Source organism: Watersipora subatra, chromosome 1 (assembly GCF_963576615.1).
Source record: "Watersipora subatra chromosome 1, tzWatSuba1.1, whole genome shotgun sequence".
In the NCBI taxonomy this organism is placed as follows: Eukaryota; Metazoa; Bryozoa; class Gymnolaemata; order Cheilostomatida; family Watersiporidae; genus Watersipora; species Watersipora subatra.
This window is the reverse complement of record NC_088708.1, coordinates 66282094-66551034: the sequence shown is the minus strand read 5'-3', so window position 1 is coordinate 66551034 and position 268941 is coordinate 66282094. Positions and strand designations below refer to the sequence as shown.

Sequence of the window (268941 nt, the reverse complement as noted above, 5' to 3'; positions counted from 1 at the left end):
CAGTCACAAATCTTATTATCAGTTCACCCGTCCAAGTTGAAAAAATAATTTTTGTAAATTCTACTTAAACTTACGTAGGTAAACATATATCTATCAATTGAGGTCATCTATACAAACGTATAGATGACTATAGATGTAATAGAAAATGTTTTTTTTTAAATCCGGCCATTTAAATACTGCATTACTGCCTATATCGCGCTTCATCAACATAATTTAGTTATTAAATATATTTTGAAAACAATGTCATAACGCTTTGCATTTTTGAAACGAATTCACCAGAACAATCTTAATAAACGGAATATCCTACTTAATCATAAACAAAGAACCGTGGCACTCCAGTTAATCCTCAACAAGTCTTTCCAAAGAAACATTGATTTTGCATTAGATAGACTTGCCAAGGGCATTAATCATTAAGTGCATCCATAGCCTGCACCGTCCTACTATGTGATATTACAAAGAAGTGCAACTTGAGCTGCTAATACGGATGAATAAAGAAATCGCTCAACTCTAATAAGCAATGATTTATTTGGAACAAGAATAATAGGTTGCAGCGACAGCTGAAAGGTGTGCATGAAGTGACTAAAAACTTTTTTAAAACAATTTTCTTAGAGTTATCTTTGTCACCAAACAAACATCATTGTTAGAAAAAAGACGGAGACCATGAATTAAGCAAAAATACTTCAAAACTCATGCATTCGAAGACAAGGCGGTGAAGCATAAACTTATTCTTCCTCCCAGTTTAAATTCCGAAAGCCCGATTGCCTAAGCAATGTACAAAAAAATGCCTAAAGACAGCATGTTCCATGCTTTGGGCAAGAAAAACTGCAGTAAATAAAAAATGTTGATACAAAAGAAAACATTTGTAAAGTAACAAATGAGCAGACGTTGTTTGAACTGCCTAAATGGAAACCACAAGAATTGATCAGACATGTTGTGTTTATAAGATTAATCGAACAATAATAACCAGTGACAGTATAACAGTCGCAATTATATAAAGGCAAAAACTCTACAGCTTTCAGACTTAAAAGCATCCACAGTGAAGAATAACTGTTTAATGGGATAAATAGTCAACTAACAGATATCTAAATATGATCACTCAAACTCAAAACTAGCAGAAATTGCTAACAGTAATCAATAGGTTACTAATTCATCTGATCTGTACATGAATGACAGGCTTTCTCAGCGACTCCTAGTTTGTAATACCATCAGTTGAATTTACAACAAACATATTGGCCAAAACCAACACCTAAAGTGGCCAAATAATGAGCAAACCAAACAAAGTTTCCAAGGAAATATCAAAATGTTACCCCCATTGTTGCTACAACATTAAACATGAGGTTTGCAGAAAATCAAATGTGCCAGTATTTCACACATGACAGAGAGTCATTGAATATGGGCAAATATTAGCGGTAACCAAATGAGTTATTTCAAACATGTGACGTTTGACATTTTTTCAAACATTGCAGCCTAATGGATCTCAAGAGGAGCAAGTAGTAGTCATTGCGACAGAAATGGAAACAACAATGCTTGTCTAACAACAGAAACAAAAACTAATAGAAAACACAAACAAAAATGTTAGGTTTAAACGCTTCTAGTAGACCACCGAAGTCAGCGAGTGGTTAACATGAGAAAAAATGTGAAGGTGAAAACCAAAAGTGAGTGAAACTTGATGAGTGGAGAGACGGAAAGATAAAATTGAAAAACAACAAAAAATAAAAACGAAACTATAAGCAATTTTGATATAAATTTACAAAGTTCACATAATTTAGATTAGACGAGGTCCATATTTGCTTGCTACCTTCATCTATGCATCATCCCTCGTATGTAGCACTAAGGCTGCATCACAATTCGCCTGTCGTTAACATGAATGTGATGTGGCAGAAAACATACCTTATATATAAAAGTATATTTTTGTGGTTATTACTTCATCAATTTTATTGCGTATAATTTAGTTTTATACATATTTTTGTTAAATGCTTTCAATTTTATGCTATACACATGTACCCGAAATATTTATCGCTAAGTATATCTGGCTGTTGTAAAATGAAGTAAAGACAATGTAAAGACTCATAGAAATCCTTGCTTCAATACACGACATTCTGCACATAGTGCCACATACACAGCAACTATCAAAATGGGTCAACTTTGTATGTCAAAGTTTGAATAGAATGCTGATTTCTAGTGACAAGTACAGCAAGGACTATGATGAAATCTTCCAAATTATTAAGATGCCAATACATGTAGTGTGATTCAGTCTATCTCAACATTGCAAATATTTCAATAGCCCTTAAACCAACTGTTTTAATATACGATAAGTTATTCACCAGTTTAACAAGTTGGTCAAAAAAATAGGGCATTACTCAGCAGCATATTGTATCTTTCAGTTTACCTTCTATTTCTTCGATGAAATTTGCAGCAAGCATCTGTTTATCGTTTGATATTACCAGCATCAAAAAATAACTTTTTTATTGTGACTCCAAGATTTTCAAGAAAAGCTCCTTGCAAGCTATAACAAGCCAACTAACACACCACTGAAGATGAAGTTAGGCTAAAAGAAGATTCACTACTGTACCAATAACTCAAACCATGTAGCTTAGGTCTACTGCAGTAATAATGACATGCTTAGTCATTGATCTAGGTAAGCATACTAGATGTAATAGAGTTAGGTATAAACACAAAATATCAGAAAAAAACTAGGCTACAATTTTTCAGATGTGACTACATCAATAACAGAAATATTACGCCCTAATATCATTGATATTAGTGCTTGAAAGAACAAGCTCTGTCATTCAGTGAAAGCCAGCAGCAAATAACAGGCTCACTATGACAAATATAATAAGGAATAAAGAGCTTAAATTGGCAGACGACAGGGTTAGAGATAAGCCACCTCGGCCTACTCACCCCAATGAAATGACAAAATATTACTCACTAACAGTAGGCCTGTATATAACAGAATAACACATCAAAAACGCTATTATTAAATATAGTCGTAATATAATGAAACATAATTGTAAAGCTCTGACTAATGATTTTAGTTTAGGAGGCACACCACCTATTTTAGTTTAGGAGGCATTCTAAAGGAAAATAATGAGTAGCTATTTAACCTAAAAATGTGGAAATTGTGGTTAGTCTTCGTATTCCAGTCCAATAAAAACTACCTCCTCGTGTACGTTGTCAGTATTCACTTTTGAAAAAAAAGAGCTAAAATAATATATATTTTAGTTAATAAAAATATTGTTAATAACAATGTAAACACTCGCTTATCTAATCAAGGGATTATAATCAAAGATAACAACAAAGCAACGAAACACAACAACATATATCCAATCAGCTAATTATTATATTACCAATGAGATTAAACCAAACTTCCAGAGTAGTATATAGCTATATACATTTGTAACCTTTTTTTACTTAAAATGTACTGGTGATAATTGCGTGGTTCTGTCGATATAAACATTTAAACATGTCTATAGTCAAACCTTGGGTTTAGCCTAAAGAAAATAGGCTAGTAATGTAATCCACTGCCTAGTAATGAATACGAATTTACAGTATCAGTAATATTATATTATTGGAAGTTTTCTTCTATTCCGTTTAACTTTCCTCAATATCCGGTCTGTATTGATTAGCCTCTTAAGACGACCTTTGGCTCTGCACTAGTTCTAACCAAGCAAGCGCATGTTAAATAAATTTAGTTGCTGATAAGTGTATAATTTACCTACTACATGCAAATCCAATGTGAAAAATAGCCTTAATTCTATATATAATTTTTGCATTAACGAGTTTTTATGTTACCCGACGTCGTTTAGCATTAGGTTTAGACTTTGTGCTACAAAACAACTTCCGGGCGCAACCATTTAGTTAGTCAGCGGCTGCCGAGACTCCCAAAAGAAGTTCCGTCAGATTAGCGTTGTCTGCGATTACGGTTCTCAACGTGGCTGATATCAACTCTCAGGGGGCCGATATCAAGTTTCCTGGCGTTAATGAATTGCTAGGGGTCTAAAGGAGGTCAATTTGGGCGGCGGGTCTACAGGACTGCGATTTGTGCTTTGTGGTCTACATGGAGAAATAATTTATGCCTCGCAATATCAGTAACGGGAATATATATTAACAGTCAATTGTACGAGTAAATATATAAATTGTGTTAATTTTTTGCTATTTTTTGTTCCAGTCTTTGTATTTATGATTGTTTGCAAATGTAATTATCACTTGAAAGATAAAGATTTGTTAAACATTATTTGCTTACAAAAAACAACCGTCTGCCTTTTCTTAGGTCTTGTGCAATGACGATTATTCCAATTGGTTAGAAACTAGTTCATCTAAAACCTACTCGTCAAATTGTACGACTGGCGTGCTATTTAAACTTGTGTGCACGTACTAAATAAAGTCCTTTGGTTTAAGTTTTCATGTTTGTGTCTTTGTTATTACATCAATTTTAGACGAATCATTAGACTAAATGGTATATTGGAGGAATCGGTTTTAGACTAATTGATCTACTAGACCAATTATTTGAACCGATCAGTATTAGATCAATCGTCAGGCCTACCAACCCAAGAGTGGGGCAATGCTTGAGATTTGGTTTTGGGGCACTTGATGTATCAATGATAGTATATATAAAATTGTGGAAACTGGGGCAAAAATCTCAAGCATTTCTCACGCATTTTCATTTTTTCTTTGGGGTGATTGCGTGAGTCTCATGCCCAATGCGTGAGAGTTGGCAGATATGTCAATCATAGTTATACCAATCAAACCAAATCCTTTTAATCAGTATCAGTTTCTTGACCTGGTCATTAACACATTTTTTGCCAGACTGGTAAGCCATGATACACTGATACAAGTGCAGTGCGGTTTTCTTCCAAAAGTGAAGTGAATTTTTACTCAATTTTTAGTATCTTTCCAGGTTTGAAAAAAAATTGCCGTCAAAATCCTCGAAAATATTTAAAATTCAGTTTATTTCTAGTCTAGCTTATCAAATTAAGCTTTACCTATGTAGCTAATGGGCAAGAAAATATTCAGTAAGGATGCCATGAAGCCGTCAAAAATAAAAAATCACTTGAATCGTGTCTTTCCGTATAAAATAAGATAAAGATCTTGATGATTTCAACTCATTGAAAATTAAACGAGAAAAGGCTGATGCTCAAGTGTTTCACATGAACTTTCGCATTCGCATCAAACGAAGGTGGTTTGCTTGCTTCATCTGCATCTCTTCTAATTGCAAAGCGAGGAAACTATATACCATTAAAGAGGAACTTATTATACCAGCTGTAACAGAATATTTATCACTAAATAATAGTACAATTCCCTTGACAAGATAGCAAACGACATACACAAAACCTGCACTTCAGAACTAAACCTCTGCAAATTTGCTATTCAAATGAACAAGTCAACACTTGGATCTGACAACATTCTTATAGTGTATATGGGATACCGAAGTGAGAGAGAAAAATGTGTGATCGATGAATTCTTATTTTGCAAGTACATATTTGAAAACGGATTCAAGAGGGTAGACAATTTTTAGAACACTGATAAAATATTGTGAATTGCATTCCACTCAATAATATTAAGATATTGCACCAGCTATGATTGGTCAGTGCCGTTCAAACTCACAAACAACTGGATTATTCAGGTTACATATCTAGTGAATATTTTGTGAGCAGTCTGATCAACTAAATCGAACGATTTGGGGTTTTAACACTGACATGGTAAAAATTGTCAAACAGCTAGATGCAATCCGAACAAAGCTGATGAGCTAGAAGAGGAAAGCCAGCTGTAGAAACTTTGCAACATTTGAAAGTTTAAACCTTGCTGTACAGTGGCAACATGGCTGCAATTGGTGACCACATATCTGTGAGTCAGGGTTCTTAGCATTGCTTACTATTAAATCTAAAACTCGCAATAGACTAATGGTGCAAGATGATTTGCGCTGCATCCTATCCAAAACAAAAACTCGAATTGACTTACTGTGTCGAAATGAGCAGCAACAACTAGTCAATAATCTGTTGCAGTATCAATGGCTAGCCAATAATCTGGCGTAGTACCAACAACTAGCCAATGATCTGTTGCAGTATCAACAGCTAGCCAATGATCTGTTGCAGTATCAATAGCTAGTACCGACAACTAGCCAATGATCTGTTGCAGTATCAACAGCTAGCCAATGATCTGTTGCAGTATCAATGGCTAGTACCGACAACTAGCCAATGATCTGTTGTAGTATCAACAGCTAACCAATGATCTGTTGCAGTATCAATGGCTAGCCAATAATCTGGCGTAGTACCAACAACTAGCCAATGATCTATTGCAGTATCAACAGCTAGTCAATGATCTGTTGCAGTATCAATGGCTAGCCAATAATCTGGCGTAGTACCAACAACTAGCCAATGATCTGTTGTAGTATCAACAGCTAACCAATGATCTGTCATAGTATCAACAACTAGCCAAGTTTTGGAATTAACTTCCCGAAATTTGGATTTCTTTTAACCAGCAAGCTTGGAGTATTCGCAGTTACTGTTGCAATGCACCCAATTTCATTATTCCACATTGTTTTGTCAATAGTCTCACCTCACGAAGTTGTTCATGGTTGAGCTGCCTATAACCAGCATCAGACAGTTTGCCATTTATCTTATAAGGGTTTTTTCTTTGTTTACTCGAAAACATTTTAAATTTCTTTTGTATCACGAAGTTTCCACCTTCATAGCAGTCAACCTGAAACACTACTGGTTGATGATAAAAAATAACTGAAAACTGCCAAGACCTAGTAGAACAGAGGGACTTAGGTGTTCGATTCCTCATGGAAGGTCATGACAGAAAGGACAGTCAACCTCAAACCATTCCCTATGCTAATGCCGCACTACAGATTAGTGTTCTATAACCTCTCAAGACAATGAACTTCACTGAAATCCTAAAATATAATAATAATTGTGGCTTATGTAACACAGCTGTTGTTATACAAAGCACTGCCATGGTCATACATCATCACACATAGTCTAGCCTAATGTCCTTACCCAATCTACTACTCTACTTGCCTTCATTTGTCCTACAACAATGAATGCACATGTTGACAAAGCAGACAATCATAGATTGGTCAAGTTGAAAAACCTCAGAAGTTTCTTGGCAGACAAGAACCCTAAGGATTCTATGTACTATGGCCACAATTTTAAGACTAACATCAAACCACAGAGTTACTACAGTGGAGGTAGTGGTTTCTACAAGGTCAGTGTACTGAATGACACTAAACAGCGGGAGATGCAGATTTTAGGATCAGTCTAAATATTATCCAATTTATGAGGCATCAATAAGTTGGAAGAGCAAGTATTGTATAGTATAGGCCTGAGTTGTTTCGCCTTACTACATTAGGTGGTTACGTGCGGAGCAAAAAGGCTTTGCAGTGGTTCAATGACATGGAATTCTACAACGATGTCGTTTGTAGGGAAGATGGAGGAGCTGAGGATGCCGAGTTTGGTGAGCGTAAGTTTGTAATTTTGTTTGTAACACACGCTACTACAGTTGTATCTTAGTAAGAATGGAAATGTGACATTTATCGCGTGTCACTTCCTGTCAATACGCTCAATCCTCTACACGGGAAAATGAAATCATATGTTAAGACCATCATATGTTGAAGCAAATATTCATATAAGAGTAGACTTTTATTTCTACAGCGCAAAAAATCTTTGACTATTTTAAATGATATCGGTAACTAATTACATATTTCTTTAAAATAAATACATTGCATAATACTAAGTACAAATATTACCATCAAAAAATTAAATTGTGTGTAGAAAAATAAATAAAGTAATAATACAAAAGCTGTTTTTATTCTTCATTTCAACCTGAGATTTGTTAAGCATCAATTATCTTTTCTGATTTGTTATTGTTTCTATATTGTACTTTTGTCAATTTTCATAAGATTTTAATTTTGCTTAACAACACTGATGCTTCAAGAAATTAGTAAGTATAATGTACATCTAGCCTGTCTTTACAAACACTTGTTTTTACGGAGTTGTCCCCGTTGAGCGAGGTGAGCAAAACAACTGTTGTTTTGCTCGCCCCAATCGCCGGGGGATAACTTCGTGAAAACAACAGTTTGGCAGGCTAGTAGGCCTATAATACATCGTATGTTGGGGAAACTCTATACATCATATGCTGGGGAAATCCTATACATCGAATGTTGGAAAAATCCTATACATCATATACTGGGGAAATCCTATACATCGTATGTTGGGAAAATCTGTAAGTAGAGGTTTGACTCTGCGTCTAGGACTAGCAACTACCCTTAGCTATATGCCTAGGTAGTTGCTAGGCAACTGGCAGGTTCGATTCGCAGCTACATGATTTTTGGTAAAAAGCATTCAATTTGGGGTGTCCAACCATGCCTTTAAAGGTTAATAGGCTCACAAGTATCTCTAAATATCTGTATCTTTTTAGTGCTATGTAGAACAGGCAGGTAGAATCTTGATCTACACACAGCCGAATCTTATAAAATGATGAAGAAGGAATGAGCCAGTTAATTTAACTGTATCAACTGAGAGGCCCACTTAATGGAGGCTATCCGACTGGTGCCTGCAGTATGATTCCATTGTGCAGTGTATGTGAGCATTATGCATGTAGAGATTGAGTGCTATGCCAAAACACCAACCTTTCTCAAGGGATATTTTAAAAATGGTTACCTTCTGTTGCAGGGGTGGAAAAGGTCAGCGAGTGTCCCATCGCATTCTATTACATAACACCAAAAGATATGTACAGCCTATCTTGTGGTGTAAATATTGTGAGGGTTAGTCTACATAGCTGGTCTACACCTATCGTGAGAAGGTTTGGAGATATGCCAGTCACGCCTTCCCTAAGTTGCATGAATCCTACTACAAATAGAGCAAGACAGCTGCACTATTTCACATTTACTACACTCAGTCTCAGCTCAATCAAGTTCATAGTACATCCCTTTTTTACATCTGTTGACTCTCGCCTGTTGTTCGGTGACAGGTGTCACAATAATCTACCTATATGACATTACTATAATTGTTTTATTAGCACATTCATTACACAATCTTAAGGGTGAACTGATAAAGTACATTTGCATTTAGAATTGTTTTCTCTTGCCATCAGTTCAGCTTTTATTAACTGTTAGCTGTGACTAGTTTCAATGTTGACTATCTCTTTTACTATACCACCATTTCTAATCCATTACATGATCACAGCTCCATGATACTGCTATAAGTACATCTGTTACAACAATACGGTTTAAAACCATTTCACCATCGAGATTTGAACACAAGCCTATTGTTCACAGGACCTCAGTCTATACCTCTAGACTGCTGCTTCGACTCTAACTATCTAGCTTTTCAAAAATAAATTGATTAGTCAACTTATTTGTTCTTAAAAATATTGTAATAATTGTATAATATTGCACATAATGATACAAAGGGGCGCATAATAGATTTAACTATTAAAATCGCATAATAGATTTAACTATTAAAATCACAGTTATCAGTAATATCAATATTATATTTTTGTCGATAACACCAAGGCATTAAAATGGGCTGCTAGATATGTTTGAGTGGTTCACAAAAAAGCCTTCCTTGTTATATATTCTGTTTAAATTTTGAACATACATAAATGAATGAACTTGTCAACTGCCTACTACAATCATTTGAAGTTCTCCTATGAAAACTCACTTGTTATATAGCAGTTTTATTAAATTTGGTCATTATCTGAGGCAGCTACTGAGCATGTGTTTACACATCAAAATTTAGGGTTGTGGAATCATTGTAAACTCGCTGAGTTGCCCTTTTGTTCTTTTACTTCTTGCTAAAAATTTTCAAATTTGAAAATGTATACAATATAAGATTGTAATATGTGATGTATTGTAATGCATGATTGTAACCACATCTATCACCTAGGCAAAGTCAGGTACCATTGCCACTTTATTATACTTTCCCTCTCACCAACCATTTGCATACAAGAGGTGTGTGACGTATATTGTACAGTTCAACATAACTCTGTTCATAACGTAATTAGGAATTATTAAGATATTTCAAAAATGATCTGTCTAGTGGTGCATGGAATCTACAGAACAGAATACATGAAGTACTGCATGGTAATATCAGTTTCAACACGACAGAGTTCCTAAGTGTTACATGGTAACATCGTATACTACAGACCAGGCAAAAGGAAGGACTGCATGGTAACATTGAATGCTAATCAATGGAGTACGCTCAATACTGCGCGGTAACAATACACGCTACGTAAATACAACACTGATGAACAGTCTTATGATAAAGAAACGCCAGCAGCACTATGGTAAGAAAAAGCTAGAGATCTCCATGTATGACAGCTTTTACAATAATGCAATGAAAAACCTAGCTATCAGCTTATCCGTGATTTGTTTTCCATTTGCAGCAACTATAATAAATATATTTTATCAAAACAAGTTGAATTAAATAGTTCCAATGTCATATTTTGCTAAGAAGTACGTTATGCATGCATATAAACATGTGACTTCACGAATAAAAGAAATATATTTGAACAAAGGTTATAATCATCTATTGGATTTCGTTGCTCTTATTTGAATTTTCATTGGCTTTCCTTCGTCACAGGTGGTTGTGAGTCTTTCAATTCTGTCTTGGTATATGGTTGAGCTTTCGGGTAGAGCTTTCAAAAGCCTTCAAAGTTTTCTATTTCATATACATGTATACTTGCATTATATAATTGTTATATATATTATATACATATAATGCTTTCAGTAACACCTCAGTAACAGCTCTCACACCAATAGAATGAATCTCTACCACTATTATATGGCTGGCCTCATCCTTCGTCACCTCTGTAGAGTGAAAATAAGCCTCCCACTCTTGCTGTAATCTGTCAAGAAGAATCAGTTCCTGGAATGGTTCCAATGCAGCATCTTTACTGAAAAGTGGTCACCGAAGAACCATACCGAGCAGTAATCACTGAAATTTCCCTATCAGCTCTCATTGTTCAAGAACAAGTGACTACTGAAGAAGCGGTTGTGATGACACAAAAAGGATTACTAGAGAATGTATTTGATTCCATATAGGATTTCCTATAAAATAATTAGTAGCATTGTGTTTATACTTTAGTGTTAATTTTCTGTTGGTGCCTATGATGAAGGTTGATTACACATGTAGGTGTTTCATAACCTTATAGTTATTATACTTTCTGGTACCTCCGGTAACACTGTCAAAGAGTCTATTTTACACTGCAATGTAACGTATAGTGTATGCATGGAGAGAACATGGATAATTACCGGTAGGTAACTTTCACAAAATAACCAAGAACTGACTTTAACTCCTCGTGATGCGCAGATGCAATGACTTATTCCAGCCACCACCAAACTCGTGAGTTTGATAGACTTCAATTGGTCCATAGTTCTACGATCAAGAGCATACAATAGATAACTATAAATGATTAAAGTTTACCAGTTTTATATGAAATAGACATCAAGTTTGTTCCTTTCTCCGTGCTAGGTTTGACACCTTCGAGCAGGTTCTCTAATCCAAATAGTATTAGTATTAGGAGAAACAAACTCTTTCAATAAAAAATCTGCAAGTTGAAAAGAATCTACCGGTATCTTAATAAATAATAAGTGGCTAATTCTATTCGCAGAAATGCAGGTAAATTCATGAACCAACTTACTAACTGAAAAACACGTCTTTCACGGTTGTCAACAATTACCAGTTCTTCATCGCAACCGTTTTGTCAAATTAGATGTCCTATTTTTATGGTTAGTTAAACATTGAAAATTGGTAGAGAATAGCTTTGTACAATTTGTTGCCAGTTGCTTATACAGCTTGGTATAATTTTGTTATAGCTAAGAGTGCATTCATTTTTAGCCATTTTTATATGCCAGCAGATGTAGGCTTGTGTTGATTAGCCTTAGTTTCAAGATGCAAGATTTACAAACATTCATGTCTTTGATCTATGATTTGTGTAAAATTTTGTAATGATCTGATCTGAAAGTTTTTGTTCGTTGTTTCTATCAATCTAGCAATTCTTTTTTGGTAACTCGTAAACAGTTTGTAAAACAATGTTGAAAAAAAGAAATAAAAATGTGAACTGCATGAACTCTCTTTACTCAATATCTTGATTGCTTTATTGAAGTGTTTCTAGAAAGAAACAGTAACTGCACTATTACCATTTTTCTTCTACAAACATCAAAACATCATCATTATTGTTATGTTCATCCTGATTCTAACACTGTTTGAATTGAGACTCCAATGATATATTACATTGCCCTGCACTCAAATTAATGTATTTAATAGGGTTTTATTAAATTTTTTGTTTCCTGTTTTTGATTATTATTTTTTTCATGTTATTCATTCATCTGCAATAAAGTATTGGAATTTGCTGCAGGGGCTTCATGCTATTTTTATACACTGTTCCTATTATAGTCCTTTTCAATTTTGATGCAAACAGAAAGATTTCTAAACAAAATAGAGCATTGTTGCCACAATCAACATGACCTTATATAAAAAACTAATAATAACACATTTAATGTAAAAACAATGAATGCTTTGCTGTCATATTATCGAACAAAGAAAGCTTGTTCATCAATTGACTACTTAACGTCACCACTGCAACAGCCAATCAAAATGGCAGAAGCTTGCTCTTCAACAGTGAGAGTCGATAAAAAGCTGTCAGTGGTTTCTGCTCAGCACGGTTCTTCTGCAACCACTTCTTAGAAATGATACTCCATTTAAACCTCTTTGAGATCAAATTCTTCTGTTATGGATCTTTTTTGCTGTAATGCTGCAAGGTTTTTAGACGCATTTCATGATAGTTTTAACACGGCGCAGTTCATCAGTGTTGTATTTATATAGCCTGTGTTGTTACCATGCAGTGTTGAGTATACTTCATTATTTAGCATTCAATTTTACCACGCAGTCCTTGAGGTTCTCTGGTCAGTAATATTTGATGTTACCAGGCAGCACTTATGAGCTCTGTCCTATTGCACCAGACGTTACCTCGCAGTACTTTAACATCACCAACAAGAACTAACTCATCAAGGGCCTGTCATGTTCAGGTGACGGAAGGAAGGAAAAACGAGATCAGCCAAATATTGGTGGAAATGAATTCACTTGGTGTGGAAGCAGTTGCTAAAACAGCTAGTATCGACTCTGAGGCGCATCATGTACCTATGTAATCTGAGAAAGCAATGAAGGAGAACATCTCACAACAGAACCTGGAAAATTCAAGCAGCAAGTTTCAGTTACCAAAGCATCCTTAGTAAATAATTTTTCAGAAGATAATTGTATAATCACACTACTTGACATTAGCCTCTCTCTACTCCAGAGTGTAATCACAACAACTACTGTTTGCTTACCCAGTTGCTCTTCAGTGTATGCGTGTGCTAAAGGTATACCAGCTACCAAAAAAACCCAATGGTTACAGTAGCTACTAGTAACTACACCATCAGGTACGATCATCCTTGAAAATTCCTCATTTTCCTTTTAGCCGTTTTAATTCTTCTCGCCTATTGTTCAACTAAGTCTTCTTACATTTCCACTTGATTTTGACTCTTTATCACCTTTTGTCTTTCCTACCTTTTGATGACAAGACAAATTTGATCAATTTAAAAAACTGTGATTTGTAAAATATGTTGATATTAAATTGTTAACTACTGCTCAAATATATCCCTCTTTGGTTATATATATCATGTGATCTCTTCTGATGATTGTTTTTTCACCTAAACAGTTTAACCCTAAAGTTATAAGCAGTGTAGTACATTACTATTACTAAACTGTTGGCAGCCTTATGTCTTTTCAGCAGCAAGTGTCTATAATCAGTTAAAATGCAAACAATAATTTTTCTCTTGTCATGTTTGGCAGTGGTTTCTGCAAGAACCTAGTTGTGGTGTAATGTTTTTGCAAAGTTTAGCAAACTGTATCAATTTATTTATTATTATTATCAATTATCAATAATATCCTAATGTTTATTTTTCACAAAGTCATTTTTCACCAAAATAACTTTACTACTAATTGTTGCTACTGCTGCTATTTAAAAGATGCTGTCAGATCTGTAAATTACACCGAATCAGAAGATTTGAAAGATTGAGGCAAATATCATCTTTTTGGTACTTTCTTGTAAAGTCCACCGCTGAAGTCAGAAAATGTAATATGTCAGAAAATAAATATGTAATGTATTGTAATTAATGCATGATTGTAACCACATTCATCACCTAGGCAAAGTCGGGTACCATTGTCACTGTATTATACTTTCCCTCTCACCAGCTTTGTGTAAACAAGAGGTGTGTGACGTATATTGTACAGTTCAACATAACTTCATTCATAACGTAATTATTAAGATATTTCAAAAATGATCTGTCTAGTGGTGCATGGAATCTAGAACAGAATATATGAAGTAGTGCATGGTAATGTCAGTTTCAACATGACAGAGTTCCTAAGTGTTACATGGTAACATCGTATACTACAGACAAGACAAAAGGAAGGACAGCATGGTAACATCGAATGCTAATCAATGGAGTACACTCAATACTGCATGGTAACAATACACGCTACATAAATACAACACTGATGAACAGTCTTATGATAAACAAAAGCTAGCAGCACTATGGTAAGAGAAAGCTAGAGATCTCCATGTATGACAGCTTTTACAATAATGCAATGAAAAACCTAGCTATCAGCTTATCCGTGATTTGTTTTCCATTTGCAGCGACTATAATAAATATATTTTACCAAAACAAGTTGCATTAAATAGTTCCAATGTCATATTTTGCTAAGAAGTACGTTATGCATGCATATAAACATGTGACTTCACGAATAAAAAAAATATATTTGAACAAAGGTTATAATCATCTATTGGATTTCATTGCTCTTATTTGAATTTTCATTGGCTTTCCTTCGTCACAGGTGCTTGTGAGTCCTTCAATTCTGTCTTGGTATATGGTTGAGCTTTGGGTAGAGCTTTCAAATGCCTTCAAAGTTTTCTATTTCATATACATGTATACTTGCATTATATAATTGTTATATATATTATATACATATAATGCTTTCAGTAACACCTCAGTAACAGCTCTCACACCAATAGAATGAATCTCTACCACTATTATATGGCTGGCCTCATCCTTCGTCACCTCTGTAGAGTGAACATAAGCCTTCTCCTTCTTGCTGTAATCTGTCAAGAAGAATCAGTTCCTGGAATGGTTCCAATGTAGCATCTTTACTGAAAAGTGGTCACCGAAGAACCATACCGAGCAGTAATCACTGAAATTTCCCTATCAGCTCTCACTGTTCAAGAACAAGTGACTACTGAAGAAGCGGTTGTGATGATACAAAAAGGATTACTAGAGAATGTATTTGATTCCATATAGGATTTCCTATAAAATAATTAGTAGCATTGTGTTTATACTTTAGTGTTAATTTTCTGTTGGTGCCTATGATGAAGGTTGATTACACATGTAGGTGTTTCATAACCTTATAGTTATTATACTTTCTGGTACCTCCTGTAACACTGTCAAAGAGTCTATTTTACACTGCAATGTAACGTATAGTGTATGCATGGAGAGAACATGGATAATTACCGGTAGGTAACTTTCACAAAGTAACCAAGAACTGACTTTAACTCCTCGTGATGCGCAGATGCAATGACTTATTCCAGCCACCACCAAACTCGTGAGTTTGATAGACTTCAATTGGTCCATAGTTCTACGATCAAGAGCATACAATAGATAACTATAAATGATTAAAGTTTACCAGTTTTATATGAAATAGACATCAAGTTTGTTCCTTTCTCCGTGCTAGGTTTGACACCTTCGAGCAGGTTCTCTAATCCAAATAGTATTAGTATTAGGAGAAACAAACTCTTTCAATAAAAAATCTGCAAGTTGAAAAGAATCTACCGGTATCTTAATAAATAATAAGTGGTTAATTCTATTCGCAGAAATGCAGGTAAGTTCATGAACCAACTTACTAACTGAAAAACACGTCTTTCACGGTTGTCAACGTTTACCAGTTCTTCATCGCAACCGATTTGTCAAATTAGATGCCCTATTTTTATGGTTAGTTAAACATTGAAAATTGGTAGAGAATAGCTTTGTACAATTTGTTGCCAGTTGCTTATACAGCTTGGTATAATTTTGTTATAGCTAAGAGTGCATTCATTTTTAGCCATTTTTATATGCCAGCAGATGTAGGCTTGTGTTGATTAGCCTTAGTTTCAAGATGCAAGATTTACAAACATTCATGTCTTTGATCTATGATTTGTGTAAAATTTTGTAATGATCTGATCTGAAAGTGTTTGTTCGTTGTTTCTATCAATCTAGCAATTTTTTTTTGGTAACTCGTAAACAGTTTGTAAAACAATGTTGAAGAATATGAAATAAAAATGTGAACTGCATGAACTCTCTTTACTCAATATCTTGATTGCTTTATTGAAGTGTTTCTAGAAAGAAACAGTAACTGCACTATTACCACTTTTCTTCTACAAACATCAAAACATCATCATTATTGTTATGTTCATCCTGATTCTAACACTGTTTGAATTGAGACCCCAATAATATATTACATTGCCCTGCACTCAAATTAATGTATTTAATAGAGTTTTATTAAATCTTTTGTTTCCTGTTTTGAATTTATTTTTTTTGTTTTCTATTGCATTTATTCATCTGCAATAAAGTATTGCAATTTGCTGCAGGGTCTTAATACTAGTTTTGTATTTATATAGCTTGTGTTGTTACCATGCAGTACTCCATTAGTGAACTCTATTATTCAGCATTCATATATACCATGCAGTCCTTGAGGTTCTCTGGTCAGTAGTATCTGATATTACCATGTAGCCCTTATGAGCTCTGTCCTATTGCACTGGACGTTACCTTGCAGTACTTTAATATCACCAACAAGAACTAACTCAACAATTATTATTATTATTATTACAGTGACGGACAAAATTATTTAGACGCAATTGTTCAGGAAGCCAGTTCAGATCAAATTTGTTGTCTCAAAATATTTGTTGCCTCTCATTTAAATACCATTGATATCTTACATATCAATAGAAGGCTTGGACTTTGAGAAAATCAGCTAATTTAATTTTAAAGGAAAATTTTAACCTCTCCTACATTTAGTAAACTATTTTCGTTGAAACTCAAACTCAAAACTCAAATTTTAAAAAGACTGCCAAAAATCATTTGCTGGAGAAATAATTTATTTCAAAGACTCTTTAAAGCTTTTAACCGTCTTCAAATTTTTTTTGCAAATTTTCAACGCATGCTGTCAATGATTAGTGCAAAACTAAAATTCTAAACTCTGTCAATCAAGTATAAATTAGCTGTAGACAGACAGTTGGTAAAATTCAGTATTATTCACAATGGCATCACTTTAAAAAAGATTCACTGTGTTACATTTATGCACAGATAAAAATATCACAATATGGGAATGTCAACAAAGTTGAAGATTCCAAAGTCTACTAAATATAACACTATCAAAATTAATAACATATTTCGACTGTCAACGGTCTGAGAGCAAAAAAGTCTGCAAAAAACGCTTGCCTACTGAGCGGCAAGACAGAATGCCCAGGAAATCAGGACAATTTAACCATCACCAATTTCTCTCCGAGTATGCTTCAGGGTCGAAAAGTACTTCAGGAGTCTAAGTTATTTTGTAGTCTTAAATCAACCTATAAAGGAAACAGCAAGAACTTCATTGCTTCAATTGCACATGTGATAACTTGTATTTGCAAGCAAGCCACAGCAATTAGTGAAGCAATTTGTTGCGACCAATCAGAAAACAGCAACTTTTTGAGGGCAATTTTGTAAGTTTTATGGCAATTAATTATGAAGCATGTCTGTCCACTTGTCAGCATATTGTCAACTAGTACATTTGAATGTGATATCAATGTGAGGACAGGATATCGTATGAGTGGGTGAACTTTTGAAAGAAGATTGATTAACAGAGTGTGAATCCATTATTATCATTGGTTGGTTTATAATGATTTCTATTGGCCAACACCAACACAGAGGAAATTTTGTATTGTGAAGCCCTATCAGAAATAAATGAATCTTGCATATCTCACAATGTCATGCACTCAAAAGATTTGGCTGCAAAGTTCACATGCCATAACCATCTGGTGTAAATAAACATAGTTTCCACAAGTCACAAGTAGAAAGTCTTGGCTGTTAATAACAGGGTTTATGGCATTAATACATTTTATATTACTAGTTATTGTATTATCCCCTAAAACATATCTGTTAGTGGAAATGCTGAGAAAGAGTTTGGTTGGATAATGTTTAAGTACGGCAAACTTGGGGTGTTATTATTAAGGATTAAGTCTGGCCTGTACCAAACACTAGCTAAAGCCCCAGTACACTCAAACACAAAAACAAAGGATTTCTACTATAATGACATCTGTACCTAAAATAGCTAATAAGGTCTATCATGTCTCTGAGAGGTTGTTTAACATATGTAGTTGTGGTCAACACCTTTCGTGCACTCCATCTTGTTGAAAAAACCTTTTTGATCCTAAATTTTCCTAACTTACAAGAGTATAGAAATTAAAAAAGCACAGAAAGCATATGCAATAAATATCAATATAAAAATACTAGAACTTTGTCTAATTGCAGAAATACTTAAATATTAACTAGTATTGGTACATTGACAAACTCATGTTAACTCGATAGTTTCCTCTTCTGCATATGGTGATGTAAAGGAAGAGAAACTTAGGGAAGCGGTTAGTAAAGATTCAGACGCTCTAAAGTGTATAGAGTATTTGTATTGAGGATAGCCTGTAGTGCTGAAGTTGCTGTAGCTGAGCCAAACTTAAATGGTTAGGTTACTATGTGACCTACAACTCATACTCATCTGGTGTAACATTCCTAACACTTTCATAAGCTCCTTCTCTACCATGAATGATTCTTACTCCCCAAGTATTTCTAAGTAACCCTGGAACCAGCATACATAAGTATGTTATAACTTATATGTAAGTTGTTTCTGCGACCTGCAAAGTTGTAGAAACATGTTTTATAATAAAACACTGTTTTTTTTAAAGTGGCTATATAAACTGTTTAAATTTAGTCTGCTAGTCATAATTATATATCAATAATCAATATTGACTTTAACGACCACTGAATAATGTAATTTATAGATTATTGTAAATTTACAACCAGAGACAATGTATGAATTTGCAACAAGTGTTTAACAAAATGATATGGTCAGATGCATCATATTTTTATTTTAGTTAAATCATGGATGGTTTTGATTTTATTGCAGTTTACAAGAGATTGCCAAAGCTAATATTGATCACTTATTGAAGATGGTATTAACATATGAGATTATTACTCTACATTTAACAAAATATTTTTTTAGAGGTGGCAACTTAATCAATCTAGATAAATTAGGATAAGTGTGATACAATCTAGAGATGTATTTTTGAGCTGAATTATCTTTTTCCTCTATTAAATAATTGAACATACCGATATTTGAATACATGAACCACACTGGTAGCACCTCAACTGTGTAGTAGTTTAGGTGTATTCTCTATGGTAACAGGAGTGTTTGGAAAGAGGTTTTTTGCCTGCACAGAAAACCTTACCACTTATACGGTATACTAGATTTAAATACTACCGGTATGTGGGCATTACTTGAAAGTAAAACCTGGGTAGCTATTTAGAGTTATCTTCTCGTATAACAAGAAAACAAATCAGTTTTAAAAATGGATTTGTTTTCAACAATGCTTGATATTTGTTATCAATTGGCTAAACGCAGTGAGTAACGTAAAATCTACTCTTGCAATTTATCCATGTTCTCTAGAGAATACATAGAAATGCTTGAAAAGCCAAGATTTCTGTAGCTACAGAGAAGACAACTCTACACTATCTACATCCAGCGTTTTATCAACTCTGCATGATTCTGTTCATCAACTAAGCAATCTACTAAGCAATCTTTAGCTCTCTCAACAGCATACACTAAGTCACTCCAACAAAAAACCACATCTAAGCTATAGCAGCATTTTACCTGTCAACCCTTACCTCTAGAGGATTAACAGCAAGGTCACATTCAGTCAGAGTTGAGATTGTGCTGCCAGATTAAATTTAATGCATTATACTTTACAAAACCTGTAAAAATATTACAAAAAAAATCACAATTATGAGTCAGAGTATTTAATATTTACTAGTATTTTCAATCTGGTTTTTAAGCATGATCATCTTTGTTTTATCTCTGAATTGACACCCACACTACATAAATGTATATATGTAGTGTGTAAACACTTACGGACTTCTCCATCAACTCACACTGCTTAACAACCTGTAAACAAGTCAGTCTATATTTTAGATGAAATGTAGAATCAACAATTTTATTGTTATGTAGTTAATTTTTATTTGACTCTAATTTTCTGGCATTCTATGTGTGACAAGCTGCCAATTCACCAGTTTACTTTGATTTTAGCTGTCATATTTGACAACTTGACAACATTTGTACTCTATTGCATGTACTTTATATGGGTTATACTTTTCAGTACTACGCATTCAGTAAGTTGGCATGTGAGTAGGTATATGTATATATCTACACACATGCCAACTTATACCTTTAATATGTCTAGTGCTCTTCCATTTGACTAAAACATATATATATATATTTTGTTTTCTTCAGTATACAGTTTTTGTTTTTACTCTATCGGCCAAATTTAATAAAGTTGTGAAAAACCCCTGAAGAAACCCCTGAAGAATTGCAACATTACCATTGTTGATTGGTTAGTGGTCAGTAGAAACAGCATAAAATGTTTCTAGCTTTGGCTGGCTGAGTGTGATGTTCGAAATGCCTGACAGACTTTCTCCTTGCCATTGTTTGAGTGCTAGCTCCGCCTCCAGCAGTTTGGTTTAAATACAAATGTAATGCTTTGTTCTATGGAGGCCATATTTCTTGTTTAAGATCGGACACTACTAGCAGTTTGTGACATTCAACATGGCTTATTGTTACAGTGCTTTTGACTATCTCGATGACGCTATCCAAAGGTGGTCATCTGAATATGGAACTGAGTATTCTCGTCATCCTACATTAGCAGAGCTTTTTAGGAATGAGTGGGTAGGTGAACAGATGAGGAATTTATTAAATTCAATGATTTACTAATTGGATTACTACAACATTACATTTGAAGTTTTATGACTGCGAATTTTAATAGCCTGTGATCAGATAAAACATTCATTAGATTAGTTATCAGATAGCTTATTGGATGTTTAGTAGCTACATGTATGATCTACATTCTTTGTAATTCTTGTAATTACCCATATTTAAAAACCTAAAGCTTGTACACGCTTAATTATAGACCGCTGACTTTGCTGCCAGGTACATTGACAATTATCCTCACGCGGAACAACTCACTTCTTTTGCTTTTAACGAGATTTACACACCATCAGAACTACCAAGATCCAACAACTTCTATTTTATATCTAACTACACTCTTGAAAAGATTTTATTGTATCAGGATCGCTATGGTTACGATGATGGAATTATGCATCTGTTGTTACAACATGTTCCACTCATCCATAGAGCGAGGTAAGCCTGATTAAATATGTGCAGTTTAGTTTATTAAAATTCTTGGTTAGAGGATCATTCAAATTTGGGTAAAAATCCTAAAAAAGTATTCAATTTAAAATCTATTGTTTAAATTAGTAGATCATTTAACTTTTTAAACTTGAGTGGATATATTGTGTAGAATCAGGTAAGAGCAATTTAAATACAGCCACTTATTTAGAAGTACGTATTTGAATAGAAGGAGACATGATAACTACTTCCTGTTATATTTACCAACACCTTTGGTTATTAGAAGTATCGCAACTCCCACAGTCCCTAGCTAAAACAACCCTCTTTCTATAAAATTTGTACTGTTGCAGATTTCAGAGCAAAATACAAACACGGATAAATTATCTTAGAGAGAAGCGACAGAGGAATCTTTTATGTAGTTTTTGCCAAAGCAATGGAGAATCACCACAATTGTACCTAACTCACACTATTAGAGACGAATATGGATATGTTAGCTGTCCTGTTCTTGCCGAGTTTTATTGTCCTATATGTGGGGCTGATGGAAAATATGGCCATACAGTATCATATTGTCCTTTCAACAAGACCAGCTCAACTTGGAATTTCTAACTGTTCCAGTTTCTCTATCACCTTGCTGTTTGTTGATAATCACTTGAAAGGATTACAACACTCTCTCTATGAGAGTCTCCATAACTTGAGAGATTGTAATTTAATTATTACAACAAATGATACTGGTCATTTTGATTCTATCAAGAACTTCATGGAAGAATAAAGTATTATGATACATTAATATAATGTTTACTTTTATAGCAACATTCTTGAATAATGTTTTTTGTCATTATCATACAATGTGTACCCACAGCTTTCGATAGTTACGATAGCACAGAATTTTCCGCGATGCTGTTTTTTGCTGATTTGTAAAACTATGCTAATAAAAAATCAAATATATGCTATATGATAATTTTATTTATTTAGTGGTTGTCTTGTATTTATAAACAGATATTAAATACTTTAATAATTGAGCAACTAAAGATATCACAGTGAATAATTTGATTGCTAATGAAGAGTCATTGATACTCTCCTGTTCACCACCTCATCATTCTCTAATAATCTCTCTACTCAGTGAATCTTGATAAAACATCAGCACTATGGAGTTCCAATTCTGAATGCAACCTTTTGTTCGCAGAATGTTGTAATGAACTTGCCATATCTCCAAAACGAAGCACATGTTTATTGTTAAAAATAAACCCAAGTTTCTATGAGATCAATGCATTGTTGTAGACGCAATATGTTTGCCATTTTGCAAGTTCACTTGCCCCCTTAGAACCCTCATGAGAAACAAATTTCTCTCTAGGAAAACCTCATGAGCAATCTGTACCAAATCTGTTGAGAAGACTTCTTTGTCTGCAGACTCTGTTTAGAGACAATCTTAAATATGTAGTACTGATAGTCTGTAGGAGAAGTATTAAAATAGTTCTAGAAACTGACCCGTAATTACAATAGATAATCCACAATCCTAATAGTTACTACTTGTTAATCTATGTAATCTATTAATCTGTATAATTATATAACTCAAATTCCATAGCAATTATTATAGCTACTAATAGGCCTGGCAGGCCCCTGGCAGCCCAGTATGCTGAGAGAGATGGTCAAGTGTGCCAAGGAAGTACAGAGACTAAGTATATGTACAGTTCATGTAATTCCCATATTTGGATAAGGAATTGGTGCAGTGGTTAGTGTGTAAGCTCACTAAATCAGCTCACCAAGTCAAATGACAGGTGTTCTAATCCTAGATAATGTAATTCCTTTTTCAAACATCTAACCATGGCTTTGAACAGTCCTAATAGACAGCCACGGCTCTTACTATAGTAATGGTTATCAGCAACTCTGTTAAGAAATGAACACTCATCTCAGGTACACTTGGATCAGTATTGTTGGTTTCACTCTTATTAGCACTGTAGCTTTCTTTTATTATATCGAATAGTAATAATAATATATATTTCTTTAATGATACCATCTTTGATCTATAGTTTAACAAATCAAGCAAATGCAACAAGCGATTCACAAGTTGAATCTCAAATGGCATTCGTGTATAGATGACCATATATTTATGTTTCAAACCATATGTGGTTTATAGAAGGCTAGATGTATCAGTTGGCAGCTTTAACGATCAAAATGCTGCCTTTCTCTTTGTACTGGCTATAAGTAACAAGAAAACAATAATAAATATATAATCCATGTACGCAGCTATGATAGCCAATTAGTCTTTTTTCAGTTTAAAGTTACGTATATCATCAGTACAGTAACTGACAGCTGTAACTATATTAACGGGTAGACAACTCTAAAACTGCATGATATCTTTACTCTCATCAATGATATAAGGCCTCCCGGGGGGGGGGGGGGAGAGCTGTATATTATTGCTCTCATTTATATGAGTGAGAGACTCTGCCAGCCTAGCATATGTTTTTTAAGCTTTCAACAAAATAAAATAATAGAAAAAGCACAAGCAAATTATATAACAAGCAAGATAATCGTAACAAAGTATAAGAAATACACAAATATTAATCCGATTACAACAGTCCCAACACTTAGTAACCATATCCATTTGAAACTTTTTCATTATCAGTCGCTACATCAAAAAGCCAGTTTGCAATAGTAGGCATATCTATATGAAACTTTTTAAAGATTGATCGCTACATCGTGGAGCCAGGTTATGGCAGTGAGATCAGTGACTCTTGCCTATGAAAGTATCTGTCCCCATTTTAATGCCAAGTGGTATAAACCGTATTACTGTGTTTCCTTTTTGTAGAATCAGTGGAGGTAGTTTATGCTATTTGCATATTATAAATATGACACAAAAATAGTAAATTCAGAGATTTAAAGTTTCAGGTACTTAGTAGAATCTAAGATTAAAAAGAAAGTTTTAACTCAGTTCTTAACTCTTAACTACAATTTCTAAAGTTGTCTCCCTTTTTTTGTCTGCAAGCAATATCATATTCTTACCATATCGTATCCATGGACTAGTTTACATTTCTGTATTAAAAACAACAGTTGTACTTATCTCACAAAATTGAGATGAGCCAAGTTTCATTGCTAGTTCTCTTTCTACAGAATTTATGTTGTTGGAGATTTTAGGATCAAATATGAACACAAATAAGCTATCTGAAAGAGAAGCAACAGGTGAATTCTTTATGTAACTTTTTGTTGAAACAACAGAGAATCACCACAATTATACCTAAGTCATACTATTAGAAACGAACAGGGGTATGTTAGCCTGTCTTGTTTCATTGCCCAAGTTTTATTGCCTCAGATGTGGGGCTAAAGGAAAACATGCTCACACATTATCATATTGGCCCTTGAGCGAGACAACTTGGAATGTTTTACCCTTTTCAGTTTCTCTAACAATTTCCTGTTTGGCAACAACCTCTTATATAATTTAGCGCCTTGAAAAGGTTCCTTAAAATTAAAAAAATGTAACTTTATTATTATATTGTCTGATATTGTCAAATACATGGGAAGTTTTTACTTTAGAGTGACATGATATTTTTCTAAAATTGAATTTACTCAATCATACATTTTATGATAGAATGAAGTATTATGATATATGGAGATAATCTACCGTAAAACCTCTAATTGAATGCCACTTCTATTTGAGCGCTGCCTCCAATTGACCGCTACTATAGAGGAAAGGTTGAGAAATAGATCGCCACTTGGCGTTCAATTAGAGGTTTTACGGTATATTACAAACAAATATTAAATACTTCAGTAGTTGAACAACTAAAGACAATTTGATTGTTGATGACAACCAATCAGTGCTCATCAGCTTCTTGTCATTTCCTTCATCTCTACTCAGTGACCTTTTTGGAGAAAAATAAATATTCAGTTGTTACGTCACAAGCGCATTTCATATGAAATGCGTTGAGCTGAAACCTTCTAATATCTTTATTTGGTACTTTGAACAAGACCAGACCAACTCGATATTACTAAGTCTTCCAGTTTCTCTATCACTTTTATGTCTGTATTTTGCTTCTTATATCATAGGAACATCTGTTCACTTTGGTTGACTGAGTTTATTTGTTTTATAAACGACCACTGGGCAAAGCCCAAGTACATCGCTTGCTTCATAAACAGCTCCTGGAAAAAATCCAAGCACACTACATTCTAGCCTGTCTTGACAAACTGTTGTTTTTGTGGAGTTGTCCCCGTCGAGCGGGCGGGCGAGCAACACAACTGTTGCGTTGTGTTGCTCACGCGCTTGACGGGGAACAACTTTGCAAAAACGACAGTTTGTCAAGACAAGCTAACTACATTCCTTCCTTATTTCACAAAATAGAAAACTTACAAACAAAAGCTCAATAATAGATACACATGTAATATATAAAATGATAAACTAAGACCTTAACATACATGAATTTGTCCCTAGCAAAATGATTGTATTTGCACACAATAAAGTGATAAAATAATGCTGGTTGGTCACAAGGCAAAATTTTGGATTTACTTCCAGTTATTTATCACTGGCTAAAAGGTAAACTAGCAACAAAATTCACATTACAGTTATTTGGTATCAAAAGATTCACCGTGTCTTACTCTGTTATTGTTGTAAGTGCCAAATATGTGGAAATGTGATTACAAGCTCTTAAAAGCTCAAAAACGAACAGTTAATCGCTGCCATCACGAAAACGCCGTAGGTTGGAATCAGTTTATTTCTCTGACGTACTCGAGCAACTTGGTTATTGTTTTGACACGTGATTTTATCACGTGAATTGAAAGGCCAATAAAAGGCTCGATATAAAACTTCTCGTAGCACTAGTTTATGACAAAAACTTCGGGTTTTACCAAAAGCCGGTATCAAATATAGATGCTCGCTACTTTACAGTTTTATTTCGGTTTGGTCTAATCGTCTAGTCGTAATCTGATCATGTGACCCATAATTCCTGCCAAACAGCGCGAATAATTTCTGCAGCATTTTTCGACTACTGCAGGTGACCAACAGGCTCCTTGCGTTTATCAGAGGATGATATGCCCTCCTATGAGCTGAGGTTAAAAAATTAAACAAATTTTTACGGTGGGTTTTGAGATATCAGTGCTCAATGTGACAGCATTACGATGATGAAATAAACGCGTAAGGACAATAGACATGGTTTTATTGAATGCGAGAAGTATATTTGTGAAAATATTTCGACGAATGAGGTTGCACGAAAGTGTAAACAGAAGCCATGTTGTTCATCTACATCCCATTTTAGCCGTTTTGGTAAAGGATTCTAATCTACGGCATTTTCGTGATGGCTGCGTTTAACTGTTCGTTTTTGAGCTTTTAATTTTAAGTTGTCTCCCTCTTTCTGTCTGCAAGCAGTATCATATTTTTACCATGTTGTATCCATGGACTGCTATACAGTTCAGTATTAAAATGTGATCTGACTCTTGAAGTAAACTGACTCTTGTGTTCACACAACCTTCTCAGAAGTATCTTTAGTTTGATTGACATACGAACTCACAGCTATTCTATTGTATTAGATGAGTTCATATCTCACTATAATAAAGATTAGAGAAACACTCGAAATCTGTACTTTCAGTCCTCCGCTGCTCTATTGTTCTATTCAAAGTCATACCTAACAGACAGCTTGGTTCCAAAAATTTCTTAAAATATCCGCTAACTTCTGTGAGCAACGGAGACTGTTTATTTGACACTTGAACTCTGAAGATTCACTCTATTCGAATGCTTGATCAGCGGAGAGAGTATATTTATTTTTATAATTATAGGATTACGAGAGTCAGCAATATGATTCTATAACAGCGCATGCAACTCTTACTGCTCAAGTTCTGGTTCTGATAGATTGTTACAGACTGTTTCAGAGCAAAATACAACAGTACAAAATAATACAAATAACAAATAAATTATCTTAAAGCGAAATAAATGATGGATTCTTTATGTATTTTGGCCTCAGTAATGGAAAAACAACATTTGTACATATCTCACAAAATCGAGATGAGCCAAGTTTCATTGCTAGTTCTGTTTCTACATGATTTATATTGTTGGAGATTTCAGGACCAAATACGAACACAAATAAGTTATCTGAAAGAGAAGCATTAACTGAATTTTTTATGTAGTTTTCATCGAAACAACCGAGAATCACCACAATTACATATACTCGAGTCATACTATTAAAAACGAACAGAGATATGTTAGCCTGTCCTGTTTCATTGCCCAAGTTTTATTGCCCTAGATGTGGGGCTCAAGGAAAACATGCTCATACATTATCATATTGGCCCTTGAGCGAGTCAACTTGGAATGTTTTACCCTTTCCAGTTTCTCTATCAATATTCTGTTTGGCAGCAATCTCTTACATAATTTAACGCCTTAAAAAGGTTTCTTAGAATTAAAAAAATTTAACTTTATTATATTGTCTGATATTGCTAAATACATGAGAAGTTTTTACATCAGAGTGATATGATATTTTTCTAAAATTGAATTTACTCAATCATGCATTTTATGATATAATGAAGTACTATGATATATGGATATAATACTTTTTTAATCTTGCCATTCTCGTACAACCTCTTTGGTCATAAAATGTGTACCAACAGCCTTCATCCGTTACTGCATAACAGTGTTTTTGCAGATGCTAATTTTAGCAAATTTGTAAAACTATATACTGATATGAAATTAAATATAAGCAATTTTTATTCTTGTAGTGATTGTCTTATATTCATGAACAGATATTAAATAATTTAGGAGTTGAGCGAGTAAAGACATCACAGTGAATAATTGTTTACAAAGACTCATTGAGACTCTACTGCTTATCTTATCATCATCTCCTTGATCTCTAATATTCTCTCTACTCAGCCACTTTTTGGATAAAAAATCAGCACAATGGAATTGTAAATTCTGATCTACAATCAAATTTCTTGTTTAATGCACTCTCGATCGCTCCTGAACCAAACCAAGGTTTATTACTAGGAAAGAAACCCTTATCTTCCTGGAGTCTGTCATCATTATTACATTTTCATTTTTATAGTTTACTTCTTTAGTATGCTCAAGATAACAAGTTTCACCCTAAGGAAGTCTATGAGGAGTTTTCACCAAATCTGATGAAAAGACTATTCTGTGTTCAGACTTCATTCCTAAATAACTTCTGGTGTGTAGCATTGAATAAAAAGCCTATATATTTCAATCAATAGACCTCAATTTATACCTAAAAATCAAGTAAATACAATAAAAGATTTGCAGGTTAAATCTCAAATCGTATCCATGTATTATAGATAACCACGCCTTCATGGACTAAACCATCCGTGGTATATATATTAGATATGATAGGTATCAACTTTGGCAGTCTAGATGCTGTTTTTTTCATTTTGACCATAAGTTAGCGGAAACCAATAGGAAACGTATAATTCATATATATTGCTACGGTAGCCAGTCTTTCAGTTTCAAGATATACCATCAATGCTGACAGTCACAACAACTTAGTTTGCAATAATACCCATATCTATTTGAAACTTTTTCAAGTTTGATCGCTACATCATGGAGCCATGTTATGGCGGTGAGATCAGTGACTCTTGTATAAGAAAGTATCTGTCTCCATTCTAATGAAAAGTGGTATGAACTGTCTCTGTACCTCCTTTTTGTAGAATCAGTGGAGGTAGTTCTTACGGCTGCTTTGCATATTGTACATATGACCTAAAAATGGTAAACTCATAGATTTGAGAGTTCAGGTTCCCGATAAAATCCATGATTAGCGAGAAAGTCTTAATTCAACTTTCATAAGCTCTATAATTGTCTCTTTTTGACAATATTTTAAGTGTTACTATCATCAGTTTGATTGACATAAGAACTCACATTTACTCGGTTACATGAGTTCATATCTCACTATATTAAAGATTAGAGAAACACTCATACTCTTTGTTGTACAATGTTTAATCTGTACTTTTAGCCCTCCGCTGCTCTCCTACTATATCAACTGCATTGATAATGTCTAAATCAGGGGTCGGCAACCTTTTCTACTAAAAGAGCCACTTGGACCCGTTTTCAGCAAAAAAGAACGCAGTGGGAGCCACAAAGCCCCTTTGATATTTTCAATTTAAAAAATACTACATGTAACTTTTTGGTTTAACCTTTAATGCTTTTATACCATGTTTACACCAGAAAACGCAAAGGTGTGGCATGTATAATGATTTAATTCCTGAGAAAACAAAATTACATTTTTGCAAAGAACAATAAAATACCTTTGGTAGTTTTATTGGCGCATAAATTGTTATAAGGTGTACTACCTGCATTAGTGTTGTTGTTTGTCAGTAGTGTTGTTGACACATATCAAAAGGTATCTCGTAGCACTCTGGCCCTCCGTGCGAATCCGGTAGTACGTGTTTCTGTACTTTTATGTTAAAGTTTATGTGATGATCATGTGATAATGTACTAATAATAATAGAACAAATAATGACGCATAACAAGCAATAATGTTTGATTTATCACCATAATTACATTTTTCAAATTATATTACAAAATCCAGTGATAAAACCTCTATATTTTCATGAATTACTTGGCATATGGTAAAAAAAGGAAAGGGAATGCAAAGTCAGAGGAAGCCGCAGTGAGGGGATGAAAGAGCCGCATGCGGCTCCGAAGCCGCAAGTTGCTGACCCCTGGTCTAAATATAGAAACTTGTAATTTTGCAACATTCAAGGCAGCCAAACTACTTAGATGCATTGAGAAATCTCTACTATCTCTGTGATCTTAAAAATCATTCACTTTTTGCACATAGCTCTATACACAAAAAGGAGATTCTTACAAAAAATCCACAAAAAGTCGCAGACACAAACAACTACATGTAATTATCTAAATGCTTGATAGTATCCATGAAATAAATATACAGTCTTTGTCTATATATGCGTGTCACATATGCAGCTGTGGTAAAGGTCTCTATATCAACTGCATTGATACTGTTTAAATCAGGGGTCGGCAACCTTTTCCACTAGAAGAACCACTTTTTCCCGTTTTCCCGTTTTTAAGACCCGTTTTCCGCAAAAAAGAACGCAGTGGGAGCCACAAACCCCCTTTGATATTTTTAATTAAAAAAATACTACATGTAACTTTTTGGTTTAACTTTTAATGTTTTTATACCATGTTTACACCATAAAACGCAAAGGTGTGGCATGTATAATGATTTAACTCCTGAGAAAACAAAATTACACTTTTGCAAAGAACAATAAAATACCTTTGGCAGTTTTATTGCCGCATAAATTGTTATAAGGTGTACTACCTGCATTAGTGTTGTTGTTTGTCAGTAGTGTTGTTGAAATATATCAAAAGGTATCTCGTAGCAATCTGGCCCTCCGTGCGAATCCGGTAGTACGTGTTTCTGTACTTTTATGTTAAAGTTAAAGTCGTGTGACGATCATGTAATAAGGTACTAATAATAATAGAACAAATAATGACACCTAACAAATGACAATGTTTGATTTATCACCATAATTACAATTTTTCAAATTATATTACAAAATCTAGTGATAAAACTTCTATATTTTAATAAATTACTTGACATATGGTAAAAAAGGAAAGAAAATCAAAAGTCAGAGGGAGCCACAGCGAGGGGATGAAGGAGCCGCATGCGGCTCCGGAGCCACAGGTTGCTGACCCCTGGTCTAAATATAGAAACTTCTAATTTTGCAACATTCAAGGCAGCCAAACTACTTAGATGCATTGAGGAGCCTCTAATACTTCTGTGATCTTAAGAATCATTCAATTTTTGCACATAGCTCTATACACAAAAAGGAGAGACTTTCAAAAAATTCACAAAAGTCGCAGACACAAACAACTACATGTAATTAACTAAATGCTTGATAGTATCCATGAAATAAATATACAGTCTTTGTCTATATATGTGTGTCACATATGCAGCTGTGGTAAAGGTCTCTATATTTAGATTTGATCAATGTAATTGAATGGAATGAGAGAGCAGCAGCAGAGGACTGCGAGTACAGATTACGAGTGTTTCTCTAATCTCTTATTAAAGTGAGATATGAACTCATCTAATACAATGGAATAGCTGTGAGTTCGTATGTCGATAAAACTGGTGATAGCTCTGGGAAGGTTGTCTGAACACAAGAGTCAGGTTACTTACAGATTCTATCTTAATAATGAACTGTATAGCAGTACATGAATATGATAAGAATATGGTACTTCTTACAGTCGTCTCCCTTTGCAGACTGACAGAGAGAGAGAGACAACTATACAGCTAGATAGGGCTGAGTTAAGACGTTATCTTTAACTATATGTATATTTTAGTTATTGAGTGCCTGAATCCTCAAATCTTTGAATTTACCCATTTCTGATAGCATATACGAAAGTGTAACCTGTACGGTAACATACATGTACATATAAAAAGCATAACAGCTGCACAAACTCGCTTCTAGTCAGAAAGGAAATAAAGGGAGACTTTTGACTGCAAAAATTATTAACTCCTATATGTAACGCTCTATAAAGCACAGATGGTTTGAATCATAGACACGTGATTTTCTATACACGGGTATACTTTGAGATTGGACCTACAAATCTCTTGTTGCATTTACTTGATTTTTTAAATTATAGATTGCGGCAGGTTTCTTTTAAGAAAATGACATAATAATATTATTACTGTTATTCACTGTAACAAGTGAAAAGCTGTTGTGCTAATATGAGTAAGATGCAGGTAAAAGCAACAATTGTATACCGGTCCTGATGTGAATGTTTAGTTTGAAACAATGTGAATTCTTGTTGCAGACAATAGCTATGATAATTGCAGTTGATAGGGAGTTAAAATATACACAGATTAATGGATTAACCAACATAGATTAACAAGTATTAACTAGTAGCATTGTAGATTATCTATTATAATTACATGTTTACATATCTACAGTTTCTAGAACTATTTTAATACTTACTCCTACAGACAATCAGTAATACATACCAAAGATTATTTATATACAGTGTCTGTACACAAAGGGATCTTTTCATCAAATTTGGTATAGACACTCATCATGAGATTTCCTACGGATGAAATCTGTTTGTCATGAAGATGCTAGAAAGGCAATTTAATTTTCAGAAATCAAACATTATGATACATAAAGCTCATAGAAGTGATTGTTTTCTTTGCTGATGGCGCTTGGTTCGGAGCAAAGGCAGACTCATTACGACAATCAATAAGAAATTGAGTCGTAGATCAAAATTTAGAATTCCACAGCGCTGATGTTTTATCAAGAAAGTCACTGAGTAGAGAGAGTATTATATATATATATAGTACTTCATTGGCAATAATTTAATTTCACAAATAGAAATGTTTTTCAAACTAGGCCATACAACAATAGTAAAACAAAAAAAAGGGGAAAAAAGCAACAGTTAGTCATTAAAATTGAATAAATAGTCTGACAAATAGTGTTATTACAGAATGATGAGGTGGTGAGCAGGAGAGTATCAACGACTCTTCATAAGCAATCAAATTATTCACTGTGATAGTTTTAGTTGCTCAATTACTATTTAGTATTTAACATCTATTTATAGATTTAAAGTGTTTAGTATTTGCTATTAAATATACAATATTTAATACAAGAATAAAAGTAGCATATATGTTACTTTATATCAGTACTGTCTTACGAATTAACTACAAAACAGAATCTGTGCAAATGATGAAAATTGGAACCTCATTAATTTTTGTACGTTATTGTTAAATATTATTTGATGTTTTCCGCAATGATGAACTATGACGCAATACGATATACGCGTGCATGGCGTTTACCATATCACTATTTCTGATTGGGCAATTGTTGCGCGATGGATAAAATGCTTCTATCATTGGCTAGCTATGTGTGAGGTTTGAAATGATTGACAGTCTCTCTCGACGCCATTGCTCGAGAGCTCCGCCTCTAGCGGAGATTGACTTAAATAACGCTTCGTTCGAGCTAGTGCCATATTTCTTGTTCGAGACTCAACCTTGCTAATAGTTTGTGACATCGACCATGGCCTTTCGTTCTTCTACTTCTAACTATCTGGATGCTGCCATTCAGGTATGGTTCGCTGACTATGGAGTATTTCCAACACCGCGGACTCGGCCTCCCACTTTGGCAGAGCTGTTCCAGGATGAATGGGTAAGTGATCATATGATGAATTTATTGACTTTATTGGTTTCCTTATTGTTTTGCTGCAAATTTCCTGCAGTTTTGCTGCAATTTTACGGTTGTGAACTTCAATAGCCTGTGATCGGATAAAGCAACCAAAAAATTGCTTATTGCATGGCTACTGACTTCATGTACGGTCTGCGTCCGTTGTAAGTCTTGGACTTCACTGTTCTTTATATCTTATGCTTGTGGGTATTTGATTACAGAATGCTGACTTTGCTGCCATGTACATTGAAAACTATCCGTACAGATTGCAACTCGCATCTTATGTGTTTGAGGAACTATTCACACCGACAGAGCTACCAAGATATGACAACAACTATGATATATCTAACAGTACTATTGAAAAGGTTTTTTCCTACCAGAGTCGCTATGGTGATGATGATGGGATTATTCATCTTCTCTTACAACATGTTCCACTCGCCGACAGAGGAAGGTAAGCCTGATCTCAATTACTCTCAGGGCTCATGTCATTCAATTGTCTATCAGAGTATTTTTCAAGTTTTTTTGGCGGCACCTGTAAAAGTAGATGTATCTTTGCAGAATTGTTAGTAAAATTCAAGCTAGTTTTAGTGAAAATTAGTATACAGAAAACAGTCATTTTGTATCACTACAAATTACTCGTTAATATTTGCATTTATATTACCACAACGTGTTTTTTTATTTAAAAAAAAATTTGTTTATGTATTTTTTAGTCTGCATTAGTTTTTTTATGAGCATATTTACAAACATTTTTATTTCTTTTACTGAAACAAATACACACACTTTAAACAAGTTTTAAAAAGTTATTTGAAAATTGGTTTGAGGAGTAGCCCTGTCCCCCTTCCTTACAGCGATACATTCAGAACTTAAGCTCTTGTTAATTGCATCCCTGGTTCTACAGCATTTATACTGTTGCAGATTCCGGCACCACATACAAATACGGATAAATTATCTTAAAGAGAAGCGACAGATGAATCCTTTATGTAGTTTTTGCCGAAACAACAAGGAACCACCACAATTGTACCTAAGCCACACGGTTAGAGACAAACAGGGATATGTTAGTTGTCCTATTCTTGCCAAGTTTCATTGCCCTAGATGTGGGGCTAAAGGAAAGCATGCCCACACAGTATCATATTGTCCGTTGAACAAGAGAAGACCAACCTGGTATTGCTAAGTCTTGCAGTTTCTATATCACCTTCCTTTTATCTAAATCTCTTTTATAGAGTTCAGCTTCAAGAGAGAGTTCCTTAGAATTGAGAAATTGTAACTAAGTTTTTAACATGTCTGTTAGTTCGAAATACACATGAAGTTTTTAATTGATATTTAATTCCGACTTTCCTAAAGTGGTTTTATTCTATTTGACAATTTATTAAATGACGTAATGCTATGATGACTGTAATATTCATTTAAATAATCCTATAATCCTTTTAATAGTATGTTTCAGTATTGTGCATAAATGTAATACACAGATTTGAAGGTCACTGCATTACTGTATATTCTGCTATCTCATTCTCAAGGATATATTGATATAGATGTAAAATAAAGCATTTATGTATTAAACCAGCTCTCTTATCTATTCCAGCATACATTTACAAACAAATATTAAATACCTCAGTAGTTTATCGACTAAAGATAATTTGATTGTTGATGACAACCAATCAGTGTTCATCAGTTTTTTGTTGAAACAACAGAGAATCACAACAATTATACTTAAGTCGTACTATTAGAAACGAACAGGGGTATGTTAGCCTGTCTTGTTTCATTGCCCAAGTTTTATTGCCCTATATGTGGGGCTAAAGGAAAACATGCTCACACATTATCATATTGGCCCTTGAGCGAGACAACTTGGAATGTTTTACCCTTTCCAGTTTCTCTATCAATTTCCTGTTTGGCAACAATCTCTTATATAATTTAGCGCCTTGAAAAGGTTCCTTGAAATTAAAAAAATGTAACTTGATTATTATATTGTCTGATATTGTCAAATACATGGGAAGTTTTTACTTCAGAGTGACATCATATTTTTCTAAAATTGAATTTACTCAATCATACATTTTATGATAGAATGAAGTACTATGATATATGGAGATAATCTACCGTAAAACCTCTAATTGAACGCCACTTATATTTGATTGCTGCCTCCAATTGACCGCTACTATAGAGGAAAGGTTGAGAAATAGATCGCCACTTGGCATTCAATTAGAGGTTTTACGGTATATTACAAACAAGTATTAAATACCTCAGTAGTTGAACAACTAAAGATAATTTGATTGTTGATGACAACCAATCAGTGTTCATCAGCTTCTTGTCATTTCCTCGATCTCTACTCAGTGACCTTTTTGGAGAAAAATAATTATTCTGTTGTTAACTCACAAGCGCATTTTATATGAAATGATGTAATGAGATCATTTCATGAGCTAGAGTTATCTGATATTTATATGTTGATATTACAATAGATAATACATAGTACTCCTGGTTACATTAAGAATTTAATAAATAACAAACTTCACCTTCTATGACAACCCTTGACTTTAATTACAAAATTTACAGTCATATTTCGACATACGAGCTTAATGCACAGCGGGACAGAGCTCGTAAGTCAATTCTCTCATATTTCTAATAAAATTTTTCTATTTAAAATAACAAAATACAAATTGATCCGTTTCAAACCTCTGAAAAAAAACCAGCTAAAACAGGATGGAACAACGGAAAAACATGTTTTTGAATTGTGCTTACTCACCGCCTACGCTCAAAAAGTAACAAATAGCTATCTAGTGGTTATGATCTGCAATAAAATGTAACATTATTTACAGTACTCCATGGAGTTCTTCCCTTTGAGACAGACTGTAGTGACAACCGGGCGGAGTGAGGGAGACTTGATGGCAACATGTTCGGGGCGCTACATTTTTGTGATGCTAACACGACATAAACTCTAAATTTAACTTAGACGAATCTAGCTTACTAAGCCCAAACTTGATAATAAGTTTTAATCTTTCACCAAACTAAATTCTAATTTTATCTTTGTTTCAATTCTTTTATTATCTTTTTCAGGCTTGGCTCTTTCTGCGTGGCTTTCACATTCACTTTTACTTAGCCTTTTTAACACTTTTAAACTGATCCAACAGGGCGATGCCGTTCTCACAACCGGCCTCTCACATACTCGGTCATCTAACTCATCCTCTTCCAGGTCATCTAGCGGCCCAACGAGACCCGTCTCGTAGGCTAGTATTTCATATTTGTTTTTTATCTCAAGGCAAAAAATTGCTCAGAATTTTTCTCGTAACTCAAATTTCTCATATGTTGGGACACTCGTATGTCGAAGTATGAATGTGTATTAAATTTATAAAGTATATATATTTATAAAGTATATATATAAAGTATATATAGATATATATGTATGTATATATATATAAAGTATATAAATTTATAGCATGAAATATTATATCTATTCTTGCTAGCTCTAACTTTATAGATAATTTCTGCTTTAGTCTTGAGTGCTCAAAATAAAACTCATCTTTTAGTAAGTAAAAGTAAGTACTGAAATAATTCCATAGTCTCTATTCATTTGATTTTGACAAGTAGTAATTACAATGGATAATTAGCCCTACTACTACCAGCACTTGGTACTAGTTAATCTAACATGGTTAATCCAGTAATCTGTGCATAACTTGGCTCAAAATCAACTACAATTATCATAATCTGTAGAAGTGAATATCGAAATCCTTCCATTGCAGACATCTCATTCTGGCAAGTAGTAATTATAATGGATAATAAACACCACTACTAGTTACTACTTCTGTTAATCCACTAATCTGCCGATATTCTAGCAAATCTGTTCATCGTTACACAATTTCTTTTTAACGCACAATCTTCTTGCTCAGATGACAGCAAACACAATAGCCACCAATTGTTCCTAACTGACAGTTTACAAAATGCCAAAGTAAGAGTCGCACACTTCCGTACTTGTGCCTAAAGCAAGGTAATAACCTGTTTGACTAGTGTTCTAGAAACTTAGTCCATCAGTGTTAAATCTAGCACAATACAAAGTTTTGTTTTTTTATATAATAGTTATTTAATGTGTTCAGGTCAGTCCCACAGTTATTATATTATAAAACGGTCAAAATGGAAAAAACCATACATAGATTTGGTATTATTATGCTAGAAAAGGACATTTATGACATGCTTATAGTGTATTTGCTAATTGGTCTTTCTATTACTATATAGCTGAGGAGTTGAGCAGACATTCACAAATGCATCTACAACACTCAATGACTGCTACTTCTCTGAGTGGTCACGACTGTTACATGATTATAATATTTGTCACTAAAACAAGAATATGTTTCCATTGGCTATTAAAAAGTGAGGAAATATGAGTGTCACATAGATTTAAATGAATTCTCAAAACTGTGTTTGCAACAACATCTAACAGATTAGGTCAGTAATGTACTACACACCTTTATGCATTGTGTAGATGTCTAAGCTAGTACACAGATGGCCTGTGGCAAGCACAATGACAATTGTTAGAAGCTATAAACAGGTTCTAAAGAATAAAAAGGGTGTGCCATTACACATATCTGAAAATAGAGTCTACTGTGGTCTGTCGCTACTCATGTATTTTTATCAAGTAACGTGCAGCCAGCAATAACTAATATGCTCATTCATCCAATGATAATATGTTTCGTATGTTACATATTGGTCAGTACAAAATTGAAGCAAATATATAGAAGAATTTTTTAAATTGTTGAAGCCTTTAATTTAGCAAGTCAAGTGAAAATAATATTTTCTCCCTCTGAGAAGGTATATAAAAATAGCGAGGCAGTAAACGTTAGAACATGGGCTTTGGAAAATGGGCTACATACGAGTAGAGACGAACGATCAATAAAAAAGATGTCTTAGAGTTCTATGGAAGAAACTAGCGTCTGTATCGATAACGTCTGAAGTGAAACCAGAGCTGAAAGATGTCATTGTGGAACTGACACTTGAAACCATGCTTGTATGAATACTCCCACTCCCTGTTGACTATCTTGAATGCGATATCCTACAACATATACATCTCATTTCAGACGCTAGGAAGTGTATGAGTTCTGAGAAATTTGAAGTTATCTCTGCACTACAAGGTATAAAATATTTTTGATAATAATTAAGCAGGGGAAAGCCTTCATCCTCACAAAACAAGAGCAGTGATCTGAAGCTGAAACAGCCAAATTTAAATTTTCAAATCAGTTTTAACGGAAAGTAGTGTTTATAATGTCAACTTATATCCACACCGCTTCTACCTCGTTACATACACAACATCATATGAAGGGCCACAGTCTAGGGAATAATTAAATACTTTCAATATTTGTATTCATTGTTTGTTGACATACTATGTAAAAATATAGAACAATGTACGGTAGACGCTCCTACAATGTAAATAATCCATTATGAGAATGTTTATGTTATAATTATTTTACGTTAAACAAACAGTAAAATAGATGTAAATTGCCCAATCCGTGCCAAGATTTTTCTGAACTCATCCCTTTGGCTCATTAAAAAGAAAAATAAATTAGACTTAAACTTTTAATTGAACTGCTGTACCGTAACTGTAGTATTATTGGTTTGTATTGACTACTTTTTTCCTTTTTTATCACTTTCACTCGGTTCATTGTCCGTAATTTTACAATTAATTAAGGGGAACGCACACCTTCGATGTCAGTTTACATCAATTTGGTATTTTTTCTAGACAGCAAGGTTTATTCTGCAAAGGAAAAATTATAAAATATATTTTATATGGCTAAAATAGAGTAAAACCAAAAGACAATGTATATCTTTATTATAATAAGAGCGGTGTTGATCTGTCCGCCCCTCTATTCGTTGCAAGGCTTCAATGTTAGGATAAAAAAAGATAGCTTTTGACGAAACTTGCAACATTTAGATTGGTAGACCGACACTCTAACTCCTGCACCAATCAATCGCTTTTAGGTATTTCTCAATAATTGGGCAGCTACTTGATCTCTGTGCTTTATAGACACATCTAAGGATCTCTCATGACACGCTAGATTGCCAGGTAACAAGTGAATATAATAGAGGGGAACTCTATTCAGCATTGTCCTACCGTGAGCGGCAAGAAAGAAATCAGTGTTTTTAAGGCTAGCCACAAGATTCTTGTAATTCAAATTGAATTTGAGAGCTTGTACTAACTTGACACTATGTTATATGGATGTTTTACGTAGTATGAAACAACACCTTTATATAAGTTCTTTATATTATGAGGAAGGTACGTTTAGGAGTGTCTACCGTATGTAATTAAACAAAACATAAAAAAGAGGAAATATCAAAGAATAAATTAAGAATGAACCATAAAGCTTACTACATGAGACTACGTTAACACACCAGCCCCTTAGTAGATAACCTGACCTATTCAGGCACACTGCTGTTCCTGGCACTTGGCCATGCTTAGTTATCTACCATATTTCTATATAAAACAACTGAAGTCTTGGAATCTGAATCGAATCGACTATAATGTCAGCAAAGAATGAAAAACTGACTAAAAAGGAGAGTTGACTGTGATAAAGAATCCTTTAATAGCAGCACACAAAGGCAGCATACTTGACACTGACGTCCCAGTATTTTTGCTACGTACCTCATAAGGAGGTCCAGCTGAAAACTTGAGAACAGAAAAGTCAGGGTCATCCTCAATAGGGATCACTGAGTACTGAGGGGTGTTGGTTTTATCTATCAAGTCAGGATAGAATATCTGAAATTACAAGAAGCAGCGTGTCATTATGGTATGATGTAATCGGTCAGCAGAGGGCAGGGTTGCTAGATAAGTTCACTTCATGTTCATGTAAGGTAATTGCATGTGTAAAAACCAATACACCACAACATAATACTTCTTATTCATACATAGGAGACTACCTGGTTACAAGAATAAGATTTTAAGGTAGCCTATTGCCATTGATATGCTTTCATAAACAGTTATAAGGGCAGAGAGCAACAGAATCTGAAGTAAGAGTGTCTAACTGGAGCAGCCATCAAAAATCAAATTCTAGCTATTTCCTGTTTTACAGTCAAACAATTCCTTTCAATGTATTCAGAATGCAGATTGAATCAACTGTTTATGTAGAGTAAGTAAATTTTATTATGTTAATAATAATGTTTAATAATGTTTTATTATGTTAATAATATCTTGCTGAACAGCTTTGCCCATGTTTAATTTGGGTTGTCAAGTACATTTGACAAACCAAATTAAACATGGACAAAGCTGTTCAGTTGCAACTTTTGAGAATCAGTAACTTCAACTGCTTCTTCTGACTGAAACTTCTGAGCAGACAACTTTGGTTGAGGTTGGTTGAGGAATGGAATGGTTGACGTAAACTACATTCTCCTCAACCATTCCTTCTGATCCACCTGTAAACTGAGACAACCGGAGTGATTCGTACATTGATGACTGACCCAGTTGTCAGCAGGTACCCTTCAGGAGACAGCAAACTCTGAATTGGTTGAAGAGTTGAACTGAGTGAGAGAGAGAAAGAGGAGTTACATGCCTACATAATACTCACATTGAACTTGTATCCTTGGACAATCTTTGGAGGAGGATTATCCATGTCATAATGAGTCTGGTTGTATTTATTCCATTCAAAACCCTTCAAACAGCATGCATATCACTACAGACTGTTGTAGACATTTCTAAATTACTGAGACAACACATTTCATCTGATATAGATGTTTAAGAGTTAAAGCATTTTACTGCAATAAAAATATGAGCCCTACTATTATTCAATATAAATTTTAATGCACAAAATGTGAAAAAACTCTTTATCATTAGAGTAATAATTAAAAAATATTTCACTCTTTTTATTTTAAACTATCATTAAGCTGGGAAATGAACAGGGTTTCTTTCATTTTCTCTTGTATAATATACAGCGTATGTAGATAGTATAGAGTGTGTGTAGATAGTATAGAGTGTGTGTAGATAGTATAGAGTGTGTGTAGATAGTATAGAGTGTGTGTAGATAGTATAGAGTGTGTGTAGATAGTACAGAGTGTGTGTAGATAGTATAGAGTGTGTGTAGATAGTATACAGTGTGTGTAGATAATATACAGTGTATGTAGATAGTATACATTGTGTGTAGATAGTATACAGCGCACGTGTGTAGATATATAGGTATGCACATGTAGATGTTTAGTGTAGGTAATAAAATTGGAAACACACACGCCTGCATACACTATGACGAAAGTTTAATAATCGGGATAATAAATACCTCCTACTAAAAATACTATATGTAATAATTATTGTTTTTTCAATGTTTCTTTTGAGTTCTTGTAAAAACAAAATGATGAATACTGTATACTATTGCATGAAATAATATCTAAAATCTGTGATCCTTTAATTCACAGATGAATTACTTAATTTCAAACAAAATAAATTTGTAAAAATGGTAAGTGCTCATCAAAGTAACGTAAGGAATATAGTTAAAAAACATACAGAGTTTATTCTCTAGCCTCGTGGGAGGCCTGTAAATAACAATCAAAAGACACAGCTATGTCTGATACAAGTTTATGACTTATGTTTTGTTTATCGCCTTTTTGTCAATTTAATCTTATTTAAAATATTAAATTCTGTGTGTAGGGAAAGCATCTGACTCTCAGCAGGAGGTTGTTATGTTTTCATATATTTGATAGACCATCGTTTGCCGGGTCAGCAGCCTGAGCGTTTATTACACTTCAAGCTGACTCAGTTGCTTTCTGGTTGGTTGTGGGGGCATATGGGCGCGTAAATCTGGCCAATGAACAGAAAACGGGTGACCTCTACTGATAGTTTTTTGCCCTTCTACTGACCTGATTTTATTAACAAGTATAGCTTGACTCAGTGAATGCGATACAACAGAGCCTCCACTAAGGCATTGCCGCGAACTATAGATAACATATTGAACTTATTAAACCACTGGGATTGCAACCATAGAGATAGAACAGGTCAGTTACGCAACTTTATTCACTCATGTTTCAGTTTATATTCATTAATTTCAATTTGAATTAATTAATACTGTTGGCAGCAATTGTGTTCAAGCATTACCATGATTATTGTCATGTTTTCTGTACCTGATATGGACTGAATTTATTACGATTTCCATACTTTAACAGGCTTCACGGTGTTATTATGCAATAAAGCAATAACTGGCATAGTACACATCAGTAAAGTTCCTCTACTCTCAATCCCAACAATCACCAGAGTTTTAGAGTTTGTTTAAAACTCTACACTGTGTGATAATCAGCGATGGAACAACCACCACATTTTACTTGAAAGTATTCACTGTGTGGCATTTATGTTAGAGCACCAGAAAATGCCTTTGAGAAACACAAAGCTGGTAAAAAAAGAAAGTTGATAAACAATTTGCAAATATAAAAAAGATCTGCGATGAAAACTTTGGCCACCAAAACATGCTACGGAGCTCAGTCTAACACTACTTACAGTATGAACTCTGTTAAAGAAGCGAGGCTTTCTGGGTCGGTATTTGTCACTCCAAACAAAACTCTGTTGTTCGAGGTTATATTCGACTGAGAATCTCACTTCATCGTTCGTCATTCCATCCCGAGCCCTTTGAACTAATGCGCTGTCTCCGTCTCTCTACAAGAGGACAACTGGATGAGTTTAGCAGGTTTAGATAACACTTGTCAGCGTGATGACAAACCTGGAGAGCAGACAGCGAATGAATAGTCAGAAACGTGCTGCCAGGCTTCTGAGGTTGTGACAGACTCGTGGCTACTTCTTCCGCGTCGCCTTATTATCCTGACTAGGAAACAGATGATGATATCTAAATGTTGAAGTTCTGCTGGGAGTAAAGTGATCACTTGCTTACTTTAGTCAATACAAACTTAAGATTGATGAGAAATAAAGATCTTTCTGACGCTTTCTTCAGAGGAGACACCTTGTTATAGTTACCAATGACACTTTATAAACTTAGCGGTCTGGTATAGATAGCACTTCACTAAATTTACTTACACACGTAGATATGGCACTTACGGAGACCCTACTTACAGAGACACTACCTACAGATAAACTACTTACAAATACACCCCTTACAGATACACCGCTCACTGTCTCACAGATACACCACGTACAGATACACCACTTACAGATACACTACATACAGATACACTACTTACAGATACATTACTCACAGATACACTACTTACAGATACACTACTTACAGATACACTACTTACAGATATACTACTTACAGATACACTACTTACAGATACACTACTTACAGATACACTACTTACAGATACATTACTCACAGATACACTACTTACAGATACACTACTTACAGATACACTACTTACAGATATACTACTTACAGATACACTACTTACAGATACACTACTTACAGATACACTACTTACAGATACACTACTTACAGATACACTACTTACAGATACACTACTTACAGATACACTACTTACAGATACACTACTTACAGATACACTACTTACAGATACATTACTCACAGATACACTACTTACAGATACACTACTTACAGATACACTACTTACAGATACACTACTTACAGATACATTACTCACAGATAAACCACTAACAGATACATTACTCACAGATACACCACTTACAAATACACTACTTACAAAGACACTACTGACAGATACACTAATCACAGATCGATTACTTACAGAAACACCACTTATGCAGTGTACCGAAAGTTATCTAGGGAACTCGTTAGTAGCAGCATATACTTTGTGAAGTATTTATAACAAATCTAGAAGTTTCCATGCCCCCAACCACTTACCTGCCCAGCCTACACCACTACTAATAGTTAACTTACAACAGCTATATACCGTAAGTCCTCATGCTCAAGCCGTGCGGCTTGTGTTCAAAAACAGATGACTCGTGAAAGAAAAAATAATCCTCCAACAAGCCGCGTATGCCCACAGACCGCGGCTAATGACTGAGGTTTTGTCGTCCTTGACCCCCTTCGGGAGCGAGAGTGTTAAGCCGGGTTTCGCTATACCCCCGTCCTCTCGAATAAGAAACTTTCTTTTACTTATTTTCGAATAAGTTCTTTAACTTAAGTTCGAATTAAAATTTCTAAACCCTTGCATCAATAACTTATTTGCCATGTCTCAGCTAGATTTTTATTGCACTGTTACAGGGCTTCACGGTTATGGAAAGACGCTGGTCAAGAATGAAAAGGTGTTAATTGCCTATGACAGTGGTAAGTTAAACATGAGCGATAAATTCTTCTTCATTCTAAAGTCTTCCATAAACATGACCTTGAAAGTAAACGAGTAGTAAAACCCCGTACATAAAAGTGTATCATGGACTGCAATTCTATGGTTATAGCGCGGAACTGAGCAGAGACCGAATTTATCGAGAAGCCGCCCTGAGCCCCACGTAGGTTTTAAAAACTTGGCTTTAGCCGCCGCCTATGACCTTGACCAGAAGCCTCGCCCAACGACAAGCCGAGAGGCTTGAGGATAAGGACTTACGGTACTGCTATCCAGGTGATATTATACACCATGCAAAACCAACGCATACTTATGGCCTGCTGTTATATCTTGAATCACTTTAAAACTGGATCATTCAGACTAAATAAAAATGCAAACATGCATCTATTAATTTATCATCGGTACAACAGAACTAGTTGTCATAACAATAGAAACAATAGAAACGTGCACATTTTAAACAGCTCCTAACGACACGATAAAATACAGTTGGCCTTCTCTCAACTGACAATCACTATCTTATCAAAAGCTTTATCAACTTGAATCTGAGATGGTACAGAAACTGGCAGCTGCTGACCAGTAAAAAAATAAAAATATGTTTTAGGAGTTAACAGGTGCTGATCAGTACAAATTCCAACTCACTTCTTAGGAGTTCGAGAAACTATTCACACCAATAGAGCTACCAAGATAAGACAACAACTATGATATATCTAACAGCACTATTGAAAAGATTTTTTCCTACCAGAGTCGCTATGGTGATTTATGGTGAAAAAGTGAGAGATGGTGTAGAAGTTGGCTGCTGTTGACCAGCAAAAAGGCGAGACCTACTTGCACTTTTCCTGTTTGGCGCAGAGACAATCGCTGCAACTCCAACCTCTTCATGTCATCCTCAGGGTTGTAAACAAGAGTACCTTCCTCCAGTTCAGTCGCTGGCAGCAACCGAGGAGAGCAGCGACCTGCATCGTACTCATCCTCCTCATCTCCTTCCGTCTCATCAGCAGCTGGCAGCACCTCCTCTGCTTCGCTAGAGTAAAAAGGCACATAAACTGTGACATAGACATACGTGTAGATCAGCCACAGACCAAACGACAAATATTGATAAAACAGCAAAACTTTAAAATTTTTCTCGATTACTCAGGTTGATTTGTTATAATTTTTGAAATGAAATGTACAAGCATTACTATTTCCTGCTAGTCTTTAGTTTGAGTTGTACACTGATATCTTTTTAAAATATCTCATTCAAAGATGTTACTGACTTCTGGATGAAAATTGAAACCCACAGATTATGGTGAGACACAAAATCAGAAAATTGACAGTTTGGCTAACAGATATTTTGTAGTGGACCATCGACAATCTCATTTGGCCTATTATGAACAGCAGATGGAGTTATCCTCACAATACACACAAAGTTAAGCTCCTATTGTTGAAAGATATTATGAAATTAACAATATACATAACTAAGCAAAAAAGAAGTGCTATAACCAAACTATAAAAAGGTTATTTATAGGTTACAGCCAGAGTTCTACACAAACTATAGACAAAACTGAATTATTAACAGAGTACATGCATAGGCCAAGCTAGTCAGTATGTTGAACAAGAAGTAGACTTACCTATCATCTTGAGAAGCATGGCTAGTGGAGGCCGCTGTTGATGCATCATCAGTAGCGTTAGAACCTTCCAGAGAGGTAAGGTGCTTGGGTGGAAGTGGTTCCTTAAATTCTCCTTCCAATTTTACTTTAGGAGAATCGGCCCTTTCTAAAGCTTGCTACAAAACGTGAAACCCTTTTTAAATCTACAAAAATATGCATTACGACCTGTATAAAACGAAGACAAGAAATGATAACTCCATTTATCTAGAAATGTTCAATTGAAATAAAAATAAACTCACAAAAGGAGCAACACATCACCTACTTTGGAGAATTTTTTTTAATAAAAACAAATTTATGGCATAGAGGAGAAATTGTACTTGAAGAGAAAGCCGTTGCTCCTACAAACTTCCCTTTATCTCTGAATAGTTACTAATAAGTTTACATATTATAAATTTAGCGACAACATGGCTTTTCACATGCCCCAATTTCTAGATGGAACAATCTTTTCATCAATCAGATCGCAAAGTAGGAACTCGTGTTAAAGGCATGGTATAGTCAGTTGATTCAATACAATCTATATATATATATATATATTTCTCAAAGTATGTCTGTGGATCTATTTGTCATTCCGGCTATAGCGCACGCTGATTATTTTACCATGCGGCCACGCGTCACGATGCCCCTGTTAAGAAATATTTGTCGTAACGATTGATTACTATATCTGGGGTCAAGGCAAATTCTTCTCTCGCGGACAATTATATAGTCTCCGTAGGAAAAACATCGACATTATCTCTCCGATCGGTCAGACAGAAACAGTACGATATCTCATTGTTACATTTGTACCGGTATCAAGAGGTACCAGTATCGTCGTATTCAAAATTTTGATGGATAGCTTCTGGTGGAACAGTAACCTTTTTTATACCCACACACTTCCATGCAAGAATTGTTATTATTAATTCAACATATTAAAGATTTTTATTTTGTTTTCTCAGTTTGTACTAATTGTATCATTAACGAATCATCTTTTATTATAATCGTAGCAAACGCAAAGCAAATTTAGCTATTACTTGCTAATTATTTGACATCGACATCTAAACCTTTTTATAATCGTTTTATTTTTTTCAAATTATTTGACCTGCATGAAACATTTTCCTCATGATATGAAGTTTAGAAGTGGTTTGACAAAGTTTGAAAAATTTACAGTTGTTTTTAATTTCTCTCTTAATTTATTTCAATTACACAAAACACTTTTCTCATGATATGTAGTAGTTTGAAAGTTAGAATGGTAAATGTTGTTATATGTTAAATACAAATCAATTTTCTGTCCAGAGCCTTTTTTATTACCCGGGCAACGCCGGGTAGCACAGCTAGTAAGATATAAAAGCTAATTCCATTTGTAACTATAACAACTAAATTCAAACCCGATAAAAATAAGTAATTCAAATATGCGAATGTGTAAAATGTGGTAAATTTACCTACAAGTCTAAAAAAGTTAGATGACAAATTACAATAATGATGAAATTTCCCCAGATAGGTGTTTCTCAATACTAATAGCTATGTAACATACAATTAACCGCACCCTTAGAGCTGGAATCTTTTGGTGCTATGTAAATGAGCCAACTTTCCATATATTGGGCATCCAAATAGATATTGCAACAACTTGCTGTGCATGACAAGTCCTAAAACTAAACCGATGACTAGACATACCAAACTTGAGCTATGATACCCTGTCTACCTGTCATTCCTGTCTACCTGCCATTCCTGTCTACCTGCCATTCCTGTCTACCTAGCCATTCTTGTCTACCTGCCATTCCTGTCTACCTGCCATTACTGTCTACCTGCCATTCCTGTCTACCTGCCATTCCTATCTACCTAGCCATTCCTGTCTACCTGCCATTCCTGTCTACCTAGCCATTCCTGTCTACCTGCCATTCCTGTCTATCTGCCATTACTGTTTACCTACCATTCCCGTTTACCTGCCATTCTTGTCTACCTGCCATTCCTGTCTATCTGCCGTTACTGTTTACCTGCCATTCCTGTCTACCTGCCATTCCTGTCTACCTGCCATTACTGTTTACCTGCCATTCCTGTCTACCTGCCATTCCTGTCTACCTGCCATTCCTGTCTACCTGCCATTCCTGTCTACCTGCCATTACTGTTTACCTGCCATTCCTGCCAACCTAGCCATTCCTGTCTACCTAGCCATTCCTGTCTACCTAGCCATGCCTGTCTACCTAGTCAATCCTGTCTACCTAGCAATTCCTGTCTACCTAGCCATTAACTCTCAGATTAAAGAATGGGTACCTCTTGTTTCAGCTTGGCTAATCTCTTCTTGAGGATAACCTGATGTTGTTCCTTGAGCTTGGTTAGTGCTATATGTGCTTTAAGTTGCTGCAGCAGAGACTCCCAATATCCTACATCCACTCCCTCTCCCCCTGAACATAACATGAAAAGTGTCTGCTTCGATAGACAGTTACATCAATCTGTTCCTCTTCACTCTCAACAATGTACATGTAAATGATTTTCAGAAAAGACAGACTAGTGACCAAGAAAACTTGTCAACTCAAAGGTTTGTATCATTATATCTACGTGTAGTTCGTAATATCATATTATCCTACAGCAATGCTTGTATAAGTCATAACACTTGTCTAAGTATACTTCATATCCAAACACAATCTTACATACTACATTAACAGCTTCTATAATGTGATTTGATAAAATTGATTTTCAAGGAAAGAAAGTTACCAAATTTTTTTTTATTAATATTTATGAATAATAAAAGGTAGTTGTATAACAATAGTTGTTATATGAATCATAAGTTACAGGCACACAGCTTGTGCTCCTAAAGAATGGATCAGCTGACCTTTGAGTTTACTCCGAATCTGATCCTGTAATATCGAAAGTTGTTTCAGTGTCTTCCCTTTAAAAACTGAGTCTACATCGGAAGAGACAGCCGTGTGGATCCCTTCTCTCCGATCTCTCATATCATATGAGGTGCTAGCTGCCGGTTGGTGCCTTCTCAGCTGACTCAACTGGTCCTCGGTGATGGTGGTCACATCCCTCCAGTAGTCTTGGTTCTTTCCTTTCTCCAGCTCAAGGTACACCTTGATGTCTTCAAGCAGATCCTCCAAGTCTATTATTGATAGCCCCTTCAATGCAAATAACACCATTGTAAAGGAAATGGGCATATTCCTACACCAGCGATCTTATATGCTTGTACGCACATGACTACGAGCTAAGCAGTACTTGCAGTTGATGCATAATCACCAAATCTGCATGCATTTTTCTGACGTTACCAAGCGATGAATTTTGTGTTGTTTGTTGTAAAGTGAAAGGAAAAGTAACATGTTATACTTTGAACCAGTTATGTACAATATAGCAGAAGACGGTGGCATTCCTATCCTGGTTTGCCATTGATAAACGCAAAAATCGGATTGCACACCTGTCCAAATGACTTCACAAGTGATAAAATATTGCGTACATTTTATTACATGTATAAATGACGGTGAGTAAACCAGTACTCATCTATCTCACCACAATGATAAGTTACATCACGACTAGCGCTGTGCATCCTTAGAAGTCAGCCATACTTTGTAATGGTGATTCTTAGGATACTGTCTTCATTGATTCATTAAACAATTAGTGGTAGGTATACCGAGACCCTCGCGTGTCATACAAGATTTGTGGTAGGTATACCGAGACCCTCGCGTGTCATACAAGATTAGTGGTAGGTATACCGAGACCCTCGCGTGTCATACAAGATTAGTGGTAGGTATACCGAGATCCTCGTGTGTCATACAAGATTAGTGGTAAGTATACCGAGACCCTCGCTTGTCATACAAGATTTGTGGTAGGTATACCGAGACCCTCGCGTGTCATACAAGATTAGTGGTAGGTATACCGAGACCCTCGCGTGTCATACAAGACTAGTGGTAAGTATACCGAGACCCTCGCGTGTCATACAAGATTAGTGGTAGGTATACCGAGACCCTCGCGTGTCATACAAGATTTGTGGTAGGTATACCGAGACCCTCGCGTGTCATACAAGATTAGTGGTAGGTATACCGAGACCCTCGCATGTCATACAAGATTTGTGGTAGGTATACCGAGACCCTCGTGTGTCAAACAAGATTTTTGTAAAGCTAAATTTTCTAAAAAGCTTCAATGAATGCCGACACGCATGAGAATAAGGTAAGAGCAAGTGCAAACTGACCACAAGGTAGGTGTAAGGTTCATGCATCTCTACAGACATATCATCATCTTCGGCATTTATATATTTCGCTAACAGATCAATCGGCTTGGCTCTTCCGTCTTCGATACGTATTTTTGATCTTTCTTTTGCTTGGTCAAGGTGAAACTGAAAGCAATTATGGATTAAATTCCCAAATGTGAAATCACACAAGCTTTATGTGATAGTAAACTGCCAGCAGGGTGGCGAACCTAATCATATACAGACCTTATTGCCTGCTTATAAATGTAGCTGTAGTCTGAGGGCCTGGGCCTCATGCCATTCTGCGCTGTGTCAACAATGGAAAGTGGCAAGGGAATGTCACGATTACATATTTCAGCAAAGGATGTCCCACACTTCTGTTAGTATACAGTGCACCCTCAGGATACGAATACCCTGATATATGATTTTTTACCTCACAAAGTGGAACATGATGACTTTTGACCTCACCATTTGAATTTTATTTCACCATACGAATTCAACAAAATTCTTCACCCGAGTTCGAATTTAGCAGTCGGTGTGCTTATTATGTATGTCAACATAACAAAGACACCGAACTGCTGTTCGCCAAAAATATTTTCACAAAGCCCGAAAGAGACACAATGACTGATTTCTCTCAGTTCAGCAATTCTTGTGTGTAAAACGGTAATATTTTCCCTTCAAAACCAATAGCAAAGTTGGAGTTGCAATCCCTTTATACAGAAGTTCCCATGGTTAAACAACTTCTTTTAATCTTTTAACAAAATTCCACTTCATTACAAAAACAGCAACGTTCAGGTTTTATTGCCGAATTAGGTTGAAAAGGTTTTCAACAGGTCCGTTAAATGTTTTAGTAGAAGGGAAGACAGAAACTGATAAGTGATGAAATTTTAGTGATAAAAAGTTGAAACTCAGTAAAATAGTTGAAAATACATACTAAAACTTCTTCAAGTGTGTGTGTTTAGTAAGCTAAACTTATTTGAGGTGAATTCAAAAATTTTGTTTTACATACGTCTATCTTGAAGGTAAGAAGTTTCTATGGTATGTAGTACTGTTCTTAGACAATATAACAATACATTTCAATTCGGATTATAACCAATAAATTCACTAGATATAATAGTTACTGTAGGAATATATAGTTACTAAGGTTAACATTATATGTTAATAATTTTTAATATGTACAGCACTGATATACAATTTTGACAATTTTTACCAAGGGATGTTCGCATTATACAATTACTATGGTTTCTATACCCCAACATACGATTTTTTTCACCATACGATGCCAACCCTGGAACGGATCAAAATCGTATTCTGAGGGTGCACTGTAGTCTACGACTATATAACCTAGCTATTCAAACTTAGCACACTTTCATATTTCAGATCTACCTTGCATAGGCAACAACCTGTAAGTGTGTTTGCGTATACATATGTGGGTATATATATGCATGTACCTATACGTATAAAAATTATCTAGATTCATCGATATCGATGTATACCCTCTGACAGGAGTTGTCATTCCAAAATATAAATTAACAATATAAATGGTGCAAAATTTCCAGTGAGACTGCACCTTTTCATGATGTTACAATCGCCAATCTTTATCATTCGCTTCAATTAAAAGCTGCATTCACATGAATTAAAAAAAGCACAATCTAAACATCTGAATAAATGGAGTTAGCACCATCTAAACATTTGGATGAATAGAGTTAGCACCATCTAAACATCTGGATAAATAGAGTTAGCACCATCTAAACATCTGGATAAATAGAGTTAGCACCATCTTAATATCTGGATAAATAGAGTTAGCACCATCTAAACATCTGGATAAATAGAGTTAACACCATCTAAACATCTGGATAAATAGAGTTAGCACCATCATAAACAAGGGCTTTCAGCAGTTTCTGATAACTAACAATGTATTGAAATTCTATCTCAAGCTTGTGGACCGAGTTGCATGTCTTTACGGTTGCCTGAAACCTGCCCCAACCCTAGTACACGTATACGTACATTGTCTTCTTGTTTTTCCCAGGCCGAGTAGTAATCAGATTCCTTCTCTCGCTGCTCCATTTCTCTCTCCCTGTCCCTCGCCTCCTTCTCCCTCTCCCTTTCTTGTTGCCTTTTCTTTACCTTCTCCAACTCTCTCTAACAAATATAGTAAAAGAACAGGCTACAACCAATCATCCGGTGTCACCACAAATAACAAGTTTAAAACATCAGACAACACGATCGGCCATTAACCTTGCTTTCCTCCATCTTAGCTCGGTTCATCTTAGCAACATCCGCATCTTCCAAAGAAAGACCTTCCTTTTTCAACTTGGACTTCCAGACAAATGTGCTAGTTAGATTATGGTCACCGAAGGGGTTGTCCTCATTTGTATAAGTCAATGTCTCCTTGTCCCAACCCATGTCCGCCTTGCGCTTTTTCTCTTTCAGCTCTTTTTTAGCCAGCCTCCTTGCCCTCTTCTCTTCCGGTGTTTCATACGCTTTCATCAGTTCTTTTTCTTTCCTTCGCTTCTCCTTCAAGTCCTCTAAACTCATCACGTGCCTGTCCACTCGCTCCTTAGACTCGGCATCTTTGCGTTTCTCCTTCCTATGAGTACAACAAGTAGATATTGTGTATGATATGCCAACACAAGCAATGATCAAGTTAAATGTAGCTTTAGTTCTACCAGAATTTGTATATACGATACACTGTACTTACTACTGGTGAACTAGTCCAATGCTTTGTACGCAAGTTGAAAACTGATTACTTATTAAACAAGCTTGCGCATTGTAGAAGCACTATTTATCCATGTACCGGATGACTTCATCACCGAGGAACCACATAACTTCACACAACAAAACATCAACTTTCATGAAATGTTTAAAGTTCTTGCAAAAAGCAGAAATAATATATTTCACCAATCTATGACAGATAATTTTTTTCTAAAATGTAATGCATGAGAAAACAACTCAAAGGTTTTGGAACCAAATGTGAGTTGTACTTTTGTAAGCTGTATAATAAAACATCTATAATAATAAATGCACATTAAAGAGTTGGCTAATTTAATACACACAATGCCAAATTTACAGTGGATGTTTATTTGTATTATATTATCTTCATGGGTTAACGCTGTTCTCCTAATACATCATATGGACAGGTCATCTCAAAAATCGCAGCACTCGCCCTAACTATATAACTTCTTAGCTTGTCTATGAGATCAGCAAAAGACAACATTTACCAACAGTTTAGATACCGAGGACAATACATAGATGCTGCAAAAATGGCTGTTTTATATATTACTTTATTGGCAGTTGAAGCTCATACTTAATTCTAGAGTTTTATTTTACTATTGCAGTCGATAACATCTATTAATGATAGATGATTGATCTATCAATTGATAGATGTTATCGATACCATCTATCAATGATATAAAAACCCCAGTAGGCACCATATATGGCACCTTACAGTGCCTCGCATTGCGTGTTCGCAACTCGAGTTGTACAACTCGAGTTGCCGAGTTGCACAACTCGGCCTGGGTTTTTGATGAACTCGAATTGTGTTACGCAAAACTAACACGGGTTTGTAAAATAAAGCAAAGTGAGTAATTGGGGTGTCTCATCTACAGAAATTTAATAATAATAATTTAAATATATATACACATTTAAATTATATATATTGGCGATATTTGCGCATATTTATTTCTATAAATATAACGAGACAAAAACAAAAGTAGAATGTAAAAAGCAAACTAAAAAACAATCTATGTGGAAGCTGGGCCACTTCTTTTTCAAATGAAAAAAGAGTTATCTCTCTAGAACCTGACAAGAAACTGAATGAACACCGAAAATGAACATAGAAATTATTTCAACGGCGTTTAATGATGCACCAAAATAAATTCCATATATAAAAAATATAGCTAGAGAAAATCAAATGATGAGATGTTCTCAAGCCGAGTTGTTGAACTCGAGTTGCTGTTAAAAGAACTCGGCCTGGATTTTTGATGAACTTGAGTTGTGTAACTCGAGTTATATTTACAAACTCGAGTTGGTAAATATAACTCGAGTTGTACAACTCGAGTTGCAAACTCGGCACAGTATAATTCGCCATTAGCTCTAGTTTTACAGTACATGCATACATAGTTTAATTTTTATTAGCTAACGGGTGCCTATTGATGTACCATTGTTAATATAACCGGATCTATGGTTGTGCTACCGTAATACCAATATATTCCACCTTACTTTTACAAAGTCGCGTTGTGTGTTCACAACTTGAGTTGTGAACATGCAACGCGAGGCACTGTAAGGCGCCATACACCATATGTATACATACTGATATCAATGCTTCATACTGACCATAGGTACCATATATACCACCAGTAGGGTTTTTTTTATCATTGATAACAGTATGTATACATATGGTGTCTACGGTTACTAAGGCCGCCAGCATTACTGGCGGCGACCAATGCCTTGATTACTTATTCTTATCAACAGCGCAAACATTAGTACTGTACATGTGTTGCTTATGTAAAAATCGCCAAATGCGCTGTCCTCACTCTTTCTTATTTACTCGGGGCGCTAAGAAAGATTTTACCGGAAGACCGGAGCCAAGAAACACTAGCGGCGTCCCGCAACGATGTTACAAACTGGCAATTTACGTGAAATGCCGTTTGGTACAGCAATCGATAAAATAATATCTTTTACAACAGAGGGCACCTGAATAGTTTGTAAAAGCATTTTACAAATTATATCGATGGTATGACAAAATTACTGGTAGTTTTATGTCGAAGGAGTTGTTATCAAATATTGGATTAGCTCTAACATCTTATAATCTAGCCACGTGTGAGTGCAGCTAATGGTAACGAAGTAACAACTTGCACTTCTGTGTCTCGTTTATATTGCATTTTATTGTTAAAAACGTATTTATTTACGAATTGAACACGGTTTCGTTAATATCGATTGACGTTGCATATTTATTAGAATTATGACATCAGGAATTGGTTATTCTTCGGTCTGATTGTTCTCCCAAGGCCCTTTTGACACTTAGTATGACTAAAAGTGCCTTTAATATTTTATGATTGTTATCGGTTAATTGAGCCTGTTCTTACTAAAGTTTAATTAACGTTTAAGCTTGAAATAACGTGGTAAAACGAGCACTACTTCGCCACTGAGAATGGCTTACTACTAAACTGATTTTGTTTTGTTTCAGTGTGATGCCGACTGAGAACTACGGAACAAATAATTTGAAACATTCTTGGGAACTGAAAGAAGACGTGCCAAAAGCATGAAGAGAATGAAAATAATAATCCAGATACTTGTGGTCTTTTTCATCTTGGATTGTATTTACCTGTATCGCAAATATCATGAGTATACCGACATATCCTCTAAGAAATCCAAAGTCTGGAGCATGTCGAGACTAAAATCTGCAATGCTGGTAGAAAAGTTTGTGAAAAAAGACCTAATATTGACGGTGCGACAGGCAAACAGTATTATTAACCCAGATAGACTCAAAAGCCTTCAAACCTCCACCCAACACAACCCAAATGCCACTGATACAATCCTCTTCTTGAAGACTCATAAAACAGGGAGTTCGACTTTACAGAATATTTTGCTGCGTTACTTTTTATTACACAACCTAACCATAGCCCTGCCAGCTTATAGAGCATCATTCTTTTGGCCTAATCCATTCTCAGCAAAACTATTTGTCAAGAAGCAGCCAGGAATCAGCAGATATCATGGATTTGCCCATCATGCTATATACAACAAACAGGAAATGTTGAATGTGATGAAGCCAAACCCTTCATTCATAACCATATTGAGAGACCCAATCGCCCTGTTTAAATCTGCATATAAATATTATAATATGCAAAGCTACTGTTTTAATACAACAGTTGAACGAATTAAATTCAGTCCAAACTATAAAACATTCAAGACAGGGGTGTGCCCGATGACGAGAACGCCTGTTCGGAACTTACAAGCTTTCGACCTTGGCCTAAGCTTGTTCAACATGGACAAAGAGGAAGCCATCAAGCTCCTCATTCAGGATATTGATCAGACGATGACGGTGGTACTCATCACTGAACGTTTTGATGAGTCCCTCATCTTACTGAAGAAGATTTTTAATTGGACCATGGATGACATAGTATACTTTAAGCAAAATGCTCAAGACCCTAAACTAGTCCACCCTGTACAAGTCACTAATGAAGCTGATAATGATATATTACAATTCAACTATGCCGACTATCTAATATACAGTCATTTCTCACAAAAACTTGACCGGCAGCTAAAGGAGCACTTTAATGAAAGTCAGTTACAGAAAGAATTACAAATGCTGCATGAATTGCAAGCTGAACATCAGCGCAACTGTGTACAACAGATGGCAAGTGCAAACTCTTCAATCTTCCTAAGTCGATCATCAAGCTACTCTCTATTCCGTCCATATGGAGGCAATACTCTCGGCTACGTGCTCAAACCGAATGCATTACAAGATGTGAATTGCCGGTTGCTCGCCATGCCAGAGCTCACGTTGACACACTACATTAAAGCGATGGCACCTAGAGTGAAAGAGGGTTGGTTACACTAGTCAGATTCAGTTATAACACCAAAATGAAGAACTGGATTGAAAACAGGGTCAATGCTATTTTTAAGGTAGAATGATAGTATTGAGCAATTATTTAGACAATGTAGCCATAACATATGCATCACTTTCTGCATTTTCCTAGCAGAGCCCAATATCATTTGAGAAATGTTACAAATTTTTTTTTCTGCTATGAGGAACTAACTCAAATCAATGGATGTCATTTACTAATGATAATTTGTTTTGTTGTCAAATATATGTATGCTATCTTCAGGATTATTCACAAATTATGTTTTCATCCTAATAATCGTTTGTGATAGCAATAACTGGTGCATATGCTTTATTTTAGTTTGAGCATAAAATAAACTAGTCTTACCTTCGATTCCTATCCCTGGGTGATTCAGGAGATGAACTGTCATGACGTCTACCAATCAAAATAACAAATCGAATACAGAACTTCAAGCACTAATGGTTGTGGCTAGGTGATTCAAAACCAGATCTAAGGATATATCCTTCAGCAATAGTTAATGGAAAAACTGCTCGACCATATTGTATTCAATTCATAATTGTAAAATTCTATATCAGCATAGCAAACCTATTTTAACAAACACATATTTAGGATGAGTTAATTTCAAAATATTAGAACACTCGAGATGAATTTAGTATTTACTGTATTTTAATTTAGTATAACCACTAAACCTTAAATGACTCCAACAACATATTGAACCCGCTACTAAAGTATGTGTTTGTGGAAGTATGCATGTCTAAGGCAGATATGATTGAAATAAATATTACACGGAAAACGTTTACATGCGTGTACATATAACCAACAATTTAGCATCACACATATCAGCTGTTTTTGATAATAGCCTACACTACTTCATAAAACCAATTAATAATGAATCTAACAGGTCATTAAATAAGAAGTGCTACTAGAAATACTTTTTACCAAAATATGTGAATTAGACGATTTACAGTAATTTACAGCTTGCTTAACCCAATATATAATGTAACTGAAGCAGAACAAGCACATGGTATTAAACTTATGGCAATATAGCCTTAAACGCTGATAGATTTCTTTGTAATTGTAATGCTCCGAGAACCGTTTATTTCAGAACATTCTAAGATAATGATAAAAGGATACAGAAGCACAACTAATCATTGTCTATAAACACGAAAGTACTTGGTCTACTGTGATATGCATCAGTGCCATGAATTTGCTTTATTACTTTATTTAAGAGCAACTGTAGAGCTTATAGGATTGCTGCATGTAACTGCTACCTAAATTAGCATAACTCTATACTTGATGATATCGTTCACCATGTGTAATAAGCTAGATTTTGGCAACTCATCTGTAATAGCTCAGCCTTAACAATGATAGCTAGATATGCATACCTGCGTGATTTTCTACCAGGAGAGTGTGACCTTGACCTAGAATAAATAACACAATAGTACAATAAGCACAATGAGATAAAATTGCAGCTTTGTCCATCAATTAAACTTCGTGATGTACTCTTCTTTTAAAAAAATAAATGACGAAGTAAAGCAGAAAATCACCAGAAAATAATTATCCGAAAGCTTTAGTAAGCCGCATAAAAAATAAAAAACATGGCAAAAAAATGCAAAATAATGTTAATGACATGTCTTTTTATAAAAAAATATATATGACATTTTTGCTTTGCTTTAAAGATGTGGTTGCGTCAAAAAGGTCGATCTAATGAAATTAAGACCAATAAAACGCTACAACATCAGCTACAATTTGATGTTATTTTTGTCTTTGTAGACTAAATCAGGGAAGCTTCTTTGCAAACTGCCATAGATGGGAAAGAGAGACTTGAATGTGTGCTGCATAAACCATGATGTTTGGTTTGAGTTTGCTGCAGTAGATGAATTTGTCCTATTGTATGGGCTGAAACTATGTGAGTGGCCACGACTTGGATGGATATTTTTAATAAAAGCTTTATGCCGAGATGAAAATTTTTGTACTTGTAAAACTTATACAATAAAACAATATTGTTGAAAAAAATGCAAAACCTTAGTAACTAGTTTCCGATGTGGTAGCGATGGAACTGTGCCGATACAAAAACCTTATTCTACTTAGTTTGATTGACATAATTACCGTAGACCAGTAGAATCGGTAGTCGGTACTAAGATGTTTACACAACATTTAGAGGAAGCTAACATGACAAGTTTTTCATTTCCCTTATTTAAGGCGTTTGAGACATTGATAATAATGTATCTGCGGCTTGATTAAAAATTTTATTCTAGTCAACATGAGCAAATACAAGATAAAATATATGCCGATAGAGCCGCGTAAGACTAGACTTTTATCGCGATAGCCGATGTGAATACGAGAGATATACAGGTTGTATCACACGTTACACCACTTTGGGCAAGTTTTTTTTGCCTGAGCGTTTTAATGTGATCAATTTTTCCGATTGCTCTTCTAATATCAATAATCTAATATCTAATAATATCTTCACTTCAAATATCTTGACAATGAGATCGCCTAACACAACAAACAACATATCAGCTGATAGACAAAAAAATACTTTCTTTTAAAATCAACTCAAATTTGACGCAGCCACACCTTTAATGCTATGCTGGGCATTTTATGCGATTACCTATTTAACAAATAAGACAAAATGAATATCTATGTTTTTCCATAGAGCCAAAGCTTCAACAATCATAAATAGGTGTATAATCTTTAGATACTACTGTAGCAGATTTACATAGCACTTGATGAGCCCTCGCTTTATATTCTCAAGATAACCTTTTAGAGACAAGATGGATAAAAACCAGTTAGAAAACTCAAAAGATCCTTGCTGTTTTAATAGTAAAAGAAGAATTAAACAGAACACATTTTATAAAGATAGTGATTTAGAGTTGGCCAGTAGCTTGTAATGGTGACGCAGACTGTACACAAAAATCCAAAATGAACTTGAAAGTTCAACATGCTCAGCTGACCTTCAATACCTACTTACTTGAGTAATACATGTACATCTCAAAAGTATTGTTTAAATTGAGCTATGAGTTGGAAGGAAATTGGCTGATAAAATGTCTAACAGAAAAAATTACAAAAACTATGCATTGCAGTATTGTGGTAAAGTCAGGTCAAATGCACCCGGCAAGTCAACTGATGCAAAAATGTTCTGATTACTTTTATGATCGATTCACTTCATTAAATAACCCGTAAACTTGATCGAGGTGTCAATAACAATCAAAAACAAAAAGAATACTTGTATTCTTTTTGACACAATTGACTTGTAAGTCAATTGTGTAAATGCCAACGGATAGTAACCTTGGTAGAGAATTCAATACAAGAAAACAATAAAGAACCCTACTTGTAAGTCTTATGACGACTCAGCAATCACTAACGTGATTCGCGCCACTCACTACAACAGTGTTAAAGTTGGTTTTGATTTGTATAATCGCATGGATGTGGATGATTATCAAGTGTTTCAGACAAACAGCCTTGTAACGCACGCCAATATAGGAATCCTAGCTTCATTTTACCAGCATGCTCACAAATATTCATTCCATGTACTGTAAATGCTTTTCAATTTAGACTATGCTAGCTAATCACTCACATTAATTTGGTCTACCAATAAACTTCATGTAAATCAGGGGTGTTTTATAGTCATTAGGATTTTGTTCAATAAGTGATTCGCTGGCTATGTGGTAGCAATATAATAATTAAATGATTATAGTTAGCTCACAATTCTTCGGCTAACGTCACCAGACAAAAATATGGAACACAAATACCGATGACATATGTGGGGAATGCAGGAAATATGTGACAAATGACAATGACGGAGTTTGTTGTGCCAAAAATGACAAGTGGTACCATACAGAATGTCAAAACAGCAGCAGAGAATACATAAAACTGGTAGACAGCAAGAATTACTGGCACCGTACAAAATGCAGACCATCACAAAAAGCCCCTATAATACCACCCAAATAGAAACTCAACAATTTGAGAATGGGAACACTCAATTGCAGAGGGCTAAAATCTAAAAATGGTGGTAAGACCAAGAAGCATCATATCGCAGAAAATATGAGGAGCTAAAAAATAGACATACTGGCCCTAAAAGACATTTGCATTGAAGATGAACCACCGAAAAAAATATCAGCAATTGACGGCAGAAGGACATTTATGGTCTACCGGTCAACATAGGGATGCCAACAAGGACTAAAGTAAAAACAACATCAATGTGAAAAAGGTACTAGCATGACATTCAAGATGATTTTGAGTCGAATCTGTCCGATGAAGATGAAACTGAGCAACAACTGCACAATCACTGACATTGATGCTGATGCTCCTAAATTACCAGGAAATGAAGAGAACCCTAAAGGTAAAATTTCTAAAACTAGAGAAGGAAATCAAAAGTGTAAGTAACAGAGATTACCTTACAATCTTAGGCCATTTCGAGGCCAAAACAGTAATAGCATGGAAAGATTATCAGGAAACCAAGGGAACATATATAAAAATGGAGCTAAACTATGATGATAAGGAACTGCTTAAGTCTAGTAATAGGCAGAATCTAGTACCCACAAACACATTGTTTAGATACAAAATGGCTCACTGAACAACCAGAAGAGCCCAACTAACAACACTGATGATTGAAGAAACCCTTATAAAACAAGATAAACTACATCATCAACAGCCAACGACATACCATCCTAGATGCTCAATCTCACAACGGCTTGATGACATCCACAGATCATCGCCTTGTGAAAGCCAAAATGCTAAGAAGCGCGATCGACGTTCGACGGCCAAGAATGATCAGTTCTGTTAATCTGCACAGTTAACTGTACAAAACTAAACAGAGACCATGAAGCAAAGCAAGCACCAAAAGAAGACTTCATTTATATGAACACACCATGCGCCTACCTGGAGAAACAACAGCACACCCAGCAATGAGCGAGTATGAGCGACCGATGAGAATAACACTAGTTTGAAAAATCGAACGGGGATAATATTGAACAAAAAACTGAAAACTGTTATACGATGTTGATGGTGATATACAGACGAGTATGAAGCGCGTTTATTCATTATCAAGTGTACACCATAAACTGATAAATGTAAATAAAACTAACGCGCATAGTGGTAAAACGTACTGGGGTGTAAACATACGGTAAGCTGCCCAAGCATACCTGCCAACTCTCACGCATTGGGCGTGAGACTCACGCAATCACCCCAAAGAAAAAATGAAAACGCGTGAGAAACGGGTGAGATTTTTGCCCCATTTTCCACAATTTTATATATACTATCATTGATACATCAATTGCCCCAAAACCAAATCTCACGCATTGCCCCACTCTTGGGTTGGCAGGTCTGTGCCCATGTGGCTATAGACAAAGCAATAAGGAATATTACAACAAAAACCAACATAAACACTGTCACAGCTAAAACCATTATACAGAACAGATGGCAGTGGAGATTGCTAATAGGCAGCAAAAGTCATGACTGAAAGACGGAAAAATAAACAAACGGAATCGTTTAGTGATGATAGTTACTAATATCAACTTACCTTGATCGAGAATTTTTTTTGTATTTGTACTTTCCCATTTTACTTAACTAAGATCAATAGAACAAATTATCAAAAAATATTAAACATGGTTATTCTAGACGAAATCATAACGAAAGCGGGCGTTCGATGGGGGCAGACATGTTGTATTTAGACAGGGATCGCATCTCGTCGTTTTCTCATAGACCGACTTCCTGCCCACTATAAATACTTTCAATCTAGCCAATCGAGGCTGTAAACTTGGTTTTCTTTCGTAGTCTGTGGCCGTCGACGAAAAATGTTCACTGACCTCTCAGTTTTGCTTATTTGATAGCCTTTACATTTATTGGTGTTCTAGAGATTCGTCATCGCATTAGCGGGCAATTTCATTTGCGCTACAGATTAAATTAACGTTTCAAGGTTACGAAAGATATTTAGACATTACACTCGATTGCTAAGTACTATTACATATCAAGCATTAAATTTTGACTTCGTTATGACAAAGACTATAAAGCAATATTTTATTGCTGCTCAATCCAGTGCGCGTGAGCATGACAAGTTTTGTACAGAAATACTCTCTGGCGACCAGGTCACAAAAGTAAGTACAATTAATTACAGGCTAGATGATGCGATAAAAGCGCTGTAGTGACTAGTGAGTTCGTGCTGTGTTGATGTTTGTTACTCAAGCATAGGTATCAAACACGAATTAAAAGTTACAGTGTTCGAATGAATGCTAGATTTATGAACATAGGCTACTAAAACGTCTGGTACCGTTTAACTTTTTCTAATTTATAAGGATTGGAATACTATAGATACCAAGCATATCTGCCAACTCTCACTGCCATGCCTCACGCATCTCACGCCTGTGTCACGCAATTGCCCCTTTTACCCAAGCAAACCTGTGTTTTGCCCCAATCTTCAAGTAGTAATCATATACTTACTACTAATAAACAACTACGTATAAACATATTTGTGGCATTCTCATCTATCAATAACCTCTACCTCCACGAAATGTGGTTTCCATATGGAGTTATATTATCTTTCGCTGTGGTGTTTTCATACGCTATGAAAATTTACCCCACTTATCAAATCCTCGCGTTTTCATTGCCCCCAAAATAGGCTCTCACTCCTTTCTCCACTCCAAGGTTGGCAGGTCTGATACCAAGATACTTATTTTTTGAGTTATACTCACAAAACCTTTTGGTTGCTAAAATTACCCTACTATCACAGCTAAATAAAAATTGTTTCCTGATTCTTAATGTTGATATCGTATGCTCACAACCTATGAGCAAATTGGTGATTTAGTAAACTGAGTTAAGTGCAATATTTTAATTATTTAATTTAAACCATGTCGGTACCATTCCATACTCGTTTAAATAAATTTTATCTTATGGCATTGTAGAAGCTTTATTGAGCTATTGATTGGTTAGTTTTGTTGTATTTTGGGATTTGTTAGGCTCAGGCTATATTGGTGTCTGAGCTCAAGGCAGTACAGGTGGTCTTGGTCATTACGGTTGGTGGATAAAGCTAGTGGGTAAAGTTAGTAGATTAGGTAGTATAAGGCAGTATGGGGAGGATATAAGGAAGTGTAATGAAAGACAGACGCTCTTCTTCTTCATCTTCACATCAATACATGTAAGTGTACATATTTATCCAACAAGTTTGGATTAACAACACAAAGTGGCAGCTATGCAGGTGCATTTTTATCTTGCCTTTGCTGGTCTCAATTTGAAACAGTTGTTGAAACACTCAAAGATGGGTATACATACTAATGCAAACAAACAATGACCTTATCTGAACTGGCTATCCAGGATTTTTGTGACATGCCAGAGTAGTCGGATTGATATCCTGTTGACTTGTCATTTTGACATTCCTTAAAGGTTGACTCGTAACAAAATTTACATTACAGTTATTCGGTATCAAAAGGTTCACCATGTCTTACTCTGTTGTGTTGTAGGTGCAAAATATGTGGAAATGTGATTATAAGCCCTTTAAAGCTCAAAAACGAACAGTTAATCGTCGCCATTACGAAACTGCCGCAGATTAGAATCTCTTTCCAAAACGGCTCAAATGGGACGTAACTGAACAAGGTGGCTTTTGTTTACACTTTCATGCAACCGCATTCGTCAAAATTTTTTCACAAATATACTTCACCCATTCAATAAAACCATTTCTATTGTCCTTACGCGTCTATTTCATCATCATTGTAATGCTGCCACTTTGAGCACTGATATCTCAAAACCTACCGCAAAAATTCGTTTAATTTTTTAACCTTAGCGCGAAGAAGTGCATATCATTCTCTGATAAACATGACAAGCCTGTTGGTCACAATGGTTGGGCCGCAATAAAATAAGTTAACTTGACGACCTAATTACCATAGACCGGCAGAATCGTATTGACCTATCAGAATGAGCGTTTTTACCGCGATCCATTTTTTTCGATTTTAATCTTCAAATATCTTGACAATGAGATCGCCTAGCACAACAAGCAACATCAACTGATTGACAAAAAATACTTTCTTTTAAAAACGACTAAAATTTGACGCAATCGCATCTTTAAAGATGTGGTGCATCAAAAAATTTGATTTAATGAAATTAAGACCCATAAAAGGCTAAAACATTAGCTACAATTTGATGCCATTTTTATCTTTGTAGACCAACCCTGTCCAGAGATATATGCGTTTGAATGAGGCCCTCTTTTAAAAAGCTCACGTTCCAGCAGGTGCTTCTTTTGTGACGTCACTAGTGATACATCTGCAAAGAAACCACGATCGATAAATATAAGATCGCTTGGCCTGTCTTGACAAACTATTGTCTTTTGCAGAGTTGTCCCCCCCCCCCCATCGAGCGGGCGAGCAACACAACAGCTTGTCACAAGACATACTGCACCTGATGCATCGGCTGCACTTATCGGGAGTTGTTCTCTTCCGTTTATGCGGCTTGGTCGCGATGTTATGGCGGTCGCTCCATTGGTAATCATAACGGATTTCGCGCAAAAATTTAAGTAGAAAAAAATAAGAGTACAACGTTTAACCAAAGACCAGTCTCTGTTTTAAACTTTAGCAGAACATAAGAATAAAATAAATTGAAAATAAAAACCATAGGAACAAATAAAACTGATTGATACAAAAATAGAAATAAAACTGACTGAGCGCACAAATAACAACATGTTTAGTCGCTGTTGTTGCCTAAGTTCTCAAGTTTTGCTAAAGTTTACCGCAGAGACTGGTCGCTGGTTAAACATTGTAATCGTTTTTTCTACATATATTTTTGCGCGAAATTCGTTATGATTACCAGTGGAGCCACCAACATAACATCGCAACCAAGCCGCATAGACAGAAGAGAACAACTCCCTATAAGTGCAGCTGATGCATCAGGTGCAGTAAGTCTTGTGACAAGCTGTTGTTGCTCGCCCGCTCGACGGGGGGACAACTCCGCAAAAAAACAACAGTTTGTCAAGACAGGCTAAAGGTCGCTTCATTAGCCAATCATCAGCGCGAAATTTTTATATAGGTCGTAATAAATGTTATCACTTGTAAAACGCGTTGTCTGGGATCTCAAATTTAGGGATTTTACTCTATTATTAAATCGCATGAACATCGATATTTACTAAATTGATTAACATTGTTACTTTGATGAATTACTCGATCGACACATTTTATTGGCGAACAACATAATTGTAAAAATTGCTGTGAAGTTACTGCGAAGGTGACTCCGAGTTTTCTGGGCATCATTTGGTTAAAGTTCTACGGAGGAAGATCAGAGAATGGAGGTAAATTTATCTTTTACTTTGAGTCTCCTATAGAGTTTCCTGTTGAGTTTACATTCAGATTATATTTCCCTGTTTGAGGCTAAAATGTAATTTCCTGCGCGTGCGAGATACGTATTTACAGTGAGTTCTTGACGGCTTCTCTTTAATCCATAGCATCTAGCAATACAATGTCTTAGATTCATGAATATACTAAAGGTAATATTTTGGTACTCATTAATACATGTACTAATTAATAAAATTATAACTTTTTGCTATCGCTAATCATCGTTTTATATTTTTTATCGGCTCACCTAGCTACATTTGCTTCAACTTTTCTGTGGCAGTTTTATCTAGTAAATTAGATTTATGATTTGACTTTAGATGTTCACTTCTCACTTGTAGAAAGTAAAGAAAATCGATTGATCAATGCACATCTTTAACTTCCAGAACCAAAGCTTCGAATCGTTGGCTTGGCGTACTTGTGCCTTTGTTAATTATTTATTCGTTTTTAAAATTACACTCGCAATCTATCAAACTCCCAATTTGAAAGCTTTCAGTAGATACACTTTAGAATGACATATCTATGAATGACATATATTTATTGCATTTGTTTTACTGATTACAGGATTTTTATGTCGTCCCACCAGCCGAAGCAGCTTTGTCAGTGTGGAAACTGCCATAAAGGGGAAAGAAAGACTTGAATGTGTGCTGCATAAACCATGGTGTTTTGTTTGAGTTTGCTGCAGTAGATGAATTTGTCTTATTGTATCAGCTAAAACTATGTGCGTGGCCACGACTTGATGAATATTTTTAATAAAAGCTTTATGCCGAGATGAAAATCTTTTTGCTTGTAAAAATTATATAATAAAATAATATTGTTAAAGATAATGCAAAACATGATTTGCAGAATATTGTAGTGAATTGGATACGGTATATGGATGTCCGCAGAACTGGAGAATGTCAGTTCGAATCCAGTTTGCAGCAGACTTCTCATCCTTAAAACTATCCCTATGTATATTCTTTTCAAAGACGCAGCTTGCTTATTTTACTTACGGTAGTAAGAAACTGGTTTTCGGTGTGGACAATGATATACAGCCCCGCCCCAAGGATAGGCGACGGACATAATGTTGGTGGGGCTTTTTGGAGGCTGTATACCGTTAATGTGGGTAGCGGCGGAACTGTGCCGATACAAGGACCTATTCTACATAGTTTGCTAGACAGAATTACCGTAGACCGGTAGGATTGGTAGTCGGTACTCAAATGTTTACACAGCATTTGGAGAAAGTGAGTAAGACAAATTTTCAATTTTCGTTATTTGAGACCTTTGAAACATTCATAATAATGTATCTGTAGCGGAATTTAAAATTTTATTCTAACCAACATGAGCAAATACAAAATAAAGTATATGCCAATAGAGCCGCATACGACTAGACTTTTATCGCAAATAGCCGATGTGAATACGAGATATATTGACAGATAAATCACGCGTGACATCATTTTGGGCAAGTCTGTGCATGTTTTTTTGGCCTGAGCGTTTTTACCGCAATCAGATTTTTTCGATTTTAATCCTCAATTATCTTGGCAATGAGATCGCCTAACACAACAAACAACATATCAACTGATAGAGAAAAAAAGCTTTCTTTTAAGATCAACTCAAATTTGACGCAACCACATCTTTAATGGGGAGGTTGCTTTTTAGCTATGATCAGTTTGCGTTTAAGTCACGTCCAGATACCCATTAAATTCAAAATTGCTTAGTTTGTGGAATGCGCAGGAAACTGTAGTCATTGTGGGAAAAACGGTATTCAAGTCCTTCATCGCATAATCTAGGAAGAGTGGAACAAACATCTTGCATGCTTTCAGATACTTCATGTCTACTCAAGTAAAAGGAAATGGTCAACTTCATTTGCATACTACAATGTTGAAATTACAAATTTATCAACTAAAGGTGATGGCAGTATCATACCAGTCCATAGGCAATTTTCAAAAGCTCGAAACATGGGCTATTACTACTAGCAGCAACTAAATTGGGGCTTACGGGTAAGTTTCAAAAGTGGAGTAAAAGTTCAGTGAGTATTGATACTCTGAATGTCACGTTTATGTACCGTACTTTTCGGACTATAAACCGCACCCCTATTTAAGCCGCATCTGCTTTATTTTCCAAAAGACGATAATAAAACAATACATAAGCCGCACCTTTGTATAGGCCGCAGAACTCAGGACGATGCTTTTTAATAAGGCAGCAACTTTCTTGTTTAAAACAATACAAAACACCGTTTTGTATTTAAACAGTGCCTGTTTAAATACGAAACGGCACTGCTTCGTATTCCTATGGGGCCTTACAGTGCCTCGCGTTGCGCGTTCACAACTCGAGTTGTACAACTCGAGTTGCACAACTCGAGTTGTGAACGCGCAACGCGACTTTTTAAAAGTAAGGTGCAATATATTGGTATTACGGTAGCGTAACCGTAGATCTGGTTATATTAACGATGGTACATCAAGAGGCACCCGTTAGCTAATAGAAATTAAACTATGTATGTACTGTAAACCTAGAACTAATAGCGAATTATTAGAATTATACTGTGCCGAGTTTGCAACTCGAGTTGTACAACTCGAGTTTGTAAATATAACTCGAGTTGTACAACTCGAGTTATATTTACAAACTAGCTGCAACTCGAGTTGTACAACTCGAGTTGCACAACTCGAGTTCATCAAAACCCAAGCCGAGTTCTTTCAACAGCAACTCGAGTTCAACAACTCGGCTTGAGAACATCTCATCATTTTATTTTCTTTAGCAATATCTATATATGGAATTTATTTTGGTGCATCATTAAACGCCGTTAAAATAATTTCTATGTTCATTTTCGGTGTTCATTCAGTTTCTTGTCAGATTCTAGAGAGATGACTTTTTTTTCATTTGAAAAAGAAGTTGCCTGGCTGGCTGCGAATTTCTTTTTCCCAAACAGCTTTACATACGGCAGTAAAATTTTGGCTCATGATTGGCTTTAGTAATTGAGTTTTAGTAACCAAAACTTACATCATTACATTAGAAATCAATAGTTATAATTAGAAAGGAGCACAAAATTCTAAATAACGTAGCAAAACTGATGTTATCATTCAAAAAGTGCTGTTAAAACGTAAGAGGCGCTCACTTAAAACTCATTAATTTAAGCCATTTTGAATATAATTTTGGAATTTTGTGTTCCTCTCAAATTATAACTATTGACTTTCGATGTAATGATGTAGGTTTTGATTACTAAAACTCAATTACTAAAGCCAATCATGAGCCAAAATTTTACTGCCGTATGTAAACCTGTTTGGGAAAAAAATTTCGCTGCTTGGTTCTCATATAGATTGTTTTTTTAGTTTGCTTTTTACATTCTACAATTGTTTTTGTCTCTTTATATTTATAGAAATGAATATGCGTAAATCTCGCCAATATATATAATTTAAATATGTATACATATTTAAATTATTATTAAATTTCTGTAAATGAGACACCCCAATTACTCACTTTGCTTTCTTTACGAACCCGTGTTAGTTTTGCGTAACACAACTCGAGTTCATCAAAAACCCAGGCCGAGTTGTACAACACGGCAACTCGAGTTGTACAACTCGAGTTGTGAACGCGCAAGGCGAGGCACTGTAAGGCGCCATATATTCCGGTTAATACGACGCTTTTTAACCTAGTGTCTAACGGTACAGTACCATTAGGCATTGTTTCGTTTGTTCTTTCTCCGCTAAAGGCGCACTAACCGAAGATTCTGGTTAATGCGCCTTAGTGGTGAAAGAAAATGCCACAGAATAGCCGCACCATTATATAAGCCGCATGGCTCAAATCATCAAAAAAAAGTAGTTGCTAATAGTCCGAAAACTACGGTACTAACTAGCTGGAAAATGTGGCATTGCTTGGGTAATAAAATGGTTTTTGCACAGAAAATTAATTTTATTTAATACATACGACATCAAGTATTTTAACTTTTATATGAAGCTGTTTATTTATAGGTTTGAATATTTGCAGACATAGGTCATTACTACACCACCCAAGAGATGAATGATTGCAAGTTTTTTTTCTTTGGAGACGTTGGAAAATGTGCAAATTTTCAGAATACATGTATTTACCAGATCAATTTTAATAAAAACTATAACTAAATTTGGAAGTATTTTGTAATTGAAATTTTATTAGAACAATGTCTGAAAAAATGGTTAGATGATAACTTAATATTAATAATAAAGGACGATTGGAAACCAACTAAATGAAAATAACAGTGATAGGAAAAATAACAATGCTCAAACTTAAAAAACTATTAAAATTATGTTTAAAAAATCAACTCTGAAATAATAATATTATATTGAACTTTACAAACTTATGTTATAAACTTCTAATATTATAAAAACTTTATAAATGTAGTAATTATTTATTAAATATTATAGTCACCATTATCATAATATTTCAATTTCTTCAAATCTAAGAATAATCGAAATATTGGTTACAAGTGAACATCCAGGCAGTGCATGCACTTACGTAAAATAAACAGCAAATTACATGTATATGGGGACAAAAGACTCTTGAATAATTTTTTTTCACTAAATTCTTACCCTTTTTGAAAGAAATGCCAAAATAATAAGGGTCCCTTATAGCCAATTGAATTTCCAGAAGTATTGAACTTCAAATATAAAAACAGCGATCAAGCTTATTGTCATGTACATACAACATCGCCCAATGGTCTGTTAAATCTTTCCTAATTGGATTTAATAAACTTGTGACAATCACTCATCGCTATATGTTGGCTTTTAGCAATATCATATATGCTGAAAAATAAACATAGAGTTATCCCAACATTTCGCGATAGATCATGGATACATGTTTGAGTTTCTTTGGTAGAACCAAAAGAATGAATTAAATACATCTTGGAAATTGTCTCACAGTATTTAGTTGCGTAATAAGGGCAACATGCTGGAGATGCTGAATAAACTGAAAAGATTTCTTTGTTGTAGAAAAGTGTGTTAGCTAAAGTGGATGAAGTAATTCACTGCCTCAAATATGTAATGGTGGAATATAAACCGGAGCCTGCTGTAGAACGCCTCGTCAGCTTTGCTGCTCGACTTGTTGCTAAGGCTAACAATGAAGAGCAGTATAATGTTTTATTTGAAAGGGTGATGAACTTCCTTCTTCAGGTGAGTGCGGTCTAGTAAATGCTTGTTATGTTACTTTTGTTGCTTTTGTCCTCAACTTGTCACTGTTTGACCAGATGTCTAGACCATGTTACAGAAAGGTTTTTCATCATAGTTCTTATAAACTCTACTAACTAACTGCTATTATTTCCAAACTATTCACTCATCATGTGGAGTTCATTCAAGGATAAAGAATGATTTTCAATTTCTCCCAAGGAGGATTAGTGTTGTGTATATAAATAAATGAGAAGTAATGAGAGTTGCCTGCCACCTGCTATTCGCCTAGCAGATTGCCAATGAAAAATTTTAGTAAGCTAACTAATGGCATTCACTTACGCTTTCACCCTGCTTAGTACGCAAACCCGTTGAGTATTTGCTCTCATATAACGACTTATATTGGCTAACAAACAACTCAATCTCTTTGGGCTAGTGGATGCGGTGTCGAACTGGTGAATGGTAGGGTCTAAGATCAAATCGTCTTCGGTTCGGATTCTTTATGCCAAGATTTTAATAGCTATAGCTGGAGGAACACACATACACACGTATCCACATACTCTGAGAAACATATATTCAATAGATATACTAGCTGTACCACCCGGCATTGCCCAGATAATAAAAAGTCTTTGGACAGAAACTATATTTGTATGTAATATATAACAGCTTTAGCAATTCTAACTTTCAAACTACATATCATGAGAAAACTGTTTCGTGCAGGTCAAATAAATTACAAAAGAGAAAACAACTATAAAAGGGTTAAGATATAAATGTGAAATAATTAGCAAGTAATAGCTAAATTAGGTCGATTTTGCTACGATTACAATAAAGGATGATTCAGTAATGATACAATTATTACGAACTGAGAAAAAAAGATAAAAATGTTGAATTAATAATAGCAATTCTTGCATAGAAGTGTGTGTTTAACCCTTTCACTACCGTCCATGTACAAATTTAGCTATCGGCCTACTGCCAGCCATTTTACCGAAAATTGCCGATTTTGCTTCATGATACGTATACAATTTTTTCAACTTCAAACTCTATCTAGAACACTTTTGTTATATATTTTATTTTGCCAAAATATTAAAAAATACTAATAGTGTTATGCCAAAAACTCAATGTATCTATACTTAGTGCATTGCTGAAGTTATGTGAAGCTATCATCGCTACGAAGCTAGAACGATCCTCTACAATGTTCCTTTCTCTTACAGAACTATTACTTTCATCACCATCAGAGTCAGTGTCGCTACTTTAATTATCTGTGTAATCACAAAAATCTGAATTGTCTATAATGTCATCAACATAAGCAGTTATCTGTTTTCCCACTCGGGAGGTACTTACAAAACTTGTACAAAAAATGTTCGTTTTTAAGTTGGAAATTTCCAAAGAAAATTTTAAACTGCTTCATTATTTTAGACTAATTTTATAGAGAAATTTTCGGACAACACTGTCAGTACTATAAAAGTCCTAAAGATCGTTGGTTTTGTTGTCAACGAATAATAAAATTAAGTTACTACGCAACTCTTGGGAAAACATGCATCTACGCCAGTCGGCCATAGAAAACGCATAAATGCGTCTACGGCAGTAAAAGGGTTAAAAAAGGTTACTGTCAGGCCTGTATTCCCTGGTTGCAAGTTGGGGCTGCAAATGTTAGGCGACTAGTTATGAACACCTGAAGGTTTGGGGGCGGTGGAAGCCCCCAACGAGGTTCGGGGCATTATCCTGAAGCTCTGGACCTTTTAAGCATAAGTTGGGGCGGCACAGCCGCCTCAGGGAATATGGGCCTGGTTACGACGATACTATTGTCTCTTGATACTGGTACAAATCTAAAAATGAAATGTCATATTTTGTCTCATCGAAAGGTGAGAGAATGTCGAGGCTCTTCTCACGAATACAGTATACTTGTCCCCGTGGGAAGAATTGGCTTTGACTCCAGATGTAGTAATTGAACCTTACGAAAAATATTTTTTAACAGGAGTGTTGTAGCGTGTGGCCGCATCAGTAAAATAATCAGTGTGTGCTATAGCTATATCTATAGCCGGAATACAGAACACGACATACAGCATACTTTGAGAAGTATATATATATAGATATACTTAATAGCTGTGCTACCCACCCAGAGCTGACAACTCTCCCGGATTTTGCGAGACCATTCCTGAATTGAGATTACACTCCTGCAAAAATAAAATCTCCCGGATTTATGTTTTGTGCTCTGGTATAAAATACCGAGTCATTTATTTATCAGTCGCTATAGCATTAACGCGATGCCCGTAATGTAATGATAACAGAAGACTCGCCTTATCGCCAAGGACACTTTCTTATGGCTTCGTGCATTGAATTGCCATTCGGTAATTTTATGGCCTTTGAACTAGGCATTGAACATTTCAGAACATTTGTTTTTCGTAAGCTTACGCGCCACCTAGGTCCAAGCAAAGGTTTATATGTAGCCCTTTGGGTGGGCGTTTCTTACTGCCTTGACATTTTCTTGTTTTTAAGTCGCGAGATACGATCCACCATTTAGTCATGTCCAAAAAAGTCAAGTACGCATCAAGATTTAAACCGGACTGGACCAAAACCTACAACTTCAAACATTAAGGAGCAGTAGCTACCTCATCTCAAATCAGTGCAGACTCAAATGTAGAGTTGATATAGCATCCTTGTCTAATTACCAAATTCATTTACCTTAAACTTTTGAGAGTTTTGTGTTTAAGGTATGTTCATCACCATGGATATGATACAATGATTTTTGCAAATCTGAAATGTAGAGCATTAAGTTCTTAAAAGTTGCCCGTGGTTCGTTTTTATATTTTTGTGATTCACTTAAGCATAATTTTAGAGCTGAAATACAATGTTAACCTGTCCAGGTCCCCATTTAAAAACTTTTCCGCTAGCGCGAGGCTTTAGAGGCTAATTTCTCCCTCATTTGCTTAGCACCAGGTTGAAAGGTCTGTACCCGCCGTTGCTGGGGTATTAAAAATTAGCTTATAAACAATACGAGGTAATGTTAGTTGCCTGCCACTTGTTATTAGCCCTGATTTGCCAATGGAAAATTTTAGTAAGATTACTAATAAGAACTACGGCTTCTCATGACTTTGCGTTGTGATCGAAACCGTAGCGTATTTGCTCCCACACAGCGACATATATCGCCTAACAAAGCAATCAAGCTTGTGTGGCTAAATTAGGGCGTCGGACTGGTGAAACAGAGGGTCAGAGATCAAATCTTCTGCGATACGGATCCTTTGTTCCAAGATTGTAATAGCTATACCTGGAACTACGCACATATCCACATACTCACACACAAACTGAGAAATATATCAACGTATATAGATTCATAATGCAACTTTAGAAAAGCTCACCTTATTTTTGGCAAATGTAATAGTGTAAAGGAACTGTTTGAGCTCCTCTACTTGCTCCACAAGGGAAAAAACCATTTGAATGCAAGGCAATAAATATATATTTTTCAAATTTATAATACTAGTCAGTAGAACACATACCATTAACGGCATAGAATGAGACTTCCAGGTGCTCTGATCTTGGTTACTTCTGCAGTGTCTTATATAATCTTCACCTTAGCTTGGCTCCATCCCTCACTAGCATGGTCGACTCGGTAGCCGACCTTTATCTGACCTGAAGTAGCACCAGGGGCCATTTTGTCCGCCGAGTCAAGCCTGGACGTGGCGTCGGTCGCCTCAGGGTCGTCTTCTCTCTGGCATCCGGCTCTGGCCTCGCCAATCGTTCACCACACTGTTATTTATGATAAAACGTCGACTTATGAAGTTAATCCAATCAAAGATTTTCTTCATTTGACAAAACCATTATGTAGAACCATTATACGATATGTAGAACTATTATATGGTATGTAGAACCATTATATTCTTATCAGAATACTCCCTATTGCATTTAATTTGTTCAAAAATTAAATGATAATTTAATTTGTTCAAAAATTAAACAAATTAATTATGTTGATGAGCTCAGTCGCCAGACCTACTAATGTTTATGACCTTCCAGTGAGACAAATATGATATATAGTACTTAATTTCATTATTATATTTATAATATTCATTTTTAAAAGTGCCTTATTACTTTTTGCCGGCTCACAAAAATTTGGTGATAATTACATTAGACAGTCATGTATAAAATAAAAATAAAATTAGAACAAATTCTTATGTAACCTACATAAAAAAGCCGTATAGTGTGAAAAACTAATTAAATGAAGTAGAAATCAATAACATCGAGTTTTCATTGCCACATAGCCTTAATGCTAAAGGCTAACGAACTGGAGACAGATGACCCGTAGGTAGAGAAGGTGGTACAGTGTAAGTACTGGGCTAGCCTAACATAAAATATGTAACCTTTAATTTAGCATAATTACTGATTTTAGCTTTTAAATTAAATACATTTTAGCTTCAGTTATCACTGCCAGTTGTTTCACTTCCACTTCAGGCTTTCTTTTCTTCTGGCCACTTGTTTTTTCTCTTTTGATAACTACTGAACCTGTGCCTGACTCGCTCAGCATGAAACCTTCGTTATACTCTGACAATCTTGCTTTATCACAAGGTAATTTTTTTCCTCAGTCCTATGATGTGAATGACAAGGCAGTGAGATACAGATCCTGTCAGTTGATAGCCCAGATTCTCACCAATCTTGGGGATGCGGAACTAGATGACGAGTTATACGGAGAACTCATGCAAGCTATGCACACAAGATTGAGTGATATCTCTTCTTCCGTTAGAGTGCATGCAACCACAGCTCTCACGAGAATGCAAGACCCGTCTGACAAGCACTGCCCTATTATTAAATGTAAGGATAATTCCCGCCATACATATGCGCAATTATATATAGCCTCAACGTATAAAGCCTATAAAATTTGTTCTAAAATTGACATCGTATGTCACCACTGCAGGGTCTTGGAGCAAATATTTTTATATGGAAGCAATGTATTTCATTTAATTTGTTCATAAATTTGTAAACTGAGTAATAAATACATATGTTAATTGTATATGGGTCGAAAACAAATGTATTATATAAAAATATGTAATGCTATATGTAGAATACTGAATTATGTGTACAACCTAAATAAACAAAGAATTAATCAGTAAAAAGTTGATTTTTATTTTACAAACATGCGAATAAAGGTTAAGACTGGGTGATAATATCATGATTATCGTAAAACTTCTATTTGAATGTCATGACGCTCTATTTTTTATTCCTTTTCCCTGTAGGGGTGGTCAAACAGAGGTGGTGTTCAAATAGAGGCTGGCGTTTTATTTTTCAAATAGCTTGTCAGAATTTTGGAAGATGAGTTTAACCCCGTTATGTGCGAAGCGAATGTCGCATATACTTTGCACTATCCTTTGGGCAAAGTGGCGTTAACCCCTTTTAGATGAAATAAATCTGCTAACTTACCTCTAACTTGTCAAATATCTTTAAATAAATACGAATTGAGAAGCCGGGAAGTATCTCTACCATTTGATATCTATTGTTTGCAATTAACTTGCGAGAATATTATAGCCTGTGCCCTGCTTTGCAATTAATTGTTGAAGCTTTCAATTTTTTATTTCATTTTAGGTTTGAAGGCATATTTTTATTTCATAAGTACATTTAACAATGTTGCATAAAAACTCATTGCACTCATTGATTTGCTTGCAACAGTTTGCAGTCAAAACTGGCTTTTTATGTGCAATAAAAGAGTCACGTGCGTCGATCCATTGTAAGCCGTGTTAAGATAACCTCAAGGATGTTAGTAAATAATATGTTATAAGTCTGCAAATTTATAAGTTATTTAATGATAATCTGTCAAATGCTACAAATATATATTCAAGAGCAAATGACATAAATGAACCACGTGTATAATACATGCGTAAACAAAAATTAACATTTTTGAAACCGAAATATTTGCTTTTGCTCGGCCCTCTCCATCATCATTGTTGAATTTGATGGAACCAAATGGAATCTTTGGTCTTTTTAATACCTCCTTCCACAAGTTCTTGTGACATCAACTCTTTTTTTGCACCGCTGAAATAGTCGATATTAGCATTGAAACAATTTTTTAGGAGAGCAAAACTTTTACATTTATTTGTTGCATTGTCACAAATAATAATAAACTTAGCAGCATGCGTGGTAAGCACAACTTTTAGCCTAAAACTAGTTGTTCATATACCATCGTAAATGTAGACAGTTTTTCACATACGTCAAAGTATCAGGACCGTGTTCAAAAATGAACAATATAGCCTGATACAGGTGTTAATTATTTATTATTATTATTAATTATTTATTTGTTGTTTTCAAAGTTTCAACGAAAAAATAATAAGCTTTGGAGTTGGAAAATGAACTTTGAGTTGAACAAAAACATTAAAATTGATGTAACCGATTCATTATTAGTATGGTTTTGTGGACATTTTTCTACTGAACACTTGCTATTATGGGTTCATAAAGATCAAAGAATGTCGAAGAGGCGGTCAAATGGAGGTGACGTTCAATTAAAGGGTGACGCTCTATTTTTCAACCCTTCCCCTATAGTGGAACATGGCGTTTAATTAGAGGTATTACAGTATTCCATCACCAATGTAGCTAAGGATAATTATTGCATCTCATCGAAATTTTATTCAATAAAAATCTGACGCTGTATTTTGACATCATTCCATCGTGTTTATTTTTTAAGTTACTGCTATTACTACTGCTAATAAGTTAGCGTGTAATCAACTAATGAGCTGCATGGTGTGCTTTAAACAAAGTATAAGTGTTCAATTATAGAAGTGGTGACATTGTCAACTCTTCATTACAATACCAAAGCCTTAGTTACATATTCAGTTAGATATCTTTGCATGTACATTTGATTATTCGGTCTCTAAATATATCGAATATTGAAAAATATTGATGGGAATTGGGAGTTGTCTTCTTTCGATATAGTGAACTACATGTATATACAAAGATATTAATTAATAACTTTATCTCTTGAAAAACAGGAGTTGTCCCCTCTTTACAATAAGAATAGACAACTCCAGTTTTGCAAAATAAAATAAGCCGATATTTTGATAACATATCGGCTTCAATATTCATATCGAATTAAAAACTGACCCGATATAAAATCATCCACTGAAATATATCGTCACATCGAATTATATCGCTTTATCGTGCATCACTAATTAGAGCCCCATCTTTGTTATTAGCTTATAGAGGGTTAATTAGACAAAAGTGTTCATCTTTAAAAGTTGACTTGCAACAAAGTTCACATTACAGTTATTTGGTATCAAAAGATTCCCCAAGTCTTACTCTGTTGTGTTGTAAGTGCCAAATATGTGGAAACGTGATTACAAGCTCTTAAAAGCTCAAAAACGAAAAGCCGCCAAAGATTGGAATCTCTTTATTTCGATGGCGTAGCCACGAAATTTGGTTATCGTCTTGTCACGTATGTTCTCACGTGAATTGAAAGGCCAATACAAAGCTCAATATAAAACTTATCGTAGCACTAGTTTATGACAAACACTTCGGGTTTTACCGAAGACCCCGTATCAAATATAGATGCTCGCTACTTTACAGTTTTGTTTCGGCCTGGTCTAATCGGCAAGTCGTAATCTGATCATGTGACCCAATACTTCGCAAATAATTTTTGCAGCACTTTTCGATTATCACAGGTGACCAACAGGCTCGTCATGATTATCAGACAATGATATGTACTCCTTCAAGCTAAGGCTAAAAAATTAAACGAATTTTTACGGTAAGTTATAAGATATCCCTGCTAAAAGTGACAGCATTACAATGACGATAAAACAGACGCGAAAGAACAATAGACATGGTTTTATTGAATGCGTGAAGTATATTTGTGAAAATATTTCGACGAATAAGGTTGCATGAAAGTGTAAACAGAAACCATCTCTCACAAATGCGTCACATTTGAGCCGTTTTGGAAAGAGAATCCAAACTACGGCGGTCTCGCGTAGCTGCGATTAACTGTTCGTTTTTGAGCTTTTAAGAGCTTGTAATCACATTCCCATATATTTTGCGCCTACAACACAACAGAGTAAGACATGGTGAATCTTATGATACCAAATAACTGTAATGTGAATTTTATTGCAAGTCAACCTTTAACTTTATCCCTATTGAAAATCACACTACTAATTATAAAGGGTTCTTGCAGCTTTCATCTTCCTCATGTCCTCTGATCCAAACTGGCAAGTTCGTCTGGGATGTCTGAAGAATGTCGCGGCCACCCGACGCAGCCTCTTGGCCATGATAGAGAGGACGAGAGATGTAAATGAGGTGGTACGAAGAATGGCTTACCAGGTGATTGCTGAAAAGGTGTCCGTTAAAGCGTTGTCCATCTCCCAGAGACTGGCCCTGCTAGAAAATGGTCATGCTGACAGCTCAGGTTAGTGCTCTCTTTCAAACTGACACTTGAGGTTAGTACTCTCTCCTCACTGACACCTCGGATCAGTGCTCTCTTCAAACTTTAAATTTAAAATTTCAGCTCAAGCTGATGTTTTCTGTTTTGTCAGCTCTTTATTTCCGTTTCTAATACGATGTATTTAGCCACATATGTTCAGCAGCACATGTAAATCTCTGTTGAGCTGTTATTTGTCATTCAACATTGTTATTTTGCCACTAGGGTTTATTGAGTAGTTCAGCTTGTTGTTCCTAGCTTCATAGAATTGTGTCATTCTACCCGCCGCTAAGCTGCGGCAATAAATTGTCATACGTAAGTACTTAAAATTTTCTTGTCAAGTCAACCATCTCAATTAAAATGGATTGGAGAGCAAATATAAATATATTTTCTTTTTATAGTTTTTACGAACTTTATATATATATAGATAGATTAACCAATGGCATCTTCTTGTTTTTTCTAATGTTTTCAGAATTATTCTCGAAAATTTAGAATATAAACTATATATTGTTATACTCTGTGGCGATTCGCCGAGAATAGTTCTGTAATAATAGTGCCATTGATTTTGTCCAAAAATATAGAGATCATACTAACACTATCAATAAGATAAACACACTAAGATAAACATGTGTCTGCTGAGATAGCAACTCTTGATACAAAAGCCTTTGCCGCGGTCTTGAAGCAATTCACATGATTCAATAGTTTCTTGCCGATTGTACAAAGATAAACATAAAATATCTGCAGTTGCCAAACTGTCTGACATTGAAAGATCTCTATTGTACCAGAATAGACTGGAGAATGAATCAGATCAGGTTAAAAACAGTGCTAGTGTCTTGTGTGCATGGCTGTAACTATATACTTGTGCTGTAAATACTTGGTTGTGAAAATTTGTGCCTTTCACATTGCCAACTTGACTCCCCTCTTGTTGTAGTTCACGTACAAAAGGCATGTATGGATAAACTGCTCCAGGCCTGGCTTGTCCACTACCAGGCTAACATCCTTGATCTCCTAGGTGGCCTTGATATTATGAGCAGTGGAGATGTTTGTGAGAAGGCTGTTCGCACACTCCTTTCTAAGGCGCCAGCTTCAGAAATTCTCGAAGAGTTCGATCTGTTGGATGAGGAGTAGGTCATTCGGTACTTATTTCACTGTAGCATCACGATTCTTTGCGTGAAACACCTTTGTTTAGTGGATACATTTGCTCATATTTTTCAGTCGTCTGCTGCAGTCGGATAGACTAACTTGTGAGAGTGTTTTCTACTATCGAGTTGTCCTAGCCTATATTAGTGAGCTGAAAGAGTCCTCTGATGAACTCCTCGAAAAACTTGTTCCTGAGGCTAAGCCCTACATAAGCTACATTACCAGGTAGTTCTCTCACTCCTCTATTTCTTGTTCTCTATGAGTGATCTCTCTCCTCTCCCAAGTATCTCTCTCCTCTCCCAAGTATCTCTTTCCTCTTCCAAGTATCTCTCTCCTCTACCAGGTATCTCTCTCCTCTCCCACGTGTCTCTCTCCTCTCCTAAGTATCTCTCTCCACTTTTAAGTATCTCTCTCCTCTACTAGGGATTTATTTAGTAGGTATCTCTCTCTTCTACCATGTGTCTCTCTCCTCTCCCAAGTATCTCTCTCCTCTCCCAAGTATCTCTCTTCTCTCCCAAGTATCTCTCTCCTCTCCCAAGTATCTCTCTCCTCTCCCAAGTATCTCTCTCCTCTCCCAAGTATCTCTCTCCTCTCCCAAGTATCTCTCTCCTCTTCCAAGTAAATCTCTCCTCTCCCAAGTATCTCTCTCCTCTCCCAAGTATCTCTCTCCTCTACCAGGGATTTCTCTAGTAAGTATCTCTCTCCTCTTCCAAGTAAATCTCTCCTCTCCCAAGTATCTCTCTCCTCTCCCAAGTATCTCTCTCCTCTACCAGGGATTTCTCTAGTAGTTATCTCTCTCATAATCATAATAGGCATAGTATTAATACTATACTCAAGCTCTCTCTTCTGTCAAGTATTCCTCTTAACTCAACTTGCTCTCGTTCTCCTCATCTAGCCATCTCTTTGTCAGTTTTCTATATCTTTCGCCTCCATGTTTTATTTTTTTCTTCTTATATATGACTCTTCCTACCATTTCTAATATTTCACTTGTTGTTTTTTTATTAAAATTGTTTTTTTCACGTTGTTTCAGTGTGTTTGAGCGCCTAGAAAATGCAGAGATCAGCGAAATAGAGAAAGCATCCATAGATTATATCCTTGAGCAACTTATCATCTGTATGAAGTACATAGATGTGTCTGATCCCATAAGCAGGTAATAGATATGGAATACATAGATGTGTCTGATCCTGTAAACAAGTAATATATATGGAATACACAGATGTGTCTGATCCCATAAGCAGGCAATAGACATGGAATACATATATGTATTTAATCTTGTAAGCGGCTAATATAATGTATATGATTTATATATAAATCCACTTTGCACTCGGAACCCCCGGTTCTGCAGACAAGTCAGCTAACCACTACACTACGCTGTCCTTTCCATACTATGGAATAATTGTGGACATACTTATGCAGTGCTTGTGAAAATACTATAGGTTACTACTAATACCCTTGAAGATCATGATTGCGTGAGAGAATATTAGGCGTAACGCTTCTAAGTACCATTATAAGCACAGCTCTTATTATATTAAATATTTATTAATTAACGATTATAAGCAGACTTATGAGCACAAACTGGCTTCAGATGGATGGACAGGGCTCATATTTTAGGGCAAACAATTGGAATGCCGGCGTTGGATAGGTAATAAGAAAGTTTTTATGTAGAAAATTTATTTTTAATTTGCTAAATTTCTTTACCCAATGAATTTGAGTAACTATAATAAGAGTCGTATAATAATATAGTATAGTAACTATAATAAGTTATTTTAACTTAGGCTAGCGTTAGGGAAAAAATTGCATCATGATCTTTCATGCATTCATTATCTACTGGTGTGCGACCTAGAGTGTACTAGATGAAGCATAAAGCCATTCAAGATTAGCAGGCGCAAAAGTATTTTTACAAATAGTTATCACCCTGACCACGTGAACTAGTGTAGTCTAGTGGTTTAGCACACCTCGCTGCAGAACTGTAGGTTCAGAGTTCATATCTAGTCCGATTTAGATTTTTAGTCATACCGTCTAGTTAATGTATATATATACTACTGAATGTCCGGTGTTGCCCAGGTAATAAAAAAGTCTTTGGACAGAAAATTTATTTTTATTCAACATATACCAACATTTACCATTCTAACTTCTAAACTTCATATTATGAGAAAAATGTTTTTTTGTGCCGCTCATAGGAATTAAGAGAAAGAATAAAACAACTGTAATGGTTTTCAAACTTTCAAACAACTGTAGCTTTTAAACTTCATATCATGAAAGAATACTGGATATCCTTTTCGCCATTGCACACGCCAATTGAGCACTTGTTATTATTGATTAATATTACCTTTTCAAGGATGGCATTTTTCCCGGGAAAAACTGTTTTTCCCAGGGCAGCGGGAAAATCTGTTTACAACCCAGCAAAATAGGAAATACTGGGGAATATTATAACGCCAAAATTTTTTATCCCAATATTTTGCTAAACAATGATAAATTTGATATACAATTAGTTGTGCGGCTCCATATTTATATTACTCAATCGCAATGGAAATAAAATAGTGTTTAAAAGTGGAAAAAATTGGAAAAAATCAACTCCCAAGATATGGACCAACGTTAAATAACGATGAGCCGTTTACAGTCCAATTATAGAACTGTTTTGACATGTATTGGCTCTTTGAAATTGAAGAGAACAAGTATTTATCAAATTCCTCTACTCAGAAATCTTTGGACGACGCAGTGGTTATTTCACTTACTTCAACTTTCTCGGACATCGGAGTGGTAAACTTATAATCCTTTGATTGAAAATGATAAAACATTCAGACAGTCAAGTGAGTAGAGTTGAGATAAGTGATGCCAAGTTATTTAACAATAAGTTAGTAAATCTCTATGAAAGTGCATGTAGACGAGAGTCTGGGTCGTGGAGTGCAGTGCGTATGCATGTTAATATAAGATCGATGTAATTGATTTATCATCGTATAAGCTAAACTTCTTGTGTCATTAGCTACTAAAAATTTACCAGTCAGCATGTCAGGAGGGCGTCCTGTAGATCCTATATGGTGCGATTTTGAAAATCTTTACGAGAATAGCAAAGCCTGTGGAGGCAAGTGTAAGGTATGTGGTGACAAGGCTAGTGCCAAGGCAGATAGACCACGGAGCCATATTAAAAAGCATAAGACTGGACATGAAGCAAGCTCCACTGCTGCAATTAAACCTTCCAACAGAAACGCAAAGGTAAGTTTTTTCTAATATGTTTTGTTTGATTAATTTTAGTTGAAAGGAAAAGTTTAACAGTGTCATTTATACATGTATAAACCTGTTATGGTGGTTAGTAATGAAATGCTTATCTGATCTCATAATTTTCTTATCTGAGCTATAATTTGTGAGTCCAACCGGTTTTTACAAGGTTTTTAATGCGAACTGTGCCGTGTGTAGGATTTTAGAAAATTAATATTTTTTACAAGAATTATTTTTGAATATTCTAATGCAATCGTTAATGGCCAGTTTTTGTTGTCTCAATTATTTCGCTTAGGTTAATTCGTTTCACTAACAACGATTGTACATTAAAGCTCCATTAATTCCCAACAATGCACTTTGCATTGTAAACTTGTTCTCATTTTCATCTAATAATAGTCCAGTAATACAGCTAATAATTGTTTTTTGATTGCACTAATTCAATTATTTTATTTATTATTTAGGCATCTACTTCTACTGATGAGCAGGAGGATATTATTTGCGTTGGGAGAAATAAACAGATGCGGCAAACATCAATCGATGCTAATGTTGTAAAAACCAATGAAGGAAAAGCGACTGAATTGGGCAAGCTCATTACAAAGGTGTCTTCTATGGGTGCAATTTGCGATTTTCTTTAGCAGAAAATCCTTTGTGGAAAACCATGATCGAGACCCTCCAGCCTGGATACGTGGCGCCATCTAATGAAGCTTTGGCAGGGTCGCTGCTCGACACTGTACACAGGGAAGTGGACAATAATATTTAAAGCCGTTTGTCAGGAAAAGAGGTGACCCTTCTTCAAGACGGGTGGAGCAATATTCACAACTTTCCAGTCATTGCTACTGCCATTCATGATGGGGAGAAGTCTCATTTTATTTTAAGCGTAGACACCGGTAGTAACATTAAAACTGCAGAATACGTGCACTCAACTTGCAAATGACACCATTGCCAACCTGGAATCGAATTACTCTGTCAAAGTGGTATCAGTGGCTACCGACAATGAAAGCAAAATGAAAGTGATAAGGAAAAACTTGTGAAAAGTGAAAAGGACAATGGTATCATTATGTATGGCTTTTCTAGCCACTAGAAATTCTACTGTCATACAGCCCACGACCAGAGTGATATTTTAAAAAAGAGAGGGTACTGATGGTTGAGAAATGCAATATTAGCAGTCAAATGGCACTGCAGTGCAATAGAATAACTGCAATGGTAGCTGTAATGTACTGGGCGTTATTATATACAACAAACCGCAATAACAAAAGGAAAAGATTATATGTTTATATCTCTCCCCTGCAATAGGAGAAATGCAATATTGGCCAATATTAGAAGTAAAATACACTGATATTATTAGAATAACCAATATTATTAATATAGTAATAATATAAAACCAATGCACAATTTTTTTTACATTTCAAAATGTCATAGCTAACAATATCAAGAAGTGATATTTATATAGATTTTGTAAAAATCTATTTAAAAAAGTTTGGTCATGACAAACATCAATAATGAAAGGAAAAGATCATGTTTATATCTCTCCCTCTGCAATAGGAGAAATGCAATATATGAAGCAAATGCACTGATATTATTAGAATAACCAATATTATTAATATAGTAATACAGTAATAATAGAAAACCAATGCCCAATTTTGTTTACATTTAAAAACGTCATAGCTAACAATATCAAGAAGTATCAAAAAGAATGTCCAAACTTAGTAATAGCAATACAGTAATAATAGAAAACCAATGCACAATTTTGTTTACATTTCAAAACGTCCTAGCTAACAATATCAACAAGTATCAAGAAGAATATCCAATCCATAAATCCAAGAAAAATCGTTAGAAAAAAATATCATCGTCATTTCCTTTACTTACACTGCGTTGGACATCAGTTAGAATACCAAAGTACTCAAATGTGTCTAAAATGTCAGTTACTTTGAAATTGGCAAAAATGAAACGATTTCAGTACTCCTACATTAATTACAGAAACCTTCGATAATTCGACAATGCTATAGACTGGTGAAATGTGCACGTTATTTTTTCGTGAAATGCGCACGACTTAATCGTTCTATTCTCTGTCGCTCGGCGTTTCAATTTCCGGTCTTAACTTTGATAAAAGTGAGGCTTAGCAAGTTTTAATAATGATTTTCGGCCAAATAAATATGTCTATTTATGTATAATCCGATCAGACGGGTAAGTTTTAAGATAATGTCGACGGTTTACAAAGACTTGGTAACATATTTAAATAGGCTTATATGTGTTTTGTATCGTTATTATACTTTAACGACTCTACAAAACGATGGTTAAATTTGTTGATGAGACTTCAAAACAAGGGTTTGTGACGTTGTTGGTGAATAAATTTTGTAAGTTGTGTGCACATGCATTTATCATAAAAACGCAAACCTCGCTCCCGCTCGTTTGGTCGCGGGACTATTTAAATCTGCTTGGTCAAGACCTCACAGTTTCAGCAATCATGGCTAACGTCATCAAAATCCAAAAGTACCTTAGAAATCATTCATCACTTGCTTTGTTGAGTTAGCAAGTAGGCGTTATAAAACCGCAGCTGCCGTGTAAAATCCAAGGGAATAGTCAAATCACATGCCTCAAAACGTACATTCGTAACCAGCTGTTAGTGTCGACATTGTGCAATAAAGATAATAATGTGGAAAAGAGAATAACCGACTTGGGAAACAATCAAAATCTGTATCAGCAAGCCATAGATATGGTTGCCCTTCTAGAGCGAATTAATTTCGCTTTGGACAGGTGCCAATCTGACAACTGCAATATAGCGGAATCATATCAATTGTGGCTCAACATTCTAAAAAAACTAACAGCTCAGACCACATGACACGTATAATGAAATAATCGGTGCAATCACATTTTGCTGATGCTGTCATGCCAACTCACTTCTTAGCGAACCTGTTAGACAAAGCCAAGGAAAAAGCCAAAGCCAAGGAGGAAGCCAAAGCCAAGAAGGTGAGACAGAAAATTATCTGAAAGCGAGAATACCAGAACTCTGCAGCCCCATTCATAGAAACATTATTTGATGAAAATATGCGCAAGAGCTTGTCTCCACTTGTATGGTAAATAGCATGATTCGAAAGTCTAAAAACGAATCTGTGCGTATGTTAGGTGAGTTGGGAAAACAGTTTTCTATATTGCCCGCATCTTCAGATGTTATAGAGAGAGTGTTTAGCGCGTTTTCCTTAGTGCAGACCAAGCTGCGCAACAGACTTGGGAGTGGAGAATGCGTCCAAACTGGTAGCTTGCTACCAAAACCTCAAAAACAATTTTGTAGAGTATGATTCGGTCGAAGATGAGGATTTACTTTTCTTAGACAATCAATTCTCAATACTCTAATCCGTTTGTTCAGTTCACGGGTCTCGACTACTTAGCATTATCTTCATGTGTTTTCATTTTTCAATTATTTTCTAATTGTATTATGCTTACTGACATATTTCATATGTATCAATTTTGCTTTTTATTCAATATTAATATTTAATATATGTAAATAAACAAATATTATCTTGTAATCTGGTCTTTTCATTCAATATTTAGTAAATAAACCAATCATAAAGGTTATGTGCTCGCTTAGCCTGTGCAATGTGAAAGAGTCAGAAATAAGCTCTATGACAACTAATAGTATAAGTGTGTTGTTATTCCTTGCTTAAGCATTAATCAACTTGTCAAAAAGAGGGTTTTTAGTTTTTCCTGCTTTTTCCCACTAGTGGACAAAAATGAGTTTTTCCTGGGACAGTATAAACCGGCAGTAATAACGGCCATGGGGAATACTCTGCCAACCCTGTATCTTTTGCGTTTGTTATTCTTTTTAATATTTTTAAAGCTAATTTTTTTACCATTGACTATTTTTTGAATTTTGGACAGACAGTGAACGACAAACTTTGAGATTTATATATCCTGTATCAATCTCAAGGTCCGTCATTCGGTCTGTCCAGCTATAACTATTAAACCTCCCGTTTACCAGATGATAACCTAACTAATTAAGCTACACTAGAGGCAATATATTCTAGAGGCGATACGAGTCGTTATTGCGGTTAAAAAACTCATAGCACTCTGCGTTACATAACGTCAGTAACGCTTGCCCTCGTGGCTCTTATTTGTAAGTTTAGCATTACAGATAATAGTTTATTCAAATTAGTCATTGGCAATGTGCCAGGCTAATGGCAAGTGGCAGGCAACTATATTACCTGCCACTGTTAATAAGTTGTTTTTAATACCCATGCGATGCCGGGCATTCACCTAGTACATGTGGATATACTAGGTGAATGCACGGGTGATAAAAAAGTTTTTGCACAGAAATATTATTTTTAACTAATATATACAACATTTACCATTCTAACTTTCAAATGAAGGTGTTTGTTTATTTTTGTAATTGTCTGGCCAATTCATAATGCAAATATCGCAAATTCAAAGCTTGAGACAGATAAAACAGATTGGTAAAAAACATTTCTTGCTTCTTATGCTACACATTCATACAAGATATAAAACAGCTTATAAACAGTGGCAGGTAATGTATTTGTCATTGGCTATGTTTCTTTACCCTATTAACTTGAGCTTGTAACTTAGCTAATATTCTATTCTTTACTCTAAGAGCCGTTTCTATCAGAAGCCAGCTAAGAGCAGTGGGTAAAAAGATTGCATCTCACAGAAGGCAAACATGTAAATTCAGATGCACAGATGTCGAGTCAAGGACTCTCTCACTAAGCCATGCAGCTATCTATTCATGGCTTGAAATAAGTGTGCATGTAATCGTTACACATGATCTCTCATGCCGCATCGGACTGCAAGCGTGGATATATAATCAATTGCTTTTAACAGGACATACCACAAACACTTGATTTGATATACATAGATTAGTTATGGCAGATGTGATAGAGATGTTGTAAGTTTCTAAAGACAACTTGAGTTAGTTTTGTTACAAAATTTTGTTAAGAATTTTATTACAAAATAAAAAATATTTAACAAATGTTAGCAAGGATTTATAAAACATTGCGCAGAGAGCAACATATATGTTGGCATATACACATATACACGCCTGTTTGACAGGTATTGCACAATTCAAATTTCTGTCTACTCGCACTCATTTTTGCGAATGCTACTGCGGCTTTCTTTTAATGCTGTGCAACCAGCATTATACAATATATTTATGGTATGCGCAGACACCTTCATTAGCTGTCATTTGTAATAGCAATTCGGCTTTTAGAATTATAACGCTGCCTCTCATTTTCATTCCACATCTCGCGATTTTCATATATAAAATGTATGTTTTAAAAATAAGTGTAGGCTGTGCATACATGAAGTTTATTTTTGCTTACATTTGTCATCTCCCCTCGCTGCTTTATAATTATGTTTCAATGTTTTTATATTTTTGCGTTGCATTCATTCGCAGTTGGTCAGTCGGTATCGCATATCTGCAATTTTTGTGTTAAGATTCCTGCTATTGCAAATATAGAGTTTTGATGTTCACAAATATCACTCAGCTGTATGAAAGAGATTGTGGTAATAATATATAGCCTTTTTGGAATCTTTATTTTCTCATGCTGAAGTTTTATGTTGCTAAGTCTGCAAGCTCGCATATGCCACGCTTCCGAAGAATCACAAAGGATAGCTCCAAAGAACTTTAAATACAATCTTCACGATTTAAGACTTGGTTGAAAAAAAATTTTTTTTGACATTTCTGGATCTACAAGTTTCGCGCTGATGAGGATTTATGATGCTATTTAGTTGGCCTCATAAGTAGTAGTCAGTTTTATTTTATTAGACTGTGAACTAGAAATGCTTCAACGGTCTTAATGATAAAAGTGTAGACTTGAAAGGTCATTCTTGTAATTCATACTTCCGCAGGACTAATGTGCTCGAACTGTGCAGGAAGCTGCTTAGCTCAGATCAGATCAGCCTCTCACTTGTTCCTCAGCTCATCACCTGTCTCGAGATGATTCTGAAAAGCTGGCAGGCAAGGATGGGCGAGGTGGCTAACATTATTGCAGATATCCAGGTGCCCAATATAGTAGAGGAGCAGCCAGTTGATCCCGACACTCTCCACCAACTCAAGCTAAAGGTTGTTACTGCGTTGAGGTGGTTCTAAGTTAATGCAATCTTTGTTCATTCATTTGCACAGTTAGAGTTTCTTGTCATCTATATGTCTGTGATCTACCGCTAGTTTCTTTACATTGGCGAGGCCCTTTTACGCTTACTACGCTTTTGAGCTTATGAACATAGGCAGAAGCTCAATGAGGTAACAAAAGCATCGTTACAAACTGCTAGCATCAGCCTTGCAATGATCGCATTGCAAAGATTACCTTATGTAGAAAAATGTATGTGAAATATTTTATTTTTAGCATTTATACATTGCAGTTTATTATTATAATTTCAAATCATATTTAATGTTAATATAACAACATAGACATTTGAAGGGAAATTTGTAGGAAAGAAATTAAAAATTTCACTTTGCAATTAAGTTTAAACTTTGATCAATTATTGCATTTATTATTATTAGTGTAGAGTTCTTTTGTAGTTTTAAATTTTACTTTAGCTTATTTATCTATATTTAGCTGTAGTATTACTTTTGAACATAAATGGTGGGATAACCCACAACTTATACTAATTTTAATTTATTTTTTTAATATTAAACTTGATAATCCAATTTTTCAAACCCTTGTTGCTTTAAGATTCTTTGTCATGGTTTTAGAACAACACTGACTTTAAATAAAATTATTTTTTGTCAATACTTTCAAACATTTTTTATAGCTCATTTGCTGACAACCATTGAACTGATCACTGTGAAGTGACAGAAATTAGTGTTAAACATGCCAACTCGTTCTTACTCACCACATTGTCAATGTCTGTGAATTCATCAACTTTACAAAGTGTTCCTCCAGTGTGCTGTAGCTTTTAAATATTCAACCAAATATCTTAGGAACGAACGGGTTGTAAGATCTGAATAGCTTATTAAGTGCTCAGCTCACTATTTTAGTTTCTCTAGCGGAGTTAGTAAAATTACTAACATGTACTACTGGGTGTTAGCCGGGGCAGCCTCTTGCAGCATTTTATTCCTGGATCTATTTGTACGAATTTAATAGCGTGCACGGTATCGTGAATCCTCATCCATGGATGTGTCCTTTCTCTCTACATCCTCATAAAAACTTAGTTAAAGACATTATTAGTTGAAGGGTGCTCAGTGGTAAATACTTACCTTATGAGGTATTTATTCACAGGTGGCCAGCGTAACAATGAAGTTGAATGAACTCTCTGAGCTGATGACAGAGGCTGTTCAAAAACAGGCCTTTGTTGCTGCTGCTGAGCTGAAGGAAAAGATGGAGCTTTTGGAAGTCAGCAAGAAGGAGCTGATTGAGCAGATGGCTCCCAAACCGGTCAAGGTTGCCAGTCAGGTATTAGTAGTTCGGTATTAGTAGTCAGGTATTAGTAGTCAGGTATTATTAGTCAGGGAGTAGTAGTCCGGTACTAGTAGTCAGGTATTAGTAGTCAGTGTAGTGAAATAGTAGTGGGGCACAAGTAGAGGTGGTCATGTATTGTTGACTAGATGAAGTTTCAACAAACTTAGCTTATATTTCTGTATTACGGTATGTTTTGTTTTACAGTTTCTTATTATCATAATTCTCTTTACTTTTACTTAAGAAATTATAGTTTTGAAAATAAAATGTTACGGTGAAAATCTCTTGAGATGTAAAGTCAAATATTTGTTTAAATTTTTGCATCAATGTTGAAAAACCTTTATTTTGAAGTGACCATAACCATAGTTGGGGTTTTAACCCAAACGAACCTGGTTTATTAGCAAATGTGAAGGAATTGCAAAGTTGTGAGCGGGGTCATAAACTTGTTGCAGCAATTTTGTCTCCTTAGATCTATGGTGTTCTTCTTTGGCTTTGCCTGTGAGCATAAGGAAGATGTTCCCCTAGCTAAATCGTGGTTATCATATCGACTGCTAGACCACAGCGGTAATCTCGAGCACCAATACACTTGCTGCGCTAGGTTCGGCGGCTTATGTTCACAAAGCTGCGTTGCTAATGATCGCATAAAAATGGCCGCTTGCCATGCTGTTTCGCGAGTGCTGACCTTCATCTGTGCTGTGTATTTCGGGAAGGTTTTGTCTGCAGCATTTTGGGAAAGTTGAACAGCGCTTAACTCTTGCGTGGACCGCCGGCCACTGCCAGCGGTACTCAGCGCATCGGTTCCCATTACACCGCTGATAGCCCTGCGATCCTGCCACTGGTGTCCGCGGCCTATATTGGAACCAGACTTTATTCTCTGTTGTTGTTTTTCATTGCTACAGGCTAGGAATGATGATGTAACAACCCTCAAGTGTCTCACCATATTTGTTGAGCTAATGAGAGCTAGTGACATATCTACTATGACAGACACGATGAGATCTTACTTGGACCAACTCGTTGTTCCCGCCATCCCCGAGAGATGTCCAGCTGTGAGAAATCAGGCTATTCAGGCCTTAGGCCTGTGCTCACTATGTGACCAGGAGGTGTCAAGGAAGTACCTGCCCATATTTTTGCAGGTGATTCTCACATCTTAGTTTTGCTCACCTGTCATTTATGTGACAATAGTGATTTGTGATATCATAGTTGGCCCAGTGTATGGCTGTTTTCTTTGTAACGGCAGACAAGTTGTGAGAATCATTTCTTCTAGCTTTTAGTATTTCTTTGAAAACTTTTTCAGCTACAAATACTTTATCTGATCAGTAAATTATCTCAAGTTTATGTAGATAATATATAGTAGAGTTTAATTTCCATAGTCTGTAATTAACCCTGCGGAACTTTTTGATGAAAGTTCAATAAAATCAGTATTCTATCAACATATGTAGCTGGAACCCAAATTGATTTGTATTAGCAAGTTATTTTTGATAAACAACCATTCACACATGTATTACAACAAATGTATGTATGATATGCTTTGAAACATTCCTTTGGCTGAGACCATCGCCACAGTCCATTCATCATGTTGTTTTACGTGTTCCTTTATCATCATCTGAGCTAGTCTGCTATAAACATCACTTTTCTCATTGAGTTTGGATTTTTCAGCATTTACATTACTATCATCATTTGAATTATTATCATATCGATTAGTTAAAAATCATTGACCAAAGCAAGAGCAAAGAAATTTTTAGATTTTTGTTTAGAATGTCAAGTTGCACACTAAGTTGTTTCTCCTCTATCCATTTTAGTAAGATCAGGTTTCTTGAGCTTATCACGTAACATAATGCACTCTCAGATAACCGTTTCATACCGTAGCTCATTGATACGTTCATTGCCGACAATATTTAGGACTTGGTAACATTGACATCCTTTTCCTGTGTTACTAAGCCACTGCTTTAACAACATCTTAAAAAAATGACATGAATGTCGTTTGCCCCCTCAAACTATACAAGGCAACTCTGTCGTTTCCCCAACAAAAGGGTTAAGGAGGCTACATCGACAGTTTGCTCATATGTAGTCGATGTTTGCCTGTATGACGAGAAGCTTGCGCACTCGTAGTTCAGCATTCTGAACTGAAGTTGAATCAATTTTTATCGATATAATGCAAACCATTTTCCACCATCCTTTTATAAAATAGCGATTGATATTTTTTAATACTGGTCCAGAGTCTATTTGTACATCGTGTTTGTACCTAGCGGAGTTTGCTTTAGGCTCCATGCTGCTGGCTGACCTTAACTCACTCGCTGCACGTATAGTCGATAGTCCTAGGTAGTAGTAGGCCTCTTTCTACAGTCGACAAGCACTTCATTCATCTTCTAACTGCTTGCACAGATTTGTCAATTGGACGAGGAGGCTGTTAGACTCTCGGCTCTCCAATCCCTTTTTGATATCATCCTTGTGCATGGCATGGAGTGCTTCCAGCAAGAACCGAACAAAGTTGAGAAAACTTGTGAGTCAATATGTATTCGCTTAGAAAGATTGTTAGAAAAGTGTGACAACTCTTCCCCAGAAAACTGTAAATGATAGCCTCGTGTAATGCAACTTTCAATCGGTGTCTTTATGTTATGGCAATTATGGGAAGTACATGTTGTACGTGTCTATCTGTGAAGGTGAGGATGGGGAGGAGAATGATGAAGGCGAGAAGAAGAGGAGGAGCAAGTCTGACTCAGAGGAGCCAGTTGACGAGGTGTTTGAGAGTTTGGAAAATAATGAGGAAGACGGTATGAACTTGGATACTACAAGGTTGGCTTTCTGTTTTCTGTTATACTCCTCTGGTTTTATTCACTGCTAGTAAGGTTGTCTGTCGGCCCGAACAAAAATTACTTTTATTGTAAAGAGAGTCCATGAAATAGAGCGTGATATGTCATACACGGACTCAGTTTATTTTAGCTCTACATTAGCATAGCACTTTTTCATTTAGCGTTTTTATTTTCTAACATTTTAGCTTTAGAATACAGTGAACCTTCGCCATGCGACACTAATTCGTTCCGGCGTTGGCATCATAAGGCAAAAATATTGTGTAGAAAGGTATAGAAACTTGTAGTAATTATCTAATGCAAACACCCCTGGGTAAAAACATCAAAAATGTATCACACTTAATGCCCAACTGAGAAAGAGCGAGCATCGCATCTCCTTCATGTGTTGTGGGAGAGATTTTGGCAAGTAGCATATCGTCCTCTTCGTTATTCCGACGTATTCAGCACACCAACTGCCAAATTTGAATTTCGAGAGAAATTTTATTGATGTTGCTTGGCGAAAAAAATGCCGATTGGAGGGGGCAAAAAACATCGTGTTCCACATCATAAGGCAACAAACCATAAAACAGATACACCATAACCTGGGGGGGTGCACTGTAAATGGTTTTCGTTTTCTAGTTTGTTTTAATATCTGTGTGATGTTCTTGCTCTGATGCATTTATATAATAACTAGTTAAATGCCCGTTGCCCGGGTAATAAAAGTCTTTTCACAAAATTTTCTTTTGATTTAACATATATGTATAACAACAGTTACCATTTTAATGGTTTACTTGCAACAAAATTTACATTACAGTTATTTAGTATTAAAAGGTTCACCATGTCTTACTCTGCTGTGTTGTAGGTGCAAAATATGTGGAAATGTGATTACAAGCTCTTAAAAGCTCAAAAACGAACAGTTAATCGCAGCCATCACAAAAACGCTGTAGGTTGGAATCTCTCTTTTGATGATGTTCTCAAACATTGTGGTAATTGTTTTGACACGCAATGTTATCATGTGAAATGAAAGGCCATTAAAAGGCACAATATAAAAGTCTCGTAGCACTAGTTTATAACAAACACTTCAGGTTCTACAAAAAAGCCAGTATCAAATTTAGATATTCGCTACTTTACAGTGTTGTTTGGACTTTGTCTAATCATCTAATCGTAATCTGACCATCTGACCCATACTTCCCGCCAAACAGTGCGAACAATTTCTGCAGGCTCCCCATGTTTATCAGAGAATGATATGCACTCCTTCAAGCTAAGGTTAAAAAATTAAACAAATCTTTACAGTAGGTTTTGAGATATCAGTGCTCAGTGACAGCATTACAATGATGATAAAATAGACACGTAATGACAATAGACATGGTTTTATTGAATGCGTGAAGTATGTTTGTAAAAATATTTTGACAAATGAGGTTGCATGAAAGTGTAAACAGAAGCCATCGTGTTTAACTACGTCCCATTTGAGTCGTCACGACTCGTTTGGGACAGGAATTCCGATCTACGGCGTTTTCGTGATGACTGCGATGAACTGTTCATTTTTGAGCTTTTAAGAGCTTGTAATCACATTTCCACATATTTGGCACCTACAACACAGCAGAGTAAAACATGATGAATCTTTTGATATCAAATAACTGTAATGTGAATTTTGTTGCATGACAACCTTTAAATCTGTAAAGAGAGGGCAACAAACGCTTGTGTTATTTTAACATAACACAAGTGACATAACTTTCTAATTTGAGAAATGAGAAAATTGTTTTGTGAAGTTTAAATAAATTAAGAGAAAAAATTAAACAGCTGTAAAGTTTTTTAAACTGTTGAACAACTGTAACTTTCAAACTTCAGATCATGAAAAAAATGTTTTGGGCAGGTCAAATAAATTGAGAAACAAAATAGAACAAATATAAAAGGGTTTACATGTAAATGTGAAATGTACTGACGGTCCCCTACTTACGAACATTCGAGTTACGAATAACGGTACATACGAACAGGTCTGCGCATATGTCCGACGGTATTACCGACGTATTAGCGGCAGAAAGAGGCACTACTCAGAAGCACCACCCAGCATCCACCTTCCTCTGCCCAGTTCGTTGCAGTGCATAAGTGCGTGAACGTATCTCCAGTGCGCAAAGAACTTTTTTATTTTTACTGTACATATTGTAAAGGAATTTGCCGGCCTTTACTTGGCACGATCTAGACTAATAAATAAAGAGAAGAGAGTGTGTGTAATTTCGTTCAGCTTTTTATTGAAGGAAATTTCACTAGCCGAGGAGCGTACGGCTATCTGCTCTGCTCAACTAAATGAGCGCGCTCCTTTATATACAATAATATCAACCGTTCCGGCTAACGGCAAACGGTAACAACACCGGCTAACAAGGTGAATAAATAGGACCACTAGCACGTTGGTATAACAACAATATAAGTGACGATAAGTGATAGTGTTATGACGGGATATTAGATATAACAATAGCATAACAAGTGAAACAACGATATAATAAAAGGACATCACATACAAAAAAGACAACAACGATAAGTGATAGCATAACGATTAAAACAATGATATAATAAAAAAGGACAACACATACAATAAATAAGAATTGCAGTGTCGTGGTCCGGCGTCCACCAAAGTATTCTCTCCATTTTATTAAATATTTTTTTAAGTACAAACCAATACAGGTTACTTATACAAGCCTTAAACATATTTATATAAACCTTCAATATACTTATATAGGCCGTAAACATAAATTATAATACAAATTATAGCACTGAAGCAACTTACGAACAAATTCACCTTAGGAACAATCGTTCGGAACGTAACTCGTTCATAAGTAGGGGGACCGTCTGTATAGCGAGTAATAGCTAAATTAAGTCTGTTTTGCTACCATTACAATAAAAGCTGATTTGGTAATGATACAAATAATATGAACTGAGAAAACAAAAAAGAATTCCTGAATAGGTTGAATTCATAATAACAATTCATGCATAGAAGTGTGTGTGTATAAAAAAGGTTACTGTTCCAGCAGAAGCTATCCACCAAAACTTTGAATATGATGATACTGGTACCTCTCAATACTGGTACAAATGTAAAATGGAATATCAGACTGTTCCTGCTCCAGATAATACAATTTTTGGCATGAAATGTATTGACCTTGACCATGGTTTAGCAATTGAACGTCGAAAAACCGGAAATACAAGTTCACGAAAAAGCATCGTGTTTCATTGAGTTAATGAAATTCATAGTTTTCATCAATGAGTCATTTAAAGTGTGCTATCGAGAATAGAGCGTATGCAGTATATAGTATGAGTTGTGTATAGTATAAGCCTTCATAGACTGGTGGATAGACAATTTGATTACCCACCCGCGATTGTGATCTTCGGGAGTTCAAATCCAGTTGACTGAAATTTTTTTTCTAAGATTTTAATAGCTATAGCTGGACATACCGAAGAAAAAAAAGGAAAGATGATAAATTTTGAGATTTATATTTATACTAGCTGTGCTACCCAGCGTTGCCCAGGTAATAAAAAAGTCTGGACAGAAAATTGATTTGTATTTAACATATAACAACATTTACCATTCTAACTTTCAAACTACATATCATGAGAAAAGTGTTTTGTGTAGTTGAAATAAATTAAGAGAAAAATGAAAACAACTGTAAAGATTTTAAAACTTTGTCAAACAACTGTAACTTTCAAGCTATTAGCCTGGCACATTGCCAATAAAAAATTGCTCTAAGCTGCTAGGCTTCTAATGAGGGTACTCCATGACATTACGTTTACATTATTGCCCAGCTAGGCTATTCTAATAATAACTATAGCCGGAATGCAGACAGCCATACGACACATGAACATACTTTGAGAAATATATAGATAGATGATATATGTTTCTCATGTCATTGCAGCCTTCATAATGGTTATCTTTAGTCTGATAGTTTGCTAGCAACTAGTTTTAATCTCTGCTTTGTTGGGACTGTGACGTTTTATATGATTCAACTTTATCCTTTTACATTAAACCTTAACAGATCATTACTAACGTTCTCCCACTTGCAAAGTTAGTTTATAAATTGTGTGTACCATTTTTTTGTTTTTAGTTGTTTAAACCAGGATATGAATGTTTGACTATCAGTTGGAACATTGCTATTATTCTGATCTCAAGTTTACTTGCTGTACGCAGAAGCTTAGCAAGTACCTTCATTAATATGTCTGCGCATTTTTATTTTTGTTTTGGGTTTCTAAATCTTGTCTACCTTGTTTTGTTGGTTAAGTCAAATGTTTTCTAGTTTTCTTTAAAATACGAGCATTTTAGCAACAGGATGTTGATGTAACAACAAGAGGATGGGTTTGACCAATTCAGATTTATAATCAAACCGAGATTGCGTCATTTGGTCTGGCATATTTACTGGGTACTTGCCCGCTAGTCTCTCTTTTAGCCGCTTTTTGTTAAACAATCGCATCCTGGCATTGTTTCTTCGTGATGTAGTACAATTTCATATCATGCATGAAGCCGGCAGATGTTAGCTTTTTTAAAGCCAATGTTATAACATGCAAATGCTTGAGTAAATAACATGGAATTTTCTTTAGCTACTTTTTTTAGGTCAGCTAATACTCTCATACAGATTTTTGTTGACTGCCTGGAAGATGAGAGCTCTGTAGTGCGCACTCTTTGTGCCAAAGGTCTCGCTAAACTTCTTGTAACTGGCAAGGTCGTCTCGAGCAAGCTTCTCTCCAGACTCATCCTCCTTTGGTACAACCCAGTTACTGAGGAGGATGTGACGCTCAAGCATTGCCTGGGAGTTTTCTTTCCTGTCTTTGCTTTTGCTGATAGGTAAGCATTCTGTCCCAACGTTTATTAATAGCTGTTTGACAACTCCTAACTCTTTAGGTAGCATGAGTGAGCGTCTAGTGATATAATTATAACAGTAATTGTTTGAGAACTACTAACTCTTTAGGTAGCATGAGGGAGGGTCTAGTGATATATTTATTTCAGTAACTGTTTGACAACTCTAACTCTGTTGGTAGTATGAGTGAGCGTCTAGTGATATAATTATATCAGTAACTGTTTGAGAACTACTAACTCTTTAGGTAGCACGAGTGAGGGTCTAGTGATATATTTATATCAGTAACTGTTTGACAACTACTTTGGTAGTAATGAGTGAGTGTGTAGTGATATCATCCATCAGTCAGTAACTGCTTGAAAGCTATTTGAGAGGTTGCTTCGGACTCATCATAGAGCCTATTTTATAACCCATTGTCGTATATTTCATCAGAAAATAGCTGAATTTTTCTATCATATGCGATTGTTGTTGATGTTTGAGATGATCTGACTGCCAGGGTGTTTTAAGATTAAAATCAACAAAACTTGATCACAGTTAAAATGTCCAGAAGAAAAATCTGTGGGAAATGACATCACTAGTTGCTATAGTTGATAGCGGTCAAGTTGAAGCGTTACGCCATTTTATTCTGTCGGTCTCTTTCCCACTGTAGACATCATAATCACATTTTTGCTTAATCTAAGCATTTCGTTTTCACCGCGATCAAGTTTTGTCGATTTTTATCTTGAAATATCCTGGCAGTCAGATCACCTCAAACATTAAAAACAATCACAAATGATAGAAAAATACTGATACTTTCTTATAAAACCTACAAAAGTTTTGTGTGCAAGCTCATCTTTAATCCTGCATACACTCACTACAGATACAGATGTGTAGCTTGGCCTCCAAATCAAGTTCGCACAATTCTCTTAATTCACACCTTTATGTAATAGAGATGCTGATATGTTCAGTCTCCAATCACTGATATCTACATACTTCTCACAAAAGTAGAAGATGACAATTATCCGGAGGTAGTAATTATCGGCTTCATGTTTGGTGATTCACCAAATAAGAATTGGTGAAGATTTGCATATGCAAACAAGCAATATTACATGGTTATGTGTGGAATACATCCTTTTAAGATCTACATGAAAATGCGATAAATGTTTATCAATGGTTTAAAACCTATTGTTTTTTTATCATTTTGTGCCGAGATTCTAACGTACAATGTTGGTCTCTTAAACCTTGTTCACAGACTTCCAGCTAGCTTGGTTTCAGATAATAGGGTACTCGACATGCAAGGATGTGAACTCTTCTTACTCCGCCCTGTTCATATTTAACAATATGATATGCTTATACTGCTGCTTTAGTTGTGTTCTCGAAGCTGTTAGGGTGGATATTGAGTTTTGCCATTATATGTGGAAGGATGTGATAAAGAGAAAAAGCATTTCAGTGAGAACACAGGACTATCACATTTGTCTATCATCATCTGAGCTATATAAAGTGCCTCTCACTAGGAGTTGTGTGAACTTGTTTGTTAGAAATGGTCTTGCAAGGTTCAAATTTCTGTCTTCTGATGCATTTTAATAGGAGCAATCAGATTCAGATTGAAAAAGCATTTCTACCCACGCTCAACATAATATTCGATGCCCCCAATAGTAGCCCTCTTTCGGATATTGATGACCAGAATGTGATGGAGCTGCTTGTTCAGTTGACTAATCCGAGGGACGTCAAGGAGCAGACTTCAGCTGATGCCCCAGATGCTTCTACGTCACACGAGGCCCTTGCCATGACCATATGCAATGAAATAATGGAGAGAGGAAATGGCTATGGAGTCGTCACTCTCTGTAAAGCATTAAACTTTCTTGAACTGAACAGTGAAAATGGAGTTCTGATTAAGGATTTAAACAGCCTCTCAACACGCCTTCTTCAGGTTTGTTTAGTCAGCAGCTTTTGTAATGTTGTTCCTTGGCTGTATCGGGCATGTTTTATTACTTGTCATTGGAATCTCAAGCGACTACTAACATGCTTTTGTGCACTTCAGGTTGTCAAGGAGAGGCGCTGTCGATTGGCATTGGAAAAGTTTGGGACAAGAGTGCGACAGATGGCATCTACACAGGATGAGGATACGGAAGAATCGAGTGTGCAGTGTGGTCAGCTCATTTTATTTGTATTTCTCATTGTACACTCTTTGTTTGACTAACCATACCTACTACTGAGTCATTAGTGCATGTGCTGATTTTACAATCACTCCGTTTAATTACCCATTCCTACTCCGTATGAATCATGATTACTGATTTTACAATCACTGTGTTTGACTAACCATACCTACTACTAAGTCATGGGTGCATGTACTGATTTTACAATCACTCCGTTTTATTACCCATTCCGACTCCTTATGAGTCATGATTACTGATTTTACTATCACTGTGTTTGACTAACCATTCCTACGTCTTATGAGTCATGAGTACTGATTTTGCAATCACTGTGTTTGACTGACCATTCCTACTCCTTATTAGTCATGAGTACTGCTTCTACAAGATCCCAATCCAACCTTATTCATATTATCCCTTCACCCAATAATCTATTAACTACACATTCACTGACTCATATGACTGATGTCTCTGCGATAAGCTTTAACTTATAGATACCCATTTAGGCCCTGAATCTGAGAAAGAGCTGTCAGATGAGATTGATAGGACTGCTCTCGATACAACAGTGCTCAACGCATCTAGGCTCAAGAGAGTGGCAGCAAACAAGTCTAAGTCATTGAACAAAACCTTACTCAATTTCAGTGACACGTCAGACAGGTATCTGTTAGTCATACATAATTGAGTGTGCTTTGTAACCGACAATAGGTGCCATGCTCCGTTATCAAGGCCCTCTGAAAGTCAGTGTTTATTCTGTCAAGTCGGCGCTTGTCCTGTTCAGGCTGGCGCAAGTACTATTATGGCTTCAAGTGTTTTGTTGCGGTCAGTGCAATTTTTCCTTTATTGTCAGCATGTGTTTTGCGATGGTCAAGAAATGTCCTAAAAACATCAGCGAAGGCCACGTTAAGGTCATTCAAATGAGCGTCCTGCTAAGTCAGCAAGTTCTCTTAGGGTCAACCGATGTCTTGTCAATGTCTGTGTGTCCTGTTCAGTTCAGCAAATGTTCTGTTTAGCTCAGATAGTGTCCTATTAGCATTAGTCAGTTCATTACTTTTTTTCTTTTTAGCGATGAAACCAGTGGCCACAAAACAAGTAGAAGAAAAACCAAGGCACCTAAACTTGATGAAGGGAGCGACTGACTCCAGAGTCTTGCAATATTTTATAAGACTATATTATCATTTTAGAGTTTACAAGTAAGAACAGTTTAAGTTAGCTTAGCACTTGTAAATATTTAATTTTATTGTTTGATAAGTGAACCTCAGAATTTTACACAAAATACAGCGTATGCAATGTATCTGTAAACAATTGACTGCTGGACAAAAAACTGCCATATTATAGTACATACCTGGGCTACTGTTGGCTACCATTATTCTTTCTTGTTCCAGATTACATCTTTTTTCAATCTTCATATGTTTACCAATAAAGTTGTCTTCAATGGTTATCAATGTCTAACTTTGTTAGGCAGGTTTGGTACATGACAAAATATTTTCTGACTTCTCTTCTACTTTGGACTTAGCCAAAATTATGTTTGATTAATGGTTATGAAAGAGCTCTTACTAAAATCAAGAATATATACTATGCGTTCAGCAATGAACCAAAACCGTTTCAATCATTTTACTGTGTGGTTGGGTCAGGCAACAGCTGAAAGGTGTGGAATAGGTGAAAGTTGGAAGTAATTGTTACAAGTTGAGAATATGCTTAGCTTATATAAAATGGCAATAAAGGGTGAAGGCCATTGGAAAGTTGTTACTTGATGCCTTACACAATATGTGATGTACAGTACATTTAAATACGGTATATTCCGCTAATGGGTTCGATTACCGACATGTACTCATGAAACTCTTTGCTTATGTGAGGGAGTTGTCAGCTCAATTTGAATTTAGGGAAAACAAAGTCGCTCTCGTATTTGCGGTAGGCTCATCCAACCCTCGTCCAGAAATTTATCTGGTCTCATTAAAATTAACGGAGCAATTTTAAAATTTCTTGTATTTTACGCTCTAGATAAAAAGGCATTAAAGTTTTTCGCTCCTAATTTTGTTGCGTCCTCTTTGATTGAGCATTTGTATAAAATTGTTTAATGTAGCCATTCAGGTAGGAAAGATGTTTTATTGAATGCAGTTATTGTAAAGAAGCACGGTGAAAGCAAGTTGTGTTTTAGGCAACTTGTTTCAAACTTATACTAAATCTATAATTCGTTATCGAAAAATCCTCATGCTTGCTGTCATGGTCGGTATTTTTTAATTTTATTAAAATATGCTACGCACGTTACTTTTTATTGTTGGTTTTTGATCTTATGTAATATATTTGATAGATAAGTTTTTTAGCTGGTGATGAGGTTAGGTGAATGTGGCATGCTACTACTCGAACCTAAGAGATGCCTATATTGAGCTTTGCATTTTATTCGAATAGCTATAAAATCATTATGTATTGGAAGATGCACAACGCTCTGTGCGGTGGTAGGTAATATTAAAGATGTGGTGAATAAATAACTGGTGGAACAGAACTGCTGTTACAGAGTATAAATAATACTAGTTCTTACACCAGTTTTCATCCGCATCTCATGAGTAATTAAGTTAAGGCTTGAGGCAAGTTGAGGCTTGAGTAATTGTTCGTTAGCGAGGGTACAGGAGTTGAGTGTTGCAAAACAGAAACATTTTTGTTGCTGTTGTTGTTGGCTTTGTTCTCAGTTTCAGGAATGTATGTGGCAAAAATATTGCGAACAATATATGTACTATAAAATATGGTTTGTCTACAGAGGGTGATCAGTCATTTGATCTACTATTCATAAGTAGCAGACTCAAGACTTTATGTGGATGTCAATATAAGGCTATTCTGTATTGCCAGAGGAACTGTTTTGTTAACATAAGAGTGCAAATAAATAAACTTGATCAGCCCCTCATTTGCCATCAAGACAAAAGTTTGTGCAAATATTAAAGTTTGAAATGCGTCTTTACAAATGAGTGCATGAGAAAATAAATTGTGTCTTTATAGTTTTAAGACTTTTATCTGTGTTAACAAGAGCTTAGAAAGCTGGTTTTTTAACCAGACAAAGTGTTTTGCAGTAAATGCAGCCCAATGACTATAAATCATCTTAGAGATTATTTATAATTAGATGCGCATAAGATAATTTACTCATTTCCAAATCACATTCATTTTTCAATACTTTTCATACTACATTCAAGAAAAATTTGCAGAAATGCTGTGAGTCAATGGTTGTTGCATAACATAGGAACACTAGGGGTTTGATGAATTTTTCTAAAGTTCTAAAGTTAGCAGTAATCGTTTACCTTGAGTATCCATTAAAATATTTGTATAGACATAATATAATATAATGGCAAATACAAAATATTTACCATTTTGCGATTTCTCATTTTCACACTAGTGACTGTAACACAATTTGAAGTGTGCCATATTGTGCAGAATTCCTTTCGGTTTATAGTCCGAACCTCGACTGGTTTGAAGCTCGACGAGTTTGTATATCGACAACGGTTGGTCCAATCTCGACAGCGGTTTTACTATTTTACCATCGACTATTTCCATAGTAAATGAGTGATTTATATGTAAAAGATTTATTTGCGCAAAAATATCTTGTGATCCATTTGATGCAGCATTCCCCAGCGTATGTAGGCCTAACAATATTTTGCCCAACTTAAATATAGAATGAATGCTAAAACAAGTAACAGTCATAAATATGGTTGACTGTTATGTTAGCAGTATGTTTTATTTGAAATCTAAACTTCAGTGAATAGCTTTGATTTTTATTTTTTGAAGTGAGGATAGAACTGCAAAAAGACATTTATTATTTGTTGAAGATTAGTGTGTGAGAGCACCAGAATAAAGGATTAAATTATTGTAAAACTGCATCAGCCTTTGTCGATGTTCGGACCAACCTTTGTCTAGATTCGGACCAACCTCTGTCGAGATTGGGACTTGTCTAGGTTCGGACTTGTCGATGTTGGGACTGTTTCCCGTCCTTTCTTATCATAGCGGGCTAGAGCTTTGAGTGAATGATTTGTCTGAAGAAACAGGATATTTACAAACATTTTTAATTCTTCAAAAATACTGCCAGCTTTCACAGTCATCAAAATGCAAGTGCATTTAGGGTTGAATTTCTGGAGATATAATTGTTAGCTAATATCTATTTGTATGCAGCAGTAAATGCTCTTCCATTTGCATGTATAATGTTTCAATTTATTCTAGGCCTTAGGCTGTAGTTAACATCAAGTACTATGGCTGCAGGACTGTGGATTTATCTACATGTACATTACCATAAAGCTTTAAATAAAAAGCTAAGCTTTACTTTTATGACCCTTTCTTATGTTCAGTGGAATACTTTATGACTGCCAATTATATTGGTTTACTGTTAGTTCATCATTTCTCTCCTTCAATATGGTGGGAAGACATCGCGAAAACTGTCGTAATTTTAGTTTGGTTTTGTTTATAGCTGAGCAATATAAGAGCCTAATACTGAGTACCATGACTCATGGCTAAACTGTTCGCAATATTGTTCTATGAAAGGATTTCCTTGTTTGAAGTAGAAACAGTGACGATAGGTCCAAATTGTTAATATCTTTAAAGAATAATCAAGGTCATTTCTATAGTTGTTATTATTGTTTAGTCTATGGATAGAATAGATAAAACACAAGAGTGGACCCATTAATTTAATTATGGCTATCTCTCTCATAGCTGAATTTGTTTACCTATTTGAACAGTACAGTAATACTATTCTAAATACTTTTTCATTTGTATATGTTTAGGACCTTTTTGAAATAAAGAAAAGAGAGGCCAAAAATAATCCCATTCGATGCAATTACAGCTGAAGAAAGGTTCGTTGTGTTTTATTCATTGTTCTTCTGGTGTTCGAGCATCTATCTTATCATACAATGTTATTACAAGAACAAGAGCACATGACATTTTTATCATACTTGGCAATGTGTCGGTCAACCTTGTCTTATAAGATTGTCATAAATAAAGCTCGGACGCCAACACTATTTTTTAGCAGTGACCACCCCAGTAGTAGATGCACATCAAACAGTCATAGAGTTGCATCGGCTCCTACAACTTTGAAGTTTTATCCTCCAATGAAAGAGAGTATTTCATGCAGCTTGTCGAATTTTTTTGTGTGAAGTTTTTAATGTTTTCAACATGAGCCCGATTACTGTTTCACAATTTGTATTTATAGTATCACTCATTTAGTGTGTGTGAGCTCAAGGGCTCAAACGCTGGACAATTCCATTAGAATTTCGCCATCGTCCTATCGGTTCAATGCCAACTAACCTCAATGTAGAATTGGCTCATAATGTTAATCAACGTGGAGCACCTTAATCATATTTGATCTGTTTTGGTTGAGCACTAGCTTCAAATATGCACACATCTGGTAATACTAGAAACAATATCAAACTTTTTTATGTATTTTAATGTTTACACTAGTGCTAAGAACTTTCTACTAAATAGATATTGATACCTAAATTGATACCCAATATTGTACCACAAAACTCGTGACATGATGTTTTGCTACAAATTTCTCCTCACCTGCTTAAATGGAATTTTCAATCATTTAGGCTAGACTGAATTACCTGGAGAAATGCAACCATCAAAGTTATGTTTACCGTGTACTTGGAAAACAGTTGCTGCCATGTATTTTTCAACGGTTCTTTTTGCGTACGGACAGTTTGCTTCACATGTACAAAACTTTATGGTTTTTACCTTTGGGACATAACAAGCTCATTAACTTGGTTTTTCTGTGAAAATTCAGTTTAAATCATTAATCGTTACGGAAAGTATTTGTTTTAGTTTTTATAACTACGATGAGTTTTTATATTTCATTCAAAGAGCCAACAGGAAATTGTAAGTCTCAATCCTTTGTCATTTTCTTTTCAGCCTTTAATAGCCACAACTCTCAAGACTACTTTAAACAGCTTTGTATGAACTATGCAGAAGAAAACTACATATATATAAGTGTTTGTGCAAAAGCATTATTAATGATTATTTATTGCTTTGACAGGTTTAAGCAGGTGGCACCTTTGTGACACTTTTAAGCAGATTACGCTCTCATAGAAACATTGAGTCTGTCGGTTAGAGCTCAGCTTGAAGAGAGAGTGCTTTTTTGTTAGTGGATGTGAATAACTAAATTACTGTCTACATCCTTACACCGTCTCTGTGTCCTTGCTCAGCTGCCTCTAACCTGGCATTCATCGGTTTGTTTAAATTATCAGCTGTTTGACGGGATCCATCGGAGGGATGTCTCGCAAGGTTGCCTACTTCTATGATCCAAATGTTGGTGACTTTCATTATGGTATGTTATCTAGGCTCAGCAGGTTTATCTTGACATGAATTGATTTTCTTTTTCTATTAAAACATTTTTACTTTTTTAGTTAATTTTAATAAATTTTTTTTTATTTTATATCATGGTTTTTGCAAAGACAGCCCTAATACTGCATAGCCCAAAGTGTTTCCACGAAAATGGTAAAGCGACATTGATTTTCTCCTCACATCCTCTTCCTGCAATGAACCACCAGCTCTGTATGTAACAGATCTTTTCTGTCACCACTAGCGGTCTGCCTCATCCACTTTCAATTAGTAAAGTTTCTTCTTCTTCATCAGTTTGTGAACCATCTCACATATAGCAGTCCAAGATGAACAAGTTTGTCAGACTTCACTTATTAATTTCACTATGATACTCTCAATTCTGCATGTTCGCAGTCACATTTTAGTCGTGTGCATTTCATCTGTCTTCCCTTTTCTTTCTTTTTTTTATATTATTTCTTATTGCTATTACCCAGTACCTTTCACAGTCACTTTATTTACCTTATCTCCATTGCACTCTCTGACTTCTCATCAGTTCCCTTCCCGATTGTACGTATGCATAACTTTCTATTCGCATTAGTAATCATCCACTAAATATATCTTTCAATACATGCCAAGAATTAAAAATGAATGGCAATAATCAGGAATTATTGAATTAGTTAAACAAAAATGTTTTAAAAGCTGGTAATCTAATAGTATTGTGTAGTCAGGGTAGTGAATTGAAGGTTGTAGTAACAGAAAGTTCCTAAAGTGAAAAATACAATGGTGGATATACTATGTTGTTGTATTTGTATTTACATGTATTGACTTGTATTTATTTAACGACTTTGTTGCTTGTATGTATTGATGTATCTCTAATTCATTGGTATTCTTCTCTCCCTTACCCAGGTCTCATTATTACCTCACAATAGTCACCTACATCCTATTACCACATATTTAAATTAATGACCAGAATAAATTAGATCATTTAATGCGTTGGACTTGGATTTGTCTCCACAATCTTGATTGTTGTCAGTTATCATTTACAGCTTTTATTTGTCTCTAGTTTGTGTATTCATTTCATACTTCTCGTCTACTTTCTGTGTTTTCTCTATTGTTCACCAGGCCCAGGACATCCTATGAAACCACATCGACTGTCTCTGACCCACAGTTTAGTGTTCCATTATGACCTCTGCAAGTCTATGGAGGTACTATCTTATTACACAAATCATAAATAGTTTGTTGTTATCTCCCTCTAGTCAGGTAATTCTAGCATTACAAGTATTTCATGGTGTATTTATACCAAATGTCTGGTGTGTACGCAGTTGTTCCAGCTTGGGTTAAGTTGTGTGTATCTGTTTATATAGGTATACAGGCCGTACCACGCTAATGCCTACGACATGTGTAGATTCCACTCTGAGGAATATATAGAGTTCCTACAGAGAGTTACCCCTCACAATGTACACGGCTTCACCAAGATGCTTCAAATGTTTAATGTTGGGGATGATTGGTAGGCATTCAGCTTGTCTGTTTAGCTAGTTGTTTATACTAGGTTTACGTATTGCATTCTCAAAGGTATTGTGATAAGTACACCGACAGATTTAAAAGTTACATATTTAGATGATCAAATCAAAGAGTTTTTTAGGTTGCTCCAAAAATTCATGAATAAAAGATTGCAATAACAGGTGTGAAATTTGTTAGTAAATATTCAAAACATGGTCTGTTAGGAGACTAGTCATATTTCATTCTCTCAAAATATACATTTGCATAAAATTCTTTTCACGTTAGTGTCAAAACCTATTGGAGACGCTATGAGAAGCACTGCTGAAACATCACAACAAACTGGCCATTGAGAATATTGGGCATTTTAATGATGAATTCATGTCCGATGCTGATGAATTCGTGTCCGATGCTGATGAATTCATGTTCAATGCTGATGAATTCATGTCCGATGCTGATGAATTCGTGTCCGATGCTGATGACTTCATGTCTGATGCTGATGAATTCATGTCCGATGCTGATGAATTTATGTCCGATGCTGATGAATTCATGTCCGATGCTGATGAATTTATGTCCGATGCTGATAAATTTGTGTCTGACGCTGATAAATTCGTGTTCGACGCTGATGAATTCGTGTCCAACGCTGATGAATTCATGTCCGATGCTGATGAATTTGTGTCCGATGCTGATGAATTCGTGTCTGATGCTGATAAATTCATGTCCAATGCTGATGAATTCATAGAAAATTTATCTAGTGGGCTGTAACTTTTGCTGTACCTTTCATTGCTCTGTGCATTTGAAATGAACTCATTTGATCTTTCACTGTAAATTCTAGCCTTTCTTTTCTTTCATAATTTCGTGATTTTTTTGTGTTGACTAATAAAACCTGTAACTAATCAAATCTAGTAATTTGCAGAATTAAAGTAGTTGAACTAGCACAACTTGCGATGTGCTGTTCTTTTAATTACTACTTTTGCTAGTGGAGAAAGCATCTCGACAGTGAGAAATGGCGTGAGAATTGCTATTGGCTGTGACATTGACAGTGAGAAAGATCATTGATGATTTGCTGGAATAGAAACTTAATGTGAATGTAATTACACTTTTTCTCTCATTACTTGGCTCGCTTAGAGGCGAGCCAGATTGTAGTAAACTGCCGATTGCCATGTGAGAAGTCACTTCCTGAACACCATATGAGCAAGCCATTGTTTGTCTGTTTTGCTCAAAATATAATTTTGGCTATTGAAGATCTTTCTAATTAGTGGCTTAGTCAGGAATCTGGTAGTTTGTGCAGCTCAGAGTCTTCCTTGTAAAAAGGGTATTTTGTATTCTTGCAGTCCTGTATTCGAGGGAATATTTGACTTTTGTTCCCACTACACTGGTGCTTCCCTTGACAGTGCCTGGAAACTCAACAACCAGGTGAGTTGCAGCATGAGTTGACCTTTCATGTTACACTACTGAGGTGATCGTTCATGTGACACTACTGGTTTGACCTTTCATGTGACACTACTGAGTTGACCTTTCATGTGACAATACTGAGTTGACCTTTTATGTGACACTGCTGAGTTGACCTTTCATGTGACAACACTGAGTTGACCTTTCACGTGACACTGCTGAGTTGACCTTTCATGTGACACTGCTGAGTTGAATCTTTAGTCAATGATAGATCAGGTCACTAAACTCATGTGTTTTGTAGCAATGTGACATAGCAATAAACTGGTCTGGAGGATTGCATCATGCGAAAAAGTTTGAGGCTTCTGGGTTCTGCTATGTAAATGATATTGTTCTGGCCATTTTAGAGCTATTACAGTAAGTTCTCATTATTTTCTCTACCTGTGGGTTATTGCCATAGACTTATTAACTATACTTTATAGTTAATAGTACAGTTAATAGGTCTATGGTTATTGCTATAGCTTTCACAGTAACAGATTCACTAAATTGTTGTGTGTGTATCTTAGCAATAAATCACTTTTTGCCATAGTGCGTCTGCGTCGCTATATGTTTTCACATTTTTGGTCGATATTATCCAAACTTCCTATGCATATGCTCCCTGCCTTCCGCCAGGTCACTAAATATTTGGTTTTAAAACTCCATCTGGTTCCTGGAACCATCTTAAACATCCACCTGCTGACTGTCTGATTGAAAACGGAAGAAAATCTGTGTATCACCAGGCTTACTACTAGTACTTTATAAAATGAATGAAAAGGCTCAAAGAACAAACATTAGTCAGTAATTGGGTAATAGCTAAATTTTTTTGTAACAAAATTTTGATTTTTTTTTTAATGGTGAGATTCCCAAAAGACTGCAATGGTATATCCTATTTCATGGCAATGCAATTCTGGTCTAGTTTATTCGCAGAAATCTTAACGACATTTTAGTATTCATCAGTAAGCTACATAATGGTCAAATATTTACTATAGTAAGAGCCGTGTCCGTCCTTCTGTCTGTCCAAAGACATGCTAAAAGCTTTAGGACAAAAGATTACACCACAAGGGAATCAAACTCGAATATTTCATTTTGCAGCACCGTGTTATAATTGTGCACCTACTTATTACACATGGTGCTCTCTCATGGTGCGCGGGGCTGCCAGTGTACTAGTATGTTATAAAAAGCGGCGTATCATTAGTAAAACCAATTTAGGTGGTGCTAGACACACCACATAGCAACCTTTTAAATCTTTTAATCAGGCTTTCGACTGGCGTGTTTGCAAACAGTTGTTACTCCTTGCTTCAGCCAATTATTAAGACTTAGTTAGGAGAGGATTTTGGCACACAGGACAGTGTTTAGAGTGTACTCTATGCCGCTCCACATCACAACAAGCTGTAGAACAGTATAGTTTGATGTTAAAGCAATCCAAAGTACCACAGGCGCACACAACATTTCTCATGCTATCAACATCTGTTTAGTTACCACTCGAGGGTCCTCTACATAGACATAGACATTCATCATGGAGATGGTGTGCAAGAAGCTTTCTACCTCACTGACCGTGTCATGACCGTTTCCTTCCACAAATATGGCAATTACTTCTTCCCCGGAACTGGTTAGATTTTGGTTTCTTCGCTATAATAGTGTGTGTTGGTTGTACCTGTGTTGTCTTATTGTGTGTAAGACGTTTGGTTGAGTACTACTAGTGGTACCTTTAGAAATGTGTTAGTTGTGGCCACAGGGGACATGTATGAGATTGGTGCTGGAAGCGGAAGATATTACTCAGTAAATGTTCCCCTCAAGGAGGGCATAGATGACTCATGCTATCTCCAAATATTCAAACCTACAATAAGAACTGTCATGGAGTTTTACAGACCAACAGCCATTGTATTACAGGTAGGTGTATTTGAACTTTTCTTACGCCCCTTACTTACACCTCTTTCTTACTCCCCTTACTATGCCCCTTACACCCCTTTTCTTATGCCCCTTTTTTACGCCCCTTACGTACACCTATTTCTTACTCCCCTTACTTACGCTCCTTACTTATGCCCTTTACTTACACCTCTTACTGACACCCCTTTCTTGCGCCCCTCACTTGCACCCCTTACTTACGACCCTACTCCCTGTTTTCCAATTATCATTCTCCATTTTCGTACCCCCAGTTTATCACTTATTATTATCCATAACGTCTTATCCTCTTACTTCCTGTTTGCTGGTTCTAATTTTTTTGCTCCGTTTCCATTCTATTTACTTTTCACTAAAATGATCATTTCAGCTTTTTCTCTCTCAAAGGTCTGTTTCACACTGGTTTGTAAAAGTCCAAAACTCCTCAAACCGCCCTCACTAATTAATGTTTTGTATTTTGTTGGTATGCAGGGTCACACTCACACTATCCTTAATAATGGAACCAGAATAATTTGCTAGCCGAATAAGCTTATTATAATGTGCGCAGTATACAGTAGAAACAACTGGTAGATTTTGTTGGTAGTAGTAGATCTTCTATTGTTTTTTTTTGTTTAAAACTATTTTTCATATACATATGGGACTATGTGCTACGCAATATTCATGAATTCTCAATCTAAGATGCTAGCAGCCATTTTGTATGTAGGAATACATAGCTAGGTTATTATAATGTGAGTTAGTTATTATACTACACTAGTGTGGTGAGATTTGGAGAATGACAACTTGATCTGTCACATGTAGTAGTTTATATCAGTCCTGCCCTCCCATATTCTCCATCGTTTGGCAGCGACTATCACAAAAGTTCTAAAGAGTCAAATTTTCATTCGCTTGTAACTCACTCGTTTTGATGGCTAGCGAGTCGATAGCTGTTCGCTCATTGATGTTCTAATTATTACCCTCCCTTGTTAGCATTTCTTAGTTCTGCCTTCAGGTCATATACACTCTTTTATAAGCAAATAGTGTGTCACAGGATTATGGTGCGTTGTGTTTACTACCTGGTGACGACTCATTCAATTTTCTGAACAGGCTCGTACTTCAGTTGTTGCCATTACAGATGAGTATTATTATAAATTGTGTAAAACACCGACGAGTCACTATATTTAGGCTTTATGACAGCAAAAAGAAGTATTTGTGATGTTTTGAAGCCTTCTGATTGTGGATTGAAAGTTCTGTTGAATTGTTTCAGTGCGGTGCAGACTCTTTAGGTCAAGATAGGTTAGGCTGCTTTAACCTAACAACCAAAGGACACGGGTAAGTTTTTGCTGATGTCTATAACAAACATGCAATCGATTCTTCATTAAAAAAGCGAGTATAAATGATGTCCTTATAAATGATGTCAACAATTTTATTTTGTTTTAAGAATAAAAAATGATTTTGACTAATTTTTATGCTGTCTCATACCATAAACTGTATATAAATAGAGCATTTACTATATAAACTGCCTCAAATCTCATAAAACTATGATTAGTGAGTAAGACTAGACTGGGGATTGTATTATTGTATCTATAGCAGCTCATACCTATCCTCATTTTCTTATAGTTTATGTATAGAATCAAAACATGCATAAGTAGCTTGTTCTTTCTTTTAATAAGAGACAATGATAAAATAAAACACCGGTACACTTGTTCCAGTCTGGTGTTCATCTTTGTCATTTGAGGCAAATAAATTATGATGAATGCTCAAGTTTCTAATTTTTGTTTGACATCCAAAGCAAAAAACAAGTTTTTTGTTTGATCTCAGAATTGTTGAGACTTGCGGCGTTTGAAAACCAAGGTTGGACTGTATATATTTCTTGCTAACTATTAGAGAATATATTCCTATGGGTTTTCTTACAGGGAATGTGTGGAGTTTGTGAAAGAGTTTAACCTACCACTCATGGTGCTTGGTGGTGGAGGATACACAGTACGAAATGTCTCTAGGTGCTGGACTTACGAGACCGCTGTCTGTCTCGGGCAGAAAGACATCAGCGATGACCTGCCCTACAATGGTAAATGCTACTACATGTACTTAATTAGTGTGTATAACACTAGGGAGGTTTGTTTGTTGCTGTCTCATAATGACATGTCACTAATACACAGCGCCTGTTGATGGTATCACCAAAGTTTGCAATCATTGATGTTTCGTGTTGTCAATAATATGTTTTGTCGCTGTCATGCGTTGTGGTGCGACTGGTGACATGTATCAAGCTGCCAATCCCATGTGTCATGGTGTCAATGACATGTTTTGGGTAGATTTAATCTCATGTCATTTGTGTGCTTTAGCATTTTTAAAATTTTTGTAGTTTTTCAGACTCAGCTGACATTCCTGACAGGTGCCCTTTTTTTGATATATATTCATGTATACTTGTAGATTATTTTGAATATTTTTCTCCAGACTTTAAGCTACATCCTGATCTCACATCTAACAGCAAATGCAATAATGAAAACTCCAAGCAGGTTTGTTCACTTGTTATATAAGTGAGTTTCCATGTTATTACCATTAACATTAACTTTGTTCTGTTTCAAAAATGCTGTGGTGTCGGTTTCCTTTTTACTATTTTCACTTTCTATCAACCTTGCTGTGGTTTCACATGGTAAATTTGAAACAAAAACTTACTTGCTTTATGTCATCCACAATCGGTCAAGTTAAAACAGAATATTGTATGTTAAAAGATGCTTGCAAGTCTCTTTCAAGAGCGCTCCAGAATTCTAACACTACAATATTAATAGATTGGAGTGCATTCAGAGTTCTCAACACACAGAGTTGATTTATTTCAATGTTTACGTCATGTGTCAACATGTTGGATTTCTTGTAATTCCCAAATAAAAACAAAATTTCCCCAAACACTTAACGATAAATACTTATAGGGCATTACATTATATAAAACTGTGTAAAAATACTAAATAACTGCTGAGTCAAGCAAGAAATAGATTTAGTTAAGTAATTATTCATCAAAATGTTTTATTGTCACATCGCCTCTACACTAATTGAAGTCTAGTCTTAGCCTCGCCGATACTTGAGACAGACGGTACTTAGATAGTCGTGATAGAGACACAAAGCTAATCTGATTTAGATGACATATTAAGGTCAAATACATATACATGTATGTATTTTTGTTTCTTTCTATATTTTACTTTTTTATTTTATTTCTGCTCATTACTGCCAGCCTTTCCGCTTACACTTGGTCCTAGCTTGCTTTTCAGCATCACTTTCACTTTTTACTGTAACCACCGAATGACCTCGTAAAAATCTGATCAGGATACATTTGCTCATGCCTTTTAATTGTTTGTAGTCTTAGGTCTAAGAAAAGCATTTTATTTTTCTTTTTTCACATCTGCTACTATTCACACTAATCCACTTAGTATCCAAGATCATAAACTAACAAAGGAGTGTTGGAAGCGGCGTTTAATATTATTTGAACAGCATAGAACTGAACTGTGAAGGAGAGCTGCATACATACATACTGATATACAAAACAACCAATTTCAAGAAGCTGTGTACATCCTATGTTGGTAATTACATCGGGTATAATGTCAAACTTTTGTTCAGATCTTGTTTGCATGTCAAAAGATTTGTTTGCAGAGGTAACCATAAGCAAAGGTTTGGCTGTAGTTTATACCAGCAGCAATTCTTCTTTATTCTATAGCCTATAGCATCATCTGGTCCAATCAAATGTCTAGTTATCGCTATAATCTAAATAATTTCGATTTTTGACTTCTTTAGCTCCATGCATAATGCGAAACCTAAAAAAAATTTTCAACTCATCAAACTATGAACTGTAAGCGATAAGACACAGAGTGTGCTTAGTAAATGTGCAACAACCTTTTTCACTCGGGAGACGGTATTCTTATAGCTACTAGCACACTTGCAGTTCATTGTGCCGTGAGAGATTGTTGGGTGGGCCAACAAAGCGCAGAGAATAAGTATGTGCACAATTACTCTAAAATCCTGGAAAGTGAATGGTTAATCCAGGTGGCAATGTGCCTAGCTGCTAAGTTGAATGTCATGGGTTCAAATCCCGTATGATGCAATTGTTTTTCCCAGCCTCCAACCCTGGCTTCAGATATGTTTCCGCACCGAAATTGGCTTACAGACTTTTTAACAGACTTTTGTATGATCTCTATTTATATTAATATATTTTGTTATTTTTAAATATTTAATGATTAAATAACTCAATTGCGAATAGCTGAGATAGGTATTTATTGAAAAATCATGACGTTTTTGGTTGTTTTCTGATCACTATCTCACTCATGCGAAACTGCGCATCTCATTCAGAGATCATATAGCATTTACGAAAAGGATTTCCCAGGGTTTTCCATGGCGTTATGGTGGTTTCGACTGAGTGAGATAGTGATCAGAAAACAACCAAAAACGTCATTATTTTTTAATAAATACCTATCTCAGCTATTCACAATTGACTTATCTAATCATTAAATATTTAAAAAGAGCAAAATATACTAATATAAATAGAGATCATACAAAAGACTGTTAAAAAGTCTGTTAGCCATATTTGGTGAGTAAAAATACCTCCTGGCTTCGGATAGACAAGCTCTCATTATAATAATGATTAAGCAGTGAGCTAGTCTTCACTTCATTTGCTTATGATTTCATGTAACAGTTCACTATTCTTATTGGGTTTCTATACTTGCTTAGTTCTTAACATAAATTTGTTGAAAATAAAAATTGTAGTTGAAAATAATTGTGGTATATTCGCCAGTCATTTGTCGATGCTAGCTATTACTATTCTACTTCAACTAGGATGCAGGCTTGTGATAAAGCGTGTTGATATTTAATTGCAGCACACACTCAGATTGTAGCAGGTAATTAAATCCTAACAGGAAGGATCAATGTTTAATCAGTACAGGCATTAATCACAACTGGAGTACTATTCAACAAAATTCTTCTGATTTCTGAAGAATAGTGCTATCGTAATTACCAAGTTTAAAATGTGAATTTACACTTGTCTGACAAATAGTACAATTACTGAGCAGGAATAGTTTGAGGGCGTGATTTCACACACATGGACAGGCAACCCCTTGTCACTTGGTAGTATTGCAGTGTTCTGGAAGCTTTTGTCTGTTGCAGTACATGGATACTATTAGGCAAAGCGTAGCTGAGAATCTGAAGCAACTCGCGCATGCACCTAGTGTGCAGATGTATGAGCCGCCCAAGTCATGGCAGCCGGAGACACGCAATACTGAAGGGAAGCCTGATGAAAGAGAAGGCATAGAAGAAGTGGAAAAAAGGGTTGAAGCAAGCAACGAGTTCTACGGCGGTGAGAAGGATCAAGATAGTGAAGAAATGGTCGTGTCTAATACAACTGCATAGTTTTCTACCTCTGTTTTTGACTCTTTTCGCTCTGTTTTGCAGCTAATTATGTTTACTGCGAACCCCATGCTATTCTCTTTGTAGTTTCACTCATCTTAGAACTTGTTTATTTGCTGCCCAGCATTTCCAGAAATGCCAGTATATCGTTGATCTTTTCACCATTTATTTCTCTTGTTGATGAATAATTTATGGTCTATGCTACTCAAAAAAGCAAGATGCAAGTAGTATTGCTTCTTTTACTTCAATTGTCAATAATTGTTATATTGTCGAGCTCCTTTCGTTTTTTTAAATACAAACACCACATGGTCTCTGTTTTATAGAGATTTCTCAAGAATCTTGCCCTCAATTTGTGCCTATTACATTAAGATAGTGGGTCACTGTTGAAGCTAGTTGGTGACTATAAAAATAAATCTATTGTCTATAGTTTATAGATCTATAGATAAACAATATAGATTTAGATCTATTGGTCTAAATTTAGATCTATAGTATTACATCTAAATCTATATTGTCTATCTTTAATAGATCGGTAATATGATGTCATGGTCAATATCATGATACGTCTGCAAAAGCACCCTCAGCTTTCATATTTGGCATATTAATATTTGAACAGGGAATGAACAATGAGAGATGGGCAAAGAAAGAGGTAGGGGAGGGGGGAAAAGAAATGTTAGTGAAAGAAAATGATAGGAAAAAGAAAATAGTCATGAGAGAAAGAGAAGCAGTTTTAGGAAGGAATACTAGAATTGGGCAATGAGAATAAGAGAGAGGGACAGAAAACAATAGGAGGGGAAGTGTAAGGCGAATGAATGGAAAAAAATTCTAAAATATTGCCATCGTAGTGAACAAAAAAAACGGTGTGGTCTTACAATGGAATAGGTTGACTTTCCACAATTGATTAGTTAAGATAGTAATTGTGGAGATGTTTTCAATTTGTGCTGATAATAATTATTTTCTTGATCTGACTTCCTCATTAGCAAGTTTTCCACCAACAAGTGAAAAAGCGATGTTGTACACATAGTTAAGACTTGAAAGTTCAGTGTTTCAGTAAGCTCTTAAGGAGTTTAGCAAATCTACAAATTTTCGGGAATCCACTGCCAATAAAAAAGCCTATATGCTTCTGTGAAGCTGCTATGCAATCACGGAAGGTTAATTGCATTCCCTTTGGTCAGTTAAAGGAATATTTCTGTTGATTGTCTTTAAATGCACATCTCAAGGATGATGCAATGATAGCCACTAGTAAGGCCAATAGCAAAGGGAATTATCCCCTTCCCTGCCTGGCGCTTGTAAAAGCCATGGAGTGTTAACGTGACTCACCCTTTTCAACTATGGTTTGTTAAGAATGTTTGCTTCCTTTTAAAAGAATTATTTCTATTCAATCCAGTGCAATGAACTGCATATCGTTGATATTTAGTTAGCCACCGTGAATCAAGCTGCTTGCCATAGCCATCGTGTCACAAAGTGGTGATGCAATGTGACAGGTTCGAGATATCTGGTGTTGTGATTGATATCTGTGACACATCGTTATAGTAAATATCAACATTCACAAGTTGCCGCTTCATCGAGGAAGTGTGGCAGTCATGGCTTGGTATTTTATTTTACTTGTTTTTCTAGTGATACAGGATATGCGATCAGCTGAGGCAACAGCGCCGTGTTCTGGTAAGTTCTAAATGCTTGATAAATTACTAAAAGCCATTTTGTGAAATCAACTCCGAGCGGCTGCTCCCATTGGCTGCTAAAATGTTAACCCATTTTGAGCTAACTGTATAAAAAGAATATTTTCAGTCACCATATCAGCTACAAAGCATTAACAAGCATGACAGGAGGGTTTTCAGAATGATAACAAGATATAAGTGTATAGACAATCTACAAAAAAGTTTTGGGGACAGACAAGATGGCTACTTCACGTATCGCTCCACATCTTTCAGTGTCTATAAAATTATTAGTGTTCCACTTAAGCCTTATATAAACAATCTCAGCCTTCTCTAAAAACGCTAACTAATACCAATAAGTTAAGAGCAAAGGCTAATAATAGGGTGAGAGGCAGTGTTAGGTAAGCGTAAGAACTTTTCTCTTTGAACAGCGGTGTTCATTTTGTGGTCATTTCTGCACAAGTTTTTTGTAGACCCTGTTGCCTATAAGCTATGCTCGAGCAAAGAACAGGTCATTTCTGAACACTCAATGTCTTTTCGATAAACTCCAATGTTTCCTTTACATAGCTTATGCAGCTGCCAATGATACCTTGTATATCCATTGTTTATATTTACTTTTTTACATCTTGATAGAATTTGTTTCTACTACTGAAAAATTTAAAAACTTCGTGAAGCTGATGTGCTGCAATCAATCCCGCTACATTTCCGGTAAGCCAGTTTTTAATTTGTTGTAGGCTCAGATCCCATAAACAGAGTGCATATTGTGGGACTACTTGAAATATCCCCAACCTCGACATGTGATGCTAATGAAGATCTATCAATATTTGGGTTGTCATTGGCGCTAGCAGCGGAATACATCATAGACTTAGTAAATGGCACAAACTCTGCGCTTTCTGTGCCAGGCGTACAGTATGGTAGGTACTTGCTAGTACCTGTAATGTGCCCTTTAGAATTGATTATAAAGTCCATCTGTAGTTTCGAGACCAGATGACATGATTCGGTTGACAAGTAGATTGGAATAAGTTACCTGACATTTGAGAACAGAAATTTTCTCCCAAGTTGTGGAGAAGTTTTCATAAAGCAATAGCGTAGCGACACATCCCCATATGGCGCTGAAATGTCATCATGGAAACAGCCGTGCCACCCTGATTCTCCCTTGATTCAGCGTTACTGTTTGAAAGCAAACCGCCCATATCATGCGCCATCTTTATGCCATGGAAATGGCCTTAGCGACCAACGGGGTCGCAGTTGCGAGCGCATGGTCTTGCTTTCATGTTGTTTCATATACAGAAACTTTTGTTGTTGAAGTCTTCAACCTATCTGTTTTTACTTGAAACCGAAAATGGTAGAAGAGTAGGCTGTATGAACCAACCCTGAAATCGAAACATCCCTTGACTACCTGACTGAGTACGACACTTACAGAATCTTAGTTAGCAGAAGGCACTAAAACTTAGGTTTGTATATAAAGACGTCGAAATTGCTAGCCAAGAATAATTTTATTGAAACTTCAAAAAGGTGAAACGTTAACACGAGGCGTCACGTAACCATCGTTCTACTATAGCACCATATGAAACATGACTTGCTTGTCGGCCGGACAAAGCACTTTGGCACTGACGCACCAGGTGCACCGTGTCACTACACTATAGCTAAATGGAAACTTAGTACTGTATTAGGGTTTAGTTTGGAAAGTCATTTAGTCTCCTCAGGTCTCTTCTCATGCTTTTGCACAGGCTGTACAAAGTATAACTGATATTTTGAATTCTGGTACAGTTATGAGCTTGTTATTTGGGTAACAGATAAATAAAAAAATTTCTCAGTGACTGCAGTAAAAGCAACATTTGAAATGTAATAGCATGAAAGTTGACATAATTAATTGCTAAAATGCTTTTTTTCAGACTTCGTGCTTGAGAATATTTGCAGAAATAGAAGTTTTGCCACCAGAAAAGCTGCTCTGAGTATACCAGAGTCAGTTTGGACTGAGCAGCGTGTATGCCTGCATGAGACACAAAACATGACAGAGCAAGGATCCCTACTGCTAGGTAAACACCAGTAATTCATCGAATGTAACCTGATGTTTAAAGCAGTGCTGTCATGATTCAAGCTGCTTTCCCATTGCACTTGGCAAGCAGAGAATTGACTAAATAACTAAACTCATTAACTCAGTTAACCTAAACAGTTTAAACTGAGTCAGACTGGTTATGTTCTTCAGATACAAAGTTCAGAAAGTCTGCAACGCTTTTTCTGTGTTGAGCTTGCCATGCTTGACTGTGTTGTACTTGCCATGCTTGACTGTGTTGTACTTGCCATGCTTGACTGTGTTGTACTTGCCATGCTTGACTGTGTTGTACTTGCCATGCTTGACTGTGTTGTACTTGTCATGCTTGACTGTGTTGTACTTGTCATGCTTGACTGTGTTGTACTTGCCATGCTTGACTGTGTTGTGCTTGCCATGCTTGACTGTGTTGTACTTGCCATGCTTGACTGTGTTGTACTTGCCATGCTTGACTGTGTTGTACTTGCCATGCTTGACTGTGTTGTACTTGCCATGCTTGACTGTGTTGTACTTGCCATGCTTGACTGTGTTGTACTTGCCATGCTTGACTGTGTTGTACTTGCCATGCTTGACTGTGTTGTACTTGCCATGCTTGACTGTGTTGTACTTGTCATGCTTGACTGTGTTGTACTTGTCATGCTTGACTGTGTTGTACTTGCCATGCTTGACTGTGTTGTGCTTGCCATGCTTGACTGTGTTGCACTTGCCATGCTTGACTGTGTTGTACTTGCCATGCTTGACTGTGTTGTACTTGTCATGCTTGACTGTGTTGTACTTGCCATGCTTGACTGTGTTGTACTTGTCATGCTTGACTGTGTTGTACTTGTCATGCTTGACTGTGTTGTACTTGCCATGCTTGACTGTGTTGTACTTGCCATGCTTGACTGTGTTGTACTTGCCATGCTTGACTGTGTTGTACTTGCCATGCTTGACTGTGTTGTACTTGCCATGCTTGACTGTGTTGTACTTGCCATGCTTGACTGTGCAGCTGCTATGCAATCGTGGAAGGTTAAATGCATTCACCTTATTCAGTCAGAAAAATATTTCTGTTGATTGTCTTTAAAATGCACATCTCAAGTATGATGCAATGATAGCCGCTAGTGAGGTCTATAGAAAATGGGAATAAACTATAACTAGTTACCTATAGGTATAGCTATTCCCTTTTCTATTGACCTATTATTATTATTATTATTATTATTATTATTATTATTATTATTATTATTATTATTATAGAACCTATTCTCTATTATAGTAAGTATAACTAGGATGAAATAAAATTATATCTCTAGTTATACTTACATGTTTTCATGCCAGATTGCGGTAGGTATTTCCATGCTGCATTACACCAGGTCTTTTCAACCTGTATTATGTCCGATGTTTTCAAGATATACTAGACTGGACATATGGACGTGTTGGAAAAGCATATCGGAAAGACATATTTTTTGCCATTTATATTTACAATATGAATGGCAGATAAAAATGACTTCTGTGCGAGTAAATTTACCAAAGAACATCAAACTTGCAGTTGTTCAAATAAGACTGCTGACAATTGCTAAAAGACGTGAACAAGTACCAACAAATATACCGTGAGACCATGCAATATATTTGGCTTTAGTTGGTAAACTTTTTTTCTAATTCACAGCTGATGTTCTTGGCTGCCAACAAACCTGTACTCACTGTAATCTGAAAAACCTTGTATCAAGTTACAAGGTTGCAGTGCTTGAAACCTGAATGTGGATTGAAACGTTATCAAAAACGTCTCTATTCTTGAGGCTAGATATTACAAATATAACTCCTAGCACAACTCTTAGAATGCAAACCAAAATACTATTTCTGTAGGCTTCGATTAATACGCAATAACAGGTCATACAATGCCAGTTCATACGATGGTTTGATTGAAAATATGATTATTTTCCAGTTTTTCTTTTGAAGGATTCATAGGGCCAGCCTACTCTTCAAATGCCAAATATGCAGCAGAGTTTCTCAACAACACAAATATTCCTCTGATAACGCCATCCGCTACTCTAGCTGAACTGAGTGACAAGCAGAAGTACAATTCTCTTTTTAGAACCGCCATTTCTGATGAAAAACAAAGCAAGGTAGACTCTTGCCTGTTTGCTATTTTTTTAGTCAAATTATGCCAGCAGCTTCACAGATCCTTTGCAGAGTGAAACTGTTTTGTCAAGAGAACAAATATTACAAGAAAACTCTGTTAGAAAACAGTTCAAGAATAGCAGATACACTCAAACCTCTACTTGAGGTTGCCATAACGTACAAATTTTCCAAACGACAATGTAGAATGCTAGCAGATATTAGACTCGACACCGTAAGGTATTTTCATCAAACACTGCATGAAGTTTTTTAAAACATTACAGTTTTGTGAGTAAAACTGGAGAGGCTGGAAAGGCCAAAATGATATTAAAAAAAATACAAACCCAGTTGAAAGTGTATAAGCTATATAATTTGAAATTCTGTGTAGTAGTAGAAGTTGGAGTGAACTATGGCACAAATCTATACTAATACCACTCTATCTGAACCAAGCTTCGATGAGCCTACACTTCCTTTCATATATGTCTAAGATACAGTAACAATGAAAATAAATATTTTATTAATTTAGTTTTTTTCTGAATAATGTAGTATTCTACATTATTTTATATGATGCATTTGATGCATTGTAATCACTGGCGGCCTTAATTAAGAAGTCATCATAAATGTTTCGGCTGTAGAGAAGATTTAACGGGTGAAAATGCTTCAAACCAAATAAGTAGATCTGCGACTTACTAACTCGGGTTTGTTCAGTCATACCTTGAGGTACAATTACTCAAATAATTGTTCTTTGGACTCTGGAACGAACCAAGAAAATTACAATGTACAGTAACTTTACGCTAAGTTAAGGCGAGAGCACACCTTCAATATCAATTTAAATTGACTTCTTTCAACTTGGTTTCTCTACACCCAGGTCTTTGCTGCAAAGAGAAAAGATTGTACATGTACATGTCTAAAATAAAGTAAGAAGATATATATAATATTATAAATATATATAATATATAACCTAGATACACCTTGCATAGTTTTCTCTTCCACAAACGGCAAGAGAAAAAATATGAGAAAATTAGTGTCATACTTTTAAGGCTATGAGACTCTCGTCATTCAAAGTGAATTTGAGAGCTTGCACCAACTTGACGCTTTACGAAATTTGTTTGTAACGCGACGCAAAATTTTTACTTATAGTATATCATTTACATACGTGAAATTTATGTAAAATGAGATTTGCATTATAGGGATGGATGTCTACTGCACCTTTGTAGCCCATGGGCCGACAAACTAGTTAAGTTATTGTTTAAAAAATTGGTTGTAAGCTGACCCTGATTAAACTTAGCTCCAAAAGCCGACATTTTCAAGCAGCTGTTGTTGCTAAGAAAAAACAATACTAGATGACAGCCAGTCAAAATGGCAATATACACAACTAACCAATCCATCTGATGAGTTAGTCTCTGTACATGGTTTGATATGACTCGTCGCTATTAGAACAATGGATGTTTGTTTCTGACAGGCAATTGTGGAGGTAGCACTCAAGTTTGAGTGGTCATATGTGCTACTCGTGCACACAGATGATGAATATGGGAGGAAAGGTGCTGAGACTGTTAGTTCATATGCTGAGCTGAAAGGAATTTGTTTTTCTGATACACTTGAAGTCAAGATAGAGTCAGATGATCCTCTAACCTACTACGATGAGATAAGCAAACAAATCAAATCGGATCCTGCCAGAACTGTAATATTCTTTGGAGCTGAAACAGTGGGTAAGTTTGTGTGATGTAGTCTTATCACATGGCTTTATCCTGTTGTCTTAGTTTTCATAGCACCATCAGACTATCGCTTACCTTTTGTAGCCATTACACTGATGGAAAATCTGTTAGATCTTATACGCTCTGCAGATGATAAGAAATTAATACTTTCGTCCGAAGGTGTTGGAAAAAGTCCCAAACTTCTCGAGGTGTTAAGTTCAAGCAATGGTGAACTGGAATTTTTTACGCTAGCTCCTTACAATGAGCAAACCCCTTTGGAGAGTTATATTCAAGAAAGAATTGACAATAGGTCTGGTGCAAAAAAAACGGATGCACTGATAGAAGAGTTTCTTCAAAGATGTAGCGAAAGCCAAGGCTGCTCACAAGACAGTCTGCTAAAAGCTTCCGATGGGACTCAACAAACTATAGACTCGATTGTTTCTCTGTTGTACGCATTTAAAGAGACACAGAACCGTTTATGCCAAGGTGGCCCAGGTCTTTGTTCAGACCTTGGCAACAGCCCTCTCTTTTATTCAGCTATGATGAACACCCTTTTGACGGCATCAATTCAAGCGAACATAAGTGATCTGGACATTGCATTCAGCTATGATCTCAATGGTGACATTGACAATCAAAAAAGATTTCCAGCATTTACTCTCAATCTAGCAACCGATTCAGAACAGGCATGGACATATCAGCCTATAGGCTTATATCACCACAATGATTCATGGACATATGACGATGGCCAGATGATTGCTGAATACAGCTCAAGATGCATCTCAGACTGCTACTCTTGTTTAAAAGAAGCAGCTCCATACATTTACAGGCGAAATGAAAATTCCCGCTATATAATTGCAGGTACAGCAGCTGTTACTGATATAATGGACGAGCTACAGTGTGGCCAAGAGGTAACTCCAAATGGATTCATTATGATGGAGTCATTTTACTATGCTGTGCAACAGATTCACGATATAACTGGGATGGAATTCAGCACACTTTTCATTGATACTTGCTATGCTACATTAGGCACACAGGCTATTATGAGTAGCATATTTAGAGAAACCGACACAGCTTACTTGACTGATACAAATAATAAGGAATGGGCCATCAAACCAACCGATTTTGTGGTATTCATAGGGGATGCATCCAGTGGAGTGTCTCTGGTATTGCAAACCTACCTTAGTCTTTTCAACATTCCTCAAATCTCTTACAGAAGCACAAGCATCTGGTTGAGTGACTCTTTTCGGTATCCAATGTTTTTGCGAACGGTTCCTAGTGATGAAGAACAGGCAAGACTAATGGTTGATATCTTGCAGCAGAATGATTGGAGCAATATCGGGTTAATTCAGTCTAATACTGTTTACGGCCAAACAGGAGGCAACCTTGTTTTGAAATATGCTAGCAAAGCTGAAATATGTGTTTCGTATCACAAGATCATCAATGGTTCACAAGAATCTATTAATGAACTGGCAGATAGCACTCGAATTACTGCGATGAAAAGCGAACTGCCAAGAGTCATTGTCATATTCGCAGAGGAAAGACTAATAGCAGACTTTTTGCGGAGAATACAATTAACTGATCCACAATGGAACGAGAGAGGAAATATCCTCATTGGTAGTGAAAGTTGGAATAAATTGACAAACGTGATAGAAGGTGTTGAAAAGTTTGTTTATGGCTCCCTCACTTTTGCTTTTAGTGATGATACTTATTCTTGGACTGTGAATGGTAACAACCATTTTAAAAATTATTTAGCCACGCAAAGACCAGACAACAATCTCGATAATCGCCCATTCATACACTTCTGGCAGCAATATTTTGACTGCTATCTTCCACAGAACTCACTGCCATCAAAAGTAACACGGTGTGAAGAAGACTACAGTCTGGATAAAAAAGGTGCAGAATTAACGCAACTCGACTATGAAGATGTTGTAGGAAAGCAAGTGGTTATCGCTGGTCTGTCTGTTGCATATTCCTTGCGTGAAGCAGTTTTTGGAGAAAATCAATGTATTATCAATGATAAGCATATTGACTGCTCTCCTTTGTTTGACACAACTGATGGACGCTTAAATTTTTTTCGATATCTCCAAAATACGAAAGTACCTGAGCAGGTGGGCAGTAGTATTAAATCATACCTTCCTTATTTACCTTCTGGTGATGGTAAAGTAAATTACAAAGTATATAACATCATCAAGGCCCAAGACTCTGCACTGTACAATCATGTATACTCAGTAAATGATGGAGTGATCGTCGAAAAAGACCAGCCCCAGTTTTATCTCGGCGGGAAATTGGATGTCTCGCCTGTCTCTGAATGCACTACAAGCTGCCAATGTTTTAATGATTTTAATTCTTCAATAGAGGTAGCTACAACAACACCTACAACAACGTGGAAAGCACCAGCTTGGCTCCTTCCTTTGCTTTTAGTCATTGCTTTGTTGGTAGCAGTCCTAATAGCTATTGTAGTATACATAATCTTACTAAGCCGAAAAAGTACAAAAGAGAAGGGCAACTATGAGTACTTAACAATGCATCAACTGACTCGAGAAGGTGAGTAGTGAGTGCAAAATCTTTTTTGTATGTTATTGAGATTGTTAGTTTAAAACTGAAAAAAACAGGGAAAAGGATGAGAGAGATGGGGTGAGAAAGCAAAGGGTGAAAGTTGGGGGTGAGAGAAGGCGTAAAAAAGGAGAGAAACAAAGCAAGTGAGAGAGGAGAGCGAGAAGGAAGTTAAAAAGGAGGGGTTAAGAAAGAGGGGTGAGAGAAGAGAAGGGAGAAAGAAAGTAAGAGAGAGATAAAGGAAGAAAACAAGAGAAGGAAAAGAGGGAGAGAGAAAGAGGGAAATGTATTGGGAGAAAAAGAATCGGCCAATAATTTTGCTACAAAATTACTAAAAGCAGTCGGAATTTTTATTAAACTGATAGATTTTTACCAGTGCTATTTGATCAGTTCTTGTGAAGGTCAGATGAGAAAAAGTGAGCTATACTCCTTTTCACTGTTTTAACAGGTACTTCTACTAGCATAGCACCAGTGCCACCATTATTACCACAGTCTGCGCTTCCAAGGGTGAGCCAACCTCAAATAACCAGAGGCGTAAGCCAATCAGAAATACCAGTGACCGGTTTACCGACTCAAGGTAATTAATACTTATCTTCGTCCATTTTCTATTTTTTAGTGTTGGAGTGTTTTTAATAAATAAGTTTATGCGTGCAATTGTTATCACAGTATTCACCTAACCATAACAATATTCATTACGGCTGCCATTTAGATGCAGAATATCTGACTGCTACAGATTCATCTCACAGATACTCTAACCTAATCACAGGAGACAACTATGAGACGCCCAACTTGTAAATGACATAAACCATTGTCATGAAATGAAAAGAAAATGGCTTATCAACGCAGTAAGGAGCAGAGGGACTCATGATATCAGCTTTTAGCTAATGACTGTTGTAGTTGAAATTATTTAATGCAACAGCTAACCTAAGTTGCCTAGCCTAAAACTGGCTTCTCTATCATGAACTCAAACAATGAAATTCTATATTTATATCTAGTGTGTAATGCATTCTGGGTGTGATGGTCGTTTTAATTTTTATTTCCTTCCAAAGTAATCTTCATGCAAATACTTTGACAAGGAGATTTTAATCTCAGTTTATTTAGAAGTAGTACCCATACTATTACAATCATTCAACTTTATGACTTTAAAAATGAAGATGTAACAGATTGTTACAGCAACGTCATAAAAAGAGGGTGGTCAAAAGAGGGTGTGAGGAAATTAATGGCTGTAACAAATTAAAATATAGAAATAAATTATTTGAGTCTCAGTACTTGGCTGTTTATTTTGAGTTAATGCCTCATCTGACAGGTACATGTACACCTTCTATGCCATAGTTCCTTATTTTCACCACACTAATCTATGTTCTACACCGGTATGGAGATCATATTTTAAATGTGAGGCTACAGATTAGCATACGTGTATTCTTATCGTGATCTTACCACTGCAATGATTTAGTAGTTAACTAGCTGCATTACCCGTCAACGGGAACAGACTTACGTACAGCAAGAGGTTTATTGAGAGTTGTCTTTCATACTGTAAAACAACTCCAACTATGCAGTCTACTGAAATTGTTGGGTTGATCAGACAGCATACGCAGTCATACATGTCAATCATTTTGGGGAGAACAATGGAAATCTGCAATGTGTTTTACAGCTAGTCTACAATGCATCAGTCTCAAACCACCAAAATGGGAGTTGTCCTATTTTTGTACAGAGAACTGATAAAAAATTGACAGTGCTAGGCAAACGGATGTTGTTCAAACTGGCAGTATTGAAAAATTGTGCATGTTTTAAGAAATTCTACAAAATATTTTGCTATTGCACTGCTGAGCTATCGCCAGCATTTATTGAATGGAGACATCTACATGCACTATACATGACTTCTACAGTTCTACATCGAATGGAGACTTCTAACACTAATCATGGCTCACCAGTTCTCCGTCTATAGCCTGTCTTTTGACATGGTATATACAAACAGTACTGCAGTAATGTGGTTGTGTTAATAAAATATATCAGTAAAATTTACATGTATAACAGCACAAACAGTATGATGTCAAGGCAGATACAGCATTAGCACCTTACAATAATAAAACATAACGCCAACATGATAGCCTTTTTATGAGACACAATAAGGAAAACAAATGCATGAATATATATATATATATACTGAAAAATATGCTAGAAAATGCTGCATGTGGATAATAGGTAGGTATAGCAGTACATGAAGAACATAGCATGATACAATAATTCTTATCGTGATCTTACCACTGCAGCGATTTAGTAGTTAATGCTCTGTCAGTTAGCATAGAGAATTGTATATAGCTAACTGGAACTACTTGTACATGCGCATCACTGGTTAAAAATAAAGCCACAATCCACGCTATCAATAAATGAGAAGGGACAATGCCAGTACTTATGTCAGGTTCGATGAGTTTCAGAAGACTAGCTACATTTATAGCATAGCCAGCTATAGCTACATAGCTGGCTATGCGACATAGCTGGCTATGTAGCTTCAGCTAGCTGATGAATTATCAGCACAATCTATATTGAGTTATTACTCAATCAGGATTATTTTTTGTGATAAAAAGATGGTATTAAAATAGCCATCCTAAAAACCGACAATATAAGAGCAGCGCAGTTGAAGAGTAGATGCAATGCAGATGAACTATCAATCTTTATAAAAAATATTGATAAAGAACAGGCCAGATTTGGAATGACCAAGCCCAGTGCGTCAGTCTGTGATGTAAAGGATGAGCAACTGTAGAATTGTTGTCTTAGCAGACAAAAGGGGCATAAAGTCGATTGCTACTGATAAGTAACAAAGCACATGTCAACTCTTCGTTAAACTCGCAACTCAAGCTTCAATGTGCCAAAATGGCTAAACCAAAACTTCATGACTAAAAAAAATCAACACAATATAGGCTAATAGGCCTATTATGTTTTACTGCTGAACAGCTAAACCGACATTCAAATCTCAACTCTTATGAGCAGGCCTGCCAACCCAAGAGTGGGGCAATGCTTGAGATTTGGTTTTGGGGCAATTGATGTATCAATGATAGTATATATAAAATTGGGGCAAAAATCTCACGCATTTCTCACTCATTTTCGCTTTTTCTTTGGTGTGATTGTGTGAGTCTAATGCCCAATGCGTGAAAGCTGGCAGGCCTGCTTATGAGAACCATAATGCCAACCTTGCAGTAAATTTCTTTAGTAAGTTTACCTATGTGTATCTTCAACTCCGGCAGAGCTCCTCTATAGCAAAAGGAGATCTGCCTTACTGGCCAAACCACTATGAAACATCTGACTGATTTCTGACATTCTTATTGTAAGCATGTACTTTAGATGGCATTGCTGTTGTCCAGGCTGTCTCTGGAAACGGGCTGGAAACACTCGCTAGCAACACAATAGGTTTTACGGAGCATGTCTCAGACTCCCCTCAGACTCTCCTTGGGCGCTCTCAACTAAACATTACACCCACATATAAATAGTAGAACCCTATTCCATTGGCATTTGTGGTGCATAGCCTTCTACTTTCTTACTCAATGAACCTTCCATCATTGATTTTCATTCTGATAGTTCTTGTATACCGACTAATCATTACCCAATTACGATATGGCAGCTGCTATTTTGAAACGCCGGATAGGAAATGCGTTGTCATAGACATATATACGAATTCATGCTTCATCGTGTTGTAACGTGTATACGAAATCAATGAAGAATGTCTAAGAACTTGTTGGTAATAGATCTCGAGAGTGGTACTTTAAAACTGAAGGTCATAATACTTGCTTTTTACGTCTTAGTGTAGGCGGGCCTATAATATAGTGCTTTTCAATGTATGGGCGTGTAAACCAAACAGGAAATGGACGTGGAGCCATGTTTATGCTGAGGTGGAATGAAAAACGTTTGATTCGCCAACGTTAGCATACAATGTTTTGCCATTTATGACTAGTAAATAGCAGTACACTTGCTCTCTTTGGTGGTTTTGATTTTGTTATCAAGTAAGTGGTCATTATGAGACACATGATTAAGAGTTTTTAATTGCTCATCCTGCTGTGCGGTGGTGTTTGCTACGAAGTAGTAGATGATTTTTGTGGCTTTGCGAAGTTTGTAGTATTAACCGGCCGCCGTATTTTGCAATTACCTAACAAGTTCAACTGTTACATTTGCAAAAATTGTTAGTTTATTTTTTGCTTTCACAAAAACATTCTAAAAACTGATTTACAATGTATTTACCTTTCGAAAAGTTATTGACATTCCACTCTTGTAAACTTATAAAATCGTATAGTACGAGATATAAATCGTAGCATTGTTGTATTCAAGATCATTTTTGCTCCGTTTTCACATAGCAATCTTATAAGCCTCAGGTTGTATTATAGCTAATTAATTATGAGTATCTTTTGCAGACTAGACTTCAATAAATATTACTTTATCTCTTAAGCGAAGGAGAAGACTGACTGACAAGCTACTTGGTTGTTCGTGAGAAACATGGTTTGTATTCTGCAAAAATTTTTAACTAGTCTTTTCACTCTATGAAATCTAAAAATCTTTTATTTTTGAACACATTTTGCATAGGCTAATATATTCTTGTCACAATATGCATTCTAGTTACCGACACGGTAATAAATAAAGTTTATAATTATTTTCAAATTGCTAATTATAGCCAGTATGATATACTGCCAGTTGGATATTTGAGCCATACAAAATGGCACTGACTCTTTTGCTAGCAACTAGAACATAGATTTCTAAGCAATCATTTGAAGAGCTGGTGGAATTGTTATTTTATTTTGTCGAAGCATTGCATCTTGCACAAAAATTCAGCATTGGCTATCAATAATATATCTGTACACAATGCGCTTCACGTTGTAGGTGCTTTTAGCAGCAGCAGTATGCAACAAGTCAGGAAAGGGTAAGTTGCAGATTTATTTGGCTTTAAAATGTAAAACCCTAATTTGGCTGTGTTCTTGGCAAAGCTCATCTGGCACAGTGCACTAAATTCTTCACTGTTCGACTTACCACAACTTCTCTATTTTAAATATTCACATGAGTGATACTAATCATCCGCTATGCCTTAGCCAGATCTTCAAAGAACTGATTGCCAACCAAAACTGGCATTAAAGAAAACTTGAAGGTTGATTTGCAACAAAATTCACATTACAGGGATTTGGTATCAAAAGATTCACCATCTCTTACTATGTTGTTTTGTAGGTTCCAAATATGTGGAAATGTGATTACAAGCTCTTAAAAGCTCAAAAACGAAAAGCCGCCATAGATTGGAATCTCTTTATTTCTCTAACGTAGTCACGGGATTTATTTATTGTCTTGTCATGTGATGTCCTCACGTGAATTGAAAGGCCAATAAAAACCTCAATATAAAACTTATCATAGCACTAGTTTATGACAAACACTTCGGGTTTTACCGAAGACCCCATATTAAATATAGATGCTTGCTACTTTACAGTTTGGTTTCGGTTTGGTCTAATCGGCAAGTCGTAATCTGATCATGTGACCCAATACTTTGCAAATAATTTCTGCAGCACTTTTCGATTATCACAAGTGACCAACAGGCTCGTCGTGATTATCAGACAATGATATGTACTCCTTCAAGCTAAGGCTAAAAAATTAAACGAATTTTTATGGTAAGTTATAAGATATCGCTGCTAAAAGTGACAGCATTACAATGACGATAAAACAGACGCGTAAGAACAATAGACATGGTTTTATTGAATGCGTGAAGTATATTTGTGAAAATATTTCGACGAATAAGGTTGCATGAAAGTGTAAACAGAAACCATCTCTCACAACTACGTCACAATTGAGCCGTTTTGGAAAGAGAATCCAAACTACGGCGGTCCCATGTGGCTGCGATTAACTGTTCGCTTTTTAGCTTTTAAGAGCTTGTAGTCACATTTCCACATACTTTGCACCTACAACACAACAGAGTAAGACATGGTAAATCTTTTTATATCAAATAACTGTAATGTGAATTTTGCTGCAAGTCAACCTTTAAAGATTTGGTTGCGTCAAATTTGAGTTAATTTTCAAAGAAAGTATTTTTTTGTCTATCAGTTGATATGTTGTTTGTTGTGTTAGGCGATCTCATTGTCAAGATATTTGAAGATTAAAATCGAAAAAAGTCGATCGCGGTGAAAACGCTCAATCCAAAAAAACATGCCCAGACTTGCCCAAAATGATGTAATGCGTGATACAATTTGTCTCTATCTCTCTTATTCACATCGGCTAATGCGATAAAAGTCCAGTTCTGCGCGGCTCTATTGGCATATATTTTATTTTGTATTTGCTCATGTTGGCTAGAATAAAATTTTAAATCCAGCTACAGATACATTATTATGAGTCTTTCAAACGCCTCAAATAAGCGAAATTGAAAACTTGTCATATTAACTTCCTCTAAATGCTGTGTAAACATTTGAGTACCGATTACCAATTCTACCGGTCTACGGTAATTAGGTCGTCAAGTTAGCTTATTTCATCACGGCCTTTGTATCAGCTAAGTTCTCAGTTGCTACACGCACATCGGAAACTAGCTACTAAATAAAATACGCACGTCGCCATCTTTGAAAATAATATGTTCGAATATATGGCGAAACCAACTGCATCCCAAATAGTCATGCATAGTCTACGTTATCTAGTCATTATTGGTATCAATTTGTAGAAAATTTTACTGATCCATTCGATAAATTAATTCAAGTACAAAATGAACGGCTTTATGAGTTTACCGAAATAGTGAACGCAAAACAATGTCAAGTTCGTTGAAATCGATTAACCCAACCGATTCCGGTAACGGATTAATAAAACCATTATTGCACCTGGTTGGCGGTTTGTGGACTCAGCTGTTTCCACTTCGTAGGTTGGAGCATAATATTGTTTGAACTTAAATTTGGTCCCCTGGAATTGAGTCGAGCTATGCAGAAGTACCTGCCAATACAGCTCTGATTACACTTCATAAATCCATCTTTCAGAGAAGATTTCAGCACAGATGATAACAGGGCTATAATGTATTCAATATGTTCTGCAAATCTTTTTTGCATTATCTTCAACAATATTATTTTATTATATAATCTTTACAAGCAAACAAATTTTTGTCTCGGCATAAACTTTTATTAAAAATATTCATCCAAGTCGTGGCCACTCACATAGTTTCAGCTCATACAATAGGACAAATTCATCTACTGCAGCAAACTCAAACAAAACATCATGGTTTATGCAGCACACATTCGTGTCTTTCTTTCCCATTTATGGCAGTTTCCACATTGATAAAGCTGCTTCGCCGGAGGGACCACATAAACATTCTGTAATCAATAAAACAAATGCAATAAATTTATGTCATTCATAGATATGTCATTTTAACGCGTACCTACTGAAAGCTTTCAAATTGAGAGTTAGATAAATTGCGAGTATGATCTAAAAAATGAATAAATGTTTGACAAAAGCATAAGTACGCCAAGCCAATGATTCGAAGCTTTGATTCTAAAAGTTAAAGATGTGCATTGATCAATCGATTTTTCTCACTTTCTACAAGTGAGAAGTGAACATCTAAAGTCTAATTATAAATATAATTTGCTAGCTATAACTGCCATAGAAAATTTGAAGGAAATGTAGCTAGGTGAAACTATAAAAAATTATAAAACGATGATTGGTGATAGCAAAAAGTTATAATTCTATTAATTAGTAAATGTATTTATGAGTACTAAATATATAACCTTTAGTATATTCACCAATCTAAGCCATTGTATTGCTAGATGCTATCGATTAAAAAGAAGCTGTCAAGAACTCATTGTGCATCCATATTTCGCACGCGCGCACAGGAAATTACATTATAGCCTCAAACAGAAAATTATAATCTGAATGTAAACACAACAGTATATCTATGGGAGATTCAGAGTAAAAGATAAATTTACCTCCATTCTCCTATCTTCTGCTGTAGCATAACGCTGCTGACGCCTGTCAGCTCTAACTATAAGCTGTCTGCCACAAACATTGACCACTTGATGCTCAGAAAACTCAGAGTCACCTTCGCAGGAACTGGAGCATTTTTACAATTCTGTTGATCGTCAATAAAATGTGTCGATCGAGTAATTAATTAAAGTAATGATGTTAATTAATTTAGTAAATATCGATGTCGATGCGATCTGATAATAGAGTAAAATCCCAAAATTTGAGATCACAGACAACGCATTTTGCGTGTGGTAACATTTATTATGACCTATATAAAAATTCCGTGCTGATGATTGGCTAATAAAGCGATCTTATTTTTATCGCTCGTTGACTCTTTTCAGATGTATCACTCGTTACATCACGAATGAAGCACCCGCTGGAATCTGAGCTTTTTAAAAGATGGTCTCATTCAAACGCATATATCTCTGAACAGGGTTAGTCTACAAAGACAAAAATGACATCAATTTGAGCTGACGTTTTAGCCTTTTATTAGTCTTAATTTCATTAAATCAACTTTTTTGACGCAACCACATCTTTAAGACTAATAATACAGTCATACCTCAACATACGAGTGCCCCCCAACACACGAGAAAATCGAGTTTTAGTGCACCCTCGGTTTACAATGACCCCATTATACAATTTGTCCTTGGATGTAGAACACAATGCTTTTTCGCCTTCTTCATGCGAAACATTTTTTGGCATACGATGTCAACAAGAAATTCGCTTGAAATTCATGTTTGACAGTCTTCGTGTTAAAAATGTAAATAACAAATCTACCGAAATTTGCCGAAGTCCTTCACACAAAGCACGAAAGAAATACGATGCTCGATCTCTCTCAGTTCGGCGTTGTTAGTTATTGTGAAAATCAACTTGAAACAGATAGGAGATAAAATTTTAGCCGATGAAAAAGTTGAAGTTCAGTAAAATAGTTTAAAATATATACTAAAACTTAGCTTCAAGTATATGTTTAGTAAGCTAAATTCATTTAAGTTTAAGGCAACTTTTTTCTTATACGTCTGCCTTTTTTCTTATACATCTGCCTCAAAGGTAAGAACTCCCTACGGTGTGTACTGCACATAGTGCATTGTAATGTTAAATTTTTTTGCTGATCATAACCACTAAACACACTAAAATTACTGTAGGTAACTATAGTTACAAAGGTTAACCTTATTTTGTTACTAATTTTTAATATTTACAATATGTATGTAAAATTTTGATGATATTTATCTGGTGGTGTTTGCATTAGATATTCACTATAGGTTGCTGTACCCCTCTATACAAAATTGTCTTACGATTCGAACACTGAAATGAATTAAAATCGTATGGCGAGGGTCCACTGTACGGGCAAAATGTCAGGCATTTTTTTTCCATGAGATACAACAAAACTTGGAGATACGAGCTGGTTCACCATGCGGCTACTAAGTGCCCAAATATGCTAGTGTGCTGCTTTTGAGAACAGCATCACTCAGTCATTTTCGCCGAAAAAGTTTGAAAGCGAGGTAAAAAGCGCCAAATAGGAAAATGATAACGATAAATTAAAAACAACGTTAAAATAAATGGCGTGTTTAGTAAGCTAAATTCATTCAAGGTAAGTTCAAAGTTTGTTACATAGCGTCACAAAAGTCTAGTGTACTGAATGCATTGCTGTCAAGTCAACTTTGCTGTTCCTTCTCGCTACCATAAGCCACTACGTCTGTCTCAAATGTATGAACTCCATACCTTACTGTACATGGTATGGTAATGTTACATTTATTACAGATCATATCCATTAAATAGGTATTTTTTCACTTTGTAAGTATATGTAGTGAATTACAGCAATTAAAAACACGTTTTTACATCGTAATATCCTGTTTTTAGGCGGTCTTCTATAGTATGGGAACAGAATAATTTGTATTTAATTATTTCATATGAGAAATATTGCTTTGAGATTCAGAAAATTGACATTGAGTTCAGTCCCAGAACGCATTGAGCTCGTATGTCGAGGTAGGACATAATTCCATTCTTGGAAAAAAACTTGTAATTGTCATCTGTATCTGTTTACAGTCTTGGTCTCCCGTCAGTTTGTCGAAATGACCCGTGCAAGGATCGAAGGTCTGTTAGCTGCATTTCCCAAGCTGATGAATTCTGGTAAACAACACACATTTGTGGAGACAGATAGTGTGCGCTATGTCTACCAGGCATTGGAACAGCTCTTCGTCGTTCTCATCACGACCAAAGCAAGCAATATTCTGGAAGATTTGGAGACGCTGAGGCTATTTGCACGAGTCGTGAGTCTTGTTCTACGAATATCATTTAGTTCCTGTCATTGTTTCTATTATCATGGATAGCAAATATTTAGCTATTATCCTACGTTTCAGGATGTCTACATTTTTAGTTCTAATAAGCTGTCTCCCTGTCTGTGACATCATCATCTCTCACTGCCCACTGAAGTAGAGCACCTTTCATTTTACTTTCAGGTGCCGGAGTACGGAAGGTCGTTAGATGAGTCTGAAATACAAGAAAACTCATTCCAAATTATATTTGCGTTTGACGAAATAGTTGCACTGGGCTACCGGGAGAGTGTAAATTTGGCTCAAATAAACACATTCATTCAGATGGACTCGCATGAAGAGAAGGTGGCCATCGCCTTGCGTGAGGTTTGTTTTAACACCTACCTATGATTGTACCTTAATACCCTTTATTTTACAATCATCTCTTGATATCATGCAACACTAGGTTTGGTGTTCGTGAAGGCATCCATGACCATTTTGTAATAACATTTAAGATTGAGGGTTTCGCTCCATCATATTCTCAGAAGTAGCAGTACCTGGTAGACTCACGTTATGCTTCTCAAACTTCCTCTCTTTTATCCAACTTTCTCTCTTTTATCTTCTATAATTATTCTCTCTTTTTTAATTTTCCTGTCACAGCCACCACTCTGTGTCCATTATTTCTGTCCGACTCAATTCACTGTTCATTTCTTATTTTTCAGTCACTACGCAGCTTATTTTAGCAGGCTGCCAAAGATCATAAATGTAATCGTTATTTTTCTTCTCAAATTTATAACTCGGAAACTTTGATAGCTAATAGCGTTATTCCGCTTCCTAATCAAAGTTTGCGCAATGTTTGCAATTTTGGCTCTGATGTAATATTGCAAAGATAGGATGCAGGGATGATTGAGGGATGTAGGGTGTATTAAGCATTGGTCTAGCGCAGTACCATACTACTCTCTACCGACATGACCATATTATCACTGATGACCTCGCATACTCACACTTGTCAGCATTTGTATTATTTAGACACAAGAGCGCGAAGCTAAACAAGCCATGAGAGAGAAACAGAAGGAGTTTGATAGAATGAGAAAGGAAAAGCAAAGACATGGCGGAAATCCGTACAGGTGAGCTCATTATATAGCGATGCCCTTCTTCGAGTCTTCCATATATCTATGATTTGCTTTAGTAGAACTTCTGAACTTCTTATGAACAGCTATAAGATTGCGTAATAAAATACAATGAACGGTAGGTCATTGCTTCAACGTTATCCTTTCTGGATATCTCTATTTGTTTGAAAAAAATGGTTACTGGCAGATTTCCATACTAGTAGAATGGGTTGTGTGGCAAAATTTAATAAGTTCTCGTTCTTTGTATTGTAGGAACCAACTTAGGTTCATGAACTAATAGATTATCTGACACATCTTGCGCAACGGCTAGTTTGTTGCAACTGGAGATCAATTTAAATATGAACTTTAAGGTGCAATGTATCTAATTGCTTAGCAGTGATCGGTAATTGTGATTTTCAAGGTTAGATTAAATGTTCTGGGAAGCTGTTATGCAAAGTATTGGTACCAATTGCAGCTTGAGGTCTATTATAAAAACTAAATATAACTGCTAGAGGTCCACATCTTTGCATGATCATTCAAAGGATCTGCTCTTGGAAGAATGAACATTGTACAAAAGTTCCTTTGGAAGATAAAATCTTTAGGCTTTTGTGTATTTCCATTCTTACAAGTATAAAAATGCAGTTATGAGTAATTATTGATATAGCTTGGTATCTCATCGTGGCAAGAATATGCTGGACGCTCGGACGAGAGAAGGTATCAGCAATGACGCATTATTGGTTAATATTACAGCAATGGCATTGGGGGTGGCAGCATTTCCTCTGCTAGCTCGAGCTCATCCATGATCACCAGCAGCACACCTACGGAGCCAGCCCCGTCAAGCTACTCGGCACCCAAGCGTCCAACTGGCACAGGCATGAAATTGCTCGGAAAGAGCAAAGATGTTAATCAGTTTGTTGATCAGTTGACCTCGGAGGGGGAGCGGGTGGAGAGCATGCCTTCCGCAGCCGCAAGAAAGAGTGCAGTGGCAAAGGTCGCTGCTATTCCCGAGATAAACAAGGAAAGGTACATAGTGCTTGTATCCACTCTTCTGCACGTTTTCGAATTCTTTTGTCTGTTTTGTCCGAGTTCATATATCTGATATATTAATAGTGGTTTAGAGATTGATGTTTATTTTCAGCGTACATACGAAGATCGAAGAAAAGATCGTTTGTGTTTCATCACGAACTGGTGCATTAGAGAACTTAGAGATCAATGGCACCCTATTTCTGTATTTGTCAGACAGCTCAAATGACAATATTGCCATCAAACTATGTGACAACAAACAGGCACAATTCACAGTAAGCTATCATGACATTCTGGTTGCTATGGAAGTGCTGCAAGTCTTTTTAATGGAGTCTATGTTTCACTCGCTATGTGTATTTTCTTGCCCCATTTTATTCAATATATATGGTTGGTAATGCACGTGTAATGATACACTTTCAGAGTATCCAAAGCTAAGGACGTGATCAGATTGTATCATGAGTAAATGTCGAGTTTTTTGTTTGGTTATCTAGTCGTAAGTGAGACCTTCTCCTGAGTCAATAATTGAGAGTAATGCCCATTGTAGTTTTATTACCATGATATCCCGAAACAGTACCATTGCTGAACAAATATCTATCTAGTCAGACGTCAGCATGTGAAGTTACTCCGCTCTAATATATGTTGAAACCATCATATATATTGCTTGATATATACAGCAATATATATCAAGCAATATATATTGCTGGCTAGCGGTAGGCATTGTTCCCTGCATTGCGAGGGATCTCTTTCATTATCAATGAGATACCCTGTAGGTGGGTGTTTGAGGGGCTGATTCTAAGGAACCAGACAGAGTTTCAAAAGCAAATATTTTTAGCGACCTGGCGAAAGGCACTAGGCATATGCGTGCGAGGTTTGGATGAAATCGACTAAAAAATGTAAAAACGCATAGCATTTATGCCAGCTAAAGTACACGCGATGGCAAAGGGGGCTTTATTAATATAGATGATTGCAAAATCACGAAATGAAATCAAATCATTTCAGTAAAATCAAATTTAATAATTCTAGATATATATTTAGAGTAAGTAAAATTGATTTTACTAAAATGGATAAGAATTTATGTGACAATATGTAATATATTGAGTTGTTTTTTGGTTTTATGGCATCAAAGCACATTGACGTTCACATGAATACACGTATTCATGTGAATGTCAATGTGAACATCAAATGATATATATATATATTATTTATATAATGTATATACATATATATTTAATATATTATATGTAAAGATGTATGCATGATATTGCATTTTAATGACCAACCATGGATGAGTTCTACTCTGGTGGTTATCAAAATGTTCTGACATTCACAGCAGCACTCAAGCTTTAGGAAATTAGCAACTAACAAAATTTATCTCGGTAGCAGAACATTAACCATTTGTCAGAAACCAACATTTAGCTATAACAAACGAGACACTAGAGAAATGAAAGAACACAACTACCATACATGCACACTGATAGGTTAAAGGTTAAGTAAATGAATGTTATAGTCATATCAATAGGCGTGTGCTTATGATCTTGTTGAGTGCACTAGCAAGAGATTCTTTACATAAATTGGAAATTTCAAATATCTGCTGTCAATGTAATGATATTTTGTGCTGTCAGTTAACCTTTAAATGGCTTTTCACATAAACTGAATATGCACATAGATTCAAATCAACTATAAGTTGTGAATTTTCTCATATCTTCAAGTACCTATTTGTAGTTTAGAATTAATTGTGCCTTTCTGGCTTATACTGTCTCATTTTGGTTCTCTCTCTTAACGATATGAATTTTGCTTCACCCTTATTTTTCTATGTCGCTATCTGTGATTGTTGAGCCTCCTCGCTGAGCCCATATTTGTGTTGTATTTCTTTTTCTTCTTTATTCAATGGATATACAATGGTTTGTCTTGACCTACTAAATCTACTGCGTTTTGTGGTCTGTAATGACTCCTCAAGCTGTATTCATGAGTTGCATTGCCCAATTATCCTGTGAATTTTCTTTCAGACAAATCCAAGCATAGACAAGAAGCTTTTCCAGTCACAGTCAATTATAGCCCCAAGGGACAAGAACAAACCATTTCCTTTGAAGCAGCAGGTTGGAGTCGTGAGGTGGAGACTTCAAACTACAGATGAATCCGTCATGCCTCTCACAAGTAAGAGTTCCACCAGACTAGCCTGAGCCTCATTTAGCTCGGGCTAGCGATAACTAGACTTCTCACTTGTTACTTGGGGCTCTCTTTTATTCATGCCAACTGATGCACTTGTAGTCAATTGCTGGCCTAACGTTACCAGCAGTGGGTGTGATGTGAACATAGAATATGAGCTGCAAGCCACAAACCTAGAGCTAGAAGATGTTGTCATCTCTATACCCCTCCCGTAAGTAATTTGCTTTTCTCTTATGTACAGCAACTGTATTAAACCTGCGCACCTATACACTAGCTATCCATTCATTAGATATATATCGGTATACTGAATACATCACTGCCACTGACTGGAGGTATTTGCATGCAAATTCTAAAGCACAGCTTATTGTTTAATATGCTATAGTTCACTTTCAGGTGTGAATGCTGTATCAGAACTATTTGTTGAAAATGTTGATTAATCGTGGTAGTACAAGATTTCTCATGAAGCTGCCAAATACTAGACTAACGATCTAGAATTCTAGACAATGGAAATTAGGTACAATTGCAAAGTTTTTTTTATCAACTCTTCCAACCATTGCGGCAACAGTGACAGAAAATAATACTGGAAAAATTAATGAGGTATGTTCAATAAAGAATGTCAATATTATCTGTAACTACTCACACATCTCAGATTTGTAAGCGCAATGGAACCTGTACTTGTCGAGTTGATTCGTTCCGAAAGCTGTTTTGTAAGAAGAAAATTTCCTATGTAGAAACTCATTTTTACAATATAAATGCCCTATCCCATTCCCAGCCCCACAAAACCCGGACATAACCTTTGTATGAATTATAAATGCATGTAATGGTAAAAACGTTCAACAAATACAGATTAAAATTATATTATCACATAAATATATAGAGTACACATTAATAAAAGAACTGGGAAATAACGAATAAAAACTACGAACGGTTTGTTTGTTCACCTTCGGTGTTAGTCATTGAACCAAAGCTAAATGAAGACCACAGGTAGTGAGAGGATGGCTGGAGAAGAGATGAGTGTTGTATTGTTGTCTTGGTTTTGTTTTGCTCAGAATGACTGTTTTTATTGAGAATGATGTAAGAATGTAGAAAGATTTATTTATGTCAGCATGAGCTGGAAAACTACAGTATGTCAATTAAAAAACATGGAAATGGAAAGTTGTCCCACTCTGTGTGTGATAAATGATAACTCCAAATTATACAAACAAAAACAAGATTTGTTTACTGATATTCGTTAGCAAACAAAACAGCTTCAAAGTTTTTTTACATCATGCATATGGGAAACAAACGAACCAAGATATGAAACAAATAATAGGGTCACGGAACATTCAAACCGGCCAATATGCGAAACAAACGGGTCAAGATGTGAAACAAATGAGCCAATGTATGAAAGGCTATTCATCCTTTTGTATCAAAAAATATATTTCAAAAACCGAAGCAAAATTCTTACTAAAGGGCATTCTGTAACTTAAAAATTTCGTTTGTTGAGTCTTCTATAAGTAGAGGTTCCACTGTGCTTGAAAGTAAGCTTTTATGCAACACGTTACCAGTGATTAAAAAAGCAATGGTTTTCATGCCTTCATTATTTGTGTCATAAAATTTCGAATGAACAACATTTCGGTTTTGTAATCCAATTACAGCAAATTTATGGACATATGTATGTAACTTCACAATCCGGTGATCATATCTTCAATCACCATCTCTAACACTTGGATGATGGTATGAGCAGCGGTTATGAAACTGCTAACAGGTGTTTGCAACTTGAGCAGTGATTAGACTACAGAGGTAATGCTACACAAGACTGTATGTCACAGTAAACCAAAATTTGACCAAAGAAACTAAAAAGTATCATCTGGCCTCTTCAACCACTTCAAATATGTTGCTATGTTATTCTTTGTTTACAAGTCATAGGAAGGGGCACTTGTACACACTTGAATATTAGTTGACACGAGTAACTCTGGCTTGCAACTGTTTTATCAATTATCTCGGCTTGTTTTTGAGAATTTGGAATGCGGTAACCAAACATAAAATAACCAAACATAACATAACCAGGCATACCATTACCAAACAACAACCAAACATAAGGTGTCGGCTCATGCTTGTCTCTCATTCGATAATAACTATTGCGGTTGGCGTACAATTTATGTTCCACAAACTAAAAAGAGGTTTCAACGAAATTTCATTACTACCTATGTCTTGCCATTGATTTATCTAAATATTAATTACATCTTTGCTTGACCTTTGTGTCATGTATGCATGTATTCTGCATATTTCTTATATTTTAAAAGAGGAGGGGTTGGGGGTCCCCGAGTATCCCAATGCGATGGAGACTACAACTATGACAGCAGACGTAACCTATTAGAGTGGACAATGCCGGTCATAGATGAATCTAATGCAATCGGCACCGTAGAATTTAGCATAGCCGGAAATGAGGATGACTTCTTTCCTGTATCCGTTTCATTTGTCAGCAAGAAGTCTTTCTTCGATATCTCGGTGAGCAATCTTCCATTTTTATGAATATATAGACGATAACAATCACTTTTGTGTATTTGGTAACTCTTCGCAATTCGTTTAAAAGTAGATTAGTAAAACCAATTTAAAGTGGAGGTAAATAGTCATCTCCAAAGCTATACAACAGTCAAACTGTCATTACCATTTCCATGAGCAGCCACTTCAAATGACCAAAATAGAAAAAAACATTTGATTGATGTTGTATTATAAACAAAATAAGCAACAGTGGCTTATGAATGATTTATATTTTATTCAAGTGACAGGCTAAGCATTGATAGTTGATAGTTTGTTTTGATAGTTGTAATATTGCACCAGGAAACATTTCATTTATTTTCATGTTATTAGAAATTGAGATTTGAGTAATTAGTTTTTCGTGAAAATTGTTCACTTGTCTTTGATCTCTTACATTTTAGCTGTGTTCAAAGTCCTATTGGCGCATTATTGGATTACCAACCTTATTGCAATCTTCGTATTGTATTTGATTCGTATAAAGTAATATGATGACTCAATTAGTTCTCAGAAGAGCTTGTTCCAAATATATTGTTGCAATGCGTTTGGAGATTTTAAAGGATGCAGTGCAATACCAAAGTTCCTTTGAATGATAATACTATAGCGATATAGCTGCAAGTCTTATCATACACGAGCTCTGTTTAGGTTTTCAATAATAAAAACCAACTAAACTATAATGTAAAGTTCTTTGTTGTCAAAATACTTGCATGAAAATTATTTTTGATTTTACTCATTTTCCCAATTGCTTTCCATAGATGCTTAGCTTATAAACGTTATTATAATCCAGTAGGAAAGTTATTAGACATTAAAACAGTTTACTTCCCCCATGTACAGATTAAATCGTGATTTTGAATTTTAATTCTTATGGCTTGTCAAGAGAAAGCCTTGTGAAACAAGGACATGAGCATTCTACTATTTACACTAAACTTGCGCTTTAACAGATCATGTTTTGTGCTAGAAAAACACTACTTTGTAATCATACACTTTATTTGCAGGCGGTTGGTGTCAAGTCTGCTGACGGCAAGAGTCTTAAGTTCTCTACCGAGACCGTCCTCTACCCAGAGCGGTACGATATTGTCTAGGCTGCCTTCGCTGACCGCATTTCTCATTGTTAGAATTTTCTCTTGATGGTCTGACACATATTTATTGTATTTAGCAAGAAAGTGTATCGATGAGACTAGTCTCTGCTGCCGTATACCAACAGTACTCTGTGCTGCCGCATACCAACAGTACAATGCAGCGAGGTTATCTTTAGTCATGCATGATCCTATGAAGCCAGATAGTTAACCAGCCATTGTATATCAGTGCAATGTACATATTACAGTATCAGCTTTTGGTTGTGTGGCAAAAGGATAATTCATCTTCGACATTTGTATACTTATCCATATTTCAAATTATTATATAGCTATTCCACATTCTGTATGAGCATAACCGCAAATAAAGTTTAGTAGTATTGTCTGTAGTCATATTACACTACATGCTTTTAACAACCAATTCAGCCACCTTTCATTGTCGCTGAATCTGGTCTTACTGTTCTAAAGCCGTAGCCAGATCTTTCATGTCAACGTCTTCAATAGTAACATTCTGTGATTGAACAGCTCCCATCTTTATTAAGTGATTGCCCTTAGGTCGTTTTCGTCTCACGAAACCTTTTTGTACTCCCTGACCGAAGGAAAAGGAAGCTGGGACTCTGAAAGGAAATATTACTCATTGAGCGTGCGCACTAACTTTTTCATGCCTACGCTCGAGTCATGAGGAAAGATAAAAATATTCAATTCAACTTCAATTCTCGTCATTTACTGGCTTAGCTGAGACTCAATACGCTACTCCGATTATAGCTTCAGTCTCAATTCTCTGCACCAGACTAGCTGATGACTAAACTCAATTGTCCATCAGGCAGTGTTTGGTGGTTTTATATTAAATGAAACAGAAATTTATACTAGTTCTCTCCCATGCAGGAATTTTAGAAACAGCATTTATCACGTATAAACACATTCTTTTGATATATTGTGCATATTAGCAATACAAATTTGATGAGTACATACTTAGCATAAATGCATACAAAATATCAGTTATTACTAGCAGACAACTGCCACACTTTCCATCATGAAGTCGTAAGACATTTATATTTTGTGAGTTTACATACATGCAAGTGTACATAGATGTGTATAACAAACTTGGCTACAGTAATCATGGCTTTTATTAACTTACAAGCCAAGTGTTTGGTAGTTGCACTCAGTTGCATATAAAGCATGAATTATGTACACCTTCCACTTTTGAATTGAAAACCTGGTAGGAGTTCCATCTCCTAACTGATTTGAGTCACACGACGCGTATCATCAGATTAACCCTTATTGCCACAACCTGCTTGATACCTGAGTTAAGAACATTCTGGTAAATGGCCCTTTTACTTGAACTGACCAACAGCAAATGAAACGAGTTTGCCTTCATACATGGCAAATAATAAATAGTTATAGATAAAAAAAACTTTTTATTCACATTTTAGAGCATGATGTAGATTTTTATAACACTCTACTGTGACCATTTGTGTTACTGCAGCTATTTCTCAATTGACATAAAATGCGCAATTAGGTATTGCTGATATAAAATTCATTCATATCCAATGCAAATGGGATGTCTTTAGCACAATTTGGCAAAAATGAAATTGTGAGATTCTTCATAATAACCAAAATAGCAGACCTTTGTTACAGCCCACAACACACATTTGTGATAAGATTTTAAACTAAATGTTCCAGCTGGCAGCACTTTGGAGAAAAACAAAGTGTTTCCAAATAACACAATGAGGATGTGTTATTTTGACAATAACACTATATATAAAAACAATGATAATTATTTATTTTTTGGTAGGGACTTCGAAGCAGTAAATGTTATTCAGCTGTATACCTCTGCAGATGTAAATTGAAATTTCTCAAAATGTACGAAGTACTGACTTTGTCATACATCTATGATCATACCAACGCTGGCCCTAAACACCAGGCCTCCAAAGTCTGTAGCATCGATAGGCCAAATAAACCACTGTTTATGGGACTAAATGATAGCTCTGTAGTAATTGCTACAATCATTTGAGGCTCTCCCTTTATTATATTCTATATTCTATACATAAATTTCTCAAAATGTACGAAGTACTGACTTTGTCATACATCTACGATCATACCAACGCTGGCCCTAAACACCAGGCCTCCAAAGTCTGTAGCATCGATAGGCCAAATAAACCACTGTTTATGGGACTAAATGATAGCTCTGTAGTAATTGCTACAATCATTTGAGGCTCTCCCTTTATTATATTCTATATGGCAGTATCCGAGCAATTTTAGAACATACTTGCAATTGTATTTGTATCTAGATCCCTGAGACGAGTTATTCTGGCTGGTTATGTCCATTTTCTCTGAACTCTTATCATCTTTCTTATTCTTCTGTGATGTCTTACTTCAATTATGCAAGCAACGAATGGTATTACTATCTAAAATGCATGCAGGCAGATTGCAAGTGAAGCATCTAATACAGCAACATAGTCCTACTGTCTTACCATTTTGATAGTGCTGCTCTCTCAAATCGAAAGGATGATGGATATTTGTGCACTTCTATCAGATGTTTTCTCCTAATCTTGGATGACATGAATGTCTCTGCACAGCCAGAGATAAGACACTGAAACTAAAAAGCTAGGCGCATATATGAACATTGCAGAGGGGACACCGCTACCTCATTCAACCAAGTTACCTCAGCGATGTCTATGATAAAGAAGAACATTAGCTTTCCTTGCTACTGCATAGACTTGGGAAACATCAAAAACCAACCATTGGTGACTTTTTAGACTGCATATCGAACAGAGGGTTGTGCAGCTCATCGATGTGAAGATCTAAAAGTCTTGTAGTCGGTAAAATCTTTCCACACTCTCGGCAGACATTCCGATGTCTCGTGGCATAATGTTCTTCATAACTAAAAATAAATACGTATACAGTTACTATTTCTTATAAATACTTCATTTTCAAAGTAGCTCACTTTAACAGAGAACCTTACCTACCTACCTACCTACCTTACCATGAGTTAGAAGATAAAGTGAGTTAGCATGCTATAAGATGAACCTAGTGCCTACAACACGTCTAAAAACTCGGTTGACATACAAATAGATATTGCCTTCTTCATCTGAATATACGATGAAGGAAATTTCCAACAAACCACATTCATTCCGTAAAATGTTGAGGCATGATTAGTGATAGAACTGGGTGATTGGTGGCAGAAATATGTATTAATAGTTAAGGAGTCTAGAATTTGTGTTAGATAGGCAATAATTGGCACAATTTATACGTAATTTACATTCGATATGTTAGGGTGAAGAAATTATTGTGAAAACTTGCCAGGAAGAAGCAAAGAAACAATCCTGATGATTAAGAGGAGTTGTTTTCACAAACTTCTGTGTTTGTGGGTGGAGGCAATTTCTACACTTGTCAAAAATGCTTTAAAACAACTATTCTACTGCAGCTCCTAGCCACAGAACAATTGAATAACTACCAAATGACCTAATATAGTTAGTGGCAACCTTAGGCAGCAAAGTGAAATTGGAGCCTACTACCAAAATATTTATTCATCAATTTAGAATTAACGATAAATTGATAGCGTACTCAAGGTAAAACTACGCATAATGTTGAGAAAAAATCCTGCACATTCTTTCTCTGTAGTAAAATTTAGGATTATTTTGTCATGTGAAAAAGCACAAAATTTGCTAAATAAAATTTACTGGAAGTTTTACAATATTAAACACTGCCAAAACCAGGTGGTCATATTAAATTTTTACTTGTATAAAATAATTTTTTCTTGCTCTATTAATGCCTAAAATTATTTGAACTGAAAAATTTTTTAAATTCAAAGTTAGGCAAAGGCAATACGCTAGTAGCACGACCAGTCTTGGCGTCAAGTTTAAAAAGAAATAACACAATGCTTAGAATGCTAAAATTAAGAATGTCAATTTAATATTTATAGTAGAACGAAGTAGAAATAGAACAAAACACCTAGATCTGTACAGGATTGAATTTCACTTGCTTAAAAAGTCTAATACTGTCTAACTCAGCAGATGCTTGAGCCTTTAGTGAAGGTGAAAATGTTTGATAGCAGTAGAACTCATGGAATGAGACTTCATAAGGCGCAAAAAGAATATGAAGGAATTAAGCTAACACCACCAACAAAAGCTAACCTGTACAATGAAGAAAACTGTTGATAACAACCCTGCAGCTGACAGTCTATCACTTGCACATCTTCATCCATAACAACTCCATCAGACTTCAGCGAGCTCAAAGGTACGAGCGTCTCCTGGAGCAGACGACATATAATACTACCCTGCTCAAAGAAGGCAGCATCTGTAAGGAGAGAACAATTCTCCGCTGACCTAATAGCAGCAGCACAAATTCACCTTTGGTAACAGTACAATCATGACATCATGCCATAATGCTAAGTTTAGTAACATTGGGCTTTTTGTTCCAAGGACAAATAGTGTAAACCGTTACACAAAGAGCAGTCATTACGATAGTTCTTGTTCTGGTATCCAAACTATAATAGCCTGGGTTGACAGTATTGGTCAACTAGTCTCCTTAATTTACTAGCACAGTCTCTACCTCTACTTATCAATTTCAGCTATTAAAAATAACGAAACCAGTCATCAATACTGATTGATCATATCTGTGTTGTGTTGGATGAACTATAGCTGGGGTGCACTAGAAGTCAGCAGTTTGAGCCAATTAACCCACTACACAAGAATAAATAGTTCACTGTGAAAGGCGATATTCTATAGGAGAAAACAACAAACGGCAGGAACCACACAAGAAGCCAACACCTCGCAAGTGAGGTCTTGTACCTTCTTTTTAAGAGCAGAACAATCATGAACATGAAGAGCAAAATATACTTTAATTACCACATCAACAAGGCTGTCGACTTTACCTGGTGACATACATATATATATATAGTTATTTTATAAAGTGTGTTAGCAGCAGACATAAATACTGCTTGCAATGTGGTACCAAGACTTTTTAGCAGCATTCGTGAAAATGAGCCACCGACGAACGAAATTATTCCAAACATACCTGGCTCAAACCGTCTTTTTTTGGGTTTCGACATTCTGTTTCTACAACATGACAACAAAAAATAGAACACTGAAGTATTTTGCGACTATACAGCTGTAGTTGACAAATCGAGAGTTAATATTCCCAATTCTGCACACAAGGGTATAGGCTACCGTATTGCAACATTTAAAAACACCGAGAATGATCCTATTTTCAAGATTTCTAGTGTTCAGGAAAATTTACTGCCAGCCATAGTTATCCTATCAGTACACATCTAAATATCTCTTACCTATATGCTAAACTTCTTCATCATTAATCAACGTGTGTTTTTTATTACTGTGTCGTATCCCAAATATAATTGGACTCATTGTGAATAATCAGTCACACCTCGACATACGAGCTTAATGCGTTTCAGGACTGAGCTCATTTGTCAGTTCCCATGTATCCCAAATCCAATTTTCCTATATAAAATAACTAAATACAAATTAATTCGTTCCCACCTTCTGAAAAACCACCTAAAAACAGAATATTACTATGGAAAGACGTGTTTTAATTGTTTTAATTCACTACCTACACTTACAAAATACCAATTATAGTGGTTTTGATCTGCATTAAAATATAACATTATTTTGTATATTACTGCATGGATTTCTTACCTTCGGGACAGACAATAGCGGCTAAAGGCGTTATGAGATAGACTGGATGGCAACACATTCGGCAAGCTACACTTTTGTGACAGTATGTAACATAATAAACTTTAAATTTAACTTACCCTAAATGAACTTAGCTTACTAGGCACACACTTAAAAATAAGCTCTAATCTCACTTGCACTAAACTTAATACTAACTTGGGTTTCATTTTCAATCTTTTACCTTTCTTCTTCCGGCTTGGTTTTTTGTGCCTTGCTTTTTGACTCGACTTTCTTTGACTTTTTTCATCATCACTTTTAGCTGGCCATGTTTAAATTGATCCGACAATATCTAGCGATGCCGGTCACAAAAGTGGCCTCTTTCATAGTCGACTAACTAGCGGCCGCATTGAACATCATATCGTATCTCAAATTTGTGCTGAATATCCTGGCAAACAATTGCTTGAAATTTTGCTCGCATCTCAAGTTTTTCATATGTTGGGACACTTATATGTCAAGGTATGACTGTATTATAATTGCAATATGTTTTTCCAATATGACCTACCAACAAAAATACAATGAATAAAAAAATCGCATGAATAGTGTCTCGAAGCTTTCAGCCCCAATGAAAATTAATTATTAGTCCCATATTTTCTACCAAGGACCGAACTATTATAGTGCTGAGTAATATTCCTGGAATCACAACCTGGTATTTCACTTTGCTGTTCTTAATCTTATTCACATACATTCATTCCTATTTGTAATTGGTTGGTTTGAGATGAAGTTGGCAGCATGGTAAGTTACTGCTGGTTTTGCAGTACAACTTGTCATTTGTTTATTTTAGCAGAAATATAATTTGTACTTGACTAGTTTACATTACCTAGTATTCGTACTCGAAATTTTAGATGAAACTGGGAAACAACTTGTTATGGTCAAGGTTCAAATTAAACAAGATCCGAGTTGTTTAATTTAGTTGCACTTTACTTTTGAGATAATTGTTAAACTCCACCAGTGATGACACGATGTAGCAGAGTTACGTGTGAAAACAATCTTGGGACTGTAGCAAATACAAGCTTCCTAGAATGTGGGTGAAATACACAATTATCAAATAAACAATGTTACACACACAAGAATACTTTGGATCAGTAGCTAGTGCTCCATTTCCTAGATACAGCATTTAACTAAATATTTGGGATAAGTAGCCAATTCTTTAGTACATACTTTTTCTTTATTATCAAATGTATTTTTACCCATGCATTATTTTTTAACACTCGAACCAGAATTTGTTCAATCTGTGCCTGTTCATAAGATATGTTTGAAAGCTGTAATTTCAGACTCATTATATATTTGGATCAGTAAAACGTTAAAGTTATTGTTAGTGTTCTACTTAATTGATAGGTTGGGTGATTATATCATGACAAATCGAAAATCAAGAATGGACACAGCATCAAACAGGAGAAGTTTCCTAAAAAGTACACCCTAGCAGAGCCATGTAGAATTAAGAAACTTTACTTTATTATTGTTTGGCAACCTAAACAAGACTACAATTCATGAGCTTTACCACTAAATACCAACCCTTCAAAGTCTGAATAACATTCGTAGCATATATTTAGAGTTTTAAAGACTTCAGTAAAATCAAGAATAGCCGCATCTGGTATTGAGTTAATTCTTTCGATATACATAATAGAGTATTTTATAGTGAAAATAGATTTATTATGCAAACCTCTAAATCAATGCTGTAACTCAAGCAGAAAATCATAAATATAATCAGAGATGAGATGATGCGCTATAAAACTCAGCTGCTACCTATTTTGTGCCCAGTGATTTTTGCAGTTATTAGCTAGTGTAGAGTGCCAAAAAGCAGTAAAAGATGTGAATTGGCATAAAGTTGATTGATACTGTTGGCTACATATCAGTGATAGATGCTACACAGTGTATTTAAGAATATCCTGTAGTTAGATCATTATTTAGTATGTGAATTAAAAAACAAATTCAGCATCTTATTTCTTGGCTACTGTCATTTCAGCTATACTTGCTTTTTGCTATAAATTGTTTGCTTGAGAAAATATTCACAGTCTCAATGTTTAAAAGACTGGTCTAGTTATTGAGTTAAAAAGTTTTTTGAACATACCTAATTAGATATATGTTACTTCAATTTTTTGGAAAATATAAGGCTATCGGCAATAAAGATTGAGTTGAATACGTTAGCTTTGGGATTTTCTTCAATGTACTAGGAAGTTTTTTAAACTACCAACTCAAACGTACCTTTAATAATACACACTGTTCTTTATATATAAGGTCTTCAATTGATGGTGTAAATTAAATGGCTGCATATATTATATAAATCTAATTGTTGTCTTTTTAAAATGTCCAAAAACTTTTACCAAAAATTTACTGCTGACATGTTAGTTGCCACAAACAAACAAAATTTGACAGATTGTTATCTGGACGACACACAAATAAAAAACCATCAAGTTTGGTTGCATGAAAATAATTCGCATGTCGAAAAAAATGGAGTCTACTATTCACAAAATACATGGGTGAGTTAATTAATTCCTATAATACAGCAAATTATTCAATACATTGTTAGTTTTATGTACCAACTAAAATATTAACACACAGAACTATTCAAAAGAAATAATCTCCATGTTACGGGTGTAGTTGAACCGACACTACGCAACATAAAAATGACATAAACATACCGTGAGCATTGTACACAAAGCTGTTGCCTGTTATTAATACACAACTTAGAGAATTTGTACATAGTATACTTAACTTTTTTATGAGTGTAAAAAGCCAAAATATTGTGCTGTCTGCACATTTCTTCAAATTAATAAATATGAGAAAAATTGTTATATAAGTAATACTACTACAACTCACTAGTAATTGCTAGTGATCTGCTTAGCAATAAGCCATTCTAGCGGTCCATTTTTCCATTCGATCAAAAAGAACAACGGAACAAGTAGCTGGCAACTACTACTGTATGACTACTAATGACCAAAAAGTTTGCCTTGGACAGCAGTGATGAACTTCCACCACACAATCTAAACTTAATTAAAAAAACACATAGAAGAACACCTGAAAGCCACTTACATTGATAGTCTGAAATATCTAGCTAGTGTGCCTGTTATTACAAAGCAGTTAAGGTATAGCTAAGTATCCGATAATCATAAAAATTATTTCAACCTATTGCATGACATGCCAAAATGTCACAAAAACTTGACGATCTAATTAGACTATGAACCGTTCTTTATGATGATTCTGCTTTGAATAGAACTAAATTACCATTTAGCCCACCAAAAATATTTAACAACACTTGATCTGATCACAAAATATTACTCAGGATTGCAATATGTACAGAACTTCAGAATGTCTACAATTGTCTAGGAAACGCTTCTAGGGTTGATTAATAAGATAATTTGCCACAAAATGTTTTCAGTCTTTCATTATATTTACTAAAAGATAATAACATGGTTCTGTTATTATATCCTTTTTATTTCCTCTTTTTCTTCTTTTTTTCATATTGTCACATATCAAACCAATTTTATCCAAGTAAAAGCTTTAAAACTAAAAATAAGGCAAGATTACTTAGTGACTTTTTAAGGGTAGTTCTAATCATTGAGATAAAACATTAAAACCTCGATTGACAGAATATTAACCAACCATTTTATGAAAAACTTCATAGTGACAAACAAACAATAGTTGCTGATAATAACTGTGATGATGATTAAACCTAGCAAAACTTCTAATGATTGGTGATATGAAACAAATGCGTAACTTTTAAAGAATTATAACTTTAGGAACTATCAGTGTTTGCAGTGTTTTTAAACCACTACATTCAATAGCTATTCATACAATGTTTTGCAACTATTTGAGATACCACTAGATATACAGCAATGGATCTACTACATTCCCCTCAATCATAGAATAGGATTTAAAACTGTCTGCTGTTGTATTTTTCGCTATAGCATTAGCATTTCACCATAGCTAAACTGTGCCAAAACAAACACTATTGGTAATGCAGAAAAGCAGTTTGTACAGGTAAAGCAGTACATAAAAAGATAGTGTTTTCACCTGATACTATCAGATATATTGGCCGAATCTGTACAAAATGACTTGCAGAATTTACACTGAAATATTTGATTGTAATTCTCGATTTTTTTTCGAATACTCCTAGAAGGGATAACAGGCTGAGAGAACTCCTACGTTATTAGAAAAACCCCATTTTTCCTTTTTTTATTTTTTGCATAGTGGTTATGAAATGATTTCATGCAATTCTCTTATAGTTTTAGAAAAAATGAATAGGAATATACTGAGATTCCTATTGCAGGTAAATAGAGACAATGTTGTTGTCTTATGTTATAAAAGTGATCAGATTCTACAATACCAGATGGAATCGAACCAGATTGTTGTACTTTCGTGAAGAGATTATGGACTAATTAATTTTCTCCTTTCCTGTAGTGAACCAATAGCTGTATCTGCTGTAAGTTTTGGGAAGCTAACTCAGAAATTAGAGGAATCATTGATACCATGGAAAAACTTGATATTATCCTGTTTCAACAAAGGCAACAGCGACTGCTAATGAGAATCATCAGCAGAAAAGAGACCCCATCCTGCTCTAACAAAGTCATACGATGAAATTATGAATCGACCAGACAACTTTATCAAGACTAGGGGTCAGTGTCTAGGCCAACCCACAAACAGTAAACTCTATCACAATAGATTTTTAACAAAAAAAAACAAAGAGCTCAGAGAAACCAGTAAAACAAAAAACAGTCACACAGAGCAGCAGTGCGCTACACTTTCACACAAGACACGTGCTGAATCCTGGTCTGAATCATACCTGCCAACTCTCACGCATTGGGCGTAAGACTCACGCAATCGCCCCAAAGAAAAAGGGGAAATGCGTGAGATTTTTGCCCCAATTTCCACAATTTTATATATACTATCATTGATACATCAATTGCCCCAAAACCAAATCTCACGCATTACCCCACTCTTGGGTTGGCAGGTCTGGTCTGAATTGAGTACTGGTCTGAATAAATGCGAAGTATTAATCTAGCTTTTATAAACCTGACCTAAAATTGTTTGTACTGACATTTATCTGAGGCACGTCTTTCACATCCCTAGGTGGTTTAATCTACGAGAAGAAATCTACGAGGCAAAACGATGAAACAATCCTTTTTATCTTAAAGATAAACTTGAGTCTCACTGTGGAGTATTTCTAATGTTGTGAATTTAAAAAACTCTTTAAAAATCGTGAAAATTGATCTTGAAATGAACAACAATTATTAATGTACACATCGAATAAACGCGATAAGAAACGTCGAGATCATAAGATATGTCGCTTAGAATACTGTATATAAATTCCGTATCGGCCTTTCTGCCTTACAAAGTGCCAAACTTCAGTTGTTGTACTGACCACTAGCCTGTGTTAACCTTTTCAGTAAGCCAAAGACAGAGTCGTCTCAACCCCGCTAAGCTTTGTCGCGCGCAAATTGTGGAAACCTCTGCTATTTATTACTCATGCTCGATTTCTCGAACCGATTCTTACAAAAGGGTATGATCATTTAGCAATTATCGAGCCCCTTCGGTAAGAATTTGTTTTTTTCTACTGGCTTTAACAGAATTTTCTAGTCGAATGACATCATTGAAATTTGTCCTGCTGCCTGATTTGTAAGGCATCAGCGATAGTCACTTTTCTATCTATCTCTATCTATCTCTGTAAAATATTTCAAGTGGCCGCTAGGCCTGTAGAAATAAAATGGTGCATTAGGCATAAAAATAAGATCACAAATAAGCATAGACTTATTTATCTAAGACTGAAGGATAAAAGTATAAGATCGCTTGGTCTAGTTATAAGAGAATCAGATGTTAAAATTTCATCGCACGGTTAAAAAAAGAGTGTTTCATTGCACTTGTATTGATTGTGTGTCTGATATTGGAGCCTCGAGTAAAATAGGATGAGTTCTTAATTACAAATCTATTAAAATCGACCATTAGGTCTTGGCTTAAAATTTTTTGCAGTGTGCTTTCGTCCTTGATGCGTCTTCTCTCTGCAAGTGTTTGCCATCCCATTTTCACCATTTCTGATGATATACTATCAAATTTTCTTAAATTGTTGGCCCACCTAAAAGCTTTTCGGTTAATGGACTCTAAATCTTGTATACTATAATCAAAATGTGGACTCCAGATTTCCGAAGCGTACTCTAGCAGTGGACGACACACACTATAGTATGCTGTCCTTTTGACATTAGGAGATGTTTTCTTAAGGGTCCGCATAAGCATAAAAAGAGTGCCGTTAGCCTTACGTATGATGCGATTTATGTGTTCATTAAAATTGAGGGTGCTAGAAACAAGTATACCCAAGTATAAAAAGGATTGCGAGGATATAAGAGATGTACCGCAATAGTTGTATATATGTGAAAATCTAACTGGTTCCACAGATGTAGATGTGCATTTATTAGCATTAAATCTCAACTGCCACGACTCAGCCCATGCAGCCACTCTGCACAGTTGGTCCTGTAGCAGAAGGCTGTCGGACGCACATTCTATTGGTCTAAAAAGTATGGCATCATCCGCAAATAAACGTATGGATGTCTTTGGACAGTTCAGAGACTCTGGAAGGTCATTGATATATAAAAGAAAAAGCAAGGGTCCAAGCACCGACCCCTGGGGCACACCTGATGTTACCTGGGTAGGTGGAGATGTTTTACCGTTAACTATGACACAGAATGTGCGGTCCAGGAGCCAGTGCTGTATCCAAGTCACCAGTGCTGTATCCAAGTGCTGTTCCCCCAGCAGCACCGCTGAGTCTTTCAAACGGTATACCTCTTCGGTGACTTTGGAGACTCAAAAAGTTGTATATAGTCATACCTCTACATACGAGCTCAATACATTAGGGACCGAGCTCAATACATTAGGGACCGAGCTCGTATGTCAGTTCTCTCGCATCTCAAATCAATGTTTTGTATAAAAATAGCTAGATACATATTAATCCGTTCCCATTTTTAAAAAACACCACCTATAACCGAATGGTACAATGTAAAAAATGTGTTTTAATCGTTCTAATTCACCACCTACACTTACAAAATAAAAAATACCCATCTAGTGGTTATGCTCTGCAATAAAATATAACAATATAACATTATCATGTACAAATGATACTACACTTTTCTGACACAGCATGACATAAGCTTTATCGTTAACTTCTTTATTGTCACACTAAACTTAATTGTAATTTTGTGTTCATTTTTAGATGTTCACTTTTTTCTTCCGTCTTGGCTCTTTTTGTCTCAATTTTTGACTCGCTTTCACCTTCACTTCTAGCCAGTTTTAAAACTTTTTCAAATTGATTTGACGAAAATGACCACTCAGTGTTCTTCTTGTAGGCAACCTCTCGAGTACTCGGCCACCTAGCGTATGCATCGAAAACCTTTTCGCTTGCTCATGTTTCAAATTTGGCTCATATCTTGAAACAAAAATTTGCTGGTAGTTTTCCAACGAATTTATGCACATTTTAAATTCCTTGTATTTTGGGACACTCGTATGTCATGGTATGACTTTATGCTTGTGGTGTTTGGTCAGCTGGGTCATTCATAGTCAAATAACAATCTTTTTCCGCTACGTCCTGTAGTGTTAATATTAACTTAGCGCTGCTTTGTTGATAAAAGCAATTAATGTGCTGGAAATAGATCGTGATTAGAACTTGGACTGAAATTTCATAAACAATGTATATGTATGCATTAGGGATGGCATTTGTTGTTTGAAAAGGTGTTATCGACTATCGTTGGAGTTGTCCCACCAATAGTGATAGTATCGAATTATTAATGAACTGACAGAGTTCACCGATAGTTATCGCGTGACTTGGCAGTCAGTAAAACTATCGTATTATCGTGCCTGAAAAGATCGAGGATTGTGGGAAGGGATAAGAAAAGGTGTTCGAGTTATCAGAGCACTGTCACAAGTCTATGTATTTATTAATAGATAAATGTACATATACAAACTATATATAAATCAAACGCATAGATGGCTTGTTGCAAATTAAAAGGCTTCTAGTGTAAAGTTTAACAAATTTTATTAGAAAGCATAGACTTTTCTATCACTTGGAGATTAGTTTGTTGTTTTAGGTGATGTGATTGCCAGGACGTTTTCAGATTAAAATTGGCAAAACTTGATCGCTGTTGAAATGCTCAGAAGAAAATACATCTTATTCTTTCAAGCATTTTAACCAAGATCAAGTTTGCCGATTTTTATTCGAAGGTTAGCTCACTTTTCCTAGCTTTCGGAGGGCCATCGCTAAGCGGATATTTGGGAAAATTTGATTTTTGCAAACCTTTAGAAAAGCCGTTAACGAAAATATTTTGCCGATGGTAATAATGACGCCTGAGAACTACGTACTAAAAGTTGATGGTTTATCTCTATGGTTTGGAATAAAGTGATATTCTAAAGCGATAACAACCGTCGCAGTAGCCCTTGGGCAAAAAACTGTTCGCGTTAACCAAGTTGAGGTCGAGTTATCTAAAGCAATTTATCATTGTGTGGGAACAGACCAAACAAATCTGTTCAAGTTAACCATTCGTTCGAGCTATCCGAGGGCGATAACTATCGGGTTATACTATTTTTTATTATTCGATAACGATATATTAGTTTCGGATGTTTCGATAGGCTAAAAATAGGCAACCATATTCATATCGAGAAGACAACTATCGACTATCACTATCGAGTTATTGTGCAACCCTAGTATGCATCTGTCAGCTCTGGTTTAAAAATGGATCCAGCTGCACAACAGACAATTGCTAATGACCTGATTGCAAAACAATATTTGAATTGGTACATTTAAATTTACAAAACAAATCACAACTGCGCATTGCTATGTACTTCCTGATGCCCTTGCAATTGCTGTAAAACTTTGTCTAGATAGCTATGTAGTTGCATTAGCAGTGCAGTAGCAGTAGTTAGCAACTTAGCATGTCACAGTCTTGCAGTATAATTGCATTTCATACTTTTATACTGTACAGTACGCAGTATACATCAAGGCTGCCAGGATTTTCCTGCAGCAGTAAATACCACTGGGATAAATAAAGTTTTTACCATCCGACTTGAATCGCCCTGGATAAATTGGGGAGATATCAAAAGTCGAAATAAAGCAACAAATTCAATTATTGTCCTTCTCGCTGTCTCTCTCTGGTCTAACTAACTTGTTTCCATTGAAACTAAGAGCAAGGAAAGCATTTTACCAAGCTGTTATAAGCTACTATTATTCCACTAGTCATAGTCAAAGAATGTTCAAGTCGAGTTAAGCCTCAATATATAACACTCGAGCACAAGTGGGAGGCAAGATGCAATTCCAAGTAAATGGTGACGCAAATTTTGTTCTCTTCTCAAAACTTTTATATCCAAATTGTATATGTTTGTAGTTGAATAATGAAATAACTAGTCTTGGGCATTTCACTTTGAAGCTATTGTCTCTTGTTTACAAATAGGATTATCACTTTATTACAGATCATAGCTAGACATCCTATTAGCATTAAATTGGAGGCATTAAATCTTCATTCAAGTAAAATTCTTTTCAACCAATATTTGAATTGAACGAAATACTTTAGTAAAATGCAGGCTAGTTGTAACAATAAATCCAATCTTTGTTATCTGGGTTGGTAGGATGAGCTAAACTTCGAAGTACAGAATGAGTGTAGGTCTTTTGGTTGTTCTAAGTTGTGAAACATGTGTTTACTTGGTGGCAGAGAACTGACAAAATTGTTTACAGTTTAATTTCCTTAAAGGTTGATAAACAACTCAAACCCATATTTGTCCTGTGAAACTGAAATTTGCCTGTTTTTCTTATAAAAATACAAGTTACCACTTTTTCCTATTTTTCCCCACGGTATTTACTGGTAAATACCAAATTTTCTCAACTGAACGAGATAAATTCAATAATTCCCGGAAAAATCCTACCCGAGTATACATGTAGTATAACTATTTATTAATGTGCAGTACTGGTGCAGTAGCAGTATTGCCTACTGCACAGTGTGCAGTGCTGAATGCCATGAGAGTGTTGCTAGTGCGCATTCCGCAGTATTAGATGCAGTAGGAACTTTGGCATTACACTGTACACACATTCACAGCACATTTTCATGAAAACTCAAAACATAATCAAGTATTGAGTACAACACAATTGCACGATGTGGATGCTGCTCAAATTTAAGCATAGTTTATAACAAATTGAGCACGGTTTATAACAAATTGAGCACATTAAAATGTAATGTTGATGAGAATACAATACAAAGACCTTATTTTCATCGATCAGAATGGTGATAATGGCTACCTTTTTCCAAATGATATGAGGGTTAGGACGCAAGCTCATGAGCTTTTTAAACAGCATCTGATAGTTTTGTACGATGCCGCACGAATGCTTGGAAAGCCAGGAGTGTTAATTAGTCTGCAGTATCAGCTTCATACTAATGCAAAGTTGCAGTTTCAATTGTTGAAGAATGCTCATTTGCAGTATGTATGAATTGCTTCGTTTCAGGTAATGCGTCATGGAAGTAAATCGCGTCGGGCAATTTGTGGTAGAAGTACAGTTGCAGTAAATATCCACTGCGTATTGGAAGTTGTAATGTGCTGCATAAATACTGTGCACTGCAATGACAGTGCAATTCTAATGCCTCACCACAATGCAATATTCTAACAGTGTTTGTTCAAAAAAATTATTGCTAAATTTAGCTAGTTTGAAATTTTGAAGCATCTGTAGTTTTTCGAAACAGGCGAGGTACCTAATCGAAAAATAAATTTTAGTGTTCGTGTACTATTTTGCTTTCATGATGGTATATGTAGCTTTTATGGAGTTTATAATCATCTTAAGATATTGCAACATAAACTTTGAGAAGTAATGAATCTGCTAATCACTGTATCAAGCCTATTCTGAATTAAGTCTTGAGCATCTAGTATGGCAACAGGAGTGTGTAGGGGAAGCTGCATAGGGATATGCAAGTGTTGAACAGGTTCTAGTAGTTTGAGATTTATATAGATTTTTATATCTACTAAAAAAAGTTTGCATATACGTTGCTTTCTGTCAAGTTTAACTCATGAGTTCAAGTGTTCATAGAAGATGTACTGGTTATGACTTCATGGATTAGTATGGCTGATCTATCATTCAGGCACAAAAAGTCATTGCGTGTTTTATTGAAAAACATTTCCTGTAGATGCAATCCTGTCTTGCAATCTGGGATACAAAGTATTCCTATGGGCTACCTTGAAGAGCTAATTAACTCTTCTCCAATTTCAACTCTCATGAAGTATCTTTACCCAAAACAAACAAAATGTATTACTCATAAATATGGAAAACTTCAAAGTTGATATTATATGATGTGATGCAAACAATAAGCTATGCAATCAAGATTCTGTAAGTAATGATGAGGGAGTTAGCTGGCATAATAACCACAAGCAGCACCGACTGCACAGTTTCACCAGAGTTTTTTCTTAACTTGTTCATAATAGTATGAACAGGTTTTTTTATAGATATTTTTAATAACAATAAACTATCTCCAATATCAAGTTTTCAGTTACATGTAAAATGCCTTTCAAAAAAACAATTAATTTGGGAGCATGTAGTTGTATTCTTCATACATGCCTGTTCTTTTATTGACATTAGTGCTGCACAATATGTTTGCATGTACATTTGATTATTTGGTCTCTAAATATATCGAACATTGGAGTTGTCTTTTTTCGATGTATAGTGTTAGGCTTTAACTAGCCTGTCTTGACAAGCTGTTGTTTTTGCGTAGTTGTCCCCCCGTCGAGCGGCGAGCAACAACAGCTTGTCACAAGACGTACTGCACCTGATGCATCAGCTGCACTTGTAGGGAGTTGTTCTCTTCCGTCTACGCGGCTTGGCCGCGATGTTATGTCGGTCGCTCCATTGGTAATCATAACGGATTTCACGCAAAAATTTATGTAGAAAAAAACAAGATTACAACGTTTAACCAAAGACCAGTTTTTGCGATAAACTTTAGTAGAACTTAAGAATAAAATAAACTTAAAATAAAATCCATTAGAACAAATAAAACTGACTGATACAAAAATAGAAATAAAACTGACTGAGCGCACAAATAACGACATGTTTAGTCGCTGTTGTTGCCTAAGTTCTCAAATTCTAATAAAGTTTACTGCAGAGAGGGGTCGCCAGTTACACGTTCTTATCTTAATTTTTCTACATAAATTTTTGCGAGAAATCAGTTATGATTACCAATGGAGCGACCGGAATAATATCGCAGCCAAGCCGCGTAGACGGAAGAGAACAACTCCTTATAAGTGCAGCTGATGCATCAGGTGCAGAACGTCTTGTGACAAGCTGTTGTTGCTCGCCGCTCGACGGGGGGACAACTACGCAAAAACAACAGCTTGTCAAGACAGGCTAGGCTTTAACACAAACGATATAAAAAGATATTAGTTAATATCGATTAAAAAACAGGAGTTGTCCCCTCTTTACAATAAGGAGAATGGACAACTCCAGTTTTGCAAAATAAACTAGGCAGATATTTCGATTAAATATCGGCTTCGATATTCATATCGATTTGAAAACTGACCCAATATCCACTGAAATATATCGTCACATTGAATTATATCGCTTTATCTTGCAGCACTAATTGACGCCAAATTGTATTAAAATTATGTTGCCTACATTACATCTCAAACACGAAGGAAGTTGTCGGTAATGGCAATATTAACCTTTGTCCTCAAGCCTCAAACCCCAGATTTTGTTGGTTTAGTGATCATGTTAGACCATGATCACTAAACCAACAAACTCTAACATGGGCAGCTATAGTTGCCCATGTTAGACCTACAGAAATGCCACTAATTATTACCCTCATCGTTGACCTTGAGGTTCACATACTGTTAAAATTCAATTGATATTGCGCTCTTGGAGACATGAAACGTGTCAGTCGGTACTTCTGTTGACTAATGTCATTCGGTATATGCAAGCTTGATGGCTCATATGATCATCCTTTGCTGTAGAATCATGCCTAAATCTAAGGAGCTCATCAGCTCTGACAGTGACTCGGATGCCGTATGTACACTCCTTATTATCTTTTGCATTTGATTTGATGTTCATTATTTCAGCATTTATTTTACTGTGTTTGACATGCTTTTTAATATTGCATACGCGGTGTATAGTCAAACCTCTGCGTACCATCAACTCAATATGAATTCTTTAACCTTCATATAGACTGTAATTGTTGAAAATTTCGGTCTATGTGAATGACTGTGAATACAGTCATGGACATAGATTTTGTACCTCCCACATACAAGTGACACATTCTGTGTCTGTTCGTATGTGTAAGGTAAGAGACTCAAAGTAGGAGCTAATGCTGACTTATTATAGTATTACTCAATTCATGTATGTATCTATCTACCATATTACTCGTTATCTGTATCAGTCAGACCCAAAGCCTAAGAAGGCAAAGAAAGACAAATCAAAGGAGAAGTCAAGTTCCACAAAGAGTGCAGCGAGCACAGGTGTGAGAGGTGAAGATGGAGAGGTCATGTATCCGGTAAGTGCCTAGTATGCGTTTTTCCCAATTACAGTTGTTGTTCCCTTGTACTGCTGTTCCCAACTATAGTTGTGTTGTTCCCTTGTACTGCTGCTCCCAACTACAGCTGTGTTGTTCTCTTGTACTGCTGTTCTCAACTATAGTTGTGTTGTTCCCTTGTACTGCTGTTCCCAATTACAGTTGTTGTTCCCTTGTACTGCTGTTCCCAACTATAGTTGTGTTGTTCCCTTGTACTGCTGTTCCCAACTACAGTTGTGTTGTTCCCTTGTACTGTCATTTCTAACTACAGTTGAAAATGACACAGCTTACTAATTGTAAAAAGGGATAATTGTTCCAAAAATAGATTATGGTTGTTAGAAATTTAGAAGAATTAGTGTTTGAGCCACGGTTGTTGGATGTGGATATACACGCGTGTACAGTTTAACCAGTTATACTTAGGAAATGCTTCAAATAGCCTTAAGTTGAGTCATGCTAGGGAAAAACGCTCTGCCGCAAAATGTGATGTTAACAGATCTTTTTACTTGAACACAGTTTACAGTGTTCAATTTAAAATGTATACAAGTTTACAGTGTACCTTTAAAATTTTACCTATTCTATGTAGTCAGGTAAATAGGTATGTAAAGTAAACAATGTTCATCTTGTAATTAGAAAAGATGAAAATAAATTGCGTTCGTTAAATATTTTTGCAAATCATTCGTTAGCTGTCACATTTTTCCTTAAAGGTTGACTTGCAACAAAATTCACATTACAGTTATTTGGTATCAAAAGATTCGCCATGTCTTACTCTGTTGTGTGGTAGGTGCCAAATATGTGGAAATGTGATTAAAAGCTCTTAAAAGCTCAAAAACAAAAAGCCGCCGTAGATTGGAATCTCTTGATTTCGATGACGTATCCGCGCTGTATGGTTATTGTCTTGTCACGTGATGTTCTCGCGTGAATTGAAAGGCCAATAAAAAACTCAATATCAAACTTATCGTAGCAATAGTTTATGATAAACACTTCGGGTTTTACCTAAGACCCCGTATCAAATATAGATGCTCGCTACTTTACAGTTTCGGCTTGGCCATTCCGTTCGACTATTCATGTCCGAGTTGCGATCATAAAAAATGTCAAATTCTGAAAAGTTAAGACCCTGGCGTTACGAGCCTGACGCTCTATCTGAAGAAGATCCTCAACAGAATCAAACCTCCCAGCAAGTAAGCATCGCCACTAGCCAGCTCTTATGTGCCAAGCTAGCTAGTAGTAATAGTTTTAGCTTGAGAGTGATAGAACGAATATTATTATATATGATTTTAATGATGATAATTATCGCTTCAATATTGCGAAAAAATAATTACAGATTTTTCTCGAATGACAACATTAACAATTTTAATATTTAAATCTAGCGCTGCACTGATATACTGTTGGATAACATCGACCTGATGTATTAGCTATGGTTGCATAGACATATCTGTTCATTTCTTTAGGAGCTAATACCAACGGCTACAGAGTGGTGTGCCTGCAAGCGTTGTCAAGACATGCCATCTCTTCCTGAATGTTTGTGCTGCCATTATGCTGAGTTTGCGCATTGTCTCCTTGACCGAGGGGAGCATGAATGCCTGTGTATGCATCCTGGTGTAAACGAATTTGTGGCGTCTGCACCCCTTGAGTTGAGGTGGAATAATTACCTACGATATCATAGTGAGTTGGGTATTCATTTAATGCCAACAACACCAAGGCTATGCTAATGTGTCAAGCATTATCTAAAATTCTTGTGTTACACATTTAATGCATCAGTTAAACACACATATTCTGAACTCGTGGAACACAAGGAGAACTGGTATATTTGGCTTGTACACTTACTACAGTAGAGAGTGTATTAGTTTTATGATTTTATTATATAAAGATCGAGATTATTTTGATGATCAGCAATTATTGTTTTTCAATAATTGTTTTGGTAGATAATCTATTCCCATTTGGAGAGCCATCGCCAAATGCTCGGAAAAGGTTGTGTGCATACCGCAATCTTGTGTTTTGGTTTATGCCGCAAATCTTGTTTGCAAGTCTGCAAACTCTTCTTCATCATCCGTTGGTGGGAAAAGAGCCCGAATCTTAGACACCAAGCAGGCAGGTAGAGGCCGTCGCTCACGGCGACAAATTTGCGGCATAAGCCAAAACACAAGCTTGCAGTATGCACACAACCTTTGTAACATCATCCGTTGTAATGGACCTCACTCTCAGGCCGTGGGAAATTAGATCGGACTGGCATCGCTTGAAGCCTTCCAGCTCCATGGTGTTAGAGCTGGTGGACTCTGTTGACTGCAAAGTAAAGAAAGTTACGACCAACAATTACTTTCACATTATTTGAATGAACTATTTAGCTAGATGAGCAACTTCATGTTTATGTATTGATAACTACTAAAAAATTTGGGTTTTTGTCAGGCTGTGAAGTAAAAACTGTCAAAATTTTACCTTGACAAGATGGCTGCTGACTATTAAACCGCAGCTCTGATCCATCATAGTGTAGGCTCCGTATAGTGCGCAATGCCCCGGACTATCGCATCTACCGTCACCTGCCAAATCAAGCTCCCAATCGATTGCTGCCATCAATCCCTCGTTATGCAGGGTGTACTGCTCAGCAATACACTGTAAAATATTGTAAAACTTCATTATACAAGATTAATTTGTATCATTATCATTAGTCTAAGAATGTAGAATCCTCTTCCCCCTTTTTGTGCTATATTATGATGAAGAATCAGAATTTTGAATTATAATATATTTTGCTTGAAGGATGACATATTTTCATTTCAAGAAAAAAATTGTTTCTAAATGTCGTTATTCAATTAGTGTGCCAAGCTTTTACTCACATTTTCCAAGTTTATGAGTAAATATTAACACTCACACCATGTAAGTATTCTCTTTGTTGGTAGAGGCCAACGCTGTGGCTTGGTATTGCGATGTTCAGGAGCGACAGAAAACGGAGGTTCTGCGTAAGGCATCCGCCAGAAAAGAGTGATGTAGCTGCCAGCAGGGGGTTGATGACGTGAGCTCTGTTCACCCTGGCAGTTGTTTCCCAAGTGTACGATCGGTGACAGGAGGCACATGTAACCTTGAACTCTACCCATCCGCCTTCTCGCACCATCGTGAATGAGCAGGGGAGGGCGCAGGTGTGACAGTGAAATAGTCGCTGGAGTGCTGTCACACTTACTATTATTTTCTCCTCTTTGAAGGAGGATTCGGGTCTGAAATCACAACACAATAGTTGACTTGCAATAAGATTTGTACAACATCATTTCCTGTTATTATATCATATTTGCTTGATCAGAAAAAGAATAAATATATAGCCATGCAATCATGACACAGATTTTACAAAACCCTATCAGAATCCATGATATTGTAAACATAAAATGTGAGTAATAACTCTATGGATATTTTTTATATTTTGTCAAGTTTGGTTTAGTTCAGCTCTATCTTACATGTAATTGGAGAGCGTTTGACGCTGGCCAACATAGCGCTCAAACTCTTCCCAGTCTTCAGTGGTTGGCACAAATTCTTCATCTAATACTAATAATAATCAACTAATAATATTAATATGCTATTAACGATGATACCAGAAAATGACAATAACTATTTTATATAACATATCTATAAGTGAGTGGGGTTAAGAAATTTGGCGAAATTAATCGTGAAACAACATTATTTTATCAATTATATATTAATATATTACGTTTTACAGATAGATATGCAGTATGAATTAGTTTTGTTATTATAATAAGAATAATACATGTAATTAAAAAGATAAAATACTAATAATATAATATTACAATTAAATGACATTAATATTGTTATATTAAATATAGATTAATACAGTACTATTAGGAGAATACTAGAAAATAACCCGAGTTACAACTACTAATACAAGTAGTTCATAAATTAAATTACTCACGTGCTTTGGTGACATGTGGAGTATGCAAACAGGTTAGAAAACATGTCGTCTTTGAACTGGCGAAAACAAAGGTAAGAGTAAGCAGGCGAATAAATAAAGTTTGTCACATCCAGCTTCACCCAGTTGCTCCACGCCCGGTGGAGGTCTGGTCTTTTCTCAGCTCTTGGCCAAAAAAAAGGTGCTTCTCAGCTTGGCAGCTGCACAAACACTGTGGCGCGTTAGACATTATGACGAATTGAAATAAACAAGTTGAATATGAGAAAGCGTGTTTGCTATTTGCGATAGATCAAACTTGAACTGAAACTAACATTATCTGGTCACGTGACTTACAATTCCCGCTATATGGCGCGAAAAATTTCTACAGCATTTTTCAACCATCATAGCGGACCAAAAGGCTCATCATTTTTATCAGAGGATGATATGCAATCGTTCAAACTAAGCTTAAAAAATTAAACATATTTTTATGCTATGTTTTGAGATATCAGTGCTCAAAGTTGCAGCATTACGATGCCGATAAAACAGACGCGTAAGAACAATAGACATGGTTTTTATCGCAAGCGTGAAGTATATTTGTGAAAATAGTTCGACGAATAAGGATGCATGAAAGTGTAAACATAAACTATCTCGCACACATTTTAGCCGTTTTAGCACACATACGTCACATTTTAGCCGTTTTGGAAAACGAATCCAAACTAGGGCGGTCTCGTGTGGCTGCAATTTTCTGTTCGTTTTTTAGCTTTTACGAGCTTTTAATCACATTCCCACATATTTAGCACCTACAACACAATAGAGTAAAACATGGCGAATCTTTTGATACCAAATAACTGTAATGTGAATTTTGTTGCAAGTCAACCTTTAAAGGTTGACTTGCAACAAAATTCACATTACAGTTATTTGGTATCAAAAGATTCACCATGTCTTACTCTGTTGTGTTGTAGGTGCAAAATGTGTGGAAATGGGATTACAAGCTCTTAAAAGCTCAAAAACGAAAAGCCGCCGTAGATCGGAATCTCTTTATTTCGATGACGTAACCACGAAATTTGGTTATCGTCTTGTCACGTATTTTCTCACGTGAATTGAAAGGCCAATAAAAAGCTCAGTATAAAACTTATCGTAGTACTAGTTTATGACAAACACTTCGGGTTTTACAGAAGACCCCGTATCAAATATAGATGCTCGCTACTTTACAGTTTTGTTTCGGCTTGATCTAATTGGCAAGTCGTAATCTGATCATGTGACCCAATACTTCGCAAATAATTTCTGCAGCACTTTTCGATTATCACAGGTGACCAACAGGCTCGTCATGATTATCAGACAATGATATGTACTCTTTCGAGCTAAGGTTAAAAAGTTTAACGATGTTTTACGGTAAGTTACAAGATATCAGTGCTAAAAGTGACAGCATTACAATGATGATAAAACAGACGCGTAAGAACAATAGACATAGTTTTATTGAATGCGTGAAGTATATTTGTGAAAATATTTCGACGAATAAGGTCGCAAGAAAGTGTAAACAGAAACCATCTCTCACAACTACATCACATTTGAGCCGTTTTGGAAAGGGAATCCAAACTACGGCTGTCTCGTGTGGCTGCGATTTTCTGTTTGTTTTTGAGCTTTTAAGAGCGTGTAATCACCTTTCCACATATGTTGCACCTACAACACAACAGAGTAAGTCTATATGAATCTTTTCATATCAAATAACGGTAATGTGAATTTTGTTGCAAGTCAACCTTTAATATAATTTATCAAGACTGGCAGACCCCTGAATGACAATTACTTTGTTTCATGTATATATTTAAAGCTGTATACATATACAGTCAAACTCGGATAGCTCGAACACATGGTTAATTTGAACGGATACGTTTGGTTCGTTCCCACGCAATGATAAATTGCTTTAGATAACTCGACCTCAACATCATTAACTCGAACAGTTTTTTGCCCAACGGCTACCGAGACCGTTGTTATCACTTTGAAATATCACTTTATTCCAAGCCATAGAGGTAAACATAAACTTTTAGCAGTTTTTAGGCGTCGTTATTACCATTGGCAAAATATTTTCGTTAACGACTTTTCTAAAGGTTTGCAAAAAATTACCAAACCTTGCAAAATTATACCGAACATCCGCTTTGCTATGGCCCTTCGAAAGCAAGGAAAAGCGAGGTAACCTTCGGATAAGCTCAAAGTAAAATCGGCAAAATTGATCTTGGTTAAAATGCTCAAGAGAAGATGGCTCTTTTCTGAGCGTTTTAACCTCGATCAAGTTTTGTCAATTTTAACCTGAGAACGTCCTGGCAGTCACATCACCTAAAACAACAAATCTCAAGTGATTGAAAAATATCTATACGTTCTGATGAAAAATTTTTAAAACTTTACATGAGAGGCCCTTGCAACAAGCAATCTATGGTTTAGATTTATATATAATAGTTTGTATATGTACATGTATCTACTGATAAATACATGCACTTGTGACAGTGCTCTGACAACTTGAACGCTCTGATAACTCGAACACTTTCGCTCGGTCCCGTGAAGTTTGAGTTATCCAAGTTTCACTGTATATACATATGCTACAGGCAGTACCATATTGGCTGTTAAAGTTTCATCAGTGCAACTCACAGCCGGCAAGGGAAATAAATTCCATTGCCAATGAGTGTTGACTTCCTGCCATGAAACAACTAAGTTGCCTCACAGACTTACAGAAAGTCAATGTGCTGACACTATATATATATATATATATATATATATATATATATATATACATGTATATATATCTACAGATAGTACTGTGTTCATCTTATGGTAGCAAACTGTAGTTATTGGTAACAGGCTCAGGCTGTTCAAGCAACCAGCTTTTGCGTGATCAAACCTACTAATCATTCTAGACTGTCACATTCACTGGTCTATTGTCCATGTGATAGCTGTAGCATTTACTAAAATATCGCTGCCTTTTGATGTAATAACTTTTGTAAATAACTTTTGAGGTAAAACTTATCTGGGTTACAAATATCCAAATATATGCGTGAATACAGAGCGATAAAAACACTGATTTTTGATACAATCACGCGTGTCCAAAAATTAACCTATCATTTCAGAAAACAAATTGAGCTTTGGCGTACTATTACCCAGAAAAATAAATTTTACAGGTTTGTACGGACTACTGCAGCGTATATGTTTTTTTGCTTTTTTTCAGAGTTTTCTATATAGTATTTAATATGAAGTCTTTTGATGCTAATGATAGTGAAAAAGCAATCCATCGCTTTTTTTGACGTCATCACCCTGTTTGCACATGCACTCATCCACGAAAAAGCCGCCATATTTGTAGAAAACGATCGTCATTCTCTTGATTAATAGTGTTTTTCGGTGTTGTTTTGATACTGAAATAAAAAATTTGCAAACAAAAGCATTGTTTGCAATAATTAATTGCAGAAGCTTCGTGTTTTTAACGATAAAAGTTGTCCATAAAGATGGCAGACAACGAAAGAATGACGTCACGAAAAAACGAAGTATAGTTCACATCTGTGGCTTAGTTCAAACGCTCCTTTAATATTCCACATCATATGAGCCAAGAGAAAAGACTTCTCCTTTACTTCACTACACTTTTAGTTGTCGAAACAGAGAAATGTCAGTGTCTCCGAGTTTCGTGGGAAACCGCTAGTCAACATCAGAGAATATTATGAAAAAGATGGCAAGATGCTACCAGGAAGGAAGGGTAAGCTGTCTGGTTTCTCTCGGGTGTGCTTTAGGGACAAATCTTTGGAGACAGACCATAAGATGCTGACAATCTGGTTTAACCGTGTAACACGCGTATGTAATATGCCATCAATATTCAGTCAGACAGAGTATGATGGAAAGATAGACATTTGCTCTACAGAATCATGGCAATGTTTTCTTTGTCATATTTACACAGGTGATCAATGCACAATATCTGCCTCACCTTCATGAACACCAAGTACAGTACACGCTCCTATCACGTGTACCTCCTATAATGTAAACTCCACTGAACATAAAGAATTTATGTAAAGATTTTGCTCCGTACAACGTAAAGAATTCTGTATAACGTAAAGTGTCAAGTGGTTGTCAAGTGGTTGTCAAGTTCTCAACTTTTATTTGAATAACGAGAACTTTGTAGTTAGTCTTAAAATATCGCTTTCTCTCTTGCTGGATTTGAAAAAGAAAGAACGACGTACGCATAGCTTTATCTCTATTATAAACGCAGGTTTCGTGACACTCCAGTTCCCCATGATAGATCGTCGGGTGTGTCGACCAAGCATAGAAAATATTGATAAGTTGCTGCGCAATTGTTCAGAAATGCTTAGAGGCGATCGATTGATGCAGGTGCTACAGCGTCGCTCTATCAATTTGAATGTCACAATTTGGTATATCGTCGGACAATATCATTTATCATAACCTTTACCTCCGGAAACATAGACGACGGACAGATTGACACTGCTCTTGTAATAAAAATGTATTTTTGTTTTACTTTATTGTAGGGGTGTAAAATATTTTTGTTATCATTTTACATTTGCAGAATAGACTTTATCGTCTAGAAAAATAAACAAACCGCTGTGAAAAGATTTCAAAGGTGTGCCCTCCCCTTAACTTGTAAAATTACCACAATCATGGACCATAAGACGAGCGACAGTGATAAAAAAGGAGAAAAGTTGTCGATACAAACCAGTAATAGTACAGTTACGATGCAGCCAAATAAATTTTAAAGTCAATACTAGTTTTTTCTTCTTTTTGCAAGACCAAGGGGTGAGTTTGGAAAGATCTTGGAGCGAATTAGACAATTTACATGTATTTCACTATTTTTATAACCTAAAATCCATATAGCGTTAATGAAACGGATTATTTACGTTGTAGGAGCATCTACTGTAATCCGTGATGCAAAGCCACTGTGGCTAGCGTTAAATAATTGCCTGTGACACCTTTACCACGTAACTCCTATCCTCAAACTTCAAGCCGTTGTCTCACAAGAGATGTTTCAGTTATCTTTTTGCCTAAGCAGTCATGTAGCAAGTTACGTAATCCACAACCAATTTACATGGTCAAGTTGTTAATCAGCTCAAGCTAAAAATCTTAAATCTTTTAAAAATCATAATATGGACTTGGTGCAAGTTTAGGACTATCGAGTTGTCTTCCAACGCAGTCGCAGATTGTTGCAATCCATTGTCAAGCAAATGTACCTAATTTAAAACTACTACAATACTTTTCAGGCACTCTTTGGAGTTATCTTTTCATCTCTCTCCATAGACTTGAAAAGGCAATATGTGGGTTAAAAGTTATTTATGTTGCAGGGAATAAGTTTCTTTACTAGAGGATTAAATTGATCTATTACCATTTGTTCTGGATGTTTTAACCGAGTCGCCACATCATCACCTGTAGTTTTATCTTAGGCTACCTTTAGAGTCGGAGCTCTTCTGAATTATCAGACGCGCTCTTTTGAAATTGTTGTTTGACTTAAAAATTAGCTTGTGAAGTCAACCTCACAAAGCACCAAATTAAATTTTGTTTTCAATTTATGAAGTCATTTGCTAGTGAGGTCTCAAACCTTGTTATCAGAGTCACTTTTAAATTAAAACCTCGAGTCATGTTCTCTTAGAAATCATTTAGTCCCCTGACAGTTTGACAATCATATGACAGAGTGTGATGCTGTGGAACAAGCCTTAGGCCTGTATATCTGTTTATCAACAATTCACGAATTGGTATGTAAAAAAGTTGGATCATTTTACAAACCTGAATAGATTCTTTATACAGGTATATCATTGAACCTGGAGCAGTGGAACAAGCTCAAATCTTACATCTCTGATATAGACAGTGAATTGGCCCGCATCTAGAGCATACTGGCTTTGGCTAAACTGAAGACATTTCTTTCTCGATCTTGACTTGTTTTACCTTAGGCATCTGCATCTAAGCGGATTGGTCTGGGCTCTATGACTTTCACATGTAATGTACATAATGCACATAGTTCAGAGTGTTGATGTTTTACAGTTACACCGTTAGAATCATGTTCATGAATTCTCAAGGAGCATCATTAATGTAATGGTAGACAGTGTTTGACTGTCCGTCAAACTGAATGTTCCCATAGTATTCTCATTGTTGTATGTAATGGAAATCACTTATACAGCAACCATTTGATATCGATATAAGATAAGTTAGTTTGTGTTAACTCTATAAGTTGGAATAAATCTATGATCAGTTGATTCAGCATAAAATGAAGATGACAGTTTCATCTTGCATTTTAATATTTGTGCATTTATTTGTTATGCTGATGCAAGATCTGGCGTCTGCCTCGCTGTAAGTATGATTAGTGTGCCATATTTTGAACTGTAACTTGATAGTTCTGTATTCTCCTTAATGCAGTAATCATTATATTTAAGATGTCAAATGAAAAAAGGCTCATCTCCATACTTCATGAGTTGGTGACAGCGCATGACCCTGTTAATCTCAAATTATTTGGTGTTGATATTCTCTATAATGATCAAAGGTGGTTAGAAGCCTTCCATAACTCTGTCTCGGTATCTTGACCAATCAGGTTGTACATTGAAACAAGTAACACCTGTGTGTCTGCTAGATATGGATTTTCGAGCAACGAAGGGCACAAACAATAAATGCTTTTGAAAACCATACACAAAACGATGAAAGTGCATATTGGTAATCTTGTAATGACTCTTCACACTTGGCGAGCATTCGTGATCAGAAATGCATGGAATTGGCGGGCAGCTCTGTTAAAGAGGCAGTTGCATTTATCACCTATTATTTCTTTCAGATTTTCTGCAAGTACCTAAAAATATCCGTTGTGAGATGGTATTCAGTCGGTGCAACATGTATCCATAAATTTTTAGTTGTCATGTACGTGGGACTTTCAGTGATATGTGACTGACATGGTAATTATTCTATCGATGGCCCACGATTGAATCCATTAAAACAGCTTACAATACATCAGCTATAACGCTAGTGGTTGCTTATCATAGCTTGAAAACATGGTAATATTTATGGAGACGTGGAGCCCTGACAGATACAGATACATCATCATGCATGTACTGGTCGACAGTTACATAGCTGTTTCAGTGGTGTACTTCTAACAACGCAAAAACTGCCATAATTCTAAAACTGAGGAGTTCACGATTTCTGAGCACCTCACATTCCTCCATGCACAGGGGAATCTGAAAGGCTCTCAAATCTGAATTAATAGCTCTCAAATTTGTAACATTTTTGACAAAATTTGTATGACCAAGCGATGTGATGGACAGAAAAATATTCTAATCGTTTCTAAACAAGCCGGCCTCTCAAGCAGCAGTTGTGTCCTCACATAATTTTTTCTCTAGATGTCATTATTTAAACCGAGGTTGAAGGCAGTGTAACATAAAGTTGAGCTTTTTTCATAATTTTCTGACATGATGCGTGTCAGCTACTTTAAAGCAGCTTTTGACAATTTTTTTAAGCAACTGCATGTCTTCTAGTGTTATTGCCTCTATTGTTATAAAATTCACTGAACTACCAGTTTAGTACTGAGGGGCTTGTTTGATTTGCATGGGCGCTTGCAACAGGATGCTCGATAGATGGCAAAGAGATGCGAGCATACTGCACGGTATATTCCCAGGTGAGAGGCTCCAGTTACTAGCTGCATTTCGCCTACAAGGTCATCATTGTACACAATTTTTGGCAGCAGCTTATTGTTAGATGTTACCTCCATTAGTACTTTTCAAAACTAAATGGATCTAGAATTCGGTTAAACTAAAAGTACCAGATGGCTTACGAGATATGCTGTTTCTCCACCAACTGATCCTAAACTCACATTTTGGGAAAAAAGCAAAATTAAATTTATCCATTCTCTTATAGGAACAAAGTGGTGTGGTAAAGGAAACATAGCTTCAGGACCAAAGGACTTCGGGAAACTAGTTGGGCTGGATGCTTGCTGCATGAAGCACGATCAATGCCCACTGTCAGTGCTGCCAGGAGAGACTAAGTTTGGTATAACTAATCGAGGCATCTACCCGATGTAAATATATCGTAGCTCAAAATAAAGTTGACATCTCAAACTCATCTCTTAGCTTCTCATAGATTGCTGCTAGTCATTTTTGTCAGATTTTATTGCAGATCTCATTGTGGATGTGATGATCAACTGCATAGCTGCCTAAAGGGGTTAAGTGATGACAATGCTCAGCTTCTCGATGAGATATATTTTGAAGTTCTGCGCATGAAATGTTTCATCAAAGAATATCCCAGGGTTTGCGTCAGGTAAGCGGAGATGCAAAACAAAACACGGTAGGCAGGCGTCAAACAAGCGTTGTTGGTAATGTGAAACGCCTTTCAGTCATTCTCCAGCAAGCATCACAGTGACCTTTCCATGAAATACTAAACATTTGGCACATTACTCTAAGAGAGAGAGAGAAACAGACTGATAAATATCAGGTCTGTTTGGCAAATACTCCATGCAAAGGGAAATGTTTACAAAAACATTCGTTTACCTCACACTCCAAGGAATCTGCTAATCATCTATTTAATATTAATGTTTATTTAGAGTGAGAGTTATGTCCCACGCTTAATTAAGCAGTTCAGATAAGGTCCTGAAAATCCGAACACATCAGCAGTCAAAGGGATAAAATCTCTAAGATTCCATGAAGCAATATCAGATGGACACTTTGTCACTGCAGTTAAATAATAGGCCTAACCAACTATCTTTTACCCAACGACTTGTTTGGCAAAGACACATAGCTTTTTTGTGGCAAAATTCTGACATTGAGATATAAATTATTCAATATTTCTTACATGATATTATTTTGTGGTTCTTGTTGCTAAGATCTCCGCGACGCACTGGATTAACATGGCTAATTTTGTCTTTCCATAGGTAGTCGAACCAAATTTTTGTAAAATTGTCACTGTATAGATTTATTTTATTTAGATATTTGTATCATGTCTGTGACTATCTAAGCCTGTGGAATGACTCATAGCTTGTATGGGGGAGTATAAGTTGTCCTGTGAATGTCCATATGGCTCCAAACCAAACTCCTGACCAAATGTGTGTATATCATAGTTAAACAATATTCCAGGAATCCCTGGAAGCAGCATAGCAGTTCTACTGTTATGTCAGCAGGAATCGCATAACAAAAAGCCACAAAGGGAATAGATACTGCAATACACTTTACTTACGTCATTGAGCCAGACATTTATTTAAGCAATACCACCTAGTAGGACGTGATGGGCAGTAAACTTTTGACCTACATAGTGACATTTTACTAGTGAAGCCTTATGCCACTCCAAACGTGTTTCTTGTCTAGTCAGAGGTGCTAACAAGGATTAGCCAGTGGCCTGTTAGAAATAACAGGTAACTAATAATATACGGTATATACAGCTTGTTAGACGTGATGGTGGTGCAATAGCTAATCAGAAGCCTTCATGAGTCACCAAACGCTCCTGTAAACTAGTTGCTAACTACTTACATAGGTTAGATAATGTAGGAGACACAAGAGGCATAACTCTCGGCATTGTTCTGATATCATTTGTTTTTTTAATTTATTTTTATCACACGCTTTCATCGAGCTCACCGGCAGCACATGGTAGTGTTACACAGAGTGTGCAACTCCTAACATATGGTACATTCTCAGTGATGAATTATTTAATGTAAAGCTCTTGAGCAAACAGAAATGCTGATAACGAGTCTCATTTGCTAGTTTGCCCGTGAAGGCTGGTCTTTTCCTATATCCTCTCACCAAGGTGGTTGGCTAGTCTCTTGGGAATTTCTTCATGATATTTGACCACGCTTCCTGGGGCATATTAGATTTTATTTATGTATTTAAAATAGCCAAGCGTTTATAACTGGTTTCAATGTTTTGTTAACAAAATTATAATTAAAACTTTAAATGACACTCTGGTTACTGGAACTCTGTGTAACATCCTTTTGGTAGTTATAATCATAAACCAGCGATGTACGGCCTAGTAACACTTGCTCTACTGTTTTATTATAGTGTCAGTGATCCAGTTTGCACATTATTCCTTTGTTCTTTCTTTTAATTTACTATTTAGAATGATTTTACTAAATCAGAAATGATGCATTTCTGTAAAATTCTAATCCAATGCTTGTTATGTAGAAATAATATTTTAGCTCAAGCAAAAACATTTATACATGATATCCCACAACTGAGACCGCAGGCACGATGTATATATTATACCTGTTATTTATAGACAGTACAGACGCAGTGTATATACGTGTATATATATATATATATATATACACACCTGTTATTTATAGACTGTTCAGACGCAGTGTATATACGCCTATATATATATAGGCTACCTGTTATTTATAGACAGTAGGGACAGCATGTATATATACCTGTTATTTATAAACAGTACAGCCACCATGTATTTTTAGACAATACAGTCACCTTGTATACATACAGCTTGTTTAGTCACTACAGACACCATACAAGTTATTTATAGGCAGTACAGACACCATATATACATACGTTTTATTTATAGATGGTACAGATACCATGAGTACATGTTCTTTAAACAGAAGGTTTCCCAATGCAGTAAAAACAACAATAATGTGTTTGTGGTTGTGATAAGTATGTGGATGAGGATTTGTAGTGGTCTCCAACATGATGTGATCAAACTGAGGTGATAAACTTATAACATAGAGGAAACATCAAGGGGAGTTTCAAATTAAAATCGCCTAGTACTGGAGGTGTTAAAACTTGATATGACATACAGTTGTTGAAAGCATTTTTGTAGAATTCACCCATATAAACATCTATCGCCGATGTACTTCGGCCTATCAAGAAGGCAGCCACGAATCTTGCTATTTAAACGCTATTATGGCACATACCTGCAGTCTCATGAGACATGCTGTAAAGTTACTCAAGTATTACACCATCCCGGCTCGAGGTGTTGAGCTTGCAGAACTGTTCAAAAATCATCTGCATAATGAATGCTTATTTATTCAGTAATAGATGTTCAGGAGTTATGCGCCTCTTTTTTGCAATGTGTTGATGGATTTTGCTGGCTGATGAAATGCCGTGGTTCTTGCGCAACTCCCTATTTATAGTGCACGTGCAACATATAACTAGTTGTTCGTGGAATCACTTAATGTTTGTCTGTATAGATAGAAGATGACCTTGCAGTTTATTAGTACTGGCACTACTCACCGCCGATGAGCTGAACATACTAGACGCATAAACACTGAAGGTGACCCACAATGACAACTGACAACTCAGTGATGGCAAATAAGACCTCATGAAATTATATCAATTGCTCGTCCAATTTGTATTTTTCGCTTTGCTCCGATTGGTTAGTCGTTTTTATAGCAACTCAGCTTTCAACATTTGTGTGTTAGAACGACAAAAAGTTTCAAAAGGTTAAAATAATAGAAATTTTGAAAACATAATATATCACAATTCAAGCATTTCAATACACAGAGTGCAGGCCAACTGGGCTCATGTTTGCCCAAAAGCATCAAAAAAATATTTGTTACCATTCTGGTAAACTCCTGCCTCAATCTATGCATATATTGTGCGAGGTAGCCTAACATTGCTATTTTGCATCTGACAATAGTATAATTAGGTTAATATTATCCCACGACCAAACGAGCGGAGCGAATGTTTGAGAGTTTTATGATAAATGCATGTGCACACAACTTATGAAAATTATTCATCAACAACGTCGCAAACCCTTGTATCGAAATCTCATCAACAAATTTAACCATTTTTTTGTAGAGTCGTTAAAGTATAATAATGATACAACTCACAAATAATCCTATTTAAATATGTTACCAAGTCTTTGTAAATTGTCGACAGTATCTTAAAACTTAGCCATTTGATCGGATTATACACAAATAGACAGATTAATTTGGCCGAAAATCGTTATTAAAACTGGCCAAGCCTTACTTTTATCAAAGTTTAGACCGGCAAACGAAACGCCGAGTGACAGAGAATATAACCATTAAGTCGTGCGCATTTCACGAAAAAATAACGTGCACATTTCACCAGTCTATAGCATTGTCGAACTGCCGAAGGTTTCTGTAATTAATGTAGAAGTACAGAAATCGTTTCTTTTTTGCCGATTTCAAAGTAACTGACATTTTGGAAACTTTTGTCTACTTTGGTATTCTAACTGATGTCCAAAGCAGTGAAAAAAAAGGAAATGACGATGATATTTTTTCTAACGATTCTTATGAGATTATTACAATATTTAATTATAAGTTTGGATGACTATTGAAGTGTTATAGTGACACTAACAACATCGATGATGGGCAATATGTTACTGTTATTATTTTTTCTAAATAGTGTTGTTAAATAGATTTTCTAAAAATCTATATAAATATCACAACTTCTTGATATTGTTAGCTATGACGTTTTGAAATGTAAACAAAATTGTGCATTGGTTTTCTATTATTACTGTATTACTATATTAATAATATTGGTTATTCTAATAATATCAGTGCATTTTACTTCTAATATTGCATTTCTCCTATTGCAGGGGGAGAGATATAAACATATAATCTTTTCCTTTCATTATTGCTGTTTGTTGTATATAATAACACCCACACCCAGCACATTGCAGCTACCATTGCAGTTATCCTATTGCACTGCAGTGCCATTTGACTGCTAATATTGCATTTCTCAACCATCAGTACCCTTTCTTTTTTCCAATATCACTTTGGTCGTGGGCTGTATGACAGGGGAATTTCTAGTTTATTATTACTGCTTACAAAATAAAACAAATGTCAGGCGTCGTCGGGTTTACTGTTATTTGCTTATATATGTTGACCATTATGAAACACTAATCACACATGTTGTATTATTACAACAAACATGATCATAGAAAGAATATGATTGTTATACTAGAGTGTACATACATGTAGATTGTTTCTTGCAATAAGATGAAAACAATCAGAATTATGGAAACGTATCATGTTGGATTTAAAAAAGAGCTGATTATTTACACATATCACGATTCATATATCAGTCTTCAAGATGATACAAGAAAGTTGGTTAGAGCATAGCAACATCAGGTTGGGTATTATAATACGTGAACCCGAGTAGCATTTTGCTGTCTGCATAATAGCATGATGATTAGTCTCCTTACGCTCAAATAAGCATCTGTGAAAAAGAATATGCATATCAGACCATGATTCTTAGAACTACTACCAGGCTCTGTGCCACTGTAAATTTACTTGCAACTCTCTAAATGGGTATGCGTACATTCTCCAAGCTGACAAGATGCGCGATCAGATTTTTCACAGCCTCTTAAAAGCAGACAAACATCATTAAGTAATAAGGAAGAAACTGTAATGGCAGTGAGCCTTGAAGCAATACATGATAGAAAATGTATGGAAGTAAACGAATTCACAATAACAGCAGTGTTAAAACACATTGTAGTTAATAATTATCATTATACGGCTATTAGCTAAGGTTGCTTTCGATGAAGTTATTGTTTGCATAATTGTAAGCTCTAAATATTGTTTAAACTTTCTGTTGTTTTTTGTTTTACTTCATTGAAAGGATTGTAAAATTTTTTAACAGTTTTTGAAAGAGTTGTTAGAATTTTTATCCTCAGTTTATAGTTTTTTTGTTTGCATATTTGTTTCTTATTGTTAATAAACCATTTATAAACATTCATTTTTCCACTAATATCATTATATGCACTACTCTTCTTGGAATTCATGATTTTAAAACTAAAAAGAGAAAAAATAAAACTAAAGATATTTTGAACACTGTAAAATCGAAATATGTCTCAAAAATATGTTTTAATTATAGTTATTGTTGATCACCGTCAAACAATCCCCACTTTATTTTCAGCCTTTCGAGTCGGACAATGATACACCCATAAATAGGTGCTATAACCCTGTTGATATCCAATGACAGAATATATTCATTAGCTCGTGCATCTATCTTTATAAATCTCAGTGTTTCTTTATTAAACCCTGTGTTCAGTTATAGCTATTATAATCTAGCAATAAAAAATCACGCTGCACTGGATTTGATCCGAGGACATTCAGATCTGGAGGCGGTAGAGTTAACTATTAAGCTACACGAAATACAATGGATTTGTTGGGCAAATAGTCATTACATTGGTTTAGATACTCATGCGTAAAGGTTGACTTGCAACAAAATTCGCATTAAAGTTATTTGGTGTCAAAAAATTTACCATGTCTTACTCTGCTGTGTTGTAGGTGCAAAATATGTGGAAATGTGATTACAAGCTCTTAAAAGCCAAAAAACGAACACTTAATCACAGTCATCACGGAAACTCCACAGATTGGAATCCCTTTCCAAATCGACTCAAATGGGGAGTAGTTGAACACGATGGCTTCTGTTTACACTTTCATGCATCTCATTCATCGAAATATTTTTACAAATGTACTTCACGCATTCAATAAAACCGTGTATTGTTCTTACGCGTCTATTTCATCGTCATTGTAATGCTGTCACTTTCAGCACTGATAACTTATAACCTACCGTAAAAATTCGTTTAATTTTTTAACCTTAGCTCGAAGGAGTACATATCATTGTCTGACAAACATGATGAGCCTGTTGGTCACCTGTGATAATCGAAAAATGCTGCAGAAATTATTCGCAAAGTATGGGTCACATGATCAGATTACGACTAGACAATTAGACCAAGCCGAAACAAAACTGAAAAGTAGCGAGCATCTCTATTTTATACGGGGTCTTCGGTAAAACCCGAAGGGCTTGTCCTGAACTAGTGCTACGAGAAGTTTTATATCGAGCCTTTCATTGGCCTTTCAATTTATGTGAGAACATCACGTGACTAAACAACAACCAAATGTAATGACTACATCAGAGAAATAAACTGATTTCAATCTACGACGGTTTCGTGATGGTCGCGAGTAACTGTTTGTTTTTGAGCTTTCAAGAGCTTGTAATCACATTTCCACATATTTTGCACCTACAATACAGCAGAGTAAGACATGGTGAATCTTTTGATACCAAATAACTGTAGGATGTGAATTTTGTTGCAAGTCAACCCTTAACATCGTTCATTTACTGGTAATCATCACCTAGTTTTGCCTTTTTAGCTGCACCTTTGTCAGCTTCATCAGTTAGTCTTTTTATCAACCTAATTGTACTTGTACAGTACTCTCCAACACAAAATGCTTAGGCCTATGTTTTTCAAGGGTTTCTCGCCTTGTTTTTATTAGCGGCATTCTCCTCTTTCTCCTGGCTGCTATACATTACGCTTGCTGTTTTCTTTGGCCCCATGATTGCACACAAAAAAGCTATTTAAATGCACCACTGCTGTAGACAAAAAAGAGAGCTCTTGATGCAGAATAAACACATGACGTAAACCAGGTCTTGTTCTGTGCACGCCATAGGACAGCTCATATCAACAATGTTTATTCGCATGCCAAACAAAAATTTAACTTATGTAAAACCTCTAATTGCAAGCCATTGTGCTCATTTTCCAACCTTTCTTCTATAGTGGCGATCAACTGGAGATGGCGGTCAATTGGAGGTGGCGTTCAAATAAGAGGCTGGTGTTATATTGTTCAAATAGCTCGTCAGAATTTTGGGAAGATAAGTTTAGCCCTTTTATGGGCGAAGCGGATTTCGCCTATATTTTGCCATCCTTTTCAGGTGGAGCGATATTAAACCTTTTTGATGCAATAAATCTGCTAACTTCAACTTGTCAAATATCTCTTAATAAATATGGGTTGAGAAACCGAGAATTGTCTCTACCAGTTGATATCTATTGCTTGCTATTAATCTGCGATGATATTATATAATAGCCTGTGTCCCGCTTTGCGATTTGTTAGAACTTTCAATTTTTATTTCATTCTAAATTTGAAGACTTATTTTAATTTTATGTTTCTATTTAACAATGTTGCATAAAAACTCATTGCATTCATTGATATGTTAGCTGCAGTTTGCAGCCAAAACTAGCTTTTTGTGTGTATTAGAAGAGGAGCTACGAGCGTCAATCAATTGTAAGATCAGATTACCGCAATGATGCTATCAAATAATAAGCTATAAATCTGCAAATTTACAAGTTATATAATGGTAATCTATCAAATACTACAAATATATATTCATGAACGAGTGACATAAACGAACCATACTTATAATACATGCAGAAACAAAAACTAACGTTTTTAAAACAAAAATATTTTCATCGTTAGCTCGGATAGCTGCGTTCTGGTTGTTGCTTTTGATGGAACGAATCTCTTCTGCTTGTCCAATACCTTCCACAATGTCTTCTGACTTCAACTCTTTTTCTGCACTGCTTAACTAGTTGATATTAGCGTCTAAACAATTTTTTGGCAAAGCAAAACTTTTACGCTTGCACCGAGTAAAGATTTTGCTCGCTAAGTTTAATCTTTTGGCCCAAAACTAGACGCTCATCTTCTATCAAAAATGTAAACTGTTTTTTATATACAATTACTTCGAAGTATCAAAACCGCTTTAAACAAAGAACTATTATTAGCCGGAGACCGTTATTTATTATTTCTATGGTGTTGCTTTCAAAGTTTTGATGAAAAAAAAACAAAAAACTTTGTAGTTGAACAGCGAGAGAGTTAATTGTTATTGATGTAAACGAATATTTATTAATACGATTTTGTGGACACCTTTCATTGATCACTTCACATTATGAGCTGTGAAGATCAAAGATTGTCAAAGTGGCGGTCAAATGGAAATGGCGTGCGATTAGAGGGTGGCACTCTGTTTTTCAACCCTTCTCCTAGTGGCGGTCAAATAGAGGTGGCGTTGAATTAGAGGTTTTACGGTAGATCATAGCTCGTAAATCAAAAATCTTACATCGGGCTCAAAAGTTGTGTTTTTACAGTAGCCTATTTGCAAGCTCAAAGCTTATCAATGTATCATCAGTGTATTACCAATCCTTCATCTAATATATTAAATATAGCTGGTAGCAGAGGATATATAAGAATCTCCCCTGTTCATCTGTAAGTAATCCGGTAGACTGCAATACTCGGGGCCAATTAGAATTTAGCTCAACAATACATCTGTAAACAAATACATTAAAACAGAGGTATTTTAATGTGGTAAAATTGCTTCAGCTTTTTATTTACTCTGCCCATGGTTGTGTTTTTTTTGCGTTGTCCTACGTCTTGCCAGTTTTATAAATCTAATTAAACTCTCTGTGATTTTGCTGAAGTCAAGCAGATGCATGAGCTATGTATTTCTTAACTGAGAGTTTGTCAGGTCGTTTAAAGCTGAACTTGCACAGAGTTTTAATAGATTTTGTCAGAAAGTATCTGTATTTTTCTATAATTTGTGATTGTTTTTGATATTTGAGGAGATCTCACTGTAAGGATGTTTCTAGATTAAAATTGACAAACTTGATCGCGGTTAAAATGTTCAGAAGAAAAATCTGTGGAAAATGATGTTACTAGTTACTATAGTTGATATCGTCTATTGCGTTCAAATTGCAGCGTTACGCGTCTCAATTCTGTTGGTCGCTTTCCCACTGTAGACGTCATAGTCGCACTTTTGTTTAATCTAAGCGTTTTGTTTTCACCACGATCAAGTTTTGTCGATTTTTATCTTAAAACATCCTGGCAGTCAGATCACCTCAAACATCAAAAACGATCGCATGATAAAAAATATTAATACATTCTGATCAAATCTACTAAAATTTTGCGCAAATTAATCTGTGAAGGGTGAGTTTAAACTCTCTGATGTCTGTATTTCTACATCTTATAAATTGTTTTAGGTTTTCATAGGTCTTCTTACAATGTCTATAATATTCTGCTTCAGGAATGTGATTATACTGGCAGGTGGTACTGGTGGGGCTCATGTAAAGAATTTAAAGAGGACAGAAAGAGTCTGCCTGTCGTACAGCTAGCAGGCCCACGACACACTTAATCGTGTCCATCTAATTGTTCGTTGTCACATTTAGAAAAGACTGACGAAGTGACCTGAACATCTACAACCTGAGCGATGCCTGCTTCCACTTGACCATATGTGCGTCAGTCTGGAAATCTAGAGCTTAGTAATGGTTTACAAGGTCACAGGATTAATGTGCCAGAGGATCTGTTGATTAGTTCTTATTAGCCTGAGATTATCAGCTACGTTTTGGGGTGGGATGCATGCGCTACAATCTCAGGAGGCTGCCCGAGGATGGAGGCGAGTAGTAGACTCCAGGGCCTTGTAAATCTAATGCTACCTAATTATTATTGATGTACATTTTACGCAAACTGCACCAGTGGAATACTTAAACCTTCTGAAACCAATTCTGGTTAAAATAACATTCAATCTTTCATTTTCTTAAGTTTTCAATAGATTATTACAACCATCTGAATCATTGCTCAACAAGTAAATGTGATGGACAGATGAAAGAGACGCCAGTCTATGAAGCTAATTTGTGGTCTTAACCATGCTTGCATGTTTTTCTTGGCCTGGTTAGGTCTCAGAGGCGATTCTCCTTGTTATTATAGGAAACATCCTCTTGACTGCGCTTCTGTTGGTCATGCAAACGGTCAAACTATTCAAAGGGAGTAGTTACTTCAGTATCCATATGAACACTGTGCATTACTTTTAGTATGATGTGCTTCAGTATGAACACTTTGTATTACCTTTAGTATGATGTGCTTCAGTATGAACACTGTGTATTACCTTTAGTAGGATGTGCTTCAGTATGAACACTGTGTGTTACCTTTAGTATGATGTGCTTCAGTATGAACACTGTGTTTTACCTTTAGTATGATGTGCTTCAGTATGAACACTGTGTATTACCTTTAGTATGATGTGCTTCAGTATGAACACTGCGCATTACTTTTAGTATGATGTGCTTCAGTATGAACACTGTGTATTACCTTTAGTAGGATGTGCTTCAGTATGAACACTGTGTATTACCTTTAGTATGATGTGCTTCAGTATGAACATTGTGTATTACCTTTAGTATGTTGTGCTTCAGTATGAACACTGTGTGTTAGCTTTAGTATGATGTGCTTCAGTATGAACACTGTATGTTACCTTTAGTATGATGTGCTTCAGTATGAACCCTGTGTATTACCTTTAGTAGGATGTGCTTCAGTATGAACACTGTATGTTACCTTTAGTATGATGTGCTTCAGTATGAACACTGTATGTTACCTTTAGTATGATGTGCTTCAGTATGAACATTGTGTATTACCTTTAGTATGATGTGCTTCAGTATGATTGCCATTGGAATCACTTATCATCTTCAAGGAATAACATGACATAGTCAACTCAGAATGTGATGCTCCTGACTGGTTGAGAACAATTCTCTCGATTTAAAATGAATACCTTCTCATTATTCCCTATCGAAGCAGAAACCTTTTCTTTGTTACCTACTGAGTTGGAAATCTCTGTTCATGTCCCACTAAAGCCTGGTTTCCATATACGTGTGCGTCGCAAAGCACCAGCGACAGCACCGCAGGCTATTAGCGGTGAAATAGAAACCTACGCGACGAGGACCGCCAGTAGTTGCCGGTGCCAACGCAAGAGGTTAGCGCTGTTCAAATTTTGCAAAGAGCCACAGGCAAAACCTTCCCGAAATGCACTGTACAGGTGAAGGTCAGCATTATCGAAATGACATGGCGAGAGAACATTTTCATGCCATTATTAGCGATGCAGCTTTATGTGAACATATAAGACGCTTAGCGTCGCAAGTGTTTTGCTGCACAATATTACCGCCTGAGTCTCGCAATCGATGTGGGAACCAGGCCTTAGACAAGTCTCTCTCTGAGAGGTTTCTTTTAGTGAGACATGAACGAAGGTATGCTATGGCTATATAGGTGTGTTTTCCAATGGAAAAGCACACCTATTTAGCCAGTTTTTATAATGGCTGTTTCAAGTGTAACATCTTGGTTTGTGTGGAGTTAAGCTACCCCAACCTCTTGCAAGTTTAAAATATTAAGCAAGAATAAGATTCTTGAAGCCACTGTCGATGTAAGTACATTCGTTGGGTTGTCGTTTTGATTGCACACTACAGACTACACGCTAAAGCAAGCACTGAAAATGTTTCTACAGCTAATCATAAAAACACCTTGTCATTCACTGCCAAATAATCGGGACATAGCTAGCGAAGCACAGTTACAGCACTTGTCGCAACTTGTCACAGGTGCCATTTGAGTCTTGTAATAATAGTTGTAAAGACTGGGTACTGTTTATTTACATATCCTATTCCATCACCCAAAATGGCTTTTTCTTGCATAGAAATAGGCTATTAGACCAAGTTCAACAAATAAGGATGGGGTTGTGAAATTATTTCTATCCAAAAGATAAGATAAACAATATAGGCACATAGGAGTGCATTTACAAAGTAAACAGTTTTACTAGCCTGAGTAGATGTTTTCTTATAACAGCTATCAAGTTGGAGAGTATGAAAATATGACCAGTAATACAGGTAGGACCAGTATCTATGTACAGCATAATGAAAAGTGTTACAATATCAATTATAAACTCTTTACCACAACCGTGACTTTATGATATGAACAAGCTCTGTGCTGGTCAGAAATGAAAAAATAAATGAGTCTCTGTGTAACTGGTATGTATCAGGTATGGCAGTTAGTCGTATAATGTAAATTAACATGGTGTTACAGGCTCATCTGCCTGACTTCACCCATAGCCCATAATTGCGTGGCAGAAATAACAATTAAAACATAATTTCATGGTCAACTAGGGAGCTGTTGGCAAAGGTCTTAACATTGTATAGTCATTTAACAGGTGCAAACTAAAAATGATTACAGTTAGGAGTGGATACAACTAGGTTGATTCAGCAGATTCTCTGCATTGCTCTACAGGTAACGAAGGAGTCCCCAAGTTGCTCTGCATTGCTTCCCAGGTAACGAAGGAGTCCCCAAGGTGCCCTGCATTGCTCTACAGGTAACGAAGGAGTCCCCAAGGTGCTCTGCACTGCTTTACAGGTAACGAAAGAGTTCACAAGGTGCTCTGCATTGCTCTACAAGTAAAGGAGTTCACAAGGTGCTTTGCATTGCTCTACAGGTAACCTTCACAAAACTGATAAACAAGTCGCTTTCCCTGACTTGTCTTTTTGATAATTCCTTTTTTGTAATACTGCCGGATAGAGCGGCTGAGCTTGTCATAGTTCATCGCTGGTCTGTTCTTTCTCTCTCCCCATAGCTTAGCCACTTCTTGAGAGTTGTATATTTTGAAAACACCTGTAACAGGCATAAGTTAAATATTATACATAAGCTAAGGTCACGCAACAATGTCCATCATAGCAAAAAACTGCTAGCTAATGTGCCGCACTTGACAACGACTTCATCAGTTCTTCCTAGTACTCACCTCGTTCATGGTCTATCCATCTGATGCACTCTTTGCCATCTTGCAATAGCTGCCGAAGGAACTCCCATAGGTGGATCGGGTGCTTGGCTGACTTTTTCTTAGCAGGTTTATCAGCTGGCACTGAAACGTGATTTTTATTCAAATTAGTAGTGGCTCAACTTAACTTTGTGATTTGAAGCACTTTATTAGATACCAGGGTTGTAACTTCACGGCCTTTCATTGCATAGAATTTGGCTATGCAAAAGCTAAAGTTCTTAGTTTAAAAGTCATTAAGTTTTGACATTTTTCAACATTTCAAACTGCCAGTTTTTAAAAATATTTGTCATAATAGCTTTTTGGCCAAAAATATATTTTCAAGTTCATGGACCAGCTTGATATTTTCAGATCAATCAAACATCTCTGTATCAAAAAGATATGCCTTTAGATATAAACACAAAGTCAGCTCTGCAAGATTTTATTCTCACCACTTGTAAGTCTTATTCATTTTTAGTCAAACAGTACTGGAAAATCTTGAAAAATTATTTTCTATCCCCTTTAATAAACACAATTGAATTCTCTAAACATTACGATAAATAATACGCCATTATTTTATGATTCATTCTTTTACCAGTCCATTGATGTCTGTCAGAAAGTCAGTGTAGTAAAGAGACAGTTTAAAGTATTGAAAGCATAGTTTATGCTCAACATTAAACCTGTTAGTTACAAGCTTGTTCACTATAGAAATGCTATGAAAATGGCGAATGGAGAATAAATAGTCAACCGCATGTAGCTAGGCATCCCTCAGTAGCTCTATAGAGCTACTGAACCATGGTCATAGTTGAATGATTATGAAATATTAGTCCACTGGGCGCAATAGCCAAAACATCAGAAGCTATTATTTATGTTGCAAGCAAAAACTCCTAGCTAGTGCCTACTTAACCTGAAATGTTGGTAGTTTTACCATTGAATCCTCTTAATCAAGATATGATGCAAACATTTCAACAGTGGCCAGAGTGAGTTTTGTCAAGTAGAAAATGTATGATACATTGTGTCCCTGCGATCTAAAGATATATTTCTCTATTTTTGATAATTCACCTTGTGGTTCCAGAGTGTCCATCGCTGCCTCTGCGCTGCTGCCTTCTATCGTTTCAGTTTTCAGCTCAAGAAGGTTGACTTCCGGGTACTCCGGCAGCATCTCATTTCCCATGCTTGTAAGGTTTGTTATAACATTATCAGATTCAGCTGGAGGTGGAGCTGCACTTGTAGCCGGTATTCCATCATCCTGCTCGATGCCGCTCAAAGGAAACGTTGCTGTAGCACTTCTTACAGTTGTCTCTTCTTTCACCCCAGATGTTGTCGCAAACATAACAGTTGAGGCAGTTTGGGTATTCGGTGGCGCTATTCGGCCAGGTGTCATACTCGTTAACTCTTGATACTTTTGCCATGGCAAAAAACCTTCGTTCTGGAAAGACTCACGCACACTGCGGAATCGGTCTAAAGGAATTGTGGGCCGAGGTGTGTTCCGACTTTGCATTTGATCAACATCGAATGGCAGTTGTTGATTGGGAGAGTTAAATAATTGAAACGAACTGCTGTTGTTCATATCAGAGTTATTCATTCTTAGGTCTGAGCTACTGCTCCTCAGATCTGATTTGCTGCCCATCATAAGAGAGTTTCCAGTTTTCAAGCTGGAAAAGTTGTCACTTCCAAGATTGCTGGCAAACTGGTTCGTTGAGTTTATTTCTGAGAACTGTTGCTGTTGGGGTTCCCACCAATTTCCATCCATTAATTTGGAAGTGTTATCAGCTGACTGATTGGACATTGATGGCTTCTGGTTGATCGGCTGCTGTTGAAACTGGTATGATGAGGTACTTGGGGTCATTCCAGTGACTACAAACAGTAAACAAAGCAATAACAACTGTTGCTGGATTATGTCCAACTTGTAATTTTAGGATGAGCAAGAACTTTCTCATACCTCTTTTCCAAAGATCTAGCTGGGCAGCTATCTTTTGCCCAATTTCCTTTGTGCCCGTTAGAAAGATGAAATCCTCCTCGGAGAATCCACACAAAGTAGCCCCATCAAATGAGAGACAGTTGGTAACATCGCTGATATGGTAAAGGTTTGCAACCCATTGTAGCCACTTGAGAGTATCCTCCAAACCCCACTGTCTTGGATCTGCAACCAACACCAAATGAACTTCATCTCAAATTCATGTCCTGTTGTAGCCTAGATCCGGTTAGTAAGAATAAACTAGGTATCTATTGTGCGCTAACTGTGGGACAAGGTGATCGCAGTTCCCGTCTATCTTCATAAAATTCTTTCCGTCGTCCTCTTGCCGCACGCATAATACACACGGCTCGGACAACAAAGATCCGGGTTGAGGATACATTGGCAAAGGCATAGAACTATTTACCATTTCATCACATGTTCGGTGTATTATTCACGGCAACATCAATTATAGTCTGCTTATCCTATGCTTCGCTGGTTGACAACTTTGATTAATATATAAAAAGTTGTTCAGTTTTACGTGGGTAAGCTGGGCATTGACTGCTCTATGTGGGTAGACTTTGGTGTTCTCCGACCAGTCGCTCTACTTGACTAATGTGTTTTTACAGACCCTTTTTTCTCAGTTATCTACCAGTTAATATTTTATGGGAGTTTATTACTGTTTGCTAGTAGTGCCTTGGTCCAATTCCTTCAACTTTACTAGTTTTTGAATCTGCTGTTTTGGATTGGATTGTACCCTTCCAAAATCAGCGAACTGAAAATATTCTGAAAGCTGTGTTTCTTGTTACAAACTAAAGAACAGGTCAATGTAATCAGACATATTTCAAGTCAATTCAACAGAGAGTTTGTCGCTAAAGAGTGTCTTTTTGAAAAACATATACAAAAGTCGTACGTATTAAGCAGTATGTATGATTACAAATAGCTTTTGAAGGTGACTTCAATGCTATATTGGTCTCTTTTACGTAAAATGCTGGTTGCTTGAAGCTGAAGTATTTGGCTAAAAGACCTGCTATGCCCTGCCAGCATCTCACTAGATGTAAGCAGAGTCTTTGGTGTCACTTTCAGCATATAATGGAATGCCAGCATTTATAATCATACTTTCCCAAAGGCCAAGCTTCAGAAGCTTCAATGTTAGCAAGTTTCCTTTTTAGGTGAGTCTGACATTTTCCGCACTAGCGTGAGGAAGTTGAATATGACATGACACATAGGTGCTAGGTTTCGACACTGTCTGCCATTCAAAAAGTGGTTGAGTCATGTTGTCGAATACATTCAATAACTCGAGCTTTTATCTAAGGAAGACGTTAGACGCTCGCTCCATGCCAGCCATGTATTAAACAGCATCGACACTTGCTGGCAGAGAGCAGTACTAGCCTTCTAGCCACTGGACTGTGACCAGCAAATCAACAAGTTGCTTCATTTACAAGCTTAGCCAATATCTATGTTTGTTAAAGGACACTGACCGGTCCAACCCAGTACGGCTCTAGCCTCTAAGCTCCTAAGGCGAGCACGGTGATAAACAAGTTCTATTTGATAAAATCTAGCAGCTAGAATGTGTTGATGAAAGTGATGGTGGTATTTTTAGTTTGTGACGCTATCCAAGAATCTCGCTATCATTTATGTTTTGCATTTCTCTCTCGCGTTCACTGTATGCTTTTGTACATATTTAAGGGACCTCTGCACCACCACACTCGTGTTTCCTGCCTCTCATCTACCAGCTTTCCCTAGCGCTATACTACTGCTCTCCTTGCCAATCTTGTCTGGCAATGTGCCAACTAATATCACAGATGTTCATCAATATTCCCGTTGAGCAGAAGGTTTCTTAAATATGCACTTCGGTTTATAGAACTACTGTTTCTCAAATGGATGGTGATTACAGGTTATTTTTAAAGTGACTTCAACAATTGAGGGCTAGTCATTCTATTTCGATATTTCAGCTCCTTTGCAGATTTGTACAGTTTTTAGCTGATTTAATTGTTATTGAGTTAGAATTGAGTACACATTACATAATTACATAATTAACAGTTAAGCTCTAACATATTAGAGCTTAACTGTTAAACATCTCAAATTTCTAGGAAATAAGTTTGCTAATGCCCGGTTCCCATATATGCCGCAAGTACCGGTGGCATGATTGACGGTGGTGAAATGGCTGTCAACGCAAGAGTTCAGCGCTGTTCAACTTTCGCAAGGAGCCACAGGTAAAACCTTCCCAACATGCACCGTGCAGGTGAAGGTCAACAGTTTCGAAACGACCGGGCAAGGGGACATTTTTATGCGATCATCACAAAGTAGCTTTATCTGAGCATAATCCGCCGAGCCTAGCGGCGCATGTATTTTGTTGCGCGAGAATGCCTCCAGGTTTCACAGCCAATATGAGAACTAGGCTTTATAATAACATATCTATCAGTGATTGACTACAGACCATTGATATTGAGTTCCTTGAAAACATATATGATCAGGACAGTTTATACTTTGATATTCACCGAGAATTTAGATGTCTATGGAGCTAAACTTCACTGGTAACTCGAAGATTAGGAGGAAGTGGGGAAGCTTTTGCTGCCCGGAAACAAGCTAGTAGCCAGTTTAGTTTAATGTCGTTGCGCAAGCAGTGAAGTTATTTAAAATACAATAGCTGCTTCGTCAATGATTCATTGGATATTGGATCAATTCATTGGATCTATTCATACCACATGTTTGCGTAGCTGGCATCTCAGGGAGGAATTCGGTCTATCCTCAATATAATACTCCATTTTAAACTTTCTGTGCCGAGTGTTAACTCATACGTCAACTTCATAACATTTAATTTTATTTTGAAATCTAGAAAATTCTACTCCTTTATACTATCTTTTTCGAGCACTTCATCACTTTATTTTACCCCGTTTACTTTTGTTAGAGATAGCTAGACGTCTAATTTAATATAACAGCTATTAGTAATCAACAACCCTCAAGTGATTTTTGTTTGGTTGTTGAACCTAGATCTGGAACATTTTATTTTCACTGGTAAACAAATTGATAACAAGGAAACCTTTCTAAGTTGTTATAATGTCAACTGCTTCTCTCACTCTCCTACTAGTGACAGGATTGACAGTAATAACAGCACTAGTAAGTCATTGATAATGTAATACAAACTACTATATGTATTGCATTCTGTTAGTTGAATTAGAAAGCAATAGATTGCTAAACATTGCCTACATTACTCTCTTAGCTAAACGGCTACCATGTACCGATTTATGAGGATCTAGATGTAAGGAATGGCAGATGAACCTTGAACTAATTGATTGAAGGTTTTTGTCGATTAAGATCGATTTGTAACTCGTGAATGGGAAACATTTTAAAATTTAAATATGGATAACTTCCGCCAGATGGAAAAAGAAATGTTGAGGAGGTAAAATGGAGACATTATGATGTGTCTAGAAACATCACAGTTCTGTCAACAGATCTCATAACCAAATGATAAGAAACTCGTGAAGTTTTTCGTTCTAGGCCTTGCATATACGTGTAATATGGCTATACCTTCAAAGGTTAGCGCAAGTATATCTTTGCAACGCATTAATTATTATTCTTTTTAACATTGGCTTGCTTTGGTTTTGGCTTGTGGTTGTCTGTAATAATGCAATAATCTTCATGAAAACAACAAGATTTTATCAGAAATTCCGGAGAACTGCCACGTCAGTTCAATAAGCAACCTATTACAATGTTTATTTCTTTTAAGTGCATTAAACTATTTTTGCAAAGAAGCACTTAAATAAATCTCTCTATAATTTATAAGGTAATATTTAGGTGATTTTTTAGACTGAACATAAATTACTGGGTGTTCAAAATCATGAAAAAGAATACGCAAACTGTAAAATTCAAATTCTAAGACTAAATATATAAAATAAGAAATAGTTTCTGTAGGGCCTACTTGTTTTTAAACCTGGTTCTATGTTTTCCTGCTTTTTGCTCACATGCTATGGGTTGCGTATTAGAGCTACCAGATGATTCTTGCATACAATTTAAAAAAATCATTGAAGTTAGAAATTTTTTTAAATACCGTAACATTGTTCAACTCAACATTGACGGAAATTTTTTTTAGATGAATATCTGTATTAACTCTAGCCTGCTCATGTTTTATATTGTATAACAGGGCATAATATGACTTTTAATTGAATATTTACTAGGCAGCTCGTTACACTTAGAATGACAAATGCTATAACGCAATAAAATCATTATGACTTATCATCTCTCACTGCAAAAATAGCTTGTTATATATGAGGCTTTAGGAGCATTTCTGAAAATAATATAGTCAAATCTACTGATGGCTTGTGCATACTGAATAATGATACTTTTTATGTTTGTCAAACAGCTATGTTTAGCGTAGATATGCAACATCACTCATTGCAACTTTGTCATCTGACTCAGACACGACCACAGACCAAGTATACCCATAACATAATCACACGAGTTCGGTTGGAATTGCTATCCATCTGTAGTTGGTTGTTCCACTCTAAAGCTATCATCAACTGCTACGTTTTTTGCTTTTCTCTTTCAGGTCACAATTGACACTCTCGAAAACGAGATTCTCCAATATGAATCATATCAAAACAAATATGATTCCATCATTACCCAAAACTATTTCAAACGATTGTCATTATTGGCTAGCCTAAATACCTGTCTTTGACATAAGATGAGATATTAGAACAAACATTTTCCTTCGCCGCCACACTCACAGCTACTACTATGACTCCTTTTTATAATTTAACCTGTTTTACTAAGTCATGTTCTAACTTAATTTACAGAACATCTAATCCGGACTGCTAAAGGAAGCATTTTATAATGTGCCCTCTATAAAATAACAATTTCTCCAGCGTACCATCAGCTTTCATACTAACAATACTAACATCTACATATTTGATAGCTTAGACATACATACCTAAGGCCACTCCAATGCTCTGAGCAGCCTCAATGATGTTGCTCTGCAGTTCCTGGAATATAAGACGCTCGACAACTGGAGAAGCACGAGCCCGACTCGTCCAATCATCTGAATTGCCATCAGTAGGTGTCGAGACTTCGAACCCTAAGCCTCTTCGGATGTTCGCGTAACAAACATTGTCATCCAGCAGCCCTTGTGTGGTTGTTTGTGTTGTTGGTCCATTTGGCTGCTGCGAAACATTTCGAAATGATCTTGAATTGAAGTTTGATTTCAAGTCAGTGTCCGGATACTCTGAATGGTTGACGTAATAACTTCCCATTTTTAAGTAAAAAGTTCAATAATATAAGTCTTCTTTGAAGATTTGTGACTCTGATAAGCAACCTCTCTCCGAGGAGCTAAAACAGACAATAGGATACGGTGTATTGTGTGTAACGAATGAAAAAACATTTGAGATATGGGGGCGTGAGTAGATAAATTCAGTTCAACTCCGGCCACTAATTTTAAACAATTGCTCTCAATGACTACCGCTTCTAGCCAAATCTGTGAGCAGCTAGTAGTTGTGTGGGCAGGGATCATAAAAATAGGATGACTTCATGATAAGCCACTGCTGGCTCTCACGGGCTAGTAGCTGGCTACCAAGTATTCCTTTCATCCACCACCCTCAACTCGTCTGTCATATTCTCCAAGTAAGCTCAATAGATGGCTTCCAATTATTGCTATCATTTCTCATTTTCTTCAGTCCATTTTGACTTCTCATCACCTTTTTATCCCCCCTCCAGCGCTTCCAGACCGTACATATCGGTTTAACAGTACTTAATAAACCCCTCTCTTTACCCTGGCTATCTTGATTGACGACCTAGCCGTTCGTGTCTCTAAGGGTTGTCTGAAGATTTTTATTAATCTCCAGCCACAAAAAGTTCACATAAAAGCTAGCAGCTCGCTTTAGGTGTAAGTTTAACTGGAGTAGGGTATTCCTCAACAGGAAGCAATCGTAGGATTCTATAGGATTGAAGGCTACATGTGTTTTGTCTTCAACTCAAGTTACAGCTGCCTGTTTATATGACAAGTTTCAAATAACGTATGTTTATTCTAACTGTGAAGACCTCTTACACTTTGCATCATTCGTCTAGGGTGGCCTAGGGAAAGCCCGACAATCGGCTGTACTGTTTTTAGTACTTTAGCCGGCTACAGCAACTCAATTCTAAATCAATTGAATAACTAATGAAATAAATCCAAGAGCTGATGGACCTCATGACGCTGTCAAATTGTGACAGCTCGGTTAGAGGTTTGAGCTGTCTCATCCATGACTAGTAGAAAATAGCAGGTACTTGAGTATTCCTACAGAGAGCTAATTTGCTAATGCATCAGGCAGAATAGCTCTTCAAACTTTTCATATCTTATCACTCAATGGATAACAGTTCCAGCAATACAGTTGGCATTTCATAAAACAATAAAATTTATTATACATGCCTAGATGTCTTCACGCTGACACCAGACGTCTATTGCATACTCACATATCCATAGCCATGTTCTGCATAGCCTATATACCTCTGATCCCTGTTAGATGTAGTGAACAGCGTATTACGGCTCTAGGCCTGGTAAATATTCCTGATTTTAACTTACAATTCGAGTAACAACTTACCGTTACTCCTGTGAGCCGAGCATGAATATGGCTGTGTAATAAAATGACAGGTAAGTAAAGAAAACAGAACACAGAAATGAGAGATAAGCCGAGCAGTAGCGTCTTAGTCAATGTCCAAAATGATCATGTGTGCACAGAAAAATTTCAACGTCATTGCAGCGCCTACCATCTCTATCAGCTCATTGGTTCAGAGCCACACGCACGTGACAGACCATTAACTATTCCCATATTATTTTAGATCTTGCGCTATGCTCTGGTGAGCACGAATGCAACAACAAGTGTGACACGGTTAGCTACAAATAGCCCACGTTGAAGACACGCAGACATTGTTTGAATTCAGGCATTAACATATACTGGAGAATGTGATACTGCTTGAAAAGAGCACATGCTCATAGTTGTCATAAGGTTAATTCACTATAACCTGTACGTAACAGCATGCTAATAAGTCGCAGATAGGTAGACTAAAAAGTTGCGAAACAATCCCAGACAGCTGTGTAATACCTGACACCAATTTGGCATCTGCTTTAGCAAAAGCATATACTAGTGCTTGTTTAATGCTATAAAACTTATAGGGAGGAATTGTAGGCCTACGGGTAAATATAGGGCTATATTTTCACCTCCAATAGAGCAGGTATACGCCTTTAGCTTATACTGTACTAATGAACACTTGTTGAACAATGATGCAAACCAAAGCAAGCCATGCCAGCTTCCAATACCCTGTCTAAACTCTATGAACTAAGGAGACAACTCCTCAGACTGTGGTCAATACAAATTAGAATAATGGATAGGGTCACCTGAAGTTAACGTCATTGCTCTCTAAATACCAAGACTAAAATAAATGACAATAAGATGTTACCATGAATTGGAGGTAAGCCAATTACAGTTCACCGTTCAATTCATCACATTAGTCAGTGTCATAGTTAGCAGCGCTCCGATTGGACAATTAACAAAAGATCTTTGCTCAATCTCAACAAAACTGAAAACAAAAGCATTTTAAAAATGCAGAAAGATCACAGCAAGAGATCAATAACAGGAAATACTGAGACACTTTACCTGTTGAATGAATTTGCTTGTTGAAAAATATTGTATCAGATGCAAAAAGAAGCATAAGAAAAGGAAAAGTGTTACAGAGACTGAATCGGTCAAAATGAGTTAGATATTTTAAGTTTAGAACTAGGATATTAAAAATAGTGTCATCTCGTATTCGAACAAGGAAACGTGGTCATTAGCAGTGAGGGGACTAAGTAAAAGTTGCAAGAGTTGACAAGGAGATATTTTCAACAAAATATACTATAATTATTACTTACGTAGTATAAACATTACTTATTTAGTATAAATATTACTTATGTAGTATAAATATTACTTATTTAGTATAAAAATTATTTATTTAGTATAAATATTACTTACGCAGTATAAATATTACTTATTTAGTACAAATAATACTTATGTAGTATAAATATTACTTATGCAGTATAAATATTACTTATGTAGTATAAATATTACTTATGTAGTGTAAATATTACTTATGTAGTATAAATATTACTTATGTAGTGTAAATATTACTTATGTAGTATAAATATTACTTATGTAGCGTAAATATTACTTATGTAGTATAAATATTACTTATGTACATGTAGTATAAATATTACTGACGTAGTATAAATATTACTTACGTAGTATAAATATTACTTATGTAATATAAATATTATTTATATAGTATAAATATTAAATAATCAAGTAGGCTGATCATGCAGTAGATGAGTGAGCATTAGTTGTATCTTAGAGATTTAACTATCATTCTCCAACACAAATTCACCCAATAACTGCCATTCTAAAAATGAGTTTGCATGCAAAGTGTAAGGCTGGTTTCATTTATCTTTTAAACTTTGGGGCTCCTTCTCTGGCTTCACTTAATTAAAACATCTACTGTTAATTTAAAATAATGGACCTGACATTTAGAAAAGGCTTAACACTTTCAAACCAATTGCAAGAATTTGTTAGATACGTTAGTATATGAGGATTTTTGAATTATGCCAATTATATTTAATTTAACAAAAAAGTAGAAATTTAAAAGCGATGTAACGTAAGCTAGTTAACAAAACTTTGAGCACTTACCCACCCATACTTTGCTTGAATTTTCAATGCTTAGACGTGATAGAAGTGGCTTTGTCATACCAGAGATACATCACGCTACTTAGACAAAAGTTTCAATACTGACACAAACACTATATATTTTTTACATTTCTCAAGGACTCCATATTTCTGAAATGGTTTTTTAAAGTAACTTTGGTCAGCTACCAGATATAATACAATATGTCATATTGATTAACTAGTGGCAGATGACATTTCATGGAAATGTTTTGCTATTGGCTAAATTTGGCCTCCAGCTGAAGAGAAATGAGATGTATTGATATGTACTCGTGGCGCTTATAATTTTTAATACTAAGGGTTTTTTAGAAGTCCTACTTATAAAACAGAGCTTTAAAATACTCCGCCGAGCAGTAGTTTTGTTATGAACTAAGCTTTGCACAAACGCAAGGTAAAGGGAACTGTAATTGAATGAAACAACATACGCAATTGTTTGAGCACGCATGCTTGAAAGTTGGCACCATCTCATTATGTTAAGTATTTGTTAGAGGGCAAACATCTTCATGGAAAGTTTAAAATTGAAAATGAGTAAATCTTTTTAATGTAAATTCTAAACCTGTGACAAGACATGAATTATTGATTGAACTTCACAGATATGCAGTGGATGTTTGAACTAAAACTACCTCAATATATCCAAAGTTAGAAAGATGCAACAGAAGGTGGGTCAGAGTTGGTGGATACTATATCAGATACCTGATGTAGAATGTGTTTAAAATGGTTTTGCTATTTATTCATAGTCAACTTGACGTCTTCTTAAGCTTGCTACAGTCATATATCTGGCCATAGAGTCATGAGCACCATGTATTGTACTCTTGTTTTTAAAAGTCTTCATGTTCCATAAATAATGACAATAGAGTCTGTTCGTTCTGTGTAACTCTGATTCAAATACAGATTTTTGATTTTAACAATCTTACAAATCTTATACACTTCAAAACTCATCTGCATTGTTGTATTAACATATCGGTACATATGCATAGAGTTAACATATCGGTACATATGCATAGAGTTAACATATCGGTACATATGCATAGAGTATAGATAATTAATTATATTACAAATTCAAACTGATACCTCGCTGAAAAATATGAAAGTTCATAAATGTATGCAATTTATCTTTAGATGTTAACGCTATGGAGAAAATTTATTATTGAAATCACATGAACCAAAAAGTACTTAATTTACAGCCTATGGTCCATATGCAACCAATTTATCAATTCTGTTAGCCTTTGGTTTAGCTCATGTTTGTGTCTGGCAATGAGTTCACATCTATTTGATTCACCATTTTCCAACTATTTGAAGACAAAATTAATTATAACTGACAAGGAAATACTATTTTTGGCCACACAAACTTTGTGTCATATGACTTTAATCCGTGTAGCCTTGGCATTAACCATATTAAAATAATAATAATGCTAAAAACTGAAGACTGTTTCAAAATAGTGCGTTACAGCTTGACGTTGATTGGCTCAACAGTTAAAATACAAAAAGTGATTGGCTCGCACTTGAGTTATAAACCTGTAATGATTCTAGTAACATAATTTTAGTATTTACTTAGGTTTTGCTCATGCTTGTTTCAGCTCTAATATACCATGCAAGGAATCAGTTCATGCGAATTACTTACCAACCAATATGTTTTTTTTTATGTACAATGTGTCGATATTTACATGATGAAACATCTTGAATACCTCAACTATTTACATGAACTGTCCTATTTTGTGGACACATAAGATAATAATTTATTCTGCCAAAAAACAACAATCTTTTATGATACTTATTATACTGTTAAAATAAATTATAAGTTTCAATAGGCTATGAAATAAGAATAGACCGTGTACATTTGTATTTATGATATTTATGTAAGAACATGGCTTTTGATAAAACTGTTTTATCCTCAACAATCTTAATTTATAATAGCCAGCAGCATGCTTTTGATTGACTCTGCAATTGTTCAATACTTACGTTCATACTTTTTAGCTTTCGCAACAATTTCTAAATAGTTTATCATGTATTTAAACACAATTTTGTTAAAGCTAGAACTCAAGTTAGATATTGAAGCTAAAAGAAAGCTAAAATTATGACGTAGGAGTGATTTGCCATTGGTGCTGGCCACATCCCGTGGAGCTCTGGCATTTCTTATGGTTTATGTTAACTCTCACTGACATTACAAAAACTCTATATGCATTTACTATTCGGGAAGGTGTTAAATGTCATCATGTTGTATCAAGTCCTAATCTATATATAAATCTCAAGGTTTGTCGTCTCTCCAATTGTAGCGATGAAGTTTTAGGGACGAACAAACCGCAACATACTGGAGTTGAACTCATGCTGATTGCAACCGCTAGTTTGCAAACACGCGTACCTGCCCACAAGGCTAAGCCATGCTAAACTATTTTATCTACCGTATCTTTATCGCTAAATAAAGATGCACTTTTTATTATTAATATTACCTTTTGCATTTGTTTTTATTTTTTAAACTTTATAAAAATCATTCCAAAAATCATTAGGCCTACCTATTTTTTAACTTGTAATTTTCAAATGTGACATTTTAATTTCAATTGTCCTATTACCAGCTCCAATTTCTGGTTCTGCCTTGTGCTGATTGCTAAGAACTATTAAATATAAAACTTTTACGTCTGGACTGTTGCATTATCTTGCTTAAAAAATGCATCTACATTCTTTCTCTGTTCGGTCAGACAAAGCATCTGACAAAAACAGTCCAATATCTCATTTTTTTATGTTTGTACCAGGATAGAGAGGTACCAGTATGACTATAATCAAAGTTTAGGTTGATAGCTTCGGTACAACTAAAACCTTTTTATACACACACTTTTATGTAATCGTTATTATTATTAATTCGGCATATTCATGATTTTTATTTTGTTTTTTTAGTTCGTAATAATTGTGTCAGTGTCAAATAATTTTTTGTTGTAATCACTGTAAAAAACAGACCATTTAGCCATTACTTGCTAATTATTTCACATTTAAACACCCTTAGCGTTACACCTTCAGTTGTTTTAATTTTCTCTCAGTTTATTTGAACTGCACAAAACACTTTTCGTATGATGTGAAGTTTAAAAGTTAGAATGGTACTGTAATTGTTGTTATATATGTTAAATAAAAATATATTCTCTGTCAAAAACTTTTTATTACTCGGGCAACGCCGGGCATTCAGTAGTTATCTTAATAATTCACTCCTTCTCCTTGTGTTGCATAAAAACGTAACACGTGCGTTGAAGCTTCAAGGAGGTGTAACAGCTCCACGAGCAAGGCCAGCACGTGTACCAACTACATGTAGCTAACAATATATATAAACACATAAACTATCAATTTGAGATAACTATTCTTAAGGCCAACTCAGTAGTTGGCAGCGCTGCCAACTCCATACCTTATGCTCTGCTGAGATAATGCACTCGAGCTGTTGTATAAACAGAAATCCTCAGTTATTTTAACAACCTCATGTTTCCTTCTGGCTCCCCTTCTGAGCTATGTTTACTGTTTTACTAAGTCGGCATGTCTGCAGCTGAATTAGATATATAGCTCGGGTACATTCAGTGTGTGTAACTTAATTTTATTTTAGGTAAGTTGGTATGTCTACAGCTGAATTATATACAATGTATATAGTTCTGGTACATTCAGAGTGTGTAACTTAATTTTATATTAGGTAAGTTGGCATATCTGCAGCTTTCAAACCTGCGCTTTTTCAAAGAATTCATTTGCAGTGATGTTGTTTGCAGGTGTTTGGGTTAACCTCAAAGTGCCTTGTAATGTTTTCTCTCAGTATTTTTGTTTTTGAGTTAAAAGTGCTCAACATGATGGTTTCTTCTCTCACTTCCTGCTTTACATTCCTAGCAGAATATTAGATTGCATTGTGGCATGTTATTATTTTTCCACATGGCCTGATTTGTGTTCATCGGTATTGGCTGGTGAAATAGAGTTAAGATGAAATCAAATTATTAGATTTCAATTTTCAAATCATAATCTTAACTATGATCTTAACTATGATCCTTACTATAATAACAGCTGCGTCCATCCTTTGTCCGAAGCTACGGTTAAAGATTGGGAAAAAATATTGCACTGTATAGGATTTGAACTTGCGACATTTGGCTTAGTAACCCAGTGCTCTCATACCAGGGATAGTCGTGCGTATTCTTACATTTTGTATTTAATTGGCACAATCTCTTGCATGACACGTGAGACCTTTAGGGTACTAGTGACCTAACATAGAAATATGTTAAGCTACAAAGCTTGTAACATAGGAATATGCAGAGATTTAAAACCTGTAACCAAGGAACATGTAGAGCTATAAGGCTTGTAGCATTAGAATATGGGGAGCTATAAAGCCTGTAACATGGGAATATGTGGAGCTATAAAGCTTGTAATATAGGAACATGTAGAGCTATAAAGCTTGTAACATAGAATTATGTAGAGCTATAAAGCTTGTAACATAGAAACATGAGGAGCGATAAAGCCTGTAACATGGGAATATGTAGAGCTATAAAGCCTGCAACTTAGAAACATGTAGAGCTATAAAGCTTGTAACATAGAAACATGCAGAACTATAAAGCTTGTAAGGGTGTAACCTTTGTTACTCTTCCCTTCAATGACCTCATGACATTATTTATCACTTTTGCTGAGATATGAGTACCTCAGGCTGGGTAGTGCAGTCAGTTGAATATTCCCCATAACAATAGCCATATTTATCTCTAACCTGTAGGATAGTGACTCACTAGTTTGCAAATGGCAAGTACAGAGAAGTGCTCAGAGAGTATTGGGTAATAGTGTGAGGTGTCGACTGACTCCTTGGTTGAACAGTAGTATCACTTCCACCTAACCGGGGCTCTAAATAAAAATCAAAGTTTTTTTTTGTTTTTTTTTTCATCAACAATAGTAATTAAACAAAATAAAAAAGCTGGAGGAGTGATGAAGCCAATAATACACATTAGCATAGCTAGTCGTGGCGTCGGGGCTTGTCGTCATCATGCAGTCAAGATCAATTTTCATGAGTAATTAGGTTTTATTCACTTGTTAAAAGATGTAATTTAAGTTCTTTATTGAAACTGGCCACCTTCTCTATGTTTTTTATAGTATTAGGGAGTTGATTCCAAAAAATGGCCTGCTGGTAATCCACCCTGCGATGGCCTGTGTGGGAAGAAGATTGTGGGAGATTTAGACAGAAATTCGAGAATTGAGTTTGATATATTGTGCGAGGGATGTAATTACAATAAAATTCGTGATGGGCTAAAAGTATAATACGGTATGAATATGGTGAACTGATAGGTAGTATGGATGATGATTTGAAAAGAAGTTTGGTGTGGGTGAGGCGGGTTTTTTTGTGAATGGTTCTTATCATGCGCTTTTGAGGTGTTATCAAATTCGTAAGATGGGTGAGAGGTGCGTTGCCCCATGCCTCAACGCAATATGAAAGTTTGGAATTAACCATAGAATTGTATAATAAAAGCAGAGGGTTGTGGGGTAAATATTCAGATGTGCGGTTGAGTAAGCCTGATAAGGGTCTCAGTTGTTTTAGTGAATATTTGATGTGTTTCTTCCAAGTGAGATTAGAATCAATGAAAATACCTAAGAATTTAGTGTGATCTGTCTGACAAATTGGTTTGTTGAAAATGAAAGAAGGGATGAGTGTTAGCTAGATGAAATTTATTTTTTTTTTTTCAGTAATACGAGGTTAGTCTTATCAACATTTAGGGCGAGTTTGTAAGAAGTGCATTAATAGCAAAATAGTGCATTTGAATAGCAAAAAGTTTGTTTATGCGCTCGTTGATGTCAAAGAATTCGAAAAAGTGATGAGTGTCATCTGCATAAAGTAAAGGTGTGAAAAGGTTGGTGACATGTATTAAATCTTTTATGTAAATTAAAAAAAGAAATGGACCAAGGATGGAACCTTGAGGTACACCACGTGTTAAATCTAGGATGTTCTATTTTTTACTTCAATTCATCACTTGACAAGATGTCCTCTCACTGCTCCAAGTACGTCAGCTATATTCGGAGAGAGCTTCTATTTTTGGCTTATCTTGTAGTATCCTTGAGAAGCAGTTTTAGGTAACCATATAGGTGTATCTTTTTCAACTGTTCGACCAAACGCTGCGCGCCTAGCCATCTTTGACCATGTGTTTGTGCTAGACTGTCCTGAATATTACAATCACATTGTACTAAACAAGGTTTTATGCCTGAAACGATGAAGACATTTGATTAAATTGTTTCAAAATACTAAATAGAGTGCATACGTACTTAGTGACACGTGAAAAGTTCATGGGAAGTATTACAAGATACCAGCAACAACAAATTGCCAGACCTCAAAAATGTCATAAACTTGGTGAAGAAGGGTTTAACTCAAAGGATTGTAGTGGAACTAGCCTTTGAAATAAAGCTGTGAACAATCTATAAAATACAGACTACCAGTAGCAAGCTGTTATAGTACATATGCTGAATTGAGGTTAACTTGGTGCGACAGAAAATCACTAGGAGTCAGCTTTCTCTTTTCTAGACAAGCAGAGGCGAAGATGCTTTCCAGTGTATATTTTTCCAAAACACCCATTCTGACTCGTGTCAATAAGCTTTAACTTTTCTTGTCTGATCTGCAACTTGTTCTGGTTGTTTTCTTTCAGAAATACTTCATATCTGACTATATCTCGTCTATACAGACTACTTGTCTGTAATAGACCTCCCACTGCTTTTCCTGCTTTCAATTGGCAACAGATCAATTTTTAAAACATTGGATAATTTTTCAAACATCAAGAACAATTATTGTATTAATATCTATCAATTATTCTATCAATATTTATTAATTATTTTATCGATATCTATCAATTATTTTATCAATATATATCAATTATCCCACGAACAAACACGAACGAAGCGATTGTTTGGGAGCTTTATGATAAATGCATATGCGCACACAACTCGCGAAAAATTATCCGTCAATGGCCATTACCAAACCCTTGTACCAAAATCCCATCAAAGAATTTAACCATTTTTCTGTAGAGTCGTTTAAGTATAATAATGATACAAAACGCATATAAACCTATTTAAATATGTTACCAAGTCTTTGAAAAGTTGACGCAATATCCTAAAACTAAACCATCTGATCGGATTATACATAAATAAACAGATTAATTTGGCCTAAAATCACAATTAAAACTTGACCAACCTTTTTTAATCAAGATTAAGATCGGCCAACGAAACGCCGATAAGGCCGTGCGACAGAGAGTAGAACCATTACGTCGTGCGCATTTCACAGAAAAAAAAGTGCACATTTCACCAGTCTATGGCATTGTCCAATTGCCGAAGGTTTCTGTAATTAACGCAGAAGTACTGAAAAGTAATCGTTTCTGTTTTGCCGATTCTACCAGACTGACATTTTGGACACTTATAATGAGTACGGTACTTTGGTATTCCAACTGATGTCCAAAGCAGTGAAAGTAAAGGAAATGACGATGATATTTTTTTAATGATTCTTATAAGATTATTACAATATTTAATTGTAAGAATAATTATTCGATTTTATAAGATTATTATAAGATTTAATTATAAGAATAATCATTTGAATTTACAAGATCAAAGTATATAGTGGCCCATGGTGTGCAATATGTTACTGTTATTATTTTTCTAAAAATTTTGTTGATGATACTGCGGCTGTGCCCAATATCGCGGTACTGCCAAGCCGTTTTTAATATCTGCAAAATTAAGAAATAGGCCTACATTTTCTTATAGATATACATCTATTTCTATGACAACCAGCTAAAATCTGTTTAGATTTTTAAATTCAGCATAATTTTTTAGATATAAATACAGAAATCTAGATGAATATCACAACTTCTTGATATTGGTTGCTATGATCAATGATATACAGCCCCCCCCTGTGTATATTACACAGTAGCTTTCCATTTTACTTCTAATATTGCATTTCTCCTATTGCAGGGTAGAGATATAAACATATAATCTTTTCCTTTCATTATTGCTGTTTGTTGTACATAATAACACCCAGTACATTACAACTACCATTGCACTTATCCTATTGCATTGCAGTGCCATTTGACTGCTAATATTGCATTTCTCAACCTGCAGTACCCTTTCTTTTTCCTTTATCACTTTGGTCGTGGGCTATATGACAGGAGAATTTCTAGTGCGTATGTATCCCGTAAGTTAAGGGAACATTTTGATTTAAATCAGATTTTTTTGATTTACATTGAACTTTTTTGAAAACACAAGTTACCAATTTTTTTTCATAACTCTAACATAATACTATTTTATTTTGTTGAAGTGTGCCACATGAAAACATCAGCAACATAACAAAACAACTTTGCATCACTTTAAGTTATTAAAAGTTGTTTTTATTTTAATTTTGACCAAGTTGTGCAGTTCATATTTACACAGGGGGCCCTCTATAATAAGTCCCACTATTAACATGGAAAACATAATCAAACATGATTTTTTTAAGATGATTTAAATCATGATTTAAATTCTTTGATTTAAATCGGCCAACCATCGGCCCGTAACATCACTAAATTACAATTTAGAAAACATATTCAATGAATTCAATACAACGATAAAGAAATCTTATAGGACAGCTATATCACAATCTATTACCATAACCAAGTATGACAACTAAGGTGAATACTATTTATAACAGAATTACACCCTTTACCCTGTGGTGCAAAGAAGCTTAATATTAACACAAGTTTAACATTTTGAGAGGCAGTTTCGTCGGGTTTGATTCAAGCTACCAGGTAAGTCAGAAGTCATTGCATCATTGTATGATCATGACATCTCAACTTTGCATTTGTTGTTCAAAGTCTCCAAATCTAACCTGCACCTGCAAAAAATATCAAAATAACACAATTTTATCAAGAGATTTAAACAACCTTACATAAACAAATGCATTTGACCAGATTCTGATTTACTGACAGGAATACTGAAGGAAGAAATGTATGGTCAAGCCTATCCAAAAAGGTCAGCATCACAAATATAAAATTATGCTTAAATATCAGTAATAGAGAGTATTGCATAAATAGAATGATGTATCTCTCTAAAATGCTATGAATCAAGTACCATGCTTTTTAAATTGACTAAATTTAAACAATCTGTTTGTGCTGCGTCATGATGACGGTTACATTAAAAATGCCGAAGTCAGGTTGTCTCTGGTGACAATTTGAACATCAATTAGGATATTCTGTCTTTTCTCTATAAAATCTTACATTGCTCTATTGTTACATTGCTCTATTGTTACATTGCTCTATTGTTACATTGCTCTTTATTGTTACATTGCTCTATTGTTACATTGCTCTATTGTTACATTGCTCTATTGTTACATTGCTCTATTGTTACATTGCTCTATTGTTACATTGCTCTATTGTTACATTGCTCTATTGTTACATTGCTCTATTGTTACATTGCTCTATTGTTACATTGCTCTTTATTGTTAAAAACACACATCACAACACACATCACTATTTAACTTGAGAAAAAAAAAAATTTTCATGATTGAGTAGGTTTTAAAATTTTGGAGTTTGGTGTAGGCTAGGAGGTAATCTTAGAATCTTGGTTCACACCGACATGAGACTTATGAGGGTTTCTGTTTGATGACTTGATTATTATAAGTTTAGTGGCTGTACTTATTCAAAAGTTGCAAAATCTTTACCAGCCTTTATGATAGCTTAACTTTAATATTTAAAAAACCTATTTGTTAAAAATGATCTAATTTGGTGTGGAAATTCCGGTGAAGATAAAATAAAATTTGTAAAATTGCACTGCCAGATTTAAAAAAATGTCAACATAAAAATAAGGAAATGAATTTCTAGATCTCTCATTCTCTTCTTCCTATTTGGAAAGCTTAGAAAAGCAGTCACAATTCAATAAACATGACGGATATTTTTATGAGAGAAAGATAAAAATGGACTAAACCATAAAAAATGCATGCAATAACTGGATGAAATCTTTTTAAAAATATTATTATGCAATATCAAGTGGAATATTTATTGAAAATGGTGGTGGATAAAACAAATGATCAAGTGTCCAAACTACTAGAATTTGAAGCGGTCCACTTGTGCGATGCGACAATCAATCTGAAGCTGAGATTCATCAATGCTGAAGTATTAATCACAACATAGACTTTTTAATGATTTGAAGACGATAGTATTGCTGTTATTAAATAAATATTGAGCTCATTTGATGCTATGTCTATTAGAAGTTCCAAGCACATACGGGATTGGTGTTTATTTAGTGCCTCAACGTCATACACAAAGCAATGAAAGACTGATTGGTGCAAAAAGATTTAATTGCATCTACGTAGTTATGTACTATGTATAAATTCTATGTAGCATACATTGCAGGAAATCTGTGTTGTTCTAGTACATTCATCAAATAAATATACTCGATTAGACAAAATTGTCTATCATTTAACGAGTTTTCTTCTCATGTACGTAAACTTTGAACCGGCGAGTAAACTAGCGAGAAGCCACCGCGTAAGGACAGTGACTTCTAAGAAAATGTACTACAAAACATGCCTTCTTTCTGACAGTAGCGCGTCGGACTGTTTAGACTGGGATCAAGCAAGTTAGCAAAATTCCATTATAATAATGGATGGATTAGCGTATTATCTTCTTTTATGAATTACAAGCTACATCAACGCTTTCTCCTACAACATATTTCGATCGCTGCCTGAATATGAGAAGATTTACCACACCCACATAACTGCGAATGATCGCTAGTTACTTGTAGCCAAACACGGTAAGTACCGAATAAATACTTAAATCGTGTACTATCTGTTTACCATTAACACAGACCTATTTATGCGTGATAGACAACAGGTGTCGTGCCACGTAGTTGCGTGGCTATTAATAACGAATTCAAAAGTGTTATTGCATGTCCACGATTTTGCTTCGTAAGTTGTTATTTCAGAGTACTATACGTGTCCTAACTTTTAATTGTATACGGTCAATAGTTGATGAGCCTTAAGGAGTATTTCGTTTACCCACTCAAATCAATTGTTTTCTTTCGAACAAGCGCCAAAAGGCGTGGTGCGATTTTTACGCGGTGGTGCACTGTTAATGGAATAACACTTATATTATTTGTATAGTATTTTAGTATGTGTTATAAAAAATTCAAAATATTTGCAGACTTTTTAAGCATCTTCAGCTTTTCAAAAGTTAGTAGGCCTATAGTAATTTTGGTATCGACCTGCTGCTCAAAATTCCGCTAATCTAATCTAAAATTTTCCCACTACACCCTTCTAGAAAGAAGGAAAGGCGTGGGAACTCTTTTATTACAAAAATTCTTTACTAAAAACCTCTCAGGTCTCGAGTTGTTCTCGGCCAAAAAGAATTAAAAAACGCATTTGTCCGGATTGTTGGCACAAACAGACCTGCTTTCTGTCGAGTGTTGTGGTGCTTGATAGTATTTTTAAAATCAGGGACCGTAAAGTTCCTTTCTACTGCTTTTATATAAAATGCACACCCAATATCTTTTCGCCGTTTAGCTAAACTCTCGATCCCTGTATTTGCTCTTATTTCTGTAAAACTGACTTGCCCCTTTAGTTTAACAATGAACCTTAAAGCGGTGTTATGTATTTTCTCAAATATTTTGATATCTTTTTTCATAAACGGGTCCTTACCGTGCAACCGTACTCTAAAAGTGGCCTCACCAAAGAAAAATAAGCAATCTGCCGAGTTTTTGTGTCAGCATGCTTTAAAACTTTCCTTAGCATATGTAATGTTCTATTAGCTTTGCTTATTATTTTTACATAATGAATTTCCCATTTCAGGTTATTTTGCAACTCAATGCCAAGATATGAGTGTGAATCAACATTGTCTAAACGTTGGTCACATAAAGAATAACTTGCTTTTGAATTCGACTCTCCAACTGAAAGAACAGCACATTTAGAAACATTAAAAGTCAATTGCCACTCATTAGAATACTTTTGGAGTACCCTAAGGTCTTGTTGCAATACCGCTTTGTTGACGCGGGGATTAAATAAAAGAGTATCGTCAGCAAACAGTCGGCATTCTGACACCATAAGGTCTGGCAAGTCATTAACGTACAATAAAAATTAATCAAAGTCTATCCATGACAAACAAGCGCTCAACTACAGTCCGACATACTAATTCAGTTCTATGTTTATTTATTATAAAAGTTCGAATATTTTATGCTCACACATGATAAAAAGCAGCAGCTAGAAATCATGACTGGTTCTTTACTGACTATTGGTCGTCGTGATGTGGTGTAGCACTATGAATTTCTATGATAACACAGTAACTGAGTTGGAGATTGAAGCAATGGTAGCACAATAATAGTTGTTTCAATTGCACGTTACGATTGGGTGTCTTTTTTATTAGTACCTCCTGTTAACTGCAGTAAAGGCCAGTGCTGTGCAACACAAAGCGTTTAATTCGAATTTGTTTGAGTGATATGCTATCATACGCATACATAATTTGCATCAAAATTTAATATCAGAAAGCTAACAGGTGAATTTGGTTTGACTGAAATGTCACAAAAACTACTGTCATTTGTTCAATGCACCAAAATGGTTTAATTAAAACTTCATGGTAGACACCCAAAGTATTCTAGCTTTACTGAGAGAATCGTTGCCATAAAATATTTTTCACTCAGCATATTGATATTTTCGTAAGCTACCAACGCTACGTTTGTGTGCATTGCAGTTGCAGCATGGTCCCCTTGTTCTTACTCTTCTATCTGAATGTCCAGTCTATTACTGCCGACAGCTTCACTTCTCTTGTGCACCTGCAGCAGTCAATAGATGCAGAAAGTGATATTGTAAGCTACATTAATACTTATGTACGCGCCGAGTTTGATAGACTTGCTCAACTTGAGGGGTGAGTTTCCTCTTTGCTGCCTGGACTATTACAAACTGTTTGTCATGTGATCTATCTTATGATGGTTTATAATAATATCATATGATGGTCTATAGTGTAACTATCATGCGATGATCTATAGTACTATCATACGATTGTCTATAATACTATCATACGATGGTCTATAGTGCTATCATACGATGGTCTATAGTGCTATCATACGATGGTCTATAGTGCTATCATATGATGGTCTAAAGTACTATCTCATGATGGTCTATATAGTAATATCATGCGATGGTCTATAGTATTATCATATAATTGTCTAAAGTACTATCTTATGATGGTCTATATACTATATAGTACTATCATACGATGGTCTATAGTACTATCATATGATGGTCTATAGTATTATCATACGGTCTATCAACACTATTTTGCAGATTTTATGGTTTTTCGCAAAAAAATTTCTTTTACAATTTGAATGTAGGCCTATAGTATTGCTTTATCAACTACATTACATGATTCCAAAGGTGAATGACTATTTCACTGAACGTTGGCTGTCGCACCCATTCTCTATTTGAGGATCAGATCTCCTACCTATCTTACGTATAGCAACAGTTTTCATCATTGCAAATGACTTTATTATCTATCTTGATCATGCTATTAACCTAGGCTATATATTTAATTCACTACGTATAGCTATCCAGGTGTACTTGCTAGGTTGGCGGTTGAGCTTGCTGATCACCACAAACTTCTAAAAAAAGGAAATACTGAAAGGCATCTTTCAAATCCAGTTAATGCCTTTTTACTTACACGTCAAATGCACGATCTTGTTTCGGATTCTGTCGACCTGATAGAGAGCAAGTCGCAAGGCAACACAGTCAGTGAGTGGTTTTTACGCACTAAATTCCATTTTTCAAGATAGCTTTGTAAAAACTGCTTTAGTTGCACTTCCTGTTTTGTCTGCACGTAGAGTATATGCAGAGTACTGAAAGTCTCCGCTCGCGCCTCCCGTCTAAGGATGACATGGATGGGGCAGTGCTTGCTTTGCTCAGATTGCAGGACACCTATAGCCTCAACACCTCTCAGCTCTCCGACAGCAACCTTGGCCTTTCCTCTCCCGCTGATGAAGCCCCACCTCTATCAGGTACTTTTGATTAATGTGAGGAGGTGAACCAATATGACTCAATTGATCTTCCTCTGTACACTGTATCATCATATGTAGGAGTTGCCCACTCGGGCATTCATTGTCGACTATCTGCACCGTTAACCAATGGCATTGACGAAGGAATGATGTTATGTTGGGAAAGTTTGCTGCTGTCAAACTTTTCCAGTAGTTTTCTGAGCATCAACGACTGCGTGTACAATGGGCACCATTTCGGCAATGTTAGTTCGCTGCCGTGGGTAGCGTGCTCTATTTATTTCCATTTATGATAGTTGCTGCGGGACTAGTATATAATTCACGCACCCGGCAACAAAGAGGTTTTTTCTAGCAAAATAAAAAGAACAATGAGAATACTACATCACGGAGTATTCACTGATGCAAACGCCTATGTGTTGGTGACAGTGTGAACATAGTTATCATACACAATCACTGAAGTATTGTGGCGTCAATTTCGAGATACGGCGATTCAGTGTGAAACCAGCCTTTAGTAATGATGTGCTGCTGACAGCGACATGGGTTTAAGTATAACATCTACACATTATTCATCTCTCTACTGTTTTGAAAGACTTTCTAGTCACTTTTACCTTACATGTGCTTTAACTCTATATGCATATTTTTTACAATAAAGTTGACACTCACAATGTGATTCGTTGTAAACTTTGTAAATCATGTGAATAATACAAAAGATTTTGGGCTGTGAAGTTGCTCCAGGTATCAATGCGTTCTACTCTGTACTACCATGAAATCGACAGTTGTTGTTACACTGTTGTTGACTCTGTTGTAACAGGAGACGATTGCTTCAAGATCGGTCAGACAGCATTTCTAATGGATGACTTCTACCACTCTGTTTTGTGGTTTCAAACAGCTCTCGAGAAGTATGAGATGCTAGATGGCTCTTTGCAGTGGGTCCAAAGAAAACTCACTTCCACTTTTGACTATCTCAACTTTTCTCTTTACAAGGTAGTTGTGGTTTTGTGCTGCTAAACATGCTATCTGGTGCTGCCTTGTGTTGAACTCCTCACTAGTCTCTGTTTATCGTAAAACCTTTATTTGAATGCCATGGCACCCTGTTGTTCAACTCTTCCCTTAGAGTGACGCTTTATTAGAGGTGACATTCAAGTAAAGGGGGCGTTGTATTTGTCAAACACTTCATCAGAATATTCAGAAGACTAATTTAACCCTTTCACAGGCGAATTGAATGTCGACTGTATTCTGCACTCTCCTTCTGATGATATGACATTGACCCAATTGTATGCAAGAACTTCGCTAACTTACATCCAACTTGTTGTAGAACTTTTAATAAATATGCACAAGGAAGCTGATACTGAACACGTCTCTACCAGTTGATATTTATTGCTTGCAAATAACCTACGATGATCTTATAGCCTGCGTTGCATATTGTTGGATCTTTAAAGTTTTTTATTTCATTTTAAATTTGAAGGCGTGTTTTAATTTTATAACTCTATTTAATAGGGCTGCATAAAAGCTCATTGTACTCATTGATATGTTTGCTTAAGTTTTCGGCCAAAACTTACTTTTTATGTGCAGTAGGACAGGAGTTACAAGCGTCAATCCATTGTAAGCTGAGTTCAGATTACCGCAATGATACTATCAAATAATAGGCTACAAATCTACAAATTTATAAGTTTCATAATAATAATCTATCAAATGCTACAAATATATATTCAAGAAAAAGTGATATAAACCATAATTATAATACATGCAGAAACAAAAATTAACATTTTAAAACGCATATTTACATATTTAAAACAAAAATATTGGCATTTTGATGGTTGCATCGGTTTTGAACCATTTCATATTCTTCTGGCTGTTCAATACCTTCTCCAATGTCTTTTGACCCCAACACATTTTCTGCACAGCTCAGCTAGATAATATTAGCATCAAAACCATTTTGAGCTGAGCAAAATTTTTATGTGATCCCATTCTGAGTAGAAGCTTCTAGCACAAATTAAGAGAAGCCATGTGTAATCAAAATAGCCTCAAAGTGTTAGCCTCAAAATATGTTGTAGCGCGTTTGCTACATACATCCAAGTATCAATACCACATTAAAAGAGAACTACTATTAGCCTGATACAATTACTTGTTATTTCTATGGTGTTGCAATCAAAACTGTTAACAAAAAAACCTAAAGACTTGGAGTTGGAAAACGAACTTCGATACGAACAGGAACAACGAACAAATGAATTGTTATGATGTAATCGAGTCATTAATAATACGTTTTTGTGGACACTTCTACTGATCACTTGAGAGTATGGGTTCATAAAGATTAAAAATGTCAAATAGTATCGGTCAAATAGAAGTGGCATTCAAATATAAACTGGCGTTCAATTAAAGGGTGGCATTCAAATACAGGTTTTACAGCATATTTGTTTACTCTATTTAGCTGGTTAGCTCTGTTTAACTACTGGCATTCTAATACTGTATGCACCTTACATCTTTGTGTTCCTTTATGATATGTACAGTAGACGCTCCTATAATGTATGCCTACTATAACTTAAATTCCAGATAGCGTAAAAAATTTATGTGAAGTTTTTGCTTCGTACTACATAAAAAATTCCATATAACATAGGGTCAAGTGGGGGAGTTTTCAAAATTGATTTGAATGCTAGTTTAAGAAAAAACGATGACGTGCGTATAGCGCTATATCTATTATATATAACTTACGCGACGTTCTAATTCGTCGTAATAGATCATCAAATGTGTCGACAAAATAGAGAATAGGATAGCCGGGCAACTATTATAAATACTTGAAGGCGATCGATTGGTGCAGGTGTTACAGTGTCGGTTTACCAATCTGAATGTCATGAGTTGGAGTATCGTCAAAGGTTATCATTTATCCTAACCTTGACCCCTGGATACAGATAAACGATGAACAGGTAGAACGGCTTTTTATATTAAAAAGATTTTGTGTTTTGCCTTATTGTAGACATACAAAATATTTGTTATTAGTTTTAATTTGCAGAATAGACTTTCCTGTTTAGAAAAAATAAGCAAATCGGTGTAAATAAGCGTCGGAAATGTGCAGTCCTCATCAACTTGTTGTAAAATTCCCGCAATCATGGTCTATAAAACCAGTGAGATCGATCATAAAAAGTAGAAAAGTTGTCAATGCAAACCAATAATACTGCAGCTATGGTACAGCCTACAAATTAGATTAGTTAAGTCAATTTTTCCCTTTATGCATGTCCAAAGGGGTGAGTTAGGAAAGATCTTGGAACGAATGAGGCAATTTACACGTATTTCACTGTTCTTATAACGTAAACTCCCTATAACGTAAACGTTCCTGGAATGGATTATTTATGTCGTAGGGAATTCTACTGTATTTTGTTTTTGTGAACCTAAGGCCCAATGTAACTTCTGGTAGATGTTAGATGTATGTATACTATTCAAATGTATTGCATCTTAGGGTCTTTGGCTGTATGAACTGTCTCTTTGTTTGCTCTAGAAAACTATGTTTTCAGCGTTCAATATATCTTCTATGCGTCTGTGCTGTCTATTTCACTCTATTTATTTTAGTTTGCAGAGATTTGCTCTAATTGTTTCAGCAAGGGAATATAGAGAGGGCCATTTCTATAGCCACTAGATGGACTGAAATAGCACCAGGGGCACAACCTGGTACAGACAACCTTTATCATTATCGCAATGAACTAAATGAGACGGGGCGTCTCTATGATCCCTACAACCTCCCCCCTCTTCAGAACCAGCAGCTAGTCACTGGGTTCGCTGCCACGCAAGAGTTTAAGAAATACACAAAACTCTGTCAGGGCCAGCAACTCCCAAAGTCTAGCCGCAATTCCAAGCAGCTTGTGTGCAAGTACAGGCCGATACAGTTCAGCTATTTTCCATCAGAGGAGGAGGAGCTGCACCTGGAGCCAAGGCTTGTCTACATTCACAGAATCATATCTGACAGAGAAATACAGGTGGTGCAGGCATTGGCTAAGCCCAAGGTAAATGCTATATACTAATAACCTCTTTACATACTCATTACACGCTCTTTGTCTGTTTATCTAGCTAATGTGCATGGAAAGTATTTGATAATGACTCCTACTGTCCTGAATATAACAATATTTGTTTTTTTTTTAGTAACACTGTTCATCCTTCCGTGAGAAATATGCATAGGGTTACCTAGGTAACTAGTGGTGTATGTAGTTGGCTAACTGTAGCCAGGTAGAAGGAATTCAATTCTTTGGCTCGTAGCTCTGCTCATCACTATGTTTATATGATGCTGCTAATCTGTTAATCTGCTAATCTGCAAGTTTGCATCATCTGCAAGATGAAAACAGCAAAAATCTGCAAGACGGATTAATTTGATTGCTTCCCAATTTTCCCTGAATGTTTCATGTTTGCATCATTCGGTGATGCAAACATGATGCATCAATCGCTTGATCGATGCATCACTCGTTCAAACGTTCGATGCATCATTCGTTTTCATCTTTAAGAAAGATGAAAATGACACTTGTTAATGATGCGCAAAAAAATGCTGTACAAGCTATTCCATTTTAAACGTTTTCCACATTTCAGTCATTCCTATTTCGAAAGCTTGCTGCTAAGCGAAACAGGAGTGCGTGGCTATGACCTTTGGCGTAGAACTCCTTATCTTTTTTAACAAAGCAACATGCGAATATCCATTGAAACACTTATCACACTGTAGCTCAATGTGCACACAATTCCAAATCCACTTCATACACGCAATGAAGACATATATCGTATGCCAGCCTGTCATCACACGCAACTAAGGGTCACCGCAGTCATTATTATTCGTATCTCATAACTCAGGATATGTTCTCCATTCGCAATCAGCAACCTTGTCTCTCAACTCGATAACATCCTTGGCCTAAATTTCAAGTATTTGTTTTACCACTGGCATTGGCTCATAACTTAGACTTGTTATGACTAGTCAGAAAAAAGTACTTGACTTTATCGATAGTCGTCACACCCTTCTTTTATAGACTTGTAGGTCTTGTCAGAGTAAAGTTGGTTTCTGTTAGATTTTACGTTTGGTATGCGCTTGTGTAGCATTATATTGCATGTTTGTACATTGTGGCATACTTTCCATGACAAGGAATATTATGCATTCTGCAAAAGTATTTGTGCCTGTTGACAGTTTCTCAATATCTTTACGTGTGTGTATATATAGCTCATTTCACAATTTTTAAACAGCATGACCACAAACTACGTGGGTGCGGGCAACCTCTAATAAATTACATCTATTGTTTTCAAAAGACTTGAAAGCGATTTCATAATTAATTTTCCTGTTTAGTCCTTAATCCATAATTGTTTTCGTGTATGGATTAGCTCTGAAAGTACCTGGATGTTAGTCAAAATCGTACCTAATGAACTTTGACTTTTTATTAATTTTCAATCTGTATGCACAGCTTGACAGGTCCGGAGTGTTTGCAACCAATGCCGCCACTCCTCTTGGTGGTATTAAGACACACACGAGAGTCAGTAAAAGGTAGTATGAGTAGGGCGGTGTTAGTAGACACCCTAACATTGTCACTCTGTCACTCTCACTCGCATCTGCTCTTAATATGTCACTCCGTCACTCACTACTTTTTTGCGAGTCCGAGTCGTACTGGTCACTGCTGACCAGCACTGACCAGTCAGCGGTGATCAGTACGACTAGGGTTGGCCTGTGCTGACCAGTATGGCTGGGGCTGGCCTGTGCTGACCGGTATGGCTAGGGCTGGTCGAGCCAACCTGTTGACCAACAGAGTTGAGTGATGGACTGGTAACAGCTTTTTAGGTTCTAAAAATAGAAACAGTGCTCTGTATGCACGTGAATGAAATACCACAAATATGCTATGTCTAGTTGAGTCATGGAAGCCTGGCATCTAATCAGTAATCACACGGTTGATGGACAATACTTCATAACAAATATATTGTACAATTTATTTTATTGCATGCAGTATATAAATGATGGTGTCTGAGGCAACAAAATGGCTGTCAGGTTAAATCTTAGGTCATTCTTTTCTACAGCATGTTTGGCCCATCACAGTTGATTCCATATACAATAGTTGTGGGAAGATTGTGGTTCTTCTTCATGGTTGATACGCCACAAACAGGATGTTAGTCACGCCTTTATGCTCTTCGCTTTGGTTAATATTTCTCTTTTCTGTATTTCAACTGTGTGCTTTATCTGTAACATATTTGGTGCTGCTACTACACGTGCAATGCTGTGTTATGCACTGAGCTGTCACATAGTGCTTGTTTATGTGTTGGCCATGATCGGTGACCTGCTGCGGTGTTCTACTTACACGTGCACATATACTTATGCTCATGTATGGCTTGTTCAATAGATGTATATAGATGTTGGCAGGCGCAGGCAGGTGATTAATGTATTGCTCAGCCCTCTAGCTAAAATGACAAATGTCATTGAACAAGCATGTCAGATTTAATTTTAAACGCATGATAAGTATTGATAGTCATGCATGGTAGGTGCCATTGGACGCTGGTGTCAATTGTCACTGGGACATTTGTAACAGCGGGTGTCAGTGGGAAAATATTTGACAAGTGTCATTGGGCACAGTAGCAAGTGTCATCTAGCTAGCCACTTGTGTATCGTGTAGCCTATATGTTACAGTATACTGTATAGAGCATGACTGGTCATGTCACACACACGTCAACAATGATCAACTTATTTTTGTCAGCGCGTGGCTGGGAGATGAAGAAGATGAAACGATAGCATTGCTGAGTCGAAGGTTTGCTAGAGTGACAGGTTTAACAGTAGGAACTGCCGAATCATTGCAGGTAGGTGGTACATTCTCGAACAAACACCGATAATCACAGTTGGTCAAATTTTAAAAGAAATCAGCTAATCACATGGTTGATTTTATAATTCAATTTGGTTTTAATAGTTACTTTTTGAATAGTTTTGGTATTACAATTTGTTCCGGAAATAAAGCTGTTTTTTTGCGGAGTACCTCTGCCAACCCGAGTAGAAGTTTCCTTGCCATTCTAAAAGCTCTATATACTGCGCTGTTGTAGGTGCTCAACTATGGGATAGGAGGTCACTATGAACCACACTGCGACTTTGCAAGAGTGAGTTAAGCCTTGGCACTGCTGTTTGTGCAACATTGTTCATAAAATGGGAAGCTAATAAATTGACTTGCTTCTTTTTTTAGCCTGACAATCCTAATGTCTTTGACCATGGTGTGGGTAACAGGATCGCCACTCTCATCTTATATGTAAGTCTAAATTATGTTTCTTCAGTCCCTGCTACTTATTATGTAGCTTCTAGAAATGCTATATTGTTTCTGAAATTGTCTTGCCCTTGCTGCTCATGTCCAAAAAATGACTGTTCAACTTTGAATTGCTTATGCTATTATTGCCCATCTTGTCATTGGTTATATGCTTGGGTGGCAACCTTTGTGTACTTGCTTATAGATAGGTCCATGGAGGTGTTCTTTCTTATAACAAGTACTTTTGTAGCTGCCTGATATTACCATTCTTTGGAGTTGTCATTTCTTAATACTGTTATACATTCATCGACAGATTTCTCTGACAACTGTTTATATATATGCTTGCTCTGATCTTTTTATCTACTGAGTACAGTCAAACCTCAACTTTTGATTACCTCTATACTCAAATATTTTGACACACGATGGAAAAGAAGTGTTAGCATACAATGTCATTTTTAACATATCCCGTCTGAAAGTTCTCAATACTTCAAAAGTATAAGCAAAAAAAATGCGTAAAAGCTGTATTTGGACGCCACCTTTATTTGAATGCTACCTTTATTTGAACGTCACCTTTATTTGAACGCCACCTCTATTTGAACGCCAGATCTAACAGAAAACTTATAGAAAAACTGGGTTGAAAAATGCAGCACTCCCTTTAATTGAACACCACCTCTATTAGACCACCACTTTAACAATCATTATGGTTGATTTTTACAAATCCATAATCGAAAGTGATCTGTAGAAAAGTGTTCATAAAATGGTACTAATAATGAATCGGTTACATCAATGACAATTAATGCTTTTGTTGTTTCTATAGTGTTGCCATAGTCATATTGAAGGTTTACCTGAGAAAACCGATCATCACAATCATCAGAACTACACTCTGATTTGAGGTTACCAAGGTCTAAAACCAATCCAAGGTTTTCCAGATGTGTCCATAATGTGGTTTACAACCTGATCTGAAAAAATAAAGCATTTTTATAAATGAAGAGAATACTCTTCAGGGACACCATACGACGTAATAGCTGCCATTGTTGTGGCGTACCAGAGTCCATTTTCTAACTCCAAAGCTTTATGGTTTTTTCTTTAAAGCTTTGAAAGCCACACCATGGAAATGATTAATAACTGTGTCGGTCTAATGTTTTACTCAAAGTCTACATAGTTCCTTGCTTAACTCGGTCTTATACTTTGACGTATATGAAAAACGGTTTAGCAAAAATGCTGAGGCCGACGGCATTAATGTCACGTCGCTCAAATGAAATGTCAAAATATAGGCGACATTAGCATCGCTTCACCCGTAAAAGGTTTAGATTTGTCTTTCCAAAATTCTGCCGAACTAGTCGAAAATTACAGCGCCACCCTCTATTTAAACATTACTTCTAATACAATGCCACTGCAGGGAAGGGTTGAAAAATATAGCCCCATGGCGTTTAATTAGAAGTTTTACGATAATTGAAGTTATAAATGAAGCATGGAAATGATAGAAATATACATAAATTAAGTTTAGTGTACATGTAAGTTAGAGTAGGCTAACCCTTTTGCAGGCATAGCGACATTATTGTCATTTCGCGATACTGACGCCAATGGGCAGAGCGACTATTATGTCGCCACGCGAACGTTTTTATAAAAGAAATGCGATCGTTTTTGCAATACTAAATCAACGAAAAATCCGAAATAAAAACGTATTTGAATGAAATGGAGAATTTTGTTTGTAGCTTGTTTATGCTTCTGTTACTGCTTTCTGAATATTTTCCCAGAGTGCAACAACTTTATTTTACTGTCATGGCATCCTCCAAAGGCTATAGGCAAAGGCAAAGCTATAAAGGAACGAGAATAAGCACATGATGTCAAGACTGTGGTGTAGGCCTCTGCAAGGACAAATGCTTCTAAAATTACTATAGCTAGAGGAACTTATATAACTTATATAAACTTATATAAGAATTTTACTTATAAATGTTTATTTGTATATACATGTAGTACCTGTATAATAAAAACATAATACGCATATACAATATCATAAATAAAAGTATCAATGATTTTTTTAAAATCAATTTGTGAAAAATACCAAAGGGTCTCAAAAAGCCCAACAAAAATCTTGCCTGCGAAAGGGTTAATGATATGTATTTTTGTTACTCACTCTATCACCGATTCTTAGCATAGCCATGCCTACACATTTTTCATACGTCTCAAAAGTAACAATAGAACCCTACATACACTTATTACTTTATTAATTTGTTTTTAGACTCACATGTAGCTTACTACATATTTTAATGTCATATATTCGTGTCGTGTATTTGTGTCGTGTATTCATGTTGTGTATTCGTGTTGTGTATTCGTGTCATATATTAGTGTCGTATATATTCGTGTCATATATTCATGCCGAATATTCGTGCCATATACTCGTGTTGTATACTCGTGTCGTATATTAGTGTCGTATATATTCGTGTCATATATTCGTGCCGAATATTCGTGTCGTATACTCGTGTCGTATATTCGTGTCATATATTCGTGTTGTGTATTCGTTTTGTATATTCGTGTCGTATACTCGTGTCGTATATTCGTGTCGTATACTCGTGTCGTATACTCGTGTCGTATACTCGTGTCGTATACTCGTGTCGTATACTCGTGTCGTATATTAGAGTCATTGCTTTATTGCTGTCATATACTCGTGCTTTATTGCTATATGTAATTACTTGAAGACTGTTTACTGGGTTCTAAAATGCTTCAAACAAAATTTTAAGTATTCTTATTTGCTTCAACATAAAACAGTTTCGACATCGAAGGAGATATTGAAGCAAATTAACTTGCATGTTGAGGTGTGAATACATGAATCTTGTTTCAACTCGATATTACTGAGCTGTCATTCATCTTAACTGTAATATTTAGTCGTTCTTAATAAAATATAATTTTAGATTTAGGTTAATCAACAACAGATTTGTTTTTTAATTCTTTATGTAAGGGCAGACGATAAAAGCTCTCCGACTGGAGGTCAGTAATCCCGGTCATGTGACCATAACACGAGGAGTACTCCAACATAAGTATACACTTAAATCGAATTAGAGTTACCTTAACAAACATGACATTCACCAGATAAGAGAAACCCGTAAGACTTTTTGAGTTGCAACTATTCCAATAATAATGCAATCATCTAGATGTCTGTGAGTTTGTTCCAACTTGCGTTGGTTGGTTCCTTCACCAGTTTACCTCGTATACACATTGATTCTGAACTCAGAGTCTCCTTCATGTTCTTTTGTCTCATGCAATTAAATCATAAGCATCATGCATTTTATAATCACCCCAGAGAGTTTTTTAAAAAACATGGATTTTATATGTTATTAGCTTACTGATGTGGAGAAAGGAGGAGCAACTGTGTTTCCCAGACTAGAGGCGGCCGTTTGGCCTCTTAAGGTTAGTTCATCCGCTTCTTACATGGGAAGTCGTACATACACGTACATGTACACCGTGAGTTACTATAAAATGCTTGCGAGACATTCCACAACAAAACCAGAAAGTGTGTTTGCGTGCATGTGTGCGCGTGCATGTGTGCGCGTGCATGTGTGCGCGTGCATGTGTGCGCGTGCATGTGTGCGCGTGCATGTGTGCGTCAGTCTGCGTGAAAGCTTTTCCATGTTTTGTAGCCAAGTTTAGTTAAACTTCACATGCATATACTCCGTGCCTTCCATCAGGTCGCTAAAAATATTTGTTTCAAAAATTCATCTGGTTCCTGAGAATCAGCCTCTTAATTAAAGACCCAGCTGCAGGCATCTGATCGAACATGAAAGAGATCCTGAGCATTGCCGGACTCACTGCTAGTTGGTAAATAAGGAGTCATGGTTAAGCACCTAGCAAGTAATAAATGTACATCAACTTTCCCTCAATACTTACATAACATCCAATAGTGCAAGGAACTGCATAAGAATCCTATAGAAAGAATGACTCATCACACATGCCAACAACTTCCTTAACTGTCTCAAGACTATTGCGGCACACTGTGTCAAGTTAAATGGAGATTTACGGTAACAGTTTTGCTTCAAGTGATGCAGCTTAATATGCTACTACTTACCAATCTGAGTGTCGTAATTTCGACACGACCAGAGTGAGTCATAGCCGGCTTGTTGATGATCATGAGATGAAGACAGGAAGTAAAGATCTCCTAGAAGACCTATCATTCTGGTACTATTGGCGACAGAAATTTTGTATGGACGGTAGATGCCCTCTCTAATCAGGTGGGAGAGGTGCAAAGTTCTGCTGTAACTGTTAAACCCGGAAACTCTGCCAAGAAGCTTAATACCATACGCCTCAGAGAAGTTACAGTTTTTGTAGTAGTTGGCGACGGAGAGTCATAGCATTAACCTTTCTGACACCAGATTTTTTTGTCGCGCTGTTAGCCTTCGCTTTATAAATAATTCAAAATGTTGCTTAGTCATAAAAAGCTAGGCCCATAGTCTTACCACAGTGATAATTTTTTAATAATTTAATAAAAGCTTTTTTCTAAGCTTCAGTCACTTATTTGTGCGATTGATTAGACTGCGAATGAAGGTCAAAGCTTGCAAGTTGGGAGTTACTTCAAGGCCAAGTTCCTTAGTGCAAATATGTAGGGAAGCTGTGTATTAGTGATTGATTCAAACGAAAGTAAATTAAAACATCAAGTCGTACAATTATGGCTAAATTAAATATTATAGAGATATTAGAACTTGCCTGATATGCAATACTGTCACCCTGGGTTTGTTTGTGTAGTATAGGTTGAATGGTGAATTCAACTTCATAAAGTTGTACAGCTTGTCCATGAGCTTCCTTCCATATTGGTTATTAGAAATATGCATAGTAACTGGTTTAAATGTCAAATTTTCGTATTTAAAGAATTCTAATTTGTTTAAAGCTTTTGCAATAGATTCACAAGGAAAATGTCTTTAAAAAAAGAATGAATAAAAAATGTAAGACCTTTTTGTATGTTTTCATTGCTCATGTAAAATAGATATATGAGAATGACATTACAGGTTTTGTCGAGACGCGTGCCATGTTGTTAACTGGTATATCATCACTCTGTAGGGTGGTGCTGCATTCTGGTACAACCTTGATGAAAATGGAGCACTGGATGAGCGAACCCTCCATGGAGCATGCCCAGTGCTTGCAGGGTATAAATGGGGTGGGTCAGGAGTGACTTATTATATACTGATTAGGGATATTAGTTAGTACATCATGTGTACACCTTCTGCAGACTATGTACAGCATCTGCAAGTCGTGTATCTAGTCTACAGACTGTGTAAAGCATCTACAGACTGTACAGCATCTACAGATTGTGTACAGCATCTACAAACTGTGTACAGCATCTGCAGACTGTGTACAGCATTAACGGACTGCATGTAGTTTTTACAGGGAATTTAGAGTATGTGTGGTTTGTGTACAGCATGTATAGTTTGTATGCAATATGTATTGTCTGTATACAGTCTGTATGGTCTGTGTCGGGTAGTATGTGTAGGGTTTGTATAGTAGCAATTTGTATGGCATGTGCTCAGCGTATATAGTTTGTGTAACGCAATTGATTATTTCTTCTCCGCAGTGTGCAATAAATGGTTCCACGAATCAGGGAATGAATTCACAAGGCCGTGCCCCGCAAGCAGCTAGTATCATCAGTATACGCAGGTGAGTAGAAGTCTGCTGCTGTCAGTCACCCTGCTAGTTCATGCCATTCATAATTGTTAAAATTCCTCATGCCCTCCGCTATTGTTGCAGGTGTATCCATATATTACTGGTTCGACACTGACTGTGATATACAATCAGCTGGACACAAAGATCAGCATACTTTACTGATAACTTTCTATGTGACTTTTATCACCTTTCCTCGTCTATACTAATCGGATGTGTTTCATGTTTGATGTTTTCTATTCATCATTTTTCAAAGGTTAATTTCATAAATGATGACTATTATTCAGTTAGTTAGGTCAACGCCGTTTTACAAAGGCATGACCGTAGTAGGCCGCCCTCCTGGGTAGTTGATACCAGTGGTACTGTATACATACTTATTTACACAAGTTTTAACGTTTTCAAAAATGTTTTTGAGACCTAACAAACACAGCCTTTTGCTCAATGTCTGGCTCAGATTCTCACTGCTGTCTTTTTTACATCCTTGTCTTTAAATAGCACCGCATATATATATTCTCTGCGTTCCTTTCACTGTTCTTTAGTTTATTAGTCAACCTGCACTCCACTCCAGCTGATGCTATAACTAGCTTATCCTCACCAACTGCTGCTCATAATTGGTCAGCTGTTTATAACAGTAGCATATGCTAGCACTTGGCTAGCACTAGCGGTCGAGCAAACAATAGGACTTGCTTAGTACCCATTAGTGGCATTAGTGTTTCAGAATGACCAGGATGGTGTACAGCGTACACCGTGTCTGCACCTTTATTATGCTGACTGATCCACATGCTAACCACTATTGTAGTGGTTCATAAACTGTGTGCTGTCGAATCTCTCAGAGGTGCATTGAGGCAATCTCAGAGGTTCAGTGAGGCAATCTTCGGGGTTCAGTGAGGCAATCTCCGGTGGTTCAGTGAGGCAATCTCAGGGGTTCATTGAGGCAGTTTCAGGGGTTCAGTGAGGCAATCTCAAGGCTTCATTAAGGCAATTTCAAGGGTTCATTGAGGCAACTTCAAGGGTTCAGTGAGGCAATGTCAAGGGTTCAGTGAGGCAACTTCAGAGGTTCAGTGAGGCAATCTCATCGGCTAAGGGATGTAATCTCACAGATTATCCAAATTGAAATATTAATTTTATCTACCTAAATATAATATATATAATTGTATATATGTGCATATATTATATACACATGTGTATTTCCAACTTGTGATAGTTCACTCAGTGTACTTACAATGCGATACTCCAGCCGGGTAACAAATTCACATGGTACAGTAGGTATGCAGTAATCACCACAGCTCTGTGGTTGCCGTATATTCTGACTTTGGTCAGAATATGCTAAAGCCATAGCATTTTGGTAAGAGAATTTTCATTGCATGAGACGTATAGAGGTGGATGAAGCAAGTCTAACCATCTGTATTAGTAGTATTCGTCAGTATATTTCACAAATGATTAATAAATACCAACGAATAGATCATATCTAGCAAAACCTGAAATTGTTATTAACTGCACACATAAGCAGATATAGCAGGCTCATTCTTACTAAAGGCCCTTGCAGGTATTGTAGAACTCTACAGGCCAGCCTATCTCCCCAATACGCTCATGCCTTGGCCTATGGAAAGAACTGAAAGATGGGCCTCTAGTAATATAATCGATCTGACTCGTTCGCTCTTTCGTTACACCTCCTGTCCCTATGTAGTAGTCGTCTAGCCTCTTCACTCGCTGGTGTCGAGTATTGTCTGGTCCTGTAGGTAAAAATTTGAACTGGCTAACAAGCCCTTGGCTAGACAGCCGAGGCAATGCTGTATTTCTAATTGTTATTATTGGCTTTACAAAGCAACAAAATGCATCACATTCTTTAGTAATGTTTGGCTGAATACTTCAAAGGATTAGGTTGAGTACTTGCAACAGCGAGTATACTGTGACATTTATTGTACGCTATAAGAAAATTAAAACACGCTCACGCTGAAGGCTACTTTCTCTATTTTAAACTGCTACATAGGGCCATTAACTCGCCTACAATTGGCTACAGAATGAGAAGGCAGCTATAGCATCTCTACATAACTCACCAGTGTAGAGGTTTCCAGGAAGAGGAGGCCGCTTCAGTAGCGTGCTCCTCTGTTGAAGGACAACAGCAGGTCGAGAGCTGGTTGTGCTCTCAGTGTCACTTCCTTTAGGCATGTCTGGTATTCTGTTGGTGCTGACGGAAACAATAGCAGACCTAACACAGATAAGGAGGCTGGTATTGACAAAGCACTCAATGGGTACTCAGGTTAAGGCAGATATTGCTGACATTCCATAGAGGTAAATGCTTAGATTGATTAACTGTTGAAGGACCTTCACCAACTAATAGAACAGTGAATATTTCCTAATGGAGACGCTTTGCTACTTTTTGTGTGCAAGAAGACAAAAGTTGATGAGCAAAAACGTACCAAGCACTCTCCAACTAGAGGAAACTTACCAATAACTCTCCAACTAGATGAAGAGATTTTCCAAAGCAGACTTGAGTGGAAGGCCTCCCAATGTGAATGAATACCATGCTGAACTGTGAGCCATTACTAAGCATTGTTCTTGTGCCACCAAGAATGAAATAGCTCTTGGTTCATGGCTAATCTACCGCCTGTATTGTTAAGGCTAAACCTAACAAGTCAGCGGGTCGCCTGATATACCCTTCAATTTAGCTAACAGCAATGCTGTAGAGGTCTCCATTGATTTAACACGACTCTACTCTAGTGAGAGCAATCTCCACTGAATGGTTCATAAAAGGCTTTTTGTCATAACTTGAAAAACGTATTATTTTTATAAAATGAAGGCAGTGAACTAAATGCATCATTATGCAATGAATGAGTAAAATTTCCAACAAACTTAACACGCCTGTTTACCTGCAGTGACCTGCTATTACTAGTGAATTATTATGATGTTAGTTGGAGAGGTATATTGTTGGTTTACCAACAGCAATGTGGCTGCTTTTCTTCAGAAATACCTCTTAAAGTATAAACTGATCAACAGTAAATGCTAGAGATTGACTTATAAAATGTGATCCATTTTCATATCCTCATTATATAAGCAAAAAACAGGTAGAAAATTATTCATGTTATAGCAGCTAGATATTTGACTGCCGTTACATTGAAACGATATAAATTTTTATTATTTGTAGTAATAACGACTAGAACAAGTGAAATCACAAACATAGCCACCTGACATGATCTATCAAAACACGTTAGTATACCAAAGCCATCAGCCATGCTTCTCCAATGTCGGGCTATTACTGCCATCGTAAGGGCTCTTACTCGGACTGTCTCCGTTTGTATACTTCAGAGATGGCCTACCACTTGGAATAGGCGGGAGTCGTCTCATTTTTTTCTTTGCTAGATTAGTCATAGTGATTTGACGGTTACGTTGATGAGACCGCTGTGCATAGTTGGTTTGTTTGAGAAGAGCAACAGTCTTACGCTTCTGTTCTAGCATGTGTTCCTGAGAGCTGTGTAAATCGTTGAGCAGGTTTGAATAGCCCTCCTCTAAATCTTGCGAATGAGCATTCATTTCATTGAAGTCTTCATCTATTGATTCTAATGCAGGTTCTATAATCTTCATTCTTTTCGCTTTACGGGGTCGGGCCTTACCACTACCGAGTGGTGTAAGTTTATGCCTTGGGACTTCAGAAACTGCGGGTTGAGGTGAAGGATTAGCAGGAACTTCAGGTGGTTCTTCTGAGGCAGGAATGGTTATGGTGACAGTTATATGTTTCACTTTCACTGGTGGCTCTTCAACCTAAACCAAACACGAAAGCAAGGCATCTCAAAGTAACTCATGAAAGTTGGAAGACATGTCGGCAGTTCAATTCTTTTAACAGACAAGCAAACAAGATGGGCACTTTTTAAATATTGAAAAATATTGGAACACGCCATTGAACAGCCTATTCTACATTTCTCTCACTACATCAGGGCTTCCCGATTAGCGGTGCTTGCACTCCTAAGGGATGTGAGCTGTTGTTCATGAGGTGCAAGGCTTAATTGTGAAAACGAAGAAAGTGTACTTATCTTTGCATAAAATCTGATTTATCTTTTTTATAACTAGTCACAAGCGATTAGCAGGCTTTTATATGCCGTCGCTGTTTAAAAACAGAATACTCTTCTTAGGATGGCTTTCCAGTGACATATTGTTTTCATATATTCTGAATATACCAGTTTTTCATGGTTTTGAGCCTTTTTTGTGATTTCATTCAATTCAAAGGGGTGAGAGAAGAGTGGGAGTAGAACGACAAGTGATGACTCCTTGTCAGTTGCCGGGGGTTCATCGTTGAAAAGGAATAGGCAAGCTCTGCATTACATGGTTCCTAAGGAGTTGCAGCCAAATAGGTTAAACATAATGCACAGCAAATTAATTTTTTTATTGAGTGTTACATTAGCACAACTATCTACACTTTGCTCATCATCATATAATAAGTAGACAGCCGCTTTCTCCGGTATGTGGTTAATAACATATTAACATATAACAGAGGTATTAATAAGAGAGAAATTTATGACACATGGAGTTGCCTCACCTGTTTGCGATAGCCTAAGGTTTCACTATTGGCAAAGTGTGAAGACTTATTTAATAGATAGAAGTTTGTCAAACGCAATAGCGCATTATACTATATACTCTACTATCAACTGCATAAAAAATGTAATACAATTTTGTTCAATCCACTAACTGTTTGTAATTTTAAGCTTTTATGGGTTGTTTTAAACTTTTATGAGTTGTTGAAGTTTTATTGCTGTCAGCAATCACCATAACACCTAGTTGGTCTGTCACAACTGACACTCAAGAAGTAGAAGAAACAAGAAAGGTTTTGTTTGGTGAAACCTGGGGGACAGCTTTAAATGAATAAAAGGTAGACTGTTAATACAAATATAACATAAATATATCAGACTTGTTTTGGTTCCAGCGTGCTTCACCACCCGGTGTCCACTCTGAGGCTATCAGGATACCAAAAGCATAAACTATTGACTTTTAACTTCTGACAGACTATAAAAAAAGTTGATGACTAAAAAATCATTATAAGGAAGTTGCCATCCTTTTCAAGAACTCTGATCTATCATATTCTCAGGAAAGTTATTACTGAAGCGGCCACTCACGAGGTTGTGAATACAGTCTGAGCTCATAAGCATGTATTACCAAAACACCAAGAAGGCTGGTAGCAGAGGAATAGAGCTAAGAACTGATAAGGAGCCTATTCAACAGAAGACTCTCTGTCGGCTGTCTCTATAGGCATGAAAAAGACTGTGAGTATAGCCATTCCTACCTAACAAAACGACATTCACAACAGGGTGCAGATGTTTGTTTAGGAATGAGCAACAGCAACTCTGGTCAAAAGCTATCTGGCTAATGCTCTACATAACTGAGGAGAATGAGACGAAGTTACTTATGTTGTTAAAAGTTGACTTGCAACAAAATTAGCTTACAGTTATATGGTATCAAAAGATTCACCATGTTTTATTCAGTTGTGTTGTAGGTGCAAAATACGTGGAAATGTGATTACAGGCTCTTAAAAGCTCAAAAACGAAAAGCCGCCGTAGATTGGAACCTCTTTATTTCTCTGGCGTAGTCATTACAGTTTGGTTATCGCCTTGTCACGTGATGTTCTCACGTGAATTGAAAGACCAATAAAAAGCTCAATATAAAACTTATCGTAGCACTAGTTTATAACAAACACTTCGGGTTTTGCTGAAGACTCCATATCAAATATGGATGCTCGCTACTTTACAGTTTTGTTTCGACATTATTCAATCGTCAAGTCGTAATCTGATCATGTGACCCAATAATTCGCAAATAATTTTTGCGGCACTTTTCGATTATAACAGGTGACCAACAGGCTCGTCATGATTATCAGACAATGATATGTACTCCTTTGAGCTAAGGTTAAAAAGTTTAACGATTTTTTACGGTAATTTATAAGATATCAGTGCTAAAAGTGACAGCATTACAATGACGATAAAACAGACGCGTAAGAACAATAGACATGGTTTTATTGAATGCGTGAAGTATATTTGTGAAAATATTTCGACGAATGAGGTTGCATGAAAGTGTAAACAGAAACCATCCTGTAGCAACTACGTCCCATTTGAGCCGTTTTGGAAAGGGAATCCAAACTACGGCGGTTTCGTGTGGCTGCGATTAACTGTTCGTTTTTGAGCTTTTATGAGCTTTCAATCACATTCCCACATATTTTGCACCTACAACACAACAGAGTAAGACATGGTGAATCTTATGATACCAAATAACTGTAATGTGAATTTTGTTGCAAGTCAAGTTGAAGAACAGCTGCAGGCAGCATACTGTATCATTTGCTTATTTATATTTTTATGAGGTTATGCAATCCTCTACCTGCTATTATTCAACCAAGACTTACAAGCTGGTTATTCTGCTGCATTCTGTGTGTCTGCAATGATATGTTGGGAGTTATCTCATCTTCCCCAGAAATGCGCCTGCTACCTAACAGTGGTTCTAGCTTGATGGCACCAAGGGATTTAGTCATTCTGTTGTGAGCGGTATAGTACTTCTTCTCCTCCACCATGTTTAGGTGAAGTGAATTTTTGCCTGCGTTAATCCATAGAGAAGGAGTTGTTCCTACTTGTTCGGAGTGCTTTAAAACATTGATGCCACGAATTCTTCGAATATCGTTCATACGCTTGGTATATGCTAACATAGAGTCTCTTAACCCATCGTTCTTTCCCTGAGACCATGTACTCTGTATGCTAAACTCGGTACCATAATCATATGCATGCTCTCTGCTCTGAGATACCTGACGTATGCTCTTCCTTTTCTGAAATAGTGAGAGATTATACAAATTAAAATTTTTTTGTGTCTACTTGATTTTTTACATTGCGTAGAATATCTCATCTTATCTAAATAATCTAATTCTATTTCTAATCTAATTCTAAATCTAATATCTCATATTATATAAAAACACTAAAAAGATTGTGTAACATTCATGTAGTGCATGCAGATGTAGATATGGCTGTCATATTTCTTCTGAGACCGATTCTGAACCAGGCTTACAAGGAAAAACTGTGTACAAGCTTATCTGTAGCATATACCTAAAGGGGTATTGTAAACATAGAGGACAAAGGCTATGATCCGGCGCAGGTATAAAAGCAAGTCCAACGGAAATATCTGCGGCATTTACTTAGAGAGGTATTGTAAACTTGAACATACATTTAGTTATTAAAGCAAACATGAAAATCAATGAATTTAAAACAGAATATACCGTATATTCAAAATAAGAACTAAAATGTGAATACATACCTGGTTGAGCTGCGTAAGGTCAAGGCTAACATACTTATAGCTACTTGAACTTGGCTGATACATAGCTGCCTAAGACGGCCACAAACCATAGCCTTCTCTTGTAACCTCAAGTTCAAATTGGCAGCAGTGACTCTGAACCTTAATACTCTACAATGGAACAGCACAAATGGACACAATGTTGCCGATAGTTTCTTCATTCATTCTTGCCTATATACGCATTCTATTGCTTAATTGTGATTGTTTGGTGAAGTATTGACAATGTTAGACAGCTTCTCAAATTACAGAACAGTTATCGGAAAGATTTGTTGCATTGTCTTATGAATGGGCAGAAATAATAGAGCAGTGGGTGTTAAGTAAGAGTTGATTTAATTTGTCATACAAGATTGACATGTTTCAGTCCTGACAGGCTAGCTGCCGCTGCAATGCAGCTGGACACTGTCCTGTCTAATTGAGCGTATATATTTTGCGCGCGACACGGCATGCTTGTCAAGGCTGTAAATAATTATAGAGCTAGCAGGAGAGAGCTGTGGCCTTAGTAAGTTGATAAAAGCCTGTCGCACTCTGAATCATAATGGGTCGCATAGATTGAAGAGAGATGTCAACAACCCGATGTCAACTAAACAGGAAACGACATCAATGATGGATGATCAGTAATGCATCATTTTTGTGTTTATAACTTATTAAATTAGTACAGGTATTTGGCCAAGGTTACAAAATATTTATATTAATTATATTGCAAGTTTTAATAACATTGTGCAAAACTGACTTCAAACGTTTTTTGAAGTCTGTGAACTAAAGGAATCGTGCGGCTGCCAAGATATAGCCATATATAGAGAGTGAAAGACTGGTTCAATCTAGCCAATCACGGATGTATTTATGTCATATGTAATGAAATAGTGTTTGCAAAATGATTCACCAACTAGATGTCTGGACTATGCAAACCATGTCCTTAAACATTATGCTTACACCGTATGTCGGAATACAGCTAATGATGTGAACAAACTAAACTGTTCATTAAAGGACAAAACATAAAATCAGTAAATAGGCCAATGTGCGATTCTTTATAAAATGTTCAATTATGTGACGTGATTTAAAAAGTGTCCTGTTTCAATTCATCAAAAACTTTTCAATTGCTTAATGATGCGTGGTAAAGTGGGTGTAATGAATTCTCTCCGGGCTAGTTATTATGTGTAGCATAAGTTTCTTAGCTCTTCATGTAGCCCTGCGGGGCAACTTACGAATAAACCTCAAAAACTGTCTGGAACTAACATTTGAACACATTAGCAACATGAGTGCATTTATAGCATAAATATTCAAAGCATAAATCCTGTTATTTAGTTTAGAATTCTGTATTAATTATGCTAAGTGATTCTGCTTAAAAGTTTTGTACGATTTTTTGAAGCTTTTGTTTTAACCGTTAAAATCTCATATAATAAACTAGCTATACTCTATAGTCCCCATAATAAACTAGCTATACTCTATAGACCTCATAATAAACTGGCTATATTCTATAGACCTCATAATATACTAGCTATACTCTATAGACCTCATAATAAACTAGCTATACTCTATAGACCTCATAATACACTAGCTATACTCTATAGACCCCATAATACACTAGCTATACTCTATAGACCTCATAATAAACTAGCTATACTCTATAGACCTCATAATAGACTAGCTATACTCTATAGACCTCATAATAAACTAGCTGTATTCTATAGACCTCATAATAAACTAGCTATACTCTATAGACCCCATAATACACTAACTATACTCTATAGACCTCATAATAAACTAGCTATACTCTATAGACCCCATAATAAACTAGCTATACTCTATAGATCTCATAATACACTAACTATACTCTATAGACCTCATAATAGACTAGTTATAGTCTATAGACCTCATAAGAGACTAGCTATACTCTATATACCTCATAAGAGACTAGCTATACTCTATAGACCTCATAATAAACTAGCTATACTCTATAGACCTCATAATAAACTAGCTATACTCTATAGACCTCATAAGAGACTAGCTATACTCTATAGACCCCATAATAAACTAGCTATACGCTATAGACCTCATAATAAACTAGCTATACTCTATAGACCTCATAATAAACTAGCTATACTCTATTATAGACCTCATAATAAACTAGCTATACTCTATAGACCTCATAATAAACTAGCTATACTCTATAGATCTCATAATACACTAACTATACTCTATAGACCTCATAATAGACTAGCTATAGTCTATAGACCTCATAAGAGACTAGCTATACTCTATATACCTCATAAGAGACTAGCTATACTATATAGACCTCATAACAAACTAGCTAAACTCTATAGACCTCATAATAAACTAGCTATACTCTATAGACCTCATAAGATACTAGCTATACTTTACAGACCTCATAGACGACGAGTTATACTTTAGTGACCCCACGAGAGATTTGTCACAACTTATATGAGTTCAAATTAGAATGAATTAATTCTCAGCTTTGCTAGCTGTTGTATGCCCATTTACCTGTTTGCAGAATAAAGGTGAGTTATCATTTGACACATTCTCATGTATGTACAGCCAGACAGTGACAGATGTTTATTAGATTGAAGGCAGTGCTCGAAGGAGCAGTATTACGTACCAGTACAGCAAAGCATATTATGGTACGACCATTACCAATCGAAAATGTTAAAAAATTGGTCAAGCATCTGAAACGATATTCCCTTGCAAATGAAATTGCGAATTCGTTGGAGTTGTGCACTCTTGCAGCATTAGCTGTACAAGATGTAGTGGATTGTCTGGGGAAGTAGGAATGGAAAGGTGGTCAGGCAGATTGAAGATGCGATCTGAGTGTTTTAGATTGCAAATATCTAATAACACAGCTGGCTCATCAGCAGTAAGGCTTGACTTACACTATTTGTAACTGCTGCATAGTTGCAGGTACATTAACTGGCTAACCATTATAGCTAGTAGTCTTTGCTTGATGTCATCAAATTGTGTCAATGAAATACCTTTAAAAACCAGCTTGTGTAGGGAGTTATGCAGTTAACCAGTTCCTAGTAAATATTGTAGACGGTGAGTATAGCTATAGCATTCACCATTGTTGAGAGTCCTGTTTGACTTCATCCTCATCGCTCTAACCAAACAATCAACTCCATGGGGCTAAATGACTGTGACGCTAAGGGATAAGTCATTCGTCTCAACTTTTTAAAGGCAAGGAACTGGTATGTTTTTGGTTTGCGCTTTCTCACTCTGCCTCTCGATGGCACTAGCCAATAAAACTACCCCTTCGACAATCACACTGAATACATCAGTGAGAATACAAGATGATTCTACTTTCGTATTCACTCCTTCCTCAAAAAGGGAATTGCTAGAGACAAATACCACAAGTGCCGGTGAGTCAACATCAAGCTCAGCCATCTTGTCTAGTGCAGTTGCTGATGAGTCTCCTCTCATAAATCAGCCTGAGAAAGAAGATAACTCTTCTAATACTAGCACGCTTAGAAAATATGATAACTACACTACCATTAGCACAACGAAAAAGGAAGACAATTCGTCTACTTTTAAAGAAGTAACGAAAAACAACTATCTAACGAGGAACTGTTCGACAGATTCGACCCTAACTTGTCAGGGAAGTTTCTGTGAATCGCAAGAATTTGCTGATTGCCTGTTAGAACCATTAGGTGAGTCAGCCAAATAAACTAGTTATCAGTTTTTATAACTTATGCATGCTTAAACTCAATGTCCCGTGCGTCCTCTAAATCCAAATCTTAGCACAGGTTGTACAACCGCTGTATATAGTCTTTATCTAGAGTAACCTTATATCATAAAAATTTCTTTTTTAAATGCTATTGAATTCCTGTGTTATTTTTATATGGCCTGATTTGCTTTTGTCAGCATTGTCTGGTGAGATACAATTAAAATCAAACCAAAATCAACTATATATCTCAGCCCTAGACTATCTAGGTACTCGATCTGGTGAGAGAAACTTTTTGTAATTGTGTTCCTAGTTACAATTTTAACAACCTTAACATTGTCAATAAGATAATCTGGGTTCCTATATTGTTGCTCCTTTAGCTTATACCTTTTAGTTTTTTTATTAGCCAATGGAAAATACGTTCTTGCTGGCAAGAAAGTAGAAGGTTGTGTGGGACACAGACAGAAGCTATACATGTCCTGTGATAACGGTTATGAGTATGGGAAAGATACATCTATATCTGCCATAGAGCTATGGTGCTTGGATGGTCAGTTTACTACGACTCCTCAAACAGCAGTGTCCAGCTTTCCATCAGAGGCTACAGGCTCTCCTATAGACCAAACGAGCATCACTACAGCAATGATACGCTCCTCTACGGAAATGACCAGCTCGACTATAAAAATGACAAACTCCGCTAGAAAAATGAAAGACTTTTCAACGAAAGTCATGGGTATGGCTACTGAGATCATAAATTTCACAAAGGCTGCAAGCCCAGCTACAGAAATCAAAGATACTACTACAGAAGCTACAAGCACTAGCAAAACCATTCATACAGTGAGTTATACCGCACCACCTGATATAGACCCAGGTCAACACAGTGAATCCGCTAGCTCGATCCTTAGTAATCACCACTCTGCTGCGAGCTCAAATATTACTATGATGCATGAAATACATACTGCGACCGTAAATAAACCTATGCTAGGTGATAAGTCTGCAGCCTTCAATGAAATGCTTACTAGTACAGACATCTTAGCTACTACATTCAATGCAAAGAGTGCCTCTTGGAACAGAAAGTCATGTTGGATAGTCAACTGCAGATTTCCATACGATTGGATAAAGTACACTGGTAAGACCAAACTCAAATTATCCAGAATTTTCTTGAAGCGTGTGAACTAAACTCCGACTGTCTTATTCTCAGTTCTCAACTCTGCGGTTGCTAAAATTATGCAAATTACATTTTGAAGTCTAACTACGTACCTGCTCAAAATGACATGACAGAACCTACTTCTAACCAAATTTATGAGGTACAATTTGCATATAAAATTGTGACTAACACAACAGCTGTAGATTTGCTGCCCTTATTATTTCATGCACTCATTAATTGCTACATTTTGAGCCAATGAGGATAGGGCTGGAATAGTGTCTGCACTTACTGGTTTTAGTCTTATCTGATATTTATTTCTTTTGATGTTAAACCATAATACGTCGTAATCCTCCTCTTTACACTCGCTAAAACTATGAGCATTATTTTATCTTAAGCAATGTCGCAGACCTTTACTGTAGCGAAACAGAGTGATACAAACATTGTCATAAATTGATATACATTCAACAACGGAGATAAGATATGCAAGACTTTGACAGAATACATATTTACAGCTGTAGCTTCAAAGGTTTTGAAAAAATGATTATAATGCAAGGCAATTCAGTTTATCCATCTACGCCTGTTGTCTTCTAAAAGGCAACCGGAACTTATCCTTTATTGGCAGACCTGTGGCTAGTGTTGTTAGTTGTTGACGCTGGCTCTTTCTATTCACCGATTGGCTGTGCTGACATCCGCAGGCCTTTACTAAGCCACCATAGATTGACCAATTACAAGTATTGTGTTCCATTTGTTGACATTTGCCTGCATCATGTAATTAATAATCATAAAGGAAACAACCTTATACATTATATTTAGAACTTGACACCTCTAACCGCGGTAACAAATCATGAATGCAAATTTGGCGCTGACGGTGAAATTATTACGCAATTCTTTTAGACTGGGACACTCAAATGTTCCGAGTAAACGAGGACATCCTGTTTCCGTTTAAGACTTTGGTGAGTGTGAGGTGCTGGCTCAATGATATTGAAACCAATTGGAGTTATCTTCTGGAATGCACAGTAAGCCTCGATTAGATTAATTTTGTAAGAAAATTTAATGTAAATGTTTATCTTTGGCTAACAGAGTGCTCAACTAAATTTAACTTAAAATAATGTTAGGCCTATAACTTTTTAAAAGAAATCTAGACAAGTTATAAAAATAGAGTGTTTCTTAGCGGCAGCTCTTGTCATAGTCTTCTTCCACACAAGCCAACTGATAAGATATATGAGAGGGAAATATTCCAAAGCACTTAGGTCAAGTTCAAGCTTGTAGCTTTAAAACTGTGAATTTGTTCCTGACTGCTGATGATTATCACAAACAATTTGTTTGACGCATTGTTCTTGGAGTTTTCAAGTTAATTTACAGAGAGAATCTCGAAAGCTTTTCTGCCTACATAAATGTTGCATTTGAAATGTGTTTAATATTGCTGTCAGGCTGATGGAAGCTGGTCTAGAGCAGAAGTTTTGTTTCAAGAAAAGTGTTACCCTCCACACTTAGAACCTCAGTACTTGGCACAAGTTGGAGCTGCTGGAGCGCGGAACAACGGAAAAGCAACTGCATCAGGACAACTTCATTTAGGGATTATTCCTCTCATATGTATCTCTCTTAGATGAAGCATTGATTACCATTTACTGGGTCAGTTGTGGTTCATAGAATATATATTATATCCGCTATCATTAATGATCCTCTTGAAATATATGTACTTACTTTACAAAAAACATTAAACTGCTTGTTTTCTGGTGAGGTTATGCTATAAGTTGAAATGTGTTGTTTTATTTCAGTTATTTGCTATATGTAGTTCCGTATTGCATGACACAAGTCTACCTAACTGAACATCAAACTATTTACATTATGCGGCTGATGCATGAACTTGTCTTACTAGGCATTCAGTAAAATTCTTTTTCGGTTTAAAATCTAAAATCTGGCAATAATAGTTTTTAACATGCTAACCCTATTATTTTGTGGGAGAGGATTTGTTCGATTTAGCAGAATAATCTTGGAAATGAACCCTTAGAGACTACAAGGCACATTTTGGTGCCAAAATTTCCCTATTGCGAGATCATGTTTATTAAATTATTTTAGAAGTTTCTAAGATTGTAGCATTTCAACTAAAAGTATTTAGGCCATAAGATAATTGGGTTGACCTAGTGCAGTGCTTTCCAGTTAATTTCTGTCATGCTTCCACTAGGAAGAAAAACATCTTGCAACCTCTTCCCTCACTCGAACATAACTACCATGCGTCTATAAAATTGTTATAAGTACACCCCTTCATATCACTGTATGTTGTAATGGTGTCTGCAGAAGTAAGAGTTATCCTTTCATGTTCAAGTTTTCAATAAAAGTAGACAACTCTTATATTAATGTCACATACAACATCGTGAACGATTCTAGAATTCTCCAAGCCATCCTCTCCATCTAAGCAGTACATCAATCTCCTTATTACCCTACAGAAATGAACCAACTTACGACGAAGAATAACTTCATTAATTGCAAGAAAAAAGATTTAACACTTCAGACTTGTGCTCTGTGCGCATGTTCTAATATAGAGGCTAAGCCGCGGCTTCATGCAGCGGAAGTGCAATTGCACTTATTCTTGGGAAGGTAAAAATGATAAAGGGCATGTTCTTCGAGGTCAACCCTGCGCTCCTTGGCAGAGACTCGCGCTTGCGTAGAGACGGGACGTCCCACTTTTTGAAAAACACAGTCCAGCGTAGCATTGACTCCATTTACTAACGATAGTTATCGTCGTAACATGGCTGTAAAACCTACTTATATTTCGTAAAGGTTGTTTTCTTTTGTCTGGTTACATCTATAAAAGTTCAAAAGCATTTAGTGCTTAGAAAAAAAGCACTTCAATTGACGATGTAGGCAAATAGAATACATGTTATGCCAAACAGAGCAGTTTAATATTTTCTACCAAAAAATCATTACATTTGTATTAGTTTTTTCAAACTAAATTAAGCTATCGAAAGTTGAAAATGACAATTTTTAGTACGTATTTTGAACATTTGACATGTATTTGATTATCAAAGTAGAACGAATGAAGTGGCTGATGTATTACTACACGTGAATTCTAAACGTTTAAATATCTGGAGTCATCCGTCAATGAAGACTAGAGCGTACGTAACCACTACATTCAACAATAGACGCAATGTAAGGTCAAACGATAGAATTATCTCCCCTTGGGAAAAATAATTCTATGGGTCAATGAGCGCAGATTTACGTTTGGCTGTTAGTTTAGCACGTCTTTTTGGTAAATCATGAGTGGTTACAATATATACAGTAAAAAGCTATAGACGTTTGTAAATTTGTTTTTATCAAAAGACAACCAACTAAAATAAAAAATCACATTTAATTACATCTTCAGTTGCTCTTTCGCTTGGCCTGAAATGCAATCTGCATCTGCAATCTTGCTTCTGCAATGCAAAGTTTCGAGATCGCTTTGTTAAAGTCTTAAATAAAACACAGATTAGCTTCTAGGTATATTATGCTTTAATTTTTAAATTTATTGTATAATAAACATTTTAAAATCATCAACAGAAAAACCTTTACTCACGACTAAAAAAGTATTTAATAATCGGAAGGAAATACTTGTTACTCGGCAACCGACTAATAAAAGACATCGCGGTCGCAGTTTAGCTTCTTAGAACGATTACCTTCAACAGTTATCATGATGGCTCACGAAGACACCACCATGCCTTTACCAGAGGCGCCTAAAATATTTATCGAACGGACGTTAGCTATCATTAAGCCTGACGCTATACACAAATTTGAAGAAATCAAAGACATTATCTTACGAACCGGATTTTCAATTCTCAGCGTATGTATTTATGAAATTATAGAGCACACATGATCAAAAGAGTCATGAGATCAGCTTAAATACCGTTTAGTTATTAGTTGAACAAATTCAAAGTGTGTAAATTGTTAGCTGCATGTATTGAATCACGTTTTTGAGCTTTACTTTCCTGATTTTGATCAATAAAAGTAGCATCGAAAGTAGGGCTGTAATATAGCTGAGCCTTCAAGTTTAGCATTGATATGATAACATCCTTTTTTATAGCTTCCTTTGACTGAGAACATTCGAAATATTACAAAATTTTATTATTCAGTTTTTATGCTTTAAACCAGCTTTAAGTTTAATTTTAAGATAATTTTCTTTTATGTGATGTTTCATTTTATTTTGATAGTACCCTATATATACACTATTAGAGGTATGGATATCTTCGCAAATTTCTTTGCATTTTGTGTGGATAAATAATTACAGTTTCAAAAATTCCTATGAATAGATGCGGTTACAGTTTTCAAAGACAAGAGTAGATTTTGTACATGCAAAAATGTTATAAATTTTAATTAATCTTAATAACCTTCGGCATTGTTTACAGTTTAATATTTTGAGTAGAATATTAGAAAAACAAATGCGGTATTTCTTTTGTAGACTCGTCGTGTTCAACTAACTCCAGAACAGGCTAGTGACTTCTATGCAGAACATTATGGAAAATTGTTTTTTCCAAGTCTAGTAGCATATATCAGCAGTGGCCCAATCATTGCCTTAGCCTTATCACGAGATAAAGCAATATCACAATGGATGGATCTTATTGGACCAACAAACACATTAAAAGCACGACAAACACACCCTGACTGGTAAATGTTTTTTTATGTGGTAATTTATTTGAATGGATTTATCTGCGAGCGTTTAGTAGATCGAATACCACTCATGAACCTGTTGTATTTTGCAAACATTCTAAAGCTATCAGCTAGGCTACCTATCCCAGACATATATTGTGAAGTAGTTTTGAAAAAAACTGTTAGGATGCAGTACATGTACATGCAACAAACTTGTTTTAATAAATCACCGTAAAATAACATGAAATGCTTCTATAAAGTTGGAAATGTTTACATAAAGAGTAATATCTAGTTATCAGTCATCAAAAATTTTGAAGGAAATGAAAAGTATTCAAAGTTTGCACATGCTTGAATTGTGCAAATGATCTGCAGTTAGCACAAAGATTGTTGAATATCTTACTCAAAACCGAAAATAGCGCCTCTAGTTGTAGACTGCAGTTACAGAACTGATTCAATGGCTAGTACGCATTTAAGATGCTAGTGGTGGATTCAGCTGCATCATCTATTTGAGTAATACTTTGTGTAAAATAAAACATAGCAGTTCTTAGAGCTCATGCTATATATTGCAGCCTGCGAGCACTTTATGGTACAGATGATCAACGAAACGCTCTGCATGGTAGTGAGTCCTTTTCCGCGGCAGAGCGAGAAATTCGATTTTTCTTTCCTGACAGTATCATAGAGCCAATTCCCACTGGACAGGCTGCCAAGGACTATCTGTCACATGAAGTAGGTTCTCTAAATGTACTTTAATTATTGGGCTAGTTAGCTATGACCCAATGCTGGTAGGTTTCACAGATTCCCTGATTAACAGTATTATAAGGGTTGTTGGGCTCACTGTGCTTACCAATTTGGATGTACATGTATGATTATATGACCGGGTGTGTGCCAGAAGGCAGCCTGTTGAGTCAGTCAATAAGTTTATGTGACACTTTTTTACAGATTCCTGATTCTGCTCGCTATTAATTGGAAAGTATATAATATTAGTATGTTTTTTCAACCTATTATTTACTACCTTTGCTCTCTTGTCATTTTAGATCAACCCTACCTTGCTCGCTGGTCTGACTGCTCTCTGTAAACAAAAACCAGAAGATCCCGTGGTAGGTAGATCACAACGTACCCTCATGTTCGTATGCTGCTTGGTAGCTCTAATGAAGCAGTGTGCAAAACTATACGAAGCGTACAAAGCAGCGTATAAAATTAAGCTACATTAGCAGCTACGCTGCTAATATAGCTTCATGTTTGCACGCTCTAGTAAGTAAATCACAGTGTACCCTCATATGTTGATACACTGTCGTAGGTAGATCACAGTGTACTCTCATATGTTTATACACTGTGGTAAGTAGGTCTCAGTGTACCCTCATATGTTTATACACTGTGGTAAGTAAATCACAGTGTACCCTCATATGTTTATACACTGTGGTAGGTAGATCACAGTGTACCCTCATATGTTTATACACTGTCGTAGGTAGATCACAGCGTACCCTCATATGTTTATACACTGTGGTAAGTAGATCTCAGTGTACCTTCATACGTTTATACACTGTGATAGGTAGGCCACAGTGTACCCTTATATGTTTATACACTGTGGTAGGTAAGTCACAGTGTCCCCTCATATGTTTATACACTGCGGTAGGTAGATCACATTGTACCCTCATATGTTTATACACTGCGATAGGAAGGTCACAGTGTACCCTCATATGTTTATACACTGTGTTAGGTAGATCACAGTGTACCCTCATATGTTTATACACTGTGGTAAGTAGATCACACTGTTTTAATAATTTTATCGTTGCTCTCTCATCCTGGTTTATGGTACTGTAAGTCATGACTATTGTCATTACTTGACAGCTGTTTTACATTGCTATACATGACAGCTGTTATACATTGTTATACATAACAGCTGTTATACATTGTTATACATGACAGCTGTCACTTGATTAAAAGAAAATTCTAAAAATTTTATCTATGTGCATATTCTGTTCAATGTTTTTCTGTGCGGTTTCGTGCTAAGTAAAAATTCTAAACCCTAATTAGACAGACAGCATCAGACAGAACGTATACATACATGTACAAGCAAGAACATGTCAAAGTAACATGTCAAGAATTCCCAAATGCTTAGACTGTAGTTATCAGCATGGCCCTTAGTTAGCTTAGCTGAAGTCTTTGAATTCTAAAATTTTCATTCAAGTTTTTCCATCTTGATTCAAAGCTAATGCTAGTCGTCATTGCTTGCTTTTCTACATGTAGTTTGACCTATTCAGCCTTTTATCATGTATAACAGTAAGTCCCGCGACATCCGAGATTTCTTTTATTTTCAATCAAACAGCCAGCAGGTGAGTGTTCAGAGGCTGGTTCTCAAGAACCAGATAGAGTTTTGACACCCAATATTTCTAGCAACCTGGCGGACGGCACAAAGCATATGAGGGGGAAGTTTGAATGAAATTAGCCAAAAAATTGTGGAAACGCATAGCGACTACTCCAACTAACAGATACACAATGACGAAGTGGCAGTTATTAATACAAGTTCGGTATTTTGAACAGGTGTGGCTAGCAGACTGGCTGATTGACAACAACCCCAACAAACCCAAAATAACCGGCAAAGGAATGAAAGTAGAAGAAGCATGATATCTGCACTGATCTATACACTACTGGACTAAATCAGAGCATCAGGAGACCAGGAGATGACAACCCCAGTTTATTATATCTTACACCCTAGCATCGTTGAATAAACGTGTATAAGATTGTTGCAGACGGAGAAGTGCTAACCTTTGTGAACATTTTTCTAAAAGTTTACTAGCTCTATTAAAATAATTGCCAACTCAACTGTATATACATCAGGTACAATGCTGGTATAATACAAGAATATCATGTTTGTGTTAAAGCATTGAATGTTAATTTTTATTATACCAATATATAGTCACACAGAATATAATAGGTACAGTTAATATATTATGGTGTCGACGGGGTATAAATAAACTACTGTCGGAATGTTTTGTAAGCATCCAGTCAGTCAGCAGATGTAAAACTGCTTGCAGAGGTCAGTAGAATCCTGAAAAACATGTTAAAACTCAACAGTTAGTACTGCTTGACCATCCGTGTGGGTGTCAGCTCTTAGGGCACATTTGGTACTAGTCAAGAAGCTGTTGGTACTGACCAGCGTGCTGTTGGTGCTAGTCAGAGTACTGTTGGTACTAATCGGGGTACTATTGCTACTGGTCAGGGTACTGTTGGTACTGGTCAGAGTACTGTCGGTACTAGTCAGGCTACTGTCGGTAATGGTCAGGGTACTGTTGGTACTAGTCAGGGTACTGTTGGTACTAGTCAGGGTACTGTTGGTACTGGTCAGGGTAATGTTGGTAATGGTCAGAGCACTGTTGGTAGGGGTCAGAGCACTGTTGGTAGGGGTCAGAGCACTGTTGATACTGGTCAGGGTACTGTTGGTAATGGTCAGAGCACTGTTGGTAGGGGTCAGAGCACTGTTGGTAGGAGTCAGAGCACTGTTGGTACTGGTCAGGGTACTGTTGGTACTGGTCAGGGTACTGTTGGTAATGGTCAGGGTGCTGTTGGTAGTGGTCAGGGTACTGTTGGTAGTGGTCAGGGTACTGTTGGTAGTGGTCAGGGTGTTGTTGGTAGTGGTCAGGGTACTGTTGGTAGTGGTCAGGGTACTGTTGGTAGTGGTCAGGGTGTTGTTGGTAGTGGTCAGGGTACTGTTGGTAGTGGTCAGGGTACTGTTGGTAGTGGTCAGGGTGTTGTTGGTAGTGGTCAGGGTACTGTTGGTAGTGGTCAGGGTACTGTTGGTAGTGGTCAGGGTGTTGTTGGTAGTGGTCAGGGTACTGTTGGTAGTGGTCAGGGTACTGTTGGTAGTGGTCAGGGTGTTGTTGGTAGTGGTCAGGGTACTGTTGGTAGTGGTCAGGGTACTGTTAGCATTCGAATCATATTTACACCGACATGAAAAAGAAGTATACTTAAAGCTTGCAATAAAAGGTTAAAGTGAGTGTAAAAATGTCGATCAATTTATGATACCGTATATCATTTGAAATCTAATTATTTGACAGTATCTGCTTTTTAGTAATTTAAACACCATCCCTCAAAATGACTTTTTTCAAAGATTTATATTAGTTTCAGTTTTTACGACGTCTTTTCTTACAGGTGCAGTTTCTAAAAACAAAGCATTCAAGTCTATTACCTTAAATTTAAGCAAAACATTTTATTGTTCTGGTTTTTAGTGGTTGAAACCATCCAAATACTTTTCAAATTAAAGACAAATAGTTCTTTTGCTATTCTGTACGCAGGTGGGCATCCAATCAGGGTACAGCATCTATTCCACTGCGCAGATCAAATCACCCAGCAAATATATGGCAGGAGCATCAATTAAAATTTTGGTTCAATAAACTATCTTAAAGCAGTCTTTCGCAGACAGTTCAACTGTAAAGTAATCTAACAGTACCGTGACTCCATTCATGTTTGTAAACTGTGAAGTAATTTATTAGTACTGTGACTCCATTCATGTTTGTAAACTGTAAAGTAATTTGTTAGTACTATGACTCCATTTGTGTTAGCACCTACTCATGCTGCAGCAGTTTGAAATACAGGCACTTTTAAATAACCAGCCATGTAATTTAAAAAGTTATCAACTTTGGCATGTTGACTCGACTGACTTTAAATCAAATTGCTGTCATGAAATGAAGTCAAATAACCTAGTAGAATAAGCATCATTGATAATAGTTACAAGCTGGACTGATACCCAAAAGACTCAGTTTGAAAATGAGTTAGGTTGTTGTGTACCCTTTGCAGTGATAAGACATTTTTAAAAATGCAAGTGAAAACTTGCCTTAAAAAATATAATTTATTTTAAGATATTTTTTATTTAAAAGAATACAATTTATTTTTTACAACCTTCATGGCTAGTTTCGAAGAAATGCTTTGATAGTTTTAATTGAAGAATAATGCATCAGTACTGTTTCTATAAATTTAAAGATTCTCAAAACTTCATAAGCTAGCAAATTGTCTACATTATCGTCTACAGCTTACATGGCAATTTAAAAACTTTTTTAACTCAAGATCATTGAGTAGAGCTGTTAAAAATATGTTTAACACTTGTCCCCTGCCAACATGAGAAAACAACTCTGAATGATTTCGCTCTCATCTGAATGCTTAGATGCAGTTTGTTGTGAACTGGTGTGGCCCTCTTTTAATGAATACAAACCGTAAATATAATGACAGGTAGGCTGACAACAACATCTCTTAATCAATAACCAACTTATTAAGTAGCAATAATTCACTGCAGTTGTTTTAGCGAAGTACACTGCTACAGTAGAGGATAACTCCTTACCAAGTTTGCCACATATTCATCCATTAGCAAATGCTTGCATTTGTGGTAGCTTTGTGCTCTTCCACACAAATAGTTGATGAGAATTTCATTGACAACCCTGCCCTGTAGCACAGAATACAAATTTAGATGCCTAAATTAGAAAGGAGAAAGCAAATAGTGTCATGCAATTTTTATAATTGCCTCACGTGTTCCTTATTTAAGCGTCATGCATTGTTTTTTAATATACGTGAAAGCAGCTTAAAAATATAATATTTGCTTGGTTTATATTTTGATGTCACCAAAAGTGATGATTGACAAGCATTTTAGAAGAATATTAAGGTGCCAATTGTTAACAATGGAAATAACGTTAAGTAAATATAAGCCAGTTGGCAAAAGCAAACAGAGTTATAGTATATGCAGAGCTCAGCCACCTAGTGAGAATGTTTTTAGAAATAAAGTAATAGCAACATAATTGCCTGTATATAGTTCTTATGCCTGCAAATACCTATAAAAAATAATTAATTGCATGTGAGTAAATCTTTCGCAATTTTTTGCCATCTGCAAATGCCTGTTTATTAAAATTAGTTAGTAACCTAATCAATAAGCAAAGTTTTTGTATAGAAATGATTGACTGCGGCAGGTGACAGCTTTCACCATACCGGACACAGACTATGTTAAGTATCCGTATTGGTCCTAGTTGTGTATTGTGTAACCATAAAGTCATCAATAAAAAGCATTAGAGAATAACGCAGACATTATTACACTAACAACAGCAAACCTACTTGCTCTGTCTGAGTCTGATCCATGGCTTCCACAACTATTTGACAAGAGAGACAGTCTAAGGAATTTAACTTGTGGCTGGCTGCATTCCCTAGTAGTCCAGCTGCAAAGCATGCTCAATGCTGATTACTAAATATAAACAGATTGACATCTCAATAGCGCTTATTTAATTTTGGACATACATATCCATTTGAACCCTCCATCTTACCCGGACACGGCTTTCTTGCAAATAATTAACTGCGAATATCTTAAAGAACATTATTAGGTACTCATATTAAAAAAATACATAAGCAAAATGTAATACAAAAATACTTAAAAAATATTTAATAAAACGCAAAAAATCTTCAAATCATGATTTTAATTTTTTATGTGTTTTAGTCTTTTTGATCTGTTCAGCGCTATCATTACACCAAGCTCTTATTGTAATTTAGCCTAGTTAAAAGCCCGAAGCTAAGTTAAAATGTATACCTTACCAACTATGAAGAATAGATAAAAACGTTTGTTGGTCATTCTGTGTCTAGCTTCAATCCTTTCTCTCTGCTGAATGCTCTCTCTCACCAGTTTATTTCCCAATGAGATGACAAAAGATCAGTAAACAAAAAGGTGATAAGAATGGATGAGACAGCTGCCGATGCCTCCCCATCTGCTCAGATAGATGCTAGTATGTAAACATATTTTTTACTTCACAGAATTTCATTTACTTTACGAATACATATTTTGGAAATTATTAAAAATAGTTTTGATCTTGTTGCAATGCTTGAACTTCATAAAACTTGTGAAACAATTTTATTTACTTGTTAGTGTAGGTCAATGCGGATTGAGAGGTTGATGGAAAAGGTCAAAGTGTGTGTTGAAATAAATGCCTTTTTGTTTGATCTGATATGTCTTATTTCTAAAAGATTAATTGAACCTTCGGGATTTGTGTCACAAACAATGTAGATTAAGACACGCTAACACCTGCTCAGTAGTTGCTCACACCTTACCGTATGGCTACTCCATTTCTACTAGCCTGAGGAGGCCTCTAAAACAACTATGAAACAGCACACTTACGTGCATACAAACAAAACAAGTCAGAAGAACAAGATGTCAGAAGGCACTTGTTAGCGGTAGTCTGAAAAAGTATACTGCACTCGAAACATCTGCTGAAGGTAATAATCTTATTAGATATATAGCCTGTTTGTAAGGATTTGTGTGCTTCATTTGTGTTCTGTCAGCATCTAACATGCAGAGGGTTACTCATCCACTGTATTACATTTGTCATACCAGGTTTAAATATTCAAATTATGTGGATCAACAATTAAAACACAAACACTAAGGACATTATTTCTATATTATATTTTACGACTTCAAATACAAATTAGATTTTTCATAAAATGTTACTGATAAAAATAAGTTGCAATTACAGACATTATTTCCAGACTTACAAATATTTCCTGCTGCTGTTTGGCAGCTGTGAAGGCTATATTAAGGATAACACCCCCACCAGCTGCAGTGCAAATAGATAAATTTGGTTGGAGGAAGGTCTATCGCATTCTATTAAGCTAATTTATATGTTTGTATAAGAAGGGAAACAAGGGCGTAAGGAAAGGTGAGAATGCAATCAGATGCCAGATCTAGAAGCTTGTCAGTTTTCATGACCAGAAGGTACAGAAATAGAGCTACGCAAACAACAACAGGAAGAGTGACCTTATGAACTCTATGGCACCAGACAAACAGACTCTTCCAAGTCTAAAAATAGTTACTTTATGGTGGCTGTAGGAATTTACCATATGAGAGTTGCTAGTACATATAGCTGTTACAAACATGTTTTGAGTGTCGAATATGTGTAAATATAGATTATGGTTGAGCAGCTTTATAGAAATGAAAATTAATATGACTTATCCATGTAAGCGACGCATAAATAAAACATATGTAATTGTTAATCTGTTATTCACACACTCTACTTAGCCGAGACAGCCATGTCTTTGACACAGTCTAGGCACACATAGAATATTAAGGGTCGATATCTGTTGACACGGCTAAGACGTCATTAGATGTCAAGTATAATATGTAATACCCTGTCTGTTAAATCACTTGGTTGTAAATCAATCGCTCATTAGGGTAAAAAGAAGCAACAAGGAGGGAGTGATAATTACTGTATACCCTAGCTCAGGTGTAGACCTATTGTATTCTATATCAGAGGTTAATCAACGTTTGGTAACTTGCGTGTCACATCACTTGCCATGGCATGGGTCATATGCGTTGAATTGAAATTAGCTGTAGCCTATACAAGTATTCACCTTGATTACTTACCTCTTTAGGGTGTCAGGGTGGCCTAGTGTTAGTGTCTTTGATTTATCAACCATGGAGTTGGTGGTTCGAGCCCTGCCTGATGCTGTGTACCACACTGACAACATGGGCACGTTAAAGATCCACCTCTGTCCTTACCCCATTGAACAAGTGAAGTGGCTACCTGGCTCTGTCAGTCTGGACGTGTTGCAAAATGCATCCCTTCGGGTTGATCTAACAGTTTCAGAAGAAGCCCATGATAAGTGGTAGGACCACCCAAGGTAGCTTATAAAAAACTAGTGCTGGTGGTGTGTTTCTCTACTAGAGAACATGAGAACACTACCAAGCATTGTCACTACATAACAGAAGCTTGCCATTACTACTTTTCTTAACTCTGCACTCATCCTCTAGACACTGTTAACCTTGGCTTAATATTAGAATGTTTTAATTCACTTTATTTGTTGTATCTGTGTCTGGGTTAATGATATTAATCAAAGACTATATTCGGTACTGGGGATACAAAGTACCTCTCCTGCCCTTAACCATCGTTCAAAGACCAGTGACTTTCATCCTAAAAAAAGTTGTATCTGTAGTTCCCACAAAAAGTTGAGTGTCCCTTCGATAGTCGAGTCTCCATTGCCATCAGGCTGGGTGATCAGGCTGGGTGTTCACCCCCCTTAGCTTATAGGACACTATAGAACTCTGATCGCATACAATTTCTGCCAGTCATAAGAAGTGGTAACATACTTTCTAAATGCATAAATTCCGGTTGTGTCTCTGCTATCAGACTACCAACTATTGCGGAAGTGAAACACAAAATAATGTAATTAACTCGTCTTCATTACCTCCAGTTTCTGTATTTTACTTACAATTTTAATTAAATAAACCTAAATACATGACCTGTTCTAACTAAAAACAAATATATTGTTATTGTGTTCTTGTGTTCCTTTATTACTGATTGTAAAGACATCGAATTCTGGCTCTGATTAAAATTGCTGCTATCAGTGCTGAAGAGATTAAAAAAGCTATAAGTACGTGACATTACAAGCAATTACAAACCCGTGGGGGTAGGAGAGATGCCAAAAACTCCAGTCTGAATTAAATTGAAAATTTATTATTAGGCGCCCAGCTTCACAAGAAAAGCAAACAAAGCAACCTCCATGAACTTTCTTTATACACCTATGCAAATTTGCTTACACCATTGAGAAAGTCACATTCTAAAGCCATAAATTGAGCAGCAGTGCTGCCTGCTGCCTCTAGTCTCCTCTTTCACTTGTATAAACATGGAGCAATTAAATCAATGAGCTCAAACTGATTAGACAAGTAAGTGGCTTTGTGGGCAGCATGTGTATACGCTGCCTGCTGCCTTACTTGGCATTGCACTCTGGTAGACTTGACTCACTTTTCCACTTTCTCTCAACTTGGCGACATGAGATGTCATCAGGTCTGAAACGATATGAACTCTCGTACTTGGATTATAGCTATTCTGTACAATTTTATTATCGCTGCCGGGCATTCTAGAGGTAAGTCAGCATGCACAGATAAAAAGGCAGTTTGGAAAATTATATAACTAAAAAATTGTTGTGTAGAAAGTTGGTTTGATGTACATATTGATTGATATGAACCATATTTCTCAGCAAAACCAGAAAAAGGCAGCAATTTTGAGACAGGGATAAGGGTTTTGTAGGTCTTATAGGGCGAGGTACAATTTATAGATAGGTCAACCATAGAAATTAGTTTTATCCGGATAAAAAATTTTAGGAATTTTAAAACTGTGGTAAATGAGGTGAAAAAGGTAGTGTACTGCTCAACCAAACACAGTCCCCAGCTTAAGTGAATTTGCATAGGTTTTCATCCTCCAGCCAGCCTTACAGCTAACTATAGCTATAGTCATAGCTATACTTGCTTCTAGCTATAGCGATAGTTACAGCTCTAGTTGCATCTAGCTATAATTATAACTATAATTATAACCATAGGTATAGCTTTAGTTATAGCTATAGTTACAGCTAGCAATGGTTAATGGTTATAATTATAACTAGCTAGCAATGGCTATAGCTATAACTATGGTTATAGCTATAACCATAGTTATAGCTATAACCATAGTTATAGCTATAACTATGGTTATAGCTATGGTTATAGCTATAACAATAGTTATAGCTATAACCATAGTTATAACTATCTATCTGAACTTTAGTTATGCTAAAGTTCAGATAAATTAAACTGATATCTTCAGCAAACTCACATTTCAACCACTATTTCAAAAAAATTAGATAAATTTCATTTCGCAAAGAAAGCAAATGTTAAGGCTAAATGCAAATACACTAATTTCCTTCTTTGGCTTGCAGCGCATCAAAAAGGACAAAATCCACGTTCTGGCAAAACACATTTAGATGAGAAATCTCTCATTCATAACTTGCTTGATGACTATGATACAAGGGCCCGGCCAGTTCTCGACTCTTCCCAACCTGTCAATGTCGACTTTGGTATTACACCTGTACAGATCTCCGACTTGGTAAGACATTTTCATCATCTAGGCACGCTTTCCTATTTATAACTCTTGTTTTAGAAAATAAATAACATTATTTGGTGAGGATGTCTGAGTTCTCACCCATAAGGCTGCTACTAGTTGCTGATCACATTTGCTGAGCAAGCAACAAAGTTACTTTAGACAGTACAGCATTTATATGTAATAATTTGAAATTATATAAATTATATCAAAGTGTATTATAATGAGAGGCTTTAAAAATCTTTATAAAAAATAAAGATTTGTAAATATTTTATAAAATAACATCATGTGAGATTTTAAAAGATAGTGTACATAAATGTTTTTACCACAGTTTTTTTACTGGGCCAAACACAAACTCTACGTACAAGGGTTTGACCCTACTACATCTAGTTTCTTGAAAAAGGAATATTTTTTGGGTGTGAATGAATAAGAGTTTAGTGAGGCCAAATTTTTCTAAATCCAGTAAAAAGCTGCCCTACTCGAAGTATCTCAGCGCAACTAGTAGAGTTTTGTTTACCATTGTTAACAATTTTAAATATAGCCAAATGTGCATTTAGTTAAAAGTACTCAAATTCTATAAATAAATAAAAAGAAAATAAATATAAAATAAATATAGAATAAATAAGTATATTCTATAAATAAATATAGAAAATAAAGACTGCAATTATTGGTCAAAGGTATATTATTTACTGTCCTGACTGCGTTTTACAACCATAACATTGCAGTGTTATAAGTCTAACATCGCTGTGGTGATAGATGTGATAGAAAAAATCATTTCGCTTCTGTGATCTATACAGTTATGGTCTAAATATTCTGGTCAGTCATAGCTCCTTTCTAGGAACATCAGGCTAAGCCTTAGCCGCTAAAGTATGCAGAGCCCATGAGTTATAATTGTAACGCTAGTGCAGGACATACATGTATGTCTATCCTATTGTAAGTATTATTAAGACAATTTGATTATCATGCCCACAATTGATGCTGGCCACTTCCTAGCTTCCTTCACCTATGTACTAGTGCTTAATGAAATTTGATGAGCTCACAGCAACCCACCCAATTCTTGTTACGGGCCTCACCTAATTGAATGACGGACTCTGCGCTGCTTGCATAAGTGGTAGGCGTCATCGGGGAAGCACGCTGACGGCATGAAAGCAAATAAAAGTGTAATGCAGTTAAATGAAAAGGCTTATCTATAACATTTTCATCATTTGAGAATGCGAATTTGGCTCTATAAATATAAATTCAATGCAACGGCTTTCTCTGTGGGAACTAGAATTTAAATATTTTCACAATGCAACTTTTTTTAGCTAACCTTATTTGTACAATAAAACATTCACGTTACGAGATGAATCCGACAGCATGAATACATTTTTATGTTACTCCTGCTGAATGCTGGGCGCTGCACAGGTAATAAAAAAGCTTTGGCACAGAAATTTTATTTTTAATCAACATATACAACATTTACCAATCTAACTTTTAAATGAAGGTATTTGTATATTTCTGTGTGTGTCTGGCATAGCTAAAACAAATTGTTGAAAAACATTTTTTACCTATGTTACACGTTCGTTCAAGATATAAAACTGCTTATAAAGCCTGGCTTCTATATGACAGCGCAAGGCGCGCAACAAAGCGCACGACGTTGTGCGTAGGCCAGTTGTGATGTGGAAACATCAACGCACGACGATCGCGTGACGTGTGTACGCTGATCGCAAGGATCCAACAGAATGGATCCTTGTGACGGGTGCGCGCGATGATGTATTCCACAATGCACCGCTTGACCTTTTCAACTTATCCCCCAATTAAAACGGAGAGCTGTTTTCCGAAGAAATCGGTCTCCCGTACTAAAGAGGAAGCCTGGTTTTCCTATGACATCGCAAGTTCGCAACGGAGAACTGTTTTCCGAAGAAATCGGCCTCCCGTACGAAAAAGTAAGGAAATTACTCACCCCGTCCAATGCAAGCATGGCGCCTACGCACGCTATGGAAACACTGCGTCGCAGCCCAAGAAATGCATTGCGCAGGATCAATGGGCCGCGCACAATCATTGCACCATCATATGGAAACCAGGCTTAAACAGTAGCAGGTAATGTAGTTGTTATTGGCTAGGTTTCTTTAACCAATGAATTTGAGTAACTTAAGCTAGTAACTTAAGCTAGTCTAAATCTTTACTATTATAAGAGCTGTGTCCGTCCTTCAATCTGGGCGTTACAAAAAAGATCACACCTCAAAGGAATCAAACTTGTACAATTGGATGAAAGGAGGGCAAGCCATGCACACTACCACTAAACTATGCAGCCACTTTGCCATGGTTTGGAATAATTGTGCTTATAATTGTTACACATCATGATCTTTCACTGCGCATCGGACTCAAGCATTGTTTTAGGGAAAGTCTAGGCGCGTATATTTCTTCTAGTGGTTCGAGTATGCCTCTAGCAGTTTGCTTCTAATAGTTCAAGCGTGCGTATTTCAACCAATCGCTATAAACTGAACATGTGACAGCCAAACAAACACACACTTGTATTTTTATATACAAGTATTATAATATATCGTTGGCCTTTAGCTAATCACCAGATAAGCATAGCTCTAAGAATGTAAAGCATCATAGTCTGGCTAAGCAAAGAGAGGATAACTCTTCAACCATTGAAAGCAACTGGAACTGCATCTAACTGAACTAATAGCTTAAGATTCTAAAATGTATTACTTTTAAAAATAGTTGATAATAGCTCTATTGTTTTGCTCTATGCGCTTAGCTACCTGGATAGTCAATCCTGAATAGTATGTCTATGCAGTGTATCAGAAACCAACTCCTTCTTGTAGGATGAAGTAAACCAAGTTCTGTCAGTGAACATGTGGCTACAAAACGTGAGTACTAGTCATTAAATTGGAGCAGTGGTTATGATGTCTAGTGTCCTATTTTATTGTTGAAGCAACGGTTATGATGTCTAGTGTCCTATTTCATTGTTGAAGCAACGGTTATGATGTCTAGTGTCCTATTTTATTGTTGGAGCAACGGTTATGATGTCTAGTGTCCTATTTCATTGTTGAAGCAACGGTTATGATGTCTAGTGTCCTATTTTATTGTTGGAGCAACGGTTATGATGTCTAGTGTCCTATTTCATTGTTGAAGCAACGGTTATGATGTCTAGTGTCCTATTTTATTGTTGGAGCAGTGGTTATGATGTCTAGTGTCCTATTTTATTGTTGAAGTAACGGTTATGATGTCTAGTGTCCTATTTCATTGTTGAAGCAACGGTTATGATGTCTAGTGTCCTATTTCATTGTTGAAGCAACGGTTATGATGTCTAGTGTCCTATTTTATTGTTGAAGCAACGGTTATGATGTCTAGTGTCCTATTTTATTGTTGAAGCAACGGTTATGATGTCTAGTGTCCTATTTTATTGTTGAAGCAACGGTTATGATGTCTAGTGTCCTATTTCATTGTTGGAGCAGTGGTTATGATGTCTAGGGTCCTAGGTCTAGTGTCTAGGGGCTAGGGATTCATGGCTGCTCATTCATTTAAAAGAACATCTTTAACAAGAGCAGAATATGTTGTATTTTTACAGTTCATATTTGCCTTCTCTTACCTTTCGTATTTCAGCGCATCGTGTCATTATACCGCAACTGTTAAGTTTACCTTTGACCTTTTTTTGTCGACAACTATTGGGAGAACTTATGGAAAAAACATTCAAAGAACACAAACTGCATCTTGCACTGAACGGCAAAATATGTGGTCATGCTTCATGAAAATTAATAAAAATTGTACAAGGCAATATGGCAGCACGGCTATCACAGTTCTGTTTAATATACACTTTTAAAAATTGCTATATCAAAATGAGAAGCTGTAGTAAAGTTGCTAGCTTTACAGAACTTACAATAGTAGTGAAATCAGTCTTCTCACTTAGCCTTAGTCGTGATCATATGGGCGTGGCCTCATTTTTACCTGGCCTTAGTTGCGGTTGTGTAGGAGTGGCTTCATTATTCCCACTTAGCCTTAGTCATGGTCGTGTGGGAGTGGCCTCATTCTTTCCTGGCCTTAGTCGTGGTTGTGTAGGAGTGGCCTCAGTATTCCCACTTAGCCTTAGTCATGGTCGTGTGGGAGTGGCCTCATTCTTACCTGGCCTTAGTCATGTTCATGTGGGAGTGGCCTCAGTATTCTTACCTAGCCTTAGTCATGGTCGTGTGGGAGTGGCCTCATTCTTACCTGGCCTTAGTTGGGATCATGTGGATGTGGCCTCAGCATTCTCACTTAGCCTTAGTCGTGATCATGTGGGAGTGGCCTTAGCATTCTTACCTAGCCTTAGCCGTGGTCATGTGGGAGTGGCCACAGTATTCTACTTAGATACTAGCTATAAAACTGCTGACTTTCCAGAGTACAACTTTCGCTTATCTAGCGCACAAACACGGGATACCCTAAGCCAGCCTTACAAATACAGTAATAAATATAACATAAATAGTTTAGTGCTACATTAAGGCATTTCATTCCAAAAATGGGATATTTTGCAAACTGACTTTCCACAAAACCTTTGCTTACAAAGATATATTAATAGAGTATAACCTAGCTTTACCAGTAATTATAAAATTAGTTATTTGCAACGAGTCAGTATATGTTATTTATTAAAGAAAACATTTATAGTGTCACTTAGTATTATTAGATTGTTATAACTGATTGTTTATAAATGCAGTTTATTACGAATACCTTTTATTATAAATACATTTTATTATTAACACATATTATTACTAATACATTCTATTGTAAATACTTCTTGTTATAAATGCATTTTATTATAAATGCATATTATTGCAAATGAATTTGATGATAAAAGTTTTATTATAAATACATTTTCATTATTACCGTTGGTAGTTTTTTGCAATTTATGAAGTGTAGATGTTAGCCAATGACTAAAAACCCATCATTTTAATGCTCTTTTTCTTCACTCTTCAGTTTTTGAATGAAGATTACGGAGTTGTGTACTCATCAAAAATATTCGTTCAAAGGCCTTATGTTGCTCTTCATTTCAAAAGTGTGTGGTTGACTTGACGCATAATAAAAACAATTATAGGAACAAGCTTGAAATATGCAACAAAGTAAAAACATAAGCTGGTAGTGAAACTCCATGGGATGTCTGCGAGGCAGCAATTATACAAAGTGCAAAAGGCAGCATGCGTCAGCATTACAAACAAAACTAAAGCTTTATTAAGTTATAAATAAAACCGAACAATAACAGCATGATATCATACTCTGATTAATAAAAGCTTTGCCAACATAAACAGTTGAAAGATTGTGTGTTTCGTAAAAGAACAGCCTAGCAAGCCTAACTCGCTCAATTGAAAATATTTTTGTCACAGCCTAAAATCATCTGTTAATTTGCAGTTCTGTTTGGATAATTGTTTAGGGGTCCCGACTAACTTGGTGAAACCTAGCCAGTATCTATAGCAAATCATGCTCCGTACTGTAGAGTATTATGTATAACTTGACGCTACTAAACACGACTCATCACTTTACCATTTTGGTTAGAAAGTCAGGCTAGACAACTTCTCAACAAGTGGTGTAATGAAAATTGTTTGGTTTATCACCATGAAGATGCAACCATTAGACTAATGTCTCAGACAGAATTAGGAGGTTCTTGGTTTCGTCTATCTGTCTCTTATGAGTAACTATAGATAGAAATAGTCTTAGGTAAAGGAATCTGTTGTTCTGTTCATAGATATGGATAGACCAGAGGCTGAACTGGGATCCTGTCGAATATAACAACATGACGAAACTGAGGATTCCAGAGGATTCAATATGGCTGCCAGATGTGGTGTTATACAACAGGTAAGCTACAAAAATATTCTCATGTAGATATGTCAAAAAATGTGCAGTGTATATAAACTCTACCTACGATATAGCCTGTGTCCATGTTTCTATTTTGCCCTGACTCATTATGGTTATGCTTCGAATAATCACTAGGTTTGCTGACCAGTGAGTTAATAAGCCATGTTTCTACTGCCAGTAGAGCTAATGACTTACAGTTATTAGTTGCTTAGCAGTAGAGGTGGAACGAGACACGAGACGTCTCGAGTATCGACCTGTCTCGTCTCGTATCGGTCTCGTCTCGACTTAACTATTGCCAAACTCGAGACAGGAAATAGAACTAAAGCGCCTGCGCACGGTTGTTAAAACATGGCTTCTTGCGGTAGCAACAACTCCATATATTATAATGGATTGCGGGCAACTGCCTTTAAAGTTATACCCGGTCCGTTACTACCTGTTGCTACTGATTATGTTGGCCACTGAGTCTAATCATGTAGTCCGGACAACGGCCCTGTTATTTTTTAGTTCGGTTCTGTGTCCTTAAAACAGATACCGGGTCGTATCTAATTACTCTTCGGATAATCCAATTTAATAAATTAGACTTTTGCGGGTAAAATGTCTGTATTTTATCGTATCGTGTCTAAACACCAACTGCCCTTCATAAAATTCGGGCCTCTTTTACGTATATACTACCAATCGCGGGTAAAACTTGCCCGGACACGGAGAAACGAACGAAAGGCCGTGTCGACCATAGTCCGTGTTCGGTTAACAATGACGTATTGTTAGCTCAATATAAGAATATACATGTGCATGTATACAGTAATTAATATAATTTCATGAGTACAATTTAAATATAATTCACATACTACAGCTAATACACAAACAAAACTTAACATTAATGAAACGATAAGAATGAAAGTGTTATCGTGTGTTCTTTTAGTTGCGGTATTTCTTTGTAGAGCGACGGCTATCGGTTTCATTACACATTACTTTAAAAAGTAAGAACTATTCAATAGATGGTAAAAATATACATGTACAAAGCAATATGTTTATAATAATTATGATCAATCAAGCTCAAAATTCTTAGAATATATAACTTCGGTATTTTAGAGCTGTTTGTGTCACTTTTGTTTACAAAAACTACATGCATATCACTATTAAAATGTTGTATTTAAATCGTTTACACCAGGTGAAAATTCAATTTAAAAAGAGTTTTATTAATTTTATATATACCAAGTAGCTAGTACTTGTGTAGTGAAATCATCACCAAATGCTCATTATTTTACTGTCTCGTGTCTCGAGTCTCGAATTTTTACAAGACAGTGTCTCGAGTCTCGTCTCGAGCTTAAAAAACCTGTCTCGTTCCACCTCTACTTAGCAGAACAGATAAAGACTAGTCTTACGGTCAAGTGAGTTTGAAATCTATGGAAGATACTAGGTACAACTAAAACTATAAAACAGCAAACGTAATAGTAATATTATGATAGTATAATGATAATAATAATAATATGAATAATAATAATGTGAGCTCAAAATGTGAGCTGTTAGGAACAGCTCACATTTTGAGGAAGGTCTTCTCCTAGTGGAATTGAGGAAGATGTTGGATCCTTTGGCCTTTTGTTAAGACCCGGACTCAACACAGACTAAAACTAGTCACCTACCACCTCACGACTGTGAAGAAAAACTTTTACAACAATAATAATAATAATATAAATAGCAGTAGCTTTAATTAAAATAGTATGACCATGAAGCCATTCCTCGAAGATCTAGTATAATGTCTGCGGAGGCTGTGCATGTTTTTTAAGAGCATAGTTGCACAAATAATGTCTCTATGATCTTGGCTAGTCATGTCTATGTCTAGTAACAAGGAAACCTCTACAACTGGAGACATGCCCAGTCGCAGAGAGCAACTTAAGGTTGGATGTTATTCTTGTTACCACTAGTGTCCTTTAATGGGAATTGAACCCTGACTTGCTGTTCACAGTTCAGGTATTTTAGACCGCTAAGCCCCTGTGTGTCAACAATGTGTTGAAGTAATAACAACGTTAGGGAATATTAACGTAAAGAATATTATTATATTGTTATAAGCTGAAATCATTATTTGTAATATTATTGCAACTATTTTGGTTATATTTTTTACTTTGTTACTTCAATTATAATAAATTAGTTTTTATTTTTAAATATATGAACCATATAATAATGTTAGTTCACAGCATACATTGTAAAAACTAGGTGTCGACATTGATGCACTACAGTATACAATCAATATACACAGAAGCAATAAACATTGGCAAGGTTGTTCATAACAACGATCCAAGTTTCATTATTTCTATGCCTCGTCCCACAACTGAAGCGCTGCTAACACAGATGGATTCATCTTGTCGAGAACAAAATGAATAGCGATCGACGGCGGTTTTAATATTGTATGTAACAACGAACAAAGCTGGGGGCTGTTGCTGGAAGCTAATGCAACTCTGCCATCTTGTGTCCATGCCTAGATTATATTCCCTTCATACCACTTCATACATTGTTTAGTATTTAACCAGCTGCTGCTCCCTTTTCCTACCGAAATGAAAGCATTCAAAGAACCTTCAAGTGTCCTCATCAACTCCTTGCTTACTCTAAAACTGCAGCTTGTGTGAACTCTTGGTATGACGCTCTATAAAGAGGTCAGGTCAATTGCTGCCCTTTAACTTTGAATTCTAATTGCTTCTGCCCAGCCTGTAAAGTTTATTTCTCTGTTAGGTTATGGAGTCAGCTGAAATTTTGCATCATCATATTCACTAGTAAGAGTGCTATACCTTGAATAGATATGGTATCATATGTGAGGACTGTGCAAGCTTCCAGTACCTCGAGCAACATAGTCAGTCAAATCTGATTTCGGTAGGACAACTCCTATCCCCTAACCAGCCTGCATTATTGCGGCTCAACTTAAACCTTTTATATATTAACAGCAGTATCAGCTGCACAATCTCAGTATGGTATTTGTATTGTCAGACAGATTTCAATTCTGTCTTATAGCTGTCAAAACGCTTTTAGATGTACTTATTTATTTTTTTGCCCCTTATACTATCACATTTACATAAAAATTTTATTAGGCTTTATATATGTGCAGAGCTAGCATGATTGAATATACACATAAGAAATGTTGAGGCCTGTTCTTCAGTAGTTTCAATGCAGCGTTGATGGTTGTAGCGCTGAGGACTACACAGAAGTCATGAAAACAAAAGTGACGATCGACTACAGAGGAGAAGTATTTTGGGGCCCACCCATCCGCTATCGGGCTTCCTGTCAGATAAATGTCAAATATTTCCCATTTGATGTGCAGGAGTGTACTATGAAATTCAGTTCTTGGATGTATGACAGCACACAGCTCAATCTCACGCTTATCTCTTCGGAGGTCGATCTTGAAAATTATCTGCCCAATGGAGAATGGGAACTCATTCATATTACTGCTGAGAGGTAATCTTTTAATTTCATATCGTACCACACCGTATCTTATTATATTGTATCCATACCATACCATATAAGCCATATCATACCATATAAGCCATACCATACCATATAAGCCATACCATACCATATAAGCCATACCATACCATATAAGCCATACCATACCATATAAGCCATATCATACCATATAAGCCATATCATACCATATAAGCCATACCATACCATATAAGCCATATCATACCATATAAGCCATATCATACCAAATTGTGTTGCATATAATCACGTCATATTCATATCATACAAATATGGTATTTTGTTGTATCATGTTCTATCACATGATATCATATTATATTGCATCGTATTATCTCTCATCATAACATGTCACTACTCACTCTTATATTAGCATCTTTATCCTGTTACATTTGTAATTTTACAGCCAGTAAATATTAATTACATATAATTCAGCAATACTAATGTTTATGATTGCAACACAGCTCTACTGTGTAGCTCTGCCGTGTACAGCTCTGCCGTGTACAGTTCTGCCGTGTACAGCTCTGCCGTGCACAGCTCTGCCGTGTACAGCTCTGCCGTGTACAGCTCTGCCGTGTACAGCTCTGCCGTGTACAGCTCTGCCGTGTACAGCTCTGCCGTGTACAGCTCTGCCGTGTACAGCTCTGCCGTGTACAGCTCTGCCGTGTACAGCTCTGCCGTGTACAGCTCTGTCGTGTACAGCTCTGCCGTGTACAGCTCTGCCGTGTACAGCTCTGCCGTGTACAGCTCTGCCGTGTACAGCTCTGCCGTGTACAGCTCTGCCGTGTACAGCTCTGCCGTGTACAGCTCTGCCGTGTACAGCTCTGCCGTGTACAGCTCTGCCGTGTACAGCTCTGCCGTGTACAGCTCTGCCGTGTACAGCTCTGCCGTGTACAGCTCTGCCGTGTACTGATGAACGCTTCAGTTTAACTAGCACAAGTCTTGTCAAACACTGACATGCTTTTATAAAATCCATTATGCATGCCTCGTTGAATAACTCTATACTCATAGAAATAACTGAGTGAAAATAGTATAGCAGCCGCGTCTGACCGTATACTTTAGACTTAAAAAAGCAGTACATAATTTTACTCAAAAATATAGCTAAAACATATCTGTTATGTATATATATTTATGTATAAAGAACCTCTATCCACAATCCGTGTATAATGTGTTTTAGGAGCTCTGTAATCTATGAGTGCTGTCCTGAACCCTACCCATTTGTAACATACAAGTTTATTATCAAAAGAAGAGTACTCTACTACTTATTCAACATTGTCTTCCCATGTCTATGGCTCGCCATACTCAATGTCATGACTTTCTATCTACCACCGGACAGCGGAGAGAAGATAACTCTCGGCATAACTGTGCTTCTCGCCTTCTCCGTCTTTATGCTGCTTGTAGCCGAGAGTATGCCAAAAACCTCAGAATCAGTTCCACTCATAGGTGAGTATTATATACAAGTTGTCATAGCATCAGTTCCACCTTTAGGTGAGTATTATATACACGTTGTCATAGCATCAGTTCCACTCATAGATGAGTATTATATACAACTTGTCATAGCATCAGTTCCACCTTTAGGTGAGTATTATATACAAGTTGTCATAGCATGATAGTCGAACATACAAGAGACATCCATAAGTTTTCCACGAACATAAGGCCCCTTGATGCAAATGGGATAAAATAGGATGATAATATGTATGATAGAATAAAGTACGTGATAAGCATAATTTAGTTCTATGCATACCCATAGACTTGGAACTAATTGCCACTTGCTGCTTTCAGTGATATGCATCTTAAAAAGTAATTGCTCTATTTGAAAATTCGTGAAATAAATCTAATAAAATATTTTTAGCATATACCAAATGCATTTATTATAAAGTAAGCAATTATTATGTTCGGTACACATTAAATATTCAGAAAGATCTATGGCCACAGCTGTTACCGATACATTGCCAAACTACCAACAGACCCTACCAGACTCGGCTATCATGTAGCCTTTGTACTTCTATTAATTCAGAGACAGCTGTTTTTTATAAATTGTTAAGGCTATGCAGTTGAAATTTGAATGCCTCACATAAAGAATAACGCCTATTCTAGGCATCCAGAGTATAACAGTTGTTTTACTTTAATACAATATAGAATTACATAAGTTATATAAGTTACATAATTTAAGCGTTATTTTAAAGAATTCCTTATAAGTAGGAGATCTTGGTTTCAAAAAATAAAAATTCCATATTTCAGAGCGCTTTTTGTCTCCCTTACTTCACCCTTTCTGTTATACAGTATGCGTATTAAGTAGTCGTTTTTTGTATTCGATTTTATGTTGTTATATTGCAGGCATCTACCTCTTTGTCATCATGTCCTTGACATCCTTCTCTATTATCTTGACAATTATAATCCTACAAATGCATCATGTCGGACCGAGACAGCATCGAATTCCAGTTTGGATTCGCACATTTATGTTTGATTTCCTAGCCAAGGCGTTGTGCGTCCGCGGTTTGGTACATGACTTTGTTAAGTCCGTGACAATTGAAGATGGAATTGAAAAGTTCCCTAGGCCACCTAAAGTCATGAGTACGTCTGATCTATTGTACACATACGCGTGGGAATTAGCTGACAAAAAGAAGTCTCCGACTCACAGCAATGGGACGGCTACGAGCAAACCAAAGCCGTCTCGTACCAAACTAGAGAACTTAATAATAGAGCAGATAAGAGCAAACAGTAAACACAAGAGACAAAAGGAAGCTCACAAGGCTATAAGAGATGAATGGAGACTCTTGGCCATAGTTTTAGATCGCTTGTTTTTCTGGATACACGCTTTGATTACCCTTTCTGCCTCCCTTGGTCTCCTGCTATGGATGCCTGCATCAAATGTTTGGTTCAAGACAAAAAAAATTTGGTAAAATCTTTTATATGGTCAAATGGCCAGTTATTTTAACCACCTTGTCACGTTAGAAATTTTTTTACCTAGTTCAACCATATGCAGATGCATAGTTATAAAAAGCATTTTTAAAATTTACCGCATTGCTGACAAAAATCAAAGAATGCGGAGGGTAGCTTCATTTGGTTTTATTCTGTGTACAACCATTTCAAAATGAACGGCAGATTTTTTTTGCTTTCACTTTGAATGCTACTCATCTTATCTTGACCAAATCATAAATATCATTTGTACAATTTTATCTCTCCTTCTGCTACATTACATTTTTCTATAGATACAATATGTCTTTTTTAAAACAGCGGCTTTTCACAACTCATCTTTTAATGTTGATTTCTCGGTCATGTTTGTTGCTCATTGCCTAGATAAATAGACTGCTTAACTTTCTCATGTATGCTAGTCAGAGATCTCTACTATCAACCCCTCAATTTGCATTGACCTCAGCTGTCAAGTACATAAAATTGTCTCACAAATTTTTACGTTCAGTGTTAACTTTTAGGGAGATCTAAATTGTTTTAATAATTTTCAAAATATGTATTTGTAAAGTAAATGAAATTCTGTGAAGTAGAAGATTGTTTACATGCTAGCATTTACCTGAGCAGATGAAGAGGCATCGGCCTCATTGCATCTACCACCTTTATGTTTATGATTTGAATTTATGACAGCAACCAGCAGGCCTCAAGTTACAATTGAATGAGGCCATTACTGCTGAGATATAAAATGTAGCCATTGTCTAGCACTGAACACATACCGTTTTTCGATTGTACTGAGGCATTATAATAACTCGTCACTTTAATTTTTTAAATTCTTTGTTTACTATTCATATTTGGCTACCGTGTCACATTAATTTATTATAAATTGTGAGCTTTAATATTAGAAACACTACATACTGCCGGAGCAGTAACTGAATTTATTGCTAGCAAGGGGCCAGCAAGTAATTCTCAAAATTTCTACGCCATCTTCGTCAGTTTTTTGACCAATTACCATAAAAGCTGACAACCAATGGTGGCACTAGTCCTAACGCATCCATGATTTGAAATCACTTCCTCATCTTCTTTTATCAAATAACGCCAAAGCTGTATTACATCAAATCAATGACCATCCGATGCATGCAAAAAACTATTC

General features: G+C 36.1%; 13 protein-coding genes and 1 long non-coding RNA gene across 18 annotated transcripts; 10 read left to right on the top strand and 4 right to left on the bottom strand.

Moving 5' to 3' along the window:
• Positions 1 to 38210: 38210 nt before the first annotated feature.
• On the bottom strand, positions 38211 to 62871 carry LOC137385383 (splicing factor Cactin-like). The gene is made up of 14 exons (XM_068071833.1): positions 62733 to 62871; positions 58594 to 58629; positions 57575 to 57622; positions 52881 to 53232; positions 52650 to 52784; positions 50646 to 50789; positions 49296 to 49581; positions 48737 to 48867; positions 46454 to 46608; positions 45672 to 45867; positions 43072 to 43227; positions 41162 to 41245; positions 40243 to 40356; positions 38211 to 38658 (listed from the first exon to the last, which is right to left on the bottom strand). Exons 1-14 carry the CDS (start codon positions 62768 to 62770, stop codon positions 38533 to 38535), a joined length of 2001 nt encoding a protein of 666 aa, XP_067927934.1. The 5' UTR covers positions 62771 to 62871; the 3' UTR covers positions 38211 to 38532.
• On the top strand, positions 55256 to 57474 carry LOC137385384 (galactose-3-O-sulfotransferase 2-like). Its single transcript, XM_068071834.1, has 2 exons — positions 55256 to 55377; positions 55831 to 57474. The coding sequence occupies exon 2, from the start codon at positions 55906 to 55908 to the stop codon at positions 57202 to 57204; it is 1299 nt and encodes a 432-aa protein (XP_067927935.1). The 5' UTR covers positions 55256 to 55377; positions 55831 to 55905; the 3' UTR covers positions 57205 to 57474.
• Positions 62872 to 63098: 227 nt separating the features above from the next.
• Positions 63099 to 102943, top strand: LOC137402230 (condensin complex subunit 3-like). 2 transcript variants are annotated; one of them, XM_068088734.1, is made up of 17 exons: positions 63099 to 63306; positions 71457 to 71636; positions 76202 to 76427; positions 79765 to 79995; positions 80939 to 81131; positions 81223 to 81372; positions 82178 to 82297; positions 90220 to 90433; positions 91590 to 91763; positions 92666 to 92899; positions 94149 to 94266; positions 94427 to 94559; positions 99147 to 99377; positions 100954 to 101296; positions 101408 to 101513; positions 102023 to 102173; positions 102580 to 102943. In XM_068088734.1, exons 1-17 carry the CDS (start codon positions 63205 to 63207, stop codon positions 102650 to 102652), a joined length of 2979 nt encoding a protein of 992 aa, XP_067944835.1. In that variant the 5' UTR covers positions 63099 to 63204; the 3' UTR covers positions 102653 to 102943. The 2 variants fall into 2 exon arrangements, with proteins under 2 accessions (XP_067944835.1, XP_067944830.1); XM_068088729.1 differs by having other exon boundaries at positions 101408 to 101516.
• A 3327-nt stretch (positions 102944 to 106270) lies between these two features.
• Positions 106271 to 118297, top strand: LOC137409814 (histone deacetylase 3-like). Its single transcript, XM_068095593.1, has 12 exons — positions 106271 to 106339; positions 107729 to 107808; positions 108924 to 109006; positions 109166 to 109308; positions 110633 to 110714; positions 110992 to 111104; positions 112202 to 112335; positions 112462 to 112616; positions 113869 to 113933; positions 114518 to 114669; positions 115032 to 115117; positions 117747 to 118297. Exons 2-12 carry the CDS (start codon positions 107754 to 107756, stop codon positions 117987 to 117989), a joined length of 1311 nt encoding a protein of 436 aa, XP_067951694.1. The 5' UTR covers positions 106271 to 106339; positions 107729 to 107753; the 3' UTR covers positions 117990 to 118297.
• A 186-nt stretch (positions 118298 to 118483) lies between these two features.
• On the top strand, positions 118484 to 129297 carry LOC137401026 (uncharacterized). Of its 3 annotated transcripts, none has more exons than XM_068087384.1 (8): positions 118484 to 118782; positions 120373 to 120552; positions 121534 to 121677; positions 123624 to 123790; positions 125245 to 125491; positions 125582 to 128020; positions 128478 to 128606; positions 128739 to 129297. In XM_068087384.1, exons 3-8 carry the CDS (start codon positions 121650 to 121652, stop codon positions 128822 to 128824), a joined length of 3096 nt encoding a protein of 1031 aa, XP_067943485.1. In that variant the 5' UTR covers positions 118484 to 118782; positions 120373 to 120552; positions 121534 to 121649; the 3' UTR covers positions 128825 to 129297. The 3 variants fall into 3 exon arrangements, with proteins under 3 accessions (XP_067943485.1, XP_067943479.1, XP_067943472.1); XM_068087378.1 differs by lacking the exon at positions 118484 to 118782 and adding an exon at positions 119555 to 119645 and having other exon boundaries at positions 128763 to 129297; XM_068087371.1 differs by lacking the exon at positions 118484 to 118782 and adding an exon at positions 119555 to 119645.
• Positions 129298 to 131882: 2585 nt separating this feature from the next.
• Positions 131883 to 146505, top strand: LOC137386006 (coatomer subunit delta-like). The gene is made up of 12 exons (XM_068072651.1): positions 131883 to 132024; positions 132430 to 132514; positions 132893 to 132932; positions 138023 to 138246; positions 138436 to 138615; positions 139258 to 139355; positions 140088 to 140360; positions 140476 to 140635; positions 142367 to 142514; positions 142629 to 142737; positions 144812 to 145016; positions 146039 to 146505. The coding sequence occupies exons 2-12, from the start codon at positions 132512 to 132514 to the stop codon at positions 146123 to 146125; spliced, it is 1527 nt and encodes a 508-aa protein (XP_067928752.1). The 5' UTR covers positions 131883 to 132024; positions 132430 to 132511; the 3' UTR covers positions 146126 to 146505.
• Positions 146506 to 146569: 64 nt separating this feature from the next.
• On the bottom strand, positions 146570 to 156899 carry LOC137386007 (zinc finger protein 511-like). 2 transcript variants are annotated; one of them, XM_068072653.1, is made up of 7 exons: positions 156842 to 156899; positions 151136 to 151176; positions 150253 to 150415; positions 148859 to 149000; positions 148591 to 148715; positions 148386 to 148490; positions 146570 to 146733 (listed from the first exon to the last, which is right to left on the bottom strand). In XM_068072653.1, the coding sequence occupies exons 2-7, from the start codon at positions 151167 to 151169 to the stop codon at positions 146571 to 146573; spliced, it is 732 nt and encodes a 243-aa protein (XP_067928754.1). In that variant the 5' UTR covers positions 151170 to 151176; positions 156842 to 156899; the 3' UTR covers position 146570. The 2 variants fall into 2 exon arrangements, with proteins under 2 accessions (XP_067928754.1, XP_067928753.1); XM_068072652.1 differs by lacking the exon at positions 156842 to 156899 and having other exon boundaries at positions 151136 to 151214.
• Positions 156900 to 157241: 342 nt separating this feature from the next.
• On the top strand, positions 157242 to 175538 carry LOC137410464 (activated RNA polymerase II transcriptional coactivator p15-like). The gene is made up of 5 exons (XM_068095880.1): positions 157242 to 157336; positions 164758 to 164809; positions 165180 to 165293; positions 172822 to 172927; positions 174976 to 175538. The coding sequence occupies exons 2-5, from the start codon at positions 164762 to 164764 to the stop codon at positions 175053 to 175055; spliced, it is 348 nt and encodes a 115-aa protein (XP_067951981.1). The 5' UTR covers positions 157242 to 157336; positions 164758 to 164761; the 3' UTR covers positions 175056 to 175538.
• Positions 175539 to 176751: 1213 nt separating this feature from the next.
• LOC137390608 (phospholipase A(2)-like) lies at positions 176752 to 187067 on the top strand. The gene is made up of 4 exons (XM_068076938.1): positions 176752 to 176821; positions 177061 to 177220; positions 177319 to 177459; positions 186980 to 187067. Exons 1-4 carry the CDS (start codon positions 176752 to 176754, stop codon positions 187065 to 187067), a joined length of 459 nt encoding a protein of 152 aa, XP_067933039.1.
• A 2247-nt stretch (positions 187068 to 189314) lies between these two features.
• LOC137392533 (uncharacterized) lies at positions 189315 to 199139 on the bottom strand. The gene is made up of 6 exons (XM_068079016.1): positions 199014 to 199139; positions 197372 to 197766; positions 192430 to 192630; positions 191550 to 192344; positions 190476 to 190595; positions 189315 to 190348 (listed from the first exon to the last, which is right to left on the bottom strand). The coding sequence occupies exons 2-6, from the start codon at positions 197688 to 197690 to the stop codon at positions 190167 to 190169; spliced, it is 1617 nt and encodes a 538-aa protein (XP_067935117.1). The 5' UTR covers positions 197691 to 197766; positions 199014 to 199139; the 3' UTR covers positions 189315 to 190166.
• A 12883-nt stretch (positions 199140 to 212022) lies between these two features.
• LOC137395239 (prolyl 4-hydroxylase subunit alpha-1-like) lies at positions 212023 to 228521 on the top strand. The gene is made up of 14 exons (XM_068082095.1): positions 212023 to 212058; positions 213833 to 214006; positions 214706 to 214869; positions 214959 to 215132; positions 215938 to 216110; positions 218717 to 219118; positions 220547 to 220626; positions 221822 to 221921; positions 222159 to 222212; positions 222296 to 222358; positions 225692 to 225760; positions 227402 to 227498; positions 227913 to 227995; positions 228086 to 228521. Exons 2-13 carry the CDS (start codon positions 213840 to 213842, stop codon positions 227975 to 227977), a joined length of 1608 nt encoding a protein of 535 aa, XP_067938196.1. The 5' UTR covers positions 212023 to 212058; positions 213833 to 213839; the 3' UTR covers positions 227978 to 227995; positions 228086 to 228521.
• Positions 228522 to 231223: 2702 nt separating this feature from the next.
• LOC137390599 (uncharacterized) lies at positions 231224 to 235336 on the bottom strand. The gene is made up of 3 exons (XM_068076927.1): positions 235274 to 235336; positions 234378 to 234791; positions 231224 to 231757 (listed from the first exon to the last, which is right to left on the bottom strand). The coding sequence occupies exons 1-3, from the start codon at positions 235334 to 235336 to the stop codon at positions 231224 to 231226; spliced, it is 1011 nt and encodes a 336-aa protein (XP_067933028.1).
• A 4650-nt stretch (positions 235337 to 239986) lies between these two features.
• LOC137386031 (uncharacterized) lies at positions 239987 to 241678 on the top strand. Its single transcript, XR_010977816.1, has 3 exons — positions 239987 to 240105; positions 241018 to 241139; positions 241554 to 241678. It is a non-coding gene; the product is annotated as an uncharacterized lncRNA (long non-coding RNA).
• A 2090-nt stretch (positions 241679 to 243768) lies between these two features.
• LOC137390589 (neuronal acetylcholine receptor subunit alpha-6-like) lies at positions 243769 to 267784 on the top strand. The gene is made up of 11 exons (XM_068076921.1): positions 243769 to 243940; positions 244556 to 244761; positions 245313 to 245469; positions 245778 to 245840; positions 247285 to 247339; positions 255460 to 255614; positions 258422 to 258466; positions 261310 to 261419; positions 264594 to 264860; positions 266059 to 266324; positions 267219 to 267784. Exons 1-11 carry the CDS (start codon positions 243791 to 243793, stop codon positions 267782 to 267784), a joined length of 2040 nt encoding a protein of 679 aa, XP_067933022.1. The 5' UTR covers positions 243769 to 243790.
• Positions 267785 to 268941: the final 1157 nt, after the last annotated feature.

Bases quoted from the DNA above. Each gene is read 5' to 3' on its own strand.
- LOC137410464 (XM_068095880.1), top strand. From the start codon at position 164,762: ATGCCTAAATCTAAGGAGCTCATCAGCTCTGACAGTGACTCGGATGCC. The intron at 164,810-165,179 runs GTATGTACACTC...TATCTGTATCAG, and splicing joins CTGACAGTGACTCGGATGCC to TCAGACCCAAAGCCTAAGAA. The intron at 172,928-174,975 runs GTAAGCTGTCTG...TTCTTTATACAG, and splicing joins GATGCTACCAGGAAGGAAGG to GTATATCATTGAACCTGGAG.
- LOC137402230 (XM_068088729.1), top strand. From the start codon at position 63,205: ATGACAAAGACTATAAAGCAATATTTTATTGCTGCTCAATCCAGTGCG. The intron at 71,637-76,201 runs GTGAGTGCGGTC...TTTTTTCCTCAG, and splicing joins TGATGAACTTCCTTCTTCAG to TCCTATGATGTGAATGACAA. The intron at 99,378-100,953 runs GTAAGCATTCTG...GCATTTTAATAG, and splicing joins GTCTTTGCTTTTGCTGATAG to GAGCAATCAGATTCAGATTG.
- LOC137395239 (XM_068082095.1), top strand. From the start codon at position 213,840: ATGGTCCCCTTGTTCTTACTCTTCTATCTGAATGTCCAGTCTATTACT. The intron at 216,111-218,716 runs GTAGTTGTGGTT...TAATTGTTTCAG, and splicing joins TCAACTTTTCTCTTTACAAG to CAAGGGAATATAGAGAGGGC. The intron at 225,761-227,401 runs GTTAGTTCATCC...ATCACTCTGTAG, and splicing joins CGGCCGTTTGGCCTCTTAAG to GGTGGTGCTGCATTCTGGTA.
- LOC137390599 (XM_068076927.1), bottom strand. From the start codon at position 235,336: ATGTATCAGCCAAGTTCAAGTAGCTATAAGTATGTTAGCCTTGACCTT. The intron at 234,792-235,273 runs GTATGTATTCAC...TCACTATTTCAG, and splicing joins ACCTTACGCAGCTCAACCAG to AAAAGGAAGAGCATACGTCA. The intron at 231,758-234,377 runs GTAAGTCTTGGT...TGTTTGGTTTAG, and splicing joins TGCAGCAGAATAACCAGCTT to GTTGAAGAGCCACCAGTGAA.
- LOC137386006 (XM_068072651.1), top strand. The intron at 138,616-139,257 runs GTTTGTTTTAAC...TGTATTATTTAG, and splicing joins TGGCCATCGCCTTGCGTGAG to ACACAAGAGCGCGAAGCTAA. The intron at 139,356-140,087 runs GTGAGCTCATTA...TTAATATTACAG, and splicing joins CATGGCGGAAATCCGTACAG to CAATGGCATTGGGGGTGGCA.
- LOC137385384 (XM_068071834.1), top strand. From the start codon at position 55,906: ATGAAGAGAATGAAAATAATAATCCAGATACTTGTGGTCTTTTTCATC.
- LOC137385383 (XM_068071833.1), bottom strand. From the start codon at position 62,770: ATGGGAAAGTACAAATACAAAAAAAATTCTCGATCAAG. The intron at 58,630-62,732 runs GTAAGTTGATAT...TATTTATTCTAG, and splicing joins AAAAAAAATTCTCGATCAAG to GTCAAGGTCACACTCTCCTG. The intron at 53,233-57,574 runs GTAAGACTAGTT...TTGTACTCATAG, and splicing joins CCCAGGGATAGGAATCGAAG to GAAGGAGAAACGCAAAGATG.
- LOC137392533 (XM_068079016.1), bottom strand. From the start codon at position 197,690: ATGGGAAGTTATTACGTCAACCATTCAGAGTATCCGGACACTGACTTG. The intron at 192,631-197,371 runs GTATGTATGTCT...TGTTGGTTGCAG, and splicing joins GAGCATTGGAGTGGCCTTAG to ATCCAAGACAGTGGGGTTTG. The intron at 192,345-192,429 runs GTATGAGAAAGT...TACTGTTTGTAG, and splicing joins GCTAGATCTTTGGAAAAGAG to TCACTGGAATGACCCCAAGT.
- LOC137390589 (XM_068076921.1), top strand. From the start codon at position 243,791: ATGATGGCTCACGAAGACACCACCATGCCTTTACCAGAGGCGCCTAAA. The intron at 243,941-244,555 runs GTATGTATTTAT...TTTCTTTTGTAG, and splicing joins CCGGATTTTCAATTCTCAGC to ACTCGTCGTGTTCAACTAAC. The intron at 245,841-247,284 runs GTAGGTAGATCA...TATTTTGAACAG, and splicing joins AAAAACCAGAAGATCCCGTG to GTGTGGCTAGCAGACTGGCT.
- LOC137401026 (XM_068087371.1), top strand. From the start codon at position 119,567: ATGGCTTGGTATTTTATTTTACTTGTTTTTCTAGTGATACAGGATATG. The intron at 123,791-125,244 runs GTAGACTCTTGC...TGTTTCTGACAG, and splicing joins CTGATGAAAAACAAAGCAAG to GCAATTGTGGAGGTAGCACT. The intron at 128,607-128,738 runs GTAATTAATACT...GCTGCCATTTAG, and splicing joins GACCGGTTTACCGACTCAAG to ATGCAGAATATCTGACTGCT.
- LOC137386007 (XM_068072653.1), bottom strand. From the start codon at position 151,169: ATGTCGAAACCCAAAAAAAGACGGTTTGAGCCAG. The intron at 148,716-148,858 runs GTTGGTTTTTGA...CTAGCTTTTTAG, and splicing joins AGTCTAAAAAGTCACCAATG to TTTCAGTGTCTTATCTCTGG. The intron at 148,491-148,590 runs GTAAGACAGTAG...GCATAATTGAAG, and splicing joins AGAGCAGCACTATCAAAATG to TAAGACATCACAGAAGAATA.
- LOC137409814 (XM_068095593.1), top strand. From the start codon at position 107,754: ATGTCTCGCAAGGTTGCCTACTTCTATGATCCAAATGTTGGTGACTTT. The intron at 110,715-110,991 runs GTGAGTTGCAGC...TGTGTTTTGTAG, and splicing joins CCTGGAAACTCAACAACCAG to CAATGTGACATAGCAATAAA. The intron at 112,617-113,868 runs GTAGGTGTATTT...GAATTGTTTCAG, and splicing joins CAACAGCCATTGTATTACAG to TGCGGTGCAGACTCTTTAGG.
- LOC137390608 (XM_068076938.1), top strand. From the start codon at position 176,752: ATGGGCGCTTGCAACAGGATGCTCGATAGATGGCAAAGAGATGCGAGC. The intron at 177,221-177,318 runs GTAAATATATCG...ATTTTATTGCAG, and splicing joins AATCGAGGCATCTACCCGAT to ATCTCATTGTGGATGTGATG. The intron at 177,460-186,979 runs GTAAGCGGAGAT...TTATACTGGCAG, and splicing joins TATCCCAGGGTTTGCGTCAG to GTGGTACTGGTGGGGCTCAT.